The sequence below is a fragment of the Homalodisca vitripennis genome, chromosome 8, assembly GCF_021130785.1.
Source record: "Homalodisca vitripennis isolate AUS2020 chromosome 8, UT_GWSS_2.1, whole genome shotgun sequence".
In the NCBI taxonomy this organism is placed as follows: Eukaryota; Metazoa; Arthropoda; class Insecta; order Hemiptera; family Cicadellidae; genus Homalodisca; species Homalodisca vitripennis.
The window spans coordinates 66,549,974-66,813,701 of record NC_060214.1 but is presented as its reverse complement, the minus strand read 5'-3'; the positions used below and the strand labels follow the sequence as shown (position 1 = coordinate 66,813,701).

Genomic DNA, 263,728 nt, shown 5'->3' with positions numbered 1-263,728 from the left:
AAAATATGCTAATATTTTGTGGAAAATTTTTAGAAATGTTTTTGGAAGAAATAACAAGAATTTGGATCCTATAGCAGTGGGTTTTTTATTAAAAAGTTCTAAGTTTATGTTTTGGGAATTTGATGGGATAATTTCTATGGTCGAGTGTTTATAACCATGATTTGCTCCTAATTTAGGTATAACTATCTTCATTTGATTTTCACAAAGCATTATAGTTTGAAAAAAATATAGACCATATACAGTAAGGATTCTTAATTTAGAAAAAATGCTGTTTGACAGATTCATTGTTTTTCGTTCCAAATTTATCATTATTCTAATAGCTTTTTTTTGTTGGTGAAGAATTCGGTCCTAGATTTTTTTGTTGTTTGTAGCTCCATACATGCTCTATACCATAAGACATGTATGAATTGATTAGTGCAAAATAAATAGTTTTTTCAAGGTTTCAATTTTACATACCCTTGACATTTGTCGTAGAGCGTATTTAGACCAGAGGACATTTTATTTACTACATGGTCAACATGTTTTTATCCCCAACTTAAGTGTTGGTCCAATATTAGTCCAAGGAAATTTTGCATTTTAACTACTTGATTCAGTTTTTGAAATTTTCTAGATAAATATTTGGCTTTAAATTTTGATCTAGTTTGTTTATTTTGTACAGAATGAAATAAAATTCGATTTATTATATATTTATTAGGAGATTTTTAGTGTCTGAATATTCCTTTTACAGTTGTAAGACTTAGAGATGATTTTAAGCTCAATTTCTTCTTGACTATTTACCTGAAAATTTGTGTATGTTGGTATCATCAGCGTAGAGGCACACTGACCCCCCCCCCTGTATAATTTAAACCCAAAATTATAAAATTTTCCTTCCAAAAAAAAAACTCACTAAAAACCCCCTACCTTTCCCCCCATTTTAAAAAACCAAAACAAAAAAAAAATTTTTAAATAAATAACCCCCCCCCCAAAAATCCCCCCATTTCCACCTGAACCCTTTTGCCCCAAAGCGGTACCTGGGGAATAGTCCGAGACTTGGGCAAACGCCCCCATCCGCGTGGCGGGCACCGCCTTTTGGGGCCGCCGTTACCCAAAAACCCGCTGGGGCCGGAAAAGAGAAAGTGGTTATTTTGGGAAATATTTTTAATGAAAAAAATTTTAAACAAATTTGGGTCTTTTTGGGAAAATCCATTTAAGAACCTAAAAATTTCCTTTTTATGAATTTTTAGCTTTGTCGAACATTTTTTTCAAAATTCCTTTGTGTCTGTTAGTTAACAACATATTTTAATTTAAAAAAAAATTTGAATGTTTTGAAATTTCCAAAAATACTTTTTTGGGCAAAAAGAAAAATTAAAAAAAAACCCTTCAAAAGAGAGGGTTTGAAATTTGGGGGATCGGCCCTTTTTTTTTTCGACGCTTCCCAATTAAAAAAGCCCCTGGGTTGTTCCATTTTTGTTTTATTTTAGGAAATTTTAAATTTTTACGTTGTTGAGTTATCAAAAATGAAAGTTTAAAAGGCGAAAAATTTAGCAAAAATGTTTTAATTTTTAACAAACCCCAAAATAAATTTTTCATTTTTTTGTATAATTTTTAATTTTTTGTTTAAAAAAACAACACGCTTTTTCTTTAAACTTATAACTAGAAAAGTTTTAATTTATCTAGATTTTTTTAAAAATTTTAAAACCGAATTTAAAATTCTACAATTTTCAATTTTTTTAATACCCCTTTTGAAAGTGGGGGGTTTAAATAATTCCGGGGGCTAAAATTAAGGGGGAATTTGTAAATTAGAGTCTGCCTTTTTTTTTTTAAAAAAAAAATAACGGTAAAATCCCCCTCTTTCAATCAATATATAAACAAAAGAAAAATTTTAGGAAAAAAATTAATATTAAATAAAAGAAATTTTTTAGGGGGGGAAACTTTGTTTCATAGATTTGTTTTTAAAAACCTTTGGGTATTTGGGAACGAGGGAAAAAAAACTATCCTCAAAAGTTTTTTTGGGAAAGAACCATTCCAGTGTATTTTCAAAAAATTTTCCTGAAGCCCCTGCAAACAAAATTTTTGGGCAAAAAAAGGGGTCAGTAACGCTTTCGTGGGGAGGGGAACCCAAATTAAAAAACACAAGCTTTTTGAAACTGTAGTTGAACAACTTAATATGTAGTTTGAAAACCCAAATTTTTTTTTTTTAAAAAAAAAAATTTTTATAAAAAACCCATTTTTTGGGGCGAAATTTTAAAAAAAAATTTTCCATTAAACAAAATCAAAACCAGAAATTTTTAAAAAAATAGAAATTTTTTGACGGTTCCAAAACCAAAAAATTTTGGTACAATAAATCCTGTGAAAACTGTTTACTCAACACCCCCAAATTTAAATGTTTTAAAAAAAATTCATTTAGGAAATAATTTGGGGTAAAACCTTTTTTCATTTTTTGCAAAAATATCTTGGGGGGGGGGGGGGTGGGGGGGGGGGGGGGTGGGGGGGGGGGGGGGTGGGGGGGGGGGGGGGTGGGGGGGGGGGGGGGTGGGGGGGGGGGGGGGTGGGGACAAAAAAAAATTTGCAAGGGCAGTAATCTCCACAGTCACAACACTCGTCACACGCTGGCAAACTTCAATTTGCCAGCTCACAGGCTAGCATTGTTTGAAGAAAAAAAACCTTCCTACATGGGAGCAAAGTTATTCAACATGCATGCCTGATAACATCAAATCTCAAGAAGGGAGCCTGAACTTTAAGAAGGAACTAAAAAGATGGCTGCTGAGTCATCCCTTCTACACCATTGAAGAATTTCTGAGCTGGAGAACTCAATGGACTACATAAACCATTATGAAAATCTTATTATTTTGTATTGACGCTAATGTAATTCTCTAAGAATGCACAAATAAAGAATTAAATTAAAATAATTAAAATTAAAAAAAAAAATTAATACATTTAGAAAGGAACAACCATACAAAATGTTATGTTATTTCTCTCATAAATAAATTTTTTATGACACATTTGTATAAATATGCATAGTTGTACTTCGCAACATTTATAAGTGTTAAAAGCAACTGACTCTTACATTGCAAGAAACTTAAAATAAATATTCACATTATGGATGTACCAGTAAACAGATGATTGTAGGGTCCATAAACAGTTTTCAATACAGTTAAAAAACACTATTTACAAGAAATATTTACAACGATTTTATTTGAAATTTTATTACAATTTTTCTATTTACAAATGTGCTATTTACAATTTCTTGTCCTATCAGGATTTTCATGGATGATAACTCAAAATAGAACCATTTCTAGGAATCTGGTAATCATGTAGTAGAGTTTTAATTACAACTGAATCATTGTAACTGGAACTGCCTTGTCATGATGTTCTGTAACTACAACAATTACAGAACCACACAACTAAAAAGTAAAGTTTTCTACGAGAACTGTCGCAACAACACAAGGCAATAAATGTCTGCTGTGACAACAGATTCTGGTAATGGTATTGAAAAATCGAGATAACCCTGATACTATATGCGCAAAACCAGAGAAGCTACATTTATTATTCCTGCCTTTCTTTCCCTCTCTAATCTTAACTGCTATAACGGCAGATTTTATGGAGCATTTTTTAATGCGTAATGTGTTTATAGCCTTTTTTTATCCGCAGTTTTAACCTTAAAATTGCAGACTATTACTTCATCACTACACTCATCGTACTCTGTATTAAACAAGCGAGCATTTTTCAATATAAATGGGACTGGATGAATCTTAATTTTACTCTCACTTTAAAGAAGTGAATTGTTTGTTAATGAATTACGAAATATGTTTTCCACAGGTATTAAATTCCACTCTTAAAACACTACAGTATACATTAGAGTGACAAAATCTGAATACTTACTTTTTACGTTTGGCTACCATCTGGTAGAACGCATGAGTAAGCTCCATTACACGTTTCTCAGGATACTTGGTCTTGTGGGCAGTCACGAATCTGCGGACAAGATCCCAGTACTGGGGGTTGAACTGAGACTTATGCCTGTCCACGTCCCAGTGCAACTTGTTCAGGAAGTCCAAATCACTCATTGTCACTTGTCACTTGTCTACAACAACCTAAAACAGCCAAGTCTTGATTGCAACTGGTTTTATGCAAAATAAAAAATTTTGTTTTTAAAAATTCCTAAGCAATCTAACTGATTAACTTACACATTTCCAAACTTAAGCAACAATAAAAATCATTAACCCTTTGAGTGCCAAGTATTTATGAGTGGGTGTACTGAAAAGTGCTAGGTATTTTTCTAGTGGGTGTGTACCAAAAAGTGCTGGACCTTTTGAAGGCATTTTGCAAGACTTCAGTAAAAAATTCACAGTTTGATTATTTAATAAGCTATCAACATTTTTTTTCTCTGAAAACTCTCCCTAATTTACATAAAATAACGAGGTTACCATAAAATTAAATTTAGGAATACCAAAAATAGGCTTACCTAAAAAATGCCAGAATTTATTTAAACTTAATTTTTCAACCAATTATCATTACCAAAAAAAATGTATATCCTTTTCTTTGCCATACCACTGGAAGGGGTATTTGATTGTCTATAAATCTTGAATAATGTATATTTTTTATCTTCAATAATGAATGAGTTAAAGAACTTTCAACAAACTAATGTTGCTTTGTTGCCGGTAGTCATGTCAACCAACAATGTTTATGTGTGAGTTCTAGATTGATTTTCTTTAAAGTCAATTGATCGGAAGTGTACTATAACAATTTATTTTGAAAAGAACAGTTCTTCACGAACAATTTATTATATTAATTTAAAAATACAAAGTTTTTAAGTGATTGTTTGACCTGAACATCCAGTAAAATCGGACATTGGCACTGAAAGGGTTAAAACAGTATAATTTATTTATCTCATTTGGGATTTTTTCACCTCTAAGCACTAAAAGGATTAGGAATTCTTACAAACTCAACATACTCTAATGTACGTCAACCCCACACTCCAACTGACCTGGTACTGATTAATTTTAAAGTGCAATTTCTCTACATAGTGATTTTGGAATTGTAGTGAAAGAGTTATAATCAAATCGATACCTCATGTGCTATACCATCTTAACGAATTTCTATAGTTTTCAATTAGCAAGTCCATTTATACAATAATATTCACCTGGCAAAAAAGTGATCACGAATGTGTTCAGACTGCCACATCACCATTGTGCCATGACCATTTTACTGTAAACCACATTAAAATCTTCGTCTATCCACTAACTTCTGTAAACACCCAAGCAATAGACAATCCAATTGGAGAACTACAATATAATACAATCTTAAAAGCCGGTATATAAAGTAATTAGGTTTGACAATATTGTTTCAAATTGATACAAACAAAATAAAAATCATATGTATGGTATTTTAGTAATGGCCGCAAGTACAATGGCAATGAACATGTGTTTTGTATTCATCATTAAACTATTATATTTTAAGATATAAAAATAGCCAAACTATAACTTACTGTGAATTAAAATACTTAAAACGTAATTTGGTTTGACATTTTGGTAGTTATATCGAGGATTTGATATTTACTTTAAAATAATTAATATAATACACATAGTGACAATTTCATAAATAATAAATGTGCTATAACGATCAAACAAACAATTAGAACTGGTTGGAAATAGGAAAATCTCATAAATAATAAGGAATGACACAATATAACAAACAGAAAATACGAAATATGCGTAATTATTTATATGTTTTCTCCTGGGTAGCAATGATTAGCCGCCTTCGAGAAGTTAATGAAGCATCTTCTTAGAAGACCATATTTCTCTTCTCTACAAATACAGAGATAATCTGCAAGCAGGTTGGCTGATATGCTACTTTTTAAACTTCATTTCACGATCCTCCACGAGCTTTCAATTGATATAATCTATGAAAGAAATTGCGTTTATTATATAAAAATTGTTTATAGTTACAATGGCAAGTTAATTATTGTTCAAAAATCAGTATCGGTTGGTTATATCAAGAGTTACAATTAAGTCATATCGATATAAAAACCGGGTCCGCTTATCGTACTCTACCCTTATGCGATAGTTGAGACATTTTTAATTGATAGTTGATACGATTGTGTTGATGGCCACTTATTGTTACCGTACGGTTATGTTGTCTATTTGAATTTATCTACTTTTTCACAAAAATGTCTTTTATATTCATTGTAAGGTCATGAAATTTGTTAGATAAGTCCTGAAAACAAATGAACTGTTACAAACTAAATTTACTCTGAGGGAAAAGTGATCGTAAAACTACATTATCACTCTCATTCCACTCATTCCCTTACAATATACAGTAATTGTGAAAGTAACGGCTGGAGCGGCAAAATACGAGTTTTGCATTATTAACTTATTGGAATCATACTACTGAATAAAACAATAAAAAGGTTTCACGGGGTGAAAATAACAAAGTTGTAGAACATAAATAATGGAACTACTTTTCACACAGAGCAAATTTCCATGTTGTACATAAGCATCAGGCATTACATGACCTTTTGAGATGTTAATTTAACATACTGATGACGTCATCAGATGCAGCGCCATCTTTGGAAATGTAAATGAAACATAATACTGAAATGAGCGAAATTTTGACCCAAATGACGATGTTTATCTTAATTTCGAGCTACAAATTAATTAGTTGTTATTGGGTTGAGACAAATGCCTCCGGCCATCATCGCGGGCTGTGGTATGCCGGAGCCTGCATTCCCTCAAGATAGTACCTATCAGTAAAATATCAAGTTCTAGAAGGGCTGATCAGAAATATAAATTGAAAAGTAATGCACAGAAATTTAAAAAAATTTAAAGTGTAAAAAACATAATAAATCATGTAAAAACCCAATATTAAGATATAAATGGACATTAACAGTGAAAACTTTTTTTCTTTTCTTTCCTGAGGGAAAAGGACAGTTTGTCCCCGCGCTCAGTCCTAAAAAGGACCTTTGCACCTCCCTTACTTAAATTTCTGTCCTCAAAATCTGAGGCTTTTACAGAAGCCTAACAGATTTAAGGACTCCTGTTCTCTGATTTCCTAGTAAAGGCCAATGGTGACCTAACATTGAACAGGAAGGAGACCTTAGAAACTGCTCTTGGAAACACACTTTCCGGGGGGTCACTTGATTCGAAATAAGGATATTTATTCTCTAGCCGAGGGGAGATCCAATCGGGAAGTTGTAAAAGCCAGACAGTGGTCTAAGACTGCTCACACGTGAAATAATTAAATAAGCAATAAGATTTTTTAAGCCATTTAAATCTCCTCGGGGGATGGAGTTTTTCCAGCCCTTCTTCAAGAGGGGTTGGACATCTTATTGAACACTCTAATCATTCTGTTTAGAAGCATTTACACCTGTCAGATATATCCCAAAAAACTGGAGAACGGCACTGTTGATGTTTGTGCGGAAAAAAGACAGGGATCTGACTCAACCCAATTCGTACACAGAACCATAAGCTTAACCTCTTTCATGGTGAAAACTATAAAAAATAAATAGATACATTAGGGATGAAACCGTACCTGTTCACCCACTTAGTCTAACACAACACGCTTATATAGAAGGTAAATCAACTACCACTGCTCTCCACAGCTTAGTGGGAGCGGCGGAGAACACTTTCAACGAAAAGGAAGCGTATTTATGGACATTAAAGGAGCTTTCGACAGAGTTACATATCAATCCATGGAGGCTGCTGTGGAACGATTTGGAGTCCCCTCAGATGCTGTCAAATGGACAGTAGTCCTCCTAAAAAGCAGACAAGTGAAGGCCAAGTACGGAGACGAATCTGTCACAATCACGGCCCAGAAAGGCTGCCCCCAGGAAGAAGTTTTGTCTCCTCTCCTGTGGGCGATGGTGATAGATGATCTTCTTAACAAAGCAGAAAAGAAGGGGACAAGACTACTATGCTATGCACACGACCTAGTGCTTATGGTCAATGGAAAGCAATGGTTAAGAAATAGAGAACACTTGCCATTAAAAGGAAATAATCTCGTTTCAGTCAAAACGTAAACTCCTAACAAGCCCGACAAAACACTCAGTACACAATACAGACACACACAATACACGGTAATTGTCACATTATTGGCCGGAACGGTAAAATACGAGTTTCGCGTTATTAACTTATTGGAATCGTCCTACAGAACAAAACAATATAAGGTTTGACGGGGGGGAAATGAGAAATAACGAAGTTCTAGAACATCAAAAATGGAACAACTATTAAAGCGCGGAGCAATATTTCCATGTTCTACATTCACATCGGGTATCACGTGACCTTTTGTAACCATGATTCAACCGCGTGATGACGTCATCGGATGTGGCGCCATCTTTGCAAACGTAAATGAAAAATAATACTCAAATGAGCAAAATTTTGATCCAAATGAACAATGTTTTTCTTAAATTTCGAGCTACAAATTAATTAGTTGTTATCGAGTTGAGACGAGTGCCTCCGGCCATCAGCGCGGGCTTCAGGGGCACCAAAGGTGAAGCCCGCGCTGATGTCAACGAAAGAAAAACATTCTTCGAGATAGTACCTATCAGTAAAATATCAAATTCTAGAGGGGCTGATCAGAAATATAAATTGAATTGTAATGGAAAGGCAATTATGTACTGTGTAAAAAACTTAATAAATCATGAATACGTATTTAAATGGACATTAATAGAGAACACTTACCATTAGTGTGTTCCACAGAATGTACAGAAACTAAATAACCTCGTTTCGGTCGAAACGTAACCTATTAACATGCCCGACACACTAATTCACTACGATTGGTCGAACTAGTGGGTGGTTCATCCATGATCGTCACCCACTCACTCGATACAGTACACAATATCTAGTGAAGCACTGATTTCTGCCCCGGAGCATTCAGATAACACATACACTATCAGTCCCAGCCACAGATAATATTTATGACACACCAGTTTACTACGATTGGTTGAACTAGTGGATGGTTGATCCATAATTGTCATGCACTCACTCAATCCAACCTACAGTACACATTATCTCTGACTTCTGCCCCAGAGGGCTCAGATAACAGATACGCTATCGGTCCCTCCCGCAGATAATATTTAGGGTAATTATCATATTAACCGCCGGGGCGGAAAAATACGAGTTTTTGCGTTCTTAACTTATTGGAATCGTCCTATATAAAAAAAAAGTATAAGGTTTGATGGGGTGGAAATGAGAAATAACGAAGTTCTAGAAAATAAAAAATTAAATAACTTTCCAGTAATATCTCCATGTTCTACATCCACGTCTAGCGTCACGTGACCTTTTGTGGCCAATGATTGAAACCTCGTGATGACGTCATCGGTTGCGCCGCCATCTTTGCAAACGTAAAATGAGAAATTACAGAAATGAGCAGAATTTTGATCAAAATTAATAATGTTTTTCTTAATTTCGAGAAAAAAAATTAATTACGAGTGCCTCCGGCCATCAGCGCGGCCACCAGGGGCACCAAAGGTGAAGCCCGCGCTGATGTCAATAAAAGAAAAACATCCCTCGAGATAGTACCTATCAGTAAAATATAAAATTCTAGAGGGGCTGATCAAAAATATAAATTGAAATGTAATGCAAAGGCAATTATGTAAAGTTTAAAAAACTAAATAAATCATGAAAAACTCAAATATATAGATGGATATTAACAGAGAACACTTACCATTAGTGTGTTGGCGGATATAGCTAAACAGCAGCAACAAAAAAGTGGTCTATTACAACGAAACGACACAGTCTCCCGGTTTAAAAAACACCACTCGACCGCACGACGAACAAATACACTCATTTTTTAAAAATGCCCTGTTCTATTAAAAAAGAGATAATTTCGTTTCGGTTAAAACGTAAGCTCTTTACGTGCCCTACGAAACACTCAGACACACACAATTCACTAGGGTTGGTTGAACTAGTGGATGGTTGATTCATCATTGTAAACTCACTCACTCAATCCGACCTACTGAACACGATATCTTGTGTAGAACTGACCTATGCCCCGGACAACTCAGATAACAGGTATGCTATCAGGCTGCTATCAGTCCCGGCCGCAGATAATATTCAAGTAAACAGATTATCCAGACACAGCACACAAACTGAACATTAAAACATTAGAAACTTTACCACTTATCAATATACCCCCTAAAATCATTTTATTTGTCATTTGCACCCCCTAGTACTATATATATTTTTTTTTTTGTTCAGGAGGGTGAGCAGAATACGTTTGGTAACGTCAAATTCGTGATTTGCCGCCCCGGCGTTTAATCTTACTGGTACCATATTTAGAGATATCCAGACACAGCACACAAACAGAACATTAAGAACTTAACTATTTATGTATATACCCTCTAAAATCATGTCATTTGTCATTTGCACCCCCTAAAACCATATATATTTTTTGTTCAGGAGGATGAGCAGAATACGTTGATAACGTCAAATTCGTGATTTGCCACCTCGACCTTTAATCTTAATTTCCCAGAGGTAACATTGAGGTACACAGATATTGAGACACAACACACTATTAATAACAAAAATTAAAATATTAAAAACTTAACTATTTATGAATATACTCCCTAAAACACACCATGTTATTTGTCATTTGCCACCCTAAAACAATAATACATATGTGTTTTCCAGGGAAATGAGCAAGATACGTTGATAACATCAAATGCGTGATTTGCCGGGTCTGCCTTAACTTCATAGTTACCAAACATAGATTATTTAGCAAACTTACCAAGCTATATTTGCGTTCCCCAAATTAACACCCTCCCTAATACACTGCACAATATAAAGTTTAATTTAAATCCAAATAGTTTTTAGATTGTTGTTTTTTTATTACACTGCATAAGAAAAATAAGCATTAGCGTTAACGAAATTGAACATAAACACTGTTATAAGTTACCACCGTGAAGTTAGCGTCACTTTATCGTCCAGACCGACTCGTGCATCAATGTTGCAGTCATCAATCTGAAGGCGTTAACAAAAATCCAAAAACTGAGATATATTGTATAATACTAATTATAAAAACGATCTTTCACAAAATCAACACACTTTTTGTATTTATTACATTCCACAAAGGTTTCCCATTAAATGTGTCATACATAAAAAATCCCAAATATAATAAGTAAACCGTAGGAATGTATCGTAAAATGGACGTTCTCAAATAAAAGCCACTCCTGAGATTAAAACAAACAAGTGCCCGCAATTAAACTTTGTACACAGATGCTCTGTAAGCTGAACTTTAATATACTAAAGTCAAAAATGTGGTGTCGGCCGTCAGAGGTCCTATCGTCTAATTTAAATGCACCGTTGGACGGGTGTTCTCGTATAAAAGTCACTCCTGAGACTAAACCAAACAAGTGCCCGCAATGAAACTTTGTACACAGATGCTCTGTAAGCTGAACTTTAATATACCAACGTCAAAAATGTGGTGTCGGCCGTCAGAGGTCCCATCGTCTAATTTAAATGCACCGTTAGACAGGCGTTCTCAAATAAAAGTCACTCCTGAGACTTAACCAAACAAGGGCCCGCAATGAAAATTTGTACACAGGTGCTCAATAACCAAAATGTTAATATGCCGACGTCAAAAAAGTGGTGTCGGCCGTCAGAGGTCCTATCGTCTAATTTAAATGCACCGTTGGACGGGCGTTCTCATATAAAAGTCACTCCTGAGACTAAACTAAACAAGTGCCCGCAATGAAACTTTGTACACAGATGCTCTGTAAGCTGAACTTTAATATACCAACGTCAAAAATGTGGTGTCGGCCGTCAGAGGTCCCATCGTCTAATTTAAATGCACCGTTGGACGGGCGTTCTCAGATAAAAGTCACTCCTGAGACTAAACTAAATAAGTGCCCGCAATGAAACTTTGTACACAGATGCTCTGTAAGCTGAACTTTAATATACCAACGTCAAAAATGTGGTGTCGGCCGTCAGAGGTCCCATCGTCTAATTTAAATGCACCGTTGGACGGGCGTTCTCAGATAAAAGTCACTCCTGAGACTTAACCAAACAAGTGCCCGCAATGAAACTTTGTACACAGATGCTCTGTAAGCTGAACTTTAATATACCAACGTCAAAAAGGTGGTGTCGGCCATCAGAGGTCCCATCGTCTAAATTAAATGCACCGTTGGACGGGCGTTCTCGTATAAAAGTCACTCCTGAGACTTAACCAAACAAGTACCCGCAATGAAAATTTGTGCACAGATGCTCAATAACCTGAATGTTAATATACCAACGTCAAAAAGGTGGTGTCGGCCGTCAGAGGTCCTATCGTCTAATTTAAATGTACCGTTGGACGGGCGTTCTCGTATAAAAAGTCACTCCTGAGACTTAACCAAACAAGTGCCCGCAATGAAACTTTGTACACAGATGCTCTGTAAGCTGAACCGTAATATACCAACGTCAAAAAGGTGGTGTCGGCCTTCAGAGGTCCCATCGTCTAAATTAAATGCACCGTTGGACGGGCGTTCTCGTATAAAAGTCACTCCTGAGACTTAACCAAACAAGTACCCGCAATGAAAATTTGTGCACAGATGCTCAATAACCTGAATGTTAATATACCATCATCAAAAATGTGGTGTCGGCCGTCAGAGGTCTTATCGTCTAATTTAAATGCACACCGTTGGACGGGCGTTCTCATATAAAAGTCACTCCTGAGACTAAACCAAACAAGTGCCCGCAATGAAACTTTGTACACAGATGCTCTGTAAGCTGAGCTTTAATATACTAACGTCAAAAATGTGGTGTCGGCCGTCAGAGGTCCTATCGTCTAATTTAAATGCACCGTTGGACGGGCGTTCTCATATAAAAGTCACTCCTGAGACTAAACTAAACAAGTGCCCGCAATGAAACTTTGTACACAGATGCTCTGTAAGCTGAACTTTAATATACTAACGTCAAAAATGTGTGGTGTCGGCCGTCAGAGGTCCTATCGTCTAATTTAAATGCACCGTTTGACGGGCGTTCTCATATAAAAGTCACTCCTGAGACTAAAACTAAACAAGTGCCCGCAATGAAACATTGTACACAGGTGCTCAATAACCTGAATGTTAATATACCAACGTCAAAAATGTGGTGTCGGCCGTCAGAGGTCCTATCGTCTAATTTAAATGCACCGTTGGACGGGCGTTCTCAGATAAAAGTCACTGCTGAGACTAAACTAAACAAGTGCCCGCAATGAAACTTTGTACACAGGTGCTCTGTAAGCTGAACTTTAATATACTAACGTCACAAATGTGGTGTCGGCCGTCAGAGGTCCTATCGTCTAATTTAAATTCTAGCATGCGGAAGTATATCAGAAGTTATAACATAAATATTACTGCTTCTCTTTTGCGCACTTTTTTAAATGACGTTGTCCTCTTATATCCATGAAAATAATAAGTAAAATTTGTAGGCTTTAACAATATATTTTTTCTAACCTCACATATATTTCAAAAAACAATTTATTTTAAATTTCATTCATTATTTTATTCTGTTTATTTCTGTTTTTATCTGCAACAATTTATTTTCAAATGTGTCACCAATTATTTTACTATTGTAAAGTTTTTAACTATTGTTGACGGTTTTTTTGTAATCACTGAATTTATTCAGGGTATGTGAATTTTATTTAGAGTTATTATATCGCATGGTTGTATTGTATTTAAATGTCGTGTAATTTAGGACATTAGGGTTTCCCTGATTTTTTTCTAATTTTTCAGAGTCAGATGTGGTTGAGGCTTGAGAAATTTGTTATTGCTGACACCTGGTAGGTATGCGCAGATGTTATAATATGGAAGAAAAGCTATTGTGTAGACTTATCTCTTTACCCAATACCCCTCACGGAATTTCTGAGAATAGTTTTATAACCCTTACACGTAATTTCATTAGACACATTCAGAAGGGACACACAAACTCGAGACCGGTTGCCATAAACCTATTGTCTGGTAATTACACCATTTCGAGGAAGGAACCACCTCACCCGAGCCTTTACCTGAGACTACCTCACTGTTAATTCTGTTGTAGTTAAAATATTTGTTCCATTCCATTGATATTTAAACGTTGATTAATTTGAACTGTAAAAATCATGCAATGCTAACAAACATCTTTTTACAACCTATACATGAAATTAACAAATCGATTACATGGAATAGTTAATTTGTAGTACAAAATCACGCCAAATATTCTACGTAACAATATACCGTATATGACGCCAGGGACTCGCTTATTGGAGAAAGAAAACGTAATAATAATAATAATAATAATAATAATAATAATAATTCTTTTATTGCATTTTGGCAATAATACATTGCATTGCAAAAGTCAGGTTTAAGTATTTGTAAAAAACCCTACTATACACATTCATTACTTACAATACTCATTCAAACATACATCTCTTTGTCCTTTCACGCCAACATTCATTCAACATGAGACTCGGGGCTCTACTAATTAATTTTTATGTAAATTTTGATTCTGTAAATTTTTATTCTAATTCTCCCAGCAGCCAGCCATGAACTCTTCGACAGAATAAAAACGCATTCGACACCAGTAGGCGCTTCAGAAGAGCTTTAAACTGGTTGACATTATCCGATTGTATAAGACCCTCAGGGAGCCGATTGAGAATTTTGACTCCAGCCTGTGACGGCAAGCGTTCGAAAGCCACCGTCCTATGCTGTTCTGCACGGTAACTCTCCCTGCCTCTAGTTTCGTAAGAGTGAATGTCACTACCCCGAATAAGAACACATTTCGATCGACAATACAGGGCAACCTCCAATATATAGAGGCAGGGCAGAGTCAGCAATCCGAGCTCCCTGAAAGCATCCTGCACGACTCTCTGATGTTTTAATTGGAAAATTATTCTGACAGCTTTTTTTTGTAGTCTGAATACTCTACTAGATTGTATTTGGCACAGCTGCCCCAAAGTCTTAAACCATATGTCAGGTATGGATAAACCAGGCCAAAATAAGCCATTCTTAAGACTTTTTGTGAACAATAGTTGGCAAGGTTACGCAGGGCGTAGATACCTGAAGTAACACGAGCACAGATATAGTCCACATGATTGTTCCAGGTTAGACCTTTGTCGAGGTACATCCCTAGGAACTTGGTAGAGTCAGTAAATCTCCAAGAGCTCATTCTCTACAAAAACTGCCGGGTGGCATACATCTTCATTTTGTCGGAGACAAAAGTTGATGACATTAGATTTTGTACTGTTTTGTTCTTAAGTTGAATCTCAGAAAAATTTTGAATGCAGCAATTGACAGCAATGAAGGATTCAATTTCAAGATTTTTCTTTCGAAGTTGATTTTATGCAGAGCGTCGTATCATCGGCATAATTGAATTATCTTTCCATTTTGGATCAATGAATTTATTCGATTTACATATAGAAGAAAAAGAACCGGCCCAAGAATAGATCCCTGTGGGACTCCATGAACCAGTTTTATTTCTCCTCGACATGACACCCGAGATCTGCACACACTGGTATCTGTCCCTGAGATAAGACGAGATCCATTTATGAGGGAGACCCCGAAATGCCACAAAGCTCTAACTGGTTCATCAGTGTCTCATGATGCACGCAGTCAAACGCTTTGGAAAGGTCGAGAAATACGCTGAGCACATGTTCTCAGCCTCTCCAACCCATCGACAACATTATCCAGAATGTTTGAAATTGCATCGACTGTGGATTTGTTTTTCTGAATCCAAACTGATTTTGGACTCAAAATCTCAAAACGCTCTAGAAATGCATTTAGCCGAATCAGGAAGGCAGCCTCAAAGACTTTACTGAATACCGGCAGGATTGAAATCGGCCGGTAGTTGCTCATTTGCCTGGAATCACCTTTCTTAAAGATCGGTGTTAATTTAGCAGTCTTTAAAATTGAAGGGAAAGAGCCTTGAATGAAAGAAAAGTTTTATTAATTTGGTTAGTGGTGTCAATATATGCTGAAAGCATAACTTGAGCAACCACACTGAGACACCCATTTATGTCGGTCGACTTTTTTTGATTTCAATCTCTGTATGATGCGGGCCACCTCATCCTCGTCAACAGGGGCAACGACCATGGATGTCAGCGGTTCCGGATTTCGACCCGTAACCGCAGCCGGACCTCCCACAAAACGAAGCAGAAGACACCGAAGAGAAATAGGCACTAAACTCATTCGCTATATGTTCCGGCTGTGTAAAGATTTTATCTTCATTAACAATTTCCGAACATTTTAAACTTTTTGTGGACTTTAGTTTGGCGGTTTCGTTAATAATTTCCAAGCCGTTTTTTGAAAAATTGTCACAGTTCCTTAATTTTTTATCAATTTCGTAGGCTTTAGCCGCTCTTATAACTTTTTTGTAAATTCTTTTTATAATTTCTAAAAAAGAGTTTTAAATTCCCTCATTTTTTGTTGTTATAAAAATTGAATGATAAAATTTTATTTTTTTTCCTGGAAGTTAAAATACCGCGAGTAATCCACGTATTCTGTTTGGCAATTTTTTTTTACTCTACTGGTTTTTAAAGGACATGCCAAATTCAGATAAAAGATGAACCTATTGTTGAATCCATTAAACATGTCATCTAGGCAATTATAATCGTCTAGGAAATCCCAGGATTCCAGCGCTAGATGCATTTTCAGTTTCATGAATATTTTTTTGGTCGCACAACGCGTTTGTATTGGAGCTCCGATGCCCCATCTCCATCCTGCGGACAATCGTCAATAAGAACCTCCTGCGCGAAATGGTCTGAGATGGCCGCATTCAAAACAGAAACAGAGACATTCGAGATATTAGTAATTACGTTGTCGATGGCTGTTCTTGTCAAAGCGGTTACCCTAGTCGGCGAGCTCACTGACCAATTAAGTCCAAAAGAATTTAGAATGTCCCGCAGCCGCTGGGTTAGGGGTTGGTTTGGTCTAGTACATTTATATTAAAGTCGCCAATTAAAATAAATGAATATTTGTTTGAAAATAAAAAATTTAAAATCAAATCCAAACGCTGGAAAAAGGAGTTACTGCAGCCATTGGGTGAGCGATACAATCCAATAATGTTTATCGTCCCAATAGATTCAGTATTTATTTTTTACTCCCTCCGCTTCTAGGTCTAGTTCGGATGTATAGTTGATCTTGAGCTGAGTATAATTTAGAGAACTTTTTACAAAAATTGCCACACCACCCCCTTTGTTACGTGTCCTACAGAAAATGTTTGCCAATTCGTAATTTTCTAGTTTGAAAAAAGATACTGTTTCCGGCTTATACCCATGTTCCGAGATGACCAGTACATCAGGTTTCAGCTCATCACACATCGAGTACAAGCTCGTCTAACTTATTTGAGGCGGTTTGTGCGTTTTGATGTATGATTTTGAATTTTGAACACTTCGAATTTGGATTATTTAAAATTTTGGATTTGTCTTGAATATATGTATGCACACCCGAGCCTGATGTATCTATACCTTCGTACAACCTGCGTCTAAAAAACAGTTTTTTAAATTACTACTTTGATTCCCTTCATTTGGAACTATAGGGAATGTGTTGACGGCATCTGATAAAGTCCCAATGTCTGAATGTTCTGGGCTCAAGTGGGATAGAAGTAGACACACAGGAAGCAGCAGGTGAAGGTGGGCTAGAAGGCTGCACAGCAACGGGAGACCGACCAGAATCAGACGAGACGCCAGGCGCATCCGCAGGAGCACCGACAACCGCAGCAGGCAACCTTAGTCCAGTACGTGGGGTTGATTCTCACCGCGCCCGCGTTAGCTCTCGTGCTGAAGGCAAATTGGTCGGTAAAGGTGTGCGAAGGCGCTCGTGCATTTGAGAATTTGGCTGAGGATGAAGTCCGAGAAGCCAGCCCCGGTCTCAGACCAACGACAGTCCTTGGTGTGTCGAGCGGCGGCCAGACGAAGCCTCCGTGCAGCCACAGCTATCATGTCGGAAAGCACCAACTTCCCCCTCCCGGTTGAGATGCTGCCCGTGTTGGGTGAATAAATGTCTCCCAATAATGACACGTCCACCATCGCGGCTCCCACCTCCTCGAGACTCTCCCGCAGCTCCATGTTGATACCCCTCACTTCCTTGTTGATGTAGGAGTTCCAGGGATCGTGATGGCGATGAAAACATTGACACCACTACAAAGTTTGTATGATTATGTGTCATAATAAACTTCTTTACTTCGTCCACGAGAACTCTAGCAGGTTGTTTATTTTTAGTGGTAACGTCTGACAGATCATTAGCCCCAGCAATTATAACCACTGTGTCGTCTTTTGTAAAATTCCCCGTCATACTGTGGGCATTGTCCAAGACATGGGCCATAGAGCCCCCGAACACGCGTCAACAAATACTTTACAGCATGGGGAAACCTTATTTGTTAAAAATTTATAAATATCTTTACCATGGCTGTCGGCGAAGACATGTAGTTTTTGTGGGGGTTCAGTGGTTTTCTCCAAATAATGCTTTGGTTGTTTTCTAAAATTTTTGCATGGTTTCTTTTTTTAAATAGGTTTTGCTATTTCGTTTTCTTTTTTCTTGTTCTTCTTTTTACTTTAAATGAATTCTTCGGTATTTAAATTTAAATTATTTTTATCAGGCAACAAAGAGTCAGTGTTACTTAAAGGAAAAGGAGATTGAAGCTGCGTGCTATTATTGTCACTGTTGAACATGTTTATCGACCGCCCTACTGTACTCAGTCTCATTGTGCTCTTGCCATGTGTTCTGTAATCTTACGTGTTCCTCCCTCACGTATTATAAGTTTTTAATATTAAAACTCGTATGCATTAAACAGAGGTAAACATTAATTTAATACTAACAAATGACCATTATAATTTTAAAAATAGACAAATAGAACGAATAACATGATAATGATGCATTGACTTAAGAGAAAAAATCCTTCTAGAAGTTCTATATTTTTAGAATTAATAATATAATTAAATGGCGGTACCATTACATCAACTCATAGAAATAGTAATACCATTGAAGCATTTATTTGATATTGACTATGTTTAATAAGTCATAAATTGCAAACCTAAAACATGTGGTTTTAACGCACAAACCTCGGAAATTGTTTGCTGCTTAAAATACAAAGTATGACCTCAATATTGGCTTTGTATTATAATATGCGTCAGATACTTTTGATAACATACTGTATCGTTGAACTTAATATTTTAGTTCGGAACTATCAAAATACACGTTATTGGCATAAGAATGTATATTTAGAATCTCCTTAACCCTTTCCGGGCCAGGCGGCAATATATTGCCGCCATAGATCGCGTCTGAAAAGTGCCAGGCGGCGATATATTGTCGCCTTGATATTCGTCGTTTTCTTAAATAAATACGACGTAAAATTATTAAAGTTTTGTTTTTTTATTCCCTGGTATATTTGTAGATAATTAATATGAATATCATTTTTATTTTGGAGTACTATGCACTTTTATTTCGTAATAATTGTCACGTGACATTATCAGCTGACTCGATCTATTGTTGTTAATTCTTTATGCTTTAGTGTAATCGTACTATTGTATGCTGGATTCTTCTTCATTATTTTATTTTGTGGTTGTAAATATTAGTAGTGTTAGTATTTACGTGCTTAGCTATTGTGTGTAGTAGTTACAATGACTGACAATTTGCGATCTCACGGGAGTGAAATTGTAAGTAGCATATTTTTAAAATGTCGATCAGAAGCGTTCAAAGAAGATGACTTGCACTCAAACGACTTGTTAGACCTAATTTTACTGGCAAAAACCGAATCAGTTTCATCCACTGAGGAGGAAAAATATATAAGAAAGGTAGTAGCCTCACCCTTCCAGGTATATATGTTTACAGGTCTGCAAAGAAAGGTAATCGCAAGTAAAAACGTCCCAGCTGGTTATTTTGATGCAACAGGCTCTGTTGCAAGACAAGTGGTCTTATCTAATAACAAACCTATTTTGTATTATGCATTGGTTGTTAATGTTAATGGTAAAATTTTACCTGTCATAGAAATGTTGTCTGAGGTACATGACATAAGCGCCCTAGCTGATTTATTTACAACTTATAAGTATTTCCGCTTGAAATCAAGTAAACAACATTGGCCACTTATTAAACGTATTGTTTGTGATTGGATTTGGGCTATGATGATAGGAATTGTTATATCTTGGAACTCGATGGATTTGTTGCAATATCTCCGAATGTGCTACAACATCGTAACGGACAGGAGTGACCCGCAGCAGTATAGAGCTAAAATAACAATACACGCATGCTGTGCACATTTCATGAAAATGGTTAGTGACAGGCTCTCAAAAGAAGATATTTTAAATAAGAGAGTGAAGGAAATGATACTGAAAGTGATGGGTCTGCTGGTAATATGCAATTCAGTGAGTGAGACTGATGAGATCTACACAATGCTTGCAACTATATCACTCAGTGAAAAAAATTACTCTATTACAAAACATGAGATTGATAAAGTGAACCAGATACTTGAAAATAAAGACCTAGTTATATCAAAATCAGACATTCCTCAAAATTCAAACCTTAACGACATAGATCATGAATATGTGAGTGGAAAAACAAAGCTAGATAGTCCCTTTTTTACCAGATATTGTTCAATTCTACAAATTGTTACGGACAAGCTACACACCATCAGGAAAAATGAACCAGCAACCGAAGAATTAAACATTTATTACTGTCCAGGATTCTTCGATTATGTTCATAACCACTCAATGCCACTGTTACCTTTTTGGAGTGGCTTAATGTTGTTTATGCATGGAAGTGAAGAATTTAATAGATTATCAAACGCGAACGTTGAGAACTACTTCCAACAGGTTAAACACAGACTTTTAAAGAGTAAAACGAATTTAAAAATAGGGCGTTTGATAAAACTTCTAAAAAGCAATGTACAGTCTTCATTGAAAAATATAAGTATAGATATTTCAGATTATAACAAAGAAAAAAACAACGATTTAGACAGAAAAATAAATTTTGTGATATTGAAACTAAGGTCATATTGAATTCAATGGAGCCAAAGACTGTCCAAACCGCTTTTGAACAGCCATGCCAGATAAGTAATGAATTTCATTCTGAGGATATTGAAGATGTTGATGATCCAAGTATCACAGAAACATGGCAAAAGAAGCGCAGGTCGACTTCTACATATCACTTGACTACAAACAAACCCTTAAGAAATTCGAAATTATTTACAAAACAAACTTGTAGTGCAGGATTTGAGAACGCCGATAAACCTACAGTAGACGAGCCGCCAGAAAATGAAGAGAAGTACATAACTATTGATAGAGGACTACCTTCAGAAAACGAACACAGTACAAGAAAAGAAATAGGAAGTGTAGGTGAAGACAATAACAGGAAATTTAGGGTGAGTATGAGCAAACAGTATCCTCACGTCTGTGCGATTCCAAATGGCCTATTTATGAATCCAGATTTTTATTTGTACGAGGAAAATGAATTAGAAACAGATACGTATGTAGTAGCCTTTTTAAAAAATTTAGTGCCTACAAAAAAACTATCTGTTCGGAGACGCATATTTCACATTGAATGGATCAAGAGAATTACACCAGAATGTGATCGACTGCGCTATTGTTGCTCTAATTAAAAAACTGTGCAAAACAGACAACGTTAAATTCGTCAATACAGAAACTTGCGGAACACTTTTTAAACATAATTCCGTTACTGCAGCATCGTCTGTTTGGTATTATTTCCGAAACTTAAATGAGTATGACAAAATTATAATGCCGTATATTGTATCAAACAAAAACCACTATTGCGTGCTGGTTGGAGACATACAGAACCACACATGCTTTTTCTACAACCCACTGCCAAGATATCCGGACAACTGTGAAGTTGGATTTAAAAAATGTAGGACATTTCTCAGTGGTCTTCAAAAAACTCGGTACAAGAATGATGGCATGAAAGTAGACAGATGGACATATGTAAAAGGCGAGGGGGCAGTCCAAAGTGATAGCTTTAATTGTGGAATATATGTTATAAATTACATAGAATGTTTTCTGAAAGACCAAAAAATGCCGACGAAAATAAATCCTACTGATTATAGAGAATACTTAAAAAGAGAAATTCTGCAATGGTCAGATAATATGGCAGACATATGCATACAATGTGGAAAGGGAGAGACTCGATGCAAAATATGGATAATGTGCGACAGCTGCAAACGATGGGCTCACTTCAAACCATGTCTTAAGTATTTAAGCAAAACCCAACATGAGGTTGAGGTAAATGATTTCATATTTATTTGCAAACTTTGCCAACAATTTAAATCGAAATACAACAGGAACCCATGGGAATGAAACAATTAACAACAACACCTGTTTTTAAGGAAAAATATTAGGTCCCGCCCAACGCAAAGAAAAGTGCTTAACGGTTTGGTGGTGAATTGAGTAGCTGCCAATATCGTTATGCACAGTATAATGATAGACATAGGCCAAGGAAAGAAAGCAATTTTATTAACCTGTATATAGAATTAGCATCAACCACGGTATAACAAAAATATTAGGTCCCGCCCAACGCAAAGAAAAGTGCTTAACGGTTTGGTGGTGAATTGAGTAGCTGCCAATATCGTTATGCACAGTATATTGATAGACAGAAGCCAAGGAAAGAAAGCAATTTTATTAACCTGTATATAGAATTAGCATCAACCACGGTATAGAAAAAATATTAGGTCCCGCCCAACGCAAAGAAAAGTGCTTAAACGGTTTGGTGGTGAATTGAGTAGCTGCCAATATCGTTATGCACAGTATAATGATAGACATAGGCCAAGGAAAGAAAGCAATTTTATTAACCTGTATATAGAATTAGCATCAACCACGGTATAACAAAAATATTAGGTCGCGCCCAACGCAAAGAAATTTGCTTAACGGTTTGGGGGTGGATTGAGTAGCTGCCAATATCGTTATGCACAGTATATTGATAGACAGAAAAGAAAGCAAAGAAAAGAAAGCAATTTTATTAACCTGTATATAGGAATTAGCATCAACCACGGTATAGCAAAAATATTAGGTCCCGCCCAACGCAAAGAAAAGTGCTTAACGGTTTGGTGGTGAATTGAGTAGCTGCCAATATCGTTATGCACAGTATATTGATAGACAGAAGCCAAGGAAAGAAAGCAATTTTATTAACCTGTATATAGAATTAGCATCAACCACGGTATAACAAAAATAATAGGTCCCGCCCAACGCAAAGAAAATTGCTTAACGGTTTGGTGGTGGATTGAGTAGCTGCCAATATCGTTATGCACAGTATATTGATAGACAGAAGCCAACGAATTGAAGAGATCCAAATTGAACTTGCAACAACCACTGTTTGAAAAAATTTATTAGGTCCCACAAAAATAATGAGAAATATTTCCTGAATTTGTTGGTAGTGAAATTAGTAGTTACCATTAGTTTTATATTAATTGTAATTATTATCAAGAGCCCTAACCCTAAAACTAACTACCTCATACGCCATACTTAACCCTGAAATATACTATACCCTACTTCCACCACCTCATCTCTTTCGAAAAGAATCCTTCTACAACCAGAACCTGCTTAGACGATGGTAATGACCACACGAAGGACGTGTCGCTGTCGTGAGCAACATGTTCTCGTCTTCCTGACAACATGGTTTACTGAAGTGGTAAAGGGATACAATTGTCCCTCAGATTGATATTTATATTAAACTTAAATTTAGATTGTTTATAAGAATACTTTTTACAGGTGAAGTAAAATATTAATAACAAAAAGTAATTTTTAGAAACTGTAAATGTTTTACAGCCGTATTTTTCTTCATTGTTTATTGTTTGGGAATTGTGTCATAACTAACAGAGCGCAGTGAATACATACATACGGTCCTTCTTATCCCATACATTTCTTAGCGTAAACATTTCCATCCACGAATATTTTAATTGTTTTGCTTAAATCATGGCCTGTAAATTCATTCACATAATGTATCATACATGTATATAGACAATTCAGTAACAGTTTCTGCTATTGATGTCCGTAAAATAGGTCCATAGTTGCATGGCAGAGTAAATTTTGTTGGTGTTGGGTATTTGTAATATAAATTTAAAATACTCGTACATAACATATGCTTTAAGAAATTGTAATAACATATATGTTGATATTATCTTTTAAGTTTGTACCCGTTGAGTTCCAGAGTCTAGAGAAGGAAGAAGAAAAAAAGAAGAAAGTGGTGTTTTTTTTAGTGGGTATGCCATCAGAATACTATCTGGTGGAGAGCCCCACACTTGTTCGCTTGGTTACGGTAAGACAAAGCGTTCGTGCAGCAATGAATTTTTTCACCACTTAATTACAAAAAAAAAAAAATAAAAAAAAGGAAAAGTTCATATTCATTTTACTTTTTGTTATAGCTCTCATTTTTTTAAAAATTTCCTGACAACATGGAAAAGAAGTACGAGTATTGTCTAATAAAAAGGTAATGTATTACTTATATAACTAATAAGTACAAAACACAAACAACTTCAATTTCATTGGTATATTAAAGTTCAGCTTACAGAGCACCTGTGTACAAAGTTTCATTGCGGGCACTTGTTTGGTTTAGTCTCAGGAGTGACTTTTATACGAAAACGCCCGTCTAACGGTGCATTTAATTTAGACGATAGGACCTCTGACGGCCGACACCACATTTTTGACGTTGGTATATTAAAGTTCAGCTTACAGAGCATCTGTGTACAAAGTTTCATTGCAGGCACTTGTTTGGTTTAGTCTCAGGAGTGACTTTTATACGAGAACGCCCGTTCAACGGTGCATTTAAATTAGACGATAGGACCTCTGACGGCCGACACCTCCTTTTTGACGTTGGTATATTAAAGTTCAGCTTACAGAGCATCTGTGTACAAAGTTTCATTGCGGGCACTTGTTTATAATAGTCTCAGCAGTGACTTTTATATGAGAACGCCCGTCCAACGGTGCATTTAATTTAGACGATAGGACCTCTGACGGCCGACACCACCTTTTTGACGTTGGTATATTAAAGTTCAGCTTACAGAGCATCTGTGTACAAAGTTTCATTGCGGGCACTTGTTTAGTTTAGTCTCAGGAGTGACTTTTATATGAGAACGCCCGTCCAACGGTGCATTTAATTTAGACGATAGGACCTCTGACGGCCGACACCACATTTTTGACGTTGGTATATTAAAGTTCAGCTTACAGAGCATCTGTGTACAAACTTTCATTGCGGGCACTTGTTTAGTTTAATCTTTGGAGTGACTTTTATACGAGAACGCCCGTTCAACGGTGCATTTAATTAGACGATAGGACCTCTGACGGCCGACACCACCTTTTTGACGTTGGTATATTAAAGTTCAGCTTACAGAGCATCTGTGTACAAAGTTTCATTGCGGGCACTTGTTTGGTTTAGTCTCAGGAGTGACTTTTATACGAGAAAACGCCCGTCTAACGGTGCATTTAATTTAGACGATAGGACCTCTGACGGCCGACACCACATTTTTGACGTTGGTATATTAACATTCAGGTTATTGAGCACCTGTGTACAAAGTTTCATTGCGGGCACTTGTTAAAAAAACGTCATTTAAAAAAGTGCGCAAAAGAGAAGCGGTAATATTTATGTAATAACTTCTGATATACTTCCGCATGCTAGAATTTAAATTAGACGATAGGACCTCTGACGGCCGACACCACATTTTTGACGTTGGTATATTAACATTCAGGTTATTGAGCACCTGTGTACAAATTTTCATTGCGGGCACTTGTTTGGTTTAAGTCTCAGGAGTGACTTTTATACGAGAAACGCCCGTTCAACGGTGCATTTAAATTAGACGATAGGACCTCTGACGGCCGACACCTCCTTTTTGACGTTGGTATATTAAAGTTCAGCTTACAGAGCATCTGTGTACAAAGTTTCATTGCGGGCACTTGTTAAAAAAAACGTCATTTAAAAAAGTGCGCAAAAGAGACTTTTATACGAGAACGCCCGTCCAACGGTGCATTTAAATTAGACGATAGGACCTCTGACGGCCGACACCACATTTTTGACGTTGGTATATTAAAGTTCAGCTTACAGAGCATCTGTGTACAAAGTTTCATTGCGGGCACTTGTTTGGTTTAGTCTCAGGAGTGACTTTTATACGAGAACGCCCGTCCAACGGTGCATTTAAATTAGACGATAGGACCTCTGACGGCCGACACCACCTTTTTGACGTTGGTATATTAAAGTTCAGCTTACAGAGCATCTGTGTACAAAGTTTCATTGCGGGCACTTGTTTGGTTTAGTCTCAGGAGTGACTTTTATACGAGAACGCCCGTCCAACGGTGCATTTAATTTAGACGATAGGACCTCTGACGGCCGACACCACCTTTTTGACGTTGGTATATTAAAGTTCAGCTTACAGAGCATCTGTGTACAAAGTTTCATTGCGGGCACTTGTTTAGTTTAGTCTCAGGAGTGACTTTTATACGAGAACGCCCGTCCAACGGTGCATTTAAATTAGACGATAGGACCTCTGACGGCCGACACCACATTTTTGACGTTGGTATATTAACATTCAGGTTATTGAGCACCTGTGTACAAATTTTCATTGCGGGCACTTGTTTGGTTAAGTCTCAGGAGTGACTTTTATACGAGAACGCCCGTTCAACGGTGCATTTAAATTAGACGATAGGACCTCTGACGGCCGACACCTCCTTTTTGACGTTGGTATATTAAAGTTCAGCTTACAGAGCATCTGTGTACAAAGTTTCATTGCGGGCACTTGTTTATAATAGTCTCAGCAGTGACTTTTATATGAGAACGCCCGTCCAACGGTGCATTTAATTTAGACGATAGGACCTCTGACGGCCGACACCACCTTTTTGACGTTGGTATATTAAAGTTCAGCTTACAGAGCATCTGTGTACAACGTTTCATTGCGGGCACTTGTTTAGTTTAGTCTCAGGAGTGACTTTTATATGAGAACGCCCGTCCAACGGTGCATTTAATTTAGACGATAGGACCTCTGACGGCCGACACCACATTTTTGACGTTGGTATATTAAAGTTCAGCTTACAGAGCATCTGTGTACAACGTTTCATTGCGGGCACTTGTTTAGTTTAATCTTTGGAGTGACTTTTATACGAGAACGCCCGTCCAACGGTGCATTTAAATTAGACGATAGGACCTCTGACGGCCGACACCACCTTTTTGACGTTGGTATATTAAAGTTCAGCTTACAGAGCATCTGTGTACAAAGTTTCATTGCGGGCACTTGTTTGGTTTAGTCTCAGGAGTGACTTTTATACAAGAACGCCCGTCTAACGGTGCATTTAATTTAGACGATAGACCTCTGACGGCCGACACCACATTTTTGACGTTGGTATATTAAAGTTCAGCTTACAGAGCATCTGTGTACAAAGTTTCATTGCGGGCACTTGTTTGGTTTAGTCTCAGGAGTGACTTTTATACGAGAACGCCTGCCCAACGGTGCATTTAAATTAGACGATAGGACCTCTGACGGCCGACACCACATTTTTGACGTTGGTATATTAACATTCAGGTTATTGAGCACCTGTGTACAAAGTTTCATTGCGGGCACTTGTTAAAAAAACGTCATTTAAAAAAGTGCGCAAAAGAGAAGCAGTAATATTTATGTTATAACTTCTGATATACTTGCGCATGCTAGAATTTAAATTAGACGATAGGACCTCTGACGGCCGACACCACATTTTTGACGTTGGTATATTAACATTCAGGTTACAGAGCACCTGTGTACAAAGTTTTCATTGCGGGCACTTGTTTGGTTTAGTCTCAGGAGTGACTTTTATACGAGAACGCCCGTCCAACGGTGCATTTAAATTTAGACGATAGGACCTCTGACGGCCGACACCACCTTTTTGACGTTGGTATATTAAAGTTCAGCTTACAGAGCATCTGTGTACAAAGTTTCATTGCGGGCACTTGTTTAGTTTAGTCTCAGGAGTGACTTTTATATGAGAACGCCCGTCCAACGGTGCATTTAAATTTAGACGATAGGACCTCTGACGGCCGACACCACATTTTTGACGTTGGTATATTAAAGTTCAGCTTACAGAGCATCTGTGTACAAAGTTTCATTGCGGGCACTTGTTTAGTTTAGTCTCAGGAGTGACTTTTATATGAGAACGCCCGTCCAACGGTGCATTTAATTTAGACGATAGGACCTCTGACGGCCGACACCACATTTTTGACGTTGGTATATTAAAGTTCAGCTTACAGAGCATCTGTGTACAAAGTTTCATTGCGGGCACTTGTTTATAATAGTCTCAGGAGTGACTTTTATATGAGAACGCCCGTCCAACGGTGCATTTAATTTAGACGATAGGACCTCTGACGGCCGACACCACATTTTTGACGTTGGTATATTAAAGTTCAGCTTACAGAGCATCTGTGTACAAAGTTTCATTGCGGGCACTTGTTTGGTTTAGTCTCAGGAGTGACTTTTATATGAGAACGCCCGTCCAACGGTGCATTTAAATTTAGACGATAGGACCTCTGACGGCCGACACCACATTTTTGACGTTGGTATATTAAAGTTCAGCTTACAGAGCATCTGTGTACAAAGTTTCATTGCGGGCACTTGTTTAGTTTTAGTCTCAGGAGTGACTTTTATATGAGAACGCCCGTCCAACGGTGCATTTAAATTAGACGATAGGACCTCTGACGGCCGACACCACATTTTTGACGTTGGTATATTAAAGTTCAGCTTACAGAGCATCTGTGTACAAAGTTTCATTGCGGGCACTTGTTTAGTTTAGTCTCAGGAGTGACTTTTATATGAGAACGCCCGTCCAACGGTGCATTTAAATTAGACGATAGGACCTCTGACGGCCGACACCACATTTTTGACGTTAGTATATTAAAGTTCAGCTTACAGAGCATCTGTGTACAAAGTTTCATTGCGGGCACTTGTTTGGTTTAGTCTCAGGAGTGACTTTTATACGAGAACGCCCGTCTAACGGTGCATTTAAATTTAGACGATAGACCTCTGACGGCCGACACCACCTTTTTGACGTTGGTATATTAAAGTATAGCTTACAGAGCATCTATGTACAAAGTTTCATTGCGGGCACTTGTTTAGTTTAGTCTCAGGAGTGACTTTTATACGAGAACGCCTGCCCAACGGTGCATTTAAATTAGACGATAGGACCTCTGACGGCCGACACCACATTTTTGACGTTGGTATATTAACATTCAGGTTATTGAGCACCTGTGTACAAAGTTTAATTGCGGGCACTTGTTTGGTTTAGTCTCAGGAGTGGTTTTTAGTAGAGAACGCCCTTTTAAGGATACATTTTTACAGTTTAGTTATTATATTTGGGTTTTTATTTATTATAAATTTAACGGGAATTATTTGTGGTAAATAATTAATACGAAAAACTGTGTAGATTTTGTAAAAGATCGTTTTTTACTAATTAGTTTTATACTATTATTTCAGATTTTGAATGTTTGTTAGCGCCTCCAGATTGTTGACTGCAACATTATTGCACGGGATACAGACGGACGATAAAGTGACGCTAACTTCACGGTGGTTATAAGTTTTTGTTTTTCTCTCAATATGTACGTACATAAGGACTTATATTACATGGTAATGCAGCCTCGCAGTCCTCTGTTTTGTCATTGCATTGACTGTTATAATATTGACTGTTTTCACAGTTGTTAGATAAATAAAATCGTTTAAGTTACATTATTTTATAAATCAAATACTTTTTTTCTTAATTTCCAATGAACGTATATCCAATTATTACGGTACTGTACTGATAGCTTACTCACAGCGAGAAAAGTTGTAATAAATTAAAGATAAATAATAACTATACAATTCAGTAGTGGTTGATAACAACAAAATACATAACTTGTCAGCAAAAAAACATAGCTCATATTAAACAACCACATACAATAAGTAAATATATTAGTAATAAATATTATTAACATAGTACATGTGTAACAAAAAAGAAATAGCTGGAAAACAGTTGACTTATTAACAATCAGCATCAATACGATACATTTTCTTTAGTGAATAGCAAAAACAATACCGACAGTTGCTAAGAGAGATAACCCATGAACAAAAATGTCACTCCGATTGCAACTGAGTACACCTAAACAGGCTTTAAACTGGTTAGGAGAATAGGAGAAAAAGTGCTGGTAACTGGAGCGGATGCCCACCGTTGTATTCGCTCTATTGTGCTGTTTGGCTCCAGGAAATTTGAGTGGTGCTTTCAAACAAATACAGGGGTTTTGTACGCTAAAGTTCATAGTTTTCAGAAGAAGTGGACACCCTATCAAATTGTTAACAAAAACGTTATAAAGGTCATGGCGTCTTTAATGTATCTGCTGGCCTCCAGGGAGTTTGAATTTAGGTCTTTGTCCAAGTCGGAGACTGGTACTTCGTCAGAGTAGTATCCAAACCTGTAGCCAACAACTCTAACAAATTTTTTTCTGGACTCAATATAGTTCATGCCTAAAGTAAACCTGATGAAACCATACGGTGAAAAAACATTCCAAGAGATAATCATTAGACCTAATCAAGTATGTCAGTTAAAATATATTAATTGTTTTATTTTGTACATTGGTAAACAGATTAGGATGTTGCTAATTGATTGTTTAGGACAAAAATTCGGAATTGGTCTCTATCGTTACAAATGTCGTCCAAATTATATTTAACAATTTACTAGGCAGGCTTGTATACAAGGAAGTTTGGGGGGTTGTAACCGCCCATTAATACAAATATTCAAGGTATAATCTAATTTGCGTTAATCTGAAAGTATGCTTGTAATCGAATAATATATCATATTTCAGTTTCATTTTTATTTATTTTGGTATTTTAAGTATAAAAGCTGACATATAGTGAAACACAAAACTCCTGCTTTGTATATTTTCGGGATGGCAAGTCTGTCTGAAACCCGTAGGGGTTGACAGATAGAATATAGACATTGATGATTCCACACTTCTCGCGCTTAGGGCGATAGAGACGGCGAGTATCATCTATTTGAACGACTAATTTGTAATAGTCAAGGTAGTTCTCATCGCTTTCGTTGTTGGAGCTAGTCGTGTATTACTGACTTGTACTATTAATGCATATCAATAGAGGTAGTAGTGGCAGGAAAAGTACAAAACCTCTAGTATGATGAGTTTACTATTTAAGAATATTTTATTTCTTAAAATGACTATATTTTGCTTGATTTTATTGTTGTACTTCTCCTGTATTGTATCAACCGAAATAAGTAATATCTGGCCATTTAAATAATATCTTATTTGAACTTTTGTTTTAATTATTGTATTTTACACACTAGAAAGTGTTTCCTTTACATCAATTCCAAGAATAAAATGTAAATGAATAATAATAACAAAATATTACTAGAAAGTAAATACCGAGCTCACATTAAAATTGAGAACTTCAAGCAAACAGTAAAATGTCTTTCCAACTGTGTAGCGTCATAGTTTTACGGAGTTAAATAATTTAGACCCAAAGTAAAAAATTAAATTGTTAGATATCGGGAACTTTATTTCAACATTTTGAACCAATTTTAGTTTATATTGCTGAACCTATATTCTGAAATTTTAAACAAATTTTTGTTATTCAAAACTAAATTAATGTAATTATAAATTTAAAAAGAGGGAAATCTTAAGATGCTATACGACAGGAAATATTCTTTTTCTCTGTCTTGCGGTTCAAAATCCCAAACGACTAGCCAGTCCATTACACACATGTTGTCCGTAACAAAATATTCTATTAACATTCTGAAGAAAACATGTTTTTATAAAATATCTCCGCCTAGACTCAAATATTCCACAACAAGCTACCCTGAGAGTCTTGTGGTCGACAATATCAAAAGCACTAATTAAATCGAAAAAGAGAATAAAATTATGCTAAATTGACTTAATGTTAGTTATTGCTTTTCGAACAATTAAAGAAAGTGCGGAAGTTGTGGAGATATTATAACACTCAGATTGAAATGAACATATTATATTATTGGTTTAAAAAAAGTAGTACACTACCGTAATGAACTTAAGTCATGTAGGTACTGTATTACAGTAATGCACAGTATATTTTACATTAGAGAAATGTGCAATTTTCTCAAATATTTTTAAAACATTTGAGAAATCTATATTGGCCTCAATCTACCAAGGACGAATTTCAATTCTTTACTATTATGATAGCTTAATGTGTTGGGGAAACACACTGGGTGTTCGTGAATTTTACACAACAGCCAAGTAAGGGGATAGCTCAAAAACATTTCGTTTTTTAATGAGGAAGAGGAAGAGACCAGTAGAAATACTATTTTTAAAAGAGCCCAATGCATAGAGAGATTTAAATAACTGGATTTTGTGGAAGTAAAATTTAATTAAATATATTAATAATGGGAAAGTTAAAACGATTTAGATTAAACAGTCGTAAAACTGGCTTGTTTAATAAAAAAAGGAAATATTTTAATGTAACAGAGTTTTCGATAGAGTTATTATTTAAAACTATAGCAATTTCTTGTAGATGGTGTGTGATAATCCCGACGACTTTCAAACCACACATCTCACAACAATCAAGTCCCTTGCATGGCCAAATTTTACTCTAGCAATAAGTTTTATATTCAAACTTCTAAATTTTATAATAACTATTAATTCTAGTAGGCCATCGATCCATTGATCTGTAAAATGTAAGCATAATGAAGTTCTCATCTGTTAATTTATAACTTTTTGCTTAGCCTTTGGCTTCTTATAAACTGATATTGTTTAGTAGATTAAAGGGAACGCTTTCTTTGAATAGTCTCTATACAACTGTATTTGCTATTTTACATCTTTACCATTGAGCACTCTATTCCAATTTTCATGTTGCCATGTTTTCTAAAAATTTTGTTAGTAAAAATGATCTGTTTTATTTTTCAGGTTCAGCGTACTTGCTTCTAAGAAAGTGTGAAATAAAAGGTTAATTTATTTTATGAAAGATTGACAAACATTTTGTCTGTACTGTGCCTATCCTGCCCGATCTCATATATTCGTACCTGTAATAGTCTAAAACTGTAATAATAACGAATAAGTAATATGGCAAAAGAGCCTTTGTTATGACTATGCGATGACATCAAAATCAGCAACAACCAAAATTTTTTCGAAGATTTATATTCGTGTGGGTTTATTATTGCTACGATAGTTACTTACTGATCGCTATAACGTGTTTCTGACACACTTCGTATATGAAATAACAAAATTCGACAACTAAAGTAAGGAAATGTCGTGTTTTGTAAATAATATTTAACTTCAAGTTCATATTTTCTATGTCTATATTTGTTCATTAAATTTCCAATATTGTCTGCTGCGTCTATACGCAATGCACGCATTAGACGACAACCGCTCAGCGGCGGTAAAACACACACCAGTACTAATTTCATAACTCATCATTGTATTTGAGTACAAAGTAAATATATCCTCTATATAACTACATGTCGATTTATATTTACACTCCATTTGTTATCAGGAATGGCATAGTTTGATATTTAAATGTAAAATGTATATTATTTAAGTCATACAAATACACGTCCATATTTTCAAGTAAACGATATGTATCCTGGAAGCCCATTTTATAATGTAAAAATTATAGGTAAAAGATGTAGTATGTGCCTTGTAATTCTTAAGCCATTTCCCTCTGCTATTCTTTTTAATACAGTGTCGTTTTCTTAAAAATCTTTTGCGTTATCTTTTGCGGTCTTCAAATGGTTAAATCTTTAGTTATGTTATAGCCGATTTTTGTAGGGAACAAATAAGAATTCTGATGATCGTCTTGACTGAAGGCCAGGCAACTGTAAAGGACTTTTAAACCGTTTAGCTGGATAATTACCAGGAAATGTTATTTCTTTGCAGTATCAATAACGTTCTGTTTGTTAGTTGCAAGGCTTTGAAGTGGCAGCGAGAAATTGAAGAACTGATCCTTTCTCTGATTGGGCTCAGCATCAATCATGACAGTACCTTGATTGTTCTGTGGAATCCTCAAGTATGTAGTATATTGCAGTGTATTTACATTGTTATAAATATGATACTCAGTGCTCTTAATACTTTATGGTTATTACTCTTGGATGTATGAGTCGGTTTTATGCCTTCCAATCTGTAGTTAGTGAATCGGACAATGTTTTTGGATGTTCGAATAAATCTAATTGGAAGTTCTTATTGCACCAGGTCGATCTATTTCATGTGTTTGCTATATATTAGCATACCTGCACTACGCTTAAGCCTCTAGCTTACGACTGCCATACCTTAATGATCCCAGCATGTTTAAACAGCAAAGCAGATATTGTTCTCTATTCTTCTTTTACCAAAGAGGCATTCTGCATACATTGTTCATTTGTAACTATCTCATACTCGATATGAAAAAACCAAACTATAACTTAATGCAGAATGTTGCGAGGCTTATCCGGACGCTTACTCCTTTTCTATATTTATCTCATCACAGATTATTACCTTATCACCAGTAGCATATTTTCATATTTTTAGTTAGTGATAATTGTCATAGGATGTCTGATGATACTTTTTTGAGTAGATTTTTCTAATTGTAATCCGTTTTTTGACTATTCAATTAGTAAAACAAAATTGTAATCCATGCTTTTTGATTGTTCTGCGTTAGACGAGACCGGTTTTGCTATCTTTGAGAACTGGGAAAAAATTATCTTTAACACAATAGTACTGAAATATAAATAGATCTAAATGTAAAGAATATTTTTTAATACGCAATATTACAATTGTTGCAACAACATAACTGATGTAGTGTTACAAATTTCCTAATTACCATTGTCATTCTTTATGTACACCAAGAAATATTCATATTTCTTCCCTTTAAATATTGTTCCTGTCCATTTCGATCTTAAAATCAGTTTAAAGACGAATGGATGAGAAAAATCAACACAGGCACAACAGTTTACAGATAGAAAGCATGACATGTAGTAGTTTATGGCGTTGAAATTAATACAGTGAACATGTATTCAAAAGAAACTAATAATGCAAGTAAACTATAATTCACAATTCTTGCGGTCAATTACTCCAGTCAGAAACATAACGTAAAGTAATTTTCAGTTAATATGCAACTACATTTTATTTTTACATGTATTTCTTGTAGTAATGCAATATTATGTTAAAGAAGTGCTAGTTTATGTTGTGGCATCATTGATAGCAGAAGAAACTGTAATGACAGTTGGCAGTATTAGTTATCAGATTATTGTGTTCTCCTCATTCTGTTTTTGTCGTTTTTGACAGATTTTGTGTCTTCGTTGAAATGTTCGTTACGTTGGGTTAGTGTTGTTTTTCCAGTGTTGATTAGAAGGAAGTGTGATTAGAACTTCGCGCCTTGCCAATCTTCGATTTAGTAAACTAAAATATTAACGTAGTTGTTTAATATTAGGCATTGTATATTGTGTCAAGTTGTTTCAGTTTTAAATTTAAATCTGTTGTAGGCCATGCCAGTTGTTCAATAACCTAGTTTGGGAACGTTTAATTGTATTTTTGTTGTAAACGGTAAGTTCTAAATAAAATATATTCATATTAATTTTTTAGATTATAATGTTTTAGGTTTTCTAATTTGTCTTTATGATATTTATTGGTTAACTTACAGCCTATTTGGTTTGTAATGACCCAACAGTTTTACATGATTTTTAACCACCCAGTATTTTATGTCATGATTAAAAAGATTGAAGCTGAAACAGTTTAGTTAATGATAAAACCAAATTAAAACTTACTAGGGTAGGGTCCAATAAGCGGACCCGGTTTTTTATATCGAAATTGGCAAACGATATTACTTAATCATAACCATCGATATAATCAATCGATACTGATTAATTATTTTGAACTATTAACTTAAATAATCTATATGAACAGCTGTAAACACTTTCAAATAATACAATTAAGGTAATATTTTAAATTTCACATAAGTAACATTGTGTATTAAAAATGGCTGTCAATCTTAGGAAGCTTCACGAAATTGCTTTAAAAGACGATAAAACATGTTTTTTTATGGCTTCAGAATGTTGGGTTAGTACCTAAGAATCCATTATGTGATATTTGTGGAAAGGTAACAAATGTAACTGTCAGAGGAGCTACATGGTCGTCTTCAGATGCAAAAAAGAAGGTAAAGGTAATGGTAAAGGTTATTTGTTACATCATTAAATTCACATTTTAATTTAAAACATATGATTGTTATTACTTTTATATCGATTGATAGTCTATGATTCGATATGCGAATATTAGGTATCGATGATTAGCCTATATTCGATATAAAAAACCGGGTCCGCTTATTGGACCCTACCCACTTACTATATTTTGTAAAGATAGTTTTATAAACATAACATCACACTATTGAATGAGCCAGGCAGCTTCAACTCTTTATTGTATGTACATAGGCTAAGCTACTGTTTCCTCTCTATTCCACACTAGAGAATGTTGTACAGTCAGTTTCAAACAAACGTAGTGCATACTTAACTTTTTTCTAAACTTAGTAGGCCACCACTTTTATAAAGATAAAGACATGTGAGTGCCTCGGTGATAGGACAGGTAGAAACACTAAGCAATGTTGTCAGCTTGTTCTCTACACATGGTTACGCTGTGAGAGGGTTGTTGGTGGGTGGTTAGGGATGACGCTGTAGACACAAATATTCTGCACTCTGCATTTCTTGCTAGCTGGCTACCTCAGTATACCCTACCATCTTCTATTTGTACTTTGGTACTATCTCAAGGGCACTATTTTGGAACAGTTTTTCTTACCAGAGACTTAAAGAAACCACATTATTTAAAAGGACAAACTTTATTGAGTTAGTATGAATTTTCCTTGTGATTGTAACGATCGATTCTTATTTCTACCTCCCAAAAGGAAGGGATGTCGGCGAGAAGCAGGTGACTCTATCCCCATCTATTTCTTATTAAAACGAAATATAATTAAGTTTAGATTAGATTAAAATATATTACTAGTAGTACCAAAGTTACAGATAACCTTTATGACCACTCTGTTATCTGAGCTTGAATTTGGGTACTATCTAGAGGGGTGTTTTTCTGATTTCACCAGAAGTGCGGGGGTGACACTGGATGCATTACCAAAGTCCACACTGATGGTTAGAGTCATTTCCAACCAGTTCTTTCCCGATCTCTGATCACGCTCCAGATTGTCCAACTTTCCCGATGTTAGATCACGTTAAACTACTGAAGTCGGTAAAGTATCGATCGGAAATGCCCCTGGTCATCAAGTGCAGGTTTACGTGGTGCCTTTGGTGCCACCCCGTACTTCTTGTGAATTTTATTCCTTTAGATAGTACCTTTTTAAATTCAAGCTCAGATTACGTGAGTACTCGTAAATGTCAACTTTAACTTTTATATTTGTTAGTACTTAGGTAGAGCCTAATAACAAATAGTAGATAGGGGCAGTGATCTGCTCGCTGACATCGCTTGCTTTCAAGAGGCAGAAAGAAGAACCGATTGTCATAATGACATGTGATTTTCATAGAAGTCAAATAAAGTCTATTATTTCTATTATTGTAGTTTTCTTAGGTCCCCGGTAAGAAAAATGGATAGAGTACGATAAGCAGACCTGGTTTTATATAAATTTGTATAATTATCGATAATTAATCATATATCAAAATAAATACAATTCTTTAAATCACATCAACATATCTATAGTCATAATAACAATAATATTTGAAATTAAAATAATTAATATAATATACATAGCAACAATCTCGTAAATAATAAAAGAGCTATAACGATTAAACAAACAATTAGAACTTGAAATATGAAAACTCATAAATCATGACAAAATGATAACATATAACAAACATTTATATAAAAAATACGAAATGTGCGTAATATTTATATTTTCTCCTGTATAGTAATGATTAATTGCTTTTAAAATTTTTTTGAAAAATACATATATAAATATGTTTATTATATGAAAAAGGTTTTAAAGTTAATACAAGTTAGTTATTGTTCAAAAATTAGTATCGATTTAAGTAATATTGTTTGTTAATATCGATATGAAAAACTGAGTCCGCTTATCATACTCTACCCAGCAAAATTGTCAAAAAAGTAGTGGCCTCCGGATAATACGAAAGTACTCTTCAATTTAATAATGTATGGTATGATTGTAGGTAGTAATAATCACAAATAATTATATTTTATAATACCAAAAATCTGTGTTATCTGGGGGCGATGACTGGGAGTTCCGTGGTCCAGTTTGCATCAAACATTATCTTGTGTATTACTGTGCCTTGTGAATAACCATGACTCAAGTAGTACGAGGCATGTTCAGAAAGTAAGTACCGTTTAAAAAAGTCAAACAATTTTTTCAACACAGTTTTATTTCTTTATGAAAGCCCAAACCTTAAAATATTTTACTACTTAGTTGCCACCGGGGTTCAAACACTTGGGGGTTGATCAATTTGTCTAAACCCTCTTAAAAAGGGGGAACTCTTTGTAAAATGTTCGCACCAACGAATGTAGCAAAGACTCCACTGCAGTTTTTACTTTACCGTCGGTTTCAAAACGTTGGCCGCTTAGCTCACACTTCATGTGCAGGAACAAGTGGTAGTCAGACAATGCCAAATCCGGGCTGTAGGGCTGGTAATCGAACATTTCCCAACGAAATTGTCTAACCAATGTTTTAATGTCACCAGCAGTAAGGGGATGAACATTGTCATGGAGCAACACAATTCCGTTACTGAGCATTCCCCTCCATTTGTTTTAAATTGCCCACCTTAGTTTTCACAATACCTGGCAGCATTAATGGTTTTACCTCTTGGGAGAAAATCAATCAGCAAAACACCTTTCTGAACTCAAAAGACAGTGCATGTCAGTTTTTGTTGTCTTGAATTATGTTTCATCGGGGATTGCATGTGTCATAACTCCAATGAACGACTGCTGTTTGGATTCTGGTGTGACATGACGGACCCAAGCCAAGTTTCATGACCTGTCACAATTTTGTTTAAAAAAATCCTCACTATCATTACTGTACCTGTGTGAGAAAAATCAAAACACTTCCAAGTTTTGTGCTTGTCAGTGTTGTTTTCGGCGGTTTGTGGAACTGCTGAAATCATAGACTGTTAGGCCTCATGGTGTGCTTCCGGGGTGCGCAAAAGGCCCTTAAAGCTTAAGTGCATGGCAATAGGCCGCCCCATAGAAGAAGAAGAGCATTTTTAGAACCCATCGGGGACACAGCTTGTGGTAACCTAAGTGGCCTGTAACAATTTCGTACAAAAGGGTGTGTGAAATTTGTTGGAAATCGTCAGATAGCGTTGTCATAGTGAAACTTCTGTTCTCTTGGATTTTTTCTTCAACTGCCCTTACCAGATCATCAGTGACAAGAGAAGGCCGACTACTCCGATTCCCATAATGCACATTTGTTTGACTGCCATTGAACATTCTAACTCACTTTCTAATCATTCCTTCACTCATCACGTCCAAATAAACATCTCAAGGTTGACGATAAATTTCAGCCGGTTTCACATTGCTTGCGTTAAAAAATCTTATTACAGAACAAATCTCACAATTGGCAGGATCACTAATTGTCTTAAGAAATTATATAGATTGTTTGGTATGTGAGCAGTTTAAGATTTAACTACAAAAATAAATTACGTTCTATTGGTTTTTTTCTACTTTATGAATAAACGGAGGCCACCCATTCAGAGCACAGTGTCACTTGTTAAGGTTAGTTGAATTTATTGTCAATTATAAAGAATTTTTTTCTTCACTAAAGATAGTTATCAAGATCATGCATACACAATCTGACTGTGTTGCTTGTTAATACAGGGATGCTACAGGTCAGGGAAATCAGGGAAGTCAGGGAAAAGTCAGGGAAAAAAAACAGGACTGGAAATCAGGGAAAAGTCAGGGAATCCGGTCTCAAGTCAGGGAAAAGTCAGGGAATTTCGACGTTGGTCAGGGAAAAATATAAAATCCCTTTACACAAATAATCTTACTGCCGCCACGCCGAGTCCAAGCCTGCAGACGACGCGGCGCATGAAGCAGGCAGCCAAAAACCCTGGGGATTGCGTCGAAAAAAGTCAGGGAAAAATGAAAAATTTGGTATGGAAATCAGGGAAAAGTCAGGGAATTTCATTATTGGACTCCTGTAGCAACCCTGTAATACCCGTTCTTATCGTATGCCTCGTGATCAGACCCTCTAAATTTTTTATATTTGACTGATCAGTACTAACTTGAGGGATATTTTTGTTTCATCGCCAGGGCACTTATACCCATAAGTGGTTTCAAGTTTAGGTTTAGAAAATATTCATTCAATTATAATACACTAAATAGTGCAAAAATAAATACTTAAGGCTTAGTAAAATTGTATTACAATATGAATCAGCAAAAAGAAGGATTAATGCAACTAAATACAAACCAAAATTAGAACATTTTATTTATTCCAGGGTCAAAATTCTGATTTTTTTTATAGTCAGAACAAAATAAAAACAATAGGTATACTGTTATTATTTAGGTACAATTTCACTTTGATTTCTCTTTAGCTACATGGTTTATAAAGAAACATTCTTTGCACATAGGTACTCTACACTGGCTACATTTAGTAGAAGTTTTTTTGGCATTTTGTTGTGCCAGTCTTCATTGAAATTCGTTGGAATTCTTCTTATAACACAATGGACATCTGATGCGTTTGTTGTTTGCAACCAACAAATGAGGTAATGGTTCCGGGCCTGCTTCTGGACTCGGTGTATAAATACACATTTTTACTATGTCTTCCTTGAAAGTGGTAATGGAACAATTATTTTTAGTTACAGTCTTATAAATGGACCACACATTCACAATAGAAGCATTCAGAAGTGGGTCAAAGGTCACTTTTCTGTACCATTTTACTGTCTTTCAGAGACAGTTTGAGTACATGCCCATGTGACCACTCAGATCTATGTACGATTTACCTGCATTGTAGTCATAACTGCTACAGATTTTTCATACTGTTTATTGCACAATGTGACTGTTCTCATTTTATCAACATGTTTGGTTATTATCATGAGAACATCATGCTTGTCCTTCGATTTAAGTATTCTTATCATTTTTCTAAGCTGATATCTCACCTTTTTTAAATTTTAATTTTACTACATCAGGTGGAAAGTTCTTCCAGAGTCCAAGTAAGGTGCAATGAGCTCCATTACTATATGTTCTGAAACAGGATTGCCTACAATTGAATTGTTTCCAGCATATGCTTTGTACTGTACAGCGCGTAAGAGTCTTTCTTCTTCTTCTTTATTTTCTTCTATGGGGTGGCATACTGCCTGCACTTAAGCCTCAAGGGCATTTTGCGCACCCCGGAAGCACACCATGAGGTCTACCAGTCTATCATTTCAGCAGTTCCACAAACCGCAGAAAACAACCTATCAAGTCCTCCGGGGGAATTCACCACCCTTGTTCAAACTACCAAAGATGGCAACAATCAAAGAGCAAGTGTTCGGCAGTTTCATCCTTCTCATCACACATTCTACAGAGCGGATTCTCATGAAGGATACCGACTCTGTGAATACAAAGTTTAAAAATTTTGACACTGTATCGGTGCACTTTATTTTTATAAGGGGTATGTACATTTGTTGTACTGTGTAACGGTTTGTTACAAAAAGCTTGAAGTAATCAAAGGGATTACATCAGATATAGTGTCAACCATATCAGGTTGATGCCTACAGGTTCATTGTCTGGGTTAAAATCAAAACTATTTAGATTGTCCTCATTTCCTACATGTCCCCAAGTCATATTTCTAGGTGCAGTATGATTATTTGCTTGTAATGGTTGAGGTGCATTATTACGATTCCTTATGGATTTGTTACTGTCATTATAACTGTTAGATAGCAGAAGTCTATCACTTAGACTAGTAAAAGGTAGAAGTCGTCTACCTCTGTTGTGTTGAGTCGATTCGTCACTATCTGTAGTCTCTTCATCACTAATAACAAATTACGGGTCAGCATCACTGTCATAGAAACCGAATAGTCCATTGTCACTTTCTGATTCACTCCACTCCATTTCAAATTATGACTGAAGCTTAGTGTTGTGATATCATTTATTACTTTCTTTCGAATTTCCATCAGAATCGATGCATTTTGAGATAAGCAAAAGTCATTCATGCATTTTTTTACTATTACTATTCATACATTTTCTTCTGTCAAAGTGAGCTCAGCAACCTCATTTTCCTAAAAAACATCATCAAGTTCTTCAAGCAAAGGTAGTTTTTGAAAAGCATAAATGAACAGTCTTCCCTCCTATTTATTTCACCATGAGAGTTATTATAATACAATTAACACAATTCATCTGAGATTCATCAAATAATTTGTTTGTCAAAGATAATATATATTTTACTAGTATTATAATCAGCGTCGTAGGAGCATGTAAAATTAACATTATTCGAAACTTTCAAGCATTAATTTCTAATAAAAAACCTATTTAGATCATAATAAATTCAATGTCTGAAGAAATGATTTATATGTAGCTTAATTTGCCTTTACTTTAATTGGAATTAACAGTTTGTCATAATCTGTTCACCTCTATACAAATTTTTCAAAAAATTGTTTCCAACTTTTTAAAATTTTTTGCAATCCTATTTGGAATTACAATTTTCCTTTGATTTGTTGTGGGGGGGGGGCTGGGAGGAATTAACCCGCTCACCCATTGGATTTGTCCCAGTTGAACCAATTCTGAAGAAAATTGAAACTAAATTAGTGGTTAAAAAGAATTTTAAATTCTTAAAATAAATTTTAAAATTAACTAAACTTGTTAATTTTAACATCTTTTGATTTGAAACATGGTTACTTTCTATTATAGCAAACCATTATATTAGATTTGGAATTGTTACTTCTGGTAGTCACAACAAAACGAGAGCTAATATGACTAATTGACATGTTAGATAATCCGTCCAAATCAATCGTCAGCGTTTGAATCGTATTAGCCTTGATTATACGAATTTGTATGGATAGTCAAAGTTATTACCATTAGCTTCGAGTACAAATGTCTATTTATATCTGCTTGTTATGTCTGGCTTTAGTTGTCATATCATAGTCGGTCTAAATTGTCGTCTTTTCCTGATAATTAAGCAGAGCTTGCTTAGAAATTGCGTTAGCCATTTACACCTCGTAAATTATTATTCACAGATTTAATATTAATTTCTTCTTTTTTGCTACGTTTCTCATTTTTTTGCAGTTTGCACAATTCCTTGGGCCGTTTACTTTGATCTACAATTGGGGGAGATGTGACATAATCTTCTTGTAGGCCTAGGATGTAAACAGGTGAATCAACCCATGTAAAAATCATGTACCTAATTAAATAATCTCTAGGAATTTTCTCCTTATGGCAGCTGATAGAAAATATGTTATCCTTTAATGCTATCACCCAGGAGGGAAAAGTTAAATCCCTACAGTCGAATTTTTGTTAGGCTAGTTCCCAGTACGTAACTTAAATAAAAAACGTTAGTTTAACAAAGTAAAGTATCTTATACTTTATAATTTACGGTCCGTACTTGTAACCTTGAGAATACCACCAGATTAGTCTATTCGGCTCCTGCTAAGTAAATAATAATAATCCGATGAATGTTTTTAAATAGTTGGTAAAGAATTAAGGTATGTTAGTAAATTTGAGCCGGCAGGAAGGTACTTAATTATGGTTGTGGTTTTAGTGGTATACTATTATTTGATAATATAACACGATATTGGTGTGTATGAAGCGTTTGCACTTAGCAAAGTTTGCTAATATGGAATTCAACTTTATTCTCAGTTTTTTGTATGTCATACAACAGCTGATCAGTTGTTGGTCGACTACGCAGTGGTAATTGGCCAATGGCGATCCACGCTGCACTCTTGTCACTCAAGTCTTGATCGAAAGTGTTGTTATTGTTTGAGGTTATGTGCGTTTTATTCTAATCAGATGTTCTATACTGTTTTACAACATTGAAGAGGTGTAAAGTTTTAATAACTACCGATTTTAAGAACATGTATTCTTAATTATTGCCAAGTTCTTTTTCGTTTGGACTCATCTTTCCCAGTATACTTGGTGTATTGTTATAGGTTAGCTTTTGTTATTTAAACCTTTTACTTTACATACCTAGGCCTACACTAGCTGCTGATTTCATGTTCTGTACATTACAATGAAAACTTAGTGCGTAATTCGTAACGTGTTTTCTATGAAATCCTGTTTCTGAAATGGCTTTAGATTGGGAAAAATACTTGAACTGTGTCAAACATTTTTTGTCAGTGTCTGATTCTATAGATGATGGGTGGTTTGGGGTTGAAACACTAGACTGTAAAAAACTACCGGAAAACTATTACTTATACAAAAAAAGTGCAAGTGAAGTGCCCACAATGACACTAACCAATACATTCATGTTTGAAGAAGAACATATGTTGGAAAGTCAACTTGATATATTATCTTTGAGAGATCAATCGCAATATACTTCAGAACAAATCATCTGGGAATACAATATCCTTTACAGCCCAAGCTACAGTGTGCCTGTGTTGTATTTTAATGTGAGAAATACTTCAGGTAAACTTCTAAGTCTTGATAAAGTGTGGACACTACTCAATATTCCGGAAGAAATGTTGTCAGAGAGATGGAATTTTGTTTCTCAACAGGAACATCCGATACTTTTGAAACCGTTCTTTTATGTTCATCCATGTAGAAGCTCTGAATTCATGAAAATAAGTGAACAATCAACTGTAAATCCCCTGGTTACATGGCTAAGTAGTATCGCTCCAATAGTTCATCTCTACATTCCTATAGATTATGGAAAACAGTCTTTTGAGAAATGTTTGCATTAGGCCTAACTGTAATAATACAGAACTATTTTGTTTAGTGCATGTTTTTGTAAACCTATCGTTGTTATAAGTATTAATGTCTGATCTCAATTATAAATAGGCCTACATTAGTTTTTTGTTAATAATAGCATTGCTAACTGTTGGTAAACAATTAAAGGTAATTAATCGTATACAATTCAGTTATCACCCACAATGTTTTCCATATGAGATATATTACTCACAATATGTTTCTAAAGATAAAGTAACATGAATAAAAAGCTGAAGTTGTTCTAAGAAGACAATTCATTTTCGGAAAAACAAAAAAAAATATTGTAAAGTAACTAGTAGTAAAATAGTGGGATAGGGTACGATATGCGGACCCGGTTTATTGTATAGAAGAATATAGTCATCGATACCTAATATTCGCATCTCAAATCCTAGACTATCAATCGATATAAAAGTACCTGTAGTCCTCAATTACAATCATATATCATTAAATTAAAATATGAATTTAATATTTACAGTGATCAAACAAATTATTATAACCAAAATTAGGAAAAACTGAAGACGACCATATTTACTCCTCTCACAGTTACAGTTGTTTCTTTCCCACAAATTTTACATAATGGGTTTTCGGTACGAGTCCAACATGTTGAAGCCACGAAAAAGCAACGTCGTGTAGTTTTCTAAAATTGACTGCCATTTTTAATAATGAGAATTACTTATGTAAAATTGAAATATTATCCTACGTGTATTAGTTTAGAGTGTTTACAGCTGTTGATATAGATTATTTTAAGTTAATAGTTCAAAATAATTAATCAGTATCGATTGATTGTATCGATGGTTATGATTAAGTAATATCGTTTGCCAATTTCGATATAAAAAACCGGCTCCGCTTATCATACCCTACCCGAATAGTGTAATGAATGCCTCCAGCCTTTAGCACGGCTGCGGCTATGCTGTGCTGTTGGTGACAAATAACATAAAATTTCTCACAATTTTCTATTTCTGGAATAAAATTATTGTAGTGGGATATTATGTGGTTGCAGTATAGTTATGGCCACCACCATAATCAAATGAGGGTACTAATTTATCAATCAGAAATACCTAAACTATCGAATATAATAACATTCTAATTATAGTTACATAGCAATTGATTATTGCTAGTTTATTTTAACATGTTGAGTAACAATATTGTTCCAATGAATCCAAATGAAGTAAAATCATTTGTATTGTATTTAAGTAATGGCTGTAAAATTCCAATGTATATTTATGTGTTATTTGTGTCACAAGCTATCAGACATGTTTATCCTTCAAAATAGTAAAACATAACTAAATGTTACACTGTTTTGTATGTTACATTTTATACATACACATAGCCTAGATAGTATTTTATTCATCATTAAATTATTTCCTTTTTAGATATAAAAATAGCCGAAACTGTACTGTAGTTTGAAATACCTGTAACGTAATTCGGTTTAACATTTTGATTTGGGTAGTTTATATAATCATGAATATTGATGATTCTATTGTGGTATTCTATTTTTCTATTGTGACCCTTCTATATTTCTTTTCTCTGTGTTCCCAACTTTTTTCAGGGTAATTTAACATTCTATGGTCTTAATGATAGGCAAAATGAAATACATTGTGGGTGACATGTGAATTTTATACAATTACTCAATTTAACAACTACTAAGTTAAATTGTTACCAGTTTTATATAACAACTGTGATAATAAATAGAAAATTTTAATGAGAATTTCAAACAACTGTGTTTCTTTTGATTGAAAGAGTTAAATATTCCACCCGCATCCTAATATAGCTGAATATGAAAAACTAGTTGTCAAGCATAGCATAAATTTTTGGGATTTGAAATTTAATCAATATTACACTACCATTGGAGGTGATAGTGGAAATGTAACTAGGCCTAAATGTGGGGTTCACAAAATTTACATAGAGTTACAAATAATATATTTAAATAACAATATTTATTGCATTGGTTTTTATGTAAAGTTTTTAGTAAATATCCTAGGGTTACTGTAGGTCATCATTGTTCTAGAGAGTTTTTGTGACTTTCAAACACAAAATCTCCAAAACCTATATTTCTCTAACTTTTGTTTGTCACTAGGCCTTGTCATTTCAGTATCATCTGGAGAACTGACAGAAAAAAACATTAGAACTAGAAACCAAGATTAGTAGTCACTGGGTATCTGTGTGAGAACAGACTACTGTGTATTACTAAAATTGTTCTTCCTGAAATTTTTTCATACCTATAGTAGTTTTAAGAAATGTTCAATTCGTTCTTTAGTCAATTACCAAGGTTATTAATTCTCCTTAGCATACATGCATGATTAACATATTTCTTTGTATGCAATACAATTATAATTTTTTTTCTTATCAGTCTTTGTGGTTAGTAAGATAATTATTACTAACAAGTAACTGATTGAAGTGTGATATTTTTGAATTTTTTTGTCTTATTGTAATACTTGGAAGAAGAATTTGAAATTTTATTGTCCTTTCTTGTGATACTAATAGAGAAATCAAATTCATATTTTATGACGTTAATTTGGAAAAACTCCAATAGAAGATTACCTCTAGTCCCAATTGCTATATTGATAGTCATATGGTTAAATAGTAACAAAACCGGTACCAATTAATTATGAGCTCCTTCCCCCCTCTCACAATTAAAAGTTTGTGAGGCATATCATATTTTTTTTGTATGATTACAGTAGTTTATTATGGTATTAGCAGATTTGAAAAACTTTTTTCAAACTCATGACTTCTCTTGGGTGAATTGTCTGCAAGACCTAACTTGTACAGTGACACTATCTCAAGTAAAACCCGGGTAATTATTTGTTAACTAGCATAAAATATACTAAAAGCGGGATTAAAACCTGAATTTCAAAAATTTCTATTAAATTGTACCAAAGTACAAATTGGACTTTGTTTGATCTATTCTGAGCAACTTCGATCATTCTATGATCAGAGCTACATGATTCACTCCACTCAGCTTCAAATGATTCATACTATTAGTTTATAATACCTGTCCTTGATAAATACGTGATAAAAACTGGCTATAAATTACATACCTGCTTATAAATACTCAGATCAGCTTAATTGATGGTGGTGCAAGCCTTTTTACAAAACAGCATTTTGTTATGAAATAGTGCTGCTCTTTATGGGAAATCTAACTATTTCAAAATTATGGAAAAACTTGCCAAGGAATTTACTTGATACTTCAATAGTAATACAACCCTTTGATTTATGTATGTTTAATTTATACCTTTTGAAAGATGTCTTCAATACTTATGTCACACAATATTTTGCGTACAGTACATTGTATGAAACCTGTACATTTCTGTGTAGCTACATAAATATTTTGAAACTTTTTCACCTTTAAACCTATAGGGTTAACAATTATTTATGTTTTTCTGGACCAAATTGCTAATGAATAATGTACAACAATTATTGTACATTATTGTTAATAACATAATATACAACAAATTTTATCATGTGCAATCAGTCTTCGAAGAGATGTACACTTTGTTTGTGACTACTGTAGTTTTAATTTTTGGTTTCACCGACCATGCCTCATATTCCAAATCTAATTTTTGAAATTTTCTCTCCTGTATGTGCTTTTTCTGATAATATAATTGATGTCAATGCGATATTGATAAAACTATGGCTTTTAATTACAGAAAGCTCCCAGTAAAGGGAAATAATTGTCCCTATACAATTACCTGTGGAGACTGTGTATGAAATTCTCCATGGTTCACAATATTTTGTCCTTCAATGAATCCCAATACTTTTAAAGGCTCTCTTTCAGGGAGAAAGCTTCTGAACACCTTGACCTCAAGACCTGTTGTGGCAGCTTGTTGCAATTTCTAAAAGTGAGGCTGGAGCTTGGGAGTTTTTCCTTTTATGGTCGTAAGGTGTACAATGACCTCCCCTTATATTTAAAAACATTGGTTTACGGGTTTTAAAGGTAAACTTTTAATGTACAGGGTGGTAAAAAAAACAACGCATGGGTTTGAGTAACGTTGTATCAGTGGATGGTAGCTGTCTGTGACGGCCAGGCGACGCCATTTTTTTTTAAATTTTAGAACCTCCAGTTTTAGCAATGGCACAGTGGACCGTGGAACATCATGCGTTTGCTGTTTAACAAATTAACAGAATGAATCTGTCATCACTGTTCAAAGAAGCTTTCCTGGAGAGTTAAATGAGCGTTAGGAAAGTCATTGGACAGATATTTCCTGATCACGTTATTTCACATTTCGGTGATCTCCATTGGATCAATCGCTGTGCAACTTCTTATGGGGTCACTTCAAATTCCAAGTTTATTGTTGTAATTATTGTTTACTCAGATGATTTGAAGGTTTCAATAAGTGAAGAAATTGCTGCTGTACCATAGGGCGCTTTGACACAAGTTATGGAGAACTTTGAAAGCACTTTTAATGTGTATTGACATAGAAAGACACCATCTATCCAAAGTTATTTTTAAACAATAGTTAAGTGCTCTTAATATACAATTCTTAAATTTTCTGATTATTTTGGTGTTATTACAATTTTTATGTGTGATGAAATTAAACTAACTTATAGTGCTTTGAAATACATGTGTTTTTTTTTTGTACAACCCTTGTATTAAAGATTAAATTAATTCAGTTTTATGTAATTTAATATGTTTTGAAGACTGTTTTATTTTACTCTGAAAACAATATAAAACTGGCATCCGCTTGTAAATATAGTTCTTTTTATTTTTTTATGGAGCGAAATAATGGTTTTCAATTGTTTACTTTCAAACAACCACCAACTCTTGGGTAGGTAAAATACAAAAAAGAAAAATCTTTGTTACAAAAAAGTTAAAAGCCACATGGTGGATGGGATTTCTTGAAAACCAGTCTCTCAGAGCACCATTGGCAATCAATGCTGTATGCACAAACAATGCTGGTATTACACAAACAATGAAGTTGGGCTGCATAGTACTCTGAGCAGTATCCTTCTACAATTAAAAAAAATTGTATTACCATAATTTTTTTTCGATGGTGACTTTTGCCCTTAGCAGGGATCCTTCTATCTCCATTCCATGGACTCCCTTTTACTGAGAGGTTCGTAGTATAGAACTATTGTTTCATCGACAGTCACAATTGATTTCAAGAAATTCTGTGAGACAGTACTGTATATGTTTAAAATCAGAACAGACAACAGAATTGGCATAAACAAGAATGGCTGCTCCCTGATTGGAAAACTCAATCACCCCGCAAGCAAAAACTCAAACTTGCAAGCAGCCCGCTCACCAGTACCATAGGGTTTGATTCTTGAACCTCATGTTCCTATTATATCTAAACATTAATACTATCCTTACTGCAAATACCACACGAAAGGACAATTTGCAGATATAAAAGATCAATCCTTCATAGTCAGGTGTATGTGGATACCTTTCCTTTCTCTATTATACTCAATGAAAGCTGGCACCAGCTTTTGGCAGGACTGAAGATCTACATACAGTAGATGACCGCCACTGGTTCTTCTAAACTGCGTTGAACTGTATAATAGTACATATGTTAAACAAATGTGTGAGCAATAGAGTACAGAATTTTTTTATTGAAGTAAAAAGTAAAATTGAAGACGTTTTCCATTACTAATCTACATAAATAAATACTAATCTACACAAATAAATAATTTCTTTAAACTGTAGAGCTATTTATCCGCTATTGTCTACTTTATTTGTTACAATGATTTGGCAGGTCCTTCTTAAAATCAAATCTTATCTGTCTGTCCATGTGATAACTCTTGATAAAAAGGTCCTAGAGACTTTGAACTTGTATATAGGTGCCTCCTGACCCAAAGAAAATTTTTTTTGGGCAGCCAAGATTTTACTAAAAACATTAACGGACTATGCACCCAGTAGGCAAGTAATGCACACAATATAGTGGACAGATGGTGTTGTAGGAACAAGATAGAAGGTCCTTGTAAAGAGTTATTGAGTTTACTGTTTGGTAAAGATTTTTTGTTAAGTTCCAATGAGTGCTTCGATACTCTGTTACATTGATTTACTGAATTTAGATTTAATTTAAGAAGGGAATACAGACCTAGTCTCCAGTGATTTCTAACGATTTTCCAAGTTCAAATCTGACCTTCGTGGAATATGAATGAAGAGATTCATGCAGCTGTGAAAGAATATTTTACAGGCAAGGAAGAAAACTGTTATTTCTACGTACGGAAATGTTACCTAAGTACTGCCTGAAGTGTTTAGAACTTGGAAAATAATATATTGAAAAATAATAGCCTAAGATAATAAATCACCTTTCCTTCTTTCCTAGGCCGGAAACGCATAGACCTTACCTGGCTTCGATTATGCTGAAGGGTGATTTATCAAATTTAATTTATTCATGAAATTCTAAATGGCAAATCAAATTTATTTAAATACATTTTTACAATACATCTCAAAAAATTATTGTTATGAAAAATGTTAAATATTTTGGCCATAAGGTATTACTGCTAATAGGACAGAGCTGATTATAAAAATATATATTTTTAATAAATTTGCATTGAAATAAATATCCAAGGCTTATTTACAATGCCAAGGAATAATTCAATAATAAAAACGAATGTTTTTAGTGTAAAATTAACGTTATAGTGTCTGCGAACTTTTGGAGACCTTCTATATATTAAATGATAGGTTTTTTTTACATATCAACGGACATATCTCCATTTTACAAACATTAGCCAAAGAATTAGATAATTCTACTCAAGATGCTAAACTAAAATAATGAAAAATTTATACCCTGTAAACCATTGCCATCTGTATCCTAGTTATAAATAAAAAATAGCGACTGATAATTATAAACAAAACTAGCGGGCCCGGCGCGCTTTGCTGCGCATTTCAATAATTTTTTGCAAAAGTTGCCCGCGGCTTCGCACGCAATTTCCCGTTGAAAACAGTACACTATATTCACTTATTCTTTTTCTATCACATTCTAAACATTGCTGAGATAATTGATAGTCGTTCCATCGTGAGCCTCTTGGGCGTATTATGAAGGTATGTACCATATTCCTGCCTCTATCTAGCTGTTACCCACGGCTTCGCACGCAAATCTTAAGAACCGAAGTCCTTATATTACTTAGTAAATTTTTTTTTACTATAATAAATTTTAGATTAAATTAGTTATATCTCCGATGCCACGATTGAGCTTGCTTTGTTGTCTCGATCGAGAGAATATGTACACACGGAGTTTTGAGAACCATACTTCTGTCAAAAAAAACAACTAAGGTTGATTTTATAACATTCTTTATATTTGTAGCCAACGTAAGATAGTAATTATGATATCTGCATTACTCTTCTGATCAAGCATGAGCATGGTTTATATTAAATAAATATTGCAGTTAAAGGTGAATTTTTACGTCAAATTTGAATTGTATTATCTGGATAGTAAAGTCTATGTTTAACAGTGATTGCAAAAACAGTTTAAACAAAATTTTTCGTTTCTCTTAAGCTTACTCTATGCTTTAAAACTATAAGTGTAATATATGTTTACAAAGAACAGCTGATTAAAAATTTGAAAAGACGTTAACATATGTTTGCTGCAATGCATTTCTTATGGGTATTTCTGTAACCAGTGGGGCGGAATCCTGAATCGGGAAAGGGATGGGCATAGCTTATAAACCTTCTCCGTGGAAAAATACATATACGTACAAATTTTCATCATGATCGGTCCAATAGTTCACGATTCCATAAAGGACAAACATACAAACATTCATTTTTATATATATAGATTTGCAAGTACACCATAATCAATGGTAGCAAATTATTGATTTAAGTGTGTTTTGTGATGTGTGTCATAATGATATATGACTTTTACTATATAAAGTAAGCTATATACAATAATAAAGAGATTGGATTTGGAACGTATGACGGACGGCGCGTAGCGGATGCTGTGAAGAAGTGTTACGCATGCGCATTAGCGCTAACTTGACACACACTGCGCTGTGAACTTTCTCTTCGCGTTGCGTGATCATGGCGCCTGCTCATTGTTGTGTGACGAACTGCGTTCCCGCGCTGTATATTACGATCATGTAATGTTGAGTATTACAGAATTGTCGAGAATGACGCAGTTATGTCCGATTCTGCAGACAACAGCTTATATAAATAAAACTAAATAATGTTGTTAAACGAGAGAGTTTAACAAGTTACAAATAAAATGTTTTTAAACAGATTACTGTAGTGGAATCTGCGGGCTTAATGAACAATGTGTGATTAGGGGCTATAGAATTAATGTGTGTACCGTATCAACATACAATCGCAACGACGTTAAGTTCGTTTTAACGGCAATGCCGTATTTACTTGACACTGATAATATCAATTTCTGCACGCGCAATCCTAAACATATTGTTTTTTGTTAAACCTATTGAATATGGTATATATTTTTAACACCTGTCAAAATATTACCACAGTTCTACATATAAAGTTGCACAATTCTTATATTGCTCTGCTGATCGTAATAACTAAGTATTATAACTATAACTTTTGAAATTTTCTTACGATTTTCGTCATGAGAACATCCAAGTAGCCAATTAAACCCAAAACATCTCTTAAAAGTTTTGTTTCGTTTAGTGTTTCTCAAATTAATATTGTTAATTACTTATGGTATATGATATGATGGAACGTTTTGGACATGATCATGTATTCATTTACATCTCAACGATTTGCTGCTGAAAACGCAACTGGTGGAGATTTTTCTCGTCAATTTTTGGGAAGTACGCAAAAAAAGAGGGAAAGATATCGGGTAGCCTAGTTTTATTTATCCAAAACTCATTAAATAGCTGATCATATTAACATTATGGGTTTTTTATTATTAATTTACAACATTATAGAGAATTATCTGTTGTCCACGGCCTCACATACAGTTTAATTTTTGTAACAGCGACAACATGAACATATTCTTTTTAAACAGCATTCCAAACAATTCTTGTACTGAAAGATTTCCAATCTCTTGATCCATTTTAGATTTTAGTTCAAAGATTGGGTCCTGAAGTCGGAGATTAAAACTAAGTACCTCTGAAATTTCTCGAGTAGATTTAACAACAGTAACAGTTGAACTCTGACGACAGTGTGGAGAAATCTAAAAGGAGACTAAAGTAGGTGTCCTTAACATTTCAGTTATATTATTCGACATTTTACTGTCGTTTTTCCACGTAACATGACATTTGTGAAGTGTAACCACGTGTAACTGACTGACAGATAAATAAAAACAAACATTCACCTATTCAAATGTGTATAAATTATTATACTTACTATCAAGCCAAATCCATTAATATAATGGATAATGGAGATTTATGGAAGTTTTCAAGTCTAATGGGACATCGTAGCCTGGAGGGATTTCCGAAATAGGAATAGGCCTACATGTTAACCAAGAACCCTAAGAGTGTCCATGTAAAATTTAAGTACAAACGGTCCAGTAGTTTTTACGTGATTGAGTAACGCACATACAGACACCATTAGATTTTTATAGAAAGTTGATTGAAAGTGGTTTTATATGTGATGAAGTAAACCAAATTTGTTGCGACAAGAATTGAGAATATGTAACGAAACTAGTCCAGAGATCGGATTTGACATGTACGCTAGTAGCGTGGGCGCAGCGCAGTGCAGACTGTAGAATGCTGCGCAGGTGAGTGAGAGGGACCAGGATGTCGATGTGTGGCTGGAACCAGCCGGCCAGCACCTGCCTCGTGACGTAACCTCACTCTCGGACTGGCCCAGATCGGCACCGTTATGTTCCCTCTGGCTCCGTTCACGAGATAAAGAGATCGCTGCTGCTCACCGACTTCGAACCGTAGAGGACCTTTTACACGACATTGATCCCTACTTCGTGCTATTCGGCTAATTTAGTCCACGTTGTAAAACGTTATAAATAATTAGGCCAACAAACACAAATAGCTGAAGCTAATAAACAATGGCCTGAAAATCTAAATTTGATTTGGAAAACTTAAAAAATGTTTGCCTACAAATGTGATGTAAATTCATATTATTATTAGAATTACAATTAATGTGAAAATTCGATCTTGCAGAAAAAATGGAGATGTGATAATTCAACCCTCCCTCTCAATCTGAAAATAAAAAATATGAAATTAGGAGCTTACATCAATGAATTTTGAGTTTATTAACGATAAATTATTCAGTTAACAATTACTTGAGTGTTTAGTCACAAACATAGTATATTCACGTTGTAAAAGTGATAAATAATTAGACAAACAAACACAAATATCTAAAGCTAATAAACAATGGCTTCAAATCTAATTTTGATTTGGAAAACTTCAAAAACGATTGCTTACACATCATATAAGATTCAAATTAATGTTATTATTAGAATTACAAATGTAAAATTCGGTCTTGCAAAAAAATGGAGGTATGATAATTTAACCCTCCCTCCATCCCAGTCTGTAGGAGCTAAAATCAATGCTTTTGAGTTTTTAAAATACATTTTTCAGTTAACAATTACTTAGTGTTTAGTCACAAACATTGTATATCCATATCAGGGTTTAGTTGAAATTTTGAATTGAATACTTAAGTTATTTTATCTAGCTTAATCTATGGCTGTGTATAAGGGAGGAGGGCTTACGGGACCCCTTAAAAATTTTGATACATAAACATTAAAATTGCACCCAGCAGTTTGTTTTAAGCTAGAAACACATTCCTGAGATTTTGAAGCTCAACCATTTCCCGGGATAGAGACCCTATTTTTGGAGACGATTTTGTACCTCCTGACCCATTCAATGTGTAAGGCCCCTCTAAAATAGTTTTCTATGTGCACCACTAGCCAACCAATTGGAATCATGACTGCTATTAAAGCATTTTTGTGATTTTTCTTATGCAGACTGATGCTTACCAAATGATGATTGCGATATCTAAAAGAGAGAGAAAGACACACATGAGTTTATGAATAGTTGATCAGTTCAATCTTTATATATATATTTCTTGTGTTTGTGTGTATGTGACTGAACTCCTCCTACACAACTGGACCGATTTTGATGAAATTTTGTGTGTGTTTTCAATGGAATTGGAGAATGGTTTAGATTTGCAACTCTGTCCAATTTAAATTGTTTATTTAATTAATGTTTTATTTATAAATTGTTGTTGATTTTGGAATGTTTTACCTTCGAAAGTGATCTGATACTTAACAGCTGTTAATACTTTCAGCTGAAGTTCATCAAAGAGGCAGAAACATTTGTTTACATTTAAAATTTTGAAAATTATTGTAAAGTGCTTGATCAGTATTGTAATGCAGATTGCATAGAAGAAGTTATTGCCTAATTTTAAATTTAGATTGCACCAATGATCAATAAACTACCTAATGCAATACAAATACTATTAAACGCTGTTGTAAAACCACCTCATTGTACAAGGCCGTGAATGTTTGCACATAAGGAAATCGAATTTGGTTAGATCGAAGGTAAATTAAAAGAGACAAAAGAAGACGATTTGTGATCGAAATTTGATTTTGATAGATTTTCTTGATCGGAGCACAAAGCAAACTCCACAATATTACTGGAAATATCTTAGACAGAAAATTAATTTTAACATACCGAATTTGATTCTTTATAACCTAATTAATTTATAAAGATTCATCTATAGGCTATAAATTAATTGTACTGAATAATTTATCAACATCTAGCAAAAACCACGAAAGATAAAGGCAGGAAATATGGTACATACTAGTGATGGGAGAATCGAATACAGAATCGAATAGTATTCGAATACAGCCAGAGTATTCACATATTCGAATACATCAAAATGGATTCGAATACTTTTGAAATGAATACAATTTCTCTGGAAGAATTGAATTCAAACCTGGAGTATTCGTTTATTCTGACAAATAGTATTCAAATAAAATATCCAAGAGCTGTATTCGTATTCATATGAGGTTTAAAATGAATACATATATGGAGACTTTGAAAAGAATAATTTAGGGGAGATTCATAATTTGAAAAAATAATTACAAATTTTAATAATTGAAAAATGTATAATTAATTGTATAATTATTAAATTTAAAAATACATATTATTTAAGAGTTACAGTTCTAAGCAATAAAGACAAATATGAATATTTATTTTATATTTTTGTGTAAAAACAAAATATCATTGAGATTTTCTGGCTTCAGTCTATTTCTACGGTAATTAGTGACAATACCTGCTGTGGAAAATAGTCTTTCAGGAACTGAAGTAGCAGGTAAACAAAGATATTTCTTCTGAAGTTCGTATATCATGGGTATGACTTGTTTATACGAGGCACCAAAAGCCAAAGTATTCGAATACAGTTGTGAATTCGTGACAAACAAGTGAAATAACCCTGGAACAATAGATTGCGGGAAATAAGTAAGACAGGTCTAGACCTGTCTGTTAGAAACGCTCAGCTGAGCAAAAGTATTCGAATACATATTCGAATACAGGGGTGAATTCGAATTCACTGTATTCGATTCTTTAAAGTATTCGATTCTCCCATCACTAGTACATACTTTCATAATGCGCCCGAGAGGCTCACGAAGGAACAACTATCAATTATGTCAGGAATGTTTAGAATGTGATAGAAAAAGAATACGTGAATATAGTGTACTGTTTTTCAACAGGAAATTGCGTGCGAAGCCACGGGCAACTCCTAGTTTATATGTAAATCTGCGTATATTTGGTCAATCACAACTAAACAAGAAACATTAAGATTATCAGCATCCTTTATGACACCCTGACGTAAACAAATTCTTTGTTTATGTGTGGACATTTCATTCACACACACATATGGGATCTTTCTAAAATGTACAAGTACATTTTGTAATCCTGTTTCTTATATCAAAATTAGGAAGAAGTTTCCTATAAACAAGTGATATAAAATGTCTGAATTTGAATTTGTTTTTTTGTTTTTTTTTTTACAAAAATCCTTGCTAAAAACAGCTTAAGATTTAGCCTGAAACTCTACATGTATTGAAATAATTACTATTTAGATTTGAAGAAGCTTTGTTTAATACGTAAAACCAGATTCAAATGACTTGCCTGTTTTAGGTGAGATAAGAACTGTATGGACAAAAACTACACAGGCACAAGGATTAACCCCTTTTAATATGCTGTTTGTGAGCCAAATGTTGAAAAATTAAAAATGGCACTTGAAAATGTATGTTAAGTAACAACTAAAGAAGAGACAATAAATTCTTTTTTATAATGTTTGTTGTGTTCTCAAACCATGATGATATAAAAGAAACAGAGTTAGGAATAGAGAGCTCGTAAATGTGATAGATAAGTCCACTAATTCAAGTTGCATTGGGATTAGTAGTAACATATATCTATTTTTAATGGCCCTGTTTCGGAAAGAAAACTAAGAATATTTGTTTGTATTGCTGAACGAACAATCATCAATGTTCTTATAATCTCAGTGGTAACCGGGTTCAAAGAACCAATATTGATGAACTTAGAACCGACTTTAATGCACCACACAGAAATAACAGTGCGATTATACAGTATGTAGTATTATCGGCTTCAGACTGTAAGAAAATTATGGTTAGTTGAGATTTTTTTAAATTATTTTATAATGGGTTGCAAGTAGTGTATGGATTTGTATAAACCAAATTGTGTTTGAAAATGGTTAACAATTTTTTTAATAGCTTACAATTTAAAATCTAAATACTGTTACATTGTGCAGCATTAAATTACAAATAGTAAATATTTACAGTAAATTCTATTACCTGAAGAGAGGAAATTACCTCTATTAAGTTGTAGAGAAATATAATTTTTTTTAAATCAACGATTTTCTTTTTTGTTGTCTGCCTCTATTTATTGGAAGACATACATGATCATAATCAGCTAAACAGATCAATTGTTGACACTATTTATATTTAAATGCATTTATATTGTTGCTCATATTTCATGTCATTACAAATTGCCTTATTGTTGTACTCACAGAATACGAATTAAAGATTTAATAATTAACCCTAGAACTAACAATCGACATTATAATGTCGATCTGACCCATAAGTTTTGACAGTTCATAGTACTGTACATGATCAACACTACTACCAATATTTATATGCTATTTCAAACAGAAAGAATTGCAGAATGTATTACATACACATATAGGTTTTAATAAAAATGTATTTCTTAAAATTTTTAAAGTACACATACAAAACACTAAATATGGCCTGCCAAGTGAGGAAAATATGACTGCCAGTTCAAGGGTTAAGGGTTGATTCTTCATCCAAGATTATTTTGAAACAGATGAAAAATAAAATATTCTGTTGTATGAACAAGTGGTGTTTTTATATTTTCTTTCAAATTGCAAGTATCTCCTTATTATTCCATTGGTTAACTTAGGACTTCAGTGAAAAACTATTTATTTTTTACCTTGCTCATAAACACTAATATAGTGGTAGAGTGCCCTTACCCTGGTTGCTGTTTATTCTTTTATACATGTAGAAATTTCTAAGTTTTAATTTAGAAAAATGTTTGAAACAAAAGGTAAAAAAATTAATATAAAAATAATTAAAACTTTCAATAAACTATAAGAAATATACCTACAAATTACTCAATATTATCCAAGTAATAATAAAATCCCTGTACTATGAAATATATGTACTCCAAAAGATAGGTTCTTATAAAATTTAACCAACTAAACCTTATAGTTTAAACCAACATATGCATTTCCCTATTTTTATTTGTTTATTAACAAGAAATATTGGTAACGGATTAGCTAGTTTACTTTTATGTACTATTTTCCATAAAAATATATTTTTAGAGAATTACCAGTGTGAGTGATAAAGTGTACTGTTACAGGCACTGCCCCAACCACATGAGTGTTAAAACCGGAAGAAGTAATTTTGTTTAGACTACATTCTGTTTTTTAATTCTATCCATCAATTTGGCAATTCACCCATCATTTTTCTTGGTTGATCGAGCTGTGGTGAAGTTCCAGATACAATGCTGTGCTCTAGACTTATGATTTATTCATACTTTGTTATACAAGATTTGTATCAAGTGGTTAACAAGAATCCAGGGTTGGGTTTGGAACTGTTCCAAGATAGGAGCTGCTCTGACATGACATTTGAATAGAAGCTAGTAACTGTTTGTTCTCAAACAAGGAAAAGTATGTATTGATTTAGATGTAATCTATTTCAGTTTTATCCCTGTGTATTTTATATAGTTTCAATAATTCACACTAAAAAGTGTTATGTTAATTGTAATTTTTGTGCAAAAAGTAACATTTCATTAACATATAAGTAAATAATCGAAGTGCACAGCAAAAAGTAACGAAAGAGTTATCGCATAGACAGATACACTGACTGACACTTTACTCTCTGATCATAAAATCACTAGGGTTCTTCTTTAGACCAAGAAGAATCTAGGTCTCAATTTTCAAGTCTTTAGAACTCTCAGGAGTTATCTCTATCGCTCAGATATAAATGGGACTGCCCTCTGAACTTTCTCAAAATCATTAAGATTCTTCCTTGGACTAAGAGAAATCTATATCTCAAAATTATGTTACAAATTTCTAGGATCTTTTTATCAAGAGTTATTACAGGCAAGCAGAAAGACTAATAGGCAGACTGCTCTTTGGCCTATTGATCAGATACTCAATAAGGTCCTGCCTTTGACCAAGAGGAATTCATGTTTCAATAAGGCACTGTCAGGTCCTTAGTAATTAACTATCTGATACCACGTTCTGCAGGGAAGGCAATTATTTTGTTCTCAGTACAAGAAGCTGAGAAACCTCTTATTCCACTCAGTCCTAAAAGTCAACTTTGTGCTTGCTTCAGGAATAACAGGGTATTCAGCTCCTGTCAAGATAACTCAAGAAGAAGAGCTCTGTACCAGCTTCTCTAGTCAAAGCGGGCAGGGGTAGCATGCCCTTATGTCCAAGCAAACAACTATCTTTAACACTTACGGAGCCCCACCAACTCCAAAAGTTATCCTCCACAGTATACAAGACTTATCAATCTACCCTTGCACCCCAGTATCTCGACATTTGCAGTTATTAATGTGCCACCCCTGGCCATCCATTGTCCAGATGATAAAAATGACATCTAGGTTTTGCTGTAATCAGTATAGGTTTAATTTGGATTTACTTATCTATATAGATTTAGGCTATCTAGAATATTTGGTTATAAAATATCAGTGTAATACGTAAAAAAGTATCATCTACAGTACATCTCAACACTATATACTCCCATGTACATGATAGAGAGATTAACCCTTCAAATAATTGTAATTGTTGTACGGGAAGTGCAGGAAAACATCAATTGAACTCAATGAAACAGGTCTATATGCTGAGAAGAGTATCCCTCATTATTGTGGAAACAAATGTCATAAAGTGGAGGGATAACTCATCTAATTTGTTTAATGTTTCACAGAAAAATTCAGAATTGATAGTCTTTCCATACCTAACTTTTCAATCACATCTTCATGTAACAGACACTGTGTCTAAACATTGCTAACTCGATTAAATTCTTGAAATATTTCAAGCTTGCTATGGAGAGCCATCTTCAGTCAACAGATATTAAGCCACATTGTGAGGGTCAATTTCCAGTTTCAATCCAACACCTGTTCACAAAATGGTTCTCCTCAGCAGGGCCAAAATATTTAAAGAGTTTAATTCTGCTAGCATTGTTTTGATGTGGTGTTAGTTATAACACCTGCTGCATAAACCTTCTGGTTCATTTCTGGCTGGCTTATGTCTTCCAGTTGAACCTACACTGGCTACAGCAAAAACCTATGTGTTACTTTCACTTTGAGAACTCCATGGATGTCCAGGAGTGGCACATCACTAACCGCAAAAGTCGAGATATTAGGGTGCAAGGGTGGATAGATAGATCTAGACTACTGGGAGGGATGACTGTTGGATTGCTGATAGCCTAAACATGTGGGAATACTTACCCTACCCGCTATGAATGGAAGAAAGCTAGTCTCCCCTTCTTCCAAGGTGACATGACTGAGATCTAGAAATTGCTACCCTTCTTCATGGGATCTTCTTCGTAGGTGGTCCTTTCCACCAACTTTTTTCGTACTGAAAATCCTAACACTTCGGAAACAATCGCAAATCCTTTTAGGACCAAGTGCAATGAGGGGTTTCCTCAGCTTCTTTCTGAACAAAACTTCTGAGAATCATGGAAGTCTGTATATCCACTCTTAAATTGAAACAATTAAGACACAACACTACAACTCTTCATATTTGGTCTGTACTTACAAATCTTCCAACAAATGTTGGCGTTTTTGAAGTCTTTATCATATAATTAAACAGACCACATTTAATAATATTTTTAATTATATCATTCATTTTGTCTGCTCACTGTTAACGAACATTCCAATCCAATTATTACTTTGAACACTACAAAAATTGCTTTCCGAGTAATCTTTGTTTACTCCAATCTAACACTAATTGGTATTGAGAGCTTTATATCCAATATGCTTTATACCCTCTTTATATGCGATAGAAATATGCTATTTCTCTAAATGTGTACTAAAGTTCTCTTTAATTTCTGATAGAATAAAGAGTTAAATTAATAAAATATTTTGACATTAAAATCTGTAATTCCATAAGATGAAATATTTTATACTTTTTCAGGGTATTCTGAAATTCTTTCTTCTCTCTTTAAGCAGTCTAAAACCCTTTCCTACTAATGAATTCTCTGTTGGAACATACTATATTGTGTTTACTACATTTATCATAGCAATGGAATATTTTAAATTCTGGTATGTGCTGCCTTCTTCTTACACAAAACGGTTTAATTATTAATTTATTTCACAAATAAAAAAGTAGCCTTTTAGTTTAAAACTTAAAACGAGTACTTTTGTTTATCAATGGCTTTAAAAGTGTAGATTTTAAGATTTTGTTTTAAAAAGTGATAGAGAAAAAACTATTAAATTCTGTGTTTTTGGAGGCTATTCAAGGTGGTCGCCTATATCACGCATCCCGAACAATCTCCAGATAGCATGACTAGTCTGGGTCAAACATGCCCTAATTACTGCTAATTCGATTGAAAGTGGAATAAAGAGGCTTTCATATCAGAGTTAATGCTAGAATGTAAAGCAGTGTGAGTCTCATATGTAAATGGTGCGATACACTCCAGAAGACATGTACCAGTTGGTAAGTGAGGCTGAGCTGAGTCAAAGGTCACTCGTGCCATCTCGATCCTGCTTTCACTTTTATCCTTCAGCTGCCATGCAACTGAGGGTCACCAGGTTGGACCTTGACTTTTCCACCCAGATCTGTTGTTGTTTTAACAGTTTCAATATAAATTTGAAAAGAAAATATCTCTCGGTACATTATATGACAATATATGTTGGGTACGAAGTTAAACGCAGATACACTTTCAGACTGGTTACATTTTACAGGCAATAAAGTTAATCATCCAATAAGTTCTGTACGTAATCAAAATCATTAGGAGAAAATAACGACATATCCATAGGCAGAAAACAATAAGCTTTCTTCTTGTTTATCATGGATGAGTTTAGAAAATTTTATTAGTGTTCAATAACATTGTTGACACCATGTACTTCTGAACTTTAGGACATTAATTATCTGTGTCCTTGCATAATATGTCTTACTGTTTGAAAGTAGATCTTTCTGACAAAATTTATTGTGCCATGAGGGAAAATATGTAAAGCCTTGGTTTCAAAACAAAAATTTTGCACATATTTTCGGTGCAAAAAATAGTACATATTTTTTAATCCTTAATATTTTTACTGTCTACAGATGTTCAATCTTTACAATTGCTCGTAGAGTGATCAATAAAAATTGTTCTACATTTCCTTTTTCAAGTTCATTATTTTAAGGAGCTTTGACTACTAAAGGTTAAAAAAGATTTTAATTCAGTTTATAAAAAATAGTTTGCACAACGTTCTTTGTTTCAGAACAATACCAACTTGTTTCTACCTCCTCAAAAAAGAGTAGTAATCTTGATACAACTGAATCTTTGGACATACGTAGTCCAACAATTAAATCTGACCTCTTTTCGTTGGCCATTTCACTAAGAGACAGATGTCAGCATTGACAGGAAGAGAGGCTTTTGTATATGAATTTCATACTGTGTGCATGACATACATTTAATATATATATGTATATATATATATATATATATGTATAATAATAATTGTACTTCCTTAAATTATACTTCATCAAACAAATGTCATTTCTTTAAGAGACAAATCATCAAAGAAAATATTCCATTTAATGAACAGATATATGACATGTTCTTTATTCCACTTATAGTGGGGAGAGCCGATTGCTGCATGGTCTAAGGTATTGGAATGATATAAATAACTCAGTAAGACTTGGAGATTGTTCTGGTTTAAAGCCAACCCGGTATTGTGTACAATACATTGTATTGTACTGAGTTTTCTCCTATAAAGAAACAGGATCTTCTGTTCTGTTGAGTACCTTAAACTGAAAAATTTCACAAATCTATTAAACTTAAAACACAATGAATAATTTGTTTTTACAGAATCCACCAACGATAAGTTGCAAAAGCAAGTACAACAAACGAAACGACAGTAACGGCACGACACTAATAGTTAGTTGAAACTCTTGAGTTGAGTTGAGAACTGTGAAGAAGACTAGAAGAAAGAAAAGAACTAGTTGCTATACAGTTATACAGCAAAACTGCGATCGTAGTAGTTGCCAGTTGGGCTGTAATGGTTTGGTTACTTTACTTGGAACTGCGGAACTGAGACAGTTCTACAAGAACTGTTAGTTCTTGAGAATGGTTCTGGAATGGAGCAGTTACCGGCACTCAACGGTTCCAATAGAATGGCTCTGTTCTTTCTTACCTATCACTACCCAAAAGATTGTCACCTATTTTATAATAAGGTAATCTTTGTTCTAATTTAATGGTATAAAGTAATAATTGGTCACTTTGTTTGTCTGCAGTGTGATGGTGTGGAATGACTCGCACCAAGGAGTGGGGTCTGCAGGAACCCGGTCGTCCACTCAACACAGTCAACTTTGAGTCGCCGTCACACACCGGCACCCTGCTCACTGGCCTCAACATGCTGAGGGCCAAGGGTCACCTGTTGGATGTCACCCTTGTCGCAGAGGGTGAGGCCTTTCAGGTACTGTTCGCTGACATCAAGCATTATAAATATTACAGGATGATGAATATGTGTTCAACAAATCCTAAATTTTAATTTGGTAAATGCCTTCTATCCTAGAATTAAGTAGATGTAAGTATATGGCATCTGTAGTGTCATGTCTGGTCCATTTGTGTGTGTGTGTGTGTGTGTGACACTTATCAGAGAATAACCCAATGGCATTGTGTAGACATTCTCACTGTTATTGAATGAAAACATTCTCCTGGTTTTTATGCTCATTCCAATAAATCACAGACAATTAAAGACTATGAATGGTAGTAATGCATTGAAGAAAACAGCTATGTTCCATTTGATGAAATGTTTCAATTATGGCTGAGAAGATTGCAGCAATGATGCAAATTTAGGGCAATCTATGTTGATTAAACATCAATCATGAGAAGTCGCCTGTCATTTAACCAAATATCAGTGCCAGTGATTACTAATTAATTAACGAAAATTGTCTCTCCTCACAATCTTGATTGAACGAACACCTGGGAGTTAAAAGAAACAGTGCTTATATTGTCCAACTTGCTTGAATCCTGAACAAAAGTTACAGGACTGAATGTGACTCCAATTGGGTTTCTAGAAAGGATTATCACTGAAGACCAATCTTGGTTTCATGATTATGATAACTTTGAAGTGACATTGCAAAGGAAGGAGTGGAAAGGGAAAATTATTCACTAACAAAAAAAAATCAGATTTTTTGTCATGAAGTGTTGTTTTCCATGAATTTCTTCCTGAGAGAAACAATTAATTCTGTCTACATCTGCTACATCTGGAGGTTTTGAAGCCTTTGTAGATTGTGTGCCACCAGATTTTATTTTCACACACTAAGCTAAGATGCTTTGGAAACCATACAAAACTATAAAATAGCTGAAGACCCTAACTCCAGGGATATTTTTAACAGTGAAAAAGAATATGGGAAAAGCGTAAAACATCAGATCAAGAGTATTTTAAAGAGGACAACATTGTAATACCATAGAGTTTGTAAATTAATGATTACTGTATATTTCTCACTCCATGTGTTTATTGGATAGAACTGAATCTGACAATTTCCTATTAGATCCATGATAATGTAAAGTATAATATTATTTGCAATTTAAGAACAGTAATACATTTTTCTTATGTTCCTTGCAAAACCTTTGATATCACATTTTGTCACCCGAGTAATTTAATTGCCACATCTACAGTGTAAGTCGTTCCTCAATGTTTGTTAGGAAAATCCAAAAAAATATTAAATTATTCAAGAGCGCTAAATTTGTAAGCATTGCTTAATTTTTTTAAAGATATTTAACAATACAAAAGTAAAAATACAGACAGGTGTTCTAGTCTAATTAATTATAATGTGTGCTTTATGAAACCCTTGTTTCTTTATTCGAAAGTTAATATTGTATGAAAATGCAAATATATAAATAACTGATTGATTCAGCATAGAGCTGTTATTTTACAGTCTTAGACTGGGCTCTAATATTTTAATCTGTTTTGAAAATGGTGTTGTTTTAATGTAATGGGAAAGTGGTTAATTAAAGCCAGATTGAGATATGTTACATTTTTTAATTATTTATGGATAAACTCATTATTCAATTTATTTTTCAATACATATTCCCATTAATCACGAAATTGGAAGTTTAAATAAAAGTTAAAACTGTTTTAAGACTTTAGTAGTAGTATTGTAGTATTGTATGTAGTAAAATTACAGCTGATGAGAGGAAATCAAGTACTGTAAAAGTACTGAGCTGCAATTTTAAAAATGTTGTTAAATTGAATTAAGAATGGTTGTAAATTGAATTATACTGTAAAATAAATATTACTAAGAATTACAAATCTAATAAAGCTGTCTAAAAATTAAACTGTGTCATAAAAATAAACTTCATTTATTATCGTTTAATGGTTTGTTACAATTTTAATAAAACAAAGAGAATTTTTTTTCTTAAATTATAGGCGCACCGAGTGGTGTTGGCGTCGTGCAGCGACTACTTCCGAGCAATGTTTACGGATGCGATGAAGGAGTCGCGGCAGAGTGAAATCTGTCTGAATGGTGTTAGTGCAGCGGGCATGCGACTGCTGCTGGACTACGCTTACACGTCTAGACTCGCCCTCAACCTTGCCAACATACAGGACGTGCTGAGCGCTGCCTCACACATACAAGTGGTGGCTGTGGTGGAGGCCTGCTCCAACTACCTACAGGTCTGCCAACTACTTCTCAAATAAATTAAAATACGTGTCTAAATAGCATACAATTGTTGTGATAAAATATTCTTCCAGCACCAAAAATACATTATTAATCTTTTATGAATGTCTTTTCCTTTTACTAATTTTTGCTAATACTTTGATTGGTGGCTTTAAAGACAACATTTCTTATTACTAAAACCTCTTATCAGTATACTATTGTTAGCTACAATTCAAAATTATGTAAAGCAATGCAGTTTAGAAAATAAATTGTGTAATATTTTTATTCTATTTATACATTTTCAAAATATTTTTTCGTATTCGAAACCACACTTGAAAACAAAGAAATAGGATTTTAGTTTTCTTGTGTTGTTGTAGGCAAAAGTTTAATAATAACGCGCTACCGCTTCCCATTTGGAGGTTACTGCACTACTACGGTTCTGAAAATTGCAACAATTCTCTGGAACTATTTTAAAGATAAATATATTGACTTACTACAACATCTCTTGAACTATCAGAAGTATTCAAATGCTACTGCATAAATATTTCAATCTGTAAACAATATTGAACACGAAAATTATTGTTTTTTCATTATAGTACCTACAAATATATTAATTTCTTAACGTTTAAATGTGAGCATTTCCAAGAGTTGCATCTAAATTTTGAAAGTTTTGGGTATTAGAGAGCTGGATATGGAAGAATTTATTATAAAAGGAAATAACCTCGACAAGCAGAGTGCTGTCATTTGTACTACTTTGTATAGATTTTTCAAATAACTGTTATATCAGTTATCATTATAGTGTTAATAGTGATAAATTCAAATTCTTTATTGCCAGAAAATCTTTACAATGTATAGCAGTGTCAGAAACAAATTCAGCATGAACCATCTATGATATACATTGCCTAGGCCTAGTAACAAGTATCTATCCAATTACAGCATAATAATCACTGATGTCATAATATGGGCTGATATTAATCAATAGCTATTTTACACTTTTCTTGAAACAATTAATTTTAAGAGATTTAAGATGAGAAGGAAGAGAGTTGTAGAGTTTAATGCCTGTTTCAGCAAAACAATTTAAAGTGGTTTTAAGACTAAATTGAGATATTCTAAGAGAATTTTAGTTCCTAGTCATATGGTTATGTACAGATCTATTTGTAGGTATGGCATGTAAATTTCTTTTTGTATACAATAGGCAATCTAAAATATAAAGTGCAGGTACTGTAAGAATACTATACTTTTTAAATAAAGGTTTACAGTGAGTCCTTATGTTTACATTGTTATGATCTTAATAGCACGGTTTTGTAAAATTAATAATTTTTTTATGTTACAATCATTGCCCCATACAATAATTCCATAAGACAAGAAACTATGAAGGTAGGCATAGTAGACACTAATGAGGATGTTTGTAGTTACAATATATCTTAGCCTAATTAATATAAAAATACCCTTAGACACTTTATTGCATAAAATTTCAACGTGCCTATCCCATTTGATGTTACTCTGAAGAATAACTCCTAAGAATTTAACATAGTCAACGTTCTGTTGTCTAGATGGTTTTAAACAAAATTCTAGAGTCTGGGTTTTATCTTTGTTAAGACAGAGTGAATTGGCAGCTGATTATATTATTTGATATTATGATTCAAATTCTCCTAGAATCAATTATCATTATAGTATTAATGGTGGTATTATGATTCTAATTACCCTTGTATCAATATTATCATTATAGGTGATATTTGATCAATTGTAGTTTAAAGAGTTCTGAAATACTTGTTTCAGTCACAACTAGACCTGGAGAACTGTGTAGATATAGCAACCATCTCGGAGACATACTCACTGTCCCAGCTGCGTGGCGTAGTGTACAGGTTCATGTGTGGCCACCTGGTGGAGTTCTCTCGGTCAGCGGAGTTTGCGCGGCTACATCCTGCGCAATTAGAGCATCTGTTGGCTTGCGACTTTCCCGTTGACTGTCCTGAGGCCGATGTGCTTGCCGTCACCCTGCGGTGGCTTTCCCACGAATCCCACAGGTCAGTCGTCATTACAGGATTGTAAAATTGTAGTAACAATTATTTTCCTGTCATGTATGAGAAATGCGGTGGTCCACATTGTTTATTTTGATGTGTGTGAGAATAAAAATGATTGTAGAAGTAGTAGTTTTTTTGTTTTTATCTTGTCAAACAGATAATATACAGATAAAAAAAAGACTTCTGACCAGTTTGTAAAATAACTCATTACGTCCTGCTACAGGTTGTCAAACCTTTATTTCCCAAACTAAGTGTAAATGTTTTGAAAATTAAGTATACATATTTTTATAAATATAGGTTTTTAAAGAACTGTATGGATATTTCTCAGGAAAAGAAAAATGTTTGTTGGTTTCGATGTATAATAAAGGAATGTTCAGGGCTAAAAGGGTTTAAGATCTCAAATTTATCAATTTAGTTATAACTTTAATTTGCAAAATGCTCACACTTAAATTATTGTAATCCCAAAATTAAAAAATAAATAAGGTTCAAAAATTACATCTAAATTCTATAAATCACAATATCTACCGGTTTCATTTCCTAAGGGAAACGCCTAACCACCAAACATAACCGGAATTTAAGTTGATTTGGAAACACAATCGGTCACAAAGTTCATATTACTGCAATTGATTGATTTACACATTTGACTTTGTTGAGTGGAATTATAGGTACTCATAATTAGAAACCAATTATTTTATTAATTGGAATTATTGCATGAACAAAATTTGGTAGTCATTCTAAAGCACAGAACTTTATATTTGGCCATCATTTTTATGTATCTGAACGTATTGAAGATACTATTTTGAGACACCAGATTTTCCACATTTTAGAATCGCTTGTAGAGAACTCATTAGCTATTATAGAATCTAAGAAGAAGCAAGGATGGCTTTGAATTTTGAGGCTTAATTTTGTAATTTTAAATACTTTGGAGGTATAAGATGTGGAATTGAACTATGTCTTTCTCCAGCTAAGTCAGTTTTGGCAGTGGACCATCACAGAGATACATATTTTGGTTTTGTGCAGTCAATGATTCAGTATAATATTTTGGCTTCGGGTGGTGCGTCCTCCAACATACTATAGCTATTTTCAGTGTCTCAGAGAGCTATTATTAAACCTTTATTGAAGAAAAGTAAAAAAGATATTTCTCTAATCTTTTCAGAATTCCCTGTGGTACGTATTAGCCAGCTGTACTACATTAAATCTTTACTCCAGTTGCACAACTACCCCACGAGAAATAGATTAAAATTAGAATTTTACGTCCCTTGATCCTTTTAGACCCTTGAGTGTTTCAATTCAATATTTGGCTCATTATAGGAATTTACCACACGAAATAATAGAATTGGAAAATAGGAGCATCACTATTTACAATCGAAGGGTGAGTAAGTGGATGTTCCACATCGGTCATGAGGGTGTATAATCTTTGATACATTCACCTTAAACTTGAAATTTGTTTCAGTTCATTTGCACTTATGTAGAAATATAGGTTCCAGTGTACTCAAACATGATAATGTACATTCTGCTTTAAACTTATTTAACATAAAATTTAATTTTGTTATAATAATAGTTCAAAAATCTATGCTCAGAATATTCTTGAATCGTGTTTGTTAACATCTGTTATACTTTATTTCTATAGTCATGTAACACAAAAAATAAATTTACTTTATTAAATTCATTTACTTGCACTAGGTTTTACAATTACTTTATTTTCTGTTTTCTTTAGTGTAAGATCACCGTTGAATTACAATATTTGAAATATTCCTAAGAAACTTAATAGTTTATTTACTTGAGTAAATGCTCTGATGTGAACTCTTTCCTGCACGCAGACCACTTGCTGGTCTTTGTCATGATTTCATTGGTATTCTAGACTATTTGTATCTTAATTTAAAAAAAACTAATTTAATAAATTTCTAATTTAATCAAATATATAATAGTTCAGATCATGTGGATCCCATGGTTTTCAAAACAGTATAGTTCAAAATTCATTATATCCATCAGATTAGTACTGATAGGGGCTTAAAGACTGGATCACAGGTAACATAACAAATTTTACATTTCAAATCAGTTTAAGATTAAGGTTAAAATTCAAGCAAGATGTCTTTAAATGAAGTTCTGTGTTTGTTTAACAGAGACCACAATAAAACTTGTCACGTTTGAAATTTTCAAATTTGTTTTCCAAGTGGTTTTATATCCTAATTGAGTAATAAGGTTTATTGTTGAAATCTAGTAGTAGGTGAATATGAATTGAGATGAATATTTTGTCTGTGTAAACAGCCGGGGATGTGGGTGGGCTGTGCGCCTGCTGCGTCGGATCCACCTGTCTCAAGTTAGCCGCTGGGAGCTGGAAGGCGTGCTGCGCCGAACCGACCAGCAGCTGGCGCGACTTGTACTGTCTGAGTACCTGCGCCAGTCCAGGCACCGACCACTGCCAGCCCTGCCGTCCCCTCTAGTCAACAATCGTGGGATGGAGTTGGCTGTCGTCAAGGTACTCGTAAAAAATACCAGTTATTTGTTCAGCTAAATTCAACTGTTAAATAATATTAATAATATAATTTTCCTACTTTTATATAATTATATAGATTGTTTACATTTTTATGAAAATTTGAATTTTCCAAAAAAAATTTATTTATTTAAGAAGTAAAAAGTATATTTTGATGTTTATTTATTCTAATCCCACTATTTTGTAGATCAACACTTAAGTAAATTGATCAAGTCTAAGGTTAAGGTATACCTTTACTTAACACCTGTGCTTTGCACAGCTGGATTTTGCACTATAGTAGTATTTGAAAGTATAAAATATCATACCTGCTGAATCAGATATTTAAATGTGGTTCTGGTTAGACCTATTTAAAACGAATATTTTTTATTCGGCATTAGTTGTTATATGGACCACTTATAAATAAGATATTTTGTTATTTTGCTTATTGCAGTTAAATCAATTCTTATTTTAGATTATTTTTTTGTCAACTCTCAAAAAATACTATAGTGTAAATAATAATTCGTAAAAAAAACAACAGGGTTTCCGAAAGAGAACACCAGGATTTTGAACGGCCGTTACTTAAAAACTATTCAAGATAACTAAACGATTTAACATCAAATTGAATTTGAAATAACTAAGTTTTGTTTTCCATGTAACGTGGGTGGAAATGTTGACCGTAGCATGCGCAGAACAGCCACGCTGTGGCAGTCCATTATTGTGACTGACACTTCTGTTGCCAACGAATATGATGTTTATGGCGCAACAGAAGGCACAGTGTGTTCTGTGATACTCAGATTTGAAATTGATTATTTAAGTGCCGGTTTCGAGTTATGTATCAAGGGCAAAATTCACCAGATGATAAAGCAATTCATCACTGGTTTAACCAGTTTCGTGACAAAGGAAGTGTGTTGAAAGGACATTCAACTGGCTGGCCAAAAACAAGTGATGACAAAATCTACATTATGAACCCCATATACATCAATTGTGACAATTGAAAATAGACACTAAGTTATAAATTTGATTCTGAAAACTGTTAAATATGATTTAACATTATATTAAACAAAAACACATAATTAAAAATACAAGTACACAATAATAACAAAATGTATTGCGTAGCGAGAGGTGACACTGGCAAACTGAGCAAAGTCAGTATCACAATTTTTTAAACAATACCGCTGTCTCTGTCGCACCCACTTTCGATGGATCACAGTTGTAAAAGATCAGCTAATTAAGAGACAACATGTGTCATAAAGTCTAAATTCAAAATTGTTCACCAAATTTTTGTTAGGTTTCATTATATAATGGAAAATCTGTGGACGTGTAGTGTCTGTCAAACCATTTTGAAGAGTTAATTGTAATTAGCTTAGTTTTGTTTTATGAAACATCCCAAAATTTGTTGAGTTCTTGAAAGTGTAAAATTTTAACTTGAAATCTACAACAGGTCGGAGGCTTTGGTATCGGCGGAATCACGAATGAGATCACCTACTTCCTGCCAAGCTCTGGCAAGTGGAGACATCTCACCACCATACCGCATGTGGAGCAGTGCAACTTCGGTACAGCCGTGCTGCATAACGACCTGTATGTAGTGGGCGGCTGCTTCAATCAGTCTCTGCAGGTTTGTTGTGTGTTTTTTATGGCAGTTCTACAGGGGTTCATTGATGAATTGGAAATGAAGTGCCAAATAATGAGACAAATTGACATACCTGGAATGGAATGAATGAGTGAATCGTGATTTTACTCTCCATAAGTACTGAATGTAAAATAACTATAGATAAAATTATTTCAAAAACTGTCACAAAAAAGTTTAAAAACAATTAAGACGTTTCTTGCTCCTATGGACAGATCACTTAGTGGTCATCCATCCAAGGAGCAACCACTCTCACTGTTAACTTATGACATCTTGTGATAACTGCTCTATCCACTATATTAGAGTGCAGCAAAGAAGACCATTGAGGGCGTGGCTCATACACTCTCATCCAACCAGAGTTTTGCTGCATTGCCTAACTGTCATCCTGCCTGACAGACACAGAGTTTGACTTAGTGACATTCTAAAACTTTAACATTAGAGCCCCCCAAAAAAGAGCCGTTCTAAATCAGATGCTATATAAAAAAAGACTAAAAAGGGCTATGTTTTGGTAAAAAAATATTGCTCTAAGTCCATATTAAAGAAATTATATAAAGATTTTTATATGAACTCTATATTACCACTCTATACTTTTATGTAAAAATATCTTCTAAATTCCTTTCTGTAATGTTTTTCATCTTTTATTGTCAGACCAGAGTTTTATATAAAATCAAAATAAAATATCCATATTTGTTATCAATTCACGATTATATGTTTCAATAAAAACAAGACATGAAAATACACCAGATGAAATGAAAATTAAATACAAATGCATACCAATGCTGTCTTAAAACTATGAAATATACCGTATTTTAATACATATTATAATTATTATTCATACTTCGTATTATTTATGATTTTTCTTATTTTTTAATTAGAAATAACAAAGGAAGAAATTTTACATAAACAGATATTTCTTAAGATATGTTATTTTTTGTTATCTGTTGGCTGTATTTTGAATTTATATTGGTTAATGTTAATACACATATGGAGTGCAAAATTCGTGAAAATATGTACAGGAGAGATATATTAATAAATATTAAACAAATTACCTTTATATTCAATGTTGTAATACAGTGGAAGTTCACAGATATGTTTGTATTTTATAGTAATTGTAAAATACTTTAATTTTTAAAGAGAAGGGAAGGTGCGGTGTTAAGCTGATTGAAGTATTCGTAAAAGATGCTTGGAAGAATCTTCAATCCAAAACTATAAAACAAGAATATTAAGATGATTTGCCAGGAATTATGCGATATGGCAACAGTGACAACACACTGCTCCACTATTGGCCGGACCCCAACCACCTACTTACTCCTCCTGGGTGTAGACTATGCCTTTAGCAATATAAACCACAACATTGTGTGTAATCCTTAGAATTATAATTGCTATAGTAGTCATAAGTTAAGTTTTTGAGTGGTTTGTACAGGAGAACATCCACCCTTTCGGCTTCCGATACAGTCCACGGCGTGACACCTGGGCAACCATGGCCCCCATGCAGCAAGAACGCTGCCGCTTCTCTCTCAACGTTGTGGCTGATCGGCTGTATGCAGTAGGGGGTGCCAGTGAGGTACAGTACACTAGACTTACAGCACTATCATTAGATTCTATATTATTATAGTACAAGACACATAATTGCAAGCTTGGCCGTGTGGGCAATTACCACACCCTATTTCCTCTCACGTTGCCACATTGTCATATCAGCTGATTCTCAGTATGAGCCGACATCTGTCCTCATTCCAGTTGTTTACATCTGGTTTGTTCTTCTGCATTCAATTATTCTGCATGTTTTTGTTTGATTTTTTTTCACGTTCTGTATCATAATGTAAAAATGTATTAATTTAAATCGTGAAGATGAAGGATTCAGAAAGTAGTCAAGATTAGCAGTAATACTGTGAGTATTGAGGATTTTGAAAGCAATCAAATGATCGTTCGACTGTTGAATTCATTCGATTTCGCCATAACACTGAATTACTGTTGCCGGCTGTTATTCTTTTGCTACAGCTGGCAACACCGTGCCACAACCCAGACTTGTATTGCAATGTCTTGTACTATAGACTGAATTTTAGGTATTCTCTGTTAATGTTGTGCGTATAAGACTATGCTTTTGATTCCATTTATAGAACACACATAAACAAAGACATGTGATCCATACTACTTATCAAGATTGGGAAATATAAGATTAAGGAATGTTTATTTTACATCTATATATTTAAAACAAATGGGCTCTTTTATGAAAGTATGAGATTATTTGTAGAGTAACCTTAATCCAATTTTACAAATATCACCAGTCCATTTCACCTGATTACATCAAGATATGTTACTTTTTGAATCATTAGCCGAGACCATTCTACATAATGTATGTATAATTTATTATCACATAATTAAATGTCTCACTAAGTTATGCTTTCTTCATTTGCCCACCGTTCCAAAATTAAAAAATGTATTCTATGAGATTGTGCCTGGTTTAGAATGATGGCCACAAATCAGGTCCAACTATCTCAACAATAAAACTATGCTCTTAGTTCAAGAAGCTGGGAAACCTCTAATTGACTTAGTCCTATAAGGTCCGTAGCGCTTCATTCTGAAGTGACAAGACATTTAAGATGGATATGATTGGGCGTAGGGGACCACCTTTTGTCAAGATCTCTCGAGGAGGGATAGCAGGCTATATCTCAGTTACGTCAACTTGGAAGAAGAGAAAGCCACCCCTTTTTTTAAGGCTTTTCAGAGCAACAGCCTTTAACTATAAAGGGTCTCGACCTACTCAGTCATTCTCTACAGTAGACCTATTGACCCACCCTTCTAACCCAATACCTCTACATTTGCAGTTAGTGAAGTGCCGCTCATGGTCATCCATAGGGTTGCCTAGATATGTGTAACAATTGGATTTTACAATACCAAAAGTTGGTGCAACTGGAAGGTATAATCCATCCAGAAGTGAATCCTCCTGGGGAATAAAACGGTTTGTGTAACACTTTTCATAAAAGAAGTAGGCAAGTTAAAATTACATATTTACAAAATCTACCTTTACAGTACATATATTTTATCACAAAACATTTATTTCTTAATTTACGAAATCATTTTGTATTATCATGTTCTAAAACCTATATACGTAATAAATTCCTTCAAATTTATGTCATTAAAAAATATATATATTAATTTTACATTGGTTTTACATTATATTTTTTTTACACCTCGGTAGTTAAAAAAAAATGTTTTTGTAGAGAAATAAATTTCAGAATTATTTAAAATCTACATACACATGATAACTAAAAAACATTTTTCCAATGCATTTGAAAAAAAAAATTTCTTTGTGTAAAAACCTTTTGAAATGTATATCACTTTCAAAAACTACACGCCCGGAAGGAGTTATAAATTATGTTCGTTCAAGAGTTCCTCTTTTTTCAAACTAGGAAATGATAGTCATGTATTGTAAACCAGAAACCTGAAAATCATTTTTCATTACCACATAGAATAAAAGTTTTCCAAAGCTTGTATTTGGCGACACTAAAAATGTTCAATGTTTGATTTTTCCCCATCTTACAGCCAACCCTTAAAAACTCTTGTTTATTGTTATAGTAAAGAATGAACGCCTTGCATGAAATGACTTTGTTAAAATTATGAATTGTAAGGCATGTAAATTGATTCAAGTACTAGTTTTTCGTGGAAAACATTGAGTATATTTAGGATGAGCCTGCTTGTCCACAGGTGGAGGAAGAGAGTGTAGTGGGCGAGGGGTACAGTGCGTGCGAGTGTTACGACCCGGAGACAGACAGTTGGGAGAGTGTGGCACCACTGCCAGGGTCCTGCACCCAGCACGCAGCTGCTGCACTGCACCACTACCTCTATGTGTCTGGTGGCCTGGACCATGACTTGGATCTCAACTCTATGAGAAGGTATTGTACACTGCAAGTTAACGATTCTGATCTAACATTAATTATAAAATATGTAATTTAATAGATATGCCCACATTTTTCTTAATGTTTCTTTATGGTTTCAGTGTCTTTGTTCCTTATTCTAATAATATTGTGTCAAACAGTATTATTTATAGTGTAAAAATATAACGACTTGGATTGTAGACATTAATATTCCAGAGTATTAATATTTAAATTATCAATGAGACATCCAAGACGATATAAAATATTTTTTTATTAGTAAGCTCCTAGTGAATATTAAGTATAATTTATTACTAAATTTGTTAACTATTAAATATTATCTGGTTTGTATAAAATAACAATCACAGTTCTAAATAAAAACAATGGATTTATTTTAAACTGGCAAATTAATAAGTTCAACGTTTCAGAATTTTCATCACTATATTTTCCACAAAGAATTGACAAACCATTTAGTAAATTTAAAAATTCCTTTGGCAAGAAATAAATATATTAATCAAATATATCAAACTAAAAATCAGAGCTCTCTTCTAAAATAAAATAATAAGGTTTTAAAATAAAAATCTAATACCACTTGGAAATAACTAAAATAAAAATGTTCACTTCTAAGTTCACTCAAAATTCAAAAAAATAAAAAATTTAGACTTCTCTTTACACTAGTAGAACCTTAACTTTCAAGTCTCTGCAATTCAGATTACAACTCTCTCAAACAATTATTAATGTTCAATTAATTTCCAGTTAATAATTCACAATAAAACAGTTCCAGTTAAATATTAATAAATTACTACTTTTCCAAATCTCAATTAAAGTTATTAACAAAGTTCAATTTTAATTCACTTTTCTTGCAAGCATGAACCAAATGTAACTTGTATGATTCTATTATGCTGCATTGTTCCTCGAGAATAAGTTATTCAGATTGTTCTGTAGTTTCTATGAATTTAATTTTTTCCTATAAAAAAGACAACAAAATTAATTTAATATCAGATTTGGAAGACAATTTCAATAAAACGTACAATAAATTTGGTGCTTACCTAAAAATCCCTCGCGGAAAAAAAATTTAAGAAACACGGCGCACTGTAATCAACTTACTCACGAAAATAACCAAAGGAAGGGTGAAAATTATGAGCGGGTGCTTAAATACTTCCCTTTCCAACCAACCTTGCAGGACATCCGTAGTGCTCTCTCATTGGTCCAGCTGCATCAAACAAGGAGAACAATAGTCGCAACAAGACAGGTTCTAATCAATTCAAGGCAGTCAACCTGCCTTCGTAACAATTTAAAACTACCAGTACTAACTTGCCAAAGGATTACATGTTCGTTTTTACCCTGACTTTTCACAATCTAATCTAAAATTAAATCCCAATATTTCGATCTGAAAATTTTTATTTAAATTAAGTTTAAATTAAAAAAATAAATCAATGTAGCTTTAAAAACGCTACAAAAAATTATCATTGAATAAAAATCAATGCTTTAGATCAGTTTAGTACCATCAAGTGAGTCGTGCATATCAGGGATGCCAATTCAATCATGTTGCTGGGTTAAGTTGTGTTCCTTATCAGGCAAGTCCTTTTTACAATGTATAGCTGTTGGAGAAACAGGAGAAAAGTTTAAAAAGGATAAATTTCCATGGATGACTCAAAATAACAATATTTGTCAAGAGTTAATTATTGACAACGATTTTCAAGAATAACAGGATTGTTACTGACAATTAGTTGTGTTGACAGTTATCGGTATATCTGCGGTATCGGTATTGGGCATAACTAAACAAAGCAGGCATTTTTTAACTGTCCTGCTGAAGCTGATGTATAGCTGATAACAGAGTAGTACTTCAAAGGGATAGATCTATTTACTCATATTGTACAATTTTTTAAAATTAATTACATAAAAGTTTAGCCAACACTGGTCGTAGATTAGCATATTTTAGTAAGAATAATTACAACATTGAAATGTAATTCTTTTACATTTTTAATTTTCAACAATACATAGTATTGTGTCATAGCCTATTAAAGTATTGCCATCTTTAAAACATCGCTTATAATTTAAACATTTTTAGGCAATTTTTGTTATTACTTTCGCGAACTTGATTCAAAAAAACAATGAATATAAATATAATTTTGTTCTATTGTTTATACATAAGGAATAACAAAAGTTTTAATTTTTTTTCTTTAGTTAATGTACAAAACAAAATCAGGTTAGTTACACCATTTATAACTAAAGAATCTCTGTACCGATTATAATAATCTCGGATTTGTTGGATTCATCTTTGCCCCGAATAACTATTAAAATATAAAGTTCATGGGAAAACAGGTAAATAGAAAGATTTTTTACAGTATAGATTGAAAGAGGTTGTTAAATGTAATCAACTGTTCTGTGTAAACATTGTTTTATGATAGCAAAACCATTTGTCTAATCAATTTAACCATTATTTTAAATTTTTTACATTTATAGTCTTGAAAGCATAGAGTAAGCTTGATAGTAACAACACTTCTTATTACATTTTCTGCATCCACTGTTAGCACAGAGTAAGAAAATATCCAGATGAAAAAATTATAGATTTTACTCAAAATTCCTTGTAACTGTAGTCTACATTTGAGTAATTGGTCAGTACTGTTAATGCACATATCAAAGACAAAGTTACTATCTAACATTTACTATAAATGTAAATACTGTTATACTACTCATCTTATTTGTAATTTGACAAAAGTAGGCTTCTCAGACCTATGTATGTATATTATACAGGGTGTATCAAAAAGAATCATCCGATTTGGCATGTCTATATTTCGAACAGTAGTAAACATATACAATTACTAATTTTTTTGGCTGAAAGGGAAACTCAAAAAGTTTTTTTTTCATACCTTTTCAATGGTGTTCAATATATATGTCCACCTTTAGATACACGGCATATTCATCCCACACTGCAGCGATCAGTCCTGACTTACTGATTCCACTGCTGTTGTAATGCGATTCCTCCTCAGCTCATCCATTGTTGTTGGTAGCGGAGGCACATATACAGAGTCTTTGATGAAACCCCACAAGAAAAAATCACATACAGTAAGGTCCGGTGACCTTGGAGGTCAGAAATGTAAGGATGCGTCATTTTGTCCAGTGCGGCCGATCCACCAGTCACGAATTCTTTGATTTAAAAATTGCTGGACTACCAGATGCCAATGTGGCGAGGCCCCGTCCTGTTGGTTAAATGAAGTTGTTTGAATCAGTCTCCAATTGGGGGAAAAGATAAATTCTCAAGCATATCGAGATATGTTATTCCTGTAACAGTGTTCTTCAGCAAAGAAAAATGGACCGTACACCTTTTCCCGTGAAACCGCGCAAAACACATTAAATTTTGGAGAGTCTCTCTCATGTTGCACAATTTCAAGTGGTTTTTCTGTGCTCCATATTCTAACGTTATGGCGGTTTACCTTTCCATTTAAATGAAATGTTGCCTCGTCGCTAAACGCTATGCGCGATACAAAATGTTCAATCATCTTATCAAGAACGAAGTTACAAAACTCCACGCGTCGTTCTTTATCACCCTCACGAAGAGCTTGCAGTATCTGAAGTCTGTATCCTTTCATGCGTAAATCGTCGACGCAACACACACCAGACGGACATACAGGGTTTGTCCGGAAAGTAATAGGACTGAGTCAATTAAAAAAAATGTATTGAGCAAAATCGTTACAATTCTTTACAAACTTTCAAGATAGGCTCCTTCTGCGTCGATGCAGCGCTGCCAGCGCGATTTCCAAGCATTGAAGGCGTCACAGAAGCCATTCTCCGGAATAGCCTTGAGAGCCGCGGTACAAGCTGCTTATATCTCCTTTGTCGTCTCAAAATGCTTGCCTTTTTAGGCGAGAAAACAAAAAAGTCTGGGGGGGGGCCACATCTGGGCTGTAGGGCGGCTGTGGAAGAGTTGGGATGCGGCCTTGGTCAGGTAGCTATTCACAAGAAAAGACGGTGTGAGCCGCAATTTCTGGTCGCCAGTGAGCACTTTTGGGACCATCTTCGCACACACTTTGCGCATGTTCAAATGCTCCGTCACAATTTCATGAACGACAGATTTCGGTAAATGTAACATCTGGGCAATTAAATGAATACTTAGTCGACAGTCTGAGTTCAAAACTTTGCGCACACGAGTCACATTGTCGGTGTTTGTCGAAGTCGAAGGTCTTCCAGCAAGGTCTTCATCAGCGACCTCTTCCCGGCCCTCCAAAAAGGCCTGGTGCCACCGAAACACACCACTTCTTGCTAAAGCAACATCTGGGTAAGCCTGCTTGATTATATCAAATGTCTCTGCCGCAGATTTACCGAGTTTCACACTGAATCTAATCGTGTACCTCTTCTCTAACGAACGCTGTGCATTTTTCAGCTTGCACCACTCACAAAAACACGTCACTTGAAAATGCCTGTTCTGACTCTTCAGGTGCTCGGAGACAACTGACCAGCGCTTGTTCGTTAGCTAGGAACACCCCTCTACCGAATCCAGTCGTTGCGCGCACTCGCTCCGAAGTACAGTCTCGGCAAAAGAAAATCAGTCCTATTACTTTCCGGACAAACCCTGTAGGAGGCATGTTGAGATGTCGAACAGTTGCGGCGAACAGATTTCTGAGGGCTACGTGTGAAACACGTGGACGCACTCCACGTCCTCATCGGACACTCTGGGACGGTCCGGTGACTTGCCTTTACACAGACAAACCAGTGTCTTGAAAATTGTGCATACCATCGTCTAATGCTCTCTGATGTAGGAGGATCAACACCATACTTATTAAGAAAGTCCACGCTGAACAGTTATTACAGACTCACACTACGAAAAACGTAGAACTGGCGTGTGGTGCAGACGCCATTTTCACTAGAAATTAAGTAGGCGTTCACTCAAGCGCGGCTGCTGCTACCTAGCGGGAACCATGTAAAACTTTAAAAGATACTCTTTTTCAACAGTATGTTGTTGGCGCATTTTAGCTTAACAAACAGAATAGTTATGATTTTATTAAATCGGATGATTTTTCTTGATACACCCTGTATATTTCCTTGATCGGGAAAACAAAGTAAAATGAGCTATTGTACATAAAATACTAAGTCCGGAATAAATTACAATGGTCAAAAATATACACTTTTTGACATATTTTTTTCCTTAGGTTTCCTTCACAATCCTTCCATCGTCAAAAATAACCTTTAAACAAAGAATATTTATTTGGTTGTGGCAACAATACAAATTCAACATTGGTGTTGGAAATATAACTGACTTGAACCAGAAGTACTCATACACATGCAAAGCCTACGAAATTGTGTGCGGATAACTGCTAGTAATCTAAATAAATGGGAATAAATCTTATTTTTTAGTTCATGGCTTATGCAAAAGGTATCATAACTAATATTTGGGTTATACTTTACACACCTCATCAAAAAATAGACATAATTGTCAATAAAGCAACAAGTTTCATTTATATTCATTGTTTAAGTTTATTTGAGAATGGGAAGGTATGTTTGCTTTTGTGTGATTCCTTGATTTGTATAGAAGAATCCCGTTGAATTAACTCAATTCGAATAACAGTTAATTTTTCATTTTCGTGATTTGACCAGAAAAATTTAAATTTTATAAAATACTTTGATATGTTTGTGAGTAGAATATAGAATATAGCTTTATTGAAATATTCTTGGAGAACAGAGCTAAGGTCATATTGTTTATGTTACAATTTGTGTATGTGTCAGTATTTGTCAACAATTGTGTGTCCTCCGTTGAACAAACTTCAATAGTGTAAGTTGGACACTCTAGTAGCCAGTTTCTCAAGGAAGTTTTGAAGGTTTTCTCTGCACTCCTCATAGAGATTTGGGTAGAATGTTGAAGAACACTGCTCCTCGATATGAAGGTTTCTTCTCAAATAGGCTGAGATGAGGATGATGTTGTTGGAGGAAGTTGCTAGAATGTAGAGTCTACAACAGACAGGATTCTTAGTTCCTTGAAGGCTGCTCAACATATGTCCAAAGGTCTTAGTTCTTTTAGAGCTGTTATTGTTCTCTTTTATACAACAAACATCCTTTGACTTGATCACTGATTTGAGATAGTTGTCCCTTCCCAAACTATTAAGCTATATCTCAAGTGGGACTCAAAGGGTAGTATGCTCTCATGGATACTCTGGCACTGATAATCTGTGTCATTCTTTTTACTGCATAAAGGCTGCTTTTGAGTTTACAACAAAGTTGATAAATATGAGGTTCCCAAAATAAGTTTTGGTTTTAGGTATTTTCCTGATTCTATTATAGTTACTTCTGGGAGGCCTTCATAATTGTTTTGAGTAGTAGTGAAAATTAGCTGTTGGATTTTTTTGTTAATTTATAACCAAATCATTGAGGTAGCAGTATTGCTTAGCCATGTTGAAAGCAACCAATGATACAATCTTCATTTAGTCTTTACATTTGTTTGCTTGAATAATGTCCGTACCATCAGCAAACATCACAATTTCACAATGTTTCTGAAGGTATTTTGGGAAGTCATTGGTTAAGAGTATATAGAAGAATGATCTGAGAACAGAGCCTTGTGGCACTCCTCTGCTCACTGGTGGATGTTCAGATTTTTCTTTTATCACAGTGTTTCAATGTTGTTTGTAGCATGATTATGCTATCTGTTTTTTGTTGTTGCTTAAATAGCTTTTGAACCAGACTATTTCCTTATCAGTGATTTCCAGAGTTTGCAGCTTATTATTGTGAGGTTGTGATCTAAACAATCAAACACTGCTAAAGTTCAATGCTTTGTATCTATATATTCTTCTTCCAGTTTGTCAATGATGATTACAATTAGTTGGACTATTGCAGTTGACTTTGATTTGTCTTTTATAAAACCATGTTGTCTCGGAGGTAGGAAATGGTTCCGTTTGATGTGGTCCAGCAATCTGGTTAACACTACTCACTCTAGGATTTTGGAAATAAGAGAGATTGGCCAATAATTGGTGCCTTCATCAGATGCTCCATTTTCATATTTTGGGTACATTTTTGCTTGCTCAGCCTGCAGTTAAAAGTTCCTTATAGCAGTTATTTGTTCATAATACTTGTTAATGGAGTGATGATTTTATGTTTGCACTCAATTTGGATCAATTTGGAAGAGACCTCACCCTCTCCTGTTAAAGTTTTCTTTTTTAAGATGTCTATAATTTTTTCAATTTCTTGTTTATTTGCTTCATGGAAAATTACTTTTGGTATTTGAGGTATGTGGTTTGGTTCTATTTTATATGTTAGCCATTCTTCATTTCCATTGTTGAGAATTGTCCTATCAGCAGTTGTATCTGATTCTAGAACTTTTTTTCAAGAATTTCTAAACCTGATTAAATTCTCTGCAATAATTTTCCTCAAATCTTTCAGCAATTAGTGTGCCCTGTTACCAACGTTGACACCATAGTGTAGTTCTGTTGTTAAATGGAGAAATGCTCTTAGTTCAAATCAAAACAGATAAATATGGAAATGAAACTTGACATGTATGGTGGTTGTTTTGGTAGATATAATACAGAGGAAGATCGGTGGGAGCCCCGTGCGCCGATGTTGACACCACGTGTAGACCACGCCATGTTATCAGTGGGAGGCAGTCTGTACGTTTGCGGTGGTTGGTGCGAGGACCTGGACACAGGCAACAGGGTCCTGGTGGATACCATAGACCGTTACGATGCAGACTCGGACTCTTGGCATACGGTTACGCACGTACCTACACCACGATACCACGCCGGCATTGTTACTGTCAACTCTATCATCTATTTTATCGGCGGCTTCCATAGCGATGCCATGTTTGACAGAGCCACAGGTGAGTGAACTATTTACTCATGTGTCATCGAATATAACAGAAATGGACAGATTGTAGTTTTTGTTCTGACATTATATCACATTTTACTGTCATTGTATATTAACACTTAGCCTCTTCTAATGTTTTTTTAACATTTGAAACTTTTATTCTCTTTACGATAAAAATTTTATGAAAAAAAGATTGTTTAATGGGTTCTGAGTGTACTGAAAATGTTGATTTTTTCACGCTTTCAGATTGCAAGCTCAAACACAATCATAATGTTTTTTACAAAGTCAAAGACAAAAGTCAAAGACGCTAAGGCATGCGGTATTAGTTTAGGTAAAAGGTATTTTCTTACCATCCACATCCTGTCCTAAGTTGTGTGTGTTGCAGCAAACATCTGCTGCTTCTACGCACGAACTCCTTAGCTGAAGAGACGAATCGAAGTCGAAAGAGAAAATCCACAAATATGTCAAGAGCGTTAGCTCAAAGAATAAGTTTGCGTTGACAAACAATCCAAAAGCGTTTTGGCCATCACAGAGTAACGGATCCCAAAAGGGTGACCGATCTCTGGGAGCTTTTGGATCCCAAAAGGGTAACCGATCTCTTTGTGACAAAGCCTTGTCACCTGGACAAAGTGTCTTGCAATCGCCATGCTGATGAGTTCCGAAAATAGAACGAAAACAGGATCATACGCAAACTGGGTCATAAATCATTTCCCCATTTTGCAAGACCCATTTGTTACCTCACTGTCCTTGGCTTCTAATGCTTCCTCAAGCTTCTTCTTAGCAGTATTGGCCTTCTGGTTGAATTTCTTTAAACAATTGCTGGGCTTCACTGTCTTTTTTTAATATGGTAAATGTTACACTTTTTAGGAGTTGTTACACTTTTAGGGATTGTCACACTTTTTAGGAGTTGTCACACTAGGCCTAAGAATGACCTTTGAAGATCTACCGCCTTTCCCTTTTCTGCTTTTAAAAACAGAAGTTGTAGAAGATGTAGGCATATTGAAAACTAAAGTTCACTTACTAGAATAATATAACACAATTTCACAAGTAATATTCTCTTAAAAAACAGTGCACAATTAATACTCACTAGTAAAAGTTCACTGTAGTTTTACAAAACAACTTTATAAATCATCAAACATAACCTATCTAATGAATAAGCAACAAGACCAGCTGTTTTTAACTAACATTTGCAAATAGAAGTGCCGCCAACTACAACAACAAGAAACGAAAATATTCCAATAACTATGTAAAGGTGTTACTATATAAACTGTAAAAACAACAGCAGAGCTACAAAAATCAACAAAGTTCACCACTGCAGTGGATATTTCAAAACAAATTTATAACATGGTTGTTTTACTGAAATATTACATATTATATATCACTTTAATCGGAAAGAAACGTAGATTTATAAAAGAACAAAAACAAATTTGTTCTGTTTTTTGAGGTACACAACCTCTTTAACACAGTTGTATCCTTATACAGTTCTACTCTTAGTTGTATCCTTATAAATTTAAATAATACTTATAATTTCTTTATATTTACACAGTTTTGCCTTTACATGTTTTACGTTATTTCAAGGTTGTACACTAACACAGGCCCTTGTCGAGGTAATATGATGTATTAAAACATTGAACACTTAGATTTCATTAAACTGAATGGTAAATTTAGGTTATGAAGATTGAGTTGAAATACAGTTTCTGGGTTGTTTTAAATATTTGAAATTGTTCTTCAAACTATTTTGATGAGTGCTGATTTGTTTTATCATGTAGATAAGATTGGACCAAAGATAAGACATTAGAAGTGGCTATTTAACTTGATCTGACCTTGAAACTGCTGATAAGTTTCTGTAGACTATTCATAGTCACCCTTGTATAGATAAGTTTATTGTCACTGGAATAGTATTTACACTAGTGAAATGAATACCATTTCTTAGTAGTGATATTAGACTGTTGGTATTGTGATAGCATTTTGCCTTTTGGAACTTCTAATATTATAAACCAATTTATATTTTTATTTATTTATTGTTGAATAGAAATAACTACAGCTTAGTGTTTAGATGGAACAAAATCTTATGTTGTAGTCAAACTTTGTTGTCCGTCAACCATTTCAACCATTAATAATGGTTAAAGTAAGGTCAATAAAGTATCTTGTGGAGATAAAAATTGTAAGCAAGAGCATTAATTGCAGCAGAATGTGTTCAAGATGAAAGTGTTAATGCAGCTGTATTGGTTGGTGGAAAACACAATCTTGAGAAGAGGAATGAAAATCTAATCTTAGAGGATATTTAACAACATGCTAATTACACTAATACTCTCCATTACCCTATACCCCCTCCCTCTTACCCTCTTTTTTTCTCTATTACACTTTATACTAATTTAATCCTAGGTATATAGCCCTTATAACATGACAAGCCAGTCCTTGTTTCTGTGACTGCAGAAAATGTGCACTAGAAACGTGAACTTGTGCAATTAAGATTCTAATATTTGAAATGACGTACTATTTAGACATACTCGTATTATAAAAGTTCGATTTTGCAAAAATACATGCTATATAGGGTTAAAAGTTTGACCTGAATTGAGGAAAAGTCTGTGCTATTGCGGATTAAAAACAAATCAAAGTCATACTACAATAATGCTTGTGATTGATGGACTTACTGGTGAGACTCTACCAGAGTGTGACTTATTTCATGTATGCAAATATGATCAATGGCAAAGATTTGATTTGATTTGTACACTGTTGTACCCTTACTAGTTACAAGTTTGAATAACCCAAAACTTTGATGTTGTGGTGTTGCAGCGGTCATAGAGTGCTACGATCTGGACACTGACACCTGGACCACGGGGGAGAAGTACCCTCAGGATATCTGGGAGCACACCTGCGTCACTCTGTACATCCCTCGGTGTCGTGACGACATGCAAGTCATCCCCTTCCCTTCGCCTTCCTAGACATCCTTCAATTGTGTAAATTACAGTTTTATCAATATTTATTTGGTTATTAGGCTTTTATATATATATATATATATATATATATATATATATATATATATATATATATATATACCTTTGTTAACTAACACTCTTGTGGTATAAATTTGTATTTTATGTATATAAATTAAATATGTACCTAAATTCATCATAATAAGTAACGCTCTATAACATTGTTCAATTGTAAGTTATTGAAACCCCAAAATTGAATTTTCTGTGTATTGGCATAACTGTGTTCTCTCTTGTATATTTGTATTTAAATATTGTAATTGATATTTCTCGAGTCTAATACATAGAAATAAAAGTAGAGAATGACTTATTTTACCAGGTGAAATTAGGGATACAAAGCCCCTCTTTAACACTATACTTGGACATATAATGTAATTAGTATAGATGTACAAACCCTGGTTAAGTCAAGAGCGCATGGAAGTTTAAATTTTCAAGTGTTGAGTACAGTATTAGTTGATGTTTTCAAATTCCTTTTCATTCAGTTTAGATATTTTTATGCATGTCAAAATGCACAATCCCTTGCTGAAGTAATATTGTAACAATCTTTTTTATTGAATGTTACAATTTGTTTTTTAATATTACAAATGTGTAGACATGTTGAAAATCCCATGATGGTTTTTGGGATTTTCAGTTTTTACATGTACAGAATTATTTGATGCTTTTTTTATTTGCCTCTAAACATTTGTCAAGAAAATGATCAATTAAAGATTAATGGTTTTTTACTGTTTTTTAGTACAGAATATCTTATTACAAAAGTTCTGGAACAAATAAAAAAGTAATTATGAAAAATTGTCAACAAATAAAAATGTAATGAATAGTAAATATACAAATTGGACAACACCCTAGGATAATACTGTAGAAAAACATCCTAGCACTGTATACTAATATTTAAAAACATTGCCTAGCATTAAAAATGGTTGTAACAAACTAATGTCTAAGAGGGAATTATATCAGCAAACTTAGCTCAACATTTAAACATTTCTCCACCTTTAATTTATTAATTTTGCTCTCTGGTGCATTAAGTTACCGTGAATTTGATTTAATTTGTAACGTAAATTACAACTAATTCAGACATTTTTATGACACTCATAGTAGTCATAAAAATGTCTGGGTTGGTTCAACAAATAAGGTTTATTCATAACTGATGGTAACCAGTTTGATCCTGTTAATGGTCTTAGACTCAAATACTTTCCCTCATATAATATATCTATAACTGTTAATTTTGTTAAGCAAAGGAAAAATTAAAACAATTTGATTATTTTCTTTAGATTTTTAGTCTTTAAAAAGTTTAAAGCGATGGTTATATTCGCAGGATAAATAAATTATACATCTCAAATTTACATAGCGATAAAAAATGTGATGGGCATTAAAAAAAAAACATTTAAATTTATTTACTTCTGCAGATACTCAAAGTCAACTACATATTTCTAAAAGTTGCAGAGTATTTCTGGACATTTGCCATTGTTCAGTAATACAATCAGTAACACTACATAAGTCAAAAATCACAATAAACAACCACTGACATATTTCTCATCTAAAATGAATTTTGTTTGTACAGCATCTCTAAAACTGTTCTGGATATTTTAAAACCGAGGAAAGTTTTTATGGAGAAAAAAAATCAAAAAATGTTCTGAATATATTAGAATTTGGAAAAATAATGATAATATTTACAAATCAATTAAAATTTAACTGACAGTAAACAGCTTTTGACACTTTCAGTTGAAGTTCGCCAAAGAGGCAGAAAAATGTTTTACACTTAAATTTTAGACAGTATTAAATATACAGTGCAATCAATCAATATCAATCAGTATCAATTGTGTAATGCAGATTGGAAATATTATATTACTATATAATTTTTACTACAGATTGCACAAGTGACGAATATAATATTTCAACTCTGTTATGAAACCCACTTTAATGAACAAAGCTGTGAATATTTGCACATAAGGTACCCAAAACAGGTTGGTTCCTTTAAGATTTGGTGTGACATTTTTAGTGTGCTTTAAGAAAAAACGGGGATGGATACAAAAATGCCTCAATTAGTCATTCTTTCCCAAATTACAATATGAAAACCAGCAAGACTTCTATCAAGCAAACCTTATTGTAAACAATTTATTTGAAATGTTGAATGAACTTAGTTTCAAGGATTTTCTACTTTCTCTTATACCGGAAGCAGTAAGCTATGGAAGCAGATGCTTTTCGGCCAAAGCAGTCTTTTTAAGTATGCATATATTTTCTTGATCAGGATAAACAATCAAAATCAATTATAGCACCAGAAATAGTGTAGACCAGAAGTAGATGCTTTTTAATCCAAGTTGGTTTCCGAGACCAATATATGTATATATTTTCTTGGTCGGGGCAACAACGCAAACTCAACTTTGAAACTGTAAATAAATTAGACGGGAAGTGGATCAAACAGTCGGAATAGACACTTTTTGTTCACTGTTATGTTTTAGTCTTATGTGAGTATGTATATTTTCTTCATTGTTCTGAAAAGGCAAACTCAACTATGAGCTTTATATATATAATATATATAATATATATATATATATATATATATATATATATGTATAATTTTCTTAATCAAGGCATTGAGACAGGCAAACTCATCTGTGGCGTTAGAAATATAATTGATTATAACCAAAATGTATGCTCCTACACTCACAAAACAAATATGAACCAGTAAAAATTGTATATTATTTATGCATCTCTTAACCATGGTCATTAAAATCATAAGTAACAGATATATTTATACTTACTTGTTTGAAAATCATCATAGGCCTCCATCGCATTACATAATACATAAATGCTTTCAATCAGTAGGCTATGCCTTTCGATATTGAAAATATTGTGCGAAGCCATGAATAACAGTTTGTCTAAGTTTGTTTGTTTTTATCAGTCAGTCTTCACTCCATCGGACAGTGAAAACAATTACAATCATACTAAATATTTACTAATAATTGTTAACAATACATTCAAACATCTTTTGAATAGCTGTAAATTTGTTTAGAATATCATTAAATCCTGTTAAAAAAAGAGATTTTTCTCAAATACATTTAAATTTTTTTATTAACCTAGATTTTCAAAACTTAAAAAAAATGTGTGTGTAAAAAAAAGGTGGAAAATAAGGGGAATTTAGATATGTGAGCCCTTATTTTATTCATTCATTTAAGGACTTCAGTGATTTTTGTTAACTGTCAGCATTGTACTTCAGAGGCAGCACTCAACATGTTTTACAGCCGTGTGTGTTTAATGTCTTCTAAACTATAATCCGTACCATTTTAATAATAAAATTAATGTCTTTAATTGCTCACTTCATTCTTAAACACAAACATAAGTACTCTAATTCAGCATGTTAACAGTGTGCACAGAAATATTGGTCACGATTGACTCTGGTCAGAGTGTCTTCCCTGTTTTAATACCCCCATCTCGAGTACATAGTGTACTGTTAAAAATGCTGTATAATGCTAGAATCTGCTCTCTTTCCTAAATATTACTGACTTTGCATCAAACTACATTTGGTTTTGTTTCATTAGAACAACGTTTGGCTTCAGATAGACATTACAATTTTAACTTAGCGAGTAGGTGAAGAATTAATCTTCCATTTATAGCTCACAAATGTCAATTATTAGGCTATGAATTGTTTATAAAATACACTTTACAATAGTTAGGTACTTGTGTGTAGAGTACTCAGTGTTGATCCATATTTCTTGCTTTTGTTAGTTTTCAAGTTAATGTTTGTCCATTTGTGTTTTTAGTGTATCCAACAATTGTATAACGCTATTTCACAGTTAAAGAGATGTTTCTTGGTATGAATATCTTATAATACAGTAGGCTCACGCTAGTTCAGCCTATTAGGCGTCCAATGTATGAAGGAGTGTTAATGAACATCATTTGTATAAAAGAGTAAAGTAGTGTATTTGTCAATTTTTTAATATTTATTTAAACAGTAGGCCTATTATTCATAAACCATTTTTTAGTTCTAACCAACAATTAAAATTTTTTTTAACATAAATTAAATTGAATATTACAAAAACTACAAGAGGGTATTATTATAAGGATTTAAAAAGCAGTTAAGGTAATATCAATTTTTTGGGTAGCAAAGATTTTTTGGTCATAGCCCTGGTACCATTTCTGATGATATGAAAAATGTAAAAATGTTTTGATTATTTCAAGACAGTTTTAAGCAGAAATTAGGAACATTTTATAATTAGACCGTAAGAAAAGTGATTCAATATAAGGATATGAATGCTTGCAGTATGTATATGACAAATCATTGTAGCGAATAACGTGTTTGTTATTAATAGCAAAAATTAATTTTTGTAGGAAAAATTTTTTACAAAACTTAATTTTTTTTATTATTGCCATAAAGCTGTCACTCATGTACTTACTGTAAAGAACTCAAATTTTTTTCTCAAGCCATTTTCATTTAGGGCTTGTTACAAAATTAACTAAATTTCCTACTTTAAAAATTTCTAATTCTTTGTAAAGTGACCAATGAATGAATATTTTCTACTTTTTCTGTTTTCATGGTACTTATCTTGAAAGACTACATTTTTTTAATAAAAAAAATATTCTAAACAAAAAATCAGTTACACCAACCACTTTATTACAGTGTGTAGTACTGTATAAAGATAAAAACAAAACAAAAACGGTACAGCAATATATTTATCCGTTTTCTTCCCATTTCAAAAGTTCCCATTTTCTTGCTACAAAGTCTTGCTATTTTGTAAGCTGATGTTGCCTGCACCTGTGATTCAACCTACATACAGTTCTCCATTGTTATTGAAAGGACCAGTATTTGCCATTAACTAACCTTATTCATTCATTAAAGTTGCAATTAAAATTTCATTCACACCTGTTAATAATGTCAAATGTTAATAATTAATATAATGTTCAAAAGATATTCAGAACTTAATGGAAATTCAACTGCTGAAAGGCGAACTACTGTAAACCTACTGTACTTACTGTTTTTATATTCTCTAAACATTAGTTTACTTAACAGTTTAAAATTATCATTGAAGGCTTGAGTCAAAAGAAAATGGAATAGCCTTTACCACTTCAAGCATGCTATATTTGTTCTTGTGACCTTTGCTTTCTGTCAGCTGAACAATTAATGTCCACCAATATGTCATACGTGTTTTGTGCTTAGTCATCCTGTTTATTATGTAGTCTCTTATTTATTATTTATTGTAAATTGTATTCTTTTAAAATCTTAACCCTTTGTGGACTATGAAAAAATCAGCAAAATACGCCAAGCCTTTTAGGCCTGGGACAACAATTTTGGTAGAAACACGTTTTTGTGACACATTTTGATGTAACTTAAGAGCGTGATAGTAAATTTATCAAATAATTTTTTTGACAGTTTAATGGCAAAAAATGTGCTGATATATACAACTGCAGTGTTGCTAACATACAAAACAAATTTTCCCTAACAATTCAATTCATGTTTCAAGAGTTTTTTTTTATTTTGTAAATTACCTGTGATAAATACAGTTTTATATAACAAATAAATTGGTATGGGATTGCTCTGATTTTGCGGATATATCTGTCAACCATCCTCTAGAAACACAGTTGGTAGCGAATATATCCGCACCCGTCCGTGAGGGGTTAAAAAATACAACAACATGTTCAAAGCAATCTGACAGTATAAATGGGTATGTCTTTGGTGCTCAAACCGGTTTAGGAATAGGGTGGACTATGCACTATTCGGTAGGAATTGTTTAGTACTTAAGTGGATATTAATGCAGCTGAGAAGGCATTAAGTCAATTCGTTGGTTTGCTTTGTATAAGAATATTAAGAGTAGCTCATAATAGTTCATTAATGTTAATTATTCAAAATGGCAGCTTAATAAAGTATGATATATATTATTTAAGACTGTATTAATTTGTATGGTTTCTTATTTATTTTAGGAAACATTTATGTAATTTCCCCTTATGGAATGTCTGAAAATGCTATTGCTAATGATTTTACGGTATTTTTCTTTTTTAAATTAGTATTGTATTGCTTATTTATTTGAATTGTTCATGTTAATGTGATGTATTACTATGTTGCTGTACATAAAATGTTTATACTTAATGTTGAAACATAAAAACCAGTAATATATTACATTTTTTAATCTTAATATTTAGTTCAATGTGCCTTGTATCATTCTACCAGCCACACTTATTCTTGCCATCTGTTAATATTCAGAGGGCGTTAGTGAAACAAGGTCATGCTCAATGTATCTTAGTATAGTAGGCTTATATCTTAAGCTGTGTTCAAGCATTGTGCAAGGCTTGTGCAGACGTGTTAAATTGTTAGTACATATCATTGAGACTAAAAAAAAAACACAATAAAAACATTGAGAATTATGTGATCAAAATTCCTCTATGTACAACCAGGTAACATTCTTTGTATATTATAGATTTAAACTGTGTTAAATTATAGTATGACTTATTTTTTGGCTTTATCAAAACTCTTGCCGAGGTAAATTTTAAACTGCGCAAGCCTACTATATTCAGGTGGAAGTTTATTGTTTAGTTTTAAGCCAACAACCCGTCCTTTTAAAAATGTTGCAGCTACCATTATAGAAATATTGACAGGATGGTTGTTCTTGGACAAGTTTGAAATAGACTGATGTTTCTCAGTTGCCGCTCTCTTATTTTAATTCCTTTTTTCTCCTATAAAATAATCAATTTTAGTTCAATTCATCTTACCCCGCTTAGATTGTTATTATAAAATTGAGGTTACTAGTTAAAGAACCTCTATTACAGATGGAAAATGAATCTGAAGTTTTCCCACGCACACTTTTTCTACATAGCGTTAGTAAATGGAGACTTATAACAGTAGACGAAACTTGATTTCGTTTTTTTTAATCCATTTAACCTTTGTCAAATTTTTTTATGAGAAAAGTATAATATCATTGATTCAATATTTCAAACCATTTAGAAATGTAAATAAGTTAATAAAATAAGTAAACTATTTTATTCTAAAGATACATATGTAGATATCCGAAGATTTGGGATAAAATCCCACAAAATATAGAAGCTGTTCAATCTTTTGTTCTTAATTTCAAAATATACAGTATATCAAACCTATATATAAGTATAACCTATATATATATAAGTCATCAAAAAATGCGCAATTAAATTTGACAAAGTTTCTACAAATATTGTTTACGACATGTCAGTATATTCTTTAATTAGAATAACATTATTGAACGTTGTATGATTGAACAAAATGAAGAGACATATCTCTCAATACTAATTAAATGCTTACAGTAAGTAAATAGTCATTGAGAGGAGACTCAGTAGTTAGAATAGATGGATAACACTATTAATATATTAATAGATATTAATATAGCATTCAAAAGTGACTGGAAATTTAAGCTGTTACCTACTGACAACCGTCTAAACAACTATAAAAACAAAACTGACTTGTTCAGCCATTTATGAAATAATCCTGTTTTCAATTTCTTAGTTATATCTATCATAGTTAAGTTGATTTCTGCTAGGTATTGTGGAAATCAGGCAGTGTGAGTTATCAAGCCTTTTTTTAAATTAACATCATATTGAATAGAACAGATCATTGATAAAGTAGGCCTATTGTTTAATCCACCCCAATATCTCGACATTTGCGATTAGTGATTTGTCACTCCAAGACATCGTGGGGTTGCCCAGATATAAGTGAGACATCGGTTTTTGCTATACCCAGTGTTGATTCGTTTTTATTAAAATTTCTTTTCTTTAGAAATTGATTACTTTTCTGCTGCTTCAAGTTAGAATGAAAAATTGGTGTTAACAATCAGGAAATGCTTTTTCTGAAATTTTGGTGCCCATTTGGAGTAGTGGTGAAAATATTTCAAATATGCATGCTCAAGTGAAGTTAGATTATGAGGGACTAAGCATTCTAGAATGAATCTGTGTGTGATGCGTCTGACACCCTTGACAATGAACAACTGTTAACAAAATTGAATACTATTGGTACGTGGTTCTGAGGCTAAATGATTCAGAAGTTACCTGACCAACAGAGAACAGGTGGTTGAAATCCAGCAAACCCAAAATAACAGGATTTTATAAGTTAATCTAATCCACTTCCAGTTCTGAGGGGTGTTCCACAAGGATCAGTCCTGAGTCTGGTTCTCTTTAATTTATTTACTAACGATCTACCCAAGTACCTGAACGAATTGCCATGACTCTGATGTATGCTGACAATACGGAGGATTTCCTCCTTTCTGATAAAACCTCAGAAAACCTGGAGATTGGGTCATTTACAGCAATGAATATGGCAATAACATTGCCACCAAAACGACCTGGTGGTTAAGGAAACTAAAACTCAGCAACTTGTATTCAGGACAACGTGGGAAAAATCTGTGCACTTGCCTAAAATGTCTAAGCAACAGCAGAGGCAAAGTAATTGAGACAAACTATATATGAATACCTCAAATGGACATTTCACATTGACATCCTGAGTAAGAAATTAAATACTAGCTTGTATGCCATTAAAAGAATGAAATGAGTCTAGGGTGGTTATGCCACAATTAATCTTCAGCACATACTGGTGGCCCTGAAAAAAGCAGTAAGAGCACTTGCTGGATTACTGCCGAGAGAAAGTTGTCGTACAGCTTTTATCGACCTCTCAATCTTGACGGTAGTATCCTTGTATGTGCTGAAGGCAGTATCCTTTGTTCATGAGAGTGGCTTTCCCAGAGGTTGTAACACAACCCAATATGACACCAGACGAGAAACAGATTTCCATCTTCCTGCACATTGTCTTTCTCTGTTTGAGGAGAAGCCCTCGTACATCAGCTTAAAACTGTGGAACTACCTGCCTGAAGACTTCATAGAACTCAATGCGAGGACATTGATGAGTAAAGTGAGGCTGTGGCTGCTGCATAATCCTTTTTATACTATTGAAGAGTACTTTAGAAAAGGGAAACTGACAGTTAACTGGACTCTGACCTTTTGTGAATTATAATTATAAATGATTTAATTTTTGTCTATGAAAATTTATCTTTAGTTCTTTCCAACTGATGGAGTTGCAATTCTCAAGGAATTTGCCTATTGTCTGTTTACAAACTTTTGAGAAGAACTCCCATTATCCACAGATATGGCAGATCTTGTCACAGCCAGGACAGGAATTGAGAGGGTGCTATTTATTTCCACATGAGAAATACTAATGATTAGACAAGGAACTAGTTGTATTAACCACTTCATAGGGTATTTGTCTTTTACCTGGGCTATCTGTATTCAACTGTAAAAATCTTAAGAAATAAGAAACCAAGTGCAGAAGTATTTACAAACCAAAAATGTTTTTCATCACCTTAAGAAAATATTTAATTTAATTTAAAGTGTACAACATTGAACAAATAAAACAGTCATTGAGGTATGTAACAAGAAACAAATATAATAGAAGAAGCTGTAAGAAAACATAACACTATCTTCAGTGTATATGTATATGTTTGAGTGGCTAAGGATAACATTTGACAATATGGCATTTCCAAAGGCTGGAAGAGATTACCCAAAGAAGTTAGCCAAGTTGGCAGCTTGACTATCCAACCTTAGGAATCGATATACCAAGTTGATTTGAACTCCTGCGGAAGATAGCCATTGAAGAGTTGCTATGAGAAATCATCTCAATCTACTGAGCCCTGGATGGTGATCAGGGCAATCCAGAAGACAAAATTAACGAAACAAAAGAGCACTATTATATACCAGCTTGTGTAAGTTGTAAAGTATGAATGTTAAACTGAAGCTTCACAGGAGTACCAAGAAAAGTGAAAACTAGTCTTGTTCCCAAGCAGCTCCCCACAAAACAGACATTTATGTTATTAAATTTAGTATTTCAATATGGCCTAGTTGGTGAGATGTTAAAATAATGGAACCATGTTAAAGTACAGAATGAACAAGGGACTTTTACAGGATGACAATTGACTGAGGAGATAGAAGGTCTCTTGAAGACCTCACGATAAATGTAAGTAGAGAGTTTTCTCCAGCAGAGATAGAATGTAAATGTTCTAGATTACTTAGAAATGGTGCCATAATCACTTCGTGATCATTAATAAATTGTTTCCACCATTTTCAAATTAACACCATTAATTTGATAGTTGAAAACATAACGGGAGGATCCATGTTTAACACATTGATTGCGGTAGACGCCTTATGACGCAGAAAGGTAGGTATCGATCAAAATAGAGCAACAGTGAAAGTGTTAAGTACATGTGTTAAAGCTATACAGTAATCACTTGACACTTCAATATGTTAAGCTCCTTGAAGTACACATCAGCAACTGATATTATCGAGAGTATGTTGAAGAAATAATCATGACTGAGCTGATACTACACGATGTTGCTTATGTAGAAATGGCATTACATGCAAGTCCATAGATCAATACGTTCTTGAGGTATAAATAACAAGCAGAAGATAAATGTGGTCAACTCCCTGAGTGATAGCAAAATATACACATTTTCAAGTTTATAGCTTTAAAAAAATCATTCTCGTTATAGGCTGCACTAACACTCAACCACATTCCTTGGAGGGACATGCACCATACATTATGTAGGCAACATAAGCTTGATACTTAAAATGGTACATATTATATTATAAGCAAATTTTCAAGTTCACAGGTCAATTAGATCTCAAGATATTCTGTGGAAAACAGACAGGAAAAGAATGGTGCAAGTTCTATTAGTGATGGACAATAAAATAAATACAATCCATTCTTGATAGAAAATTAGGTTTTGTTAATACTCAGCTAAAATCCATAGAGCAGAAAAATCATCATCAAACTCGATGTTGGCTGTTTAAAAATGAAGCTAAATGAAAATTTTCAAGCCTATTGATAAGATTGTTTTCATTATATCCTGTGGGCAAACAAATAAATTTTGCCAGCCCCTTGAGTGATAGACTTCACTCATACTCTATCAATAATTAGAATTAGGAAAAGTAGAGGCCCGAACCTCAAGGAACCCCAGGTGACACAGAAAATTGTAAAGATCTCTATAAACTATCAAAAATCTATCTGCAATACGGCTTAAAAGCTACTTCAGCAAGGGATTGGAAATTCCATAGGCCTTTATTTTAGAGATCAAAATTAAAATGCTAACCTTGACAAAGCCAAACATAGTCAACAGAGTATGAATAAGTAAATTATGACAAAATTAATTCCTGGAACTCTGGGAGTTTAGTAACACTTACAAAAATTCTTGAACAATATTTTGAAATGCTTTGGAGTTGCTTGTACCACTCACTATAGGTCTATGTATACAGTCTTTGATATTAAGTTTGTTTCCTACTTTGAAAAAAGGCGGTAATTCTAAGCAATATATGGGTCAACCTCGATTTTTCTCATATTACAATATAATGTTCCAATAGTCAATTAGAAAAGGAAATGACTAGAATTTCTTGCCGGAAAGCAGTTATAGGGAGCAGGCAACCGCCAGACGGTCATATATTGCTTAGAGTTACATATTAGTGATCAGGGGCACTGACGTGATCTGGGCTTCAAATTTGGAACTACTCGAGTTAATTTTATTTCTAAAAGATCAAGCAGCGCGAAGCGCTGCGCAGCGGGCAGGCATCGTGCGTGATCCTTTTTTTTATTACAAATTTCTGATAAATTGTTATTACATATTACAATATAATGTAGGTAATGTATGTAAAAACAATTTTAAACACATAATTACATGCTGGAAAGCAAAGTAAACCAATATAATCCGCCCAATACAAAATCTCCGTAAAAATCTGGTAAAGGAATCTGTGTCATTCCTTTGGCCTGAATCAATTCAGTATATACGAAGATCACGCTTCGCGCTGCTTGCTCTTTTAGGAAAAAAAAAATTAACTCGAGTAGTTCCAAATTTGAAGCCCAGATCACGTCAGTGCCCCTGATCACTAATAGATAATTCTTGCGGTTGCCTGCTCCCTATAACTGCTTTCCAGCAAGAAATTCTAGTCATTTCCTTTTCTAATTGACTATTGGAACATTATATTGTAATATGAGAAAAATCGAGGTTGACCCATATATTGCTTAGAATTACCAAAAAGGCAATGAAACTACACTTTGAAGATGGAAAATTCCTACAGATATTAAAGGTACAGAAACATCAACAATTTTAAAAAGAAAAGGAAAATATTGAGCAAAATAATCATTCTTACCTGGGGCATCAGTTAAGGTCTATTTTCTGAGGAATATTTGAAGTGCATACAGTTAACACGAGGCCGAAAAGATTTCATCTTGTTTGAAATGTTGTCTTCAATGGTGTTAGTGAAGTTTACATTGACTTTTTGTTTTGTGAAAGTGCTGATGCTCAGTATAAAATGAGGTAGCTTTAAACTTTGTGTGTAGAATCAAAATCAAAAGACTAAAACTATCAAAAAAACTAAAGATCTCCATTTTTTAATTATTATATTGTGTATTTTTTGACATGTTTTTTGTTTGGATTCCAGTACTATTAGCGAGTCAATTATGAACAGTGCAATGCTTTCCATATTATTGCAATACATGTGCAAGTAAAGAATGCTTTGAGAAGTAATTACGGAGTTAAATAAATATTAATAAATTGAGTCAAGTCCCATTTTAATTAAGCGACATAATTAATTATCTTAATGCTTCATGTATTAAAAGGAATCATAATAATTATTACTTATTGTCTAGTTTGTAGCAATAGTTATTTCATCAACCAACACATTATTTAGCTTTAGGTGAATGAAAACCTAAGTTAACATTTAAGAAATAAAATAACGTATTTCTCTAAATATAAATATAAATAAACTAGCTGTTTCCCGCGGCTTCGCACGCGTCTCTTAAGCTTTGCCCGTATATTTCTTTGCCTTCAAATAGTGTTTGGATATTTTAATATACGTAACTACTGTGTTGTAATTGCAGTTTATAATGTGCAGGCGCTTTGATAACTTTTATATCTTGCAGTACAGCCTGGTGGTTAGTTACATCAATGGGCATTGCGTATAAACCTTCTACATAGAAAAATACAAATTTTCATAGTGATCGGTCCAATAGTTTCTGAGTCTATAAAGGACAAACACACAAACATTCATTTTTATATATTATGATTGCAGAAACAGTTTAAACAAAATTTGTCGTTTCTCTTAAGCTTACTCTATGCTTTAAAACTATAAGTGTAAAGAAATTTATATATAAATATATTTTTTGTCGCATTATATATGTTTACAAAGAACAGCTGATTAAAAATTTGAAAAGACTCTTTCACTTAATAACATATGTTTGCTGCAATGCATTTCTTACGGGTATTTCTGTAACCAGTGGGGCGGAATCCTGAATCGGGAAAGGGATAAAAAGTATCCTATAACCTTCTACAGATCAAGACGAACAAATTAAAAAAAAAATTAGGCGAATCCGTCCAGCCGTTTGTGAGTGATGCTGTTACACACGAACAGTTTCATTTTTATATAATAGATTAACACAGTCTATATCAAATGTCTATAAACTATGGATAGGTGGGGCATATGTTACACATTTAGCCTAGATTGTACAAAGTTGTTAAATCTGTCTCAGAAAAAAGGCATCAGTAAAGACGTACATAAACTTCAAAATATTTTATATTATACTTTCCAAGCGATTTAGAATTTTAATACAAGAATAATGCTTTAGTTTGTTCGAGCATTATACAGTCCATGCCCTAAAATTGTACTACGAATTTGAAATAAGCGCCATAATGTTGGAAGATCTAACTTCCCGTTGATAGTTGAGATTGTAAAACTAACCGATAGGTCGCACCACAGTCTATCAGGCGCGCCTCTTTTTCTGTGTGTTTACTTGTGACTTTTCTCTGGAGAATGGTTTCATTTGCTTGTTTCCACTAACCAGTGACTGGTCACTAGTCAGTTATATAAATTATTTGAAATGATGGCTTTCAGTAGGCAGGTAAGAAAATATCAAGTAAAGGTTTCATTATCGTCATGTACATTTTACGTAACTTTATACTAGTAACATCATACATATGTACTCATTTTTTGTGTTGTTTACAAGAGTCTTTTTAAGTTTGTGTAGTGGCTAACCTGCCAAACTTCATTGCCAGTGCTGCGCTCTGTAACTACCATTAAGTTGTCGTTTGTTGTTTTCTCACGGTCAGTCGATTGGTTAGACGCAAGCTAGTGATCAATCGTGTTATGTTTAGACAATTTAATTCGCTTTTTCATTCCAATACAAACCAGAAGTTGTTCATTAGATATCATAGTCTGAGCTGGACGTTAAAATCCGAAGAATATGTGTTTTAATAGTTTATTTACAAGTCTTGGGCATATTGACATTTCATTGTAAGCCGCCTTCTGATAGTGTTATAGATCAGAGAGGAATCCGTGTGGAGTGTTTATAAATTGCAGTCTATATTTATTACATTTGTGTATTGGTTCGGAATTAAATTAATTGGAATATTTCATTATTAATTTAGTATTTTGAACTCTTTGTATCGTCCAGTTTGTTCAAAAGAACTTGTAATTATCACTGACGTTTTTTATGAATTGGATCACAGTTCCTAATATTAGATGATCGATGTGTAACTTTTCTATTTATTTGTAAACATTTTTATTATAGTTTGAAATGCCTGGAAGTCGTGCAAGTAATGAACAAGAACTGAAGTCACCACGTGAAAGTGGAGAAGATTCAGAAGATGAGAGTGAAATCCTGGAGGAGAGCCCCTGTGGAAGATGGTTAAAAAGGAGAGAGGAGGTAAGGTTTATTGTTTTCATTCTTAGGGTAGTAGGCCTTTACTATATACTTAAATTCATTGCTTAACATGTAACTTAATAGGATGAAATTAAATGAGGGAAAATTCAGTTATTAGAGAAGGCCTAGGCCTAACTCAATATGAATTATTTTGTTTCCACTAATAACAGTTAGTCTGTTGAAAGTTTGTAGATCATTATTTGTAAATAATGGTGTCTCAGTACATTTTATGATGATGTCCAGGCCTACAAAAATTACTCTGGTTTCCTTGGCTTACGATGTTTATTCTCTCCTTTCTGGGCGAGGTGCAATCAATAGCAGAGAGTTATATTAACTTATCCTAATTGCAAAATAGAGACGGGTATTAGAAGGTTAGTCATAGCCCTAAAAGCGATTGTTGGATTTGTTTTATTAGATAACGCAGTCCAAGTAGGCTACTAGGTTGTAACTTAGATTTAAAATTGCAGTTCAATATTGGGTCACCAGAAAATTCAATTATAATATAGAATCGATGAAAATATTTCAATATGTAGGTAGGTACTATCGAAATGAAAATAAACATAACATGGATTTTATCATAGCCTAATAGGCTTATATCAAATGGGATTTTTAATATATTTTCTATCATTCTATTTATAACTTGAATTGAACTGTTGAAAACAATAAGATATATTTCACATGTTGTTTAAAACATATATTACTCCAACATGAGCAATATTTTGATTCAAAAGCAAGAAAAGGAATGTATGTAAGGAGAATCTTAGGATGAGAGCCAAAGATGAAAACAAACTGCTATTAGACGTAAAAAATTCAGAAGCAAGAAACCAGTTGTTTGTTTTCTTAAAACTGAGATATTATCTAATTAGTCAAGACTAGGCTACCTAGTCTAATTACCTCTTTATAGAAAGGAAGTAATGTAATCTGGTAAGGATCCATGTTTTGCATTTTCTTAAAGACCATGTGTCCTAAAAAATAATGGAAGATGAAAACGGTTTGATTCATGTGACTTTTTAGATTATTAGGTTTGTTTAATGTAAAAGTATTTTATCATAATAATCCATTGTTAATTCAAATTTTACTGTAAATTTGGTATAGCCTATTAGATATAAACTACTTTTAGACTCTTGATTGTATCAATTTTGCAATAAGCCTGCAGAGTATCATGTAGATTTCAATTAATTCTATTCTTAGCTCTTAAATAAAACTGAAAGTGTAAACTTACGCTGGAATTGTAAGGACTAGTCTATAGACATCATTATGTAGCAAATAGGTATATTTTAGTGTTACAGACATAATTGCCTCATTGTTGGGTACAGACTATGGAAAGTCAGTGGAAGTTAGAATACAGGTACAGGTTTAGAGATATTTTAATTAGGCCCTTTGTGTATTTTGAACTCATAACTTACATTACATCTAGGTCTTGAGGTAGAGCCATGTCCAGTATTGATGTCATTTTCTACTTAGACAAGTGGCTTACCTAAGTAGGCTTACCTAAGTAAAAAAGGAGAAAGTTTTGGAGTGATTCATACAACAAATTTTGTTACGTGTAATGACAAATGCTTGTAAAACATGGCAAATTAGGCAATAACATTTAAATTATAAATTTAGTTAATTTGCAAGTAACAAATAAACAGCGTACAATAATGTACGGAGTGTATGATAAAATCTAGATCTATACTGGTCTGTTTTACCAAATCATTTATAACAGGTGAAAATTGTGTGAAAATACATCTGTGCAACATATAGAAATATACTTATCACTTAGCTGTTTATAAAGTAAAGAACACTATACAATATATATCCACAGCGAGGAGTAATGTTTGCTCTTAGTAGGCTAAATAATCCATACAAAATTATGAAAACTGTTAATAAGCCCTCATAGCAAACAATCTTGAAATTATTTGCTCAGTATAGACTTCTTCAGAGATAGTTCATTTTTAAAATCTTAAATTAGGTCTAGACCTATTTAGTCAACATGAGAACATAGAATTGAAAGCAGTAATGAATGAAGATTCAGTCTTGAACAGTATTAATGGACCACTTGGATAATTTTAAGAATCAATTTAAGTTCAGGTAGCGTATAACATGGGTGTTGTCCACCTCCGTAGCCTAATGGATATAGTCATGAGTCACAATTCTCCAAGAGATTAAATAGATAGGTTCAAACGCTGGTCCTTGAGGAGATCCAATAAGATATGACGTGAATATCAGTCATGTGATCCCAAACTAGCCAGCATAGCCAATATAAGCCAATATAGGCTTAAGAGAAAAAAAAAAAACAAAGCATAGGCGTTGCACACTGTTCTCAAGGTTTAAGTTTGTTGGTAATGTTGTGCTGGATTTTAATCCAAGCTGTCCAACTGAGTGTTCATTTTTGTAAATTTCTAACTATATCTGCAAAAATCAAGAACTCTAGACAACGTTGTTGTAGTCTTACTGTGAGCAAATTTGAGTAGACTGCTTGTACATTAGGATTTTCTTCAGACTTTTCCTGAACCTTTGTCCCACTTCTTAAATAGGTATTCTGGTGGTCTTTACGAAATGAATTATGTATTAGTGTAATGTTACTAAACTAGCTTACATTCAGTAGGCTACTTCAGTTCTAAATATACAGTAGGGTACTTAGTACATTGTAAATAGGTAGTATCTAGTATTTCATTACCTGTCAATACATTTACTGCAGCTAGATGCATCTGCTGGTTATCTCGAGAAAAAGTAAATCCAAAGATGCGGTAGAATGCACCTAGGTATTGTAATAAGGTCCTCAACAGTGCCAAACTTGGCGAGTTTACTATGGTTGCAGTTGTCCCCCCCCCCCCACACTGGATTTTTTCATCATGTAAGCTAATGTAACTTACATCATGGTATTCCTTCTCTGGTTTTCAATACACCTAGTTTGATGCGTGACAAGCTACAAACCTTGCGTAAGCCATCATTCCCAATCGTTACAGCAGTTTATCGTTCTGAATGGGTTGAGAAAAGAATCACTTTGGTTCCAAATGCTCTTACATGGTACAGTGGAAAACAACCGTTTTTATCACTCTGGACAAAAAGCTGAGGGAACCTCTCATTGCACTTAGTCCGAAAAGGACCACCTTTGTGCTTGATTCCTGGGTGATAGAATATTCGGGATAGGTCGTTGGTGGTATGGGTTGCCTCCTGGCAAGATCCCATGAGGAAGATAGCGAACTGTATATCTAAGTCATGTCACTTTTTAAGAAGGGTAGACTAGCTTTTTCCAGCCTCTTCTGTCAAAACAGGTAGGGGACAGTACTCCCTCGTATTCAGGCTAGCAACAGCCTTTAACTCTATGGTAGTTACATGTTCCACCAACTCCAACAGAGACATCCTCCACCGTGAACTAGACCTATCAAGCAACCCTTTTACCCCAATAGCTCGTAATTTACAGTAATTGATGAGCTGCTGCTCCTGGACATCCATGGGATTGTCCAGATGTGACACATTGAATTCTGCCACACCCAGTGTAGGTTCAAATGGAAGGTATAAACCACCAAGACTTGAACCCTATTGTGGTAGAACAGTTATTTAGTAATATCTGTAGGAGGAATAGTGGAAGTTACTCCATCGAATGGACTCTATTCTGTGTAGAATCTCTAGTTTGAGAATATGTTCAGTTTATTCATTCTTAAATCATCTGCCTCATAATAAGCATGACGAAAAAGTAGTGTTATTTAGATTACTGGTGCCACTGCAGTCATGTGTCGGGTAATACTGTTCATTGATACAGAGTCATCGGACTCATGCTGTATGTGACATGTTGACTGTAGATTTTGCAGATGCTCTGTGGCACAGAAGAAGTAGTTTGAAACTGTAAAAGATGTTGTAAACCCGATATGATCTGTAAAAGAGGCAAGTGGAATTCTTGTGTTTCACAAGCATTAACAACTTGCCTACCAATGTCTTTTCTTTCGTATTATTGTTTTCTTTCTCATTTGTTCTTGTATATTGTGCCATGTAAAATCTTGCAGTGACATTCATATAATACATAACATTGTTTCCTCTAGAACCTGTACATGTTTTGTGCATGTGTCATTATTTAGTTGGATAAAATAATTTTCAAAGTGATGAAGAAAGGCTTAATTGTATCTATTGATACAAAAACGTGCAACTTTTTTGGGATAGTAAAAAAGTGTATAGAATTTCATATGCCCTTGAGTTGAAGTTCTTTAATTTGATTGCAAATAAAGTTTATTATTTAAACCATAACAGTAGGAACAATGGTAGAGGTCTTTCCTTTTTTAGTGTTCTGGTCTTTCCCTGAGGGTGATTTAGACTGAGAAGTAATAAATCTTTAGAGATAGTGGAACCATTTACAATGCTCCGTGCTTAACCTATTTAAGTAACATCTACCCAATGTTTCCTATACTTTCCGCTTTGATCGTGCTGATATTGTTTGCAGCATCAACTGTCTGTTAGGAAAGAAATGTCAGGCTGAGAAAAACATTGGATTAATATTTGTTTGCACTTTGTATAACTGTGGATTTATATATAGCCTAGATATTTGAATTTTAAAACTAAGACTCAGTAGTTGAATGTGAAAAATGCTTCAATATTTGTAGTTTTTCATTGTAACAAAGAGTTATTCGTTAGTTTTTACTATTAAATATCGGGATATGTTTTTAAAAAATTGAAAAACACTTTTGTATTTTGGATGTTATCTTCACAAACAATAAAACTGATTTGATATAACAACAAGATTAGTAGAGATTTAATATCATAAAAAGCTGGAACAAGTTTTAACTCTCGAAATTGGATCTCTTCCTCTAATGAAGAGTAACATAATAAATCACAGTGACACTGGAAAAGGAAATATATCGTATTGTGTTAATGTCCACAAACATGTATCCACATCACTTGCAATATGCATAACTAATTTGACAGTTACAAAAGATTACTAAACGTACATGATGGTATGGGCGATCGGGCAGAGACCAATGGTGAATAGTGGCCAGAGCGAAATAAAACAAGATTACAAGGGTGGGCTAATGAATGGTCACTTAGTCTAATTTGCTTCAGTTTTCTGTTCTATTTTACCATCAATAACTTGTCCTTGCCACCTAATTACCACCAATGCTATTTGGTGTTAGTACAAATCAGAGGGTTTATGTCAGGGGTTTTATTGTTAATTTTTGTATAAATAATACATACATACATATATGGACAAAGCATTGAGACTGCTTTCAACTAATACTTGGTCAAGAGAGATTGGCCAGCTAAATTAATGGCTGAAGGTTTAGTAAGTTTCATTTTGAAGCAATGAGGTTCCTAATAAATTTAGTTGTGTTGGCTTTGTGTATACTTTATTACTTTTAGTCAAGTAGTTTTAAAGCAGTTTAAACAATCTGTTCTACTAAATCATTTCGTTCATGGTTTCCTTTACCTAAGGACAATTGAATTGTCATTCTGGCATATTTATGCATTACACACATTGGTTTTTAAGCTTACTGTATATAAACAGTTTTTTGTATTATATTGTTGGTTGCATGAGTCATACTCATTAGTAGGTCTGGTGACTATGCAAAGTAGCAAGAATGTGACGAGCAACAGCATATAGCTTATGTAATAAGGATATTGTGAGGGTTTCTACTTGTATTACTCACAAACAAGAAGCAAGGAATACATTTATATGAAAATCAAGTATGATAAATCATGAATCCTTTAGCTATGTGTACTGTTAGATCTTTAAAGTTTAATGTGTGAACCTATACACTTTCCTGTTGTATTTCTGACCACAAGCAACAGCTGACTGGAGGAGAGTGAACAGGTTGCTGTCTGCTCCATGCCACACAGGACCGGTTTAGCTATTATTAACCAGCCGGGCTTTGATATTCCAAGGTCATTGCCAGCCTGGGTTTGGAGCCCTCAGGGTTCACTTCCATTTATCTGCTTACCATGTGTCGCTACATGCTTGTTAAGTGCAAAGCATTATTCTCTTGTTACGTATGTATGTATAGGAAGCAAATTCCTATGTATCTCTATTGAAAGCATCTAGGTAATGAGTAGTAATTAAGACATGCCAGAACGCAGAACTATTTCGTCCAATGATGCAGGGTTTTCTTTTTTTTTTAACCAAATATTTGGTAATGTTCAAAATATTTGACAAAAAGTTAGTGGTCATAATAGATTTTGTGATTTTAAGTGATTGGATTTCTTCTATAAAACAAAATATATAGAAATTTTTTGAAAAGGCGAGGAATTTTCACGATTAAAATCTAAGGAAAGTAAACATTGAAAACTCCCAAGATTCTTCATAGTGTGCACACAAAATCTGTACTTTTCTTGTTCACGGAAATGTTTGGCAATTGGCAGTGTTAAAGGACTAGTTGTTCCAAAAAGTTCCAGACTGGCTTAATATCTTTGGAACAACTACAGGTAAATCAATAAAACTTGGTAGGGCCTACATCATTGCTACAGCTAGAAATGTACTTTTTCAAGTAACTATCAGTTTTATGTCATGTCAGGGGAGTGCCCTGCAAGGAGTCGCAAGTATATCTTAAATGAAAGCATAGGTCGAGTAGTACATCAGATTATAGGGTGCTTGCTATTAGGAGAGCACAATACCGCAAATCTGACCTCAAAATGTTTCCCTTTTAAAAGATGGCACTGATTTAAAGTTTAAAATAGGTACAATATAGGCCCTGTTGTGGCTCAAGTTTGGAAAGTTTAACTTTGTTAATGCCTCACATCCTCTTCACAAGCAGTGGATGGTTCACAACGTAAACATAAGTCAAGGTGTATATCATTTTATAGGGTTTTTCTAACAGGAATGAATACCGCAAACAGCACTTAAAAAAGGTTGATCCAGTATGTTTTAGTTAAATTTTTTGTTTAACTCTTTTTGGGCCACCCTCCTGGATTTGAAGAGTCAGTAACTACCCTAAAACTTTCATAGGTTCAGTATGCATCTACAGAGTTTTAAATTTCACAGTTTAAGCCAAGAATTAAAAAGTAGACTTTTAGTTGTAGTAATGATGTACTAAGTGTTATTTTTTGGTCAGTAATTGTTGAAAAAATATTAAGATGGTGCAGGACTTTATATACACTCTATATATTTATATAATAATATAAAGGCCAGAGAGCATAATTAGGTTATTAAGAAAAATCTAGAGAAAATTCTAATAAGTTGAAATAATTAGTTTTAAAGCTTGAGAATTGAAACGCAACAGCTGAAAATTAATTGCAAAAGTAATTGTGCATGTTTAAATACCAAGCAATATAGTCTTACTTCTAATAGCAACTCAATTATGAATCATAACAATTCAATGAACTTTATCAGTTATGTTTATAAGTATTATTACAAAAATAATAGTACTTACTGACATATAACTACAGTATACCATTCTTAGCTTCAAACCATGTATTTTACTATGTTTCATGGACTATCAAATAATATTGCCACAGTCTACAGAGATAATACTATGGAAAATATAATATTCCGGTTTATATACTTTTAGTAAGCAGAAAGCCTTGATTTCTAGATAGTTATTATCTTCAGTTTAAACTATCATGTTATCAAATATCTGATTTAAAACTCGTGAATTTGAGTGTGAAATTTACTTCAACTGTAAAGTAAATATAAGACTATAACCACAAATTACAGTTTGTTTCCATGGCAAATGTACTGAATAATTGTCTCCAGCAATATTGTCAGAGGTAGGAACATGCTCCCTCTCCCAAACTGTCAGAGAAAAATAAAGAAATTCTCTGTTAAAATACTACAGTGACTTAGTATTAGCTTTAAAGTATGGTAGAAATCATTACAAAATATATTAGGGATTATTTAGTTATGTTTAAATGTTTAAGCATTATTTGATTTTTATACTGAATATTAGATGTGACGATTTTACAAAATTTCATTAGACCCACATTGGACCAAATTAAGAGGGCTTTCCTGAAGAGGGTAAAAAGTAATCACTTTTTATTTCTCAAATGTTGGTTGTCATTTTCAGTATGGTGCATAATATTCAGAATCAACAAAACTATCTAACCACCTCCTCAGTGTAACCCAAAGTGATTAGTTTGTGGCAATCCTACTTATGCCATTGGTTGAATCGAATCGCCTTTTTTTTTTTTTTTTTTTTTTTTCGTTTTATTGAAGCGTAGAAATTGCACCTAGTCCTAAAAGGACCTTTGCACTGCTTCCAGAGTGACAGGATATTCTGGATGGCTAAGGTTGGGGATAGGGGCGACCACCTGTTAAAGATCCGCGAGGAAGAACTTTTGGAATTAATCTCAGTCATCTCCTTGGGAGAAGGGAAGCTAGCTCTGGACCAGCCTCTCCAGTCAAAGCAGGCAGGGATGTCACCCCCTTGTCTCTGCTAGCAAGAACTTTTGATAGTTAGGGAGCCCCACTGACTCTAACAGTCATCTCCCGCAGCAGACTAGACCTATCTATCTACACTTGCACCCCAGAATTTTGACATTGATGTGCCGTTCCTGGACATCCATAAGACTATCCAGATTTAAGTGACACATCGGTTTTTGCTGTACCCAGTGTAGGTTCAACTGGAAGGTATACATTAGCCAGAAGTGAATCCTTCTTGGGAATCAAATCACTTTGGTTTTAGAGTTTTTAACGCATATCGGAGGTTTTTCCTGATTATTTACCTGTCAGTTTTACACTTCTGTGTTGTAGAAAAGTGTAAAAGCATTATTTATTCAAATAAATTCTAATTAGTTAATTTTTAAGTGAAGCAATTAGACTTACAGGCACTACACAGCCAGTTGCTGTTGTAAGGGTTATATGACCTAAATACAGTATTACTGACTACCAAAAGAGATAGTGGAAAGCTGTCTGGCCAGCGGTAATCCAGCAGTTAGCTGGTGACTCATGCCAGGAATATGTCCTGGTGAATCACCCAGTGCCATAGCATTGCTTAACTCATTAGTATGCTGACCATTCTGGGATCAGCAGCTTTGAAATAGGTTATGAGTTGATTTTCCAAAAATTACATTGCATTTTGCACAATCAGCATTTAATGCCATTTACAATAATATATGTTTCCTCCTTCTAATAGGGCAGAAAGGTAATAATTCTGCTCACACTTCAGTAGAGAAAATATCATACAGCATAATAAAGATCAATAAAAGAAAATAAATAAGTAAGCATACTCATAATAATTTATTTGTAGCTCTAAAGTAGGATAATTGGTAATTCTGGAATTGTATCTTCACTTTTTTTGGCTGAGCGTTAGCTAATCCTATCACTTGAAGAGTTGAAAAAGTTTTATTTCTGACTGCCTGTCTACACAATATCTGAAGAATAAACTGACCTATAGACTTGAAATTTTGTTCCAAACCTTCATTTCTGTATAAGCAATATCAAGTTCAATGACATTGCATGTCATTCCTTGGAATTTTGCTGTATATATTCATAAACATTTTGACATTATCTTATGGGTAAACTTGATGGCAACGAGAAAACCACAGAATATATAAATTTGTAAGTAAACTGGGAACTATCATATGGCATTTCAAAATGTGACTAATAACTTGTATAGCCTAATGAAATAAGCAATAGTCTTGAAATTTTGCATTCAACCTCAGTAAAGCCTTTTATGTGAAACATGGTGTGGCGTACTCCTATTTTTGTTAGGTCAGGAACTTATTCTCATCTTTTTACTTTATTTAAATTCGGTGCTCTTTTTGAACGATGGTTAAATGAGTTGAAAGCTTGAGAACTCTCCTGCTATATATATATATATATATATATATATATATATATATATATATATATATATATATATATATATACTATTTCAGATTTTATATACTGAATAGTTTTACTGTAAATATTTTAAAATGAACTAAAATCTATCTGTTACTTGTCTTATGTCCTATTACCTCTGAGCCTGTGGTGAGAACTCCTGGCTGGAGGGTAGTTGTGGACAAACAGAGAAGGAGGAACCGAGGGACAAGTGTTGAAAGAAAAATGCTTGTCTGTGATAATCCTCCAACATTTTTATAATTTTTTTAAAATAGTTGTTTTAGGTTTGTTTCTCACCAATACTCGGTCTTCTATGCAGACTTAGTATAAAGTAAGAACTTTTGAAAGAGAATAATTTAGTTTTCTTTGTATATAATGTTAAAATATGAATATAATATGATAAAATTACATTACTCTTTCACTAGTCACTAGTCCTATTTGCAGAAATATAGGTGTTGTACAATATCCCGATAAAAATACATATTTCTTGATTATAATAAGAAATATTAATAAGTTTGATGGATCATTATTAGCTAAGCCAATAAATTTATGAATCAGACCAAATTCCATAACTTATTTGAGTTCAAAATGTTTCAATTCCTTTCTCTGTGAAAGAAGTATTGAATAATATAAACAATGTTTATTTTGTTCAACTTGTCACAAGAGATAAATTATGGCTTTTAAACAGACAAAAATATAACTCATTATGGCTGTAGGATTATGAGAGATTTTTCATTTTAAACATTTGATTAATGTGCATCAAAATATTTTGTTTTTCTGTAAAATGTATAGACATGTTTGAGTGATCGCTAAAAATATATGTGAGATTCTAAAAAAAAATTGAATGCATATGTCATTTATTTTAAATGAAACATTTCTTGTAACAAAAATAAATTTAACAACAATGTAAACTTTTGTTGGTTTTGTTGAATACTATTGATTTATTACAAAATACAATAATTTAATTTTCATAAAGTGTACTAAAGTCAATTGATTATCATTGATTGATAATAATTACATACATATTAAATATTCCTTTTTGCAACATTCAAAACGTAAATTTGAAATACTAAAAATAGTGGCATGTATTTTTTTTATAAACTACATAAAATTTATGTGTCCAGATTCTTCATATTGGTCTCATGTCTTCTCGTAGACCTAAGGGCAAAATTTAAATTGATATTAAATTTAACATTTAAGTCTACGCAAGCCTATTGTGACTGTTTATTTATGTTAGAATTCTTGGCACTCTCCTGTATAAACTCTGCCCATGTTATATATAGGCCTGTTTGATGCTCCTTGCCTATTGTTGCTTCCTAGTTCGTTCCACTTTAAACTGAGCGATTTGTTCGGCAGAATAATTATAGTATCCTCGAAAACTATTTTAATGCATATGCCTTTTTTACCTTGGGCGAGGAGTGAGAACTATATTTATAGTGTTCGTTGAGCCTTCTCCCTTCTTCTTCGGTTTCGTAATCCACTTGAGACAGGTCGAAAAGTTGAAAAGCAGTAATAAAGCTAACGTGTGATCCATGCCATGTTGGGGCCCGGGAATGAAGCCCTTTATGATAACGCTTTAGTCTTTGAAGTATTTTTTAAACACTCGAGAAAGGAATTTTCCCCTGCTTCTTTGACGGCGGTCTCATTGTGTGTTGACATGAAGAGGGCTGTTGCTTGACGTTAGCCACCATTTAAACAGATCTTTACCACTTTCCTGTGTCATAAATCAGCTTCCATTGTTTGACGAAGTGGTTTTAAGGGGACGTTCTTTTTTTCAAGGATTGTCTCTCTTTTTTATCCAAGTGGCATAGGCCTAGTGAGAATGAAACAATTCAATTATATCGTACACCCACCAGATTTTAATAACAATTTTGAACAAAATTCAATTTGTTGATATGATTATTAGTTATCCTACTTGAAAATACTACAGTAATGATCTTTTTCCACTATAAATCACATTCCAATTCAGATTTATTCAGAAGTAATTTTTTCTTAAACATTAATGAGTAAAATAGCAGCCTGGAATTATACTTTACTTGCGTGTTAGATATTTGATGGGTAACATAATAGGCAAATCAAAGTATCGACCAATCTCACTCATGTCGGCAATTTTAAAATTAATTGAGAACAGTTTGTTTGACTCAAATAAAAAATTTATATTAAAGCCATGATGTACAGTAAATATATTAGCTTTAGTATAATAAATATGTGATTAGTAATGAATACTAAGGCAACGACAGCGGTGTAGGAATAATTTTACAGAGAACAGATTTTAATAGTTAGTCTATATATTATGTAAACTTATCAGGATAGGAAATGGTAAGATATTTTAACAGCATGGTATTCTTTGATTTACTTGTTTCATATTTAAAAATTAAAATGTGAAAAACTAAATTTATTACATGCAATTTATGTCTTAATTACCTGAATGTGGGTTCCCTTCTTTTGGTATTTATTTATTATTGATCGTTTGTATTATTGCATTGTTCTGTTTAAATATTTTCAACAAAATGTACCAGAGAGGAGAGAACTATTCCAGACTTTTCATCTACACCGCCGTACTGTTATATTTATAGAAAGCTTAGATTCCACAGAAAGTCGTCAGCCCTGAATTCCATCCGTGACAGGACTGGGTATTTATTTGGTCATAATTACTCACAGCACTTTCCCGCCGGTCAACTCTACCAGCTCTATGTCTAGTTAGAGGCTGCACTATGAATAGTAATCTACAATTATTTCCACTCTGTAGTTCGTCTGTTCGAATATCATAGAATGTTCTTTAGAGGCAATGTGTGGATTGTCAGTAGAAAGTATGGTATCTTTGATTTTCGGTCAGGGTAAATTGTCCCTGTCAACTGAAATCGAAGATGTACTCAGCCTTGTATACGAAATAAAATATCAGGAAAGTATGTTAAAAAGTGGTTGTACGGTTTATTTGTTTCTTTAGCAAATGATTATTGGAAGAATTTCCACAAAATGATTCGTCAGACTGTGGCAGTCATTTGAAGTGCAGGGCTTGCCTTAATTTAGCGGTTATCTCCGTCAAAAATACTGCAGTGGGGCTAGCGCAACCACATGTATACTTTGGCATCTGCCCAACCACTCCATCGACTCGGCGCGGCGGTTATCGAGATTTACGTCAAAAGTTCAGCCACCATCTCTCTAAACAACAATCCGGGAAAGAAACTAATTTCTCGGGAGAATTCCACTGGCGATAGACTGCTGTTGGCGAATAACGAACGGAATCGGTTGACGCTATTTCAGTCTGGCGACGACGTGCTGAGTCCAGCTGCGGGCACGTGCACGTATATATGCTTATGTGGCCGGCAGGGATCGTGTATCGCTGACGCTGTGCTGACGTGCCGTGACCTTGGGAACAGCTGACTGGATCACAACAATCGTACATCAGCTGTTTGTTGTACACATGCTGTCTGGATCTGGGCCATGTATTCTTGAATCTGGGAGGAAAGGTCAAATACTTGATTTAAATATACCGGTTGTCTCGTAAGTACAGCAGAATAGACTAACACTCAGTTGCAGTAAAGTTGAGTAGGATTTTATTTATTATGGCTATTTTTAAAGCGACGTCGCATCGGAGGTTTGCTATGATGTAATAATATCTGGGTCTCATGTTGAGTAGTTTGAGGGAAGAGGCTAAGAGATCTTCCAGTTGACTGTCTGAATGATAGAACAGTAGAACTGTTTACAACGCGATCATACGGTTATACCTAGGAACTATGGGCGAGACACTAGCGGATTCTGTTGATTTGTCCAAGTTGACCTCGATGAGACGTCTTGAGTTTAAATGTCTATTGTCTACATGGATTATTTGTATAATGTCGTGTAAATCTTGAATTTTTTCTATTCCTAAAACTGAACTGTTTTCGTAATATGCAATTTAATTAAGTTCAAAATATTTACGGTTCGTGAATCAAGTAAATCTACAAGGATCAGAGCTAGGAAGAACCTGACTAAGTTGAGTAGCTAGAAGTTCAGTCTTAGTGAGCTCAACGCGTTTTGAAGCAAAATGGAGGAAAGATATGAAAGCAACCGAAATACGTCACAGTCTGATTACAACCGATGGTTATATAACCAATTTTACTAGATATTCTTGTGGCCATGAAATCTATTTTATCTTATCGCGAGGTTTTATTTTATGCCACGAGCTCGGTTTGTACTTCGTAAATATGTCCGGATCAGCAAATGTTGAGCATATGCTGCAGTGCTCTGAATCTGAAACCTAACCCAACATTTCGTACCATGATCTCGGTTTGTACTTCGTAAATATGTCCGGATCAGCAAATGTTGAGCATATGCTGTAGTGCTCAATCTGAAACCTAACCCAACATTTCGTACCATGATCTCGGTTTGTACTTCGTAAATATGTCCGGATCAGCAAATGTTGAGCGTATGCTGTAGTGCTCAATCTGAAACCTAACACAACATTTCGTACCATGATCTCGGTTTGTACTTCGTAAATATGTCCGGATCAGCAAATGTTGAGCGTTTGCTGTAGTGCTCAATCTGAAAACCTAACACAACATTTCGTACCATGATCTCGGTTTGTACTTCGTAAATATGTCCGGATCAGCAAATGTTGAGCGTATGCTGTAGTGCTCAATCTGAAACCTAACACAACATTTCGTACCATGATCTCGGTTTGTACTTCGTAAATATGTCCGGATCAGCAAATGTTGAGCGTATGCTGTAGTGCTCAATCTGAAACCTAACACAACATTTCGTACCATGATCTCGGTTTGTACTTCGTAAATATGTCCGGATCAGCAAATGTTGAGCGTATGCTGTAGTGCTCAATCTGAAACCTAACACAACATTTCGTACCATGATCTCGGTTTGTACTTCATAAATGTGTCCGGATCAGCAAATGTTGAGCGTATGCTGTAGTGCTCAATCTGAAACCTAACACAACATTTCGTACCATGATCTCGGTTTGTACTTCATAAATGTGTCCGGATCAGCAAATGTTGAGCGTATGCTGTAGTGCTCAATCTGAAACCTAACACAACATTTCGTACCATGATCTCGGTTTGTACTTCGTAAATATGTCCGGATCAGCAAATGTTGAGCGTATGCTGTAGTGCTCAATCTGAAACCTAACACAACATTTCGTACCATGATCTCGGTTTGTACTTCGTAAATATGTCCGGATCAGCAAATGTTGAGCGTATGCTGTAGTGCTCAATCTGAAACCTAACACAACATTTCGTACCATGATCTCGGTTTGTACTTCGTAAATATGTCCGGATCAGCAAATGTTGAGCGTATGCTGTAGTGCTCAATCTGAAACCTAACACAACATTTCGTACCATGATCTCGGTTTGTACTTCGTAAATATGTCCGGATCAGCAAATGTTGAGCGTATGCTGTAGTGCTCAATCTGAAACCTAACACAACATTTCGTGCCATGATCTCGGTTTGTACTTCATAAATGTGTCCGGATCAGCAAATGTTGAGCATTTGCTGTAGTGCTCAATCTGAAACCTAACCCAACAGTTTAAATAGTGTTCGTTAAGACGGAACAGAAGTGTTTTCATATTAATGTTCCCTATAAAACGGGATTAAAACAGGTCATGGTAATGCAAGAATTAAATGTCGCACAACCTCTCCGCTTGGCCTTTCCTTTTGTAACGTGCCATAATACAATGGTTATTAAATTGGCATTTCACTATAATACCGATCATTATGTAGCGCATTTATAGACTTCCCGTGTAAGTGTACAGTTCAATACCTCCTCTTGCCTCCTCCCCAGTTAACAAACTTTCTAAACCTTGATGGTGTTTTTACGGGCTGTAAAACTTGTCGTGTTGCGACAATAACTAACTATTCATTCCTCACTGGAGGTGGCTGTAAAACGTGCACGGTTACCTGGTATGCGTTGACACCGTAAATGAAGTTATAAATCTGGAAATCGTGGACAATATGGCTTACTCTATTTTGTTGTGTTTTAAAAGTCCTTCAGGTTCAGTGGGAAGAGTTTGTGATAACGGAAATATTCATAATTTATTGGGCGAATTTATTGTTATCACGAAACCCGTTCAAGGTACAAAAAAATTATACGATTTGTTTACTTTAAACCAGATTTTAGTTATGTGTTAGGTTAGTTATTCACCTGAGGAAGAGATCAGATTGCAGGTCTCGAAACGTAGTGTTACTGATTTTTTGTGTCGCTGAATTTCTATTTCTTCCATTATAAAAAATGTTATAAGCATTCTAGAACACTTATATTTGCTCTAGGTATATAAAAAAACAGATTTGCAAGTTTTTTGTTTTTAACTACGCCCATGTTGGAATGAAATAGTGTACTGAGCTAGTCAATGAACTTGAAAGAAACGATTATAAAATTAATGTTTATGTACAAAGTTTGAACTTGTTTTAACATATTTTCACTTGTTCTTGGTGGTCAACAAATTCTTGTAAGAATTACGTTAATCGTTATTTCGAATGTCGTTGCAGATACAAAAATGTTTTTATTACAAACATTTTAATAAATTAAGTATATTATTTTGACCACTCCGAACAACTGTATGGGAATTAGATCCATAAAAATGAGTTATGAATGTTTTTTTTTTTAAATTTTATCAGCCGTCATAATGAAGTAAATGACTTTGGGTAGAGGTGGTTTTGGGCTCTGGAGATTATATTCGGCGAATTTATGTAGACATTTTTCTTAAATGCTACCGTAAGAACAGTTGCAACAGGTCGATTATTTTAAAATCTGCATAATATATAATAAACCAATTTGTGTTTTTATTCTAGTAGATAATTTTTGTAGGATGTATAATAAAGGTTAGGCTTTGGTAATTTGTAGCGGCGATGGGTCTTTGAATCTGCCGCAGAAGGTTTATCAGGAGTTGGCGTGCCCGGTTTTCACACAGAGCCAATAACAGTAAATCACCTGACGGCAGTCAATCAGTTTTTTGCGTACATATCGGCCAGCCCACAGCGCCCCCCCCCTCCCACCAACAATACACATTCCGGAATCAGCTGACTTTACAGATAACATTCCTGTGCATTTCGTCCTTGGCGTTGGCGGGCGCCTTGCAATGGTGTAATCACTGATAACGCCGGTCTTATTTCACGAAACTGCCAACAGATAAGATGAATTTATAGTCACGATTGAAATTTTCCGTTACTGACATTAGTAGGCGTTCTTATGTAACCTGTCTGGTGGAGGATTCATTTATTATTGGCGATGGATGATTTTGAAGAGTAAACGGATTGCCGGAGTTGTCATCGTTGGATGATACAAAAAAAATTGTCCCTCATTTTTGTAGGATTTCTTCACTTTGTTACCTCGTAAAGCTTGAAGCCGGATGTTTGGTTAAAACGTCAGTCCCACTTAAAATTTGTTAGCAATTTTTATGCTTGCGATGGGCTTACCGTGTAATTCTTCACAGGTCTGTCTGGTTTATCGCACACATTCTGGTAAAACCTATGCAAACAAGAAAGACTTACGTGTGTTTGTACAGTGATACGCGTAATGACTCGTAATCCCTGTATATACTTGTAATTATGTTTGTTTTTCGGGTACTGACGTCGTATGTTTGTTTTGTATTACGTTTATGTAGTCACATTGTAAAAGCTATTGCAGTGCTTAGATTTTGCAGGCTTTGCCAGTAAGTCATTCTCTGCGTTTAAATGTCATGCTCTGTTCCTGATTATGTTTGTATATTAAATTATTTGTATAAGTGTCGTGCTTTAAATTTGCATCCGCTTTTATACTAACCTGCCATAAAACTAGATTAATGTTATTGTTATTTTTATCGAAACTGTGACTTGATCTAGTTTATATTTCCGCCTTTATGAAGCACGTGGCGGAATGTGAAGAATGTGTTTTAGAATGGAATGTAATCGTTTCCTTCCATCTCTTCCCCATTTCTCTCGTCTCACTTTACTGTATGTTACTTACATTCCACAATTGAATACACGTTGTCTCTTCCAAGAAAGAGATCCAAAATCGTGCATCTGGGCACTTCCTTACGCTCCACCCTCTCGTATGGCTGCAGAAGAGTTTAGAGTATGTCTGGCGCTGGCGTTGCTTCTGCTATAATATCTCATATCTGGTAGCAACCAGTTTGCAACAAACCTAGAGTCCCGAGATCGGTTACTTTCCTTATACGGTATGGACAGTGCGGCAAGCTGTCGCAATCGGTGTTATCCAAAGAGCTCTGGACTCCGTTGCCAGATGTGGACTCGGTGTATCAAGTAGACCGGATTCTGTCAGCATCCAAGTCTTCAGTCAGGTCCGAGATTTACCTGTGGTGGAAATCAATCGCGAGTGTTCAATGAACAATCAATTTGTCACGTGACCCACAGACGCACTTGACCTTGCACACCAGTGCCGGCGCCTCCTCCGGCGTGATTGATAGCGTCAGGCGACCTGTTATCTCGCCGGCAGACTTGATAGGTGACTCGCACTCTCTAGAGAGGTTCACGGTTCCGCAACAATGTGCGCGAACGAGTCACGATGTAACATTGAAAACTTCGTCCATCAGGAAGGTGCAGACTGTTGGTGTCGAGGCCTTTACGATTCCGCTATCGCTAGCCAATGCTGAGAGTGGTCAAGCCTTCGTGACCACTATCGTTCTCGATTATCACCCGGGTGTTGGTCCGCTGTATATACAACCTCAGTGGTCCAAATGATAAGGTTGATCAGTGCAACAGGAAAAAGTCAAATTTTGCTGTATATTGACATTTTAGTGATCGTAAAGGATTTTTAAAATATGAGATATTTATCATTAATTTTAGTTCAGTATATAATTAAATTCAATTTAAACCACGGGTGGGTTGATATACAAAGATAGACATTCAATCCAAAAGACTTGTAGTTACTACGATCAAAAGATTAGGATTCTGAGATAGGATAAATTGAATTCTGGCTCGACCTACGTATGTAATAATGTAAAGAAGCTTTCATACATGTAGTGATCTGTCTAGTCTCTTCGTAAGAGATAAAGAACCCATTGTTAGCCTAGTAGAGGAGATCTCGTACTATTTGTCGTTATAGCAAGAACGGCTGTTGTCATACACGCTAGATGTCACGTATGTCCTCAGTATCAACTCAGTTTTCGTTGCACGCGCCCTCGAATCGTGATGCTAGCTGGCATTCTGCTGGAATGATTAATTGCTTGGAATCCATTTGTAATGTCCTACTGAAATGATGGAATCCATTCGTAATTCTGCAAACCTAGTAGAAGGGTTTTCCATGAGTTTAGATTTGTTGCTGTTGGCAGTTTAGCTGTCAGATGCAGTAGATGTCACGTGTGTCCACAGTATCTGCAGAGTTCTTCTTGTAACTGGTCTTAGTAAGCATACACGAATCGTGATGTAGACATTCTGCTGAAATGATTAATTGCTTGGAATCCATTTGTAATGTCCTACTGAAATGATGGAATCCATTCGTAATTCTGCAAACCTAGTAGAAGGGTTTTCCCATGAGTTTAGATTTGTTGCTGGTGGCAGTTTAGCTGTCAGATGCAGTAGATGTCACGTGTATCCACAGTATCTGCAGAGTTCTTCTTGTAACTGGCCTTAGTAAGCATACACGAATCGTGATGTAGACATTCTGCTGGAATGACGGAATCCATTCGAAGCGTTGTTCGTGAATTCCTGCTTACGTTATGACGAACCGAGACTTCAGCTGTCGTATCAGATTTTCTATGACAACGTTTTTTTTTGTGTAACCCGATTGTAGTTTTAGGTGTATATTTAGGCTACATCAGTATGAAAAAAAACCGAGTTAAACACCATTTAGTCATATAATCCAATTAAATACAAAATTACGTAAATATCGTTCAGAATTTTGACTTAGCCTATTGGGACTTATATTGTGTAAGCATTTTGTCAAGGGTGTTAACTGTTAAAATCGAGAGGAAATGATTAGTTCATCGAGGGTTCTTAATTAGTTTAATTCACACATCAATGAAACTATTTTTTACAAAACCTAAAATGTGTCATTAATTTTCTTAAAAATGTTATGCTCATTTACTTGTTCTGTACATCGTAATCACGGTGTAGGGATAATTTAGTAACCATAGTTTGAAATCATAAAATTATTGCCATTTTTGTTTTTTGGTGCGACTTCCTTTTCCCCAAATCATGAGATGAGCCCTTTTGATGATATGCTTCTCTATTAAATTCAATTTTTCATCTTTGGACTATACTGTCGACATTTAAATTAAATTCTCAAGACTTTGGAAAATAGAATGCAATGAATTTACTTTTTATTTATATATTTGTCTGTCGTAATAGAATGTTCATTCAGGACCGTGGACCCATTAATAAAATTGAAACTTTGAGTTATTTCTGGGGACATTGAAAAAATCTGGCATTTTAAAACCGAGCTACTACCGGTGTCCGGCAAGTGCCGGGTGGGATGGACTCCGGACACGAGAGACGACACGCGAGTCGAGCGGGACGCGGCGTCTATATATACAGCTGTAGCGGTGGAATGTGGCCGGCGAGACATCTCCGAACTTGGTGGGCGTTAACAGTGACGAATGGCATTGTGGGTGCACGTTACACCGCTCTGACTGTTGATGAGTCGAGCCGGAGCGAACCGGCCACTGATTCATAAGAAGAACTTGGTTACGGTGAACGAGATCGTATCGAGTGTTCCCGGTACTGTTTGTCCTCTCTGGTTATCTGGAGTGTGGCGCTGTACGCGGCCGACGAGGCGTTGTAAACGTGCTATAAACATATTACGTCGTATTCTGCTGAAGCGAGAAGTTTAAATCAGACTTACGTTGTTTGTGAGATTAGGTGATGGTGGATATTGCAGATTTAAATGGATCAGGTCTAATGTATCACTTATCTATATCTTATCGAGGTATGCTCATTGTCATTCTAAATCAGACTTACTTTGTGAGATTTGGTAATTATGGGCAATACGGTTTTAAATGTATCAGTTCTAATGTATCACTTATCTACCCTAAGTTGCTGAATATTGAACTAAAGCGAAAAGTAATGGTCGAGGAAAGCTTATCATCATTTTAAATCGGATTTACGTTGTTTGTGAGATTAGATATTGATGGGTAATGCAGGTTAAAATGTAGCAGTTTTAATGTATCACTTATCTACCCTAAGTTGCGGAATATTGAACTAAAGCGAAAAGTAATGGTCGAGGAAAGCTTATCATCATTTTAAATCGGATTTACGTTGTTTGTGAGATTAGATATTGATGGGTAATGCAGGTTAAAATGTAGCAGTTCTAATGTATCACTTATCTACCCTAAGTTGCTGAATATTGAACTAAAGCGAAAAGTAATGGTCGAGGAAAGCTTATCATCATTTTAAATCGGATTTACGTTGTTTGTGAGATTAGATATTGATGGGTAATGCAGGTTAAAATGTAGCAGTTCTAATGTATCACTTATCTAAGTTACTGAATATTGAACTGAAGCGAAAAGTAATGGTCGAGGAAAGCTTATCATCATTTTAAATCGGATTTACGTTGTTTGTGAGATTAGATATTGATGGGTAATGCAGGTTAAAATGTAGCAGTTCTAATGTATCACTTATCTAAGTTACTGAATATTGAACTGAAGCGAAAAGTAAATGGTCGAGGAGAGCTTATCATCATTTTAAATCGGATTTACGTTGTTTGTGAGATTAGATATTGATGGGTAATGCAGGTTAAAATGTAGCAGTTCTAATGTATCACTTATCTACCCTAAGTTGCAGAATATTGAACTGAAGCGAAAAGTAATGGTCGAGGAAAGCTTATCATCATTTTAAATCGGATTTACGTTGTTTATGAGATTAGATATTGATGGGTAATGCAGGTTAAAATGTAGCAGTTCTAATGTATCACTTATCTACCCTAAGTTGCGGAATATTGAACTAAAGCGAAAAGTAATGGTCTGGTAATGCTCATCAACATCATTTTGAATTAGACCAATTTTGTATGTCCCAGCATCTGTCACTTACGTATCAGGTTCAAGGAAATAACATTGTAATTACATGTCATCAAAAGAATATACAATACATGCCACGTTTAGCAAGAGACGATGGCTGCATGATCTAAGGCGTTAAACTCTCCATCTTTGTTAGAGATATAGTATGTGAAAATCCGTGTGACCGTTGCACTGTTTATCGTTCTGTCGACCTTTTATTTTACCGATTCTTCTTCTTATTCTTTCGGATAAGATCTTCCACGTGCCTGTATGGGCCATTATAAGACTAATATAGTGACAGAAAATGGCTAAAAGGGTTATAATATAATGAACCTAAAAGTAGTTCATGCCTAAAAAAACCTAAAAAAGTTCTGGTTATGGTCAAAAAGGATAGTAAGCGAACTGTGATTTTGCGTCACTGTGTTATAATGCCAACAGGTTAGTTCTCGTTAACTATATATTTTACTGCCACACAAATGTTTTTCTGTGGTTGAACATCACAAAGCCTGGCTAGAAATGTTTACTTGCCAATCATTATGTGAGAATCGTGGTTAGGTTGGTGCTAGAAATCGTAGTGTCAGCTGTGAACGGGTCAGTGCAAAAACAAATGTTTTATGATCACTCACGCAATTTCTTTCAATTCACACGTAGGGATGCACAATTGCAATATGAATGGGCCTTCCAATAAAGCGAAAATCCTGCATATACACAATGAATTCAATAATTGAAGTCTTAATTTAATTCTGGGATGATAAGAACACAAATTCAATTTGCGCCCAATTCGTGTAGTCCCAGTGTGGATAGGAAGAGAGAGAGATACGTCTCGGAGATATCCTGCAGATTCGTTAGGGTCTGGGTCTTGCCACCACTTCTGGACTCGTCAGGCCTCATTGCGACTCCGCCGGCCGTGGCGCCACTGTTGCCAACTTCTCGCAAAAATCTAGATAAGTTCTCTCGTTTTTATTTCTAGCACAACGTTCTCTCAGATGGTTAATTTTGTGGAGAAGTCCTGCTTTGTTATTGGACCCGATTTATTACTTCGCGAGCTGCATTTATTGCTCATTGTCTTTGCGGAATCCTCAGTTAATTAATTAATTGTATTCTAATTCGTGGTTCTATTAAAATTAAATTCTGGCCCTCTGTAACAGGTTATAGTAGTTTGATTCAGTTGACGTAGGATGATGTATCCGGATCTCATGGTTGTGGTAGTTTGATTCCTTTGACGTAGGATGATGTATCCGGATCTCATGGTTATGGTAGTTTGATTCCTTTGACGTGGGATGATGTATCCGGAGCTCATGGTTATAGTAGTTTGATTCAGTTGACGTATGATGATGTATCCGGATCTCATTGTTATAGTAGTTTGATTCCTTTGACGTAGGATGATGTATCCGGAGCTCATGGTTAGAGTAGTTTGATTAAGTTGACGTAGGATGATGTATCCGGATCTCATTGTTATAGTAGTTTGATTCAGTTGACGTAGGATGATGTATCCGGATCTCATTGTTATAGTAGTTTGATTCCTTTGACGTAGGATGATGTATCCGGAGCTCATGGTTAGAGTAGTTTGATTAAGTTGACGTAGGATGATGTATCCGGAGCTCATACTAAGGCTGTTTTACTTTCGGCTCGATTAAAATGTTTTAACATTTCCAAGGGATTTTAAGAGCTCTTCCTAGTGAAGGTTTAATTCGTAAATTTTATTTAGACTGTATTCTTTCCCGTTCTTGTTTAACCTGTTATTTCTACGATATCTTCTGGAGGTACATAGAAGCTCCTTTTCAAAACAATCGTAGTGTTTTTGTAGTTTCATTACTAGCTGATTTGTCTTGTGTTGTTGTGAATTCCATATATAAAGGAATACATTTTTATAAATCGCAACAGTGGGTTTCGACGCCAGAAGCCGGCGAAACCAATCTGAGGGACAGTAACGTGACGCTATTATAATTGAAGCAAGGCGGTAACAAAATAGAAACGTGACTGTCGCTGCCGTAGAATTCTTATACATTTATATTTGTGACGGCCAGCTAATTGGTGATTGTGTCGGTCCATTGAGAGTGAGAGGAGGATGTCGTAACAATAAGAGTGGCAACGAGAAAGTGACAAGCGAGAAAGGCGATAAAGCGAGTATCGAACCCGAGACTATGTGAAACGGAGGTAACCCTCGATGTCGTTGCCGGCTCGTTATGTGTATGAAACACGGCTTCATTATTGGAGTTGGGCTAGGTGACTGTGAACGTGTCTGATGTCTAGCTGTTGTAGAGGGGAGAAAGGATTGGAGCGGAAGTCGAAGAAAATCGCTGTAGAAGTGACTTAGAGCGTAATACCGCGGATCCAAATCTATAAAATTATTCTAGACAATTGGCCGCTTGTGGATTAGGATGGAAGTAAGTTTTCCATTAAGTCTTTCTGTTTATTTGGGTTTTCATCTTGGCTGGTGCGTAAAACAAATCTTTTAATAATGAATAAACCTATAAGCTAAGCATGTAAGGACCCAAAAGAACGAAACGTTACGCAGAATTTCTTTACGGGGGTACTTCCAACTTCCCAGAATCAAGAGGGTTCCATCCGTGGGCGAAGGGGAACATATGTACCAAATTTCAAGACCTTTTGGACTTGGACCTTTCTATCAAGAGTTATCGAACAGACAGACAGACGGACAGGCAACGGTACGATATTTTAACAAGGGCCTGTGGAGTCCTTAGTAAGGTTAAGAGCTCCAGATTGCGCCAGATATTTGAGATTTGTTATAGCAAAGGAGGAGAGTTGCCATTTCAAAATTTGGAATTTATTATTGCTAATGTAAGAAACCGAAAGAACGTAACGTTGCGCAGCATTTCTTTACGGAATTACTTTCAACTTCCCAAAATCAATAGGGCCATTCTTGGACCAAGAGAAACCAATATACCAAATTTCAAAGTGATTGCCAAGTCTTACTATTTCAAAATTTTGAATTGAAGGGTGTTGTTTCTTCTGAAACCGATTATGTTTATGGTAAAGTGATTATAAAGAACACTTTGAGGAGAACGTAGTGAGACTAATTTTATATAAACTGATCCATTAATAGTTGCCTTATACTAATGATATTTTGGTTCGGTTTTCGTAACAGAAGAGAAAAACTGGAGGTAGGCAGGGGTACTGAGATCACTTTAAGTGGCTAAGTTTCCAGCATTGGCGTCAGGAAATTAGATTCTTCCAGTCTCGTCTTCTCGGCTGACATCCTGATGCCATTGTGTCGCTGGGTTTCGTCTGACTAAGCCCGTTCGCAAATGTTGAGGGAACATTTGTGTTGGAATTGCAGACAAAATGAAAGAGCAAACAAAAGTTTAAACTCGCCAGTGAGGTTTCCGATCTCTAAATCCGCCGGTCTCCGGCAGTAGTTCCAACTCAACTCCAAATACAATCGAAAAGTTCACTTCCATTGTGTACTTTGTCAATTAAACTTCTAATGGAGTGAAATTGAACTTGAAACGCTGGCTAATTGCCTCATATAAATTCCCTGAAGGGCATTGATTCTTTGCCGACGTCTAGAGCGAGACCTTTGGAATATCACGCCCTAACGAGGTAAAGTTAAAAACAGCTTTTCCCTCCTACAAAGTTTGTGGGGTCAGTGGTTGTGTTAAGGGCTGGGCATTATTCCTCTCTCATTGAATATTATTCATTCATTTGAATTGTGAACGGGTTTTGTCGTCGTTCGTGTTATTTATCAGAAATACTATTTCTGTAACGAAAACGCACGTTATCTAAGTTTATGACAAATAATTTCAATATTCCTAACTTCGTTTTTACACAGTGGTCCCACCTTTCTGAAACACTCCTTAACATTGCCTTCTTATTGTCGCACAACGGGACAAATTCTATTGCCCGAATTCTTTTTCTTCCATCTCCATATAATCAATTGATGTTTTACTTTACCTACATAAGTGGTTTGTTCAGCTAATAAACATTAAAACACAAAATTCACGATTCAGAAATTAGAGTTTACATTTAACAACTAGCTTTTAAAGTACACGTAAATCTTGTTTGATGTTAACCCAATATAGTATTATCTTTTCCTAGAAGTAACAACTTCTGAAGATAATGCGAATGCGAGGTGGTCACAGATATTTTCCCGTTCGATTGATTTTTTACAGGATTATAGCAGAACAAACGACCTTAAAATCTATTGTTCCAGAGCAGCGGCTGGTGTGAAGTTAAATTGTTCCAGCTGTTTTATTTTACATAATACATTTGTAACTAGTGGAAATTACGAGAAAACGTCAATTGAAATGTCACTTTCTCTTTCGGGGAACCCCAGAAATAAAAGAAATTTGGAAGATTATTTGCCAATCCTACTTTGTCGGATTTAAGAATTTTGAATTCCCTTGGATATTTAACAAATCTCTCACAGTCCTAGGAAAATCTGCTCAAAATAACTGAGAGATTCGCAGTATCTGTTATTAAAACGAATGACCAGTACACTTGAGGATTCAACCCCCATCTGGTTGATGGTACGTTGCTGTTTTGCCAAACTAGGGCGGACATGTGAATGACTGATAGTGGTCTAGGCCACCACTTGAAATATATAGGCCACCGCTACTGGCCCACATGCGTATCTGCTATCGGTGATGTAACGACACATGCTGTAGGTATTACATCGAAACCTCCGTGGAGTGCTGTTTTGAAACTGTCACCGGATGTTTATTCTCACGATAGATTAACACTCGCGTACTGCGTCACGGTATCGACAGAAGTGGAATATCTCTTGAGAGGGAGGCTCTTCAGTAGTGATTTTTTCATGCCCACTTCTTGTGGGCTGAGAATTACAAGATTGGGCACGGCCAATTGTTCTTCCCTACGTTGGGCCCATCCAGGAAAACACATTTCTGTCAATTTTTATTGTCCCCCCGTTGTAGAAGCGCTGGCGGAGACAAGTCGAAGGAAGGACTTTGGCACCACGCACTGGGGCCTGACACGGGAGTAAACAACTATAACTTGCTTCTTAATCGGGTGAAGGCCTTCGACATCCTAATATCGGATTAGTTTGCGGCCTGTTTATATGAAATTTGATAGTCTCTTTCACGTCAGTTGTCAGTTCGGATTGCGTGCTCAAAAGTACTGAAACCAATACTTCTCGACCCTCCGTCGTCGTTACTGACGTGATCCTTATGAACGTGATCCTCGCGTGTCATTACAGATTGTGTTTTCTGTTAGTCCTTACGGAAGATGGTGTTTGTTATGGTTTAAGGACACTAGCCTCATTTGTCTTTAAGACCGTTTGGATGCATTGGGTTTCGTCTTCACTTTAACGTTTTCTTCTTTCTACGTTGTAATCCAACCATTATGGGAGAAAAACTAATCACGTACCATCTTTAGGATATGTTCAGCTTTGTATAGTTTTAAGGCACAATATTATAATACAATAGGAGTTGGTAACAAAATAAAATCAACAAAATTTACATACTAGTAATATAGTTTACACAAAGGGTTTTTCTACAAATGAATTTTCTGACTCACCAAAGTATTTGTCTTTGTACTTGCTCAAAATTTCGTCCAACATATCCGAACTTGTTGTTGGTTGCTCTTATTGGTCCCTGTATAGGTATCAAGAGTCTTTAAAATCTGAGAACTGTTGGAGATATTAAAAAATTCAATTGTTTTTTCTAAGAGCAAATAGTTGTTTTCTTAAATATTCAATTTAAAAAATTTATCTTAAGTAGGTACGAGAATACTGTAACTCAAAATACATTACAAATTTTTTAAAATTACTAATACCTTTTTTATTGAAAATCTGTATTAAGGGATTATTTGAAAAGTCATTTGAATTACAACATTCCGTGGAAATTTCCTTATCGTAACAGTTGCTTGAGTAGATGTTTCTTCATTGCTATCGTATTCGATAACGCTGTATTTTGGACTTGGCTAGTAATCCTTTGATATGGCTTATCTTATCTACACATATCATCACATTCCTGCACCAGCCATCAGGGGCCTGCCTGTGTCGTCATTTCTGTGTTGCCATAATAACACGGTGTTGAATGTACGAGTACGATTAACTAACTGCTATCGCTCTCGTTGATATACACAAACCAGGCCTATATATGCAATTAAACCTATTTACAATATTCACGTTTTTAAAGGTGTGAAAAAGAGTTAACATTTGTGTGCGTGTCTTGGTGTCTGGTACATACAAGTAAATTCCTACGAAGAATGGTTTCAGTGGCAATCCAAAAATATGGTATTGCAATAAAGACATGATAAAATGTGGCTACTTTGCCACATTTATACATTGAACACTAGAATTTAATTTATTGTGGGCGATGCCTAAAAAGATATGGAACAGCTTCTATTATATTGGAAGCTCCAATGTCACAAAAACTGTGCAGCTCAGACCGAATGACCTCAAATCCATGGTATCTAACCCAAATCAGTTTCATTCTCTTGCACCAGTATGAAATAAAGCTTTTAAATACCGTATTGCAACATAAGTTGTATAACCTACTAAACTGTAGGACACGTTTCCTAACACGAAAGAATTGTGTATTAAGTTGATACAGTGCATTTTTTAAACAATTTTTGTTTGTTCAAAAGCCTTTGAGAAGACTTAATAAAAATCATTCACAAGTTTTTTTTGATAACTCTATGAGGTATTTAAAGTTGGAAAATATTATAATTGGACCAAAATAAAAACCGCGGGTGATAAAAATATGAACACTTCTAAAGTTGTAGCTTTTAATTAAATATATAATTGTAAAAATACTCCTTTTTTAATAATTTTTAATTTTGTAATAAATACTGTAAAATTGAAAACAATAATATTGTAACTGAAAATTAGTCCACATTAATATTATATTTTTGTACTCAAAGTAATTGGTAAACAAACAACTTGGTGATCATCTCTGAACTCACATTTAGGATATGTACCGTACCGGAGTTAATCGTACATAATCCGGTCGTAAATTTGAGTAACATTGACCGAACCGGATGCGCCAGTTAAGATGACTTGAATACACGGAGTTGCAAGTCGGCGGTTAATCACAAGTGCTGTTATCTATTTATTCCCGGGAAAACATATGTCGGTGTCGTCTGCTGCCACAGTAACACAGCTGTGTGGCGGCTCCGCTTGCGTAGTTATGGCAGTTGCATTGTTGCCAACTGTCGCAGTCCCGCGGCTGTAAAACTGGATCTATCGCCATACATCGCTCCGTGTACACCAAGGCCGCTGTTAGGGCATATAAATGAGGCGTGGCGTTCACTCGACAACAAAATATGCGTTATTTCTCCGTTAACACAAGCCGGCATTGTCTGCGAACACATTGTACGGGTGCACGGAGTTAATTTACCACGGAGAATGAGTTCGGTTGTAATGTCAAAAGGTTTGCAACTGCTGTTGTAATAAAAGTCATGAAAATTGTGTTGAAAGACAAATACTAGTTGTAGCGTTTAAAAATATTAGCTTTGCTTACTTAAATACAAATTTTTCGTTACGCACCAAAGCAAAGAGGTACCGATAATTTTGGTTGTATTACATGGGATACAAAATTTTAATTTAAACAACGGGTTGGTATATTAACACAAACGTTAATAAGTATTGATTTTCAAATATGTTTTACAATACAATATTGTAATGATGTTCATGTATTATTTTTGTTTCAGGTATGTAGTGAGCCAGCGTTTTAGTCGTGTAAGTATAAGCAACTATTGTTTATAATGCATCAACATTTATTTACTCTTTTTATATAGTTAGTCATTTTATTTTATATTCAAAATACGTGCACGTTCCACACCATTACCGTTGGAGTTATATAAATTCCACATGTAATTTATATAAAAATTAGAAGTGGAATGTAAACATTGAAAAAAATGACAATTTTACTAAGTATTGATTGAACAATATCATCTCTTTTTTAAATTAGCAACAAAAAGAATAGGAATACATGGTTATTACGTGATACACTGTGGTCAATTAAGTATAACTTGTCATAAGTTCTGAAACTTTAAGCTCCTATGGGCACGCAATCATGAACCAAGCATTGGCTTATTGTCGACATCACAACTCCATGGATTGTTTCGGACTGCACGTTAGAGCGTGTGTTAAGTCAGTAGCGGACGTCTGAATTCCAAACACCGAAACATTTGATGCGTTGTTGCAACCCGAGGTTTGACATTGCACGAGCACACACGTTAATGTGAACTGTCGGTAAGGTCGCGCTGTCGGAAGTAGAGCTCAGGATCGATGGTTTTAATCGAGCGGAAAACTTTTTGGGGTGCGACCTTTGAGTGTTTCATTAAACCGCTGTAGTGCACTTTATCAGCTGAGTGTTTCATAAAAGCGAATAAAGTACGGTGATGATCAACCTGTAGTGCTTAGATAGTGAATGTGAATCCATGCGGTGATTCTGAATTCAAAGGGGATTTTAACAAACGTTTCGGGTTCCCCATTGAGTCGAGAGCTCGAGCTCCTTTGTTAATGCAAGCGTCGGGTATAATGTGCGGACAATCCTTAAGGAGTGCGAGTATGTGTAAAATCCGCACCCGAGCCCCGGGATAGGAAGGACGCGTTTCCCACATTCCCCGCCCGTAATTATTCAGGAATGCCGGAACGCTACGCTGGTGTCGCTACACCGGAGTTGACCGCCGCGCCGGTGCAGTCAATGCAAGATGGATGTTTTAATCGTCTACGTACCACGTTCTTATTCTTGAATCCGAAATAAGAACTAGAAAATCCACAATTGTAGTTAAACATAAAGGTCTTCGATATCAAAATCAAGTCAGCATTAACTTTTAATTCTATAATATATATTTTTAGATAATTTGTTTCTGAACTTACCTTTTAAGTAATATAGTTGTTAAACTAAGCAGTAATGTAATACTATGTCCTAGCAGTAAGATCAGTAAGCGAGTCATTAAAGGTAGATATATCAAACTTCGCTACTGATTACACCCTTGGAGTATTTATTGGAACGTGTGATAGGCGCATTCTGTAGATATATATATATATATATATATATATATATATATATATATATATTTATATATATATATATATTTCTTCACAGCTCATTTAGATTTTTATTATAGTAGCTCTGTATATGTTCTGAATTTACTATTGACAGGATAGGAGTACGCCACACCACGTGTCGCGTAACAGGCTTCGCTAAGTTTGCTACAAAATTGCAAACCTGTAGGTCATTTTACTCTCGAGATTCCTGTGGTCAGAGATAGACATACAAGCATCATGCAGAAAATACATTTTTACATCCATCGGGAGACAAAAGAGCTATGATGTCGGCCTACTAAGTGATGATAGGCTTCAAGATTCTCGGCAAAAATCCAAAAATCCAGTTCAGTAATGGTTAGATATGAACCATTACTGAACTCATGCTTTCTATGTAGAAATGAAGTTTTATGTAAAATTTATATGATTTATATTGAGATATCTGGTACATGATACATTGACTTTTTTTCATTGAGTTAATTTAATACCAGTGTTTAAAATAATAAAAGTTCCAGTGAGATAAGAGTGCGCTGAAATCAAATGCAGCTTGTCACCGAATTTTAAAATTAGATTTGACTATATTGTCTTTTCTTTTTACTATATGAATAATCTAGTATATTTGTTAATGTCACATGTCACATGTTAGTTCTTAAATGGTTGACATAACTTGATTTATTCTGCAATGTTCTCGGTTCCATCATGGTTACCCGTAAGACAAGTGTAACAATTTACGCTAACGCTCAGCCAAATCCCATGGAGTGACATGCAACGTAATCGAACTATGTTTTCTAATACATAAGTGTATATATAAATGAAGCATCATGAAAGATTTCAAGTCTATATCTCAGTTCGTTTTCGAGATATTGTGCGGACAGACAGACAGAAATTACATTTTCTGCACTTCGCTAACGCTCAACCAAAAGTGAAGTCACTCTTTCAAAAGGTTGCAACGTTGTAATAATTTAAAGTTAAAATTAATGCAACATCGAGCGTTTTATTATACATAAATAAAATTGATAGGATGAATTTGAAGTTACTGTCGTTCACATGTATGTCTAGTTTCTTTGTTCTTGGTGCTCAAAATTGTAATTTTGCTCTACACGAGGCAGTGTTACCCTGTAACTCTTGGATACTTTTAAATGCGTTGTTGATACTTTTAAATGCAGGTACAACAACCACAGTTACAACAAAGTTCTTAACAAACACTGTAATTTCCTAACTGGAATCGCTTATTTTCAACAAATTATGAAAACGGAATTGTAAATATAACGTTGTAAGGAGTGTATCAGGTAGGTATATTCTATCATTCAGAGTATTTCCATACTCTTAAAATGATCTGTCAGAGCCCAAAACTTTTTTTTATTTGCATCAGATTCTGACGACCACCGCTAAGAAATGAATGAAAATTAAGTGAATAACATGAAACACTGAGTTGTCTTTTTACAATGGAAAAAGAATGACGAGCGATCATCACTGTTTTGTCAGCAAGTAAGTCATAACGGAAGTGTTTATGGATAAATTAATGTTTCTGTGTACTTGGTGACACCACAGGGTCTTGTGATAGGTCCATTGATCTTTATGATTCATAAGCACTGTCCATCCAGCCTTTTGAACTGTGATAAAGTGTGAATCATCTCGTTTTATTACCGTAGTGAGAGTTTCAAACGTCTTGTCTGTGTGTTAACTAATAACGATAGTCTTAATAAACTTCATACTGATTAGTCTCGTCTGTGTATTACACCAACACGTCCGTGTTATATTTGAAAATAAGAAACACATCATGAATGGAAGTTGACGCGTGAGTTCTCTCTTGTTAGCGCGAAATTAATTTATTCTAATCTCATGTTCTTAGTGACTTTGATTCTTTTTGATCCTTTATATTCCCCCTCCCCCCACTCTTTATTATCGTCCCCTCGAGACAGCATTCTTCCCTCTCCTTTGAGTTTGAAGCTGTATGGTTAAGCGATTCATTATTTCTTTTGTCAACCGCCATTTCTTCAACATTGGTGTTTTCTTTGTTTGTGCGTATTTTTAGTAGTGCATTTTTGAAATCTCTAAACTCTTTGTCGAAGGGTGCAACGCACTGTTGTTGTAAAACTTTTATGTGACTATCTTTTGCCATGACGTTCATTTCTTTTATTGTTGTTTATTCTGTTTTATGCTTTCTCAACACGTTTTCTTTCTTCCTTGAACTTTACACTTTGTGGTTAAGCGAGTCATTATTACTTTTGTCACCCGTCATTTCCACAGCCGTTAAAGCTTTCTTTGTTAGTTCTTTATATATCCGTCTTGTAAGTTTGGTATAGTCGTAACATTCTGGTTACGTTTATTGTTAATGCCAAACTAGGCCTACTGTAAAAGGATGGAACGTTGCAATCATTACATATTTCAAGGTCAATACATGATTTTTCACCATGAAATAAGCGCTCTGTGTTGAAAGTCCATAACGGTTAACGTCTGTCATTGTTCAAGTTCCTTTAGTTCCTCAAGAACTGAATCCCAATCCAATCCACAGACGGAGCAGCGGACTGCCCACCAACCCGTGACTCAGTTCCAGCGTGAACAGCGAGCTGTTAATGAGTAGACCAATCAACGTAATTGGATCAGTTTCTAAATTGGTGTAGCCGTAGTGAGCCGTGGCGGGGCGTAATCTGGACAGAGGCGCTTCCAGGAATGTGCCGCGGCGCGGGTGTGATGACCCTGCAGTATAAATATCACAATAGCATCTGGACTGGCATGCCATTGCACCTTATTATTGGTTGAGCGTTAGCGAAGCTGCTATTTTCTAAAGGTGATTGCAAAATCGTGTGTATATGAAATAAAAAAAAATGAAATGAAATGAAATATGCCTTTATTTAAGAGGCGGAGTTAGGGCTATTTAGCCCTCTCTACCACAAACATATATCGTGTATTTTAAATGACTATGTGCGTATTTCGTTACCATTGGAAGAGTATCATCAGTTATTACACCCCCACGCCTTGAGTGATAATTCCGTGGCATATCTTAGGAAGTAGAGCGCGTGTTGTGAATAAATTTAAAGGGCTTTGGTCAAGGAAAGTACCGATAAAAATTACTACTTGCCTTATAAAAGTTTTAAATAGAACGCTCTGTAACCAATTACAGTATTTTCAATGAACAAGCAAGCTATTTCGTCATATCAACAAGTACGGATATAAAATTCTCACATTATTCCAACGAATACATTGGATGAAACAAAATTATTCCTAACTTAAAATATTGTCGTATCATGTGCACCAATACTGTCATAACAGTAATAGAACGGTCGTAGGCCGAAAGGTGGAACTATTTTACTATATGAGCAACATTAAAAGCGATAAGTTTATTCTTTTATGGGTGCTATTTCATGTCTCGTTTCCCGGCATAAGTTGTAATTACGGTTTAGGTCTATTCGTGAACGCCGGCGATAAAATATTAAGAAAATCATATTTCGTAATAGAACTGTATGCTTCCTTGTCCAACTTACTATATTGTATAATCACTTACTTTATTGCGGCCTATTTCAGTATCGTTAGTAGTAGAGTGCAAATGAGGGTTATTTGAAAGCTTCCTGGGGAAGACAGAGAGAGAAATGTTCCATTGACTGATTCAGCGATGCTCCATTTGACGGGCTTGATACCCGTATTCCAGTGAGCTGTACACGATTTCGGAGTGGAGAAGGTATCCCGTAGTCACTGTGTATTGAATAGCATACATGAGAGAATAATAGAAGCAGACAAGCAGACTGTCTCATTGTGGACTGCTAGATCAGTTGATGAAGTAACCCGTCCGTCGTGTGACGATTGACAGATCCACTATTTGAGCGGGGGCCAGGGAGAGCGAGTACAGCACGTGATACTGTCCCGCCCATCTCATTGATGCGCATTAGCTCGCCACCAGGCGCCACGTACCGCTATCGGAATGTCTCATTGAACTTACGACACTCGCATCTGTAATAATCCGCCGGCCCGTCTCTCAACGTTTCTCATTCGACAATGTTTCGTGTGTCAGTTATGTGTTCGCCGGTCGCGAAATTTGGCAGTTACGTTGTTCCGCGATAATACGTAAATGGGCAGAACTAATTGTTCAACGACAAACTTGCTGGTCGCTAATTAGTGCGCTAAGTGTTACTGGCCTTGCTGCACTTGTTAGACTGTTGCACGTACTAGCATTCTTGATCTGTCATGTAGCATGGTTAAAAGTTCACTTGGGAGTTCCACAAGGATTCGCAATGGGACCGCTTCTATTTTTTTTTTCTTGATATGTTTGTATCAGTAAAATGGCATGATTCACTCATAAAGTTTTCGAAATGATAAATGTAATTGTACGCTACATATGGCGATTTCGGTCCATTTCTAGCACAATTTTCTAGTCCAATTCTAGATCTCTTTTTAAATTGAAGGGTATCATGGTATCCTTATTTTAAGTTACTTATAACATTGAATGTCTTTTAGATTGTATTGTATCTGGGTGCCACAGAAGTTGTGCCTGACACAAGAAAAAGTTGCTATACAGTTAACTGTAATTGTTTAATGGCTCTTAGACGGTTAAGTGCATGTCCGCCATTACTTTCGCGGTGTCGTGTCGGAGAACAGTTAGCTTTGTTCCCCCAACAGATCGCCTAAGTCACTCAAATAGCTCCTGTGTATTTACTCACGTAATTGTGGACCTAATTTTATGGCGTGTCTCGAGATGTAAGCGTTGAAAGTGAACATCGGCGGAAATGCTCAGTGTTTTCTCTTTCTCCTCTTAGGAACTTCACTTTTTTGATGAGTCGAAGTGGAATGCAAGAAACTCTTGATACGGTAGGTAGAAGAAGCAGTCGGTGTCATTTATATCCAATGCCGTATGCCGGAGAATGCCGCGCATGTGCTGTAATAAATTCAAGTTGCCATGACACTGGGAGCGATCGCGTCACGCGTCACGGTGCAGATTGTGGGAAAGGAAGACTTGGAATACTGATAAAAACCTTAACACACGTGTAGTGAATAATGCAGACTGTGAATGATCTGCCTCCAGTGACTAGTCGAGTGAAGATTGCTAAATGTCAGTGGAACTGGTAAATAAACGGGGTTGTTCCAAGGTATTTTCAGTACTAAGGCAACTGCGACTGAGTTAGTGAAGAATCACTTCTGACGGAGGTACAAAACATTTAGTATTTGGAAAAATCGCGTCAGAGCTGTAGGCTTTTTGTAACGTCAGTTAATTCGTACATATATCACTACTATGGGGTACTTGAATGAAATTAGCGCTAGCACCTTCCTGTCCACCATTTCCCCCAATTTTGCTCATCCTAGCTTTCTCCACTTGTACCTCGCTGTTTCTTTTGTAAAACCGACAAGAAAATGATAGTTCAAAGGCACAACAACCGATCTATTTGACTTTAAAAGCGATCATTTTTACCCTTGGAGGTGCTGCATTAATGCTATAAATTGAGTGGCCACTAGAAAAACAACACGCGGTGGTAATAGTTCTGTGTTAATAACGCACGCGTGTAAACAGTGGCTTAACGCCTGTCCACCTCCAGACAGGTCTATATATACAAGAGGGGAATCCCCCCAGCAGCGGTGTAGAATGCTGGGTGTACGCCAACACCGCGTCTGGCTATTGCACATTTCAGGTGATCTGTGGCGGCCGTAATGTAAGCACAAAATGTGACTCTCGTTGTCATCTCTTCGTTTCGGTCTCTGACCCAATTATTGAGCCAATAAACCGAGCTAGGAATCTTTTAGAGTTCTATAAAATCTACGTTCCTCGAAGTTTTCGTCGCTGTCAAGCATTCAAGCATTGTGGAGAAAAAAATGAATGGATGGCATTTGTATGCGCAATATTTTGTTATTTTCGTTGTACCGCTGCTTCTCGAAATATCAATACTATTTTAAAGAAGTAAGTTCACACTAATTATTAATATTACGAAGCGTAAACTGTGAGCAATTCGTTGCCACCAGTTTACGTACCTTGGATATTTCAAAATTAGGGGATTTTATTCTTTGAGTGAAAGTAGAATGTCTTCCTGTGAGCATATGTCTGGGAATGCAATCCTTGGTACCCTGAATCTCCAACGATAGGCCAGAAATGTTATTTTCCTCTTCATATAATCACCCAATTTTCATCAAATAAATGTCGAGAATGGAGTCCTTTACACAAAGGTATTTTCTCAAAACTTTTTAAATTCAACTAAGTTGAGAACGTTGAACTCTAAAATCCTTTAACATCAATTTCGGAATTCCCTGCATACAATGCAGTGTGTTTTGTTTCAGTTGCGTTTTAACCTAAAACCTGACAAGGTGCTTTTTCCAGTGATCAGGAAATCTGAGGAACCTACATTAATTCAATTCTAGGTCCGAACCAGGCAGTTCTCGCTTGATGCTGATACTTCGATGGATTAATATATTGCCCTCTAGTCAACCCGGGCCCAAATTCCCCATCTGTGTTCTCCGCTTTGGAAGATCTAGATTGTCCATTGTCAAATCTAGTCTCCTAAAACTTCCAAAATTTCTGGTTTTCGAGACGGTTGTGTGGGCGTAAAGTAAATAGGTGAACTAAAGTATCTTGATAATTTATGAAGGATGGAAAGTATGTAACAGTTGAAATTTCAATGTATCCGTAATATTTGTGAAGGATGAACTGCAGGAATGAGGAGAATTCGCTATCCCAGCTATAGAGAACATAATGCACGAGGGCGGTGACTCACCGTATTTGTTGTGTATACAGTGTTGTGTGGAAGAGTACAAGATGTCGGCTGGTAAGTAGAAGCGATATGATATCGTTGTTTGTACAGTAAAGTGCGATAGAGCGATGCAAATAGTACAAGACGGCTAGGTGCTGTCGAACTTTACACCCAGCCGATATCGTCTATTTATAGACGTCTAAAGTTAACTGCAGTTATCGGTATCATTTTCCGACACGATGTTTTCAGAACTGGTTCACTATTGTTGGCTTCGAAGAAAGGTCCGTTCAAAGATAATTTTGAAGTTATTCAAGGTCAAAATTAATAAGAATTTTAAATATTACCACAAATTCATAAGACCTATTTAAACGTTCAAAAAGAGATGAGTTGTGAAAAATGTTATAAGCAGCAAGATAAAAACAACAGAATAACATTAATTAAGAATTTGAATCCCATCAAAACACGAAGAGCAATGTTAATAATGTTTATGTGATGCTTAAAGAGATCAATAATTATTGATAGTTAAATTATTATAATTAATTCTAAGTGGATATTTATTCAATAGCGGTATCGCCTAGGCAGCCTGGTGGTGTACGAGCAGATGCTGGCCGCAGTAAATTATCAAAACGTGTTCAATTAAATCTGTGTTAAAAATTAAAAATTCTTGGTAGTTTTTACAAAACACAGGTCTGAAATAATGACTTTAAGACTTCTGTGACGAATACAGAATTGTTTTTTAACGCCCGGCCAGGAATGAAAGTTAAAATGTAATATATTGATATATACGAGTATGTAATGTATAAAAGCTTATATGTTCTACAATTTTTGTCTTAATCGGATCACAAATTTCCGAGTTATAAATGTTGAAAGTTGCAGTTTGCTTAAAAAGCTTCAAAACCCTTCGTTGTCATCAACTTGAAAACTATAAGTTATTGTTTGTAAATTGTGTGCTTTGTATGTATAAACACAGAAATAAATAAGCTAAATTTTTATTTGATTAAGTTACCGTTAATGTAGATCTATTAATTAGTTTGTAGTTAACTTTCAAACTCAGATATCTGTACTCTTTGATCCAAGAGTAAGTCAGGGATCTTGAACTTGAAATCTTGTCTCGTTTTTATGACACTTATAAACGTCAGCCAAAGAAACAAGCTCAGCTAATCCGAGTTGGTGTTAAAGCAGGCACCGACCGAGCTGAAGACCCCTTTAAAGTAAAGTACTATATAGCGGCATTAAGAAACATCTACTTTGTTCAGTTTATTTGATGTCGTCTTTGATTCGTTTGATTACGCAGAGCAATCCTCTTTTCCTCCACGAGTCTTCTAAAAACCTTAATCTAACATTCTGTCCTTTCATGTACATTAAAGTAGGCGATCTAAAATTTTTTAGATTGCTTAAACTTACAAAAACCTCAGCTACCTTACCTGCATCGCGACTTTTATGTCTTAAGGTCGTGCTTGCGCCAGAATCACACATTCTGACCGCTAGGTCGCAGGAGCATCATCCTGATAACGCAGCCATATAGTATATAGATGACATAGGATGGAAAACATGGGGATCTAGTAAGATGAGAAATTGTAAATTACCCAAATTTGATAGTTGGTATTTTGCATGTACGTTTTCAGTATCACTTAAGAATAATGATGACACGTTGCACTGAATTGAAAGTTTTATTCGCATTTGAAGTGGGAACTGTCATTTTAGTCCTGATTTGTCGAGAGACCCGGTGTGAAATGTCGTGCAATGCAAGGTTCAATTAAAACCTGCCGAGTTCCTCCAACGTGCGTCACCGTCATGGCCGGGACAATTTAGAACGGTTAATGGAAAACCTGTCCGTTCAGTATTGTTTGGCGACGTGTCAATTTAACTGGAAAAATAATACTAAACGATACTTCCCAAGTGGTCGCTCGGATCCGGACAGTTAGTTAATTGGAAGTTGATTGACACGTAGTCACCTCGCCCACAATCAGGACAGGTGGCCGTGGATGCAGTATTGACGGGGGGTTGTAATGGCGTATTTTGATCAAAGTCTCTGAAAGAAAACTTCACGCGTGTATGTTTATTTTTAAATCTCGAATGGATAAACAAACGAAGTGTAGGAATATTGTCAAGTGCGTCATTGAAAAATCCATCCGTATCCAGTTTGGAATACAATATACTTACTGTCTTTAGATCTCTTCTCTTCTGCATTCTTGTAATTCCTCCCGCACCGACTGTCAAGGACATCGCTGAATCGGAAGTCCCTTAAAAACCGGGCAAGTTGGGATTTTTTGTTGTTTGCAAAATTACCTTAAACCGTAGTTTCTTAAGTACTTTAGAACACTGTGACATTTTGCCTTGTCCATGGCTTGACAAGCAGCAGTAAGGGTACTGACACTATTGTTTCTCACGTTTTTCTATTGTATTGTCCTTAATGACAGTTCGATCTCTAATGTTTTTATTCCCAAGATTTTGCTGCACTTAAGGTAACTGTATTGTAGGTTATCCAGATCTTGCCGTTTCAAGGTAACTGTATTGCAGGCTATCCAGAGTTTGACGCGTTAATACATGTCCATTTGAACAGTTTCGGAAATAGACAAGTCTATACTGTCATTAACGTCTTGTCACGTAATGGACATCGTTTGTCTCTGTTGGCGTGTATTAGGATCCACGTGGGGGGCCGGGGGGGGGAAGCCTGGCGATGAATGACCCGTGATGGCTTCGTGTAGGAGGTGTGTTGAATGCGAGAACCCATTCTTTCATTGTCTCAAAGCTTTCTGAGTTTAAAATCCGGCTTAGCCTTAAGTATAACCACTTCTGTCTATGCCTGAAGTGGCAGCAACGGATATCTCCTCCCTTCCAAGTTGGTGGAGGTAGATTACTTTTATATCCTTACGATTTTCTGTGTTTTTTTTTGGGGGGGGGGGGGGGAGGGCGCAATGGTACGAGTTTGCTTGTCATACCTTACAACATTGTCATAAACAACATTGTTTACGGGATGAGTTGAGGCTAGACTCCGTGGTTGATGTGAAGTAGACTTTGTTGAGACTAACAATTGACGGGATAGTATAAATACTTTGTTTAGATGTGTAATGTAGGTTTTATTTTCTCACCTAAGGGGATATACATAAATGGTATCGGGCCGAAGGACAACTTGGTATTCAATATGAAATGAATATTCTAAGAGACAGCGCATTTTATATAATTTCACATATCCAACTGTGGAGCCGTCCCTCGAAACTTTTCTACTAAAACTTTTAGAGAGAAAAAGGTTGTACGTGATTTCAGACATTTTTCAATGTTACGTGTTAGTAAATACAATATCTGCATGTAAAAGTCGTTGGCACACAGTTTTTTGTCTTTTGATTCGGTGCTTTACATATACCTGACGTTATGTTTTAGGGGTTTTCACCTGAAAAAGACAACAATAGTTCTCGAAACGTCGTGTTCAAGTTTTACGTTTCACGTTATTTATCGCCAATAGTGAACTTGACGTAATTTAATGGTAAAGTAAGAAGTTGTACATGTTAGGGGCTTGTACGAAGTTTACGATATTATGTGTCGGGCGCATGCAGTGTTTATCGTAACTCGCCAACTTTCTACTTCCCCGACATCGTCTGCCGGTGTAGTAGGTGTATATTTAGTACGGTACGCTGGAAGCTAAGTCCGTCCTTGCCCTTGCAAAGTCAGGTGCAAGGCCGTACCCTGGCGCTCCGAGACACGCGACGCAGGGTCCGATGATTGTTTTAGAGACCGAGGAGAACTTCTGGAGTCAGGCGATGGTCGGCCATAACGGTAATGAATAGTCCCCGTGCCTAGTGGTTATGACGACGGACATGCGATTCCGGCGGAGTCGCTGTGTCACATTACTTACAGCTATTTATGTTTTATACGAAGGATTTGGAAAGCAATGTGACGACAACTATGCAGACGCGGAAATACTGGGGAATTAAATACAAATAGTAAAACAATATACACATTTTTACTTAAGAATAGCTTTACCCGAATTTGGTATTTTTTATTTTCCCGTCGCCGTATATACTATAACAAATAATAAAGTAAGAAGGATATAAATGTTTACTTAAGGATAGCTTTACCCGAAATTGGCATTTTTTATTTTCCCGTCGCCGTATATACTATAACAAATAATAAAGTAAGAAGGATATAAATGTTTACTTAAGGATAGCTTTACCCGAAATTGGCATTTTTTATTTTCCCGTCGCCGTATATACTATAACAAATAATAAAGTAAGAAGGATATAAATGTTTACTTAAGGATAGCTTTACCCGAAATAGACCTCTTTTATTATCCGCCTTGGCATATTTCATAACAAGTAATAACATAAGAATGATTAAATTGTAATTAAAAATAATAACCAATTTAATAAAGTAACGGAATAAAGGGTTTTAATTATCTCAAAACAAACCATAAAAAAGTAAGTAAGTTGAACAATACGGAATAATAAAATAAGTTTTGACAGCAAAATTTGTTGTCAAATTTTTAATGTGATTTAAACATATGATAGTTTTTGTATTAATTCCGTTCTTGATAGGGAATAGTCTTCTAGATATTTTTGAAGATGTCTATTTCTTGTAGTTCGTCTTAAAGGCGGGTAGTCAGAATCATGAATTTGCTTTGTTTACGTGGTTGAGGGGAATCAATGTTCTGTGGCGGAGCTTATGAATTGCTTGGTTTAGATGAATGAGGATGAGGTTCAAGACGATCACGATCTAGCGAAGAGCTACTTGGCACATCCATCATAGATATGTCCTGATTTGATATTTGTGATTCTTCAGAGATATTGCTTGCTGTCCGGTTGGTCCACTACCAAAACTGATATAAATCTAGATATAAATTTGTAGTTAAAGAGTGCTTTGGTATATTTCATAACAAATCATAAAAAAGAATGATTTAATTGTTTGGTTAAGAATATCTTTACGCAAAATTTGCGATTTTTTTAATTTGCCGTCATAGTATATATACAGGGTGATTCATGAAGTTCTCCCCCCCACTTCTACAGCACGTTGTACTAGTAAAAATAATGAAAAAAATGTTACATAAACATAGGTCCGAAAACGCTTCGTTAGCGAGTTACAGCTAGCGAAAGATTTCGCCTGAATTCCTGGGTAAAGAGTAAAATAAAGCCATACTGAACTTTTGGAAAAGGTTAATTAGGTAAGAAATATCGTGGATTCTTATGTAATTTTTATACCTGATAAAGCTAATAAAATAGGTTTCAGAACTGTACCTGTAGTAAGTTTTTTGAGGGATTCAGGGTTAAATGCAAAAAATTTGGGCACGAAACAATGTTTTTTAAGTTTGATGTACAATAACTTTGTTAAATTGGTAATAAATACATAAAATCAACGAACATTAATTGTAGAGAATTTAATTCTGAGAAAATTGATATAATCAAAGTCTAAAATAAAACAGAAAATAAGTACCAAAAAAATTCGATTTTATTCAGTATAATACATTACTAGTTTTAAGCAAAATTAATCAGGTTGGGCCCAACCGTACGCACCTTTTTATAATAGATGTTCGAAAATGAGGCCATCATTATCAATACATTTTGCAGCACGTTTGTGTATTGCTTTTGTTGCGTTTCTTAATTTTCAGGACTTCCCTGTATCTGCACAGCCGAATCCATAATACGGGCAATTAATTCATCACGAGAATTCACTTTTGTCTTGTATACAATGTCTTTCATCCATTCCCCAGATGCAATAATCCAATGGAGATAGATCTGGTGATCTTGGTGGCCAAGGGTGAGGCCCTCCACGACCAATCCAGTGTCCAGGAAATTGATGATTTAAGTAAGCAGAATCGGCACGTGAAAAGTGGGGGAGGTGCTCCGTCATGCTGGAAGTACAAATTTTTGTCTGAGATGTAAAGGAACATTCTCTAACAGCTGCGGCAACTCTTCTTGAAGGAAATGCAATAGAACTCAGCATTTAGGCGTCCAGGTAATATGAAAGGTCCAATCAGCCGATGATTGTGCAAAAGAAGGCCACACCAGACATTGACGCTAAATCGGTGTTGAAAGTTCTGTTCCACTACCCTCATGTGGATTTTCTTCTGCCCATGAGTGTTCATTGTGCAAGTTATTGACACCATCCGAGTGAATTGTGCCTCATCCGTAAACAAAAATACGCTTGTAGAGTTGATTATAATATTATCAAAAAGTTGCAAAACTCCAAGCGAAGCGGACCATCCCCTAGCTGTAGATGTTGAAACCTTTTGTTTATAAAACGGATAAAATTTGTTTCGATTAAGTGACCTCCACACCGTTGACTGCAAAACTCCTATCCGCCTAGAAATACGTCGTGTACTTACACCTGGACTGCGATGAACAGCATTAATAAACAATATCATCATCAATTGGTTCTAGTACTTGGTAGTGATCCGGTTTCCCGAAGAGTACGAAAAGTTCCTGAAATTGTTTTTGGTATCTGGAATCCTCCTATTAGGGTAACGTAGTTCATATTCTTCTACAGCAGCTCTAGCATTACCATTACAGTAACCCAAAATAAAAAACAATATCAGCGTATTCCTCTGATGTAAATAAGTAAGGCATTTTTTTATCGCTAAATAAACAATCGAATTATAACACACAGAAAAATTGCATTTATAACATAATTCACAGAACCCGATTCTCCTGCTGTAGCTTGCAAAACACCACTAATACACAGTTCTAACGTAAAAGTACAGGATACCATTGTTGATTCATTGCTGTTTATTCGTGCGTTACCAACTTAGAAATTAATAAAACAAAAAACTGCATTTCGATGATTAGTAAACAATAATGGGAAAATATTTGCTTCATTTATTTTCGAACATTTGATGTAAATTTTTATTTAAAAAAAAAACAACGTAATAAAACATGATATTTTTATTTACAAACAAATTTTATTAAACAGTTAATCTTGTTTTCTCAATTTATCTCATCATTAAGGAACAAAACATTTTGTTTTTGTTTTATTTTAACCGTACGGTATTTCTTTACAGCTAGTAATGTATTATACTGAATAAAATCGATTTTTTGGTACTTATTTCTGTTTTATTTTAGACTTTGATTATATCAATTTTCTCAGAATTAAATTCTCTACAATTAATATTTGTTGATTTTATGTATTTATTACCAATTTAAACAAAGTTATTGTACATCAAACTTAAAAAAACATTGTTTCGTGCCACAATTTTTTTGCATTTAACCCCTGGAATCCCTCAAAAACTACTACAGGTACAGTTCTGAAACCTATTTTATTAGCTTTATCAGGTAAAAATACATAAGAATCCACAATATTTCTTACTTAATTAACCTTTCCAAAAGTTCAGTATGGCTTTATTTTACTCTTTACCCAGGAATTCAGGCGAAATCTTTCGCTAGCTCTAACTCGCTAACGAAGCGTTTTTCGGACCTATGTTTATATAACATTTTTTTCATTATTTTTACTAGTTACAATGTGCTGTAGAAGTGGGGGGAGAACTTCATGAATCACCCTGTATATATATATATATATATATATATATATATATATATATATATATATATATGATATAACTACAGACACAGGCAAAATCAAAATGTTCCTTTCATACTACGATAAAGCTCTATTTTAAGAAAAACAGTTTTGGACTTCATTTAAACAAAACCTGTTTGAATTTTTCGGGTCTGAATTGACAATACCTGTTGGTTTTCAATTTTCACTTTTACAGCGCTCCATTAAATTCCCACTTTGATATGCATGAAGAATTTTCGTTTTATTTTGCATGTATGCATTAGACATTTTCGAAATGTACGTGGTTGAGTTCTTCAGTTCTTGGAAAGGTGTGACTAAATTAAGGTTAGTTTACGTGAAAATGTTCGGGAATGAGTGGTATTTTTGGATTGTGCTATAATTGCGAGCAGATTTCCCAGTCTGTGCGTAGTTAATTGTCTCTATTTTTAAAGGGATTCTGAATTTTGAAAGAGTCCAAAGGGATAGTCGAGAGTGTTTCTCTCACTTAACACAAGTTTGTTTGTTTACGAAACTCCGCCTGTAACTGTCTTGTTGCCTCTCAGGGAAATACGCTCTTCTTTGTTCTCTCTGATCTTTTAACGCCTCGCTGTCAAGTAAGCAAGAAATGTATTTGTTTTCACTCATAAAACGCGAAAATTCGTCTCTCCACACTGTTTTTATTTTCTGAAATTCATTCTTTAACAGATGCTTTTTACAATTTACAGATTGTATATAAAACCGATTGACGTTTGAAAAGGCAATGAATGAGTCATTGGATCGGGATGGTTTTGGTCCCGGAAATTAGTACTGATCCAGTAATATGGTATCTCCAGTGGAGCACTACCACTTTGAGAATATGGTAGTGTGAAGGTGCGGAGTTCTTGGTAAGATCGCGCCTCATATTTCGTAAGATGTAGCTTTCTCCAAGGAACCATATAGATTTTAGACACTTACAAAAGTCTCAGGGGTCAGAAGTTAATCTATATTATACCCCATGTTGGGGTATAAGGCCTAAGTAAGTAATCTGGGTAGACTACATCACCGCCGTTCCTGTAATTCATTTCCTCTTCTATTTATATCTCTCCCAACGGCCTCACTACGTTTTCGTTTTACGAATGTTATAAATCAATGGCGGCCATTTTAATTTTAGCACCATAAGAACAATGTTAAACTTGAAACAGGTTATGTCCTCATTTTGTCCCATTATGAGAGGTGTTTCATTTTAAAGATATGGTTAATAATACGCTTTCAAACTTTTTTTAATATTGATCCAAAATCTTATTGATAGTCTAGGAGATATCTCAAACTTTTGTGCACTTTATTATTCAAATACCCAAAAGTATAACCTACTTTTTACAAGAAAAACGGCCAGCCACAATATGATGACCGAAACGTGTTTGAGGGTTAACATTATATTCTTAAGGAGCTAAACTCAAGTTAGTTTCATTACATCTAGCTCTACGGGAAACTACCTCGAACCTAGACCCTTGAAGCCGTTTTACTCCTTTTTGTGGGCGCATAATTTTGAGGGATTTTTGTTTAAAGGTGCACCTTACACACATGTAGCTGCTTTTTGGATTTTTGCGTTATTTGCACAGTTTTATTTTCACAATAGAACGTTTAAAGGTTGACAATTTTTTGTCGAATATCTGGGAGGCCAAGAATCAGATTTGGGTATGTACACAATTCTTAAAGAATTCCCAATAACATAATTTAAGACTGTTGTACTTTCGAATATCCTTTACCCGTCTTGAGTTCTTAGAAGAAAAGCATTATTTAATTCTACTTCAAAGTTAATTTGTCTTTTCGGGAACAAAGAACTGTAACAGGAAAACAAACTTTAGACTGACCTCTTGTAGTGATTTCCGTTACGTTTGTTAATAGAGACATTGCATGTAGTTAGGAACAACTTTTCGTTAGAATTATTTATTCGTCAATTTTCACTTGAATTATACAATTTAGACGACGGAACAAAACTCATAAATCTGACACACTTTCGGTGGATGTTCTTGAGTATTAAACATTAATTGTTCGATATTTCGGATATCGTTAAGAACATCGGTGATAAGTTTTTGGGGATAGTTGGTCTTAATGATTTCCATAAAACAATGTCCCAATAGTAGTACTGGCAATTCGTAAAGGAGACGTGCAATCTTTCGTCAGTGGGGATGTTAGGAAGGAGCTTATTGAATAATTGATAGCTTATAACTAATTGTGCTAAGGTATTAAAATACGTTTTGTGTATAGCTACATTAAGAGAAATGTAACTATTTAATTCTACAAAGTCACAGTACGCTTTGTTTCAGATTACAAGTTGTGTAAGTTATTACTCAGTAGTGATTGTGCTCTACTTTGGTTTCGTAATTTAAGTTGTTTCAATTACGTATGATGTAAGTACTCCAGAAATATTCTCACTGGTAGTATTTTTTTTTAGTTTACGTTTTCGTAATAAATTTACATATGCAAGAGTTATTTCTGAGCCGTCAAAACTAATTGTAATTTTATATTCTCGACTAGAGAACGTCCGTTTTGTACAAGGCATGTGTTCTAATCGTAATGAATACTTTATAAAGAGGACTGAGTCAGACTCGGTGTCTGAGTTGCAGCCGAGTGGTTCTGTTACGTTGAACTAGATTGCGCGTGTGTACAAGACTAATATGTTATATGGTAAGCAGTTGCACTCGAATTAAATTAGGAATATGACTGTCGCCCATCTGTGCACATGGCAACCAAAGATAATCAGTTACTGAACCGCTGTCGTTAGTTCTTTGGTAAATCTATTTCTCGCCGGGTAATATCATTTTCTATATCGTTTCTCAGTTGTATTTTCTTCAGGGTGGTACGGGTGCGCCGGATATTTGCTTATCAATATTTTTACTCTTGCATGAATGGACGCCTTGTTAATTTTCTCTAGTGCTGTGTAAATCTGTAACTGGATCAACTAGATTGGTCTGCGACATACGTTGCATCCAACGAGCGTGTGGATCGATTCGCTTAAATTTTTAACTAGGTTTCCGAGTTTATCTTCTTTAGTGATGGGGTAGCTTACACTTGGAATAAAATAATTACGAAATAGATCGGCAGAACATTAGTGGAATTGTGCCCGCTTGAAGTATATCCAATACTGTGTACACTGTCTTGTCTTTTTACTTTGGAAGAATTTTGAAAAATACGGCGTCTGACGATATCATGCCTTTGTCAAGCGTGTTATTTGTCAGGATAATGAATATCAGTGGGGTCGCTGTTGCTGTAAGCCCCCCTCAAAAAATCTGTTTACAGTGGAACTTGCTAAGTCAAGGCTCAAGAGATTTGTAATTGTGCCTTATTGCATGTTCAAGGATTTCAATGGACCATCAGGGGGGGGATGCAAATTATAAAACATTTTGAATGATCTAATTATCCAAGTTTGACTGTATTATTGGTGTCGGAATGTGGAGTTGTCGACGTATGTTTCGTACGTGTTTCCGGTTGGTGGCGGAGAAGAGAAGTGGTGCCGGAGATTTGCTGGTAGCGGCAGGTGCCAGGTGCCAACTGGGTAACCATATCGCATGCGTGTGCGTTGACACTGACCCCCACAATAGCCAGATATAGCCCGGGCCGCTGGCACTGCTCTACTTGCTCTTCGGTCTTCGCTGCCAGTCCGGTCATCTTCTGCCCTTGTGATCTCGATGGCCATCCAATTATTATGTGTGGCATATAAACATTAGATCAGCTCTTTTGTATTTATAGGCATGGTAAATTTTATTATTGTTATCCTAGCCAATAAAATTAAAATTCGTTTATAAATTCACCCGCCTGGAGTCACGCACCAGGGCAATATGTGATTAATACCATAACTGAGACCGATAAAAAAAAATATTATTCATTATAAAAAAAGTTTAAATTATTACAATAACAGTACCCTATTTAAGGCAGCAAACCCAACAGCTGTCGAGGAAATTCGCATTTGATAATGATTTAGTTGGCGGACAAATCGTGCGAGCGGATTGGTAGCTCACTGCGTTGATCAGAGACATCTCAGCCACAAGTAACGTCTCTCTGACGGTTGAATATAATTTCAACATTTTTACTGTGTTGATTGCCTATTTTAGAAGCACTTTTCTCAAAATTCTTTTTCAAACGTTATTAAAGGCGAAGCTTCAATTTGGGATATAATTAATTCATTCTGAAAAATCATACGGATGGCATACTAAATAAAAATATATAGTTGCGTGATCTCTTTTAATTTGTGGCTGTTGATCAGAGTTTTGTAGAATGTTTTTATTTTGTTTCATTTCAAAATGCTGTCCCATAAGCAATGGCTTAAAGAAATGCTTTACCTTTTTTACTATGGCTTTACCTTGGTTACTTATGTATATATGGACCTTTGTTAAAAGAATTTAATTTTAATATCGTATGAGACTCCAGTTACACCAGCTAAGTGTCCAGCACTGTGATAATAAAGGCCGAGTACAACAGTATTATATACTTATTGTAACGTAGACTGCGCGGCTTGTACGGCTAGGGAAGAATGTAAACATCGTGCCAGCACGACGGAACTGTCACTTAGTTGTCTGTACGGCAGACCCGGGGTTATCGCTCGCTCGGATATCGCTTATCTAGCCATTAAAGACATCAATAGTAATGGCAGACCGACTGCATCCACATGGTGTTACGGCACCGGTTATGTAAGTCTGAGCGGAGTGCAGCTACCGTGTGTGTGTGTGTGTGTGTGTGTGTGTGTGTGTGTGTGTGTGTGTGTGTGTGTGTGTGTGTGTGTGTGTGTGTATAATGTGCTTTGGAAAAGTTGCAGAGACGCTTTGTCACATTTGTGGAGGAGACTGTGTAATTAGGGGTGATAGCGAGATAGTTACTGCATGTTCAGGCGCCGCGCCGCGCTCGTTACGCTATGATCTGGCCACGGGCCAAAACATCGTTGGAATAATTACGTCAGTCACTGGTGTCGGGCTCGTTACAGTCTCTTAGAGAATCGAGTCAAGTAAATCGTTCGCCTCTTTTTGGACTTTGTTCAAGTCGCATATCGCGCCAAACTCTGATCTTTTTCAGTGACGGTCAAGTTTAGTCCACACTCGAAATAGGAAACATCTACCATTTTGGAGAGAAGCTGCCTTTGACTATCGCCGTTTAGTAGGGTGCTCTTGTTGGCTGAGCGTTAGCAAAGCCTAATACTCGTGGGACGGCAACAATTTCTGCTCTGCTTATCTGTCTCTCGGTCCCATCGATCTCGAAAACGAAGTGGTATGACTTGAAATTTTGCATGGTCCTTCATTTTTACGCCTATTTTTAAGCAATATAGACAAGCCTTTTTTTAGTTATTTTCATCGGTCACGATCTGTTTTTTCCCCTCACGTTTTCTTAAGAGCCGGGCAATTGGCAATTATCCAGACTTTAGTGTAGTAGGAAACAGTTAAACCTTGAACTTTCTTTACGTCCGTAATTTTCTCGTAAAATTATGGGAGTCGTCTTATTTCAAAGATATAATTAAATACTACGTGTCCAAACCCTGTTTAGTGTTTTCATGATCCTTTTTACTTATTCAGGGAAATATCAAACTTCTTTTACTTCTTTGTTTAAATAATTTAAACAATGTTTTACATCTACAAAAAAATCAAACTATGTAGTTTGACTGCGTATCTACAAAACGTAACACCTTCCAGAATTGTATGAGCTACAATAACAGTGTACACGTGTTTCAGGTGTAACTACAGGATTCTTATTTGTTTTATTTAAAGATCTTAATGAAGTTACACATTGTAATAAGCAGTTCACTTCACAATCATGCCCGTGTAACATCCAAAATAAACCCTTCAGTTTTGCATCATGTTATTAAATGTAACCAGCAAATACTGCATCTGTAGATCAATGTGATGGCTCAGCTAAAAAGAAATTGTACTCCCTAGCTCGCACAAATCGGACTCGCCGAATCAAACCTCCTGATTTAAAGTAACTCGTAACTTGGTACTGTCTGGAACGCTGCAATCAAACTCAATCGAATTAATTATTATGATTGAATAAACAGACGAGTGTAACACAACCCTCTCGTTCATTACACGCACATTGCAACACAGCACAATAACAGTCTAGTTACCGGGCAACAAAATGTGGCAGGAACAAAAGTGTAACACAACTCTGTCGTTCTTTACACGCACATTGTAACACGGCACAATGACGGGCTAGTTACCGGGCAAGAGCAGGTGACAGGAACAAAGGTGTAAACGAGCTGCGGGCCATGAATGGAACAGTCGTGTAACACAACTCTGTCGTTCATTACACGCACATTGTAACACGGCACAATGACGGGCTAGTTACCGGGCAAGAGCAGGTGACAGGAACAAAGGTGTAAACGAGCTGCGGGCCATGAATGGAACAGTCGTGTAACACAACTCTGTCGTTCATTACACGCACATTGTAACACGGCACAATGACGGGCTAGTTACCGGGCAAGAGCAGGTGACAGGAACAAAGGTGTAAACGAGCTGCGGGCCATGAATGGAACAGTCGTGTAACACAACTCTGTCGTTCATTACACGCACATTGTAACACGGCACAATGACGGGCTAGTTACCGGGCAAGAGCAGGTGACAGGAACAAAGGTGTAAACGAGCTGCGGGCCATGAATGGAACAGTCGTGTAACACAACTCTGTCGTTCATCACACGCACATTGTAACACAGCACAATGACGGGCTAGTTACCGGGCAAGAGCAGGTGACAGGAACAAAGGTGTAAACGAGCTGCGGGCCATGAATGGAACAGTCGTGTAACACAACTCTGTCGTTCATTACACGCACATTGTAACACGGCACAATGACGGGCTACTTACTGGGCAAGAGCAGGTGACAGGAACAAAGGTGTAAACGAGCTGCGGGCCATGAATGGAACAGTCGTGTAACACAACTCTGTCGTTCATTACACGCACATTGTAACACGGCACAATGACGGGCTACTTACTGGGCAAGAGCAGGTGACAGGAACAAAGGTGTAAACGAGCTGCGGGCCATGAATGGAACAGTCGTGTAACACAACTCTGTCCATTACACGCACATTGTAACACGGCACAATGACGGGCTAGTTACCGGGCAAGAGCAGGTGACAGGAACAAAGGTGTAAACGAGCTGCGGGCCATGAATGGAACAGTCGTGTAACACAACTCTGTCGTTCATCACACGCACATTGTAACACAGCACAATGACGGGCTAGTTACCGGGCAAGAGCAGGTGACAGGAACAAAGGTGTAAACGAGCTGCGGGCCATGAATGGAACAGTCTGAGTGAATGGGTGTAAGCCGCCCACGGGGAAAATTGCTAACTGGCTTGACGTCATAACTGTGGACTTTGTTGCTTTTATTGTGCTTTTTTCAAATCAAGATAATATTTATGTTTTATCCCTAAAATTGAATAATGGTACATTCAATAATGATATTAAGTTATTGAAGTGACTCATTTTCAATGAATAATTTATGCAATACCTAATTTGTACAGAATAAGTGTCGATAAAGAATTTATTGCAATCGGGTACTTAAATTACATAAACGAGTCTGATAACTTTTAGATGTTGGTAAAGGCTCGGGATAAGCACTGTTATAGAAATTTAAAATTTGTATCTTACCGGCAATATTGTCTTGCTCTTTCGAGCGTGCCGTTAACAAAAACACTTTTTTAGTGTGAATATGTTACAGTTTTACTTGGCTGAGAACAGCTAGTTTAGAAACTGATCACAGGTTTCTGGCCAAATTTCACTTCTATTCGTATGATACCTAAAAAACAAATAAACTATACATTAGAAAAACTGCATGACATTAGATATACGCGAGTTCTATTGTGGTGCTTTTTTCTCTACCGAATTTTGCTGAGCGTTATCGAAGCAATTTACTCAGGCAAATATAACGAGATCGAATTGAGCTATAGACATGAATTTAGGATAAAAGCGTCGAGTTCGATGACGGTGAGTGTACTTTCTTGGGACTTCTATCCTGAGGGAAGCGTGGTACTCGACATGTGGTCAGACGCGCTTCGACTTGTAGACAAGAAATAAAAATCTAGATTGTGTCTTTTTCCAGGTTCTTTTAAAGATTACAGTAAAGTTTAATTAATATATACTGAAGTAGACAAAATTTCAGCTTCAGTAAGGCCGTTTATTAATCGGACCACTTTCGGCTGGCTGTTATACTGTTGAAGTGTTGGACAGTACACACAACATGTGACAACCGGCAATAACACCATGTTATCACTGTTATCAGTGACCGCTTCCTCTTGAATGGCCGACCTTGTCGCTCGTGAATGACTGTCTCGGCCGACTCGGAGTGGGTTAATCTTCGCTTATATAAATACGCCAGCGTTATCACTACTGTGTTCTGTTAGTTACGCCTACGCTTCACCTGTCCCGTTCCCGCGTAGGCGCGCTCCGGTGTGTGGTCGAGTGAAGAAATTTCGTTAATAGGGAAACTAGTAGTGACGATCGACTGAGTGGTTTTTGTTAAGTGAAATTACCCGTTGAACATGGCACTCGCTACAGCTTAATAACACTTTTGGGTTGAAGTAAACAGATTTTTTCGGTCCGTAGTCTTCCCAGATAAAGTGTCTTGACGTCAAATTCTATCCTTTCACACTGGCCACTGGTGTTATAATCACTCGTAGAAGACGTTTAGCGAAAGTAGGCTATACTTTTTGGATTCTGTTATAGTATTTAAATAATACGTTCGCGTTGCTGTAGTGTGAATGTATTTTGGAGAAACTCTTCTCCTTCTGAAATGTTCTACTACAGGCGCTGCTGAGGACTACGACAACCCCGTAAATATTTGACATTACGAATTCTGTTAACCGAATACTTATTGGTTGTTTGACAATGATCTTTTATATTTAATGAACATATATTTATGTTCTGATGGCAATTCAAATATAATTTTAACATGTAACATAAATATTAGTTGCAATTATATAATTATTTTAAATGTACATAATTAGAAACTGAGAGCCCGTAAACAATTCACACCTAACAATTTTCAACGTATTAAAATCTTTAAGAAATTGTTTTACTTGCTCTTATATTACTTCCAACCGAGAGCGATACTTATTTAGGTTACATATAAAATGGTTAGTTTTTTCTGTTATGCATGTTGTAATACTTCATGATAGATTATATAAAGTTATTGTACCAAATTTTAAATATTCCTCTTAACTGTGGGTACTTTGGAAAGAATTTCCTCAACATTTGTCTTATGTAAATATGCCATTCTTTTGACTATGTGGAACATGAAAACAATGTTTACACTTCACGTACATCTAAACCCGCCACAAAGTCAAGGGGACAAAATACAGTGATACGTGGGCTGAACTTACCGTATCGACCCTGCGTGAGTGACCTAGTCAGGAAATGAATATTTATCTAATACAGGGACGACTGCAGCGGACGTCTAGACGGTTGCGTAATAGAGGTGTTGAGCAACACGCGTCGCGACGCCCGCCCCGCCCCGCCCGCAGCCATCGACGCTTCATCCCGTTAGTGTCGAGCCCTTTCGTGCGTTCAAGGGCACTCTGCTCTCTCCCTCAGAGCTATGCGACGCTATATTGAATAGTATAGTGTTAAGCAACTCGCGTCGCGACGCTCCGACCACTTCATCGCGTTAGCGTCAAGTTCTCTTGTAAGGGGGCTTTTCTCCCATTACGTTATTTTTGACTATACTCAGCTGTTCAGCTGAATGGATATGTGAACCGTCCCCCTCATCAAAACGTTACAGAGTTATAAATGTGTTCACCCGGTTTTGCTCTATTATGTGATTCAACTTCAATCATTTTTATTGCATACCAATATTTTTATTGCAATATAACATTTTAAGAACTATAGTTCTCTCTTTTGGTATTTATTCATGCCCCACTCATACACTGAATATCCTTCGCATCTTTCATACTAAGCATATCGAGCAACATTACTAGTAAGTTAGTTTATTATCGCGAAAGGCTAGCCATGAATTCCCCCCCCCCCCCCCGCAGAATAAAAAGCATTTGGCACCAGTAGCTGTTTTAATCAAGCTTCACACAAATGTTCATCTTCAAGTCTTTTTCGATCATCGGGAAGAGTTCATAGATTAACCTGACACCAACGTGAGAAAAGAATTTCTCAATTATGTGTTGGTGCATTTTCAAGTTGCCCCTGCGTCGGGTGCCATACCAATGGACACCCCCCCCCCCCCAGAGTCAAATCACACCTGAACCTGCAGTACACGTAGACGCAGAGAATGTAGATACAGGGTCGTAATCCCAAGCCTCTGCACGATTAGTATTATCGCAGGAAGATTCATCAGTGGGCGTTAATCCCCCTGTGGTGGAATCTACAGTTGCGGAATTTAAAAGGGTAATTTCAGTAAAATCCGCTATCGACGAGCTGGCCACTACAAAGCACCGCTGACAAAGCAAGGCCAGTAGAATAGCTCGTAGTCAGCGTGGAAAATCACACAAAACTTGGCCGCGCGGAACTTGTTGTGTACTCGACAAATGCCGAGCCGTTGTCAAAGTTGCTTTATTTAGTCCAACAGGCGTCATCCTGTACTACATAGAATATCAGACCAGGGGCGTACAAAGTAATTCATATCGGGGAGGGGGGAGGTAAAGCAGTATTTACATTCACCATCAATAGACTATTATATTATCTTATATATATAAAAATCTTGAGTCACGATGTATGTTGCCAATAAACTCCAAAACGACTGAACCAATTTCAATCAAATTTCACATGTATCCGTAATTTAGTCTAACTTAGAAGATAGGATAGTTATTATCTGAATTATTCGCTTATGTCGTGAATATAAACGAATAAAATGAAGAAAAGTTTTCAAAGCGCCTGCACATTATAACCTGCAATTACGAGATAGATACGTATATTAAACAGTGAAACACTATTTGAAGGCGCTAAGTTATGATGTATAATTGTCTAAACTAAATTTTTGGTTGAACTTAAAGGTTGAGTGGTAGACCACTTTGTAATAAAATACATTATGCATGTACAATACATTTTTGACATATTTTCTTGATCGTGACATCAAGGTAAAATCTACATCGGGGTTGGAAATATAATTTACTTCAACCAGAAATGCTCATACGCGGGCAAAACTTACGAAAAGCGTGCGAAGCCGCGGGAAACAGCTAGTTATAATATATGTAGTTATTGTTATAGCTAAAATATACAGTGAAAAAGAAAATAGCATCCAAAACTATATCTCTGTCCTTATAATATACAATCACAGTTCTTCAATACGGCTAGACGTTTAAAACAGAAGTGGTGAAGGATTCTTTCTCCACTCCCACATTCCGTTACGCCTCTTTTACAAAATAATAAATCGTTGAGCGTTAGCGAAGCCATCCACTCGAGGGACAGGAATAATTTCATTCCTGTTTGTCGGTATCTCGAGCACGAAATGCTCTACAGACTTGAAGTTTTACACGTAACTCATTTCTGTATAAGGAACATCAGGTTCAACGATGGTGCATGTCACCACTCCATGGGATTTGATGGGGGCGATATAATGAACTTTTTACATTGCTCTAATGGGTAGCCTTGATGGCAACGAAAACACTGCAGAATGAATTAAATGTAAAGAATATGAACACAATTATATGACATTTTAACACGTGACAAGAACACATGTAGCCAAAGTATTACAATAAACTTAAGGTCGTGCATAGCAATGCATGAGCACTTTTGAATGTAAGCAGTGCTGTTGTTTATTCCACAACCACCTTGTTTGTGTAGCGCAAAATGTTAATCTAGTTGTTTCTGTTTCAGGTATGTTCCATTCGTTGTAGTACTCCTGTTCCGATGTGTCGGTAAGTTAGTTCTTATGGGTAGTTCTCCATTTCATAAGATTTGTTGCGCCTAAGATAAAAAAGTGCACTGTAATCGATGAAATTTCATTGTCATAGGTTTGCTTTGACGGGGACAGTGTTAAGTTACACAAATTATGAGTTCCAACATTAGAATGGCCATATATGTAAGTAGCGGCATGCCCGGTTGTAGAAGCGGGAAGGCCCTCCCGTGGCGGAAGCCTCCGCGTGGGAGGATGTTTGTAGAAGTGACGTGTTCATGACGGCATGTAACAACAATATTTACAGGCTTTATGACGCACAAGGCGACTGGGCATCCTGCATGTTTGTTCTCGTCCGGGTCTGTGTAACACGTGTTACAGTCGTAGTCGTGTTTTTATCGATATAAACCATTAACAGCGCTTTTACAGCGCGTTTTTACAAATAAGCGAGTTTCAGTAGTGATAATGATCTATTAACTGTCGATTTGGATTGTATAAGTACACAACCTTGTTTGTACTGGAAATCGATAGATTCTCGTTGAAAAGACATCGATCGACAGCCACATTATGTTTGGTCGATATAGAAATGGGAGGGCATCGAAAGGATTAAGGATATGAAACGATGATGTTCCTCACACCATACCGTCAGTTGCATAAATAATTACATCACCGTCCTGTATTGTGTTTGCCGGCGCTAATGTAACATTGATTTATGATGGGTTGCATTGTTTATATGCATGTTAATCGGGAAGGAGGAGAATTTTGACAGTGGGAAATAATATATTTATGTACTTTCCCCGTTTATTACTACAGTTGAGTGTAGCAGTTGCCACTGCAGCCGAGTGAGTAACTTGTTAACGAGATTTTCTATTAGTGGACGGCTGAAATACAGATGAGTAATTGTAGTACATGCGGGTCATTTGTCACACAATGCAATGCAGCAAATTGCGGTGTTTTTTGTCTTCTTTAATTACGTTTTTGTCGCAGCAATTAACTCAGGTTAGTTGTTGAAATGTGTTCAATTTAATTATGGTTCAGTAAATTTGTGAGTGCTTTTCCGGGTCGTATGTGACATTTGAACTGGGCGACAGTCGTAAAATTGTGTTCAAATCACATTCGAACTGGACGACACTTATAAAATTGTGTTCAAATCACATTTGAACTGGGCACCACTTTTAAAATTGTGTACAAAATCACATTTGAACCGGACGGCACTTATAAAATTGTGCATAAATCACATTTGATCTGGGTGACAGTTGTAAAATTGTGCACAAATCACATTTGAACTGGGCACCACTTTTAAAATTGTGTACAAAATCACATTTGAAATGGGCGACACCTGTAAAATTCAGTAAAAATCACATTTGAACTGGGCGACACTTGTAAAATTCTGTACAAATCGCCTTTGAACTTGGCGACACTTGTAAAATTGTGCACAAATCACATTTGAACTGGGTGACACATGTGTAAAATTGGGTACAAATCACAAGTGTTTACGTATCTTGTAATATGACAGTGACGTGTGTTGGTGCCAGTCTAGACAATCAGTAGTTGTGGCGGTACTGTGTAGGTAGAGCCGCCACTGCCCGTGCCAACTACCAAGCAGCTTCGCTCCTTCGCCAAGATCCGCACAAGTCAAGGTCTCGCGGGACCGATTGCAATTTATTTCTGTATTTCTGCCGATTCTCACGTCACGTCGAGCAGCCGTGATTTTGTTGTAGTGGGGCCGAGCTGTAGTCCTGCCTGCGCTCGCATTGTTTACCGGTCCCCGAATAGCCACGCGGTCACGGTCGGCTCGCCACAGCATTGGACTACCGATTTAAAGCGGCCTCACTTTTGCGCGCGGACCTGCCAAAGCAAGCCGAGTGCAGGTGTGAGGAGGTGTCACGCCCGTTCCGTCCACTCCATCTCACTCTTGTTAGTGCAGCCATGAGCCCGTTTTCCGGCTGGGGTCTCGCGGGTTCTGCGAAGAGCTATTTTCTTCTCGCGGTCGCCCGGCCAGGGCCCGCCTTTGTCCGGTGTCCGGGTCCCGGCGGCTAGCGGCCCGGGGGTCGAGGACGCGCAGTCATTGACACGACGGTCACGTGCTACGGTCCGCTCATTATCTCACCCCGTAACCGTCCACATACTTTGTCAGTCCGATTAGCGGCTGAAAATAACTCCAGTTTCCGTTAGTGTTCGGTGAATGAATGATTTACAAGGTCGGGTTATCGTGGAAGCTTCGACTCCGATAACCTCTGTGCGCCGGGGGATACGTGCGGCTGCTGGTCGACCTTAGGAACGATTACAGTGTGAAACTGAACTAACAATAAATTATGACTAATTTAACGGTTCGATTAAATATTGGCAATAGTTGCTGTTTCTGTAATGAGTAGTTTTCGAATTAATAACTCGAGAAACAACCGGAACACATTGATCGTGAACGAGTAGATCGAATCAGTGAATTAATAATATGTTTCAAAAAACAAAATGAGACCGAGTTTTGGGTTAAATAATGAAATTTACATTGACAATGAAAAGGATAACATGATTTCGGTCATATGTCATCATCGCAATGTGTTAAAATAGAAAATAACCTTTCGACTGTTGTCCGTTTATCTACAAGTGTGAAAAGTTAAAATATAGGAAAAGCATGGACAGAAACGTTAAAAAATCAACGTGTGCAATGAACTCGCCGATTTCACTCTTACAAACATAAAATTGTTTTTACTCACTGTCCACCACTCGTTTGTTGTGTGTAATGTGCGCTGTATTATGTAATGTGTAATGGCATGCATGATTTGTGCTTTTCATGACTGGTTCTGGGCTTTCAGGTGTATACTTGTTGTTTTACTTCCACTTTCTGTTGTCGAGTTTGAATTTGTGGAGTTCTTCAGCACTATGTGTTAGGTTTTGACGCCCGAAGAAGAGGGCAGATATTAGTTGTAATATCACAAATCCAGTTATCCTTTCAAATGGTCAACAAATTCACGCTCTTTCCAAAAATTTGGACATTTATAATTAAGACGAGGATATTTGCGCTTTCTTCCGTAGAGACAAGGTATTCAGGATGGTAATGTTGAGGGTAGGGGTGGGCTGTATCTCACCATGCCTTCGTGGAAAAGGGCTAGTTCTGTTTCAGCCTCCTCCAGTCAAAGCAGTTAGGAAAAGGTACTCCCTAGGTTTAGGTTTGCAACAACACACTAAGGGCGCTCCACCCACTCCAACAGTCATCCTCCGCAGTAGGCTAGACCTATTGATCCACCCTTCCACCCTCTTTCCGGCGTGTATTAGTGGTATGTTATTAGAAAAAAACAAGGGTGTTTTAGAATAGAGAGGGTGGATTATCCCAAATTGCAACGTTTTATTCGTCCTGTTATCGGGTCGAATGTATGTACCCACAAGCAATACACTTGAGTGTATGGTATTACAATTTTCTGTAGATCAGGAATTTCTCTTGAAATTCAGGATAGAAGTTAGCGAGTACGTGGTGACTTTATTTGGAATTGTGAAAACTTAACTCTTCATCTTCTTCGAGTGTTTTAGTTTGGTAAACAGTGTAGGTGTGCAGTATATATTCTGTCACTGCACCACTTCACGTCGCTATGTTCCCACTTGGGCGCTCTCCAATTCTACTCAATGACAATGACATGGACGGTTGCTGCACTATTTGTGTCTGCGGTGTTATGTTTTACAGCGAGGCGTCAATAGCTTTGTCACGGTGCCGAACTGCAATGTTAATTGATCTCTTAATTACAAAGCAGAGTAATGTAGCTCATTTACAAGTATCTCTTGTTTGGAAGTGATGCAATGTTGTGGGTTAAAACTTCGGTGCTCCTTCGTTTCCTCTGGCATTTTAAGCTAAGCATTATTCATGAACACGACGATTCATGGTACGTAAGTAGAGTTTCGCCAGATTACTTTGTAATTTACAGAACACATTTTGCTTATGTAACTATGACTGATTTGAAAGGATAACAGGATTTGCCGAGTTTGTAATTTACAAAACACATTTTGCTCATGGAACTATCAATGATTGTCATCATCAGTGAAGTTCATGGTTGTAGATGAATGGTTTGAAAGGATAACAGGATTTTTCCAAGTTTGTAATTTACAAAACACATTTTGCTCATGGAACTATCCATGATTGTCATCATCAGTAAAAGTTCATGGTTGGCGATGAATGGTTTGAAAGGATAACAGGATTTGTCATATTTTCTCACAAAAGAAGTACAACACCGAGAACAGGGGTGTACATTATCTTCTTGTGTCAAATTCTAGATCATTTTGCCAAGTAAGCAATTATTAATGGAAACAAAAATAAGAAAATAAAAAAAACGCGGTTAATTTACTGAGTCATACATAATCTTTAGGAATTGAATTCCATGGTTTAGGTGTGGGCGTGAAGTATTTAGTATTAAATGTTAGAAATGCAGTTAAATAAAGTGCGCAGTGAGTTCATGTGTCAATGCTGTAGCTAGGTCTACTAAAAAATCATCGTGTTTTAAGGGTTTTGCGGAGTTGGGATAAAAAACTCTTGACTTTGTAATTACGGGTACGGAAACTGAACTCGAGAGCTGTGCCTGCAACGTTTAGAGGATTGATAAGTTTTTGAGTGTGGAACAGGAAGGTAAAGCACTGACGGAAGTACCGTGGCGGTTGCCGGTGGGCAGTAAGTAGTACCAGAGCCTTGCTCGCGGCACGGAAATAGCAGAGATATGCGCGAGTACTCGGCGGCCCGCCCTTGCCGACACACCTCTCGCCGTCCGACCTTGGCTTTGGCAGAGAATTATACTTCATGCTAATTGTTATTTTGGCGGTGCGGTGGCTGCAATCCAAGGTCAGGCTTTCGCACGCCGCGCCGCGCCACACCGCGCTGCCGCAGGTACTGTGTGTGTGGCTGCTGCGTGTCCGCCGCTGGGCCCGTTCGGGGGCTTATCACACGGCCGTTATCGGGGCCCTCTTCGTGGAATATTGTAAGATACAAGTGTATAGTTTTGTGGAAGGTCAACTCTTCTCGAAATCTTCGTAGTGGACTGGTGCTGGATCTGTTTTGATTTTGACATGAATACAGTCTTTAAAACTAATTGGTGAGAAGATTCAGTGATAGTTTTTACAACTGAAAACCAGATATGTAGTTAATGTTTTCTGCCAGATTTTATTACTTTTGTATGTAGTAATTGAACTCGTGCAAATTACAAAATTAAGATATGATTTTGTCATCCGAAAATTTTAAGTGAACAATTACGAATAATAAGATTTTTATTGGTGTTTCTTAATATCTTTCCATTTAACATGTTACGTATTTCTCGTATTTCCATTTAATACGAGGTTGAATAGCCGTAAAGGGAAATATTGTGAACAAAATCGGTTTGGATCGAACCTTGTGCCTCCGGATCAGGTACGGCTCTTGTGGTGGTGTCTGCATGATTTGAGCTTTTTAAAGGAACGTGACGTGTATTCTTAGTTCTTAAGCGTATTCGGCCAGTGTCATAAGTAACCTAGAAGTCTTCCGGTTCCAACCGAGTAGAAATATTGCTTACACTATTGACTTATTGAAGAAATTGGAAATCAAGGAGTTAATTGTGTAAGGTTTCGACTCAGCAGTGTGAACCCGAAGACTTTGATGCTAGTTATGGCATTCATTATTGGGCTATCATTAGAAAACTATTCTCTGTGTGAAGCAAAACGTTTGAGAACTAGGGTAATATGATGTAATCTGGAAGTTCTGTTCTTTGTGCCAATTCAACCTCATCATGTCTCCGTGTACAAAGATGAAATTGCGGAAGTTTGGACACTATCCAGAATTTCAGTCCGACTGTTTACTAAAAGATTTGTCTTGCTGACTCGTTAATCTCTATATATTTTAGTTCTGTGAAGTATTTCAATTGCAACCCACTTTAGTTTCTATTCCATCTTTCTCTGTAGAAAAGAAAGTCACTCACTTGTAATGTGTGTTTGCAAAGGCAGCATGCCTAGGACTAGAAGTCCCGTAGATAAATGGAGAAAAGGACTGTGCATTGTTAGAGCCATGTCCGCGGCGGAGTGGACACTTTCTAGTGGATTCTGGGACAGGACTCATTGTGTCTAGCCGGTGAACGACAACTCCTCAACCGCTTGTCCTGTCCGACCACATTCCGTCTTCACCTGAAGATGTCTCTTTGACATCATAGATATCTACCTCCAGCCAGCGCCGTCTAATTGGAAAGAATGTGAAGTGTGCTTTTGTAGTTTTACGGGGCAGCTTCTATTCGGCGTGGTGAACTTTGTTGTTTCTGGAAAAATTGGTATAGCCTATATCGGTTCTGTTGGTAAAGAATATTTTAAGGCCCCTTAATTTGTGGATTACAAGCGATTTGTAGATAATTGGATTTTGTTTTATTTCCTGCCTGGCAATTAAGCTAGTGGAAACCTCACAAAAAACTCCAAAATTTAAGGAAAGTTTAGATTGACTTTTGGCAGGGGATTTTACTGTTAGGTTACTCTGATTTTGGTACACAAACAGCCAAACAATATGACATGGAAGTGTCCACTGATAATGTAAACTACTCTCGCATTTTCTACTGCAATGAATGTTTCATGGACGTAGCTAGCAAGAGGTCCAAGGAGTTTGGACTCCCCCCCCAATTTTCAATTTTTTAATGACTTTTTGTAAACGAGTATTAATAATACCATTTAAATAATTCAGTATTGCTGACATGTACTGCTGAAAGATCGTTATCAGCACAAAATGGGCCCTTATACTCTGTCTACTACAGGAAAATATCAGTTGTCTGGACCCCCCCCAGAATTTTTTCCTGGCTACGTTCTTGACTGTTACTATTCTTGATTACAAGCATTACAGTGCTGTTTTTGTGTTAAAACGTTTCCTCCACTGTGTTACGTAGTTCATTTGTTGGATAAGAATTAGTTTACGGCCTTGTTCGTTTCGTCTGTTATAGACAAGACTTTCTTAATTTTAACAATTTTTAAGTTTAGTTTACTATTTAGTTTACTTAAGGGGACTGGGATAGTCCATTTGGTCAAAAATACCGATTTTTTGTTTTTTACACTTTTTAAATCAATGTTTTGTCCTCTTTAATTTGAAACCATTAGATCAAACTTCTGAGCAATAATAAAATAATTATGTGCATTTTTGTAATGCTGTGCACGCTTTTCTGGCTCGTAAACCTGCGCCGCGCGAGTACTGAGAAGTTACTTCAACACTACATTGTTATTGTAGGCCTACTTTATTATAGTAGGTCTACCTATTTCTAAATAAACATTTAGAATTAGGTAATAAACAAAATTAAACCCATCTTCAAAGATTTATCTTCTCCTGTGCTCTTACAAAAGTGTCTGCATGGTGGCACCCAAAATCCTTGTGAGTCGCTCAACAGTGTGATCTGTAATAGAATTCCAAAGTCTAATTTGTGATGATTTCTACACTTTAGTTTGGTGTTTATGAGGGTAAAGCTACTTTTAACAATGGAAACATTACTAAATGTAAAATACTAGGCAAATTAGGAATCACACCGGGCATTAATTGCATAAAAACCTTGAAATCCATCGACGAAACGAGAATCGAAGAAGCAGAGAAATCTGTAGAAGAAATTTAAAAAAAGTGCCGTAAGACGCAGCAGTTGGCTAAAAGGAAGTTGGAGGTCCAGTTTCAGGAGCAGGAAGACCTAAATCAGCATTCATATGGTGCAGGGATGTATTAAAGTAAACAGAAACCTCTGTGTTATGGCAATACATGTTTTACTCGCGATTCCCGAACATTTGTGTTTTTTTTTACATATGTATGTTATCTCAAAAACTATAAAAGATATAAGCATGATCTTTTTTTTCTTTTATTCCACATAATATGCCTTACATTTTGAACAGACAACTTTTTGAAATACTGCTTGAAAAAAAATTATATCTGATCACATGAGGAAAAAATAACAAAATGTTATATATAATTTTATAAATTACCAAAATCTTTACCTGATGGATTTTTTATAACCCCTCTGCTAAAAATGTAAAGAAAAAGTTCATCTTCAAAATAAAACAAAAATTAGTGCTTTATCTTTTATGGTTATTGAGATAGAGGTACATAAAATTTGTTAAATTTTAGTAGCCTACTCAAAGATTGTCAAGTGCCATGTGTAGTTACAATTTCCACTAAACTCCTTTTTAAATATTATTAGTTACAAACACTACGTAGAGAAGTATCACTTCAGCTGGTGGTTTTAGTTTTGTTCATCTGTAATGGAGTGAAGTAGAATAAGATCATCAAAGGTGCGAGAATATTATGCGTTATCAGGTGTTGCCTTAATAACTGTCCCGTGCTGAAGATTCGGTTTCTTGTATTGTTGATGCAGGAGAGGATCTGCCAGACGGTGACTGCACGTCTTGAGCTCAGACGACAATGCGTCAGGTTCTGCTGTAGATTTATAGAGCCATCGGGGGGTTGTTTAATTGGCAATTTGCACGGCGCAAATAATTCGGCGGTGGTTGCCAGTTGCCGAGGCGGGACTTCTGCCCGGCCGACGCGGCATTAGTTATAGTCGACGTGGCGCTCTGTAATTACCGCGTGTGGTGTACCATAGCCTTCCCACACACAGCTGAGTACGCACAAGTCAATGTCAATGTCGGCCTCACACCGCGCGCTCCATAATGTGTTAAGTCCGAGTTCCTTCCTTTGTGTTCAGTGGCGTCTTGCTGGATAAGTTACTACAGACATTGTCACGAAGAGGTTTATGAAATTACCATCTGCAACAAAGCTCTCAAGTTTTTTTTTGTTCTCTTAGGACAAGAAGCTTATAAATTACATTTAGTCCTGTAAGAACCTTTGCGCTGCTTCCGGAGTGACAGGATATTCAGGGTAGAGACCGCCCCCTGTCGAGATACATGAGGAAGAATTAGGGCACTACATCTCAAAGTCATGTCTCCCCGGAAGATAGGGAGGCCAGCTCTGAACCAGCCTCTCCAGTCAAAGTAGGCAGGAGGTGGCACACCCTTGTTGAGGCTAGCAAGAACCTATGAGGTTAGGGAACAAACCCCACCAACTCCAACAGTCCTCACCCACAGTGGACTAAACCTATCGAATTGCCCATGAACCCCAGAATCTCGACATTTGCGATTAGTGATGTGCCGCTCCTGGACATCCATAAGGTTGCCCAGATTTAAGTGACCCATCGGTTGTGATGGGTGTACGGTGTCGGGAGCGGCATCTACAGTCGGGGTTCCGGTAATTAAACGGCATCAAGGGCCATTCTGTTGAGTTATAGCCACGGAGTGTGTTCAGCGCCTCGTTGCCTCGCCCCGCGCTCACCGGCGAGCTAAACGTTGCAAATTGGTGGACGGTGAAATTCACACGACGCGCCGCCCCCGCCTTTAACCCGGTAAGCTATCAACACACTGTCTAAAACCTTGGTTCGTTTGACTCAAACTGAACAATAATATTTGAGATAGGTCAAGGACGTAGCCAGGGAGGGTGTCTAAGGGGTCCGGACCCCCCAAATTTTCAATTTCTTTTCATGTACTTTTATTTAGTCAACGATTATTATTATTAAAATAATTCAGTATTACTGAAATGTACTGCTGAGAGATCGGTCTCAACAAAGAAACAGGTCAAGAACTTTTTGAGGAACAGAATGGGGCCTTACTCTCTGTCCACTACGGGAAAATATCAGTTGTCTGGAACCCCCCTCCCCCAATGTTTTCCTGGCTACGTTCTTGAGTTAGGCAAAACCTAACCACCATCGTATGGTGGGTGGTGGGTGACAGAGTGAGACGGCAAGTTGTGCCTAATCAGGGAAAGCGGTTAAATGGACTGTAGGTCCTAGTCGCTGAAACTGTCAGGGCCATTTCTTACCTTCTTCTTAGAGAGCGGACACAGGGTACACCCACGTTCCGACTAACGGGTTTCTTTTGATGAGGAGTTGACAAGGGATCGTACTCACACTGCAGTGTTTGAACAGGTGTTTCTAGGTCTACAGTAGTTGTGAGAAGAAAATAATAATAATCACATGACTGTCTTTCAGTACGTTATTGCATATCAGTGGCTCAATAGGGAATCAACACTGAAGAATAATGCACATTAGGTACCGCAATAGTTTACACACAACCATGCAAGTTCGTTAAAGCTGTTTCACTAGCGCGACCCGTGTTATAAATAAAAAATAGTCCAGTAGACTACACTATATTTACAAAATTGTTTTTTAGTACACCAGAGTAAATGTTAATAATGTGATATGTTGTCAGTACTCATTATTATGTTTAATTACACAATTCTAATATTCAGTTATTTCCACAACACTAAATTAATGTACTTATTTTTGGTGTTTAACGTAATAGATCCTTGATAATCTGCTAATGTTAACTAACTGTCCTACCCTGCAGATAGATGATGTAGGTTATGTCAGTCACCCTCGTCACAACGGTGCGTGGACCTACAGTCCTACAGTTGCAGGAGCGATTGTTCACCAAGGATAAGGACCCCCTGTGCCTGTGGACGCTGCCCGAAATAGCCAATTGGATCACAAAGGAACGGCTTGGAAGTGGCAGGCTCAGTAGGGAAGACACGTCCGTCGCTATTCGTGGCGCAGCGGTTATCCAATAGAGGCCGATGTGGACTGCGATTATACACTTTGCCGCGTAATCGCTGTCATTACATCTCCGGTGCGCGGTTAAATTTAGAGACCGGTCCGTGCCGTTCCGTGGCCCCGTCATTCACTTGTCTGTCTCTCTGTCTGTCTCTGGATGAGCTGTAATTGCTTTTGTGTTCGGTAGCGATACTTCTTTTGTGCTGGGTCGATGAGAACTATTCGTCTCTTCAGTTTCTTGTGTAGTCTAGCGGGTCAAGGATGTATATACGTACCTTGCAATTCTCGTTGTCACTATTAGAATAGTATTGAATTTTTCAAAAGGGGACCGATTCTAGTTTTTATTTCTTATCCTTATCTTAACAGGGAGTCGGTACAAAGTCAACAGTACTGGTAACAGTCAGCGCCATCTCTGAATTCGGCTATAGTACGATATCTCAGACCTCAGACTACAGGCAGGGACGTAGCCAGCGAGGGATCCAAAAGGTTCGGACCCCCCAAATTTTAAATCTGTTCAATCAATTTTTAGCAAACTATTATTATTTAAATAATTTAGTGTTACTAACACTGACCGCAGAGAAGGTTTTGTCAACATTGAAACGGGCCAAGAGCTTGTCAAGGAACAAAATGGGGTCATCTTGACCCCCTTCCTCCCCAATTTTTTCCTGGCCACCTTCTTGACTACGAGCTCATCCATGTTGATTGCTTAATTTAAACCATTGGATGTATAGAAAATTATTTCGGAGAGGACTGACACACTGGCGAATCTTACACCGGGATATTGTTGATCTTCAAGACCTCATAAATAATGTGCTCTAGTTTAATACAAACTACTTCGAAGTTTTAAAGTTTGTGTTTCAAATTTTCGGAAAAGCCTTGAGCTCCACTTGTGTACATACGCCCATGATACAAACTTTAAGTTACGTTTCTCCAACCCCATATTATGTTCCAGTAATTCATCGTGAATTGGAAGGAATACGATTACATCAGTATCTGCAACGAAGCTGAATTCCTTTGGTGTTGCCCAGTGTTTCCAGTCTCGCCGTATCATGCATTGCTCTTCGGTGGCGTCTGTCTGACCAGGAGAACTCGATGCAGCGTGAATAATCGCGGCGGCACCCGATACCAGAAGGTAGGTCAGGCATGGCTGCGGCGCGGCGCGGTGGCCGGTGCTGATCACGGGAACTAGACACGGCCCTGCAGCAGGTGGTCGGGTCGGAACATCCATCTCCCGGCTGAATAGTAGGCCTACTGAAAGCAGTGTGATAGACGCACATTATAACTTTGATCTTTGAGCAATAGGTACGCATTAGCGTTTAGGTGCCAAGTTTAACTGTTGAAAAACTGCTAATTTCGAATTCAGTTAGTGACAGTTGATCAAAGAGATTAGATTGTTCATTTTTTTTGTTACCTTTAATTTGCAAATTTTGTTCTTGAGCGCTGTATGAACATAATAATGTTTAGTACAAGTACTATATCCATACTCTTGCAAGAAATAGTAGAAGCAGTCTTAAAATATATCGCATGATATATGGTACAACTTTTCATGGATCGTTTTCTACATTTTAACTATTGTGAACCCTTTGTGTGAAAGGATAACAGGATTTCAGACATTTGCATCGTTATAGGTTATAAAAGGTATACCTCCTAAGTTTTTGGCTGTAGGAAGAAATTGCCGATCTTAACTTGCCATCCGTGTTTTCCCCCGTCCTTGTCTATTCTGTTTTGATACTTTTTGTTGTTGACTGTCAAGATTTCTATTCTAGACATTGGAAGCGGTTCAGTTGGGGTCCGAGTTTCCACAAAACACCCGAGAGATAAGAAAGGTTACGAGGTTTACTGGAGCACTTGTGACCCCAAACAACGTAAATAAGTAGGTCGTCCTCGCCCGAGTTACGGGCTTACGGAACTGAACCAGGCGGCGATAAACCTTTCACGGCTCTCGGACACAAACAGCGAAGTTGGGCGTAAACACTAGAGTATGCTACTGGCTCAGGCTATACGGTAATGGGCCTAATTATAGCCAACCGCCAGTTGCTATTGTGACATTCGACTTGGAGCTCGCCCGAAACCACGTTTAATCGTTATCACATGTAATTTTATTACGATCTTAAAATAGTTTTTGTTTAGATAATATATGGGTTGTGTCCGTGTCAAAGCGTTTCCATTTATTTGTTGAAATAACACACATTTTAGTGGTAAACAAACGACATTTTATTTTCTACTTGGTTATATATACTTTTTCCACTCCGTGTCTGCTTGCCCTTGACAATGTGGGTATCGTTCTCGCCTGAAGCACGGTGGTAAACGAAACAGCTGTTATCTACGAAATAGAACAGTAACTTACAGCGGTGGATTGTGCTTTTTCGCAGCTGAAGGTAATAAGAATGTCATTGGATTTCCTTATTGGGTTCTGAAGGGAGAGGGGGTTTCTTCAGTGAGCAATCTGGTGTGGTTTTTAAAACGACACTGGGCCTCTTTATAGATGTAACATTGGGCAGACGTATTTACAAGGTGTTGTTGCCTATAAGAGTGTTTATTGAGTGCGGACAAACCGTTCGTTTTCTGTGACTGTTGAGAGCTTCACTATCTGAAACTGTTGCGCAAGATGTTCTTGTAATTTATTATTATGGAAAATGCAATTGGTAATTGACGGCATGTTGAATTGGTAATTGATTAGTTGCAAGTTCCATTGCGCTTTTCTTGTGGATATCTTAAAATACGCGTGAAAACGACAGTACAAGTGCCTTGACCACTGGCTGAACAGTGTTCTACAAACACTGTATTGGATTTCTCTTAGGGCAAAAGACGAAAAAGTGTTATTCGTGTGGCTGAAAGCTCTGGAACGGTATTCTAGTCTGTGAATGAGTGCAGGTCGCCACATTGGATGGGGAACAATTGCCGAGACAGTTTATGGATCCGCACAGCACAGCGTTCATCAGTTCTAACTTTCCCCGCATTTTGGCAAACCCTGCATAAACGGGGTGAGCATAAACCACAGCTAACCGGGTCGTCAACTAAGCCCCTAAAAGCGTTCGAGTGTCCTGCGCCCGAGTTTGGGAGGAAGATAAATAAAACTGGCGGAAAAGAGATCGAAGCGCTAAGTAAAAGTGTTTGTTGTGTAAATGCAAATAATTTCAAGTCTGGCGGATGACCAGGGCGAGACTATTAGCCTGCGCTGGCTGCCAACAGCTGGTGGTAACAAATGTTCGGGGCCTAATGATATCGTAGCCCGGGCTCTAACTTTGACCACTCCTCCTTCATCCAATTTGCGGATTCGTGCTTTCAACTTGAATGCTTGTCCAAGAAATCACTCAGTGGATAAAACTTAGGCGAAGAATTTCAACATTCCAATGCTTTGGATTGCTTTGTGGGATTATCTTTCCCTAAATGTAGCTTCTAGGCTGAAACATACCAAAAGTTTAAGACTGGTTATAGAAGTTGATTCCAGTTATATCATCCAATTTGCGAATTCGTGCTTTCAACTTGAATGCTTGTCCAAGAAATCACTCAGTGGATAAAACTTAGGCGAAAAATTTCAACATTCCAATGCTTTGGATTGCTTTGTGGGATTATCTTTCCCTAAATGTAGCTTCTAGGCTGAAACATACCAAAAGTTTAAGACTGGTTATAGAAGTTGATTCCAGTTATATCATCCAATTTGCGGATTCGTGCTTTCAACTTGAATGTTGTCCAAGAAATCACTCAGTGGATAAAACTTAGGCGAAAAATTTCAACATTCTAATGCTTTGGATTGCTTTGTGGGATTATCTTTCCCTAAATGTAGCTTCTAGGCTGAAACATACCAAAAGTTTAAGACTGGTTATAGAAGTTGATTCCAGTTATATCATCCAATTTGCGAATTCGTGCTTTCAACTTGAATGCTTGTCCAAGAAATCACTCAGTGGATAAAACTTAGGCGAAAAATTTCAACATTCCAATGCTTTGGATTGCTTTGTGGGATTATCTTTCCCTAAATGTAGCTTCTAGGCTGAAACATACCAAAAGTTTAAGACTGGTTATAGAAGTTGATTCCAGTTATATCATCCAATTTGCGGATTCGTGCTTTCAACTTGAATGCTTGTCCAAGAAATCACTCAGTGGATAAAACTTAGGCGAAAAATTTCAACATTCCAATGCTTTGGATTGCTTTGTGGGATTATCTTTCCCTAAATGCAGCTTCTAGGCTGAAACATACCAAAAGTTTAAGACTGGTTATAGAAGTTGATTCCAGTTATATCATCCAATTTGCGAATTCGTGCTTTCAACTTGAATGCTTGTCCTAGAAATTATTCATTGAATAAAACTTTTAGACGAAGGATTTCAACATTCTAATGCTTTGGATTGCTTTGTGGGCCTATCTTTTCCTAAATGCAATTTTTAGACGCAAATACATCAACAGTTTAAGACGGATTATAGAATGTGCAAGTAGATTCCAATTATATCATACATATTGTTGATTCTTGGTTTCAACATAAATGCTCTTTGCATTACACTTTTAAATGAAGATTCCAATCTTCCTAAATTCCAATGGTTGTTTGATTGTCTTCTTCTAAAAGCAGCTTCTAGAGCCAAATACATAAACAGTTTAAGGAGATTAAAGATTGTATCAGATGTTTCCAGTTGACTTTATCTCCAGATCTTTAATGCTTTCGAAGCATTCTTGGCAACCCAGCCATGAGGGGGCTGCAAGGTGACGGGATTCGACCTTGGGTTCCCAGGTTCTATTCTCAGGCAAGGCCACTCGATGGGTGTCTGCCGGAAGGATACCCGATACTGACAGCTGAAGTTGTGATCTCTCGCCTCACCTCCGCCGGGCGCTCGGGTTCCTGTCGGGGCCCGCAGACCACATCGTCATCCAGTGGCGTGACAGTTGGGGAAGGTCATGGACTGAGACGGTGACACAGATGTCAGTAATATAGTCGCACATTGTCGTGGAAAACTGTGCATTTTTTTCGAACGCAGTGAAGATTTAAGTTTCACTCTGTGTGATTCTAGTCTGCGTAGGTACCTGTCAGTACATAGACTTCGAAAAATTTACATCTATTACAACAACACATACCTTGTAATAAGAGTTTTACAGTTGTAGTTTGTCCATTTTATTCCGTAAACAGTTGGGTGTTTGGTTTATTTTTCAGGAAAATCATACATACGGATTCTCCTGTGTTTTAGTGGTAGTAATTAGCCTATCTTAACTACTTCGCAATTACGTAACTACTTACAAAAACGTAAAGTTTAATTAGATGTTTGACTTTTGGTAGGCGAAAGTGGCGCAGTGCAGCTGAGGCAGGCATTGACCGGGGCTGTGACCGATGCTGCGACACGGTCTGTGAAGGTCAGCCGATTACACGGTATCTGAGGCCACGCTGTGCAGATACTCGTGGCTCCCTCCACGGCGGGCTAGCGGCAGCGGCCTATTTGACCGATCAGCTGCAGCGATTCGACCGCTCATTTAGAAAATTACGGTGCTTTACATAATTTGTCCGTTTGCAAATATTTCCGTCCCTTTCACCGCCTTTGATTGCGAGCCATCTAACTGGACGGATGAGCTGCTGAGGAAATTAAAAAATCCTATTCCGAGCGGCCGAACAGCGCAAAACGAAAGTGACGGGAGAGGCGCGACTCACGGCGGGCGCCCAGCAGCGGTCACGGTAGGTCGGGCGAAAACAGTCGCCGTACCGTACACAAGGTCGCCGCTTGTGCTACATCAAGGTACGGAGCCAGCACGCTTGACGGTGGCGGCCGCCGTCCGTCTATATCCGTCACTTGCGGTGCGAAGTGCATGTTCCGTCTGCACAATGCGGCAGTGTGGAATATGTTCTTTAATAACGGATAATCTGAGGTAGAATAAGTAACATTTTATCTTGAGGGACCTTTCGCCACGAACACTATTGTAATAAACAAACGCATATTAATTTCTGCCCAAGACGTCACCAAAAAAGGCACCTCACTGTTGTGTTAGCGAGTGGGTATTAGTTGATCACAGGATGATGAGTTGTGGTGGGAGGGGGGGGGGTTGTAATTAACAGAGAAAACATTAAAATTCTTAATAATCTGTAACCTAAAATCGTGAATTTCCAAGTACATCTCAACTCAACCTGTTCAACTTCAATAATAAAAATATAAAGTTCAGCTCCAGTTCATCTTCCAATTATTTCAGCGTCTGAAGTCTAACGCTGTGACAGTTTGTGTCCTGGAACCTGGAATCAACATCCAAAACAGTCGGCGACGAAGACGCTCAAAACGATATGTCTCTACATCGTTTCGACATCAGAGACCAGGACTACAAACAAATGTAATCAACACAATTGAATGCACTACGTTGTTTCTGAGACGATCTCAAATCACGGTGGAGCAACCGAGTTTCCTACACATAACGTAGAGCAATGGTGGGAAGGGTTGATTCAATAAGAATGTTAAGTTCAGCTCCAGCAGTTCACCTTCCACTTATTGCAGCGTCTGAAGTCTAACGCTGTGACAGGTAAAATAATGCTTTTACCTGCTTTTAAGAAAGAGCCTCTCTTGTCTCTTTTGCTTGCTCCGAAAGCTTGCAAAAATTGAAATTGCACAAACGAATTTGAAGCTTCACAGTGGCTTAAAATTGGAGAGTGGCTTTGAGGTTTTCTTAAGCTGTGATTTACAGTCTAAATTTTACCTATTTTTCACCTATCTCAATGGGTTTTCCTTTCCCAACAAGTTTTAAAATTTAATTTAATTAACATTTTTAACGCTCCTCACTCATCCTTACAACAGCTTTTTTGAAGTCCCAAGACTCGCTAATGGCCATTTCCTCGAGTATAACATTTAGGGCCTACGTGGTAGGATTGATCTTGCCCGAAGAACAATTGTGAGACTACGAGAATGGGAACTTCATCTTCATCTTTTTCATGTACGGAATACCAGCACACGGATAGTACTGCACAAATTGATGATTCAACCCAGCACGCCCAACGAAGCGTTTGGATGTATATGAACAACGCCCAACTTTTCGGACAGAAGCATGTGGAGAAAAGAAACACACACGGTCTACCGTAGCAGGATATGAATCAGACGGATGCTTACGGTAGTCGAGTGGAGTGATCAGGACGGTGCGTGGGTGGTGGCACGGCGGAGGTTAGCTTTGATGTTAGCTCCACGATAAGCATACAATGCGGACCTCGATCTTAATACGCAGCACTGCATCATCTCCCAGTGAGTCGGCGATGGCCCTCGCGATGGATCTCCAAATAGTCCTCCTCTTCAGCAGCTGATTGGATCTTGTTTACTCGAGAGTGTACGGTTATTCGCAGCCGGCCTCGTTATTGAGTATTATTATGTTTAATAATACGTGGGCATCCACCAGTCCACTTAGCCCGCCATCAGGCTCCTTGTTGAGGTGGCATCTAACAAAACACGTTTCACTGAAGAATTTTGTTAATGATGGTTATATTATCTGCCCGTGCTCTTTCGAGTTCATCAAAGTCTACATTAAAGACTAGTGTTGTACGTTATAATAAAGGGGCGGAACACTGAAAACACAGACGTTTCACAACGCTATCATACGGCAAGTCCTAGAATGTACTATTTCTTGCTAATAGAGCAGCTCTAGCGAATTTTGTTTACTTACCCTAGTAGGCTACTAAACCCAAAGAGGCGACTGAGTTCGGATTGTCTTTGGGAAGGGTGATGGGATCAGCGAACGCCAGGTCATGTTATGTATAAGTCAAGTAGTTATTTGTCGGTGGATGTTTTTTGTATGATTAATTTGTATATTTTAATACATTTTTCGTTTTTTATTATCTGTTGAAGTTTGTATATTGTGTTTGCTTGCCAGATGGTTGAACGTAGTGACGTGTACATTGAACTTGACCGTTGGGATGCCTTTCGGCATGATTTTAATTCGTTACAGTTAATTATTTCTTATATCTGTTTAATAAATCACCTAGCCTTAAAGTTTGTACTTCAGTTAAGGGCAGTCTGACATGAAAAAAAATTTTTTTTTGGGGAATTTTGGTTTTTTAATTTATTAATATTCTTTTAGAATTTTCTCTTTAAAATGGTATATAATATACCTTATTACTATAATATTAACCTTATATAAAAAAATATATATTATAAAGGCTTGCAACTGTTGTTTGGCGTTGAGCACCACTCCTTATAGTAAACAACAATCTATAAAATAGATATTAAATTGGTTTTGTTATGTTGGTACTGTTTTGCTTTTAGTCTGGTTTTAGCTGATATCACACACTGTCAGCAATATGACAGATGTCATCTGTTGTTATTATTTTATGTTGGAGGTTATTGTGAAGTTTGAAATACTGTGTTTTGTGATTTGCAAGTTTCCCTGGTTGTTTTTTATTTGTAAAGGAGTTTATTGTAATTGAATGTAGATTAAAATGGGTAATAAGAAGAGAGTAGGAACTAAGAAACTATGTTACAAGAAGAAGACTGTTGTTCGTAGCAAGAAAACAGTAGTAACTTCAGGTAATGAAGAGGATAGGCCTAGAACACCCAAAGTTGTTTCCACATCCAATGAGAAAATTGAGCCCTAACCTAGCCTGCTATGATAATTCAACTGATACCTTACAGTATGACATAGTAAACATTGTACAGCTAGAATCAGTTTTGAAAGATGTTGCAGTGTGTAGGGTTTGTCATGGCAACCTATCATTTAGTCGAAAACCATTAGCAGGGCTCGCAGTACAAATTTTCCGTCTCCTGTAGCTGTGGCATGACAAAAGCTTTTGACAACTGTCCCAAAGCAACAGATATTAGGCCTAGGCCTATTGAGGCACCAAGCAAAAGTTCACAATGCTACTATGACTTGAACCTAAGGTTAGTATACGGCTTGCGTGTAATAGGAAAGGGCTATACTGCTGAGCCCAAACTCTTTGCGGCATGATGAATTTACCCGCTCCGCCCAGCAAGTTCAATCAACATGAACAGTTTTTGTCCAGCCATGTAGAAAGTGTGTGTGTGAAAACTCTATGAAGAGAGCAGTGACAGAAGCAGTTATTGAAAATGGAAATTCTAATGACTTATGTGTTGCGGTTGACGGAAGCTGGCAAAAGCGAGGCCACACCTCGCTAAATGGCGTTGTCACAATTACTTCAGCAGATACGGGTAAAGTAATAGATATTTATTCAATGTCAAAATACTGTAACTGCCCTCAGAGAACAAGCAACCAACACTTAGAAATATGCAAGGCAAATTATGTAGGTAGCAGTGGAGGTATGGAAGCTGAAGGTGCGACTGCAATGTTCAAAAGATCCGAGACTAAATACGGTGTTCGCTATGTGGAGTACCTTGGAGATGGTGACTCCAATGGCTATGCAGCAGTTGTGGCAGAAGCACCATATGGCCCAGATGTGTCCATTCAGAAGTTAGAATGTGTAGGACACGTCCAGAAGAGGGATGGGGACAAGAAATAAGGGACTTTATCATGAAAAATAAAGGCTTGAAGCTTTCTGACGGAAAATCTCTTTCTGGGAAATGGTAGGCTAACAGGGAAGGCGATCCAACAAATCCAAATATACTATGGACTTAGCCATCCGTAGGAATACACACAGCGTGGAAGCCATGAGGCGAGCAGTTTGGGCGTTTGTACTGTCATGTTCAGTCTACTAACGATACGCCTTTACATATATTTTATGCCCAGACACCGAAGACACATGGTTTTGTAAGTATAACAAAGCCGCCAAAGAAAAAACTAAATATGACCACAGCCAGCATTTTCACCCTCTCACCTGTTCTAATGAAAGCAATCAAACCTATTTTTAAATCTTTGTGCAGCCTAGAACTACTCAGAAAATGTCTCAAAGGAAAATCTCAAAATCCTAATGAGTCTATGAATAATGTCATTTGGGCTCGGCTCCCTAAACGCACCTTTGTTACACTAGGTGCTCTTAGGCTAGGTGTCTATGAGGCAGTCCTATCATTCAATGATGGGTACAGCTCCAAAGTGAAAGTTTTAGAGCACATTGGGCTAGAACCAGGACTGAATATGCGGTTAGCTTTAAAACGTCTCGACACCCAGCGGATTCGCAAAGCAGATAAAGCGGCTACCGACATTGAAAAAAAAAATCAGGCAATCAAGGACTTTAGCCAAAAGGAAGCTGGAGGATCTGTATCAAGAAGCAGAGGATCCAGACAACCCTTCCTACAGTGCAGGCCATCATTAAACCAAGGTATGAGTCCAAAATATGCTACCTTCTTGCTTTTTCTTGATTTGCCGAAACTTGTTATTTTTTAACTTTGGGGCCCTATAACTCAAAAACTACTAGGCCTACCCCAGTCAAATTTTTATACAGTATTCTACTTACTATTGCCTAGTTCCCCTCATGGGAATTTATAAATATCTCTTGTCAATGAGGCACAGTAAACATTTTTACTTATAAAAAAGTTAGTTAAAAACAATAAATTATAAAAAAATTATAACTTTTTAATTTTTTTTTTTCAAATTTAAAAACCTCATGATAAGACCTAGATTATAAGCTATTTAATAAGTAAAAATAAAAATCAGGACTCTATCTATAACCATTACAGAGATATAGGTTCCCAAGTTAACATTATGTTCTTATGGAGGTCGGACTGCCCTTTAAAATACTAAACGTGGCCAATCAAGTTGTAATTAAAAAAGTCTACTACCATAAATACATTGTAACTCATTTTATATTGTATCTTACCTCATTAAAATTAATGTGTGTAGGGGCGTATTTTTTACGATGTGTTAAAAATAATAAGAAAACATTTTGGAATGTCAAATTTTAACTGCCGTCTAAACTCAAGCCTATTTGCATTGGCGTGAAAACGATTGACGAAACTGCATCGCCTGCTAGATAATTCACAATTTTGAATTTGGAATTCTTGTAAAGTACGAATTTGTTCTCTAAAGTAACAAACAATTTCGTGTGGTTACATTTGTATTCGTCTTAATATTGCTGTTTCCATTTTCATCCCCATTACCTTGTATTAGTTGTGTTTTTATACGTCTGCTATAAAATATTGATTTATTTAGCATGATATACTAAAACTTTAGTTACCGTACCATGATTTATTAAAAAGTTTTAGAGACACTAAATAATTGATCGTATAAAAATGTCTCCTTTTTCTTCCTAGACGTTCTTGGGCAATGTATAAATTGCAATCTTTTGGATATGATTTTGAATACACTGTACCTCAGTGTGGGCATATAACAGTCCTAAATTTGTATATATAACAAAATAAAAACAGACCGTACTTTCTGAGAATTCACGTGTTGTTGCTTCACCGGGATAGCATATTACGTAGGATGTAGATTGAACATGTGGCATGTCGTTTTGTGCCACTTACACTTCGTAATGATTCTGTCTCCGAGACAAAATAGAGTACAAATGTCTATCAACTAAGCCAATTAGAAATTCTATTGTGAACTGATGAAACCATATGACGTGGACGGAGGTGGAACAACGAAGTACACATTACCAGATCTGAAACAGCGGCTTCCTGCCGGGCAAGGTCGGCCACAATGGACCATGATTGGCCACTTTGCTCCATCATTGATATGACCCTTGCCACCGCCCACTATCTGATTAGTGGCCGCCTAACTCGAACTGCCATGGACCCTGGCCGTCTGATTCAATCAGGGGGTCTTAAGAATACGCGTTGCAAATTTTATCAGGAGACAAAGGTATGATATTTGCACGGCTACTATTCAGAATAGATCCACCGAATTATATCAGGAGACAAAGGTATGATTTTTGCATCACAGTTATTTAGAACAGATCCACTAAATTATATCAGTAGACAAAGGTATGATCTTAACACCGCTACATTTTTAGAATAGATTCGCCGAATTATATTAGGAGATAAAGGTATTATCTTAGCACCACAGTTATTCAGAATAGATCCACTAAATTATATCAGGAGACAAAGGTATGATCTAAACACCGCTACTATTCAAAATAGATTCACCTAATTGTATCAGGAGACAAAGGTATGATCTTAACACCGCTACATTTTTAGAATAGATTCACCGAATTATATCAGGAGACAAAGGTATGATCTTAACACCGCTACATTTTTAGAATAGATTCACCGAATTATATCAGGAGACAAAGGTATGATCTTAAACACCGCTACATTTTTAGAATAGATTCACCGAATTATATCAGGAGACAAAGGTATAATCTTAACACCGCTACATTTTTAGAATAGATTCACCGAATTATATCAGGAGACAAAGGTATTATCTTAGCACCACAGTTATTCAGAATAGATCCACTAAATTATATCAGGAGACAAAGGTATGATCTAAACACCGCTACTATTCAAAATAGATTCGCCCAATTGTATCAGAAGGCGAAGGTACCATCTTTGCACCGCAGCAATTTAGAATAGATCCACCAATTTTTTTTAATCTAATACATGTTGAACGTTTTGTGGAAAAAATGCATTTCTGTCTTCCATTCAAATACGTTTAACCAATATTTTAGTTTTGAATTGACATTTAAATTCACAAGGTAGTCGGTACACATTGAAAAAGGATTAAACACTGTATGTATTTTTGAAAACTCTGTTTTGATCAGAATTAACAAAGCTAGGGATAGCCGTTATTTTAAAACAAAAGGAACGCATTACAATTAGGTCTAGAGGGCGAGAACTGTGAAGATAAGTAAGTAGGACACGAATTGAATAAACGCGTCTGCAGATAATTTATTTAGAATTGGAGAACTGGCTGGCACAGTGTGTACAATAAGTGCTATTACAGAACAGGGTCAGGCAGTGTTGTTTATTCGAGTACTCTAGGTTGGAACTTGTGTTTGGTACACAAGTTAGACGAAGGCGGTTAAGTTTGATGGCCTAATAATTGGCTAACGTATGAAACTGTTTAATACAACTGATACACACAATTCATTAGGAGCTAGGTGTATGTTGTGTTCTAATTGCGTTAATTTTGGTAAATACGACTACAAGGTGCTTATGCAAGGCAATTTTTTAGTATGTTTTCAGCAGAACCAGCCTTACCAGAACTTGAATAATGGTGTTAATCCGTAAATGTTACTCCTAAAGATCTGCATAGTGCTGTAAACATTTTACAAAATAGATTTTGAAGTAAAATAGATTTTTTTATATCTTTTTATACATTAGATACGGATAATTTGTTTTTTATTTTTTGAAACCTGTTAGTTTTATATTTACGTTGGCATTGATCTGAAGACAATGTGAACGAAATAGGAAAACTTGAGTGGGTAAAAAAGTGAAGAATGGAATACTAATGGTAGACCATTATCTTGAGCGTGAACTTTTGGTGATATGAGAAGTTATTATCTGTCTGTTCTGTTTTGCACGTTAAGGCGCTCTCTTATTGTATAATATATACGAGTTTCAAATGTTACGAATTAATGACGCGTCAAGACTTAGTGTGAGGGGTTAAACTAATCAATGAAGAGTGATTTTCATACACCCGAACGAAGATAATAGTATTTATTCTTTTATCGTACATCCTACAGTCGTTTTGTTTCGTTTTGTTTGTATTTTATGTCTGAGATTATTATTATATTAGATTATACCTTAAGATAACATGTTTGTACACAATATGGTCTATGATAAAACTCTTTTAGATCATATAGATTATATGAAAGTAACATATTTCGTGTTGTTATCCCACAATTGTAGTGTTCTATCACTGGCAAGGCCGGCACAACCTGTACACTGTAGGCTATATTACATAGATACTGTAAGAAGACATATTAATTAATAGGCTGTAGGCTATATTACACAGATACGGTAAGAAGACATATTAGTAGACATGGTGTAAAATAAAATTCTTTTAGATCATATTTATGTGAAAATTGCATATTTCGTGTTGCTATTCCGCAATTTTTGTGTTCTATCACAGGCTAGGGCGGCACAATCTGTAGGCTATATTACACAGATACGGTAAGAAGACATAATAGTAGACATGGTGTAAAATAAAATTCTTAGATCATATTTATGTGAAAGTTACATATTTCGTGTTGCTATTCCGCAATTTTAGTGTTCTATCACAGGCTAGGCCGGCACAATCTGTAGGCTATATTACTCAGATACGGTAAGAAGACATATTTGTAAACATAGTGTATAGTAAAACTTTTTTATATCGTATATTTATATGAAGGTTGCACATTTCGTGTTACTATTCCACAATTGTAGCGCTGTATCACTGGCTAGGCCGGCACAATCTGTAGGCTGTAGGCTATGTGCAAGGCTGCAGCGAGCAGCGCGGCGTGTCTGGTCTTGCCGTCTGTTATTGATCGCCCCGCCACCACTCCGCACTGACCTAGGCTTCTACTGCTTCTCCTCTCATTCACCGACTCCCCTTCCTCTCCCCTCACTACCTTTCCCTTGTCCTTGCCCCCTGTGTTATTGCAGTCTAAATACAATGCCGTCGGAGGAAAGTCTTCGACTGCAATTTGCAGTGCTCGTTATTTACCCCCCCCCCCCCGACCGATCCGGCGCACCCCTCATTTGTGAACGGATTTACATAGAAGAGCGGTGGTGGAGTTGTCGCACTAGATTGAAGGAGTGGGTCTAGAATAGAAGACGGCCTTTATCATAGAAGAATACCCCTGCTTTGAAAATGTTTTAAAATTAAACATTTTTCTTTTTTCAGCCACCACTATTTGTATGTGCAGACTTTTCTGTTGATAATTGACAATGTGGGGAGATGGGAGGTATAGGGGAGCAGTTGGGTGGGGGCAGGGATGCATAGTATTAACTGTCACATAGTTAACATCACGAGGAACACTTGAATAGTGTGGATAGTAAGATAATTCACGTGGTTTTGGGGGTGGAGAAAGTGGGGTGTAAATGAATGTGATATTAATGATGGGTGCTAATAAAGACTGAAGCTGCAACTTCTGAAAGATTAAATGTACAGGCTACATAGACTTGCAAGCAGTAGATACAACAGAAAAGTTGAATAAGAGTCAAAGTATATGCATTTGAATAGAGTTTCCCAGATGGCAAAAGATGCAGAGTGAAGGTACTACAAAAATATCGGGGTGAGCAAAAAGTTGTTCAGGATATGAAAAGGGAGTTACATACAGGGTTTGTCCGGAAAGTAATAGGACTGATTTTCTTTCGCCGAGACTGTACTTCGGAGCGTGCGCGCAACGACTGGATTCGGTAGAGGGCGTTCCTAGCTAACGAACAAGCGGCTGGTCAGTTGTCTCCGAGCACCTGAAGAGTCAGAACAGGCATTTTCACGTGACGTGTTTCTGTGAGTGGTGCAAGCTGAAAATGCAGCGTTCGTTAAAGAAGAGGTACGCGATTAGATTCAGTGTGAAACTCGGTAAATCTGCGACAGAGACATTTGATATAATCAAGCAGGCTTACCCAGATGTTGCTTTAGCAAGAAGTGGTGTGTTTCGGTGGCACCAGGCCTTTTTGGAGGGCCGGGAAGAGGTCGCTGATGAAGACCGTGCTGGAAGACCTCCGACTTCGACAAACACCGACAATGTGACTCGTGTGCCCAAAGTTTTGAACTCAGACCGTCGACTAAGTATTCGTTTAATTGTCCAGATGTTACATTTACCGAAATCTGTCGTTCATGAAATCGTGACGGAGCATTTGAACATGCGCAAAGTGTGTGCGAAGATGGTCCCAAAAGTGCTCACTGGCGACCAGAAATTGCGGCTCACACCGCCTTTCTTGTGAACAGCTACCTGACCAAGGCCGGCATCCCAACTCTTCCACAGCCGCCCTACAGCCCAGATGTGGCCCCCCCAGACTTTTTTTTGTTTTCTCGCCTGAAAAGGCAAGCATTTTGAGACGACAGAGGAGATCCAAGCAGCTTGTACCGCGGCTCTCAGGGCTATTCCGGAGAATGGCTTCTGTGACGCCTTCAATGCTTGGAAATCGCGCTGGCAGCGCTGCATCCACGCAGAAGGAGCCTATCTTGAAAGTTTTTAAAGAATTGTAACGATTTGCTCAATACATTTTTTTAAATTGACTCAGTCCTATTACTTTCCGGACAAACCCTGTACATGCGAATGAAAGGGTGGAGGAGGAAAGAGTAATGAAGATATTTAGTGTTGAAGATGTCGTGGGGGAAATCGAGAGGTACCCCAGGAAACGGATGGACGAAGAAGTACGTTATAAAAAGGAGTGTTACAAAGAGACCCAGACCGAACATGACGTGATGGAGAAGTAAAGTGGTGGAAAGTTATGCGTACCTGGCGGAGTACAAGGGACTTATAATAATGATTGATTTTGCAGTTCAATTGATTCTGAAGGATAAACAAACGTTCTTTGTTTTGCTAAAGAACGTTAAATATTTCTTTTTCTTTCAATTCACATAGTTTTCTATTTATTTCCAATAAATCAAAATATTATGTGAGAGTCCCATCTGGGACAGATCTCGCGATCGCCTTGGAATTGTTGCAGCTGGTTGTTGAGTGGTACTGAATTTCTGAAGTATTGTGTGCACTCCGTACTAAACTATAAGGTCCACCACGTGTCGTAACAGGGAAGTTCACACCAAAATGACGCATCGTAGATTTCATTCTTGTAGAAATAAAATGTCATGCTAAATTTAAAGGCCAAATAATATGAAATCTTTCTCGCCACATCTTGCCACATGATACATTCAGAATTGCGTTGTTTCGTATCAATGTTTAAATATTAAAAGTAATTGTAAAATTATGCTGCATGTGTTAGGATAGTTAGGCTACATGTTTTAACATCACTAATTTTTTGTATCTCGTATACGTGTATTGAGTTTGTTTATAAATTTATTTTACACTTTTCTCGTTGGCGTCATGGTTGCTTATGAGACCAATGTAAAAATATTCGCTAACACTCAGCTAAATCCAATGATATTATATACACCGTCATATAACTCAGTGATCCTCATATATAAATGAAGCTTCTTTCACAATTTCAAGTCTATATACAGTATATAGGTCAGTTCGTTTCCGAGATATCGTGTGAGACAGACAGAAATAAAACTTTTCCAGCCCCATTAGTCGTAACTTCGCTAAAGCTCAGCCAATGGTCGGGCATTTTTTACAAAACTTAATTTCCTTTTTCTTATTACAAGATAAAACCATACTACATGTCTTAACAAACTTCACTGAGGTTGTATTCAAATCTGAAGCACATTTTTTCATTCTCGGCACGTTCTGCGGATAGATGAACAGAAAGAAAGAAGTTGTAACAAAATTGTTGCATTGTTAGCAATGTGGAAGATTTTGTACTGTTAAATATATTTACGGGATGTGAACCGTAATTGTTGTACAGGTTTCCCTCCAAAATCGCACTGTAAGAAATATCTGCGCAGACATGACAGTACAAACTGTGGAAGTCTATCTAGTCGGGGCATAACATTTATTAAAATCCATGTTATATTCTCTATGTTCTGGTGTCTTTGGCATCTCAAGAAACGTCTATTGAATTCCCTATTAAAAAAATTACAATATAGGTTGTTACAGTTTTACACACACAGATTGAAATCGATGAGGAAGGGAGGCGGTCAGGGTGGTGGTCATCCTACCGTCCCACCACCGCTAGTTAGGGTTGGTTACTCCTTTGATTTGTCATCCGTTTATTATTATGGAGCGTACGGAGAACGATTCTTAATTGCATCCATTATTTTATTTACTTCAGACGTAATGCTGTAGTTGGAAGTGTTAGAAGAGTTATACCCTAATTTATTAAAGATTTCTTATTGCAAACCAGTTCAGTAGCCTTGTTTAATTGCCATGTTCGCTCCTCACGTAGTAGCTCCTGCACTCTCAGCCTTGCCAGTAACTATAGTTCCATCATATGTTGCAGAAGGTATTGTGAAATGCTAAACAGTAGTTTATCGATTAAGATACCAAATTTAAACTAGGACGCGGTAGGAACGGACTGGTCGCGTGACTTCCTCCACGGAAGAAAATATGCAACTGCTTGGTTTGTTATCGACATTGCTGTTTACAACCATTCGTTTGATTCAACCGCCAAGAACACAGTTTATGTCGCATATCAACATTGCCATTGCTCGTTTTGCTGAAAGGAAGAAGGAGGTTGCCTTGGATTTAGTTTCGTTTATCTACTTTTTTCGTTATATTGTTTCTTTGCGCATAGAATATTGTTACAATTACCTTTTGGTGTTCCAATTTTGTTTTAGTACTGTCGTCTTTGTATATAATTACAAGATTGTCTGATTTACACAATTCTGGAAAGTACTCGTTTAAGATTTAACGAAAGGTGTGGTTGACGATAGCAGGAGGGTTATGCCATTTCATGGGGGAGGGGGTTTGTGGGCTGGAATAACCCACATTGCTGGGCATTTTGATCTGCCCCCCCTCAATAATCTTGGAATGTTAGAATTAATGCTAACTAGAATTAAAATGTTTTACTTGAATTCCTGTTGCAAACTCAACCTATTCACTATTGTGTTCACCGCAATGTGTTAACGAAGAGGTACAAAAAAACTTTAATTGCGTGCGATTGAAATGAATTGTAGTGGAACAATCGGACTGTAATTCTCTGAAAGCACTCGTGGATTTAATTTTATCCCCTTCAGTAATTTGTCACTTTGTTCTTCTGTCTACCATTCCTCATCCTTATTGGTGTTGGTTATTGGATCAGTATTTAGAAATAATGGGAGTCAAGACAGTTTTATATACTGACTAGGTTCTGCTGAATTGAGATCAAACGTAACGAGCAACTTAAATAAAACTAAATAATTTTGAAGACGTAACACTGTTTGTTTTGGAATAGACCCTAATTTGTTCAGATATTTTAAGTTCACGGTCTAATAATAATTTTATATAAATGGCTTAAATTAATTTCAAATTTTGCAGTGGTTCAAAGAAGAAATTAAAACCGGGCGTTCCGTATGGAGTTATGCACGGCTTAGTTGTTAATCCTTTTCTCTAACCTTGTGAAGTTGAGTGAAGCCACGTTGCGCCCTTGTCGCAATCCAACTAAATCATCAGACGATTCTAGGGTTTCATAGATAACGTAGAATAGTCTGTAGAGGCCGGCGTCACGGGGCCGGGTTCAGGTGTTCTAATTAATGAAGTCGAATTTTGAAACGATTCATGTCTGATATCTGGGGCTGAGTTCGTACTAAACATTCTCTTCGACTCTTGAAGTGTAACCCTATCAAAATCGAGGTCTAATTTTGAAATTATTTATTCCTGCTTGGTTTTGGTGTCACAAGCATTTTATAAAGCAGGGGCGTTTTTAGCATTTAACTGGGAGACCGCCCAATTACACGACTGATTCTGCTGTTTAAAGTATTGGCGAATAGTGAAAGGTGCATAGTTGTAAAATTGTATGTGTGAATGAAAATTTTATGATATGAATGTAATAAGTTTTAGATTAAAATTCCTGACGTTTGCTATACAATGTATTATTTGTCGCTACCGCTACAATAAAACTGATTTGATTTGATTTTTTATTTGATCGGCAGCTATGTCTTAGGGCTGAATTTGTGCTAAATATCCACTTCAACTCTTCAGAACGGTTCACTGTCAGTTCAATGGTTGGGTTGATCTTCTCTTTCTTCCGGACTTATATAGAAGAGAGAGGAATATCGCGATTTAACCCTTCAAATTAGAAGTTGGTAAATTATTTTACTTAATGATCGCATTTTGACTAAATTCAATGAGTATATGGCACATGACATGGACTGGACGACCTATTTGTTCTGTATCGTTCAGGCACGGAGGCATACTACACAATGCAGTAGACTGGTTTAGGGATAAGAAGAAGTTGAAGGCTTCGGGTTGAAATGCGTAAAATTGTTAGGTGTGTGGTTTAGTTACTGTTTCTTCAACAAAATAGTACACGAACAAATTGTTAGTGGTTAGAAATAGGTAGGGGAAAATGTGTAAAACTTACTTTTGGTTTTAAGTTGTTCAGTTTTCCATAACGAGTTTCGAAGTGCATTATTTTGATTTTAACTAAGCGATTTCAGTCATTTGCAAGGAAGAAGAAGATCAAAATCAGACATGGCCATGTTTTGGATGCACCTGGTGACGCACATTCAGAGAGTTGGTTCGAGACGCGACGGGCTACATTGTATTGACGCGCACCGAGGATTGTAACACCTTCGCGTTACGCAAGTACCAAACGAAGCCCTGGCTAAGCGGCACAACCCACTTTACCCGACAAATACATTGCATTGTTCCCTCCATTGTCAGGGCTTCCTCTATTATATCGATATAATGCACTTCCCCCGCCCGCCCACCTTCACCTCTAGACGTGCAATGCCGTCGCCGCCGCAGGGGCTTCACACAGACGCGTCGTTGTTCCTCGTCCGGAATTATTCAAGGTTTTTTTCGTGAATCGTTGCATTCAGATGGTGAATTGAAAGGATTTTACCATTACGAAACTCCAAGTTTTAAAAGCACATGTTGATTTACACACATATATTTTTACGTTACATATTACATAATGCAATGGCGTTATTTATTACGCAACTATTGTACAGATAGTACGAAGCTATCATGTGCAACTGCAGGTCGTGGAATTATGTAACAAACCTATGTTCGAGTGACACCATTCTTACAAGTTCTTTGATATTGAGACTGATAAGAGCAAATTCCGCAAAATTCATTTCAAAATTAAGCAATAAGATATACTTAAAATTGTATAATAGGGTTTTTGGGTTTCTTATGTTGACAGTAAGTAACGCACTGAAGGAATGTAAAACACAAATTCATGAGTGACCATATTTTGTCTACAATTTCCAATATGTTACCAATACGTGACCAAGACATTTTATGGAATTAATTGGTTTAATCAAATTTAAAATTTGATCAATATACAACTCATGATAAATTACTGAGTTAAAGCAAAGTGTTGGATAGTGGTGCTCGGCTCTGGGTCGGGTAATTCAATACACTTGATTTGTTTGTTTTTTAATTGGGAAATGGTTTAAAAGTGATTAAGAAAACAAGGAAATAGATTAAGGCGAGGAATCCTAACAGTGAAGAAAAACGTCGAAAAGGAACTACTGATTTAAGGTGTAACGCCTCCAACACCCAGCTGGGGGATTCGTTGGTGGTGATGGACTAAAATTCATAGTCTGATCTCGAATGCTTGAGAGAGCTATAAATGTTAGGAACTCACCCAACCACAAAGCCCCGGGTAGGAATATACCGATTACCGAACTGAGTGAAGTACGTCCTAATCCTCAAAAACCAACTACGCGGCAACATGTAACCAACAACGAATCGCGCAATATGACATAACAAGATGCTCTTCAATATGCTAGTCGTCAATTTTGTTGATTAATGATTGCCACGCGGCTTTCAGTCCGTTAACATTTAAATTGTTTGGAAGTGTGAATTACGCAATAGTTATTTTTGGGTCGAAGAGTTTCGAGTTGTTGATTCTCTATTTACGTTTCAAAGTACTTGAAAGGGCTCTCGGGTTACCGACGCGACGGCGTAAGTCGATCTGGTCTACGGCTCCAGCAGACGACGGGCTTCTGTTGTGTGTAAACAGACAGCTGATGGTGACGTAACCGTCGCGCCGCACCTCCCCGGTGTGTAGCGAGCCGCGGAGTGTAGCGGGCCCGCCCAGTCTACTTGCTGACATCCGATATGTCCAGCTTCCGGTTGTATCTCAAGGACTTCCGCTCTCGAGGTGTTGCGTGTTCTCGCAGATCTGCTCAGGACCGTCGAGGTCGGAGGCTGAGGCCGAACTCACTGAACGGTCAGCGCGATGGCTCTGGAGTGTTAGGTTGTTTTTGCTGCAAACAGATCAAAACGTTGGTCGCGAGAGAAAAAACACGGTGTGCTAGTATTTTCTTTATGTATAAACTCTAGAAACGAGCCTTTGAAATGCCATAACTGTCCTTCGTTGTCACATTCAAAACACGCTTTGTGTGAAATATCGTGGTCGTTTGTTGATTTAAGTTGACAATACGGGCGGGTGAGGATTGGTGGTGGAGTGGGGGGGGGGGGTTAGGAGGGGATATTTCTACCCCTCGTTGAACAATTTCATTACTATACTGTACGGTACTCACTACTCGCTTCGTCACTAACAAGACGGGGGATCTTCTCTATAAACCCCCTCCCCCCCTCCCCTCCACTACTCTCTATAGCTAGTGACGTCACGCCCCTAAGGGCATACTCGTCCTCCCCGCTCACTACGGACTACACGGCTTGTTACTTTAATTTCCCTGGTTCAAACAGTTTCCAGCACGAACTGGCTAAAGTCCCGCAGGCAGAAAGAGGCTTCACTGAACTGATTTCTGTCCGAGGGGTTTAGTTAGTCTTTTCCGATTTTCCCGTCAACTTTTCATCTATTCCCAGTCAAGTTAGGAATCGTTACAGCCGGTTCAACTTGTGCTTAGTTTATCTTACAATCCTCCTCAGGCAGGCTACATTAAACCGGTACGATAATGGTATAAAAGCTTCAGACTTTCGATCTGACCAAATATGTTTCTTCTAAACCTTTGTCAGAGATTTTAAGAATTGAGATTGGATTGGATATTTTTCCAATGTGTGGAACTGATGGCTCGCTCGGAATGGTAAACTTGAAAATAAGTACGGAACACTTAAGAGTGTCTTTGTATGGGCGATAAATTCCGCTCAAATAAACGTTATAGTGCTGCAGCTGCACGTTTATCAAACGCTTTGTATAAAGTTCATGTTACGTGGGGTTACGCTGGCGTATGGCGGACTTTTAGTATTGAATTATGTCTTATGTTAGTACTTGGAGAGTTTTGTCATTCTTGTGACGGCTTTACTTCTGTTTACACAATTATTGGATTGCGTCATTAGTCGACAGTTTCGGTTGTTTCTTTCTGCGTCTTTATTGAATAATAAGTTTTTGCGTGATGAAATAACACTTTTGTCCTTCTCGAGTGGAGTATTGTGCGAGGAATGAAATGGTTATTGGGATACAAAATAGTTTATATTGACCCTATTATATAGTATCAACTAGTTCCATTCTGTATAGCGATACTCGCTCACGGAACTAGTTCTAGCTTTGTAGGTATCAATAAGAACCCTCGGAAGTAGTTCAGTTGTTTGAAGCGATCAGCGCTCTCGGAACTAGTTCCATTCTGTTTAGCGATCAGCGCTCTCGGAACTAATTCAATTCTGTTCAGCGATCAGCGCTCACGGAAGTACTTTAATTCTGTTCAGCGATCAGCGCTCACGGAAGTACTTTAATTCTGTTTAGCGATCAGCGCTCTCGGAACTAGTTCCATTCTGTTTAGCGATCAGCGCTCTCGGAACTAGTTCCATTCTGTTCAGCGATCAGCGCTCTCGGAACTAGTTCCATTGTGTCACGATCAGCGCTCTCGTAAGTTCCACATGTGATCCTACTCCATAGTTCAATGTCATCATTAGTTAGGGTTTGATATGTTAGAGTTAACTATACTCTCATCCACGAATGTACGTGACTTAAAGATTAGTTCATGGCACTGCGGCTGCCAATGCAGAACAAGAGTGTAGTAGACATGCAGTACGTAACCAGGCGAGTTGATGCGGGTCTTGCCAGTTCAGTGCACCCAGTGTATTGAACGGTCGCACTAGCCACCGGCAGATTGCGGTCATCTAGATTCCGCCAAGGCAAGTGAATAAATTGTCACGAAACCTTTATCAACGTATTAATAAAAATGTGCTAAAATTTCCGTCGCCCACGATTTAGAGGATGCACTGACATTCGGGTGCGGTTCTGTGTGTTGTCAAATAATAATAACCTAGTTTCATAACGTCGATGAGATGTATTGGTATACGGTGTACTACACCGAACTGTATTACTTATGAGAAGAAGAACTGTCTTCTGCTAAACAATGCATTTCATTAGTCTACTTGATAACATATCCGTTTAGTCCATTATCACAGGCAAGGCAGTGGTAATTGTTTGTTCGTGTGTAAAATATCTGACTCAAAACTGTATTCGATCCCGGGACCCCCGAACTAACCGAGTTCGGACGCTAAACACTCAGATCAGTATCGACACACCCCTTTGGAACTATGACCTTTTCAGTGCAGGCGGTGCAGCCGACTAGATCAATGTTGGGGTAGGCTCGAACAATAGTTGTCCCGCCCTGCAGCAGAAGCCAAGGGAACGTTTGCGAATGCGGGAAAAACGTGACAATAATTCCATTTAATAATATATGTGTCTGTGTTGATATAAAACTAAATATTCTTACGTACTCGACGACAAAATACTCTCAATCACGATTACTGTATCCATGTTGCCTTTTTAACCGTGTTTGCGCTTACTAACAGAACACTTGGTTTTCTCGAAATAACATTACTTGTTATTCTTTTTCCACCCCAAAACAAATAGGCATTTGTAGTCCTTTTTAGGACGTAACGCCCTTATGAATATAAGGTAGTATATTGTAAATTGAAGGCAGAACGACGGTATATATAAAAAGAAACCGGTAACAACTACAAATCAACATTTCTATTGTTAATCTACAGTGGTCAATGTTAGAATACATACTCGGCAATATGTACTCCTGTTCTTGTGTGATTAAAAGAAAGAAGAACATTATTGCCGAGGTGAAACGGGAATCTTCAGTTGTCTATGGGAAGGTAGCGTGTTTCAGACTGGTTAGTCGCCGGCTTACGTTCGATCCGAAAATAGAATTAGCATTTTGTCTTTGTATAAATTTACATTTCAATGTCTCAGAGCATCGGTTGACGTAGTGGAGTGGTTCGTTCGACCGGAGTTACATTGATTGATTTATCGTATCCAGCGATATAAACGGTGATCTGAACAGATTACTGGAATTTACAACATTATTAGTGCAAAATTTTACACGTTGCTTTTGTGGTACATTTTATTGTTTTTCCAGATTTTTTAATAGGTGAATTTGTGGTACAAGATTCAGTCAACACATTTCATGTATATGACATGCAATTGATTTCTTATCAGAATCTTCATGACCTTTCAGGGTGGTGGTTTTCTTGTATTCGAAAATAGTCATTGGTGTTTGGGTTCATCGAAGAATTTGACGAGTCCAAGTTAAATATGACTTTTTACATCCAGCCCATCTCAACAATAAAGTACATTATGTACACTAGTATCACGGCTTCAGTTGTAGTTGTGGGTCATATTGCCAAAGGGAAGTGCCCGATCATTTACTGTTACTGTTATTATTTACTGAGGTGGATATAGAGGACGAATTGAGTTTAAGACTTGAAACTTTTGCACGAATCTTCATTTCTGCATACGTAGTATATAATTAGATGGTGGTGCATGTTCCCCTATGGGATTTGACTGCGCGTTAGCGAAGCCTTTCACTCGGGAGGGCTTGTAAAAGTCCTCTTTAATCTGTTATGTATGAGGCATTTCTTTACGTAGGCTAGATCGCGTGTGATGATGGTGCGCGTTCTTCCATAGAATGTCCCTTATTCTGTCTGCATCGAAGCTTGTCAAGCGACATTCAGACAGAACTCTTCTTTTATGTACAGTAGTGTGCACGCTATATTTTCACAATATCGTCATTCAACCCTTTTCGTCACAATAAGTCGTGACTAACATTGAATTCAAACTGTCGGTGTCAAAGCCTGTTTTGCCTTTGAGGGTTTTTAGGATTTTATATAATTTGTAGTACATTTTCTAAAACTTGAATTTTGACAGCGTGAATGAATATTGATTTAAGTCAGCCTGAGGGAAATCGTGAAAGTACCACCAGCCAACCATTCCTGTTGATTCCCGACACGCCGCACATCGGATGGGCGATCGTGTGCCTGTAGCTATGTGTGCCGGCGGGGGGTGGAGATAGGGCCCGCCTACTGTATTGATTCTGTCTGGCGGGAGTCTGCCGTTGCCGCACTTTCTCCCTCATGCACATTCTCTCTCTCTCTCTCTCTCTCTCTCTCTCTCTCTCTCTCTCTGCTGCTCACGCTCCCTTCTCGTGTCGGTGCACTCGGTTTCTAGCGCCACCGACTGTGCGGAACGATATGGTCCTCATGCTTCACTAAGTTTACCATTAATTTAACGTACTCTGGCTGGGAGAGCACTTCGTTTTAGAATTGTTCTCTCAGTCTCTGGTGCTGGCCGGGGTGAGTTTGCCGTAACCGGCTGTTTACTCAATTGGCTTTAAATTGCGGGCAAGGACCGTAAACTTGACCGAAACAGCACTTCGGCGTCTTTGTATTAAGTGCTGAAGCGTACACGATGTTAAAAAGGTTCTTTACGCGATGAAGAGGTGCTTATTATTAAAACCCTCGTTTATTGTTTGTCCAGTAAAGTTTCGATTTTCATAATTATTTTACTTCACTCCCCTCTCTGGCGTTACATCGTGAGAATTTGAAGTGGAAGAAAATAAGTAATCCGTCGCAGTGGTTGCCCCTACCTAGTAAGTTGATCTGAGTTTTTTTTTTCTGGAAATGGGTCTGTAAATACCCGACACGATCATGATCCGACGGGCTCTCAGCTTTCGCACAGTGCGCGAACCGGCCTGTTTACGGTCGCGTATTCGGTTACCTGCGGTCGGCAATGCGAGCAGGCGCGGCGACGACGGAAACCCAAGCTAGCCGCGGTCTCCCGGCTGTTGTTTCTCTAGAAATAGACACTATTTTACCGCGGCAAGGCTATTTGCGGTTATGCGCACTTGGCCTTGTCTGCTGAGCTCCTCGATCCGTGAAAAATTATCCGTCGGTGCATCCTTCCGTGTGGAGGAGAATCAAAGTGTTCACACTGTACTCGGTTTATACATGTGTGTATTCGATAAATGGGATACATAGTGGTATTCATTTTGGTAAGCCAACCCAATAATTTCAACAAAGCTTCTCACATGAAGCCGGGAGTGGGTCATGTAACGGATTCGATCACCGGAAGATATTGTCGTTGGTCTGTGAGCACTTGCAGAACGGAGAAAGAACGAACAGCCGTGAGATATATTTTGGAGCGTAGGCAACAATGGATACGCAGACGACGCGAGGACCGAGCGTAGTGGAGCGTGTTGCGAAGGTCAGTGCCGGGGCAGGGGCGGTCGCGAATAATGTGCCGTGGTTGTGGCGTCGGGCAGAAAAAACACCACCTGAGTGCCAAAACTGCGAGGCGCTCGCTATTATTGCGAGCGGCCTTTGAGGCGCCTCTGTGGACCGCGCACGCGGCTATTAGCGGGCGTTGTTTACAGCGTTACGTCTATAAACAACTTGAATAGCGAACCTAGGCCCGGGCGGTCCGCTTTTGTTTTCAAAATCTCATCTGGAACTAGAAGAAGGTGCGATTCTGTTTAAACGAAGTGTTACGATAGCGAGAGAAATTCATGCACATGCAGGGGTTTTCAGGAGGAAACGTAATGTAAAAAAGGAAAAAAGTTCATATAAACACGGACCCGGAAATTCTTTGTTGGCGAGTTATACGAGTTGTACAGGGTCAAAGAATACAACTCCCTCAGTGAAATTGACTCCCGTTTAAATTTTTAGAGTGTTAATTGAGTTTGTTAACTAGATAAGTTTTATGTTTAAATGAGCTGGACATCGAATAAAACTTGTCCCAGAACTCTTTTTCTCCAATAGTCTAGGAGAAAATCGGGGTAAAGCATGAAAGGTTATCGACCCTACGAAAACACGCTTTTTGCGTTTCTACTGAAATAACTCCGTTAAATTGACTACAAAGAAAGAAAAATGTTCAATATAATTTGTAGAGACTTTTATTCTAAAAAATATGTCAGTAAAGTTATACAAATGGAATAGTTTTCTTTTAGAAACGAAAGTAGATGTTCGATTTGCTGAATCTTTTACTTGTCTCACCATCTGTTCCTTGACTGTAGAGCTGCTTACAACGTCCGCAAATAATGGGAACAACGATGAAATGAACGTAAAAAACGTCATGACCCTCCAAAGGAAGGTTGTTTATTTACAAAATCAATTAACAGCAGTATAGCCTATCTCACGATTACATCCACATTTGCGATCTGTTCTCAACTGTTGTTTTAGTTCTCTTCATTATTCATCAAATTATTCTATTACATAATGCTCATTGCTCCAAAACACAAAAAGTATTATGACTAGTTGCGCGCTTTTTAATTGTTGTATCTATTAAGAATGTAATGACATGAGAGTGAAGTAGAACGGTTTAAGGTCTAACCTTGTACCTCACGGGAAAAGCTGAAGGACATTTTATTTGTGGTGGAGTAATCATCAATCTCTGGCACCTATGTGCTCAACCTCCTCGGTCGTGTGAGGTAGAGCGTTCCCCGTATTGTTTGTCTGCCACAGAAACTGCGCCCACTTCACGCTCAGCAGATGACATACTGGCCGAGTAGAATGAATGGGTAAAAAATGTTTACGATCCGATTTTAGCATTTGGATCAATTACAAATGTTGTTCATGAAATGTGTTGTTTACTTGTGAAGACGGCCGTGAACAAATTTGCCGTCACGCATACACTGTAGTGTGATGTATTTTCGGTGACGATCCTACACGGATTCTAAGGGGTTTTTTCGGATTTTGTCGTTGTAAGCAAAATTCTCTGTCTTCGTTTGTTTTTTGACCTGCAAATCTACATAGGCACACACGATGGATACCTACGTGGTCGTGTGGATCTACAATACGCGCGGTGCAACACAACAGTAACACGTTGTACAGACAGACAGACAGACAGACAGACAACAACAGGAGCACGTCAACGCTCTGATCACGTGTAGTGCAGGCTATATATAGCGCGACGTTGGGCGCCACGACACGACACTACACGCCAACACCTGCGGCCCGTCATACAGCTGGCGTCTCGTTACTTGTTTGCGTCGCGTAATTGTGCTGTGTGCAGTCGAGCCCACGACGATATCAAGACCGCAACTCTCAAAGTTCCGTCTGTGTCTTCCGGACTAAAAGTCCACAGAGAGTCTTGTAAACCGGTGTCGCGGAAAAAGCGCACTGCGAAGAAGGCGCACAGTTCACCCTTTTGGACAAGAGGAATCCAGTTCTTGTGTTCTTAGAAAAAAGGAATGTTACGCACACAGAGCGTTCACGTGAACTGAGCTTGACGTTTAGTACTATCTCCAGCGATGTCATTCTTTTTTTCCGCTGAAGGTGCCACCGAAGCCTGCACTGATGGCCAGGAACATTTCCGATCTATACTTTTCCACAAACGTGATCTTGCGTCGGACAGTTTGACGATCTGGGTCGTGATCTGAGGTCGGGAAGGACTGATCGGAAATGTCCCTGGCTGTTGTATTACGTGATGACACACCTGAACGGTGGGGTGGGCTTTGGTGGGTGGTCAGGAGGAATATAACTGAACTTTTATATTGCGTGATGACTCCCTTCCAAGCAGCTTTTTGTAAACTATAATTGTATTTAAATAATCTGATTTTAATTTATGTTTGATAAATCAGAACACTGCACATATTGAATGTGCAAGTTAAATGTGTTTCGTTGTGGCATGTCTCATTATTTGCAGTACAGCGACAGTATACATGTATTATTTAGTGCCGTCTTCGGAAGGTCTAAGGATCGAATTCTCTTTAAAATTTTGTATTCTACACTTTTGATGCGTGTGACAAAATTGAATTCCAGTGCAAAGGGCATTTGTGGACAAAGGTCTGGGACACTATCAATGTCGCCGCCATTACCGCTAAGGAAATAATTCAATGATGGCCTTCCCAGCTATTATGTCGTGATTGAGTTGGGCAACAACGATCCCTTTCAAATGGACCCTCTTAGTGGGGACAGGCGTAATTATGTCCGACCACTTCCCAGCTGTATTGATAGTCCGCTGTTTCTGAATATGTAGAGTAATACATTTATGTCTGACAGTTACATACTGTCGAGCAAGATCGTTTTATACGTGAAATGGATACATTTGTCTTATTCCTAGTCCTCGTTGAAAAGTAAACGGTTATTAAGAAATAAATATCCGACATCGAATCCAACAGTAATATTGTGTAAGACTTGGGACGTCAGTGAATATAAGCAATTATAATTGACTCGTTCGAAGCCAACAAAGAGGTGACAAGACGGCTCACGTTGGGCGGTCCAGAGTCCTAGATTTCTGGAGGTGACTCAGCGAGAACCCCCGGCCGGCGTTAAGCTGGATGATGACTCCTCTTGTTGTGTCGGGTCAAAGTCATCCCCGAGTGATTCAGCGCCGTATCATACCTCCACTCATGTGTACTCAAATAGACACTGGGTTTAGACAGTCAATAATTAGTCATGTCCACTTGACTTATTGACATGTGACAATTCAATATTAATCACCTTCTCATCATAAGTAATTTATGGTTCTTTCCTCTGAATGTTGTCAAGACGTTATTGTATTTTAGTACGGTTGTAGAAAAGTGCATTCAGGAATATTTTAAATGGTTTTAAAAGCCTCTTTGTGAATACATCGGCATAGTTCATTATTATATTAATTAATGCAAATAAGATGAAAAAGAGCTAGCTTTCTGGCATTACTTTTGCTATTGTTGTAGGCGTTTCTTAATATAACCATATATCAATCATAGTTTGATTGATGATTCGCTCGATTAAAATCGGTTTTCTTCATGAGTTTCATGAACCACTGTGAAAAAGTGATAGTGTAATTGCTTTATGTTGATACTGTACTTCTGTATTTTCGCGATTGGAAACGATTCATCAGTCTAGGATGACTGTGGAGTGGTATTAGCGTCACACGTTTGTCATGCACGTGCGAGTTTTTTCCCCACATGTTGCCAACTGTAGCCGCGATCTTGCACTGTCGCGTCGCGTCAGCGGGAACCGGCCAAATGGCGTTCGTAACGTGCTCAGTAATTTGTTTATTTAGTCATATAAACTGTAACTGTAAGACTGCAGTGTCTTTCAGCGTCCATTTCTGTCTCGGACGTCTCCATGTCCGTAAAGTGGAGAATTGATCCCGCCCTTGCGAGGGTAATTGTCTTGGCAGCAGCAGCCACGACGCCCGCCGCCCGCCGGCGAAAACTTTATTTCGTCAACATCGTGAAATAAAACGAATCCATCCCCGAGTGACTTGGGGACTTTACGATCCCTCCATTTTCACTCGCTGTAATGTACGCGATGTCAAAATGCGCTGTTGTTGCAATTGTGCTGTGGAATATTGAACATCACAAGAGAAACGGTAAACTTCGGATATAACACTGTAATCACAGTTGTGCGTATTTACCTTACGTCCAATTTTCGATTATCGTTTCTAGCAGTGTTGAAGTATTTATTGATGACCGCCACGCCGTCGCGTGTTCTGCAGCCTGCAGCACTTGGGGTGTGTTCGGCGACTAATAAACAATTGACATTGACCTTGTACGGTTTGTCGCATGTCTGGCGCTTATTACATTCGCGCTATGCCACTTATGTGGTACAACGTTGCCCACATACACACTGACACATTCCATTGTATTTACTAATACAGAATAAATATACATTGGTTGGTTATGTTACATAATAAACCGCTAGAGTAACTCTATTTTGACTGTTCATGTTCAATGTATTGATTTTAGGGATTCGTAAATAAAACTTAAGGAGTCCTTGAGTATTTTGTGTATAGTTGGTATTTTGTCGTAGCCCATATGTTAACTTTTCGTTTAATTGTATTTACAGTACATACATTAAGTTCTCGTAATGATGAAATAGCTTCATCGTATATTTCAGAGGTTCAATTAATACGGATAGATTGTCCAAAATATGGTATAGTCCAACCCAATATTATATACCATTCATTACCATGATACCAACATTATATGACAATAGAAATGGTATGCCTGCCTCAGGGCACTACTCTGGGTCCACTTTTATTTCTCCTGTCGTATTCATGTTTGTCGACGACATTTGCCTAATCTTGACTAAGACTGACAATAACTCGATTTTAGAAAACGAATTATTTTAAATACTTGTCTTGTCCCCCAATCTTGTCATATGATTTTAAAACCCACAGTATCATTATTAACATTTGTCTGATAGCTAAGTTTCTGGCAGTCACATCGATTATACCCTTGAGTGGAGTGCATACGATCCGTCTAGACAATATCACTCCTTACAATTTGCTCTGAAATATTTTAGTTTCCATCGATGTAGATTCTAACGCTGGACTGGTGAAGCAGAAATTAAGGTTATAGCGTAATACCTTAATTACCTTGTAAGCAATTATCTTAGAAGTAACTCTTTTAAACAATGTCTACACTAAAGTCCTTTAAAAAACTTAAATTTCACCTACCCAAAGAGTTGAATGAAGTAAAATAAGGGCACTGATATCAGTTTTCGTAATAAAGTAATGTTTAACATATCATAGCATGACATTTAAACGATGTACACAAATACTTCAAAGATTGCATTGTGTAAACACAAATATTTATTTATTTTATTCACTATTTATGTTACAATTCCCAACAAATTGGTTCACGGAAAATTTCTCAATGTGTCAATGGACGTATTTTCTCAAGTGGAAGATATTGCAGTTTATATTTCCTTTCACCAAATATAACTTGCCACAATTTAAGATTAGATATAGTTGTTTCTTATCTGTAGCAGGTTAATTTTAGAAATTGACAGGGACCTCTCGAAATCATGATAAGTAAGCGGAACATTTCGAGAACTAGTGAAACAGTTGCAACACAAATTAAAAATTCAATTTCAAACAAATAAAAATGAGTTATTACTCGGTTGTTATACATTTCGAAACATTGTAAGGCATTATCCATCGTATCAATATAATGAACAAGTCCTAATTGAAATTTCCGGACGAGCATTACTAGTATTGTGTAACTTTAGAAGGTAAATGAAGGTAATTTGGCTGATTATTCCGTCTGATTGGCTATGACTGCGATTGTCAATCATACAGGGAGACATTAAAAGCACTGTTGAAAGATTCTCGGTTTTCAAAGTTTAAAATTTAAATTTACCGCAGTTGTGCAGTATTATTGCAATAAAAGCGAGGAATGTGCAGTAGAGGTTTGGTAGGTGGGCTAACCACGTGTTAGTGGTGATGTATCTTGCATCAGTTGAGGTAATATAAATGAGGCTTGACTAGTCGCTAAAAATGTTCTCCATTGTTGAACGAAGTTATTAGTCGATTTTTCAGTCATCAAACTTCTGCTGTCGACAATAATATTTAAGGGGGACAAATATTATACCAAATTAATGGGGATGGTTCACAGATTAATTTGATTTATAGTGTATTGAATAATACAATAATGCGTAATAAGTATATCCCGAAATTATAAAGTTGCAATATAAATGTTGGTTTGTCGTGTCTGCTCGCGCAGACCTTCGAGAGAAAGGAAAAAACGAGATTTTCCCTGTACTTTTAATGCGGAAAATTCTGTATAGATATGATTGAAGGTGTGCACAACTGGCAAAATAGTGCCTGCCATTAAAAGAATTTCAACTGCCATATCCAGAGTTAATAAAGAATATCTTAGGGAAAAGTCTCACAGCTTAGAAAATACCACAAACGATATCTTAGCTCGGTGTATTACATCTGTGTTATTGTATGCTATGGCATACATCTTTACGATTTTTCTGTTTTACTTCTAACCATGTAAATGACATTAAATTATCAAGCCCAAAATCGCGATAGTGATTGACACTTTTTGAATTGATAAAAAATCCCTTTCGGGCATTCGTGGCACCTAAGATATATTTACCAGGAGCATTCTTATGCAGTTCCGGTCTTGATTTAGAGATTCTTAATGGCAAACCAAACAACACTTTGACACTTGACTCCTCGACTCACCACTACTTGTCGACTCTATTCTTGTCGTCACATTCCAGCGGCTGCACCGGTGTTTACTGTCTGTCCGTCTGCCGCCGCACCGCGCCGGTTGCTCTTGCTCAACGCTTCCCAGAAACAATCACTGGAGGTAAACCGAGCCTCGGTTACTAATGTCTATTTGCATACTGGTTATATTTGGATTCCACGAAATTCTTAGCGTGTACATCGCGTTTCGGGTTATCTTGACGGGGAATTCAGCAAATAAGAGCAGAAGCTGTTTGGTACGTACATTCCTCAAAGAAACTTGCAGCAAACCAAGTTGGTTGTGTTAACACGGCTGTACAAATAATAATTATAGAAATGTCTTTGAAGAAAAGGCTGCTCGTCTATTCGTAGAATATTCACTCATCCCGTAGTTTTCCCCTACGCCAGATGATTTTCTTTTTATTGGTCGGGAGTTAGACCTAACTCAGTTGTTTAGAGGAGTGTAACTCCCTCATATAGGCGTTTTATATGTGTAACCTTTCTGGAATTTTCGTATGGTCTAGCAGCTTAATCCTTCGAATCAGTATTTTACCTTCATGGCCTTTTCATGTCTACAACTCTTGATTTATCTACGGTTTTTGGACCCACATTTATCTCAGGCCTCCGTTGGATCTTATACTTATCATCTAACTTCTCGTTTTTTGTCGCTTATTCCGGGTTCAATTCATTTGTTCGGCCAACAATGCCGCAGTCCCCGAACATAGATTGTGGAGGACGACGTGTGAAACCCCGGCTAGGGTCGGGGCGCCCAGGGGGAGCGCCTACGTGGTCTGCAGCACGCACACGCGCGAGCGGGAGCGCGGCCGAGGATCGTGTAGACTCGACCCCACTTGACGCCGCCGACGGGCGTCACATCTCACATCTCACTCCAACAGATGGACCACTGGTGTTCTATAAGTGGCCCCGTTTCACGAACAGAGTGCGGGCAATAAATTATGCCGCGTTTTATTCACACCATTGGGCGCTGACAAACCCGAGTAAGTGCTCATTCGTAGCAAAATGTAAGAGATGACCGAATAATATGGCTAACTTTTCACTAGCTGAGCATCACTGTTCTTCAGGAATCGTCATTTGATGGATAGCGACTGCAGAGTATGATGTTTTAGTACTAAATATACTTGTTACTGGATGAGCATCATTCTTCTTCAGGAATCGTCGTTTGGTGGATAACGACTGCAGAGTATGATGTTTAGTACTAAATATACTTGTTACTAGATGAGCATCATTCTTCTTCAGGAATCGTCGTTTGGTGGATAACGACTGCAGAGTATGATGTTTTAGTACTAAATATACTTGTTACTAGATGAGCATCATTCTTCTTCAGGAATCGTCGTTTGGTGGATAACGACTGCAGAGTATGATGTTTTAGTACTAAATATACTTGTTACTAGATGAGCATCATTCTTCTTCAGGAATCGTCGTTTGGTGGATAACGACTGCAGAGTATGATGTTTTAGTACTAAATATACTTGTTACTGGATGAGCATCATTCTTCTTCAGGAATCGTCGTTTGGTGGATAACGACTGCAGAGTATGATGTTTTAGTACTAAATATACTTGTTACTAGATGAGCATCATTCTTCTTCAGGAATCGTCGTTTGGTGGATAACGACTGCAGAGTATGATGTTTTAGTACTAAATATACTTGTTACTAGATGAGCATCATTCCTCAGCAGTCGACTTTTTGTTGGATAACGATTACAGAGTACGATATTTTGTTGCTGTCTAAGTAAACTTTCACAATCCAAGTTTACAACCATGGATAATAGTACTAACAGTACAAGATTCAATTCATATAAATGAAGGGAATAATAATCTTATTGTGGAATCCAGAAGACGACCTGGATTCAAATCTCTGAGTTATCCAAGAAGACCGATTCTAGTATGTCTGTCTCTTAGAACTATCGAGACACAGTGGAGGGTCGTAAAGATGAAGAACAGAAATGAAACAGGAACAAGTAGATCCAATGATAGGGCCACCAAGGGATAAAAGTATGGGTCAACAATAGTAGCTAGTCGGAAGCGGACCTTTGGCCACTCTGGCTGAAGCGGTGGAGGTTCTAGTTGGTAACGTTAGCTAGCGCGCAGAGTCTCTTACATAAACATCAAATTAAACAAGTCATGAACCTCAGCAATAGCTCAAAACATTCTGCAAATCAAACCCGTAAGTGTCTAGATTGCTTAATAACAATAATTTAACTGAAATGTTTGATTTAGTTGTCAATTCCATGTACACGAGTCCCTCATATGCATAGTTTTGTATTTTAAACGTTCACTTGAGCGTACGAGCCAAACTATAATGAACTCGGAGCTCATAAAGAAAAAAATGTGTAACTTTGTTTTTTGGAGAGCAGTGAAACGGGATATTGGTTTTATTTGTTCCCCAGTGATTAAGACTTCCTTCACGACAAAAGGAAATAAGACACCACATTTCCATGCCTTCCAGTTCCGCTGTTTGTATTGCAAACTTTCCTATGCAATTGCGCCACTATCACATTTATTAAATATAATAACTGTAATTTGCGCTTTTAATGGGGTGCGGTGTTTTACTTTCTAATGAAGCTTTGCTAGATTGCGGAGCTGAGGGTCTGTTAATACCGCACCAGCCAATCTGTGTTAAATAGTGGGTAATGAGACTATAAATGTATAATTATAAACGAAATATAGCTGATTGGAGTTTAATGAATATATGAGATTTAATTTGACTCTACCGTCACAAATCTTGAGATTATAAGCGGGTTTCCAATGTCACTAGCCATTAAAGTAGATTTTAAAATCAGACAAAAATAAAACACGCGTGTCAAATGTCAATCTTCAAAGAAACATTGTTCTTGAATTATTTTGCGATTGGACATGTATATGTTAAGTGTATATGTGTATGTATACATTGTGCATAAAATAGTAGTTTCATACATTATTTCATTGGTTTTATTGTTCGCATTGTCAACGAGACATATAAAGAGTCACCTCTATTAAAAATAAGAGGATGGCCGCTGATGCGCATACACATACAGTTCTGATGTACTCGTATGTATCGCTTTGCCTCCCAATTTCATTGTGGTCAGTTTTTTATACTCCAGTTGTGATTGTGCTTAGCTGTCCAATTCAGGGAAACTCAAATTTCGCTCTCAGAGAGAACTCACCAACTGACGAGTGACTAATTGGCGTAAATTATGGTATCTGTTCCAAGATATCGTAGCATAGACTCCTTCGCAACAAACCAATTCCCCGATGTTGTGGAGAATTTTAGACGAGGCAAGGTACACAGGAAGAGGGGAATCGCCCGAGACGATCAGGAGTAGTGGACTGATAGCGCGGATCTCCGTGTGGACAATGGACGGCTGGGGCCGGGCCGGCTAGCTGCGTACGTGTGGCGACAACCTCGCCCCGCCTCAGTTAAATATTACATAACAGTTCACAGTCACAGATTCATTGTCAGACGATGGGCACACCCTTGACTCTGCGGTGTCCTGTCATCGCTTCTCTGTCATGGCCTGCTTGAGCGTGTCATACACCTCCCCAGTCATAGATTCATTGTCAGACGATGGGCACACCCTTGACTCTGCGGTGTCCTGTCATCGCTTCTCTGCCATGGCCTGCTTGAGCGTGTCATACACCTCCCCAGTCATAGATTCATTGTCAGACGATGGGCACACCCTTGACTCTGCGGTGTCCTGTCATCGCTTCTCTGTCATGGCCTGCTTGAGCGTGTCATACACCTCCCCAGTCATAGATTCATTGTCAGACGATGGGCACACCCTTGACTCTGCGGTGTCCTGTCATCGCTTCTCTGTCATGGCCTGCTTGAGCGTGTCATACACCTCCCCTGTCATAGATTCATTGTCAGACGATGGGCACACCCTTGACTCTGCGGTGTCCTGTCATCGCTTCTCTGTCATGGCCTGCTTGAGCGTGTCATACACCTCCCCTGTCATAGATTCATTGTCAGACGATGGGCACACCTTTGACTCTGCGGTGTCCTGTCATCGCTTCTCTGCCATGGCCTGCTTGAGCGTGTCATACACCTCCCCTGTCATAGATTCATTGTCAGACGATGGGCTCACCCTTGACTCTGCGGTGTCCTGTCATCGCTTCTCTACCATGGCCTACTTGAGCGTGTCATACACCTCCCCTGTCATAGATTCATTGTCAGACGATGGGCACACCCTTGACTCTGCGGTGTCCTGTCATCGCTTCTCTGTCATGGCCTGCTTGAGCGTGTCATACACCTCCCCTGTCATAGATTCATTGTCAGACGATGGGCACACCCTTGACTCTGCGGTGTCCTGTCATCGCTTCTCTGTCATGGCCTGCTTGAGCGTGTCATACACCTCCCCTGTCATAGATTCATTGTCAGACGATGGGCACACCCTTGACTCTGCGGTGTCCTGTCATCGCTTCTCTGCCATGGCCTGCTTGAGCGTGTCATACACCTCCCCTGTCATAGATTCATTGTCAGACGATGGGCACTCCTTTGACTCTGCATTGTCTTGTCATTATGAAAAGTGTTGTACAGTTTCATTTTCGAATTCAACATACCACATTAAGTACAGAATTCAGACAATGGTAAGAAAATGTAGCTTGACGTAAATTGTTACAAATTAACACAATTTTTCTGCAGTGATTTAATTTTTGTTCTAGCAAGTCTCTAGCAAATTTTCGGGAATATTTATCTTATGTAATTGTTTGAAAATTACATATCCCAATTAATCAGCTGAGTTGACATTAGAAAAATGAGTTGATATTTCAACAATTTTTTCGTATTTTTTAGCCGAAAAGAAGAAACTTATTGATTATTTCATGATCGAAATTAACTACAAACTCAGCAAAATTTTAATTAGTTTAAATACTGTACGGTACGAAACAGTTGATTTATCTTGAAACAACGCCAACTGTGAAAACGTGGCTTCAAAGAAAATGGTTTCTGCAATGATACAGTTTTCTTAGGTTATTTCAGGGGTTCGTGACATTTTGCCAGTACAAATATTTGGTGGCATAGATATGCCTCTCACAAAGCCTCCAGATTAACAAAATTAGTTAGGGCTTCTCTTACTTTAGTACTTGATATTAATTTCTTTGGGACCTTTAAGCAGAATTTTATAATACGTTTTGAAAATGGAAGAGATGTATAACAGCTTTGTGTAAACAAATCAGTTTATTTCCGAATACATGGTAAACTGAAAATATTTGACTTCGAAGAAAATGATGCTGGCGTGTAGTTAACAGCCCAGAGTTCACAGTAAGGATTATTTCTTCATGGAATATATTAATTAGTAAGATTGAAAAGTGTGTGTCGTCTGACACAGTTGGTACTGGAGTTGGTCCCGCGTGCGTGTCAGATGTGACGGTCGTAACGCTCGCCTCAAACTGACCCCGCTGAATGTATGTTCTGTGTGAAAATTTAGAATTGAATGCGTATCGTCTGAAATACACTGTTAAAATTGGTTTAGAAGAATCCTCAGTACAATTTAATGCATTGGAACGAGTTAGTAACCATTATGTTGCTTGCTAAAGTATCCGGAGAAACAGTGCTCGTATGCTATGTGCAGTTGATTGAATATATCTATATGACGGGAGGTATTCGCGTGATGTTATATTTACGATCAATACCAATATAGTATGTTTTATTACATAATAATTGATTCTTTATGCGTGTAACAGCGACATTTTATGGAAGAGGTAGTACTTGTGTGTAACAAATAATAACGATATACTACATCTTGGCAATAGGTGGGGTGGTCTGACACCTCCTGGAAGGAATATGCGGTCAGCTAGGACCCCCATAGCACCCCTAGAGGGGGTGTGACCATAACACGGAGCACCACATTACGAATATAGTATTAACCTGTCGTATTTAAAATTATCGTATGAGAAGTCTTCCTCTATTGTTCTGAGTGTAAGAGGGGGTTTTCCAGGAAAGAATACATACATTCGGCCTCTTCGTTTACCCTATCCTAGTGCTTGGTCTCTCTTGTGTGATTATCGCTTTAAACGTGTTGTTGTCTATAAAAGACGTCAATTGGAATCGGTGAAAAAAAGCGCTTGATGGTTCGTATCAAATGCATATTGCACTATGCAACTCTGGCAACCTTCCTACTTTGCCATCATCGTCAAATCTAATTTTAAGTTCCAGAACATGAATTATCAGAAGAGAGAAAACCTTGAAATTTCAGTCGGTCCCTCTTCTTACATCGGTTGAAAGTGCATCTAAATTGGTAGGTGTATGATTAGAATTTATTGTGCATACGTCCATTAAATCGTGTTAGCACGCCCACCAATTTCTACTTTCCCTTCTCCCCTTTGAGAGCCCGCAGCTTGAATAATCAGCGTTGTTACTGTAAATCCAGACACCTCCTGCCCACCCCCTCCCCACGGGTCTCAACATCGTTCTGTCTCTACTCCGTGCCTCTCAGTATGACAAGAATGAGAGTCTGTTATTTCGAACGATTGGCATTATATTCATGGGACACTCGGGATGTGTAAGGGTGGGATGATGGTGGCTATAAAGCCTTTCACGCCGAGGTCCTAACCATCCAACAATTCTCCGCTAGACAAACTCGTTTCTTAGCTCCAGTAAGTCTAGTTGTGCGGTTTGTGATCTGACTCTCCTGGACTTGGTTGCTCGATTGTAAGTGACAGCATCAGTTTTTGCTGTATCCAGTGTAGGTTCTCACCGTTTTACTGTGGAGAGGTGGATACCGCTTTGGGCCAGGATTGGACCTGCACTGCACGATTTGTCTCTCTTTTTTGTATTACAGAACGAAAAGACACTTGTTGTACACATTGTATACACTTAAATTTTTCAAATCTTGGACAGAATTTCCCGGGGTCAGTTAGAGTCTCAGGAAGAAGAGAGTTTTGGGTTCTTCAAGGTAACCTTGCGAAGTTCATTAGGAAGAATAAAGTTCCTGCCGGAGCACAGGGGTTGTATTAGTACACCTCTCCTCTGTGTGTGTATAGTGGTCATGTCCTACTACTACTATTACGCATCTGTTATTTTCGTTTATCTTGCTAAAAGTTGAAAAATAGAAGATTTTTAAAAATTACTTTCCTCATATACCGATGTCACGATGACCAGAAAGCGGGTCTCGTTTGAGCTTGAGTGCTGCTACTCCATGCTTCCTCAGTTCACCACTAGAATTTTAAACGGCTCAAAATTCTCCATATACAATCACAATTGTCGCATTTTTGTTATACCTTCAAACTATACCTAACTTTATGAAATTGTCTTGGATTCCATTGAAATAGTTTAAACAGTTTTGGCGTACCTTCATATGAGTACGCACTACAATACATTTATATAGTTTTGTATATATTTTCGTTAGTGAGCACAGTTGTGTAACGGAGGGTGAATGCGTATCATAATAACGTTCGCGATTTTAACACCAACGATATATTATTTAGAAGCGATGCGATGACCTAAGTAGAACAACAAGATTCTCTGGTAAGTGCGGAACCTTTATATCGACATTTATTCTGATTCATATATACGCACGTATATTCTGATGTGCAGTATGTGTTGGTAGATGTCCTCAATAGAATATCAAAGCACCGTATCAGCAAACGTGCCAAGCATCGCGTCATAGTGGTTGGCCAATTTCTGTGCGCAGCCTTATTTGTCTCCAAAATGACGTGTTGGAACATAAGGCAAAGTCTTGAAAATGATGTATTGGGACATAAAGCACAGTCTTCAAAATGATGTGTTGGGACATAAAGCACAGTCTTCAAAATGATGTGTTGGGACATAAAGCACAGTCTTCAAAATGATGTGTTGGAACATAAAGCACAGTCTTCAAAATGATGTATTGGGACATAAAGCACAGTAGTATTCAAACCGTTGCATCTTTAGTAAGTTACTTTTGCCGTATACAAACGAAATGTTAGTTATACAATTCTAGTTTTATTTAAATTCTGTTAAACATTCTGCAGATTCAAAAATTAATGCACTTACCCCACTGCGTTATAAAATGGTGAATGGGTTTTTAATAGAATTGAATAAACAAACCATTATTTTTTTTTGTTCACGCGCACTTTCTTTTGTATTGTAAACAATGCAGTCTATTGTACAGGCTGATACGTAAATATTACAGAGAGGAGGAAAGGGAAAGGAGAATGCATCGGCGGTGCCTATGGAGAGAGGTTTAAGCATTAGGAAGGAATAAGAGGGCAATAGTCGTGCATATGCAGTAAACGTGGGACGGTGCCACGTCGTTTAGCCAATCTATTGTCTGTCTGAAATATCGTTTGGCCGAAGTGACGTTTCACCTCTGTGTTTGTCTTATACAGCTATGATGACTACGTAATATCATATAAAAAATAACGAGTTTTTACGTAGATAAAAAGTAGATTATTAATATTTTAATACAGCTGGTAAGGAGGAATTAGTGGTTTTATTGTTTCCGTATATATATATATATATATATATATATATATATATATATATATATATATATATATATATATATACATATATATATATATATATATATATATATATATAAAATTAGGCTTAACCCGATTATCATTTTTTGTTTAAAATATAGTGTGATTACATACGAGGATTTATATCATGTATTTATTGTATTATTAACACTGTAACTACATGTTTTAATTCTCAGGTTACCTAAAAAAATCGGCCACACAAGGTCTAAAAGTTGATCTTGAACAACTGAACCGTTTTTGTAAATGGGTAATTTACATTAATTAACAGGTTGGTCAAATTTGTTTGCTTCATTCGTTCCCTACGTGTTTCGGAGTACATCGAATTCGGACACAGGATATTCTGTATTTACAATAGAGATAAAGATATTTCAGATATGCAATATTTCTTGTATACAATAATTCGGACAGATGATACTTTGTCGTGTTGAGTTACGAGAACTACACAACAGCCAGTTGTATATTCATTGATAGTAATTTGAATGAGGAGCGCAGGCGTAGTCGGCAGACCACCGCACCGCTGCGCATGCGCACACTACACTGAGCCCTCCTCCTGTCAGGTTACATCATGTCGCAGGTTTATCACAATACATTTCCCCTACAATAACCAGCCCACTTTACGGGCCTATGCAAAGCGGGGCGTGTTGGTAGGGTCGGGTCGGTTCTGTATCGACTACCGCACATCGATATATCGATATGCGTTAGTTCCGCACAGTCCCAATTTGTACCGGCATCTTATTGTCTGACCAAGCCTTACATCTATAGCACTATAGTAGCAGAATTACGCGATCCGATACTCGTATACTTAGTTTTGAAAGCACTGTAGTCTTTCGGACAAAGTTCAGTCAGGACTCACTTTTGTTCATAACGATGATATACATACCTTTCGACAAGCTGATTTGTTGTTACCGTATACATAGATTGTAAGACTCCGAGCGCCCTACGACAATGAATCATACATGTTATATATTCATTCAGAAGTTCTGTTTCATGAATCATGGAAGTATTGAGGCTATAGATGCCAATCGGAAAATACCCTTTGTTTTGCAATATTATTGGGAAATCTTTTAAGCAAATCTTTAGGTGACTTTTTGTTGAGTTAATCCGACCAAATGTTAGAAATTCGTCGAGAGCCTTACCTATACAGTAATGGTTTTTGTTGTGATCTATAATTTCAATCTTACATAATTGTATTTTTGCAATTTATTTAGCTGTAAGGGTATGTTTAGTTTGTTACTATTTATTTGTTTTTGCAGGTAAATGGCGTGTGGAATGCCGTAGTCTTCGCCCGCTTTGAGGTCGTATATTTTCTCACTTACCTAGCTTACGTTGTATAGTTTACTTTCTATAGATTTCACTATTTCCAACACACGTTAGAAGTGAAAAATCACGTATCAATTATCTGAGGTTGAAACGCAAGTTACGTATAGTTACGTAAGCTGTTTAGTTGGTAGGACAACTTCAGAACGCTAGGCTTGCTCAGTATGTAACGGCGTTACGTAACTACAACTGCGTAGGATTATTATTATGTTCCTAAAATTGGATAGTTTGAATACGCTAAGATTCTAAATTGTTTTGATCTTCTGCAGGATACCGGCGTCATTCCACGCCGCGTTGTTTGTATATTTTGTTTCATAAACTCGACGATAATCCTTTATAAGCTCGTGAACGTTCCTGATATCCTGATATAAGTGTACGTAAGAATTATTCTGATTCGGCTGATTTATATGAGTGAATTCCAGTGGTTTGTCATCTTGTCTACCCCTTATTTTTTTCTATCTGTTAACACCTTTTGTAGCGTTCTGCAATATTGTTCGATTAATTAGCCTTTCAATTTATTAAGGCCGATCCCCTTTTAAGCCTCATTCTGGACGGATGTCCTCACGGTTCACTGGCCTGTGCGAGTATCTTATCAAACAGAGTATGTTGAGGAAAGTCAGTACAAGTTCGATGGTGCTGATAAAAGTGCAACGGCCACTGAGAGGATTTTAACCTGCGCTATCATTAACCCGATCCAAAGTCCGACTCATTTGGCCATGAGGCACCTGATCATGTATTATCCTCTGTGCTTATATCTCCTTCCTTCATTAACATTTTTGCAACATTATTGGGTTTAACATTTGTTAAAATCCAATCTTCTTTTCACAATTATTTGTAATAAATTGAGTAGTAGTAATTCTACGATTTCATTGTTTAAAATCCATGTAAGTACATAATTGAGTGTGCAAGCTAGCACGTGGACAGTCATATCTTAGAATGTTTGAATATAGATTCCCACTATGGTGATAATTATTTTTATCAAAAATTCGATCAACAGGTTTTTCAATAGGACAAGAAGTTAATGAAAGGTTAAACAATGTAACATGGAATCTGCAAGACAATAAATAATTTGTATAGTGATAGTTCCCTGAAACAAGTTCTTTCCTCTAGCTAGATGTAAGGTAAAACATTTTCGATCAAATGAACGTTCGAGCGGTTGAACTTGTTGCCAAACGTGATCGAAGCCGCCGTAAGGAGTGGACAATCTCTGCCATGAAGAAGACTGATGACTCATCCACCAGTGTGGAGAGGTGTACCTCTAGTCTAGAACAATGCTGCGCACTGAAGCCGGATGCGGCTCTTGTTTACGGCCTATTCTCGAACTTTAATGGTTGAGAACACAATCTGAAACCGGGTGCGCAGTGCTGAGAATGTTTCGTACAAGTGTAAATATTGTTGGGAAATGTTTTCTTGTCATTTGTGCAACTTTAAGTAAGTACAGTAGGATTGTGCGTTTTTTAAGTTTCGTTTTTATAAACGTGATTAATGTTTTGATAGATAATAGTAGCGGGCTGGTAACTTGAAAATTAGTACCTGCAAGGGATTAAGATATTCTGTTTTTGCTTTATTAAAAAAAGTTTGTAATAGGTTTTAAAGATAGGAAGGGAGTAGGCAAATTGGTCTCTAGGAAAACCTCAATGATTGTGGACAGTTTGAGACCTACTGAACATATTCAAAATGAAATTTATTCATTGGCCCTCAATTTTTAAATGTAAGAAAGAATTCAAAGCGTTTTGACATAATGGTCGTCAAAAAGTGCACGAATATTTATATAAATTGGCTTTTACAGATTCTTCAGGAATAGAAATTCAAATAGTTTCAATTACTCTGTCTTTGCAAAATGAATCTAACGAGATATTTAGGAGTTACCACCCCTTTAGTACCTGCCCTTAAAGAAATAGTATCCCTGTTTATCTCTAGTAGTTTTAACTTCGTGTACGATTAGAATTAAAGGTATTTTAGACCACTTACAGATAACTCATAAATGAGGTTTTTAATTAGAATTGTTACACGGGAAACATTTGCGATATCAAATTTCCCAGATGTGATGCATGTTGGGTAAGGAGATCAATATTCTCTAGACGGACAGATCTAGCTCAGCGGGACCAGATGTTTTCCCCCTAGACTTGCCATTACTCTGGGCTGTAGATGGATGGATAGGGCAAGGCGTCGCGCTGCTCGCTCACTCTCACTTCATCAGACCATTTGTCTCGTCTTTTGTTTAGTTTACGGCAATTTCCACCTCGTACGTCCATTAGTTAGTGAAGTTCGACGAGCAAAGAGACAAATCCATCCCACCTTGACGTGGAATTACCGTGTTTACACTACAGTCCATCTCCCCTTTGCGAGTGACCACAACTTATGAACATTCTTTGATGACATTTTCTTGCTCTGTATGTACTTACAATGACAATTTATCCTCGACACGTATTTTGTGAAACCACAGTGCTAAGATGTAGCTTACATTATTTTCATGTGGTTGGAATATCTTTACGTGAATTTTACAGGATTTAAAACAAATTTGAGGCCTCCAGCTAAAATCTGTGAAGTTTTACTTGAAGATCTGGTTTCTCCAGATTTGGTAAATCTGTACATTTGTAATAGGGATTGATTTTGTACGTGTATAAAAGACAACCACGAGCAGTTTCTAATTAGTTTAATCCGACTTTGAAACCTGGACTGTTAAATGTTACTGTATAAATTTATTTTAACTTCAATTCTCTTGGGGAACTTGTTATTGCAAATTTGTAATGGAATAACTCCTACGTGATGTTGTCTACTACTATCCAGTAGCACCTGACCCAACCCCTCCCTCCCCTCCACCACCTATCTATTGCATGCATTCCTTCCTGGCCGATGTTGCAACGAGCACATCACACGACTTGCACTTGTTTGTTTACATTGACTGGAAACGTCACAATTGTAAACATGTTGTGTTAGGTATTGATATTGTTACTACGTATCAGTCCGCTTTTTGCGTTTCGAGTACTTTGATTGTTGTTTACCATTTTACCTTACATATTGGTTGATCTGAAGTACTATCTTGGAACTGCAATTCACATTCTTTCAATGCTAACCTCAGATGATTAATATTGTTACTGTGTAAAAAACTCATGCACAGATCGGGATTCGAACCCGGGTCCTTGGGGTGGTGGGTGGAGACGCTAACCACTCGGCTACCAAGAACAGTAAAAAATATGTAGATGCAATTGTGTTACCATCTGTATTTTATTGGACTGTTTGCAAAACAAACTGATGACTTTTCTAAGCGTGTCTTATCTGTCTATCGGGCCTGGGCGGAGTGACTGTGCTCTTCTCTGTTTGTGTTATCGCCGTGTTAGCTCTTTCTTATCTGTCCAGTAGTGTTGTTGTGGCTAAAGCTTATCGCTCATTGCTGCTGCCGATTAACTGCTGAGTCGCGAGTCGTCCTCGACGGGCAAGTTTGCAAATAACTGTTTGCGAGTTGGGACACGTTTTCACAATCACTTCTCATATCGATGTTTCTGCGTTAAACATTTACTTTACAATGTGTGGTAACCTTGAGCACTGTCTTACAAGGACAGTTTAAAAAACTTTACACCATTCATCGTTAATTAACTTTTTCGAAATGTTTTACGGCGCTTACAGTTATTACGGGATCTGTGTTTTAAAAATTGAACATTAAAATGCAAAAACATTAGAACTTCTTTTTTAATAACATCTCATCGTCTGGCACAATGAAATTGTACCGTATATAAATGAGACATTCGCTTTGCGACAAATAACGAGAGAGTGGATTTTTAAGGTTTCGCATTATCCTTATATGGCAAAACTAATGACCTTCGCCGACTCTTCAATGTACTGACCTCACGATTTCGAACTCTGGGGACACGATTGAACCGCACTGGACACAACATTAGACCTAAAGCCAATACGTCATCTGAATATCGGTCCCTTCTTTGACAATAATATCACAACACGAATTGTGAATATTATTGTCAACCGCACTGGACACAACATTAGACCTAAAGCCAATACGTCATCTGAATATTTGTGAATATTATTGTCAACCGCACTGGACACAACATTAGACCTAAAGCCAATACGTCATCTGAATATCGGTCCCTTCTTTGACAATAATATCACAACACGAATTGTGAATATTATTGTCAACCGCACTGGACACAACATTAGACCTAAAGCCAATACGTCATCTGAATATCGGTCCCTTCTTTGACAATAATATCACAACACGAATTGTGAATATTATTGTCAACCGCACTGGACACAACATTAGACCTAAAGCCAATACGTCATCTGAATATCGGTCCCTTCTTTGACAATAATATCACAACACGAATTGTGAATATTATTGTCAACCGCACTGGACACAACATTAGACCTAAAGCCAATACGTCATCTGAATATCGGTCCCTTCTTTGACAATAATATCACAACACGAATTGTGAATATTATTGTCAACCGCACTGGACACAACATTAGACCTAAAGCCAATACGTCATCTGAATATCGGTCCCTTCTTTGACAATAATATCACAACACGAATTGTGAATATTATTGTCAACCGCACTGGACACAACATTAGACCTAAAGCCAATACGTCATCTGAATATCGGTCCTTCTTTGACAATAATATCACAATACGAATTGTGAATATTGTTAAACCGCACTGTTTCGCCATTTGGTGGATGATTTGCAAGTTTGAGTGTTATCTTAGGGTCTTATCTTTACGAATACAAACCTGAAGATGTTATGTTGTGCAATTTCTCACTGATCTTTGAATAAAGCAAAACGCAAGTAAAACTACTGTAAAACTCCCTCCCCTTGATGATCTTTCAATTAATATGCAATAAAAGGACAATTAGAAAATATATAATATGATGGAGGGGTTAGGTGCCCCTAACTGAAAATATAACTTGTAAACGGCAACTCACAGTTTCCGATAGCCTATATTATTGGGCAATAAAGAAAGCGTGTTGGTAGAACACTGAAATTGTTACACATTAACATTAAAACTTACAGTTTTGCATGTGTGAAATTGAAACCTCGATTTTGATTATCACACCACATATAAATACTTTTGCACCGTGATATTCATAATATAGTCTGCATTTACTGACATGACGGTGTTTATTAAGACGTGCAATACACTTAATTTAACTTGAATTATTCTAATTTGGCTAATAGGAAGTTAATTGTTAAAAAGCGTATGATTGAATACAGTGCTTGACAACACATCGTGACAGTGTTGTCATTTGGGAGTGAGCGGTATGTGGGGGTCGATTATTCACAGTGATTCATCTACTAGAAGTGTTTATTTAAATCCAGGTTTGTTCTGAGCCGTTAAGACGTACTCGGTGTGTAGTCGGATTAATCATTGAGTTAAGCGGCTTGCAGGTTCCGAGTTTCTCTTCATTCTACACCACCTTGATCACGTCGACCTTTGAGAGCAAGACGATTTCCATTCACTCAGTGGTCCGTCTGTGTTCGATCAGGGACGTCTACACACTGTAATCCTCAGTGTTATCGTGTCGGCCACGCATTAGAGTTGTCAATCAAACTTGGGAGTTGTGTTTTCGGACAGAACGTCTATTATTTGCGGAGGGGATGGACCGTCTACATGGATGGGAAATGTGGAGTGCTTCAGAATCAAGGAGAAGATGAAACAAAAAGGATAACCGGAACAACCGTTAGCAGCGCGGTCTGACGGCTAGACCTAGTACTACAATTGATGGAACATATTGAATCACTTGGGAACTCTCAGTGAGATATCGACGATTGGAAAATATCGAACCATGAAGTCTCACTGGAACATTGTTCGCAGCGCCATCCGACGGCCAGACTTAGGACTATAATTGATGGACATAACGTATTACTATTCTTCTTCTTCTACGTATTATAATTCTTTTGACTAGTTTTAGTTAATAACCTCGGGTAGACATTCACGTTTGGATCATGGTAAAGATAGAGCAATGGTAGCGCGATTTGCGGCCAGAATTAGGAACTACGACTGGAAGACGTAAAGCATTTACTAGTGAATTGTGTTGACAGGTTCTAGTTATAAACTCAGTGAGACGTATATTGCACGGAATCCTGTGAGCATTAGCGTTATAAGTGAAAAAGATAGCCTCTAAGATAGCCCTACACGTATGGAACACATTAGGGTTCTTCATTTCAGGTGATGAAACACGAACTATAGATTCTATTCTCATACTACGAGCCAAATGAAAACAAAGTTGTATGTTGTAGCAAAATAAATCATTAATTTAACGTATTTTATTCATCATACAGCGTACTCCAATTTTGGTTAAAAAAGTACGCCCCGGGACTGGGTCAGTTAGTGACGCAATGTGATTCACAACGAACGACCCACTGTATAGCGAAGACGTACTGGTGATGGACTGGCCGACTGTCATGAAATGTTTTTACGATTCGACCGCGAGAAATAAAATGTGTCACAGATCGTCGAGAGGATATCCTAGAACACTGGAAACGTAATTTATTGCTGCCATAAACCGGCAACATCGACAATGGAATACAGATGTGTCATCATAGAGTACGTACCATCAAATATTTTCGTGCCACTTGATTCATGGCCGCAATGGATGGATTTCTGTGTGAGATTATCTTCTCTTGTCCATAATGTTTCGTCCACAATAGCTGACATTTCCGCATGAGTACTTTTAGTGATAGTGCAAAAGCAGTGTACTTTATGCTTCTAAAACAGTATTAAAGCCTAATTTTAAATGGATTGTAACTTTTTAAACATTTACCACAATAATAATAACGTAATAGTTTATAACATTACGTGAACTTCAGTAGCTTATGCTCAAAGATTGTATAAGGTATGGTGTATGGTTGTAGATAGGGTTGTTCCAGAATTGACAGAATATATTTAAAATGTATTCTTGGTGTAAAACAAACTTTCAATTTGAACATGTACACGGGAGCTACAGCCTTCCAAAGTTGGCCAAAAAAGTAGTTTTGCCTGTTAATCAATCGTTCAATATAATATTTAAAACAAACTACCAAAGAGGTATTTTTAAAGTGAATGCAGTGTGGGGGTCTTATTTCTAGCTCGCCCCATTACTTGCTACTGCTGTATGGAGGCTTATGATAAACGTAACTATCTGTAGGACAGTGCACCGCAGCAAGGAGACTATTTGTTTTAAAGCACCTTCTTCATGAATTTTGAAAAAAATCTAACTTCCGTATTCTGCACCTTTTCTTCCATCAAAATCAGAAAAGCTCCCAAACAATCCAAATCTTTCCCAACATTTTTAAAATTATACTATCAATAAAACTCAAAAAGAACGTTATTAGATATAAATGGCATTATTTATGACACAAAGAAAATGGCATATTTTGTTTAACTTAGAAGGTGTACCTACTCTTCTGGCGTTCATAAGGGCATATTGTGGCACCTAGAATACGACCTGGTAGTCCATGACAAATGAATTCTGGAACACTCTGTAAACGCTCATGATATCCGGCGCAACACACGATGCCTGGACCTAAGTCTAGACATAGACAGGGAGGGTTTTTGCCATCTGAGAGTCAGCGTTATTCAGGCCACAGTGTTTTTCTCCCAGTAACAGAAGCGTGGCCACAAGAAGTAGTGTTGAATTTCTTCAGAATGGGAGGTTTGTCTCTGTTGTCACGTAACCAATGTGATGCAATACATTGAATCATAACAATCTCGGCAGTAAAACTCACATTAGTTTGCGGATACAGGAACCATTATTCACCATATTTGGTTAGTGGGGTGGCTGCAGACAAAACCGTCTCTTTGGAAATGCTCTTCCAGTACAGAAAAAACTAATTTTTGCCATTTTATCTAGTTCTCTGAAGAGTCAGCAGTTGCAAGAAATAGATTATTATAATGCATTGGTATCTAACAAATCAAACACCAAATGTTCGTTGAAACTGTTGTTATATCTTGTGTATTTATATAGTGGTGTTTCTCTAAATGTATAGAGTATAAACTAGTTCGCCCAGGAGTACCATAGAATTTTCTAAGTAGTTAATGAGCTGTTCAGATTGCTCAATCAGAAAATAGTGTTGGAATGTTCTGTAAATATCAATGTATATAGTTACACTGAGTAATTAAATGAATTTTTATAAACATATTTTTAAATCTGTGGATTGGTATCGACAAATCTCGAAAATTTGTAATACTGTTTTCCGCTAGCTCTCTCATAGTGGAGGTGTGAAATCGCAGTGACGATTTTTATACCATGCCACTAAAATCAATACAATAGACAGGCTCCTATGTTATCTACGAGCCTAGTATATTGTAAAATCTTCTGACTGGGTGCTTTTCGCCAGTGTTCCGTAAACATCGCCCCTCATACCCCATCTTCATATGGTAAAAGAGTCATTCTACCGACCAATAGTCCTTCGAGAACTGTAGGCGTCAGACTCCTCAGGGAAAACTAACTCTACAGGTTTGAAAAAGATCCCTTTTTTGTCATGGAATCCGCTGTTGAGTTAGAAGGGAAGGGAACCTTACCCACTGGTAACATATGGGGCAATAGATAGGATCGGGAACCTGTCTCAGGATTGATAGCCAATGTTGTAGGTTTTGGAAGCCAATGGTAGTCCAAAACCTAATTGAATAAACGATTATAACACTTCTTGTGGACATAGTCTTTTTCTTGGGAACTCGGGCTTTAATCCTTGAATATTGGTCTGACCTAATAGGGCTAAACGTCTGTGCCTGAGATTATACTTGACCCTCTCTGGGGAATACGTGGTTAAGTTGTCCATTTGTTGAGGATCACGGTTCAAAAGTACCTCAGCAAGAGACCCGTCTGCCAACTGGAGTTAAAGGTATTCTGAAGATACAGTGAGCTACAGTCGAAATCTCTCAAGGATTATTGTAATCCCAGAAACTCGGTGATCTGGTGCGACAAGATGTCCACGTGTCTCTACAAAGACCTTCACCCGTATCCTTCTACTAGACCTCTCATTACGTGTGACCTTGTACATCTGCGGCGCCGCTCCGTGCCCCTTAAATTAGGATGTTGCGTAACTGGTTTTGATTTCTCGTGCCGATGTCTGTTCGGTCGTCGTGTTTGGATTCTTTGTAAGCGTCAGAAAGTGGCCGTAATGTGAGAATACAACCACAGTGTGATGTAACCCTGTCAAGGTTTATGTACTCGATTTGGCGTCGTATCAGAGGTATTTAAAGCAACGTAGAAGAAAAGTGATGTTAAAAAAGCTAAAAGATCCACGTAAAAAGGTCCAAGTTCCTCCGACTAAAAACACCAAGACCTTGTAGAACGTATACATTCTCTCCTTCTGAGTTCTTGCAAAGATTTTCAAAACACGCAATGCAGTGAATCTAGTGTTTTTTTAGTCATTGAGATCTCCTTCCCAATATAAGAATGTCTTCAAAACTGATACCGGCGAGTTTTAGGGTTGTTGAAACCAGCGTGGAGCCGTGGACCGAACGGATACATACAATAACGTTACATTGGTGACCACGCTCCAAGAGAATGTGAAAGGGCGGTTCCTCCGTTGGAGTTCGTATCACGTTCACAATAGATCCAATCGTTCATGTATGGCGCAGTCAATCCCAACTGAACCGTTTAATAGGCACATTTCCGAGTATTGGTCGCCGCGTCGTGTCGACTGAATTGAAAGTACCGACCTCGACCCGGGGTTGACTGACTGGGAGAGAAAGTCGGGACTCGCCTTGGCCTTACCTCGGCCACTAGTTGCGCTTCCCTTGGTTGTCACCCTTCCGTCACCGTCTGGAACTTTCCCTCCACGTGCGCTGTGCTCCGGTCTTTGGTTGCACTTGCTTCATGAAAGTCCTCGGAGTGATGGGAAATTTTATTGGCCAGAAAGGTTCACTAAATTAAACTTGTATATTATATTTGTAACTGGATATCTACCAACTAACATAATATGTGCATATGTTATACTGTCTATAAATTATAACCATAATTTAATATCTGGGTTTATTCAGACATTATAATCTTGAAGTTCTCTGTAAAGAATCCCGGATCATAAGTTGACGTCTATTGGGTTTTCCTTCATGTCTATTGAGTTGGGGAATGTTGTATTAAAACTGTAACTGAAACCCATAATTCCGATAATTACGTAGCACTTTTGAAATTGCAGCTTGTGATAATGGAACATTATCGTTATGTGACTATGATTGGCTGAACTTAGGCTAAGTATATAACTCTTGGGGCTGGAAAAATGATTTCTCTTCTGTCTGTTTGTCTGTTCGCAGTATATTTCGCACAAATTGTGAGCTACCGTATGGAATTTGCGGAAGTTTAGTTTTTATATTGGCAACAACATCGAGTTCGTTGATGGTACATGTCCTCTAAAGGATTTGGCTGAGCGTTAGCAAAGCTTAACTGTTCTTAGAATATCTGGAGAATGGTTTGAGTAATAGACTTTATATGTTGCATGAATATTGATTTTCTACGTAGAGAAACTCGATTTAGATGGTGTTTAATGTATATCTAAAGGTAATTTTCTGAGCGTAAGCAGCTTCACTCTCAGCAGGATATCTTGAGAGCAGATTGAGCTACAAGTTTTTAAATTGTACATGTGTCTACCCTATATCATAGGCAAGGTCAATGCTGGTGCATATTTGGCAATGCTTGGTATGCCTGAGCGTTAGCGAAGCCTATTACTCAGAGGGCTATGTAGATAGAATTTAGTTATAGGCTCGAAATTTCTATGATATTTATGCGTCGGCGAAATAAAATTCCATGATAGATAATGTTCATAGATACTGCTCATAGTTGGCGAGGCCGATTACCCATTGGGTATCTAGATATCGAATTGAGTTATAGGTTTGAAATTGAGATGACACTTAATTTTTCTAAGTAAGCAATTTTAGTTCGACAATGGTGCACATCCGTCTGTGGAATGGGATGTTTCTCACCTAGACCAGGACGCCATACACCATGACATGGTTACAGATACCTAAATGTTAGTACTTTTTGGCGGTAGAGGTCAAGGTAGCTCTTCGGACACTGGATATCGTTAAAGTAACCATAGCCTCGTAACTTAGCGTAGCCTGTTACGCTACACATGGTCAGGCGTACACCTATCGGTACAGCAACGATTTCGTGGTAACACTGTGCGTGACAGGGTTGAAGTTATAAGTGAACTTAGCCGCAACACAATAGCTCAGCAAATACTTGATCTGGCCAGTAGTATTATTCATTGTATCTGATGCTATCGCATTGCTGGCGGAAGAATGGTTTGGACCACGGAAGGACAGTCTGCGGTCGGGCATTGCGATAATTGGTCGTCTGTGGTAATAGAGGAGGGGGGGGAGAGACCATGAATCTCTTGCTGATGAAGACACAGTGTGGTACAGCGCTACGATCGTCTCTAGGCTGTAGAATTTGTTACTACAGCCTATTATTTTCAGTTGCTATGAAAGAGAGAAATTAGTGCAGATCCGTGTACAGTTTACAAAAAATAATTTTCATGATTATTTATAATTTACTAACAGAAATCTCTCTAGGGAAGATGACTTATGATTCCAACGAACCGGGTAGATAGATTACGGTGCCACCATTGGTGTCTCGAAAACAACTTAACTTACAGGAATATTTAAATGATAGAATTCACTTACTTTATGATTACAATTCAAAATAGTCCGTATCAATTTACAATTTAATAAATTTCCCACCATTTTCTAATTTGGTAGCCAACTATAAAGTTTCCCATGGAACAACAATTTCAAAACAAAGTAATACGAAACATGTGTTAATATTCATAATTTGTTTAACAATCTAGTTTAGGAGCTGGTCTACTCAGAAGTTTTCAAGACACTACGTTTTGCCATGTTTAAGAACCAATGTGTTATTAATTTCAAGTTTAATGAAAAAGTGAACGACGTTATCATCAAGCTTTGTTCTTGATTTGTGATTGAAGCTTAACTATTTTGTTCAATATTTTATTAGTGTTATGATTAAATTTTGTTTTACTAAAATACACTTTATATAAACTGTATTTGTTACAGAAGAGTTCAATTATCCCTGTATAAGCTTCCTGTGGTTATTGGTAGCCGAGTGGTTTTACGGTAAACTTTGTACACTCTGGCCAGATCTTTTCCCTCCTTTTATTAAATCAGAAGTACTATATTTAACGATTTTAGGACCTAGTGTGTCAAACATTTCCTGAGAGAGGACCCCCTGCTACTGTGTGTGTGGGGGTTCATACCCCCGACCCTCCGGTGCTTCGGCCAACCCCCAGAGAAGATTTCTGGGTACGCCATTGGCGTCCTTGCTTATCAAATGGGACCGTTCACTCTGTAGGGCCACGGCCACGTCTGCTACACTAGCCACATGATTGCAGTCACGTCCGTCTTTTGGGAACGTGGCGGACACGTTCTGAGTTGCGCATGCGCAGAGCTAGTCAGTCAGCTGAGCACGTGCAAGTCCGACTATAGTACCCACCACTTCAAATGTCTTTATTGCCGAGAACATTACATAATGTATAGCAATCGTCAGAATTATTAGCAATTTATTTCATTTTAGTAATTGCACAACATGAAAACCCAGCCAAAAATACAATATATGTTCTCGTAACCCGGTCATTCTTGTCGCTTATTGTTAGTGCCTCTTGTCAGTCCATTGATTGTACGGTCACACAGTCGTGTGCGATAAACTCAACACTATGGGACGCTTATAAGCGTGTCACACTGTTCTTTATTGAAATTTGGTAAGTTCACACAAAGAACCCATGCCCGTGTGGGTAGGTATTCGTAAACCTCCGTCCTTTGTGTCCCAGTTCTTTAGGTGTCCCTGGCTTTGTCTCGTATCCATGTATGTCTCGGCCCCTCCTCAGGGCATGTTTAGACGTACAACATGACGTTGTCACCGAAATGTACAGGCTGGGCAGAGTCAGCAGTTGTAGCTTGTATGATTCTTTGAACTTCAACTGTGCAACTACCCAAATCGTCTGCTGTTGTTTCAGCACTGTTCTCTGTTGTGTACAGCAGGTTTGCGTTTACATCTAGCCACGCTAGCCACGAGCAGTGCGGTGTGTGTAGTCTTCAAGTAAAAACAGAGGCAGGTTGATGAGAGAGAAGCGTTGAAGGCAGGTGTAGCCAGCCAGCCATGGGGCTAACAAAATCCGCGTAGTCATTTCAACCGCTGCCATTCGGAAGCACTGTGATCGCGAGGTTTACGGAAAATCGTTGGTAAAGCAGAAGAAGAGTCATTGCATAATTCCATTTGTAACTTTTACCTAGATTCAGGATTGAATTTAATAATGTTCATCCCACACCAACGTTTGGAATTTCAAGTTCCCCTTTTGTTTGTTAAACAACTGCAGCTCAAGGTGTTGCGATAAGTCGGTATGCCGTTGTAATTGCAGTTGTTGAGATATGTCTAACAATGTGTGATGCGTAGTATGTAGCATAGTGAGTCAGTCGCCGCAAGGTTATCAAGAGAGCGGGGGATAGGTCACTCCACGTGTTTACAGGCCTGTCCTCCGACACGTCAGTCAGCTGACCCAATCGTAATCACGTGACCATATCTCTGCAACTCACTTTTTTCCAAGTGGTTCAAGGTGGCGGTCTCAATTTCCCCGGATAGTTGTATCGCTCGCTCCGATTTATTTATTTTTCGTCGGAACCCATAACCCGGGGCAAAACAATAATTTCTAAGCCCGAGGAAGAGATTTCTAAATAATCATTTTGCTGATTATAAAGTACGCTCAGAGATTTCACCTGAAAGGTATTCACAACGGATCGGACTTCATGCTTTTCTGCCGAAATAGACTGCTGTCGCGGTCTACTTGGTTCCGAATCGTACTGTACGTAAACTGTATTAACCAACGTGAATTTCATCTTGTGTGCAATATCCTGATAAATAATAAGTCAACAAGTGCATTGTAAGTATTGAGTGCGTTTTTATTACTTGCCAGGTGAAGTTCAGCTTATTGTACAAAAACAAATTAGTGTTTTATCTCTAAGTTTAGGTTTTCTAATGTTGTCGATTGCAGCATTCGAAGAAGTTCCACATGGAACTTACGGCTATACAGTTGGAACCCTCTGGAGATTTTAGTTTTTCGTAATAGAGCGTTTTAGTTTTATAATTTTAACGTTGTTGGAGAATAACTAGTGCAGTATAATAACTACATCATTAATATACTGTAAATAGCAAATAAAGGAATTTTGGTGCGTAGCCTAAATGCCTATTTTAAGGTACATACTTTGCAGAACTCCAGAACCCACAATAAGGGAGAGACATTGTTCTTGTAGGAGAAAATTAAGATTGGTATTTATTTATTTGTATGTATATTTATTATGTTGTGTTGTGTTTTGTATTGTTAATTGTATGACAAAGCCATCCACCACCACGGCTACTAAGGTATGGCGATGAAGGTTACCTTTCGAAACACGTTACCATAACCATAAGGCAACATGAATTTGGATTTAATTGACGGTAGGATATAAAACCTATTTTATTTTTGTCAAAATCAAGATTGGCGCCAATACAGCTGGCTTCCTTCAAGCGAACGTCAGTGGAAGGTCCCTTACAGAATTGGAACTCTTTCAGAGACTGAACTTCCTGAACTGAAAATAGGGACAATAAAATGTACCGACACCGACATGGAATGTATTTAAATGTTATTCTCAATAAAAATAGCTTTACTGCTTCTTTGCAACTGCTTTGTCTGCGGTATGCAACAGCTGTTAGTAGCTGTGGCACAGACCATCAGTCAAACATCACTCCCCCCTCCTCCCTCCACCACAACATCGTGTACCCGCGAGCCCGCGGGAGGCAGAATGCAAAGGTCATTTCATGCACCAGTTCCAATTCCTATTATTAAATTAGTCAAGCTACCGCGATTAGTTTTGTTCGGAACTCTCAGTTTGTCACTTTTAATCTGTACGTGTATATATATTATTTCATGAATGTACTTATCCATAACAGTGTATAACGAAATGGGCAGTTCTTTGCTCGCTTAACAGCTACGAGCTCGTATTTGAAATTATGTAAAAGGAATTTTGAGATCATGGTGTTGGATGGGGGGAGGGGGTCTTGCAGTCTGGATAGCTTTACAAGTCTTGGGGGACTAGAATTCATATGGTTACGGTTGGTGACATCACGTTAACAAATTCTGTGTTTGTGTTTACAAAACCAAACTCCAGAAATGTCTTGTAATACCTTTTTTACGTATTAACAATATATTTATAATACGAGTAGTTAAATGTGTCAATACAAATGGTTTGTTATTGTATTAGTAATTACTTAAACGTTTTAGAATTCAGTTTAAAATTAGCAAATGGATTACATTATGAAAGACGTGCATTAATGTAATGGGTTCACTATATTTAACCACAGGGCAAGCCCTGATACATTATTAATTAACCGGACAATATTGTGGCGTCGGCGCCGTCTGAATACTGTCTGCCACACGCATTACGTGATTGCATTGCTGGTTTAGTATCGTGCCGTTGTAGGCGCTCCGTTGTGCCCGGCACCTTTCCTCTAATTAGGTTGTCCACTTCGTTACTTTGCTTTCCATTCATTCGACTGATTTATGCACGAGTATTATTAGTTGTGATCGGTTCAGTGTCATACACGGACGGGCGATTGTGATCACGTCCTGACGAGACGTTGACGGATGGATCGCCCAGATGTGGGAGATGTCGACGACGCGACGTCACGTGGGCGTGTAGCGTGGGGTGGGAATCGTGACGTCACTCCGCCCACAGCCGACGTGATGTTACATTGATTAAACCGATGTGCCGGCCGGATACTGTGTCTCTATCGACTCCTAGATCTCGCCCCTGTCTTGTTCTTTTCTACCCACACGGATCTTCTCCTCCTTAGCCGATCAGATCTTGACAGCAACAATTGATTGCTTGAAAATAATAATAATGCGATGAGTTGTTGTTTAAAAATGTCTTTTGGTTGCCTTCAGTTAACACGTACAATGCCCACCGCGTTTAGGCTACTAGTTGATCACTGTAATCACGCGAAATCAGCGTCGTTGTTCCGTGGTGGCCAGTGTTGAGGACTTCGTGGTACATACATGAGATTTTACTGGGTTGACTTTTTCTAGGTAATTCAAAGCAATCGACCGACATTGTGTGTATTACAAATATTTTTCCGTCGACCCGCTTATTTTAATTTACCTCTCATGGCGAGAAAATGTGCATTGGTTTCACAGTCGTAGCCAATACACCTTGACGCAGTTGGAAGGCAAGGCGATGAGAACGCGTTTAATTAACATCGGGATCAATATGGCCCAATAAGGGGGATGGCGCCGACTGCCAGGTGTCTGCCTATATACCCGTCTGTTACAATATCATGCTGTACGTGCAGTTCTCTAGGGGACTGACTGGGTGTTGACATGAACAGATTAGAACTAAATGTAACTGTGTATCTCCCTTGCCGTCACCACAGGAATTGCTTAGGTTGGAGTTATTCAGTGAGGGTATGCTGCAGGCGGAGTAGGGGTGGAACCGATTTCTAATAATTTCATGCAGTGAAAAAAATAACCTATCGCAAATGTATCGTTCTCCTGTTTGTGTATATTTAAACCTTTCGATCGGTCTTTACATGGTTCAATAATGAAGAAGGATTATGGTTCGCTAAGAAATTCAAACCCCGAAACTCACCTCCCCCTCCCGCCATATAATGACAGTGTGTTTACGAATTGTCTCAAAGTATAAGTGGATATAAGTTTGCGTTTTCAGAGAGAGTTCAGATTTTGTGTGGATGATGATGTCTTCGGATACCTAACGTGTTTAGAATTAATATAAATGAGAACGGACGGTGGAATTGCGTTCGTAGTCGAATAGTAAACGTCTCCCAGGGAGCCGGACCGACAATAGGATACCGGTGGAATGAATCGCATTTCCTCCGTGACTCAGCACCGGTCACAGACGGCCTCAAGGTTGGCCCTCCATATCGGGAACCGGTGACTGCGCGGCAGGTTCCTGCCGGGGCCGGACTGTCGACCATCTCCCGACCTTGCGTCCTCGGCCCTCTCGTTCCGCGGCGTGCGACGCTCCATTTGAATTTCAAGTAGTCGAATTCCCCGGGCCGTGCCTTGTAAACCGCTCGGAATTAATTTTACGACTTGTAATTATCGAGTAGCAACGCTCCGCTCAGCCGCCCACTACATGACGGCACTGTTTTCACGAGTGGGGGCCCCCTTTGGGACCGTCGGCGGCGGAAGATTTTTGCCGTGATTTCTGTAACGTTGGGTGACTTTTAATTGGAAACTTTCGGCGAGGACAGTGTCGCGGTCGACTGTTACACAATTTTGTCCGAGGCCGAGTACGAGTGGTCAGATTGTGTGTGCAATGTTTATGATCCGGAAGGGATAGGATTGTAGAGTTTTCGTTTGTCACTCGTTACCCAACAGGTAATTTGACATTATGACTCCTAGCAAAGTGAATATATTTGTAATCACACATACGTTACGAAGAACCCTTCCCTTCCTCCGCTCCTTCTTTAACTAGTGTACGTTGAAATATTAAAGAAATCGCCATGAATTTGTAGTTTTCTTGTACTAATAACAATAATCCTTTTTTGGAGTAAATTACAGATTTGTTTGCTTTAGGAGAGCTATTATTTCAAAATTAAAAGCTAAAAGAGCTATTATTAATCAGAAGAAAAATATCCAGCGTAATAAACCGTAAAACGATGTTTTGTTTACGGAAAATGTGTAATTGGTCTCTTGTTTAAAAGACGGCAGTGAAATATAAAAGGCTCTTGTGTAAAATTGTCCCTTGCCTTCATATCCTTGAGTGCCATTTGGTGGTGATTCCTGTTCCTTTTGTTCCTGTTACCGCCACATAAGTGCTATGTTTGGAGCACTCTATTGAACAATGTTTTACTCGGCTTGTTAACCATATTATATTTAAATGTGGTATTAATTATATACAAAACGTGCTATTAATATGTGGATTACCTCTTCTGTAGTTTTGAAATACACTTGTAATGTTTTTTAGCTACTTTACAGTAATGCATGTTTTGTAGTTTTCCCTTACATTGCATGGACCATTCATATTGAAAATATAATTTTGTTGTAAAAACCAGAATTTTTGTCTGGTAGTTAATGTTGTCGCCCTTAAGAGCCGGTTGTAGTTTTGAGTTAGGGTGAGAACAATCATTAGAACAAAGTTAAAATTAAAAATCTTTTTTACACTCAAATTTTTAATCGGAGAGCTACAGTCATTTTTAAAATGTGATCAGTGCGCACCCAAATAAATTTTGTATGCTTATTAACCGGATGCATAAAATTAGCTACCTCTCATGATTTTAAGATTAAAAGCAAGTCTGTTAAAGTTTTTGAAGTTTCGAAATGTTGTTACTGGTACGGTAACACCAGGATGGCCACCTGTACAGTTAAAGTTTTTGAAGTTTCGAAATGTTGTTACTGGTACGGTAACACCAGGATGGCCACCTGTACAGTTAAAGTTTTTGAAGTTTCGAAATGTTGTTACTGGTACGGTAACACCAGGATGGCCACCTGTACAGTTAAAGTTTTTGAAGTTTCGAAATGTTGTTACTGGTACGGTAACACCAGGATGGCCACCTGTACAGTTAAAGTTTTTGAAGTTTCGAAATGTTGTTACTGGTATGGTAACACCAGGATGGCCACCTGTACAGATGGCCTTAAATGGAAGAAATTATGTTTTATTGTCTAGATTTTAGATACAATTTCTCATATTTCATTTACACTCACCCTACAATTGCTCCGTGACGTCCAATGCATTGCCAAGAAGTCAGAAAACTACCTAGTACCAAAATTGATGTGTGAGTCCGCCCTTGCACACTGTACCCTCGGCTGGGGCAAATGAAGCGAGCGAGTCAGCTTGTACAATGTATACTGTCTAGTACAGTATGTTACTAGTGAGTGTTGTAACACGTGAATGTATGTGTGACAGGTGGAGCAGCGGGATGTGCCCGGGATTGACAGTGCGTACCTGGCCATGGACACGGAGGAGGGTGTGGAGGTGGTGTGGAACGAGGTGCAATTCTCGGAGCGGAAGAACTTCAAGGCGCAGGAGGAGAAGATCCAGCAGGTGTTTGAGAACCTGACGCAGCTCGAACACCCCAACATCGTCAAGTTCCACCGCTACTGGACGGACACTCACAACGACAAGCCCAGGGTGAGTAACAGCAGGAATAGCTTCTTGTCTGAGTAAACTGGCCAAAACATGTTCAGTCGTACGTAATATTTTTTAGTTTGTAGATCTTACAATAATTTGATGTACTGGGTTTTCTAGGGATTCTTTCTATTTCATTAGTTTAAATTGAGGAAATATCACAATTTTAAAAATGAATTGTTTTTAATTTCAATTGATGAGAAAATATGATTTGGCCACAATGCTTTTCCTGCCCTTAATTCCTTACGATTATAGTCTATTTATAAGATTATTTCAATCAGTTACCCCTAAAGTTCATTTTAAAGTTTAGGGTAAGGTCAAGTTTTGTTTGAAATTCTGCAGAGTCTGCTATGCTGTTCATGTCAATTTGAGATAAGCCAAAAAAAGTTTATTTTATTTTTCCGATGTTCATAAATAAGTTAAAGTGTAACATAACTTGTTTACACATAGTATACTTTAGATATATGGGAGATATATTAAAGGAGAGCAAAGCATAGTTTTATCCTCAAATTGTTTCTGTTGAACAAAGTGTCCTGGAATAGGTTATACTAGAAAATAGTATAAATGCGTAATAACTCTGGCTTTACACTGCTGTTACATGTCTTTCCCATTTAAGAAGTATATTGATCAGAATGTTACTGTTATGTTTACTAGCTAAAATTGTCTTCTTATAATACTAAGTACAGATTAACCGTTTATATTGTATCGTCTAATGGGCATAATCCAGGACTAAATGAAATTATTTGTTTTAATATACTGCACAGGAAAGGCGATCTTTTAATTTTGTGTTTTCCGAAATAATATGCTGTTTTTATCACATATTATTTAATTTTTCACGAGTAAGGCATGACTATTAATTGCAGTACATATGACTCCATAGGCAATAAATCGTCGATTTATTGTGCTCTTTTCCTGGTTTGCTGATATCATTATTTTTATTGAGTAATTTTTACAGATAAATTTTATACGCACAATACTTCCTCTATCATTATAATGCGATAGATAAGGGAAAAAATTATCTATGAAGTCTGGGAAGTTTTAGAATACATAATCCCTCACTTACATATATCAATATCCAGATGAGTTCCTTTTTAAGAATATTCACCATGTACTTGTCTCTGACAACATAGACGTAATAATATGACTGTGTGGCGTTATATATTACAATATGACTGTTACTTGATAAGAGCCCCACTTTTCGTTTTGATGCAGTTTTGGTTTCTCTGTTAAACCACAAGATGAGAAATATGTATTACACTCAAACTATAAGGTCTTTTGTATGACTTCTTGACTGATGAGGACATTCGGGATGAGTAGAAGAATGGGATATGTGTAGCCACAATGGGTCCAAGGGGAAATGGGATATATTGGTTCCAGGCATTGCCATCTTTAAAGTGCAGTGTAGTGCTGTTGAAGCCTTTACTAGTTGGATTTGGATAGAAAATAATTGTCTTGCAGCTCTAACTTTCATAACCCTTTCTGGCCAACAGTTAGTCATCTTCTGTTGTTCTGTAGTGAAGTAGACATATAAACCGTTATTTCTTTTCCTTTCCCCCGGTAAAGAAAAGTGAGTAGTTTTGACAACATTAATATTTGTCATGCCCGGTTTTGATCCTGTTGGCCGGATAATGAACTAGCCAAAATTAGAATTTCTGAAGACTACAAAAACTGTTTGTGATTGGTGAAAATTTTAGAATCATGGCAAGGCAGATGATCTCAGTAATTCACCAATGTAAGTGATTAAACCAGTCACTCAATCGAGGGAAACAGAGGATAATGTCGAAGTGCAAACATTCAGGATATGATAATTCACTGTGTAAACACTGTAAAGAGGGGGGATCAGAGCACATTGTTTCAACTGTCGGTTCACAGTTTAGTTTAGTAAGTTTGTTTAGAAAAGGCGTTTGCTCTTATTGTTACTCATTTTCAGATTAACATTTGATAATAATCAATTGAAGCAAAATAATTGTGTGCTTTGTTACTAAATTTAATTTTTTCCGTTATTTCTGAATTGCACTCAATAAATTGAGTACATTTTTTAAAACTAATCATTTACAAGAAATACAATTCAATTCAAATAATTTCTCTCACAGTAATACGCTGTATGCGAAAAACTCAATTAGGTGTGGTCATGCAAAGTGTGTTGCTATAGAAATTATGTATAAAGGTCCTCTATAAATGTCAACAACAAGTAGTGAATAATTTTATAATGTTCAGTCAGTAGTTTTACTTATGTAGCATATTATTTATACTGTGATCCAATATGTTGAAAACATAGTGTATGAACTTTTTAGATAAGTTTTGTGTAATCCCAGTAGAGTAAACAATAATAATACATAAACACGAAATTATTAAAAATAAAACTAATCTTACAGCGAACTATAAATGATCTGATAGACTTATTATTACATCCAATTTTGAACTAAGTTAAAAATTTCAATATTTTTTCGACAGTTTTCAACGTATATGTTAAGTAGGTATCCAATTTTATATATGATCTAAACCAGTTGGTTTAGAAATCTTCAGATTATCCAACTAATAATAATAATGTATCTCCATATAAAACCAAAGTGTTGGAGCTTCACAAAGATCTCACAGCACCTGTTCTTTCAGATAATTGGTAATTTTAATTGTTGGGAGTGGAAAACTAATATGAGTACAAACCATGATTCATAGTAAAATAGCTAGAAATGATAGTTTGAAAATATTAGATTTAATTTTCAAGGAAAGTTTTGTGATTTCCATTGTCTATGTACTCATCTTGTCCAGTATGCTTAGTTGTCATGCTTACATATATTGAGGGTAAGTGGCTTCAATATTAACATTTTTTGCAGTTTGAGAGCAATTGGACGTTTCCTGTGTTATTTTTACTACTATTTTGCTAGTGTAGTATTTATTTAAAGATTCAGAGTGTGGAAAAGTGTGTTTTTTGTTTTTGTTTACTGGAAAGACAGAATCCTCCATTTAACGTGAAGATGTACATCAGATGTTTATTCATTACCTTGTTCGGTTATAAAATTAATAATTACAATTCAACTGCTTCTAAAATGAATACTTTTTTCAAAATTTATTATTTTGCAACTTAAATTAAAACATTTTAAAATCCATTTTCATTGTATTAGAATTGCTCCTAAACCTGGTGGAGTCTGGACATCATGCATGTATTTTATTTGCCTTCTCCTTACACTTCACCAGTTAGAATCTAGTGTTCGGAATGCATTCATACCTCTTAATATTACAATTCAGAAAAAATAGTTACAGAAAAATAATCACAGCTGTCTGCTTTCGCCGTGTTAATATTGGTTATTATTATAATATATATATATATATATATATATATATATATATATATATTACCAGAAAATGATACCATTATGATATGAATCAAATTGTAAAATTATCTTAAGTAAATGTAATCATTTAAAATATCTAAAGTAGCTGTTTTACTAAAATGAACTGTTTACAGTACATCATTGATTCAATAAAAGTTTTGTTCTACAACCTTCAATTTTGTGTGGTTAGTATGTAACCTAGACACTGGTGACGTAATAGAATTGATAAATAAGAAATGTCTTGCAATTTAAGTAATTAATTTTTAAATTTTGTAAGATAGCAGGAGGGTTTTTGATTTTGTAATTTCATTATAATATACAAAATAATGGTATATAGTGTAGTCATTAAAATAATGCTCCTACAATTGTAACTAGATCAAACTCTGTTTCGAACAGATGCAAAAAAGGAAAAAAATGAATTTAAGTGTAGAAACTGAATAAAAAAGTGGTTCAACTCCTAGTATAATAGTGTAATAAAACAGTTGTTTAGCATTATATAATTTGTAGATCAATGTTTTGTTTGGATTAAGTGTTATCTGTAATTTTTTCCCAAGTCATCATGATAGTGATTAGATTATGATTATCCTAAGTAGGTGGGATGTAATACGATTCAAAGATGTTATAATGAGTTGAATGAAGTTTCTCATAAAGTTTAATAGTTGTATTTTCTGACTTGTTTTATTAATTATTCTGGTACATAATTCTTGATGCTCCCAGAACTCAATTCTAATGAAAATAATAATTTTAGTTTAAAAACTTAAGAAAAGTTTCCTAAAAGTTAATCGTATCGGGCTATTTCTAAAAAATACAATAATCTATTCTTAATTTTATTTTCTGAGACGTTCTGTTACTTTTTCAGGTGATATTTATCACGGAGTATATGTCCTCCGGATCACTGAAACAGTTCCTGAAAAGAACCAAGAGAAACGTGAAAAAGCTGCCTTTGCAGGCTTGGAAGCGATGGTGCTCCCAGATTCTATCGGCGCTTAGGTACGTTTCCTCCCGACCTAATGAAATATCCCACACCCATGAACCATTCAAATCAGTGCAAAAAGTTGTATATGATTTAAATTGGCTCAACCCACCAGTAACATAAATACACCGTGCAAGAGCTTTTCAGTTTTTCTGTACTTTCTGTTTTATTTAAAATTTTGTTTGGCAGCCAAACCACTTTATCTCAAATACTGACAAACAAAATCAGCATTCACTCACAAAAAATTTAGTTTTAAATTTTTCCATTAATTTATATTTTTCTACAAGATTTTTAATTATTCTTAATCAGTCAGCTTAATTACCACTATTATTATTTTCAAATCCATCTTGCATGGTAGACGCCTTCTTAAATAAGTGAATGAATTTTGGTACTGTAGTTTGATTACAGATGTGGTCGATAGTGGCGTTGGTAAGTCGTCAGATCAATGGTTCAAACTGTTGGTTCTCCCAACAAATGTATAAAAAATTTAACAGGCCTTTCAATTCTCTTGTGTAAAAAAAATTATAACCTGAGCATTTTTTATATGAAGTAAGATTAATAATAAAGTTTTGCATTGATTTGAAGACTAGCTTAGTAACAATCATTGTTTGTGTCCAGGTACATTTAATTTCCACTCACAAGATTGTACAATCTGTTTCCATTTTTCTTTTCTTAAAGCTCATTTAAAGCCCCTTCCCCTAATGCTAGTTCTTTTTCCATTATTTTATTGTTCTGTGTTTTAACAACCTGTGTTCTGTGAAAACTGGGAGTAATTTTTTATGTTCACTGTCAATTTCTAATTGCTTAAAATATTTATTTAATTGTTTTGCTGTGCATTGCTGAAACATGTAACTTTTAAATTTAATTGAAATAAAATGTTTGAACTATCTAGTTTAAAGTATTGGAATCTAAAAATTACACAATCCGTAAGTAAGTTACAGAATCATAAATTTGTCTCAATAATTAAATATATAATTCAATATAAATTAAAAATTTTCACTCTTTAATTTAATTGATTATTAATTAATGTAAATTTAAATAGGTTTTATTTGAGTAAAACATTTTAAAATACGATTAAAATGTATTTTATAAATAATTGTATTCTTCATTTTTAATATTCAGGTAAATTAAAATAATTAATCAATGGCATTTGATTGCATATACTTTTCTTACGTTTTGTTGTAGGAATATTGTAATAGCACTTCATGTTCTTTAAAACAATTTTAATACATAGACGGAAGTAATACACACTGTAAATGGAAAAGAATTACTTTTGTAGAAATATTGCAATAATATACACATTAAATTTTAAAAAAATACCCGAGTTAATGCTACTGTTTACTATGTACTAAAACTTGTTTTGTTAGCATCTTCTGATATAAAGTTATAAAACTTAATTCTTCAGTTTTCACAATGCATAATAATTAGATCAGTATTATTTGTATAGTATTCTGTAAATATTTTGCTTATTTAAAGTTATATTGGATTTCTTTTGGATTAATTATGTTTACTTAAAATTTGCTGTTATTTCTAGAATTCTATTAATAAACCTTGGTGGTATATTAATAATTGATTTTTAAAAATAGTTTAAATTTAATATTATATTCTTAAAAAATCTTATAATTTTATTTTATTCTGTAGGCTTGTGAACACAAAAACATTTCAAACCACCACTTTTTTAAACTTAACTGTTCAGTCATTGATTCCTAGCTTTACAAATAATGATTCATTAACAAAATATAATTGCATCAAATATACAAGTAGTACAGTGTTTCGTACAAGAATATATGTCAAACATGAAAATTCACGTATACATGCATATGTTAAGAAGATAAGGAGGCCAGCATATGTAAGCAATGAATGAGTTTAGGCACTTGGCAACGTTGGGCCTAAACTACTTTAGAATGTACAGTACTCAACTGCTGGTTTACTCATGTTAGTGTTTTATAAATTTTCATAAGTATGTTCACACTAAATAATTACTCTATATTTAAATAAAATACATTATTAAAAATTGCAATTAGTTGAGATCAAAGTTAAAACATATCAAGTACATCTGGCTAGTAAGTTTTTAGATGAAGATAAAAATATAAATGTTTCTCTTGAGATAAATATTTAAATATAAAGTGCAATATTTATATTTTAAATGTAGGCGTTCTCTTAATTAACTGTTCCTGGTGTCTCTAAAGTCTCACTCTCCTGCCAAACTCTAAACCCTCTCTTTGGAGTTATTTAATAGCATCACCTATAGTCTGTTTGACGATTTCAAAAATTACATTTTCAATAAAAATTGAGGTAGCTGGTAGGCTTATATTATATTTTTATGTACACTATCTCAAAATTTAATCTAAAATTATCTACAAATTTTTTTCTTGAATTACGTCAAGATCTATATAAAATGTTTTTAGATTTTAAAATCAATTGTAAATGCTATCAAAGTTTTGAATTAGCAAACAATCTCTTTAAAAGTAGTGCAATAGTGAACATATTAAAGTATGATTTCTAAATCTTATAATTTTGTTAGGCTTAATCAATAAAAACTGTTAACTGTCTTTCTGCCTTCTTCTGCTCTGAATTCCTAAACTACTACATATATCAGATATGAACAAAAATTACACATTTGACACTCAGCTCTTTTGCTTGATCGTGTGCAGCGTCTTTCCTTTGTCACTTTATTTGTTGTTGTACTGTCTTGTACATAATCATTAACTATGTAAATAAAATATTTTAGCGATAACTTAAAGTTATTTTTAAGTATTGAAATACTTGTTATTAATTCATGAATGTGTGTACTGTAGCATTTTATTAATTAAATTCGACCGTTACATATTTCACCAATGCACAATTCAATTTCAATTCTTTTTTTTGTAAGATTGCCAAAAAGATTTTGTCATTGGAGAAAGCAAAGCTGTAGGGTGTTAAATTTTGACTCATCAGTAGAGTGACCTTGTCCCCACAATGTTCTTGTGTCCCATCAAATTGTTAAATATTGCAATAACAATTGGTATTGATGAATCTTTCTAAAAGAGAACATTTACTGGTTTAAATCTAGTGATGTTTGTTTACACTGCAAAACTTAATTTTGATGTAATGTTGTTTGTCGCATAAGGTCATCAAATTAGTTCTAGAACGTAAAAAAATCCTTTTTGGATCTTTGTGATTTGCCATGAAACATAATACAGGAAAAATATTACATTAAAGTTTTTGCGAAGAAATTAGATACGCATTGTAGTTGTAAGGATTATTGTAGTGACGTTATAATATAAATGAATATTCACAGTCAATTCGTAAGGTGAAGTGAAAGAGGGGACTTAATTGTCCTAACTTCACATCCAACAAAGCCAAGTTTCATTTTATTTAAATTTTTAGTGAAACACTCTAGACATGTTTTATATTTCAAGTAAATAATACAATAATAATTAATACCATCATAAAGAGGCACACAAATTTCTCTATGCAAATACAGTATTACTTTTACCCATATTATTTGTTACAAGACAAATCAATTCTCACAAGTTCGAACTTAAAAAATTGTATTATTTCATGAAGATGTTTTGGTGCAATTAGTCATTAAAAAAGACTTCAGCTTGTAGCAGATCATTTTGAACCTTTAAAATGGTAGATTTTTCACTATTTATTTTTATTCTGCATTTGTCAACATTAAATGTTGCAAAAATATAATAGTACATTTCGAGAAATCTACCCTCTTCCTCAAGTGTCAATGAATTTTTAAGACATAAGGTTAAAAATGCACAAATTATCACCTTCCCTGTCTTGCACCTTCCCTAGTGTGTGGACACATGTTGTGTAGTGCCCTTGATTCTGTGCAGTGACATTACTTTCATTCTTATCTGTCTGGACTTTATGCTGTTACCATACCGGTCAGATATATGTGAGTTTATTTTTATGTACAACATATTCTGTTGTCAGATTTAGTTCAGTGTGAGGCAACTTCATAGCTACACTTTTTAGTTTTAAGTTTTCTTTGTGGATGTTTATTGACATCTGAGGAAGAGTGTAGGTTTAAATCGTCCTAATGTAGCTTTATATCTTTATAACATAACAATGGCAAATGTATGAAATCCTATTATACTTTCAATGGGCAGCAGCTATAATTGAATTGATTAAAGTTTTGGTCTGTAAAAAAATGTTTGGTTTAAAACCATTCATGTATGAGTATGAATCATTCAATAACATTCTAAATAGTGTGCTATAAACTTAGATCATGTTTGATACATTTTGAATTTTCTGGGGTGGATGACTCACATTTGATCTACAAATGTTTTTCCAAATTTAGTTTGAATATATATGAACATTAAAGTCATGTATTGTAAGCTACATGTTTAGACATATATATGATTCTCTCTCTCCTAATGGGCCCATAAAACTCTCCCTGTAGTAAACTCATGACTTTCAAAATTAATTCAGTCTTAAGGAGTTCATACATTTTTTCCCATTCTTTTATAGAATCTTTAAACATTTTCAAAGAATAAGAGATAGACATTTTGATTTCATTGTGGATATTTGGTGATCAAATACTTCAATTGTTGAAAATTCTAAATGTCTGTACCTTTGAAGAAAGAAGAATTAAGATTTTTATAATCTACACCATTAAATGAATGTCAATTAGATTTAAACCAATAAGATTCTTTTGTTTATTGATATTAACAAAATGCAATTAATAATATTTGAATTATTATTTTTATCTACTATTTAAGTAGTAAGGCAGTGTAAACATTCATCTTTAAACATTAATTTGAAATTTCGGGTTATATTTAAAATATATATAATTGAGTAATAAAGAATTGTTTTGTATGTACTTGATTAAAGACTTTTTACAATTTTTGTTTCTGGAAGTCAGTTCATTGCTTTGTGAAGACACTCCTAAAATCTGACATTTTTGCAAAAAACTGTGAAGCAAATAAATTATAAATATTGATTTCTGTCTTTTTTTAGTGGGATGCAATTCAATTAATTTAGATTACTTGCTATACAAAAAGTTACAACTGTATTGCATAAAGTTTTAATTATAGTGAAAGAATGTGTAATAAAAACAACTAGTAACACTTTTCATATTGATTAAAACACAGAATGTTAGCAAATTATTTTTGTAACGTGAAATGTTCTGTAATATTTGCGTTTTTTTTTTTTTTTGTAGTTTTTGGTCCCAAGATTCAAGAATGATGCTCCATTTTCTTTCTTGGATTTTTGTATAATATTTTTTTTTTCATATACCAGAGTTCAGTGCATAAATAATTTTCAACGTAGAAGTTAAACATCAAATCACAGTTTTTATTTCACCAGTCGAACATATCATTTTTTATAATATAACATACAAGAAAGTTTTGGATCAGGTTCTTACAAACCAGTGAACTGCGCCAGTCAAAGTAACAAATAAATACTATTAATAAAGTCTATCTCATGTTCGGAGCTGACAGTAGAGTTCAATATATGCAAGAGCCATTGCAAGGAGTCGACGTTTTGTCAACTTTTGGATTCACCTTCGTTTCATTTCTTTTGAATGCAGTATTATAATATTGAATGGTTGCACAATTCTAATTTGTTATTTTATACCATCTGGGTTTTGTACTGTGACCAATGCCGAAAGTCAGCTATTCGCCAAATAGTAGTTTGTAATGTTACTTCTGGACCATTATAACTGCTTAATAATTAATTCAGTGTCTCAAATTTGGATGAAGAAGAGTAAATGGTTTTTTGAGAATACAGTTTTGATTTACTCTTTTATTCAAGACCAAAAATGAGAAATGTTTCTATAGATGTACTGGTGATAAGGCAATGGTCGGCTTAATGTACCAGTTCCATGGTATAGATGCAAATTACAATTGTTAGTAAATCATACTGAAATAAAGATAAAGATATTCTCTGTGAATTTTATTGAATGCAGTTTTGAAAACGTTTATTCTGATTGCTTTGCTTTGTACTAGAGTTAAAATGTGTTTAAATATTTTAACATTTTTTTAATTGTCTGCTTCTTTAATGTTAATATTTTCAAATCATACTAAGATAAACGTAAAAATCGAATTACGTTGTTTTGTTGAAAAAGAATTAATTTTATTTTCTATATTAATTGTTAATACTTGTTATTTGATAGTTTTTAATTAAACACATTTGCACTAAATGACTCAGGATTAGTGATATTTGTATTTGAATTTGCAATATATAGTTCAATTTTTGTCATTTTAAATTTCTAAAAAATCAATTAACTGATAGTAATAAAAATAAAAATGCAGAATTTAAAAATTGTTATTACATACACTTTTACCTTTTGATATAATTTATAATCTAAAGTTGTAAATTCAAGTGAGACAATATTAATTAAATTTCTACTGTATTAGATGTCTAAAATCTCTTTCTTACTGTCTTTCATTTTATTTTCACTACTATTTTAAATGGTTTACCTTCTTTAAGAGTCATCTGTACTAAAAAAATCTTGAATTCTACCACACAAGAACAATTTTAATCTTCAAATACTTTTTACCTGAATTTTTGGTTTTAGAATTATACTAGATGGTTCATTTGAAATATATGTTTAATCAGAATCTAAATGTATTTTTAATCTGAGTCCAGTTTTTCTTTATGTATGCTTTTTTAATATTAAAATAATGAAGTACAAAAAAGTTTTTTTTTAAGTTTTTTCTCTTTTTCCCCAGGACAACCAATGTATTGATTGAAGTTCTAAAAATCATTAGAATGCATATAGAATAGAAATTCTATTCTATATAAATCATATATTTAAAATTACAATATCCCATAATTCTATGACTAAAAATAAGGGCTTCAAAGTGTTTGACATGTAACATTGGCCTTATGAGCATACATTCAAGAGACCGCCAGTACATATGGCTCTTAAAGGGTTTGTGTGATAAGCAGATTAACTCAAAGTTGTTATGGGTTTTAATTTTATTCATACCTTTATAACAACCAAGGAGGCAGGGTAGCTCCAAAACCTGAAGCTGTTAGCAGCTCAGATTTAGGATCTTAATGACAAAACCAACAATACCAGAAGGCCAATTTCTAAATATCACTTGTTTCATACACAGAGAAACGAGGGAAGAGGAGCAAACAAAAGTTATTATTAGAGATAATTATTATTATATAAAACAGGAAAGTCCCATATAACAATAAGCATAGCACAGTAGTGGATTATTTTTATATATAAAAACTTTCCTTGTACTTCAACAAATATTTTACAAAAAAGCCAAATTGGCCCAATCGTCCTTTAGTTTGTGATTAGTAAGCAGTTTAACGATTCATTTTTAGTATATAGATGACAACCTCTTCATCAGAGGATGAAATTGAAACTATTTAGGATAGATTTGTTGGAAATAAATGTTTAAAGTGGGGTTGGTTTTGTTTGATTAAGATTTTAAATTTGGGAAGGAGCTCAGTAGATAGGTACAGTATTACCTAGTTTCTGAGCTGCCTATACCTCTTCGTTTTGGAAGGAGTGGATAACTAAAAAAACCCCATGAGAACAACTTGAAATGATCTAATGTTTCTTTAAATATCATATGTATGATAATATTCATATTTTCATACTAAATAGAGATATTAAGAGACATCATTTATGGTCTTTGGTCACTAATTTTTTAACTCTAGTGTTCTCGTAATAAAAAAATTGACTATAATAAGTTTGTAAACAAATCTGTAAACCTCCTTAAATTGTAAAATGTTTAGTCGGCACAATAACGATCTGCAGCATTTGAGTGAAATTTTCAGGAAGTGGTCACTACTATTCAGCGAGAGCTATATTTTAAAAAGACCAATTATTAAAAAATCTGAATGAATGAAAAAATTCAATTAATTTGCCTAACTGAACGATAACGTTAAGTATTTTATCCTTAATTAAAATGATCCATTTTACTTTGAAAAATAATATTTTAGTATGAAATGGAGTGTTTGCAAGTTGCTGAGTAGTAAATATGTGTATCCACTCTCCTGAAAGTGTTATGTTAATAATTTAAATTGAAGTTGATTTTTAACATTAGGAGGATAAATAAAGAGATGTAAAAAATTATCCTAAATGACCAAATATCCTGCAAATGCTGAGTTACACTGACCATTTAAAAAAGTAGTAAATTTGGCATATTCTAACTCTAGTTAACAACAGAGCAAAGTGGAAACTTTAACTCTATTAGTTTATTTTTCAATATTAAGTGTTTTATAATTTTTACCAAAAAAATATAGTTAATTTGTCAAACCCAGAGTGAAATGTATTCAATATCAATCAGTAACAGTATGTGGTATTCAGTTGAAACTATATATTATGTGCGGTTCTTTAGGATAGGTAAAATTAAATGTATTGTATTGTCATTATGAAAGCTAACCTTAAATGTGTCAATGTGCACATGATTTTCATTCTCAAATCAGTAGTCAACAAAATTGTATTTATTATTCTTTTGTTGAAATGAATCAATACAGTTTTTGTTTCAATAACTGATATTGTAATTAACAGTGATAATTGATTATAAAAAAAGTTTATATTTATCTGTATTATTTTAAACTTTGACTAATGAACCCCCCAACTAATTGAAATTAGTAGAAATAACTTTTGTAAGTGTAAAAACAGTATTTTGCTATACATTTTGTAGTAATATTTAATATACAACACATTGTATTATTTTGCTCGAAAAAATGAAATTTTAGAATACTCCTTAGCTAGTGCCAGTGGATGTCATTTAACAATGTTTTTAATGTTTTTAGATGTTTAATGTTTAATACTTGTGGCACTGTAAGTAATTAAACATTTTTTTCTTTTTAACAAAACTGTTTTTACAAATAATTTTTCAATAATACAATATGTAAATAAATTTAACTGATTGGGTATTCATCTGAAACCACATACTGCTAATTTTTGGAGAGGTTGCTCCACATACTCCCAGTTTTCTTGTTCCAAATTTAACAGAATAGATGGATAAAATTAAATAATTACGAAGATTTTTAAATACATTAAATCTTTTAATGATGGATATCTGGTGACATTCTCTAATTTATAACGAAACAGAAATTGAATTAGCCACAAATTTAGTATCACTAAAATATTATCAATTTAATATACTTTATATTAACTTCTCTTTCATTTAACTTATTTAGAGAACTTATAATTCAATATTGCTAATTAATATTGTGTAAATCTTGCAGTAAGAAATTTGAAACTTTAACGTAATGGTGTGTTATAAAGGTAAAAATTACCTACCGTAAATATAGATTTTTTATTGTTTTTATAAAGGTGTAACATCCAAATTATTTTTAAAATGTATCAAACTTGTATTGGTAGTGGTTAGTCTTGTTTTTCTTTATTAATTTAAATCAATCAACCAAACTAAAATTATAATTCCTGGAGTGAAGTCAATAATTTATATTTAATATGATTTTTCAGATTTAATATAGATAACAATTTATCAATTAAGTGACTTGCTTTAATTTAAAACACTATAAATATCATCTTCATTTTGTAAAAAATATTTTTGGAAATGAGTATTTGAGAACTGTCACCAGTTATAATTCCATAAAAAAATGTAATATCCTACTATCAGAAAAGATTAAATTTTAAATCCTCAACAATTTTACTCTATTTGAAAGGAAAGAAGACGAGCATCAGTAATTAAATGTTTAACTCAGAAAGTGTACAAATGAATGGTGTGTGGGCTAGAAAAATCATCAATACGAGTTTTAAAATGCACATTACCTTCAGAGGAGCATACAGTCAGTGACTAATGAATGCTATAGTTAAGTAATAGAGAAAGGTGAGTAGTCTTAATTAAGTACCGTTAGTCCCTTTGGATATTCCTTCAGTCCAGAGGTAAGTGAGTTCTTGGCTGGTTATTGACTTATGCTGCTCTGGAGACGCAAAATTTGTTGTTTTACAAGTCGCTAAGTTCTTCTCTTCCTACATACCATTCTTTTGTATACTGTTCAAAAGATGCAGCAATATAAAAGTCCTAATATTTTACAACTGTAGTTGTGATTGCAAGTCCAAAGTAGCATTGTTTTTATTACTCACTCAAGTGGAGAACTTTCTGTTTTCTCAAGTACCTTTTAAACTCGTCTTCTTTTCTTGTTTTGTAAATATTGTATATTGTGTTTCTGACAGGTTGTTACTAATTTTGTTTTGTTTGAATGACGAGGATGGACTGACGGGCACGAAAGGTAATCGTTGAATTGAAAACAGTTTGTCCCTTTTTTGTGGCGTATTGAGTGCATTATCGACTGTGATTTTGCACATTTCGCCCAAAAAGGTTGAGAGGGTACGATGCCTGTCCGTCCATCCTCACTAGTGGAAGCTGCGTTGGAGAAGAACAAATCTACTGAAAGGGTGGGGTAAAACGGTGGTGATTTCTTTTTCCAGTTACTTGCACTCCTGTGCGCCACCCATCATCCATGGGAACCTCACCTGTGATACCATATTTATTCAGCACAATGGCCTCGTGAAAATAGGATCAGGTAAAGTCGAAAAAAAGTGCGGTAAAGCTTTTTCATTTCTCAATAGAATTACTTAGTTAATCATAATGTTATTGTTAGTGTTAAGGTTTTTGAATTGTTGGTTGTCAAGGGGGTCGGTCGGGGAGGTGTCGAAGGCGGCGGGTGCAGGCCTGAACGCGGCCGTTGGGGGGATGGGCGGAGGGCGGGCGTGGGAGGGAGGGTCAGGTCAGTGCCTTTCCGTCCGGAGAGCCTACAACGATCGACACCCACACTTTAATTGCCAGAGTCAACTAACGTGTTGTTGTTCGTGGTATTTCAGTGGCCCCTGATACGATACATCATCATGTCAAAACGTGTCGAGACAACATGAAGAACATGCACTTCATTGCTCCTGAATATGGAGGTAAGAATTTTCCGCTTGTTATCATAATAATCTCACAATTTCAAGATCAGCTATTCAAAATATATTTTAAATTGTTTTTATTTTTTTGGAAGGAAGGATTTTGATTTAAATTTTAGTTGTTGTTTTCTCTTTTGTTCTATGGACTTTAAATCTTTCTTATTTCATTCAATGTTTTTGATTATTTTATTTTTTTGGGTGCTACGTTACCAAGATTCTTTTATGTAATGGAACGGTCGCTTGAAATTTTCAGCGACAGTGAGTCCAGCCATCGACATCTACTCGTTCGGTATGTGTGCCTTGGAGATGGCTGCCCTCGAGATCCAGGGGAACGGGGACTCGGGAACGCTGGTGACTGAAGAGCACATCAACCGCACCATCGATAGTCTGGACGACCCACTGCAGAAGGACTTCATCCATAAGTGTCTGGCGCAGGACCCAGTAACGCGACCGCCCGCACGGGACCTGCTCTTCCATCCGATCCTCTTTGAGGTCCACTCGCTCAAACTGCTCTCAGCCCACACGCTCGTGAACAGTGGTAACTATTTTCATGTTGATGTTGGGGGATACTGAGTATTTCATCTTATCTAGGAATTACTATCTTATTGTTGAATATCATTTAAAATCTGGTGTAACATATATCTTTTCTATACTCACAGTATTTCAATGTTTAGGCATTGTTATATTTTTTCCAAATTGTACATAAAAAAGTTAGTCAGCTGGAAACAAAATTGATAACACGGTTATTCATTATGCACTGTAAAATAACATGCAAGTTTCCTTCTTTATCATATTTTTCATTACTTTTGATAAAATAATTTATTTATTGCATTTTCATCCTTTTAAAAATTTTGATGTAACATTCTAAACAACATAATCATGTAATCATAATCATATCTGTTAGCTAAATAGTTTGTACTTAGTCTACTTGTCACCTTATAACTCTCTAGATTTATATACTAATACAAAATTTAAATTTGCAAAACTACCATTATTAACAAATATATTATTTTTACAGCAAATACGTCAGAATCAATAACAGATGAAGTAGTCCAGCGGTTATTCGGCCCGGATGTGGTAGTTGCGGAGATCTGCCATCCAGACAGGCCTGGCTCACAGGTCAAGATGGCCGACGTGCCTGTTACCGAAAAGTTGGAGAAGTTTGTCGAAGACGTCAAGTAAGTTCTGTTTGGGAATCTTAAAACTTTGTTTACAAATTACTGGAACATTTCTTATCCAAAGTAAACAGAGTAAAAGAGCAAGTTGGTACATTACTGATGCAAAGTTATCAAGTTAAGCCAGGATTTGAAACTTTTGTTTACAATTCCTGGTCTAAGGCTAGTTCATCACTCTACTGTATAGGATTTTAATATAAACAGTCTTTCTGATCCTTAAAATCAACTTAAAATGTTGAACAAATATGGCTTTAAGATTTATAATTGTCAGATGTATACACACTTCTATGCACACACTGCACTAGCTTAAAGATTGTCTAAGTTTTATAGTAAAATATTTACTAAACGTTTATGAAAGTTTACAGTTAATTTAGAAATATGCAAAATATTGCAAATTCAGTAACTTTGACAACTTTTTCCATGCTGTGTTCAAAAATTTATAAATGGTTAAACTACAATGTAGTAATACCCCACATCACATGACGCTTAACATACTTTGCTGAGGTTGCTTGCCAAAATTCAAATTTATAGGTTGTTTCATTCTCAAGATATTCTACCCACAAATAAACAGACATAAAATCATACAGAAAAGATATTGAAAAACAAAAGATGCTCAGCCAAATTCTATGGTTCGACGTGCACCATAACCGAACTCATTCTTGTCTATTTAGAAATTAGGTTTCATGCAAAATTTAAAGTCCACGGATGATATCTTTCTTGTGACATCTTGTCACATGATACTCGTACATTCACATTTTTGTTCATTACGTTAGGTTTCATAGCAGTGTTCAAATAATAAAAGTTCCTATGAGTTTGAGAAGGTAAGAGTGTGTTGAAATAAATTCTTTTTGCCAACTTTGAAATCGTCTTTCTACTCGATTATTTTTTTTTTCCTTCCTACTCTGTGAATAAAAATGTCACATGTTAAAATCCCATATGATTGTACTAAATTTGTTTACAAATTTTCTTTTGTTTTGTTACTTTGCTATCATTATTACCCATAAGATCAATTTAAATATATTTGCTAATGCTCAGCCAAATCCTTTGGAGTGACACGCACCATAATCGAACTCAGTGTTGGTTATATAGAAATGAAGCTTCATGCAAAATTTAAAGTCTGTAGTTCCTAGTTCAATTTCAAGATTTCGTACGGAAGACAGACAGATAGACTGACAGAAATGAAACTTTTACAGCCTCACGAGTCATAGGCTTCGCTAACACTGAGTCAATTAGTTAAACACTTTGGCTCCCAAGCGGCACAATGTCCAGTCGTGGACTGTTCAGAGAAGTCAGCACGTGTAAGTTCTGGGCCCGTGAGCGTGTTAAAGTTGACAATATTATATAAATGTGGCAAGAAATACTCTTGCCAGAAATCGAAAATAACTAAGAACTTTACTGTATCTACATCTGTGATATGTGAATTTCAAACAAGACAACCCTTAATGGAACTTGGCTACCAGTACAGTAGGCTCTTTAAAAAAGGACTTATCTTCAAATTGTATTATATTAATCACCACTCAAATTACATTCAATCTCTGTAATGTTAAACATAAAACTGATAATGTGTTGAGAACAATATAATTTGTTCATCAATATAAGAAGCTTAAATAATCATGAAAAAATTGTAAGTTAAATTAATTATAGGAGTGTATTGGTTTAAAATATTACTTGTTGTATCCAGGTACGGTATCTACCCTCTGACAGCATATAGGGCACGACAGCCACCCCCTCCCCGGCCCCGTGCTATCTCGCCTGAGGTTGCAGAGTCGGTCAAGTCTGTTACACCAGAACCTGTTGACGTGGAGATGCGACGGATCGTCACGATGATGTGCAATATCAAGCCCAAGGAGGTGACTGGTGAACAACAGGTGAGTCTCATATTGAAAATATGCCAAGAAACAAAACTGAAATTACCGTATGAAAAAGCGTAGTAGGTGGTAGTGAGTATGGTTTGCTTTGGATTACACTTAACTCTCTCTCAGTCAAATTACTGTGACGCATTTCTGTGTTTTCTGGCACTATAATGTGGAGGTATTTGAAAACTTATTTGTACTGTTTGTATTAATATTAAAATAAGACAAAGTATCTTGAACAAAGAACTGTAAAATAATAATAAAAAAAATTATGTCAGTAAAACAGTAGCTGCAGGAAGTTGCAAATAGGTATAATAATTCTATAACATAGCAAAAAAAGTTTGAAGGAATTTTGATGACAATCGGCTATATCGCTGTCAATGAAGATATCGATAAAACGTTTCATATATTATTCCTAGATAGCATTACTAGGCATAGAAACTAGCAATGAAAGAGGAACACAGTACTGTCAATAGATATTTTCATTAGCAGTTCCTAAAGTAGCTGTATAATGGCAGCACAAAGCAGAAAGAGGTGATTGGAGGCAAATGCCTGGGAGAGGGTTAAACCACATAATCTGTAATTTTCGATTTGAATTTGTTTCGGTTTGACCAGGTTTTTTTTAATTTTTTTTTTTACAGTCAAATATACAGTGCATTTCTTACAAGGAGTTTAAACTTCCGGACCAAAATCAAATTAGAATAAACAGTAGATTTCAATATCTCAAAATTAGTGAGAATGGATCTAAACATAGTAAAGTAATTAGATGAACTTCTGGAAGCCCTGTGAGACTAAGCACAGGGCAGTTTTTGTTTCTACGGACTAGATTTGAGCGAGTTTTTGTTGTGTCATGATTGCACCTTATAGCTGGTGAGAGCTGGCATTTCTGGAATCTTCACTGATCCTAAATGTATTGAGATTTAGCTTAATCGCAGGATGGAGTGAGCTGGAGTTTTACCCTATTAGAACATTGTTTACACTTTTATGCCCTTATTTTTACTGTTAAATAATGTTCTCTTTTTAAAGACATGATTAACCCGTAGCACTTGGATGGAAATAACAGAGAATTCACAGCAGGTCGAATGGCCTCACAAGCGACCCCCATCATTGTAGTTGTGCAGGTCTGACACTGTTTCGAGGCAAATACTCACAGGTTGAATGGCCTCACAAGCGACCCCCATCATTGTAGTTGTGCAGGTCTGACACTGTTTCGAGGCAAATACTCACAGGTTGGGCGGCCACAAGCGAAACTCACCCCAATTGCGGCGCTACAGCTTGGATGGTCACACTCAAGTTGTAACTACACCGCTATTATTTCAAATATTAAATAAATTCCTTTTCATCTAGGCTTAGAAATTGCTGTTTTGTATTGGGAAATGTGGTAACTACGTAACTCAGAAGTTCACATTATTTCCACTTTTTTTAGTTATGTTCTGAAGCCTTTATAGTACCACGCACTTCTATTACTATATTGACATACTAGTTAAGTTTATTATTTTACAAATGTTATTTTAATATTGAATATGTCATCAAGGTAAAATTTCGTGACCTAGGTTTTGGCGGAATAATACAAATCATTGAAACACTAGAATTTGATTAAAGTGATGGTGATTTTGATGTTTAAATGCAAGTGACAAAATTATTTAATTTGTTTAACTGAATTAATATGATTACATCTCTTAATGTTATTGCTATACTTTTTTTGTACTTTTATCATAAAAAGTTGTTTATTCACTCTAAACTAAAAGATGTATTTTTTAATTCCTAAAACTAAATACATGTTGTTGATATGAATATTTCACTAAAATTAGTATTATATTGATAATGAAATCAAACTTTACATTTTATATATTTATAATTTGTAAATAAAGTTGAATTGCATTGCAATACAATTTACTAGTAATTTATTGCCTATAATTGTGCTTACAATTGCATATAAAAACTATATTATTCTATAGTAAAAATTGTTTTTATAAAACACACACACACAATAATTTACGTTATGCTTTTTTAAAATCAAAGTAAATATTCAGATTTTACCTTACAATAATATTATGGTCATTTGAAATTGTGGCAGGCGAATCCAGTATGGAAAAATAAATTATCTGTTTGCGTTAAGCGATAAGAAGAGAATTTTAACTGGGTGGGAGTACATTTAACGCATTACATTAATAATCCGAGTGCACTGCAAGACATGACTGGACCTTGAGTAAGGTCTTCCAAGCGCTAAAGTTTAATGTGTATCCAAACACTTCTTAGATTTCTTGTAAAGTGTACAGTTTTTGAAAATTTAAACAATGAAGTTCATTAAAAAAAGTTGTGGATTTTGTTTGATTAACCAATAAAAAGTATTGATAAAACTATAAAGTGTTTGGATGTATATTGAACATATCCTTAAAAAGTGACAACTCTCATGATTGTACAATTAGAATTAAGGTTTTTAGAATGTTAGAGGTTTAAATTGTTCTTATGGGGTTAAAGTCAAGATGGCCACCGGTACAGCCTACTCTTAATGATGGCAGAGAATCTAGGCTAACATATGATGCTAAACTATCAAGTCATCCATGCTATTAGTGATTTGTAGGAATTCTGATCTACTGAATGCTAATCTCTCACCTGTTACTGTTCTTGTGGCTCACTATGAGTTTTGAGCACCCAAATTCCTTAGGTGCTTCTTTTACTTCAGTCTTTAGTGCTTAAAAGCATATCTGGATAAGATAGATAAGAAAATGTATGTTCAGAAAAGGATCAAAGCGGTATGGAATCTGGAAGTGGTCTTTTTGATAATGAGGAAAGTGGCAATATTTTTAATACATTACAGATTGTAGTAAACAAGTTAATACAGTATATATAGTAAAAAAGTCTGTTAAGGAATATCAAGTGTCAGTATCAAAATGTCCAGGCTTCTTCGTTTACATCTGTGAGTTCTTCGATTATGTTTTTCGGGTAGTTCCCCAGGAAGTTTTGAAGGCTTCTTTTCAAAGCAGCCCCCTTAAGCTCTTTTACTCTTTGTGATTTCCCAATTTTCTACTGCTGTATCATGGTTTTCCTCAAAAATCGATATCCGATTGAGGTAGTGTGTAATTTACTACTCTGTTTGTACGTTCAGTTGGTTAACGTGCACAATTACTTCCTGTATGTATAGTGGAGTGACTATCAGGAATGACGGATTTCTTTGTGTACAGCCTTCATCGAGGCAGTTACTCAACCGGTCAATAAAGACAGTAAACACTCTCTTTACTTTGGACTTGTACATTCTTGGAATGCAGGACGTTCAAAATGTGCTTTGGATGTACCAAACTTTGGAAGTTAGTATTGGGGTCACACTTTTTTTTCTCATGGTTCGTCCTATGTTTTACATTGCTCCAACATTTTATGGGGATCCATTGCTGACATTTTCTACCATTACAAAAACTCTAGAAATAGCTTTTATGCCATGGGTAATCCTCACAGTGACAGAGTTCAGACAATACTGTTGCACAGTGCATTATTTAGCCTTGTTGACTCTTCATTACATATCCTGCTGGTGGAGCAACACACATGGGCAGGAGATCTACAATATGGAAGTGCTCTTTACTAAATTAAAATGATGGTTTTAATTTCTATGAAATAATATTTTTTTAATTCAGTCATGTTGTAATATTCAATTTAAACAGCATTATTGAATGTGTGATCATCTCGGCTTACAACCTTCAGTAAGATCAATATTTTAATTCAGCATCTTTTCAGAATCTTCTTAGATAAGATCTTGAAATACACATTTAGGAGTTCTGATTATCATGTGAATTCAGAGGTTTTTTCAATCAGTTAATATTATTCCAAATGTATATGTTTTGCTATTTAATGTTAGTGGATATCAGATTGTGTTTAGTTTTATTTTAAGCAATGAGTATTTTGCAGTTGCTTATGTTAATATTTTTTACTTTGAATTGGATACTTTTTTTAATATAGTATATTTATTTCCTCCAGGTCCTCTTTTTATCCTCATCAGGAAAATCTGAATGAAGTTTTTCTTGTGTCCTACAATGTAATTTAAATGTAATTCAAACTTTTTAAGACCAACAAAATAATTAATTTACATGAAAATTCCATTTTAAATATACTTATTAACTAGTTTCAATGTGTCATCAAATATTTACTCACACACACAAAAAAGCATTAATTTAAATTCGCACTAAAAATATGAAACCATTATATTTTAAACAGTTAAATGACACAACATTACGATGCCAGATTGACGGGCAGATTTGTATTACGGACTGACTCATCTGTACATATAATAGTAAGGGCTAATTATTTCACTGATTCCTGCCCTTGAAGGTGTCTTATCTTATGTTACTGATGTTTAGATGTCAAAACTTATTGTTAGGACTAAATTTTCAGATGTCAGCATTTGTTAATTCTTCTCCTTTCGAAGCCTGTAATATAAAGAAATGTAAGAACTGGTTGTAGGGTGTCCAAAGTTTTTATTGCTGTTTTCAATTTTGGTGGGGTTGCTGAATACTGGTTTATTGAGTGTAGTAGTCAAAATCTGTTTATTAAACATTGGAACATGAATTTACTTAAAAGGGGTAATATTTTGTCTCTGTTGTAGAGTTGGCAACTCTGATTGGTGAATATTATAGGTTGGTAGAGTATTTGATATTTAAAGCAGTGTTTATCTTGCTTTAGAAAGTGAACATTCATTTACATGATTTATGATTGTGATTAAATATTAGAAATTGAAATATTAATACAGCAGCTATGGTGGGAAGGGCTGATTCGATACGAATGTTAAGTTTAGCTACAGTTCACCTTCCACTTACATGCAGCATCTGAAATCTGTTGCTGTGGCAGACTAGACTCCAGAAATCTCTAGTCTCCAGTACTCCAGAAATCTGGAGTCATGTTTATCTGAGGGGATCCAAAAATAGTCAGTGTCGATGAACGAAGAAGCTCTAAATGAACCCCCCCCCCCAAAAGTTTTTGACATCAGAGACACTCAAGTGGTTTGTTTTGGGTTATTCTAATAAACACAAAACGCAGTTTATTAGTAAAGCGTCAAAAACTGGTACTTTTTCATTCATTTTTATTTTGATGTCTAGACGCAGAAATAAACAAACTAAATGTTAATGTAACCCTTGTAATATTAGCTCTATTAGTTAATTTGTGGTTATCGTTCAAACTCAGGTATATATACTTTTTGATCCGAGATCAGCCAGGCACTTTACAACCAGACAGTTTGTTGGCTTGTGGAGCAGCGTGGTGTCTAATATTTAATATTTTATCTGATAGTATCATTGAAAATCAGCAGTTCTAATGCTGTAAACTTATTTATTTTCCAAGTGGGATATACTTTTTTGCGGTTAGTTGTTCTTTTCCGCTTTCGTCTCAATTTTGCAAGAGCTTTTCTAAACAGTGTTGCATTTTGTTGGATCATTTAGTAAAATGCGGCAAATGTGATTGCAGCTTAAACCCTGGTTGATGCCATCCAGGACATACACAGCTTGTTTTTGTGCTACATGGGCTCTTTTGAGATTGTCAATTGATGAACCTCCCCAGAGGATTATCTTATCATGAACATGAATGAGATCCAAAGAGGGTGTAATATGCCATTTTTGTTGCTGTGTTTACAATTTGTATTCTTTATCAATACAAAAACAGTAGAACTGAGTCTACAACATAGCCTATCAATATAGAGTTTCGAAGAGAGTTATTCGTCCAATTATACAGCCAGATGCTTTTTTGCTTCAACCCTTAGTAGATCTAGAGGCTTGGCCATTTTATCTTTCAGCCTTCCTAATGATAAAAGTGTTGTCTTGAATGTGTTTACAACAAGATTATTGTTATCAGAGTACTGATATGCTGCAAAGTAGATGTTAATGTCACAGAGCTCAGTAGAGTTACTGCCAGTTAATAGGATAGTATCTTCAGCAAATATAATGGAATCGCGTAGATTTCCGAGGTAGTTTGGAAGGTGTGAAGTAAGTAGCAAAGCTGAGTCCAATATAGAGCTTTGAGGGACACCTCTTTTGACCATTTGTGGTTTTGATGTCACAATTCCTTCATTACCATTTTGTACTTATGTGAGATTGTTTTGAAACCACAATAATACACTTTCCTCAAATCTCTGAGATTTTAAGCCATATTGTCTGGCAGGTAAGATCTTGTTGGTGTTTAAATTATAATTGAGATTAACCAATACTACTTTTTCAATAATTTTAGAAATAATTGGAACTAGGGATAAGGACCTGTTGTTTTCACCTCCAATTTACTTCCTTGGTGGAGAAGTTCTCTTGAACAGAAATGTATTAATGATGTCAGTGAAAGATTTGATAATTTTATCAATGCAAGGTGTTACCGTCTTAGAGTTGACACTGTCAGTCACAGATGATTCTTTTAGAGGAAAACCTACATTTAAAGTCCATTCATGTGATGCAAGTTCCCTGTACGTAAGAGATTCCCCTTGAAATTAACTATTCATATGAGCACTATTTGTACTTTAGGTGGTTATAAAAACTGTCAATTTCTCCTGCAACTTCCAGCTGTCATGTACTGGAACTACTACATTGCTAGAAGACAATTACGTTAATACCAAGCTCCCCCCACATGGTGATCATCCAGTTGAGGTTAAGGCTCTTGCATACCAACACTGTTGTTTAGAGCATATTGTACATTAACCCATATATACCCAGAATATGGAGCAGATAAACTGTTACTCTTAACATACATTTGTACTAGTAGAGGGTCGATACTGACCCCATGGGCTTATATTGGTTAAGGAGTACTCTCTCAATCCATTTACCTTTTCTTCTTGGGAATTTTGATCAGAACTGCTTAATAATCGTCACAATAGTTTATCTTACTTTTGATATGTCTTGTTTTTGTTGAGAAATAAAAATCAAACAATGTGATTTAATTTAATATTTTTATTTTTGTTTTCGTTGGGCAGGGCTTACAGAATATTTTATCTGATTTTGGAGAATCAGTATTGATTTAGTTTTGAGTGTGCTTCCGCAGGAGTTTCTGCCTTTTTTATGATACAATTGAAGAGTATTGGTATGAAATTAACTTGCTTTGTTGCTATTTAAACACTTTTTTAACAGAAATAAATAGTAGCTTTTAAATTACATATACTGGCTAGTTTTTCAAGTACAGTTTTTCTACTAAAATCATTTCATCATAAAATCTACATAAATATAATTTCTAGTTTCAATGCCAAATGTCTTTTCTTTTCCAAAATTTCAGGTTCATTCGCTTTGGAACTTATGAAAGGAGCACAGAAAATTTGTTCCTGACTTAGTTTTTTTTGACATGCTATCCAAAAAGGGATAGTTCCACCAAAATCACTATGGAAAGACTTAATATATGAAATTTTCCAACCATTAGAAATATCCTTGAAAGTTATGGCTTGTAAACATTTTTACTAGTAACCTAGAACATTTTCACCAAACCACATTGTTAAATAAATTGTGGCTGCTGAATCTACAAATTGAAACATTGTTTTAAGTTAACGGGTAATTTTAAGTTGTTAAGGAAATTGTTTACAGATTTATCGTGCATGTATTTTTAATTATATAAATATATTTTGATTGTTTCGTTTTATTACCAAAATCTTTATTTACAGTTATAAAATTGCGAGAAAACATAAAATTGTATTTGAATCCTTAAGTCCCTACATTCTAAAGAGAGAAATGTTCGAAAAACAATCATCGTTTGGATATTATGTTTTGATCTTATAAGGCAGAGTTGAAATGTCTTTTTTAGAAGATGTGTTAATTAGTTTTAATTAAGATTACACATTGGGTGTACAAGACAGTGTATACAGTAAAGTGTGTGTTTTGCAGATGACGATCTTGTTGCGGATGGACGACAAGATGAACAGGCAGTTGACGTGTCCGCTCTCAGAGATGGACAACTCAATAAGCCTCGCACATGAACTAGTCTTCTATGGCTTCATTAATGAGGTTAGTTATGGCACATGTCAGGCTGTAAAATATTTATAATCATACTTAATCAGTCAGTGCCAGAACATTTTTATTGATTCTTTCCCACAGCCCCAAGTGCTAGGTCTGACTTTGGTAGAATATGGTAATTGAGTATCATTTGTACGAGGCTGTTTTTTTTTTTTTTTTTTCAACCTACGATCTCATGCCATGACAGCTACACACATGGCAGGTCCGCGGTGTGTACAGTAATCGATCACATATCTTCTCTGCTTCAACATTTATCACTGCAGAGTTCAAGTAGCTAGTTGGCAATGAGCTGCAGTCGCCTAAACATGGCCGCCCCTGTTAAACTTTTTGCCAAATGTGAGTAGAGGAATGTTATTCATTTCCTGCAGCAGAAGGGAATAGTAGAGCATCCATCTGAGAATGTGCCGCCTTTACATAGAAAAGATTATATGTGATGGTGTTGTGAGTGAATTGGGTGACATTTTTAAATGGCCAAACTGATGTGCACGATGAAGAAGGTTGAGGACACAAGTCTGTCACTACAGATGGTCTTGTTGAATAAATTGACAAAGTGCTTAGATACAACCGTAGATGCACAGTCTTAGGAATTTGTAGAAGTGTCAAGATCTTCTCTTTACATCTTTAAACTTTTGATGCCATTCACACAACAACACCATCTGTCATGATGTTTTCGCCTTAAACACGGCACAATCCCATCCCCTTTTGCTTGCAGAAAATGAATAACACTCCTCATTGTACATTTGTAAGGGGAATCAATAGATGATTGATAGGCCATGTTTATGCGCCTGCAGCTCGGTGCAAAGTGACTACTTTAATTCGGTAGGATGTTGTAGTGGGGAAGACGCATGATCAACTACTGCGCTCACCGCTAACCTGCCACTTGTCTGGCCATCATGGTGTGAGATCGGAGGTTGAAAAAATAGGCCCTTGTATATAGAACATCTACTAGAACCGCATTTCTTGTATAAACACTTAGTTACCTCATACACTCTCTTTGTCTCTTTTTATTTATTTTTTTTTTACAAGTACGAAATTACTAGAAGTAGAAGATTAAAGTAACATTATCATAAGGAGGAATTTTTAAGAGAGGAATGATAACAACTTTTTAAAGGTGTGAATCATGTATAATCAAATGAGGTTAACATAAAGGTTGAGGACTAATTAGTTACATGTGTTTTTTTAAACCCATCAGCGTGGTTTTTTGTGTGCAGCTGTACCCCCTTAACTGTGTGAGATTTTTTGCAGTTTTCTTAAAATTGCAGCCTGGATTTGTTTATACTGAGTGTATAAAAAATGCATATAAACCATTTTATTGTTACTTTTAGTCAATCCTAACCAGTAAGTATTAAAAAAACAAAACAATTTTATGCTATTTACGTGTAAATAAGAAGATTTTAGTTGTACTTCAAAATGTTATTTAAGGTAAGGCTTTGAAACAATTCCTCCACACAGAGACCTGCTTCACTATTAAGTCCAGATACCTATCAGAAATTAGTTTGATCAAATTCTTTTTATACAAAAATCTAGCTAAATTTCAACTGAACGGATATGGACTGTCACTGACAAGTAGCTTGTCGATTTCACTATTTCTACTAACTCTTCTGGGTCCAGGCATTGGTATAAGTAATAGATGTTATTGAAACTCTAAATTGTATTTGTGTAAAGAAAGGAGCAATACTATAATGTTACTAATAGCATGCATTCAAAGTTGCAAATTTAAGTTGTGCTGTAGGCTTAATTGCAACTGAAAAAAATAAAAAACAGAAAAAGTTACTGGAGTGAATGTATACAATACAATATTTACAAAAAGCAATCACTAAATAATATAAATATAATTAATACACTTCAAAATTTCTAATAATATTACGAAATAACATGCAAACATTAGCTCTGCACTTTACGGAATAAAAGAACCGGCTAGATGACTAGTGAGAACAGCTGATTCATTGCATCAGAATTTAGATTTTTTTATGTCAATAGATTTTTGGACAACATATCGCTAAGCATAAGCTTTATACCAATATCAGTTATAGTAGTCATTTATTCAAATGACCATAAAATGAAACAAAAAATTGTTAATACATCGCCTCATGCACTAGGCAGGGCAAAACATGTTTCAAGCAATCAGTGTGTGGGTGTGTTAGACACGGTAAAACACATCAAAGGATTAAGATAATTAACTAGCGTTAAGTTATTATTAAATTGCATTTTTTAAGGATTTTCCATAGTTAATCTTACAGGAGTAATGTTATATTATATGAGTTTCTGTTTATAGGGGGACAAAGAGAAGATGGCCACGTTAATAGAAGACACGTTACGGAACCACGGGACCACGAGGCAGATGACGTGTGGTGCTTCGGAGTCAAGTCTGGTGCTGCCTACGGCGACTCCTGCACTCAGTTAATATCAACTCCTGGGCGTTAGCCACATTGTCAAATATAAGGCTGGATATTCTTTTATAAGTTTTACCAAATAGGAATAAGAAATCGACTTTACTTACAATGGAAAGTTCCCCAAATTCTTAGTGTAAAGGGCAATTCCGGGGTGTACATTTCCTTGAACTATCGAGCTTAACCTAGTCGCCATTTCACAATTCTTTTATTGTCGTTATTTATTGTTTTACCAAGACGTACTGTAATTAAGATCGAAATTTCAAATATTCATTTGAATCACCTAGCGAATAAAATTGTTCTGTTGTAAAATTTGTGTAAGTCAACGTATTAAAATCATGTGTACTACAAATTATTTTCTGTCTGATGTTTTAAACTGTCTTGTAGTCGATGGAAGAGATAACTGGGAACCCCTGTTTAGTTTTGTTAATAGCACAAACACTTGTGGCTTGTCCGAGCTGCAAGAAGGTTGATGTAGCATGTCGTGCTTGGCGTTTCCTCAGTTTCTTAGTCCATCAGTTCGGTTTAGTTTAGCATAATTTTAGATTTACATTGCGTTATTCGTAAAATTGTGATTTTAGACAACATGGTGAGTGCTTCCGAGTTACACAAGTGATGAAGAGGGCATAAGGAAATCTGCCAATAGAACCAAATAATATTTTGTTAGTGCCTTGTGGTATCTGATTCGTAGAATTGTACATTTCTCCTGTTTTTATTACGTCAGTGTTTATGTATTCTGCTTATTTGTACTGTCGGCATTTAATGGCATATTTTTATCAGTTAGGTTAGCCCATGTGATACTGTAGCTTCTGTGCCATTCTGTTTTTTCTAAGCAATACCCAGCTTTTTGTAAATAATACACAACAGTTTCATGTTTTGTTCTTATAATTTCTTCTCGCCGATCCAGAGAACTGTTCATAGATGATTTTTGTGTAAAGTTTTATATTATTGTTTTTATATTGAAATAATTAAGGAAGATTGGACAATATTATCACAACAGCTGGTTTGCTGTCCTGTAACATTCATTAGATTAATTTCTCACAAAATATTTAAGGGTCGTGAATGTGCTGCCAATTTTTTAAGCCTACAGTAATTGGTTTACAGAAAATAACTGCTACTTCGAAAACTTATTGTATGGTTTACTGTAGTGTTTCTTAATGCGAAGAACAAGTATATGTTTTCTTGTAACACACTTAGCTATTTAATCAAGTCACTTAAAAAGTTCATAGCCAATTTTTGAGTAATGCCGTTTTGTACAATATATGTTTTTAAATGAGCTGGCAGAACAATCACGACAATGAAAGGCCAATGTATACTATTATTATTGTTGTTAATGTTGACAACAGAATGTACAGATTTGACTGATAAGTTAATTTAATGTTACGCTAGAAGGCTGTTAGTCGTATCAATGCAAGTGAGGGTGACTGCGCGACCAACGGTTGGTTACTCATATCACGTAGATTCGAATTTTTGCTCAGTATTTTGTCGAATAGGGAAGAGAAGTCGATAAGAATAATTATATTTAATACTTTATGTCTGATATTGTTTATGAGTACGCTTGAAGTTCACTTTAAAATAGTCACTGAACATTAAGTTAAGCAATTTTGATTTATATTCTTAAATGTTTTTAAAATTGCAGAAATTTTAATTATGGCATGCTTTTTTCAAGCAATTTTTACGTTACAATTATGTGTATTGTGTTTTTTTCAATTCATGAACAAAATTGATGTCTGATGAAATTTGGTGCTTTCAATGGTACTGAGAGATTTCCCCTGGAATAGTGTAGTATGCTTACAATGTATTCAGCTATATCTTAGATGGTTATTTTGTACACATTAGGCTGTTGGTGTTTCTTTGTCGACAGCTCTTCAAGATACCCCCTCCCCTCTTCTCTTCCCTACAACATTCTTTTGTAAACTGAACACATTACTAATTGTGAAGTATAAACTATCACAAATCCGACGCATTTTTCATTTTTACCTTACACCCTCTGTCCTTGTGTTGTTTACTGCGTTAAAACTGATTACACATTTCAGCAGTTTTTATAATTGGTAGAAACTATGTTAACAGTATACTTTTAAGTTAATATGTCCAGTTTTAGGTGAAATTTTCCTATAATTTACGAATTGCACTAACAATTCTCTATTTATTTATCTATTGATCATCAAGATTATAGCTAAAATTTCATTCTTAACACACCTTTACTACAAAATTGACATGGAATTCTACAATTAAATGACAGGATCAAATTTGTTGTTCGATTGAAGGGGATAGAGCCCTAAAGCTAGAACTTTTTAACACATAATTATTTTCGGTGCCTCGGGGTTGGATGGATTTTAACCAAAAATTTTCATGGACTCTATAGTCCAGGTAAAATTCGTCAGGTGAGGGGGTGTTGTTGGATGTTGTGAATGGCTGAGAGTTCCTGGAGGCAGAGAGTTTCTTTGTCCAGAATCTGCCAGAAGAGGAGATCCTAAAGACAAAAAGTTTATAGAAGCTGACAACTACTAGATGGCAGTAGTCCGGAAAACAGATGCTAAAAACACCCAGTCTGGGAGTTGTAAGAGTTCAGTAACTGGAAGATCCTGGATAATGGAGGTTGTTAGAGACCAAAAGCTCCCAAAGCCCAATAGGTGAAGCCTTAAATCTCCTAGTAATTATTTTCTTTCAGAAAAAACCCAAAAGTTAGTAGCTTCTAGAGACCTGGGAACGCCCAGAGTTTGTAGAATTATGAAGGTGGAAAGCCTTCTGAGTCGAGAAGCTTCCATAGACATGTTCCAAGTCATCGGGGACTTTTAGGGACTGAATCCTTTTAGATTACAGGAGATTTTAGACATTGGGAAATCTTAGAGGTTAGGGCTCTTAATGATGGGATAGAGGTCGATATTCTTCCATGGTCCAAGAACTTCTAAAGACAAGAATTTTATAAATGCATAAACTTACAAGTAAACTTGAAACTCTCACAGCTTTAAACACAACAGAGACTGGAAGAGGTCAAGTTCCCAGATTTTTGAGTTCTTACAAGTCAGGAGATGCCATAGATCCAAAGACATAGGGTAAACATTTTAACTGTTAACAATTATAACTTCCCAAGTTTAAAAAAGTAAGTATCTGTACTACTGAGTTTTGATATTTCTTGTGAGATTTACTCTAGTAAATGTTTAAATGATAAAACAGAAGGTTTGTGTCAGAAATGTTAAAAACCCTTTTCTAAAAAAATATGTTTGTTGGGGAAAGTAAAAGATTGTA

General features: G+C 36.1%; 3 protein-coding genes across 5 annotated transcripts; all 3 read left to right on the top strand.

Annotated features, from left to right (window-relative positions):
* The first annotated feature begins 35,110 nt into the window (after positions 1–35,110).
* LOC124367661 (kelch-like protein 26) lies at positions 35,111–87,700 on the top strand. 2 transcript variants are annotated; one of them, XM_046824667.1, is made up of 11 exons: positions 35,111–35,374; positions 43,031–43,116; positions 64,512–64,693; positions 66,653–66,898; positions 68,661–68,908; positions 71,174–71,384; positions 72,820–72,993; positions 74,429–74,569; positions 76,711–76,898; positions 84,380–84,678; positions 87,462–87,700. In XM_046824667.1, exons 3-11 carry the CDS (start codon positions 64,526–64,528, stop codon positions 87,608–87,610), a joined length of 1,824 nt encoding a protein of 607 aa, XP_046680623.1. In that variant the 5' UTR covers positions 35,111–35,374; positions 43,031–43,116; positions 64,512–64,525; the 3' UTR covers positions 87,611–87,700. The 2 variants fall into 2 exon arrangements, with proteins under 2 accessions (XP_046680623.1, XP_046680622.1); XM_046824666.1 differs by lacking the exon at positions 43,031–43,116.
* Positions 43,645–44,961, top strand: LOC124367662 (ubiquitin-like-conjugating enzyme ATG10). Its single transcript, XM_046824668.1, has one exon. The coding sequence runs from the start codon at positions 44,026–44,028 to the stop codon at positions 44,638–44,640; it is 615 nt and encodes a 204-aa protein (XP_046680624.1). The 5' UTR covers positions 43,645–44,025; the 3' UTR covers positions 44,641–44,961.
* Positions 87,701–101,510: 13,810 nt separating the features above from the next.
* LOC124367659 (nuclear receptor-binding protein homolog) lies at positions 101,511–262,438 on the top strand. Of its 2 annotated transcripts, none has more exons than XM_046824658.1 (11): positions 101,511–101,543; positions 102,213–102,347; positions 231,737–231,961; positions 236,150–236,280; positions 246,633–246,727; positions 247,026–247,109; positions 247,360–247,644; positions 248,125–248,284; positions 249,963–250,149; positions 257,961–258,080; positions 260,365–262,438. In XM_046824658.1, exons 1-11 carry the CDS (start codon positions 101,523–101,525, stop codon positions 260,491–260,493), a joined length of 1,572 nt encoding a protein of 523 aa, XP_046680614.1. In that variant the 5' UTR covers positions 101,511–101,522; the 3' UTR covers positions 260,494–262,438. The 2 variants fall into 2 exon arrangements, with proteins under 2 accessions (XP_046680614.1, XP_046680615.1); XM_046824659.1 differs by lacking the exon at positions 101,511–101,543 and adding an exon at positions 101,726–101,935.
* The last annotated feature ends 1,290 nt before the right edge of the window (positions 262,439–263,728 follow it).

What these genes read in the sequence shown, in the direction of transcription:
- LOC124367662 (XM_046824668.1), top strand. Translation starts at nt 44,026, where the DNA reads ATGGCTTTAGATTGGGAAAAATACTTGAACTGTGTCAAACATTTTTTG.
- LOC124367661 (XM_046824666.1), top strand. Translation starts at nt 64,526, where the DNA reads ATGACTCGCACCAAGGAGTGGGGTCTGCAGGAACCCGGTCGTCCACTC. An exon ending in CAGAGGGTGAGGCCTTTCAG is followed by an intron (nt 64,694 to 66,652) that starts GTACTGTTCGCT and finishes CTTAAATTATAG; the next exon opens with GCGCACCGAGTGGTGTTGGC. An exon ending in GCTTCAATCAGTCTCTGCAG is followed by an intron (nt 72,994 to 74,428) that starts GTTTGTTGTGTG and finishes TGGTTTGTACAG; the next exon opens with GAGAACATCCACCCTTTCGG.
- LOC124367659 (XM_046824658.1), top strand. Translation starts at nt 101,523, where the DNA reads ATGATGGCTTTCAGTAGGCAG. An exon ending in CTCACAACGACAAGCCCAGG is followed by an intron (nt 231,962 to 236,149) that starts GTGAGTAACAGC and finishes TTACTTTTTCAG; the next exon opens with GTGATATTTATCACGGAGTA. An exon ending in CAGATTCTATCGGCGCTTAG is followed by an intron (nt 236,281 to 246,632) that starts GTACGTTTCCTC and finishes TTCTTTTTCCAG; the next exon opens with TTACTTGCACTCCTGTGCGC.